Genomic DNA, 283,858 nt, shown 5'->3' on the forward strand with positions numbered 1-283,858 from the left:
GACTACCTCATGAAACTAGTTGAGAGAATGCCAAGAGTGTGCAAAGCTGTCATCAAGGCAAAGGGTGGCTACTTTGAAGAATCTCAAATATAATATTTTTGGTTACTACATGATTCCATATGTGTTATTTCATAGTTGTGATGTCTTCACTATTCCACAATGTAGAAAATAGTAAAAATAAAGAAAAATCCTTGAATGAGTAGGTGTGTCCAAACTTTTGACTGGTACTGTATATTTCTTTATTTTTGGTCTGCGGGCCCCAGGTGCCCATCCCTGGTCTAGAGAGTGAGAGTTCGTCCAGCATTGGAATCAGGGCTGGCATTGGGGATGTTAGAAGTTAGTATGCCTGAGCTACACACATGCGATCACGCACACATACTCCCACCGCCAAGGGAGTATCCCTTTCCTTCCCCAATCATTTGGCTTAAGTATGTTGCCAAGTGCTTTGTCTCCTCACCTCGTTAGGAAATACTTAATTGAAGGGTAGCCCCTCTGCGTTCGACTGTTTGGGAAATGAAAAGTTTTATGAAATAGAAATGGATTTTGATAATTTTCTTCATTTACATTAGCTTGTCTGCGGCATCCACTAAGGGCTTGGACGCTACAGTAGGAGAGGATAGAGGAAGTGGGAAGCATCAGATTGAATAAAAAGCTAGCGGTAGTCATCTCTCTCTCTGCTAGGCTCGGGCGCTAACAGTGCTTACTGCACTGTGTGCTTTTTGGGCTGTTAGTTTAACGATTAAAGTCCCTTAGTCCCGTGAAACATTAATACAGTCAGTTTCCAGAGCCGTCTGTGCATTAGCTGCTAATGCTAATTGACACTTGACATGACTTGGAGGAAACTGGGCTGCCATCTTGGATTTAAAGGCGGGAACTTGTCAAAGGGATGGCAGTTGGAGGATGATCGACGTTGAATCAGCACTACTAAACGGAGGATAACACACTGTAAGGTGTCTTTGTTCTCTGGTCTTTTGATAGACTAAATGAGCACCTATAACCCTAATTATGTAATCCGTCAATCCCGCACAGTATAGTATGTAAAGGTAGCAAGTGTGGCTCAGTTGGTAGAGTGTGGCGCTTGCAACGCCAGGGTTATCGGTTCGATTCCCATGGGGGAAAAGTGTGAAAACGTATGCATTCACTACTGTACGTCACTTAGGATAAGAGCTCTTGCTGAAATGTAAAATTAGTATAGGAAGTCAGTTGTTGCCTTTCAGTAGGCCACTGAAATATTCCCTTACAGTGCTTCTTTGAAATGATTTAGTGAGGTTTGATTGAATGATCTGGTATTGGGTAAGAGTTAGAGCTGGTTCCTGGATCCTGGTTTGACTCTAACATTTATTGCAGCCAGCACTAAAACAGAAACCTCTCTTTTTCCCTGTACAATCTGGGCATAATCTGGACATAATCTTCTTAGTGAACAACAAGAAAGACGAAGCTCTGATAATCTAGCCGGCTTGGTCAGCCTGACAGGTCGCAACCGGTTCTCAATTAGAATCTCCTCACCACATTTGACAGCATAGGTTCTCTGGCTGTTAAATGTCATACCGTTCATCACAGTGAAGTGGACAAGGAATGTACACCAAAATGCTGAATAGCTCACAAATGGACAGCAGTTGGTTTTCTGGCACACATTCAAATACCCTGCATTGCCTTGCCAGGCATTATCATTTGTACGGTGTCCATATTAGGACAAAATACATTTTAATGCTTTCCGAGTGGAAGATAATCCCACTCTGGCCAGGGTCCCTTTCAGCCCTTTCAGATGGGACAGGCTAAGAGATGTTAGATCTCTGTGGTTTCACTGCTGTTATTAGCAGACACACACACACAGACACACACACACACTCAGGCAGGCTGTCTGGCAGGCCTCGTGAGAGTAGTAATTAAGGGGTAAGAGGTTTATCTATGTCCAGAGCTGGCCCTGTCCTTTAAAAGGCTTTCTGGGACAGGCCTCAGAGGGAGCAGTGGGTGAAATGGGCCTGGCTGCAGACTAGACCTCTCCCGGGAGGACTGGTGGATGCTGGCTTTTATCCTCTCTCTCTCTCGCTCTCTCTCTCTTCCTTTCTGTCAGTCTGTCGCTCCCTCGCTCTGAATGATGGGGTCTCCTATCTCAAAAGAGGTGGTCACTCGCTATCATTTTCTGGTGGTCCCGCTTTCTCTCTGTCTCGTTCTCTCGCTCTTTGAGTGATGGGCTCTCTCTCTATCTTCTGCCCTCTCAGAGGAGGTGGTCAACAATGTCATTTTCTTTCTCTTTCCCTCCCCCGCTTACCTTGCTCCCCAATCTCTCTCTCTCTCTCTCTCTCTCTCTCTCTCTCTCTCTCTCTCTCTCTCTGTCCATCAACAAAGGTGGTCAGTCTGGTCACTCATTTTCCTTATCCTCTTACTCTGAGCAATGACTGTCCCTCTTCTTTGTCCCTCCCTTCCCCTCTCCCCCTTCCCTCTCTCCCTCCTGCTTCTCTCTCTGTCTGAGTGATGGGGATGTCTCTTCAGGGGTGTAACCCCCCGCCAGGAGTGTAATCATTAGTCGAAACCGTAGCAAACAGTTGCAAACGGAAAACGTTTCGCAACAAAAACGAGAGTTTCTATTTGACAAATTCAGGTACTGTAGGAGCCTCCCCGTTTCCTTCCATTTGCTTCCATTTTGGTTCTGTTTGGCTCCTATTGAATACACCCCAGGGCTAATTCTCCCAACGCTGGGCTGAAGGGGAGTGGGGGGGGTTACACATTTAGAGACCTTATTTTCAGGCAGGCAGCTGCCCAGCAGGGGTGGAGTGGGGATCTTGGAGACTATAAGCAGGGCATTCTCTGTGTGTGTGTGTGTGTGTGTGTGTGTGTGTGTGTGTGTGTGTGTGTGTGTGTGTGTGTGTGTGTGTGTGTGTGTGTGTGTGTGTGCGTGCGTGCGTGCGTGCGTGCGTGCGTGCGTGCGTGCGTGCGCGCGCGCGCGCGTGCGTGCGTGCGTGCACCACTACTAACCGCCCTACTGTGTGAAGGGGAACGTGTTGGCAGATATAAATGGCTCACTGTAGAAGGATGATACTGTACTATGGAATGCAGAAGGAGGGAGCTCCACATACACACACACACACACACACATACACACACACTGTCTCACAAACACTAATTTCTTTCCTGGTATCATCCGAGGCTAGTTAATTAAGCACTTTGTCCTCCTCATGTGAAATGAGCTGATTCTGCTCCCTACTGATATTAAAGCACTCAACCAAATCTGTAGTTTTTTCAAATGAATTTCTACATCTTTAAACAAGCTAAATGACACGTTCCTCTGCTGCTGTACCAGCTAATTAGCAATATCCTACATCTCGTACAAGTTTGTAACATCAGCCAATTCCGGCCTTTTCTTTAGTGCTTGGCTTGTGTCTCTCTTCCTTTAATTCTCTCTCTGTTCCTCTGTTTCTCTCTCTTTTCAATTCAAGGAATATTCCAAGGTTGGAAAAACAATACATTGCGACAGAAATGGCTTTATAAACTGTCAAATAATTCTCACACTAACAAATGACAACACAGCAACACGATAGTATTATTATTAGTGGACTCTCCCTCATTTTATCTCTCTTCGTCTCTTTCTTAGATATAATGGTCTCTCTTTATATTTCAACACAATTTACAATGATTATAGAAACTAAAATTGCCTCTCCCTCGCTCTCTCTCTCTCTCTCTCTCTCTCTCTCCCTTCTTCTTTTCTTCCAGAGAGTGAGATCGTGCCTCCCGACTTCCTCCGTCCACGCTCCTTCACCACCGTACGCTCCTCTTCTCTCCGCCGCGAGGCAGATGAATCCCGCCTCTCTGTCAGCCTCTGTGACCTCAACCTGCAGCAAGTGGACGGCTCTGGCCCAGCTCACGCCCACCTCCACCTGGCCCCTCCCTCTTCCTCCTGCCCCATCCCCCAGAACTCCCTCAACACCCAGCAGTCCTCTGTCCTCCCGCACTCCCTCGAAAGCGACCTCCATTTCCACGCCCTCCGCGGTGCCCACATCAAGACGCTCGACGAGCAGACGGTGGCGAGATCCGAGCACGCCAGAGAGGAGCGAACGCTCGTCTTCACTGACCGGCCACTGCGTACCGGCGAGACCGTGTTTATCAAGGTGACCAAGTCGAGCCCAGCTAGGTCGGGATCGCTGTCCTACGGCGTGACATCATGCGACCCCGCTGTGCTGCGCCCTAGCGACCTGCCCTACAACCCGGAGGCGTTAGTCGACCGCAAGGAATTCTGGGCCGTGTGCCGAGTGCCCACGCTGCTCCAGAGCAGTGATATACTGGGCTTCCTGGTCAACCAGGAAGGGGAGGTGATCTTGAGCCACAATGGCACCAACGTGGGGATGCAAGTGTGTGTGGACAACTCCCGGCCCCTGTGGATGTTCTTCGGTCTGCACGGAGCCGTCACTCAACTCAGGATACTGGGTAAGTCAGAATGACTGTTATGTTATACGGGTAACTGCCAAAATAAAGGAAACACTAACCTAACTTGTCTTAATAGGCCGTTGGGCCACCACGCGTGTTTCCTTTAATTTGGCAGTTACGTGTACTTAGAGTACTTCTCTCTACTATTACTTGTATGCTCTGTGTGGGGCCAGGAGTTTTTCCTATTTATGTTACCTGACTAGGGAAAACTCCAGGCCCTAGCTATGGACTGTAGGGGCTAGGGGACTTTTCCTGATCAGGTCCTGGCCTTAAATACTACAGTGTCTACAGTACTGCAGGCCCTAGGAGGATGGAATCTGACATGGTGTACAACGGTATAAACTTTTTCATTTATCCATTTATGATCGATCGTAAGTCAGGGATTTAGGGCCCCGCCCGCATCACAGAGCTCAGAGATGTACACTTATGTCATGTGCTTCAATACAGCGTCTTGACACTGGAAGTCAGATCCAAATGCACTTCTAAAGGTATTGATGGGGAGCAAAGTCGACGCTGTCTCACAACCTGCCACGATAATAACAGGAAGAGAGGGAACAAGTGAAAGGAGGAGTGTGGGAGCCAGACCCTGCAACCTAGCGGCTACAACACGTCTTCTCCTGTCTGTATGATGTGTATGTGTGTGTGTTTGCATGTTCTTGCATGTGTGTGTATGTGCTTGCGACCTACTCACAGCGGGGGAAACATGTCTTCGCTACGGGACACACACTACCTCTCAGCAGTATGCCGAGAGCCCCCATGCTTGATTACACACTCTAAATACAGATAATGAACACGAAGTGGGAAAGATGTGCGGGTGGGCGGGAGGCCGTACGCTTCATTTGCAATATGCCAAACAGACTGTATTTCCGCTGTGGCAGGCAGGTGTGCCTAAAGTAGCTACAACTGTGCTTTTAGACTTTTTTGAGAGGTGAATTGCTGAGCTCTTTATATTTATTTACTTACAGATGTAGGATCTTAGTTTGAGCCAGTTTGCTACGGAGGAAAATAAAGCTGCAGCAACAGTAAATGTGAATTATTATGTGGGTTATACTAAGAAAATCTAGTGAGAAATTTCAAAGTGGAAATTACAAACTTCAGAACCCTTTTTTAAAACTCAAACCTCCTGCAACAGGGTGATCAAATGTAGATCCTACATCTGTAGGCCCGCTATCAAGCCAACTGGTGCACAAGATCCCTCTTTACATAGTCTGTGAAAAGGACAGACAAACGTCAAAACTAAAAAAAACAGCGAATGTTCACTCCTCTATCCTTCTATGACATAATGGCTTTTTTTTATTGAGCCATAATTACATGCAAATGAAAATTTGGCAGAGCGTTTCGGAGATTGGACAAGCGGAAATTAAAAAATGACACATCTTCGTTAGGTGTATCATGTAGAAAGACTGGGGAAGTTGATGGCCTGTCTTATTTTAACAGTCCAATTACGAAGCCACACGACCAAATCAGGCACAACCTCATCAACGTGTCATCATTGTTTTGCTTCTTAGGACGAATCAAGCTCCGGGCTAAATATATCCCTCTTTCCTCTCAGTGAAGTAAAGGAAGAGGAGAGAGGGAGAGGGAGAGAGAGAGAGAGAGAGAGAGAGAGAGATTTTGCCCACCTGTAAATTGCCCTCATGCTAACACGCTTATTCTCCATGCAGCCATGGAGGTCACAGCAGTTAGCAAGGCATCGACATGCACTCATGCCACCCTGTTAGAACTGGTCTCATTATATTACATTACACAGCCGCCATTTTGGATCTGGTCTGCTCCTTTAGGCACTCTGGTGACACACAGGCAGGTGGCTGACAGCGCGATCAATGAAAACCACATCAATACATTACACTTAGGGCTGCAGCGCACACTACACACTTTCTGAGGCTGGAGTGTGGCTCTGAGGTATTGATAGATAGGGAAACCACAGTGGCATTAAGCCAACAGTCAATACTATGGGCCTACATGAAAACTGCACAGGAAATGCACCCCTATGAGTCTTTTCACCATGTTTTTTTACTAGGAACTCATTAGCTGCACAGGGAGATGGTTATGGTGTTGTGGTTTGTTCTGATCTGTCTGTTGTACTGGTACATTACGCGTGCTTTTAAAAACATTTAGCTAGAGCACTACGGCTACTTTTTCAGGTTTTTTCAAGGAGTTCATGGAAGTTCTCTTGTTGACAACAGAACTGCCTGAACACTGCTGTGTTTCTTTTAGTACGGATCACCTTACGAGGAGTTTACGGCAACATGAAACGAGAGACACTACAATCATTTATCTGAAAAATCTAGGAATTCCTTCTAACCCTGATAGACAGTAAATCACCTTTATGTTCCAATTCTTCAACATTAGGAAGTGTCTTATCTGTTTATGTGATGGCAGGTCTGAATTTGTTTTCTAGGCTTTCAGGTTGACCAGAATTTGGCCCGTGGGGCTGCGTGTACATTTGGGAGTGCTCCTTTAAGCTGGCTTAAGCTGTGTGTGTTGTGAGCTCCCCCAGTGGGGGAGTGCCCTTGGTAGGGTGAGTGAACACTGAAGGTCAAGATTAGGGCTCCTAGCTAGCATGCTCACTAAGAAGCAACAATATGATATTCGGAGAGAATTAATGAACGAATGAATGAATGAATGAATGAATTCATGATTGAACAGTTAACGAATGAATGATTAGGTGTAATGAATGAATGGATGAATGGATAAACAAATGAATAAACGAATTAACAAATGAATGTGAATTATTATGTGGATTAAAATCAATGTTGATTATAATCAACACTACACGTTTTAAATGTGTAAAGCTATCCTGCAACAGAGTGATCAAATGAAGGTCCTACATCTGTAAATGGGGAGGAGGATGGTGTGATAGTGGAGGAGATGTTAGAGGGAGGGAGAGAACAGCAGTAGAGAAATAGGACACTATTACTCTGACCCTCTCCCCATGCATTATAGATTCCATTAGAATGTCAGCTCGTTCACGCTCAAGTGAACAGTCTCGCCCGCCACCCACAGCTACTCCAGCCACTGTAATTCTCTCTTTCTTTCTATCTATCTTTCTTTCTTTCTCCCTCGTTCTTTTCTCCCTCCTTCAGACTGAAACATTGAAACATCCTTGGGTCTGGCATGGTTGGCCGTTTATTCACCTTTCCTGACGTCGCTCTCTCGCTCTCTCTTCCTCGCTCTCCCTCTCTCTCTCTCTCTCTGCCTCCCTCTCTCACCTTCTCTCACTCTCCATGTCTAGTGACTCTGATGTCCTTCTCTTCCCTAGCAGTTACACCCCCCCCCACTGGACTTTAAATGAGCGATAAAGGGCAGCATATGATGTGAGTTAGTATCCAGCGCGGTCTGTGTTTACAGTAAACATGATCTCTCTAGCCTCATACTACTATACACACACACAGAGAGAGAGTGTACAAAACATTAAGGACGCATGCTCTTTCCATGACATAGACTGACCAAGTGAATCCAGGTGAAAGCTATGATCTCTTATTGATGTCACTTGTTAAATCCAGTTCAATCAGTGTAGAGGAAGGGGAGGAGACAGGTTAAATAATATTTTTCAAGCCTTGAGACAATTGAGACATGGATTGTTTATGTGATTGTGTATGTAGGGTGAATGGGCAAGACAAAATATTTAAGTTCCTTTGAACGGGGTGTGGTAGTAGGTGCCAGGCGCACCGGTTTGTGTCAAGAACTGCAACGCTGCTGGGGTTTTCACACTCAGTTTCCCGTGTGTATCAAGAATGGTTCACCATCCAAAGGACATCCAGCCCAACTTGACACAACTGTGAGAAGTATTGGAGTCAACATGGGTCAGCGTCCCTGTGGAACGCTTTCGACACCTTGTTGAGTCCATGCCCCAACGAATTGAGGCTGTTCTGAGGTCAAGGGGGGGTGCAAGTCTATTATGAAAGGGGCCTTAATGTACACGTACACACACACACACACACATATACACACACCGCCCTACAGATACTAACATCTGATAGCAGGGATGTTAAGATGTCAGGGCTATAAACACCTGGATGTTGCAAAACATTTTCCAGCACCAGAGCACTGATAAAATCACTCAATTCATGTCGGGCCAGATAATATCCTGTCTCTCACACACGCCTGCAAGTATGTATAGTGTAGAGAATCATTGTACCATTTAAACCGCTGTGAAGTATCGTTTCCATAAACAAAAATATTGTGTTTTCAGCTGATTGAAACTGGTGTGAGTAATAGATGAAAAAAACGGAAAAAAGCACAGGAAGCATATGTCATCGTTGTGTGTGTAGGTGGCAAGGAAGTCAGGCGCAGGAGAAACCAACTTGGTATAACTGGAGTTGTTTAATCAATAATAAACAAACACGAACTCCAAAACCAACGTACATAAAAATAACATGGGTAAAAATACCCGTAGCTCACCAAATAAAAAATACACGAAACCAATAACAAACAAAACAATCTCAGACAAGGACATGAGGGAAAACAGAGGGTTAAATACACAACTTGTAATGAATGGGATTGGAACCAGGTGTGTAGGAAAACAAGACAAAACCAATGGAAAATGAAAAATGGATCAGTGATGGCTAGAAAGACCGGTGACGTCGATCGCCGAGCACCACCCGAACAAGGAGGGGCATCGACTTCGGTAGAAGTCGTGACAGCATAGAAATATCACACATAGAACTGATCTACCACATCTGATCTACTGCTTGTTTTCAATGAGAATGACAGATCTATAACTCACATTTCTATGTGAATTTGGTCAGGTCGCCCGAAAAGTTACATATTACAGCTTTAACTATATATACAGTATATACTAACCTATATATAGATTTGACAAATTACTATTGAGAGCCTAAATGTAGAAAATGGTGCTGACAACAAACTTAAAGACCACCCATATACAGTCGCCAAACCTCTCAAAGCTCTTAAAGTTTCTTTGGATATCGTGTTTCAGAAAGCTCAATGGATGTAGAAAGATTAGCAACCACTTTACAACCCCACTCTCCTCTTTTCCTCCTCCCATCTTCCCCTCCTCCTATTCATCAGTCTACCACTAAACAGATCCCTAGAAGGATATCCCACACTCCTCTTCTAAGATGTAGAGACCTATGATGACCTAAGGGCACTGTATGACCACAAAGGTCATCCTCAGTCACAACCATGACTGTAGGGCCAAGCGGCCATTTTGAAGCCACAACCCCATCGAGGTGCTGCGACAGTGTGTGACCCAGTGTTGTTGAGTCAAAGTAGGCCAGTCCCAGTCTCAGTGTCACATAGCCCACATTCCTCAGAATCCTCCCATAGCAGACTGCTTTAGAGGATCTGGACAAACATACTCTTCTTAATAAACCCGCTGTGTCCCAAATGGCACCCTATTCCCTATATAGTGCACAACTTTTTACTAGGGCCCATAGATCTCCGGTCAAAAGTAGTGCAGTCAAAAGTAGTGCACCACGTAGGGAATAGGGTGCAATTTGGGAGGCAGGGGGGGAGTGAGCCGCCACAGCTGTCCACAGTCCCTCTCTAAATTAATCTGGGAGTGAACAGGAGGATCAGGGCTGGGCTCCACTGATCCTAGGTCAGCTGCTGAGGACAAGCCAGATAGGGGATTAAAATGGGAGAGATGGAGGACAGAGAGAGGCTCGGCACCACCACCACACCTCTGGGTTAGAGTCCATAGGGGGACCTGTCAGCGTAGTAGTAATGTGATCGTAGGAGGACTCTGAATAGTAGTTGTACTGGTAGTTTATAAGGAGGATACGGGTGTGTACGTACGAACTAAGGATAGTTATGGGAGTGTGCGTTATACATAGACATTCTACAAATGACCATCTAAAAACACACCGCACGAACACACACACATAGCACACACACACACTTAGACATACACACACACACTGAGGCACCAAGAGCCTAGGGGCACCAGAGCAACCCTCTACACAAACAAACAGCCCAGGTCTTAACCCTCATCTCCAACTATACCAGCACATACAGCCCCATTTAGAAAACCTCAAAGACTCCACAAGACTTGTACAGTACAGCTTACCACATGATGTAATGCACCATGTCAGTCAGTCATCAGGTAACAGAGATCACTATTACAGCCAACATGTTAGCATTATCGCAGAACCAAAATGGCCACCTTGTCCAGTGGTTCCCAACCAGGGGTACTAGGACCCCTGGGGGTACTTGGCCTATCCACAGGGTGTACTTGAGAAGACTGATGAGACCATAGGCCGACTGATAAAATGCACGAGTGGGTAAATTGAGTTGGTGGTACAGTAAGCGAAAAGGTTTGGCAACCACTGGCCTAGTCGACAGCCTCTCCAGTGTTCGTGAGCATAGAAAGACTGCAGCTGGGCAGCCATTTTGGATCTGGCCATAGATCAATCGCTCCCAGAGAGATGCCAGAAACGGTGGCCGGTCGCCATGTTGTCAGCTGATGGCAGTCTTAATGATGGACCATGGGCCACACACCAGACGACTCATATTTCACATTCTTCCATCATGCCATCCAGAAAAACAGACATAGCATGCTGAGAAAGACCATGGAGGTCACTCCCAGTTACCACAATCCCCATAGGCTTTGATGAACTATTCCTCCTCTCATCCCTCGTGTCTTAAAATAACATGTTATTGAAATGTTCAAGGGTTCATTGTAGTTCGTTGTGGCTTGTTTGTTGCTGTTGTTGCTGATGATGTCCCTGTTTTTGGATGGTGTGGCTTTCGGGCCGAATGGTGACTTTAGGCATTTCTATTGTTCCATGCGAATTAGCGAAGCTTTTAATAATTTTTCTTTTTTTAATTATGACACGTACACTCAACAAGACAGACAATTTTCATAGTAATTTACTAAACATTAAATAGTCATTCTGTTAGTACTTAAACCAAAAATAAAACAATTGGCCTCATATTACTACTACTGCGGGTCAGCGCTGGACTAACAATGTCTGGATGCGTACAATATGTCTACCTCCATAAATACAGTCTAGGAAAAAATGACGTTTGTTTTTGGTGTAGTATCACTTTTGATTAGGGGATCCCCTTTATAAAATCAATAGCGACACTCAATCTTCCCCAGTCTATATAAAAAAAACAACCGTCAAACCAATGTTAAGGAACCACTTCGTCCTCAGATACTTCAAGCATCATTTTTCTGACGTATCCTCTTTCATCGATGTACAGGCATGTACTGTATGTCTGACGTAGCCAGGGTCGCATTCCGACTTACGTAATCTGTCCATGTCCGTGACCTTTGAACCCAATATGTCATGTTAATCACACTGGGGCTGGGGTCTCTGAAACATGACCCCTCACCATAGGCATCACTGGCATCCTAATATGTGCTTCTTAAATGTGGACTTGGAATTTCCATTTGTTTCCCTGCCTTCACCACAGAAACAGGGGATGTAAAAAAAAAAGAGTGGAACGTGACAAACCCCCCCATATATCTCCCTAAACTTCACGCTAGAAATCCCCAAAGGTTATTGAAAAGCCATTCACTTCAATAGGATCATAAGATCATTCGTCTGTCTACCAATGTACTGTATAGCACACTTAGAGAAAACCCCCTCTGATCTTTGTAGGCCTATGTCTTCATAACATACCAACTCTTCTTTCAGATGCAAATAAGCTTTATTAGCATGAATGAACATGGCCACTGTTGCTAAAACCAGGTAAGAAAATGACACCAATAATAACAGTAAAAAAAAAAAGTATTGTAATGGTGTTACAAGCGTCGTTGTATGTAGACCAAAACGCAGCAGGTATGTGAATGCTCATCTTCCTTTTATAGAAGAAAAACCAAACAAAACACTTAAACAAAACAAACGACGAAAACAGTCCTGTAAGGTGCTCAGACTATACACGGAAACAACCACCCACAAACACAAGAGAAAATAAACCCACTTAAATATGGCCTCCAATTAGAAGCAACAACAACCAGCTGCCTCTAATTGGAGGTAGTTCCCAAAACTAACATAGATATAGAAAAACTAGAAAACCCACATAGAAATAGAAAACATAGAATATAAACCAAAACCCCGAAACACACTAAACAAACACCCCCTGCCATGCCCTGACCACACTACAATAACAAACAACCCCTTTTACTGGTCAGGACGTGACAAATGGTGATTAGAGAAAGGGGAAAAAATTTTAAAATATATATATATATATATATATAATAAATATTACCATTACCATATTAAATGAATATGAATAAAATAAATACATCAAAATAGTAATAATAATCTTTCTTTCTCTCGGTTCTTTATCATATAGGATTATTTGTCAATGTAGAACCTACTGGATAGTCCACTTACAGTACTAGAGGTGCCTATATTTGAGGTGGCTATATTTGAGTTGCCTATAGTTGAGTTGCCTATAGTTGAGTTGCCTATAGTTGAGTTGGCTATAGTTGAGGTGCCTATAGTTGAGGTGCCTATATTTGAGGCGCTTATATTTGAGGTGGCTATATTGGAGGTGGCTATATTTGAGGTGCCTATAGTTGAGGTGCCTATAGTTGAGGTGGCTATAATTGAGGTGGCTATAGTTGAGGTGCCTATATTTGAGGTGACTATAGTTGAGGTGACTATAGTTGAGGTGCCTATACAGTAGTTGAGGTGGCTATATTTGAGGTGGCTATAGTTGAGGTGGCTATAGTTGAGGTGCCTATATTTGAGGCGCTTATATTTGAGGTGGCTATATTGGAGGTGGCTATATTTGAGGTGCCTATATTTGAGGTGCCTATAGTTGAGGTGCCTATAGTTGAGGTGCCTATACAGTAGTTGAGGTGGCTATAGTTGAGGTGGCTATAGTTGAGGTGCCTATATTTGAGGCGGCTATAGTTGAGGTGGCTATAGTTGAGGTGCCTATATTTGAGGCGCTTATATTTGAGGCGGCTATATTGGAGGTGGCTATATTTGAGGTGCCTATATTTGAGGTGCCTATAGTTGAGGTGCCTATAGTTGAGGTGCCTATATTTGAGGTGCCTATAGTTGAGGTGCCTATAGTTGAGGTGCCTATATTTGAGGTGCCTATAGTTGAGGTGCCTATAGTTGAGGTGCCTATATTTGAGGTGCCTATAGTTGAGGTGCCTATAGTTGAGGTGCCTATAGTTGAGGTGCCTATAGTTGAGGTGGCTATAGTTGAGGTGGCTATAGTTGAGGAGGCTAGAGTTGAGGTGGCTATAGTTGAGGTGACTATAGTTGAGGTGACTATAGTTGAGGTGCCTATAGTTGAGGTGTCTATATTTGAGGCGCTTATATTGGAGGTGGCTATATTTGAGGTGCCTATAGTTGAGGTGCCTATAGTTGAGGTGCCTATAGTTGAGGTGCCTATAGTTGAGGTGCCTATAGTTGAGGTGGCTATAGTTGAGGAGGCTATATTTGAGGTGGCTATAGTTGAGGTGCCTATAGTTGAGGTGGCTATAGTTGAGGAGGCTATAGTTGAGGTGGCTATAGTTGAGGTGCCTATGTTTGAGGTGACTATAGTTGAGGTGCCTATACAGTAGTTGAGGTGGCTATATTTGAGGTGCCTATATTTGAGGTGGCTATAGTTGAGGTAGCTATATTTGAGGTGGCTATAGTTGAGGTGCCTATATTTGAGGTGCCTATAGTTGAAATGCCTATATTTGAGGTGGCTACAGTTGAGGTGCCTATATTTGAACATTTTATGCTTTCATAACCATCTCTTTTCTTTCTGTCTGTTCTCTGGCTCCAGGTTCCACACATCTCGGGGACCAGCCGGTGCGGGCTCCCTCCAACCCCAGCTCTCCCTCCTCCTCCCCCCATACCCCCAGCGCCCTGGCCCTGGCCCTGGGTAGTGGAAGCTCTGACCCTGTCCTTAACGGAGGCCTGGGAGGCCCCTGCTCCGGTGCCTACTGTGGTGGCTCTGCAGGAGGTCTGTACCTTTCAGAGCCACTCTGTTAATCAAACTATCAAACCCACTGCAGGGGGTTAAGAGAGGAGAGGGGGACACTAGGTAGCAGATGTCCTGGGTGGTGAGTCTGTTCGGTACATTGCTTCTCGTGCTGTGCAGCGAGAGGACACAATGTCTCGTCCACAACAGTGGTAAAATGGGTTTGTACTGTATTTATTGTAAGGAATGTATTGATCAACACTGTAGATTAGATCCATTACATCAGTACATACACTACTGGTCAAAAGTTTTAGAACTACTCATTCAAGGATTTTTCTTCATTTTTACTATTTTCTACATTGTAGAATAATAGTGAAGATATCAAAACTATGAAATAACACATATGGAATCATGTAGTAAGCAAAAAAGTGTTAAACAAATCAAAATGTATTTTATTTTTGAGATTCTTCAAATAGCCACCCTTTGCCTTGGTGACAGCTTTGCACACTCTTGGCATTCTCTCAACCAGCTTCATGAGGTAGTCACCTGGAATGCATTTCAATTAACAGGTGTGCCTTCTTCAAAGTGAATTTGTGGAATGTCTTTCCTTCTTAATACGTTTCAGCCAATCAGTTGTGTTGTGACAAGGTAGGGGTGGTAGTTAGCCCTATTTGGTAAAAGACCAAGTCCATATTATGGCAAGAACAGCTCAAATAAGCAAATAGAAACAATCCATCATTACTTTAAGACATGAAGGTCAGTCAATACGGAACATTTCAAGAACTTAGAACTTAGTTTCTTCAAGGGCAGTCGCAAAAACCATCAGGCTCTATGATAAAACTGGCTCTCATGAGAACCGCCACAGGAATGGAAGACCAAGAGTTACCTCTGCTGCAGAGGATAAGTTCATTAGAGTTACCAGCCTCAGAAATTGCAGACAAATAAATGCTTCGAAGACTTGAGGTAACAGACACATCTCAACATCAACAGTTCAGAGGGGACTGTGTGAACCAGGTCTTCATGGTCGAATTGCTGCAAAGAAACCACTACTAAAGGACACCAATAAGAACAAGAGACTTGCTTGGGCCAAGAAACACGAACAATTGACATTACACCGGTGGAAATTTGTCCTTTGGTCTGGAGTCCAATTTGAAGATTTTTGGTTCCAACTGCTGTGTTTTTTTGAGACGCAGAATAGGTGAACGGATGATCTCCATATGTGTGGTTCCCACCATAAAGCATGGAGGAGGAGGTGTAATGGTGTGGGGGTGCTTTGCTGATGACACTGTGATTTATTTAGAATTCAAGGCACACAACCAGCATGGCTACCACAGCAATACTGCATGTGGTTTGGGCTTATTGGGACTATAATTTGTTTTTCATCAGGACAATGACCCAACTCACCTCCGGGCTGTGTAAGGGCTATTTTACCAAGAAGGAGAGTGATGGAGTGCTGCATCAGATTACCTGGCCTTCACAATCCCCCGACCTCAAACAACTTGAGATGGTTTGGGATGAGTCGGACCGTAGAGTGAAGGAAAAGCAGCCAACAAGTGCTCAGCAGCCAACAAGTGCTCAGTTGAACTCCTTCAAGACTGTTGGAAAAGCATTCCAGGCGAAGCTGGTTGAGAGAATGCCAAGAGTGTGCAAAGCTGTCATCAAGGCAAAGGGTGGCTATTTGAATACGTATATTTTGATTTGTTTAACCTCTTACATCTAGACGTTCCGCTAGCGGAACACCTGCTCCAATATCCAATGATAGGGCGTGGCGCGAATTACAAATTCCTCAAAAATACAAAAACTTCAATTTTTCAAACATATGACTATTTCACAGCATTTTAAAGATAAGACTCTCCTTTATCTAACCACACTGTCCGATTTCAAAAAGGCTTTACAACGAAAGCAAAACATTCGATTATGTCAGCAGAGTACCAAGCCAGAAATAATCAGAAACCCATTTTTCAAGCTAGCATATAATGTCACAAAAACCCAGAAGACAGCTAAATGCAGCACTAACCTTTGATGATCTTCATCAGATGACAACCCTAGGACATTATGTTATACAATACATGCATGTTTTGTTCAATCAAGTTCATATTTATATCAAAAAACAGCTTTTTACATTAGCATGTGACGTTCAGAACTAGCATACCCCCCGCAAACTTCCGGCGAATTCACTAAGAATTTACTAAATTACTCACGATAAACGTTCACAAAAAGCATAACAATTATTTTAAGAATTATAGATACAGAACTCCTCTATGCACTCGATATGTCCGATTTTTAAAATAGCTTTTTGGTGAAAGCACATTTTGCAATATTCTAAGTACATAGCCCAGGCATCACGGGCTAGCTATTTAGACACCCGGCAAGTTTAGCACTCACCAATATCAGGTTTACTATTATAAAAGTTTGATTACCTTTTGTTGTCTTCGTCAGAATGCACTCCCAGGACTGCTACTTCAATAACAAATGTTGGTTTGGTCCAAAATAATCCATCGTTATATCCGAATAGCGGCGTTTTGTTCGTGCGTCCCAGACACTATCTGAAATGGTAAATCAGGGTCGCTCGCATGGCGCAATTCGTGACAAAAAAAATCTAAATATTCCATTACCGTACTTCGAAGCTGTTTAAAATCCATTTTTATGCCACTTTTCTGGTAAAAAAAGCGATAATATTCCGACCGGGAATCTCCTTTTAGCTAAACAGAGGAAAGTAAACAAAGCTTTCGGTCGACGCGGGCACGAGCCTGAGTCTCACAGTACTGTAACCAGCCACTACCCAAACGCGCTACTTTTTTTCAGCCAGAGCCTGCAAAGCCACGATTCAGCTTTTTACCGCCTTCTGAGACCCTATGGCAGCCGTAGGAAGTGTCACGGGACAGCTAAGGTCCTCACTCTTCAATAAACAGAGACAAGAAGAACGACACCTTGTCAGACAGGCCACTTCCTGCCTGAAACCTTGTCAGGTTTTTGCCTGCCAAATGAGTTCTGTTATACTCACAGACACCATTCAAACAGTTTTAGAAACTTTAGGGTGTTTTCTATCCATATGTAATAAGTATATGCATATTCTAGTTACTGGGTAGGAGTGGTAACCAGATTAAATCGGGTACGTTTTTTATCCAGCCGTGAAAATACTGCCCCCTAGCCATAACAGGTTAACACTTTTTTTGGTTACTACATGATTCCATATGTGTTATTTCATAGTTTTGATGTCTTCATTATTCTACAATGTAGAAAATAGTAAAAATAAAGAAAGACCATTGAATGAGTAGGTGTTCTAAAACTTTTGACCTGTAGTGTACATGCAGAATGTCTCTCTCTTTCGCCCTCTCCCTCCTTCCCTCCCTCCGTCACTACCTCCCCCCTAACAGGAACGACCCCCAGCTCGCCCGTCAGCCTCCCCAAGTCGCCCACCTTCCCATCAGGAAGCGGGAGAGGGCCCGGGTGGCCGACTGGCGATGAGTGTTCCATCTGCTATGAGAACCACGTGGACACGGTCATCTACGCATGCGGTCACATGTGTCTCTGCTACACCTGCGGCGTCAAACTCAAGAAGATGTCCAACGCCTGCTGCCCCATCTGCAGGAGACAAATCAAAGACATCATTAAGACCTACCGTAGCACGTAGGGGGCCTTTGAAGCTAAGGACCTCAAAACTTAGGGCCACAAGCATAAGTTAATGGGGAGAGGAGGAAGACGTTGAGGAAAGACTTTGATAAACTTTTAAGATCAGGGAAATGGACAATGGACAGTTCACTCTGGTACTTTTATGTGATGGATTTTGAGGAAGAATCTTGGTTTTTGTTTCAAATACCCAATTTTTTTTGGCTGGTACAGTTAGGAGACCTGCACTGCAAAGGTCTCTTGCATTTCCACTTTCCCTCTCTGACACAGTGTGTGATGGCTTTTGAAGTGGCGGGGGGTTTGCAACCGCGGCGAGAACTTCCTCTCTCAACTAGAAGTTTTCATTCTTCTTGCTCTCTCCAAGGATTCAGGAAGTTTCAGACTTTGAGGAAAGAGAAGACGTGAAACAACTTTTTATTTTGTTGTTGAAGCCACTTCCAGATGACTGCCGCGAGTTTGCTCATGTGCATGGAAGCAAACGAGGTAGTTTCAATTCAACGTTTTTGGTCTTGAGATGATCTATTCATGTTGAAGAGCAGAAGGACTGTTAAGTTCCAACATTTGCTTCTTAACTTGACTCAACTTTGTCTGTAAAAAAAAACAACAGGCAACATAGATAGTTCTTTATTAACATAACGTCTCAGTATGGCACAACTTCTGTCTGTGTGTTACTTAGGCAAACTGCAGATTAAAGAGTGGATTTATTTGTTGCTGAGTGTCGTGACCGGAAAGGGATGCATTTCTGTAGTCGTCATAGGATTCATCAATAGGAAGATGACTACAGTTGTATAAAGTTGTGAAGTATAGGGACGTAAGTATATGACGTATCACCTCTTGCTCCTATACAGTAAGTCATATATTCTCAACCAAATGTATTTGTGTGGTAGTTCTATAGCACATTCATTGGTGGTAGCTGTGCTGTTGCGCTAGCTAGCTATCTGCTTGCTCTGCAGTGTTGTATGTTGCACTGAAGTCAGTACTGCGCTCTCAGAAATGCCCCATCAAGAAAGGAGAAGAAACAGATTATTTTACACAATAAATTTAAACAACCATCAAAACAATGTCACTGGCAGCCTCAGCTCCCAATCCAATCCCAGAATTTGTACCCACATCATGTGACTGGAAGCAGGAAGTGAAAGTACATTTATTGGGTGTTCCTCAGGTCCAGCTGTTAACGCCCCAAAATGGTGACAGTTTACGCAAACACCAGCCCTATGCACTGTGATTGTTGCCATGGTAATAGCGTTCACCGTCGATCCGACACAGCCCCCTGCCTTAATTCATGAACAGTTAATTTGTTACATGCGGATGTGTGATAAATAATGCTTTGTTTCTATCCATATTTTTCACCAAGACCCCTTACTAAATACCAAATATGATGTTGTGTGTCCGAAGAAAAGCTTCCGAAACAGGACTTCAGAAACTCAGAGGATAAAAAGCACATGAAACAAAACTGAATTGACCCCAACTTATTTTTATAACTCAAAATACTTACTGGTCAGACAGTCAGTAATATGTACACAACCCTAACCCTATCACGGTACTATTCTAACATCTGCATTGTGCTTCAACTAGCAACAAATACCCTTCACAGTTACACACATTAATGTAGGGTTATGAGAGGTAGATGGGAGTTCCTCAATGTTGCAAGTTGATATACAGTCGGTTACAGGTGTTGTCACTTACCCCATATGACTTTTATCACTTTGGGGAGAATCCTAATTTACACTTAAGTCAAATTTTCACTCAGTCTCCCATTGACATCAATGCAAGACTACCTGAAAATGTGATTTTGTAAAAGTAAGAATTTTCCCCTTTATGATCAGTATGTGTCATATATCCCATTGAAATTCCCATCACGCTTGTGTGTACTGGAGCTATATGCCATAGCTTTCTGCCGAGAGCTGAAAAGGCAGTTTTTTTAACACGTTTATCTTGCATCTTGGTGTAATTAATAGATAATCGACAAATGAATCTGGAATGTAATGCTGCGACAGTATTTGCCAGCTCTCTGTTTTTGGGGCAAATACTGACAGATGTTTCGTATACATCCTCTTTACACTCACGAACAGAACTTTGTGTTTTTATGATATTATACGCTACTGCTTGACGTGTTAATTCACATTTTGAATGTTAATTGATGTTTTAAAATGAGGCAAATCGTTTTATTGGTGTGGTTGGTAGTATCCAGAGAGAAAAACATATTTTGTCAGCTTTTTTTTGTTATTGATTGATAGTCATGATTGTAATGTTTGTTTTCTGGTTGACTGAAACCATGAAATAATCACCTATTTCTACTTCTACGGTGTATCCTAAAGCCAGGAAAGATATTATCTTGTACCTTCCACCAATACCTGGGACTCCCTGCAGTATACAATCATAACACCTTGTTGCTTTGGGTACAAGATAAGCACAGATTAATAATTTTACAAACCCTGAATATTCAGACGCTGAATTCTTTTGTAATTTATACGTTGTTGTTCATGCCTCCTTTCGAGCCCAAACCAGGTTTGTTTTTATAGCTCTTACCAAGTATATAGTTTAAAGGCCGTCATTGTATGGCAATGTTAAATGTCACTTTATAAGAATCCTGATTGTACTTTTTAAATGGTCTAGTCTATAGGTAATCTCTGGCATATTCTATCACAGTACAATTTGTGCTGATACTAAGTGTCCGACGAAATCCGAAATCCAATAAAAAAATGAATGTGTTAAACCACCTCGTAATTTGCAAAGTCTGTGCTAAACACGCGTCATTTCCCCTTGCTTGAAACATTGTTTTTACTGTTTTTTTTACTGACCCTTAAATCAAGGAATTTAACCCACAACCTCTAATGTAAACAATAGTCATTGGACATACGGTCATGTCATAAATGGCATACCGTACATTGACAACCTATAATAATGTAAAAGTTAAATATCATGCAAAATCAACAAGGCACCTAAATTGCTGCCTATCGTATTTATTGAGTTACATACAGGATTAATTGAAGTGGTCTGACTCATGTCAGTACTCGGTGGCTTAAAGTTCAGCCCTCCACACAGACACTATGACTAGGGCCCAGAATTGTTCCTGACCTAGTGACCTGGAAAACTCAGGGCCCTAACTATAACACCAACCAGTTGCGGTGTCATACCAATTTACCAAAAAAATACATTTTTGGTATCGCTCCTGATTGTTTGTCGACCCTGTATTGTATCTATCTTCCATTGAAGTGTTTTGATCTCAGATCCTACTGTACTTGGGTGTTTGCTTTTTCTTCTACTATCCTCCATTTTAGAAAACCCCTTCTTCAGATATCACTAGACAGGTTACACCTGGGAAATACACTTTATTTTCTATCTTTTAGTTGTTTGAGTTGTTTGTTCACTCCGTCCTAGTTAGTGAACTTTGGGACCAATAGAAGACAAGCTGAAAAATAAATGTAAAAAATAAATCTCCTAGGCTATCATTTAGATAGAGTTCAGGGGTTGATCAGAACGCTACACATAGAAATGTAACATAGGCTAGGTCAAACACGATTGCTCCTATTTTCCATGATATAGAAGAATATATGTTCTATGTTGTGACTCATACATTGTTTAAGATACTTTGCAAAACCTGTCTTTATTTGAGAACTAGTTTCCAAGTGATCTGTTTGTGAGTCGGACGATTGTGTCAATAAACTTTCCAGACGTGTTTCAAAGAAGTGTCTGTGCCTGCTTTTCTCATAAAACTTGAATAGAACATAAATTACATACATTTGATTACAAACTAATTCTATATTTTCTATCACATCTCCAATATCCATCTTAATATGATTGGATTATCTCCCATACATATCCAACTATAACAAAAACTTGATGACAAATTCTTATTTATTATATCCACACTCTTGATTTTAGTTCATCCCGTAAATGTCTTCTTTTTTTTTTACCTTTATTTAACCAGGAAGGGCTCATTGAGATTTGAAGTCTCTTTTTCAAGAGCACCCTGGCCAAACTACAGGTAATCTAGTAAAAAAACATGGAATTCATAAGAATACAACAAAATCATAAAATTAAAAACATTGACAGGTCAGGGAATCAGCCTCAAATCAGCCTTCTGGACAATAAAAATGCCCAAATAAAATGGCAGTAAACCCAAAATGGCTTTGTAAATAAAAGTATAGCAGTGACTGAGCCTATGAGTGACTAGAGAAGGCCAGCCAACCCTGGTATATAAAGTGCAGTGGTGGGTAAGGGTTTTGCAGTTTAAAATAAATCTCAACGCTCCATGGTAAAGGGTGTCAATTGATCTCAAACACTGAGCGGAAGCATTCATATATAGAATATCCCCATAGTCTAGTATAGGCATAAATGTAGCTGATACTAGCCTCCTTCTGGCTTCACAAGAAAAACAGGCCTTATTCCTAAAATAAAATCCCAACTTCAGTTTCAATTTTTTTGTAAATTGTTGAATATACAATTTAAAAGAGAGGCCGTCATCAATTAAAATTACAAGATATTTATATGAGGTTACAGTTTCAATCTCATTGCCCTGACAGGTAGTAATAGGTGAAAGGTTCAGAGGTCTATTTCTTGCTTTAGAAAACTGTGCCACTAGAGATTCTCGGTACGAGTCCAGGCTCTGTCGCAGCCGGCTGCGACCGGGAGACCATGGGGCGTCGAACAATTGGCCCAGGATCGCCGGGATAGGGGAGGGTTTAGCCGGGAGGGACGTCCTTGTCCCATCACGCACTAGCAATTCCTGTGGCGGGCCGGGCGCAGTGCATGCTGACACGGTTGCCAGGTATAACGTGTTTCCTCCGGCACATTGGTGCTGGTGGCTTCCTGGTTAAGTGGGCATTGTGTCAAGAAGCAGTGTGGCTTGGTTGGGTTGTGTTTCGGAGGATGCACGGCTCTCGACCTTGGCCTCTCCCTAGTCCGTACGGGAGTTGCAGCAATGAGACAAGCCTGTAACTACCAATTGGATACCACGAAATTGGGGAGAAAAACGTGTAAAAAAAAAGAAAAAAGGAAACACCATAGGTTTAGTTTTGTCAGTATTGAGGATAAGCTTCAATTGACACAAGGTATATTGAACAGGATAAAAAGCAGTTTGCAAGTTCTGGATTGCTTTTGTGAGAGACGAGGCACAACAATAAATAACAGTATCATCAGCATAAAAGTGAAGTTGCGCATTTTGCAAATTTTTGTCTAAATTAATTATATGAATAGTGAGTAAGATGGGACCAAGTACAGAGCCATGGGGCACACCATTACAGACAGACAATTTAACAGACATGAGCCCATCAAAATGAGTGCACTGAGTTCTATCAGACAGATACAGTTGAAGTTGGAAGTTTAAATACACTTAGGTTGGAGTCATTAAAACTAGTTTTTCAACCATTCCACAAATGTCTTGTTAGCAAACTATAGTTTTGGCAAGTCGGTTAGGACATCTACTTTGTGCATGGCACAAGTCATTTTTCCAACAATTGTTTACAGACAGATTATTTCACTTATAATTCACTGTATCACAATTCCAGTGGGTCAGAAGTTTACACACATTAAGTTGACTGTGCCTTTAAACAGCTTGGAAAATTTCAGAAAATGATGTCATGGCTTTAGAAGCTTCTGATAGGCTAATTGACATAATTTGATCCAATTGGAGGTGTACCTGTGGATGTATTTCAAGGCCTACCTTCAAACTCAGTGCCTCTTTGCTTGACATCATGGGAAAATCAAAAGAAATCAGCCAAGACCTCAGAAAAAAAATTGTAGACCTCCACAAGTCTAGTTCATCCTTGGGAGCAATTTCCAAATGCCTGAAGGTACCACGTTCATCTGTACAAACAATAGTATGCAAGTATAAACACCATGGGACCACGCAGCCGTCATATCGCTCAGGAAGGAGACGTGTTCTGTCTCCTAGAGATGAACGTACTTTGGTGCAAAAAGTGCAAATCAATCCCAGAACAACAGCAAAGGACCTTGTGAAGATGCTGGAGGAAACAGGCACAAAGGTATATATATCCACAGTTAAACGAGCCCTATATCGACATAACCTGAAAGGCCGCTCAGCAAAAAAGAAGCCACTGCTCCAAAACCACCATAAAAAAGCCAGACTACGGTTTGCAACTGCACATGGGGACAAAGATCATACTTTTTGGAGAAATGTCCTCTGGTCTGATGAAACAAATAGAACTGTTTGGCCATAATGACCATCGTTATGTTTGGAGAAAAAAGGGAGAGGCTTGCAAGCCAAAGAACACCATCCCAACCCGTGAAGCACGGGGGTGGCAGCATCATGTTGTGGGGGTGCTTTGCTGCAGGAGGGACTGGTGCACTTCACAAAATAGATGACATCATGAGGGAGGAAAATTAGGTGGCTATATTGAAGCAACATCTCAAGACATCAGTCAGGAAGTTAAAGCTTGGTCGCAAATGGGTCTTCCAAATGGAAAATGACCTCAATCATACTTCCAAAGTTGTGACAAAATGGCTAAGGACAACAAAGTCAAGGTATTGGAGTGGCCATCACAAAGGCCTGACCTCAATCCTTTAGAAAATCTGTGGGCAGAACTGAAAAAGAGTGTGCGAGCAAGGAGGCCTACAAACCTGACTCAGTTACACCTGCTCTGTCAGGAGGAATGGGCCAAAATTCACCCAACTTATTGTGGGAAGCTTGTGGAAGGCTACCCGAAACGTTTGAACCAAGATAAACAATTTAAAGGCAATGCTACCAAATACAAATTGAGTGTATGTAAACTTCTGACCCACTGGGAATGTGATGAAAGAAATAAAAGCTGAAATAAATCATTCTCTCTACAATTAGTCTGACATTTCACATTCTTAAAATAAAGTGGTGATCCTAACTGACCTAAAACAGAGATTTTTTACTAGGATTAAATGTCAGGAATTGTGAAAAACTGAGTTTAAATGTATTTGGCTAAGGTATATGTAAACTGGCGACTTCAACTGTAGTTAGCAAACCATGCAACTGCATGCACCGAAAGACCAACGTGCGACAATCTCTGCTTAAGTATAACATGATCAACTGTATCAAAAGCCTTAGAGAGATCTATAAAAATTGAGACACGGTGCTGTTTTTTGTCAAGGGCTTGAGTGATATCATTTAAAACCTTCATGGCTGCTGTTATTGTGCTATGCTTCTTCCTGAAGCCGAATTGGTACATTGATAAAATAGTTAGCATATCTTTTTTTTTTTAGCTGTTCACTAACAAGGGTTTCAAATAATTGCACAATCCATTGATTAAGATTACTATCATCCCCCAGCCACAGTGATTGCATGGATCATGTACACAGTTTGTGTCAGCATAGTCATAAAACACACAGGAATCCAAATTGAGTTGCTAACCCAGACATACACAACCCTGACCTTCTGTGGTCCAGTGGAGCTTGGTGCTTTCAGTGGTATGTGATTTGTGGCACCTGTTACATTATGTGTTTTGGACGGCCTCAGCTGCCTAGGTGGTTTATGTTCAACCGGGGTCCTCCAGGGGACACTAGGCTTAGGGTCAGGGGCTCCAAACACTGCAGGCAGCTACCACCTCATCCAAATATCCCTCTGATGTCCCCATATGTCTGTCAGCAGTGGATTAATAGCATGTAAGACATGGTCATATCTAGGAGCAGGTATGAGGTCTGATAATAATCTACACGATATATATCAAATCTGTCAACAAGATGTATTAGTATCCCGTAACACTGTTATACCCTGATGGGTCATAGTTAATATTCATAGGTAATACTCTGTGATGATGGATTAAACCTTCATGTGTTTAAAAATAATAATAATTTTGAATACATGCAGTCCTGCATTACAAAGACCCTTGAGGTAAGACCTTTACAAATAAACAGCCAAAAACCGCAAACCATGAGCTCAAACTCCCTTCTGAGTCCTCCAGCTAATGCTGAGGAGAACAGACTAGTTCAAGATTGCCATCTAGTGGATATATATAAATAGTTCCACTGACCAATGAGAATCTGTTTTAGTGAATGGTCGTCCTATGGGAGCTTTCCTCAGCTGTCGACACTGTCACACTTAAATATGCCATCACCGTCACACCTGAAGATGACAGTGACATGGAATGAACAGAAACACTATGACCTTTACTTCAATACCTCTCTGAAGTATTCCCAAATGGTCTACGTGCAACCAAAAGGTGGCAGAAACACTGTCGGCCTAAGTGTTTGTTACATCTTTCATTCTAGAACCTTCTTGAAATACTCCAATACAGTCTTTATGTTGGACATGATGTCTCTATGTATTTCTCCTCTCACAGCTGTTAGCCTGAGTGTTACATTCTCTTTACACCTCCCATAACCACCCATGATAAATGTGATGAATGCTCTGACCTTTAGATGCTGAGGGTAACTTGCACATGTTCTGATGAAAGCGAGCGTTTCGTAACCGGTGGGGTTTCTATGGGGGTTGGGTGGTTGTCCTAAGGGGAGGTAGGTGTGCACATTTTTCGTGTTCTTTTAGGTGTTATTTTTCCTCTATCTTTCTCTTTAGCGGTAGGGAGGGCTCTACCATCCTAGTTCATCTTCATTTGCTGCCCTTACAATTTTGACAATTTTCTCTCATAACTCATGCAATATACATCTAAAACAGGGTTGTTCAATTGTACAATCCAAGTCTAAATATACTTATTCTGATTTATACCATACAACAAATGAAGATATATGTATCGTTCAATAAAATGACTGTCGCCTACAATTGTATGTAAAAGTTATAAATAAATCTAAATAGGAACGTATGAGTCATATCAGCTCAGTTGGTCCCATGTGGCTCAGCTGGTAGAGCATGGTGCTTGCAATGATAGGGTTGTGGGTTCTATTCCCACGGGGGACCAGTATAGGGAAAAAGTATGAACTTGTAAGTTGCTTGGATAAAAATGTCTGCTAAATGACTGAAACATTTAATAATACTGTAAATATTCTGTTTCATAATGTATGGCATGTGAGTGTTCAGGCTAACAAATGAAAACAGAGAGGCAACATTAATTAAAGAAAGATAATACATTTAATAGTGTTTCTCTTTAGGGCAATGCAAGATACAATGTAAACATGAACAAGATACAACAACAAAAAAAGGTTTTCAAAATGAAAACGGTAAAAAGGGACAGCCCTGTTTTCAAAAACAACCGCTAGCACACAGACCAATTGTTATGTTTTCCGTTGAAGAGTAGACCGATTTGATTATTTGTACATTTGCTGTACTTTCACATACACTTATTCACTCACTGATGCAAAATTGTAATATCATGACATGTCCTGCTTCTTTATCGCCTTGTCACACAACATTATATTTTGTCACACCGAATGACTCAGGTCAGTGACATTTACAAAAGGAATCAGAAAACACGTTTCTCTTGAGCTCCATCCTCCCATGACACCTTTCTTTTGAAAACAGGACTAGTCTCTATAGTTGTCTCTATAGAGTTGAACACAAATGTTGCATAAGAATATAGCAAATAAAAAAAGAGAGAAAAACAAATATTATAGCAACTCCTTTGGTCCAACTCGAAGCATTGGTGGAATGATGTAACAGAGTTGACATACTGGTAGTGGGTCATTATTGTTTCAAGTTTGGGCATAAGGACCTACATGGTTTACAGGGCATAGGTTTAGAGAGTATAACTTTGGTTTGAGGCCTTGTCTACAAATTAGGTTTTTGTGACAGTGTTGGAGATTTGCCACACTACTTTCTACTGTAAATAGGAATTAGACTATAACTGGCATCAGAGAATGCTCATGAAGGCCTTATCTTAGGTAATAACAAGACTTTTGACTATGCCAACTAAAATGTATTTGGTGACCCCTCAAATGACACACATCTTTATCTGACAAATCCTCCCTCCAGAAAATATGGATGTGGCAATAAATATGGTCCAAATTGGTACCCATACAAAAAAGGAAGGTTGTTTTAAGCAGTGTGAGCAGTTATTGCTAAGAGTCATGTGACATGATGTATCTGTCTGAGGGTTAATTCAAGAGAGTATAAAGTAGTAATAAGAACAGGAAGTCAAACCATGAGAGTCTCAGCACAGCAGGAAACACAAAAAAGAACCAGCATGCTCTATTCCTCAGCCATGCAACACATTAGCATTCTAAACAATGCCCCAACGCCACCTTTTGTGTTAAGTAATTGTGTTAAGTAACACTTGGCGTAGTCGGCAGTCCCATTCTACCTGTCTGAAGCGATACCATCAGTTCTAGCACTGAGTAAGCTTTCATCCCTCTCCTTTTCTTCTTCTTTTCTTTCATTCATTGACTTCTTTCATGAGCAAACAACATAGAAAATTCACTCTAAAAAGTTATGTAAAAAATACCTACTAAAAACAACCCTTAGGTTAAACACCTCACAACCCTTTCACAAACACTTACTACTAACTTTCTCAAAACATCACATCCCCTACCCCCCTAACCTACCCTTTCTCTCATTAACCTGGCTCTCCAGCCTCTCCCTTCAGACCAGGACAGCATAAGCCATCAGACAGAAGTTGAAGCTTCACCACAGCAAATTATATAAAGCTGAATAAATCAGACACATGATTAATATGCCACCCACTAAAAAGCTGGAGAGAGACAGAACGAGGGCGACAAAGAGTGAGAGCATCTATCCATCTTCGACAGCCGCAATCTCATTCGTTTTAGATTAGCCCCTCGTGGCTGTGCTGCCCCGCAATCAGGGCGCCACCGGCACGAGAATTACTGGCCTTCAAACCTTTAACTACCACAATTAAAATGGTGTTTTGATAATGAGATTTCACAGCCACGCATCGTACATGAATAGTTCATTAGCCCAAGCCATGGGAGATGGGAGAAGAGGAGGAAGTATGATGCAGTGTTATTCATTGTCTCTGATGGAAGCTGTTGCTGCTGGTTTTAATGGAAGTCTAGTCAGCATGAACAGAGGAGCACAATGTCCACAACTGTATCCAGCTCCTGTCTCTCTTTCTCTCTCTCTCTCTCATTCTCACTCTCTCTTGTTCACTATCTCTGTCTCGTTCTCTCGTTCTTGCCATGTCATCTACAATCCACAATCTGATCCATCTCAGGTTTCCCGACGCATCCCACACACAAGCAACCTCATCCCCGACCTCCTCCTATCTTTCTCCTGACCTCACCTGCACGCAATCATCTCATCACAGTGCACACGTCCTCTCTCAAACACACCAACACACAATATCTCACATCACATGCTCCTACGACCCAAACCTCATTCACTAGATACACTCAACATATCCAATCTCTTCTTTCTTCCTACTTCAAGTGACAAGCTTTCGGCACTGGGAACTACTAGCTTTGGTTGAGGCGAAAGAAAGAAAAAGAACATGGCAGAAGTATGGTGGAAAAGGCCAAAGAGTGAGCGAGGAGGCACTCGTAAAGGAAGAGTAGAAAAAAAGGACATTCCGGCTGGTGCTATCTAGGATTACTAGGCTTAAGGGAACGTCACGCTCGAGACGGCCCGCCAATTTGTTAAAATAAAAAGAGAGAAAGGAGGCGGGGGCAGAGAGTCGAGGCAGTGTGGCGTCAGTAGGGACGGTCTCACTTGGCTGAATTCTCAAATATGGCAGAGGCTCTAATCTATTCCCTCTGACAGGAATGGCATCCCTCGACGGTGGGTGTGTTTGTGTGTGTGTGTGTCGCCCCTGCATGGGTGCTACTTTACCACAAATCTGTGGCACCCTCCACCAAAGTTAAAACTCAAGGGTGTGTGTGTTTCTTCCCTATCAAACCTACTGGAGGGGAAAAGAAATGAACCGAGACCTTCCAAAGCCGGGGAGCACCTTAACTGTTATGTGGGGATAAGTGAAAAAAATCACCCGTAGAGGAAACTTTTAAACTAACCAGCTTTAGTGGACCTCCAGAACATCACTGTTGTAATCTGTGGACAAAGAACCAAACCCATGTAGTATTTTCTCTCTTTCTCCTCAGAAGATTCTAAACATTCTGAACATGGTCAAGTCTGAAATGAATTCCCATGGGGCTTAATCGAGGAGATGGAGATACATAAAAAAGTGTTTTCTTATATTTGGTGGTAGGTATAGGATGGATTAAACTACGATGGCTCTGTAGTACACATCACTGTTTCCCGACAAGACTACCGGTTAACAGTCTCCCAGTTGACATTACGCGGTTGACATCTGTGATGATTCCTAATGTCACTTTTGCCATGGCTACCGGGGTTGAAGAGGCCGGCATGGCTTGTGTTCAAATGGCATGGAGGCATCTGCGTATTGTAGGTGGAGTATAGAGATATTCCAAGAACAAAAACATTTTGTTCAGGCACAAACGTGACAGCTCGAAGGCAGTCTGGTGAGTACCTAGAGGCCCTCGATGCTGACACAACTCTTACCTCTGTGGATCTGTGGTAGAGAACAGCTAGATGTTAACGAGGTCGGAACCCGGGTCATTGGGTTCTGCCGGTGCCATTCACAGTCCACTAGCCACACACCCTAGCCAGGAGGAAGGACTAGAAGGGATTCATACGTGGCCATTGGTTAAAAATCCTGTCCATCATGTCACAACATGTTGTGCTATAGCTCAATGGAAGTAAGCATCTCCAATGGGATTGGAGTATGTTTAGTGCCATTAGCAACTGTTGCTGTTTTGAAAAAGGCTAATATGAAAAAAGCAGTGGACCTGAAATGAGTCATGACCTAAAGGTGTTTACATGACCGATGATGACTTGAATGGATTAAGGGATATACAAAATATTTTTGTATCATATATCCTTAGACATGTTGAAAGAGGAGGTAATGTTGATCATGTTTTTCTATAGCTATGCTTTTTAAAGATGGCTATTTCTATTGCACATTTCCTCATTATTACATTTCTGAAAGATGTTCAAATACAATGGGGTGAAAACGAAAAACAAATAACACAAAAATTATCATTTTACCAAAACATTGAACAAATTATAAAAAAAGACATAATACTAAATATGAAAAAGTCAAGCTTGACACATTACAATTCCCTTGTAATTTGCAGGCGCAGGCAGAGAAGCCATGTAAATTGTAGTCAATTAAACAATGGCGATATGCATTAATATGTGCTGAAGCGAAATGTTATGGGTGATTCAACACGTTTACATAATGCCTTCGTCGAGGGGAGAGAGTGAGATTGGTTAGGGGTTCTGTATCAACTGTAGTTGTACTTGACATAGACCCAATTATTGATTTCCATTGATTTAGATAGGATATGATGGGTGAGATAAAGAGCATTTTACCCTCCATTTGTGAAGCAGAACTAACTTCAGCTTCTATAGATCTGTATGCAACGGCTTGAAATTCATACCAAATAGACTGTAGAAATGTCAAAAGAATTATACAGTATATCACACATTATTGACTTTTGTACTTGGTTGACAGGTCTAGTCCAGTCTAGTGAGGCAGTGGATACCTATTTGATTGTCAAACCACAAATGGGAGGTATAAACATTAGTTCGAAATAAATACGATTTGAATCAGGCATTACGTACAGACCAATAAGGAGAAAGGAAGTGTCCATGATTTTGCTAGTTGCAGCACACAGCATGGGGGGAAAAAAGTCATTTAGAAGGTTGAAAAAAAAGATAGCCAAATACAATAAAGTGAACAAAAAAAGACTCTTAGCTGCATTAATATTTGAAAACATTCAATTATGTACAGGCATTGTGTAGTTGGTAGTTTCACTGACCAGCAGTGCATTTGGTATTGCATTGTAACTGCCGGTTTGTTGGGCAACATGAAAAAAGTATGTTGCAGTAGCATTCGTCTCCCACAAGAGAGTACCATGTACAGTATCCAATTATTATATTGTGAGGAGCTTTGGCATCCTCCAATGACTAAGATGTTTTGCAACTCCTGTGTAAAGACAGGAGTTGAAAAACTTGAGGTAAAAAAATACTCTTATTAAATCTTTTTTTTTTTTAAATCAATAAATAATATGCTGAGTATTTCAACTGCATCTTTACATTAATGCACTGTAAACAAGTGTTAAAGTGCATTAATTCACAAAAAACGGAACTTCAATCTTCATTATTGTCTATGTGTGATCACACTGTAACAACAAAAAACAACTATGGTTGGCTAAAACAGATATAACTGCGATCTAGCAGGTACAATACTTTGTTTAATACTATAATACTGTCCAGCAGAAAATGTCATGAAAAATGTCACACACTGTTAGAAAAATATTTCAGCAGTCTTGAACACCAGCCAGTTGAAATAGTACTTCATTTGGATTTTCAATTGGGGATTGTTTTGAAGTAATATCAGTATTGTGTTTGGGGAAAACGTATAAGTAAATAGTAATTACTCAAAATAGTCCTGTAGTACTATTCTAAATCCAGTAGATACCAAACTACTTTTAAAGCAAGGAAGCGAACATAGACTTTATTGCATACCACATAAACCAATACTGCACAGCAATATCCGCATGTTTCAACATACTTTAATTTGGGTTCAGAATATTAACTGAGTCCAGATGTTATCAAAACATTTTTTTTTATTCTTCAGTTTTTAAACTTCGTTTTAGGTATTTTTTAGAATACACTGTATTAGGCTATTTGTATCCCTAAATAACTAGTTGTCACGTGTGATCCCTCTCTGGCCTCTAAGTCACCAGGCTGCTCGTTAAGGCGCACACCTGCCACCATCGTTACGCGCATTAAGACACTCACCTGGACTCCATCACCTCCTTGATTACCTGCCCTATATATGTCACACCCTTTGGTTCCTTCCCCAGGCGTCATTCTTTCTGTTTCTTGTAGGTGCGTTGTTTGTGTTTTGTATTATGTTACATTTATTTATTAAAACACACTCCCTGAACTTGCTTCCTGACTCCCAGCGCACTCGTTACAATAATAAAGCTACAAAATAGCCAATGAAATGATATTCCTCTTTGGTTTGATCACATTGTGGGCTCGAGGCTATGGAAATATATCCCTGGGATTCAAAGATCATTATTAAGCCATATTTCCAGTACTTATTTTCTATGCAACTACAACTGCGGTTGCTATACTGTATACAGTAAGGCATATATACAAATATATTTGTCTGGGACTAATACAGACAGACAATACTAAAACTTATTGTGTAAAGTAATATCTTGGTGGTAGGTAATTTCTTTTAAACTGAAAAGCACCTTCAATTGGAATTTATTTCCCAATAAGTATACTTTCATTAGATTTCAAGCTTGACAAGTTTCGGCTTTATTTGTGTGCAAGATTCTGTAGGCTTGGTTGAAAATATAGAATAAGAAGCGGGACTCCAAAAATGGGGTGAAACTACAAAGTTCGTCTAATTACGTGTACCTCAACATAGATATTCCGTCAGTTAAACTTCAGAGAATCGAATATCCGAGAGAGGAAACTTTGACTCTTTCCAATTCTGGGCTGACGGTGGAGTGTTACACAAGAAAGCAGAAATACATCTCTAAGGACAGACAAAAAGACACACAAAGACATTATAAAACAAAACATACAGTAATGTCTAAAAAACATAATCAAAGGATTAGTCATTTTCAGTGAGTCAATTGTGACTCACTGAGAATCAATTGTGACTCACTGGGAGTCAATTGTGACTCACTGAGAGTCGCTGATATCTCTCCTGTTCTCTTGTTTTTTTCTTATTTGATTCTGAACATTCTACTACAACACTCTAGATTGATCATATTCGCTCGGTAACGCTTCTAAACACTCCTACTCAAGTGATTCTCTTGAAGGTTACAAAAATAATTTTGGTGGTATTCATGCTCATAGGCCTATGGCACAGTAATACATTTGGTAATGACGTTGATTCACTGATGTGTTCCGTCCACTTCTTCGAACCCCCATTCAGTTGATCATCTACGAAAGGCACCTATTTGGCATAGTCACAAGGGCAGGTATAAGGCTTGCCATCATTGCCCAGATATCTTCTCTTTCTAATGTAAACCCCTTCTAGAAGGTGTCGTGTCAAATCACATCGTTCCAAAGTTCCAAAAACATCTTTGTGTTTCTAACACTTGGGGTGGCCAACCCCATTTTCAGTCTCTCGTTACATCCTATATCGCACGCACAAATCTGGACTTATAGTCTTTTATGTGTACACTTTAGTAAACCAGAAATAAAAGTGTCTCTTTCTCATTATAAGGTTAAAACATTTTTTTTTTTACATAAAGTCTTTCAGAATCAATCATCTGTTTACATATTTGGAGCATATTGCTTGTGGTAGCTCTTGTGGGGTAACATTCTTATGGAGTGACGTCATCGTCAATATTCTTAGTGACATCATCAAAGGGGGACATGGTTATTATTATTAGGCCATTACTTCTTCCTCTCTAGGTAGTTGGAGGGGACCCAGCCCTTGCGGGGGTGCAGGGCATCTTGGACCTGGCAGTACCACCACCCATTGGGGTTCCTGTCTAGAACCTCCAGGCAGGTGCCCTCAGGGAAGCCCATGGTCTCATCGTCCCCCCGGTAGTCAGCAATGGAAACATATACCTCCCTTCCCAGGTTGTTATGGATCAGCTGGCTCTTCTCGATAGGCTTGGGCCTGACTGTGGAGACGGGGATACCATTACGCTGCACAACAACCCCAACCCTGCTCAAGGCGTCCGTCCCGCCACCGGCGCCAAATCGTTCCGCCGAAGACCCCCTGGTGGTGATAGAGCGCTCTGAGGGTCTCGATCGGGTCTCGACTGTGACGGGTTGCGCACGCACTGCGTTGAAAGAGGAGTTACGGCGTACGCCGAGGGTAGCGGAACCGGAGCGGTACTGGTCGGTACGGTACTGGTTGTGGGCAGCCAATGACTCGTTCCGCCTCAGGGAACTCGTCAAGTAGTGTTGACTGTCCATGGCGGACTGTGGCACAGACACGAACACGGACTGGGGTCTGACAGCGGACTGTGGTCTCACCCCACCGTTCCTCATTCTCACGGCTCCGTTAGCCAGCACAGCCGGCTTGGAGAAGCCCCCCGGAGGCTTGGAGGGGATGGGGGGAGTGTTCCTCGATCTCAGACCCCCTGGCGTGTGATGTACCTGGTGGTGGTTGGTGAGTCCCTGGAGGTTGATGTCGTTGAGCGCCAGCACGCGCTGCTCATTCTTCTCCAGGCTGTTGGACTTGCTCCCAGTACCGCTGCCCGACCCAGAGCGCTGCCCGTCAGACTCGGACCCACCGCCGTCCCTCCCTTGGCGGATGGGCTCCAAGTAGAAAGTGGGCGCCCAGCCTTCCTCGTCCCGCCAACGGATGTACCACCAGCCGCTCTCCTGCCTCTCCAGGACCTCCACCTCCACCCCAGATGGAAAGCTCAGCTCTGACTCCTGGACTTTGTCGTAGGCGTCTGTGGTCCGGTATAGGTTGAACCCCTCCAGATCAGAATCTCCCCGGCTCCCCTTGGAGTAGATGGAGGAGAGGTCTGAGGTGCTGTTGCGGGAAGAATGGGAGTCCTCCGACGAGATGACAGAGGACGTCTCTGAGTCTTTGAGCCCATGGACCGTATGCCGGAGTTGACCCGTGGGCCTCAACTGGCGTCTCAGGGAAGTGATGTCCATCCTCTCGGAGCACTGTGGCTCTGACTTGGTGGTGAGGAGAGGTTTAGGCCTCACCGAGGGCTTGAGCTTGGTGCAGGGGCTCTGGCCTATCCTTTGCTCCACCGTCCTGATGCCTGGAGGTCTCCTGGAACCTCTACCTGATTCGTCTGAGGACGACCTGGGGCTGGTGTCAGCTTTGGCTAGGGACTGGCTCCGGCTCAGCTCCGGGGCGATCTTCTTCAATGGCTTTCCCCCTGCTAGAGGTGAAGACCCTGAGGGTTTGCGGGGTACAGTTGAGGAGTGGTAGATCCTTGGGGAGTTGGAACCGCCGCAGCCTTTGGCCAAAGCCCCTTCATCACCGCTACTGCGCCTGAAGCCATCGTTCTCATAGATACATTCCTCCTTGGCAATCTCTTCAACGGACCTGAAGGACCTTCTTCTATAACTGATAATAACAGGGGAGGTCTTGCAGACCGGAGGAGAACTACGGTACTTCTCACAGACCACACTGTTGATTTTCACCTCCAGGGGGCGATGTATTGTCTCTCCCTTCAGGGAATCCGTGTCCAACTCGCCCTCACATCCAACGGCGGGAATGTCGTATTCCGGTTCCTCGTATACTGCGGGCCGACTAGGGGATTCTGGGGCTTTGGACGATGAGGAGATGGAGTGACTGGGTGAAGGTGAGGGCGTCTCCTCTGAGTCTTGCTTTTTGGCGGGTGGAGCTGGGGGCGGGACTTTGGGGCGTGTAAGCGTGCTGGTTCGTCGGCTGAGGTTGGGCTTCTTGCGTTTGTCGATGTAGGAGCAGGGGGCCCAACCCTCCGTCTCCCCGATCTGTACATACCACCAGCCCCCGGAGTTCTTCTCTATGACCTACAAAGAAGACAGGTGGGAAGATAACCAACAGTCAGATACACACTTGATGGAACTATCGCTTTACAATAAACATTCAGTCTCACTTGAACTTCACACTGATGACAATAGTACTTTTAACAATGGGTCCTGGTTAAAAGTAGTGCCCAATAAAGGGACTAGGGTGCCATTGTGGAAGCAATGTTTCTCATACATGTAGATCTCTTGAGTGTTGCGGTTATACAGATGTAGGATCTTAATTTGATCACCCTGCTGCAGGAGACCTTGGAATCTAGAATGCATAGGGAGAGGGTCAGAGTAATAGTGTCCTATTTCTCTACTGCTGTTCTCTCCCGCCCTCTGACATCTCCTCCACTATCACACCATCATTCTCCCCATTTACAGATGTAGGACCTTTATTTGATCACTCCGTTGCAGGAAAACTTTCCTGCAACGCAAGACATTTAAAACTTGTAGTGTATTTGAGATTTTAAAAGGCTTCTGAAGTGAAATTTCCACTTTGAAATTTGAAATTTACAAAAATGTATATTAATTATAATCCACATAATAATCCCAATTTCCTGTTGTTGCAGGATTATTTTCCTGCTGTACAAACTGGCTCAAATTAAGATCCTACATCCTACATATTCTGGGTATCATTCTTGGTGCGATGGTTAGAGAAATCAAAACAAAAGCTCCCTTCTTCTAACTTCAAATGTCCACCCTGACATCGTTGGCCTCTATACAGTATTTTGGCAGCATCATCAAAATGAACAGACCATCAAGGCCATATCTATGCAGCTTCAGCAGTTGTGTCTCCGGTGAGCTGTCAGTTGTCATTAATATTTAATGTGCTCAGACAGATTTCAATACCGACATATGTACAGCAGTTCTGAGCATAGAGATAGATCATATAGACAGTAGCCTATCCATCTATCCAGAAACTAAATATCTGTATAGATACTGTATCTCTATGATTCTGGGTGCTTACGTCAGCTTTTTGTCCTCCACGGAAACTGATGCCATCAGAGATGCAGGACTGGAACTCTGCGATGGTGTAGTACTCCGCTTCCACAGTAGGGGGTTCTGGTGGCTTGGGTAACTGGAAGCCCTGCACAAACAAGAGGAATAGAAAATAAGCAATCTTGAGTTCAATGTTCTATGTTTATGTGTAAAAACGTTTTCTGATACATACTGTATTTGAGAGTGACTTACCAGATTCGTTTCTCTTCTAGGAGGGGGTTTTTGTCGGAGGTTGGGAGAGCCTAATGAATGGAATCATAGATTAGCCTCATTTACTGTCAAATGAAGAAATTATAGAAGTGCAATTAGTAGTCTACTGTACACACTGCAAAAACACATAACAGACGAGTACAAACCTTAGTATATCCGTAAACCCCAATCAAAATGTTATATCACCCAGCACTATATATATTTTAATTGCATTTTATTACACCCAAATATTAGTCACACAAATATATCCCAGCACCCAAATATTAGTCTAATAGATATATATTAGCACCCAAACATTAGTCTAATATTAGATTCACACTATACACCTTCGTCTTTCCATGTCTTACCTATAGCCTCAAAGCCTATGCAAAAAGAAAACAATATTTTACTTCAGTCGAGTAAATAGTCTAATTTGAATCACCATACAACTCCATAATCGATGACACTCACCTATCGACACTCTGTGTGGAGCGACACGTGCTACAGCAGGGGAACCAGGCTCCGTCTTCCCCTTGCTGTCCTGTAGAGGGCCACTAGCACCAGGGCCCAGGCTAGGACTGGAGGTACCCATCCCAGATCCAGAACTCAGCCCAGGACTGGGACTCGGACCTGGGCCGTGGTCGGGGCTGGGGTTGTAACCTGGGGCATAGGGCATGGGAAGGCTGATCTCACTCTTGGAGATGTGGCGGTCAGGACTGGTGGAATCTCCATCCGTTTGGATATCCTTTGAATCAAATCAAACTTTATTTAAAATGTATTTAAAATAGCAACGCACTTTACAGTAAAACAAAACTGTACAATACGAGACATAAATCAAACAAAAGCTAATAAAATAGAAAAAAATGCTTAAAAACTAAAAAGCGAAAAGTTAAATCAAATGAAATCTTAAGTTAAAAGTGAAATCTTAAAACCTTACCTTCTCACTGCTGGACTTCTTCTGGAGCAGGTTGCTGATCTCCATGATGTTGCCGATGATCTCCACAGGGCCTGTCAGGGTCTTCTTCCTGCCTGGGGATGAGAAGTCCTCCTTCATCTTCTTCAGGTATGAGGCCGGGGCCCAGCCCTCCTTCCCCAGGTACCTAGCAGCAGAATAGGGAAGGAGAATGGAAGTTTACTCACCGGTCAAACAGTAACCCTTACCGGTCAAACAGTAACCCTTACCGGTCAAATAGTAACCCTTACCGGTCAAACAGTAACCCTTACCGGTCAAACAGTAACCCTTACCGGTCAAATAGTAACCCTTACCGGTCAAACAGTAACCCTTAACGGTCAAATAGTAACCCTTACCGGTCAAACAGTAACCCTTACCGGTCAAACAGTAACCCTTACCGGTCAAATAGTAACCCTTACCGGTCAAATAGTAACCCTTACCGGTCAAACAGTAACCCTTACCGGTCAAATAGTAACCCTTACCGGTCAAAAAGTGCATCTTGTGTTGACTACAAAGTCATTACAAGCAATACACTGTAATTCCTTCCACTTTATGTCCGTCAGTAATACCACTGGTACATCAGCAGTAAAACATGACATCTTACATCATCTTCAGCCAAGGTTGACAAGTATGCAATAATTATTTACGATGTCAAAGGGAGTCTTTATTTTGTTTATTCTCCCACTGACTGTGTACGACCACTAGATGTCCTCATACACATAGAAGAACAGAGCCTGATTCTGAGCAGAGCAGTAGAACACTGCGGGGTGTGTAAGCCAGTAGGCTGCTGGGGGGGGGGGGGACGTGACAGCTCATATTAATTGCTGGAATGGAGTCAGTGGAATGTTATCAAACACAAGGTAACCATGCGTTTGATGTGTGCGATACCATTCCATTGATTCCGTCCCAGCCATTACTATGAGCCCGTCCTGCCCTATCAAGGTGCCTCCGGCTGCCTGTGGTCTGTAGATAATATATAAGAGATGTAACAGGACTGTTCTTTAAGCCAGAGCAGAGTCCAGAGTAGCATGTGGTAATCATCAGCTGGAGAGTGGAGAGTGGAGCTCACAAGGCCTTCGGGGCCATGAGGAAGCTACAAACAACAGGCCAGGAAATGCACATTTACTGAGTATACAACACACTCTGTCGCTCTTCCACCGAACAGGTCACACACAACGCATTCACAGGATCTCCAACGAGCCACATATGTTAATGGTTTACAATACCATTCACCAGATGAGATGTACCTCTGCCTTGATCACATCTCCGAAAATAATGATAGAAATGCTCTCTCTGGGGACTCATTTCATTAGAGTGTGAGAAAATGTACATTAACTTTTGGTCCGATTCCAATATGATCATTCACTCACTTCCCTAGCCTATAGGTCTTGTTGAAGGGAGTGAAGGATTTAATTGTATTTGGAACTGGGCCCATCCGACATAAAATCACAAATAGGTGTGAATTCCTAACCGGAGCAATGTTTTCCATTGGCTAAGGTGCCTGTCACTCCATGGTGAGGACCAATCGAGGAAGCCCTCCACAGTAAGGACAAATGGGAGGAGGTGATGCTCACCTGATGTACCACCAGCCCTCCAGGTTCTTTTGGATGACCTCCACGGTGACCCCTTTCTCAAAGCCGATCTCGTCCTTCCCCTGGCTGGCGTACGGCTGCACCGTCATGTACTTCTCTTCTACACAGGTTGATGGAAGGAAGGACAGAAAAAAAGGAGAGAATCAACATTTCTGTTCAGTAAATCCCAGTAATGAACCCCTTGGAAAACTCCCCTTGAATTTCCCAGTCAAGAGATATCTACTGCAACAAGCAAAGTATTTAAATCAATTCATGTTCTCTTAGAAAGCAACACAGAGGTAAAAGTATCGGGAATCACCCAGTTAGACATTTTATCTGTTTTATTTGTTCAAGCCAGTATGCATTCCCTTATTGTTTCCATTCCAAATGTATCCTCCAATACAAACACAAAACAGCACCCTCTACTGGCCAAACCTCTCATCACACCCACAACACTCAAACCCTTCCTTATCACAGCTAGAATGTGACAGAGGCAACCCAGCCAGGACCCACTGTGGACCCATAATATAGTGCCTTGCAAAAGTATTCACCCCCTTGGCATTTTTCCTATTTTGTTGCATTACAACCTGTAATTTAAATTGATTTTTCTGGGGATTTAATGTAATGGACATACACAAAATAGTCCAAATTGGTGAAGTGAAATGAAAAAAATTACTTGTTTAAAAAAATTATGAAAAATAAAAATGGAAAAGTGGTGCGTGCATATGTTTTCACCCCCTTTGCTATGAAGCCCCTAAATAAGATCTGGTGCAACCAATTACCTTCAGAAGTCACATAATTATTTAAATACAGTCCACCTGTGTGCAATCTAAGTGTCACATGATCTGTCACATGATCTCAGTATATATACAGCTGTTCTGAAAGGCCCCAGATTCTGCAACACCACTAAGCAAGGGGCACCACCAAGCAAGGGGCACCATGAAGACCAAGGAGCTCTCCAAACAGGTCAGGGACAGTTGTGGAGAAGTACAGATCAGGGTTGAGTTATAAAAAAATATCCCAAATTTTTAACATCCCACGAAGCACCATTAAATCCATTATTAAAAAATGGAAAGAATATGGCACCACAACAAACCTGCCAAGAGAGGGCCGCCCACCAAAACTCATATACCAGGCAAGGAGGGCATTAATCAGAGGCAACAAAGAGACCAAAGATAACCCTGAAGGATCTGCAAAGCTCCATAGCGGAGATTGGAGTATCTGTCCATAGGACCACTTTAAGCCGTACACTACATAGAGCTGGGCTTTACGGAAGAGTGGCCAGAAAAAAAGCCATTGCGTTTGAAGCATGGTGGTGGCAGCATCATGCTGTGGGGATGTTTTTCATCGGCAGGGACTGGGAAACTGGTCAGAATTGAAGGAATGATTGATGGCACTAAATACAGGGAAATTCTTGAGGGAAACCTGTTTCAGTCTTCCAGAGATTTGAGACTGGGACAGAGGTTCACCTTCCAGCAGGACAATGACCCTAAGCATACTGCTAAAGCAACAATCAAGTGGTTTAAGGGGAAACATTTAAATGTCTTGGAATGGCCTAGTCAAAGCCCAGACCTTAATCCAATTGATAATCTGTGGTATGACTTACAGATTGCTGTACATCAGCGCAACCCATCTAACTTGAAGGAGCTGGAGCAGTTTTGCCTTGAAGAATGGGCAAAAATCCCAGTGGCTAGATGTGCCAAGCTTATAGAGACATACCCCTAGAGACTTGCAGCTGTAATTGCTGAAAAAGGTGAATAGTTATGCACGTTCAAGTTTTCTGTTTTTTTGTTTGTTTCACAATAAAAAAATATTTTGCATCTTCAAAGTGGTAGGCATGTTGTGTAAATCAAATTATACAAACCCCCAAAAATCAATTTTAATTCCAGGTTGTAAGGCAACAAAATAAAAAAATGCCAAGGGGGGTGAGTACTTTCACAAGCCACTGTAAACACTGCTGAGTGAACAACACTGCAGACTGGATCCCTTTGAAATGGCTGCAGAGCTCCAGAGCTGCAGTATGGAGCCGGAGCCTCCCTGTTGGAGATAAGGAACCTGTGGAAGCTCTCAGATCTGTATCTGGCTCCACTTGGAGACAAGGGAAATCCCCGCGGCCACTCTAGAGTGGGATGATCCGTAGGGGGATTCAACTACTGTGGGAAAAGCCAAGTGTAAGTATGAGGGGTAGTAGTGGGGGGTAGATAGATAGGGCCACTTTAAGCAGCTGTTGCTTCAATGGGTTGGATATACAGGGGCATGGGAGGGAATGGGGATAAAGACAGGGAGAGAATCGGAGTTGGTCCAGTGAGAATGGCTTGTGACTCAAATGATCCCCTATATTACCCCATATAGTGCACTACCTTTGACTATGTCAATAGCAGTGCAATATGCAATAAATAGTGCACTATAGGATGACTATAGTGTCATTTGGGACACATCCAATGTGTCCCTGGGTGGGATGGGGAAGTGAAAAAGGAGAAACAGGAGAGGAATTTCAGAGGTGTGAACGTGTGTGTGTCAGTTTGTTTACAATGGGTGGGGTGAGGTGAGGTTTTAGTGGGAACACATTCTACTGCTGCCTGTCATTCCAGAGGGAGCTGAGGGGCTTGGGTCAATTATAGAGAGCTGTAAGGAATGTCTAGGGGCTTTGGGACTGGGTAGCACAGGGAGTGTGTGTAGGTTAGGGGTGTGTGTGTGTGTGTGTGTGTGTGTGTGTGTGTGTGTGTGTGGTTGAGGATGTCTGAGTACTTACAGGTGGAGAGGGAATATGGTGCGAGTGTGGGTTTGTGTGTGTGTGTGTGTGTGTGTGCGTGCGTGCGTGCGTGCGTGCGCGCTTGCATGCCTGTGAGTGTGCGTGTGTATTCAAATATACATATCATGTTTGTGAGCATGCTCTCCGGACATGTACTGTATGTGTATCTGCGTCTCACACCGTCTTAGTGTGTGTTTGACCAGTCAACTGGGCCCAAAGCCCCAAACAGTGAGTTGAGAAGGAGGTTATCAGCACACTGCCATAAATCACATTAGACTCTGCTGTAACTGATCCCGCTCTCTAGACATACAGACAGAGGAACAGGGTGGAGGAGACTGAATAGAGTGTTTGACCCAACGACTTGCCCTGTCAACAACACATGAGGTAATCAATGAGATGAGGTCATCCTGCTGTCACTAGCCAATTAACAACTATGGATTTCATCGGACCAACCAATCAGACTGTACTGACCTAACATTGGGTGAGAAGAATTTGTGGGTTTGACCGAACAATGCAATAACAAGGGATCCATTTGTTTTTCTTGGGAGTATTTTTGCAGATAAAGTTACCAAAGGCAGGCCCATTGACCTGAGGTAGGGTCAGAGTAAGTGAACTATAAAACAATGACAAAGCGATCCATTTAGCTTCCTCCTTTGTCTTCTTTGGGAGTATTTTGGCGATAAAGTTAACAACTTTAGACCCATTGACCTGATGTAGGGAAGGAACAACAACAAAGTAATCCATTTTTCTTCCTCCTCTGTGGTGTTAATCCATAAGATTTAGCACCTGGCACTTATCTTCCCTCCTTATCTTGTTTACTATCTCGTTTCCACGGTAACTAAAACCTTGACTACTGGGAAAAATATTATATTTCTTAGCAAATGGGTCAAGTATTCCATTAGTAAAGAGTGTTTCTGGGTAGTTTCAGATACGTTGTTAAGAAGACAATTCATTAATATTGTAAGGTTAGACTCCCTACTTTCCTCTCTTTAACTCAGGCATGCTTCTTTCTCAGTGAATCTTTCCTTAATTCCTTCCATCTTCTCTACTCACCTCTTTCTCAAAATTCTTGCAATAAGGTTGAGCAGGAGGTGGGTAGAGTATTTATGTAATCGTGGAAAGATACATTAAGAAAGAGTCCGTGTCTAATGACAAGAGTGCATCTTCATAGAGCGAACCATGAGATATGGTATTTATCCATTATTTATGTCTATGGAGAGAACACTCAGGGTAGAGTAATTCTAAGTATTCTTTATGGTCAATGATCATGTCCCTGATACGCTTAACTCTACTTTTAGCTTCCTAGAAACTAGTGCTGAGCGATTATCCGACGTTGGTTCAATTACTTGAATTCCATTTAGTTTTTTTATGAGCCCAACACTCCATTTCTCCAGTGAGAAATCAAATAATAATAAATCAAGTCAAGAACCATGTGGGATGCCTGGCTAAGCAAATATTCAATCTAGTTCAGTGCAGAAATTAGGTAATTAACTACAATGACCATAATCCATTGCACCTGTTCTTTTTTGTGCAGACAGAGATGGATACACTTTTACTATACACAGACTGCATAGACTGCATGAGAGAGGAATGTACTCAATGATGAGAGAGAGGGATAGAGACAGTTTGTCAAAGTGTGCCTTATCAACTTTGAAGGACTAGTCAAATTATTTTGTCAGACAGCTCTGCAGCATACTAAGTCAAGCTAGCTTAGCTAAATAGGGTGACTAAAGACAGCACAATGTGGGGAGAACAGAGATAACGTTGTTTGGCTGTTACTGCCTGAGCAGAGATGAGATGATGACTTTAAGGAATTCAAGATAATAAAGTCATCAAATAAAAACCAAGTAATATACACAAGTGAAATATTCTTTCACAGTGATTTTTTCTTTTCCTATTGATGTCTACCCAATGTGGACCTGACAGAGACAATGGAATATTTTCAATGTTTGGGCAATTGGATGTTCACTATTTTTGGCTTTGGAATTTCTATTAAAATCATTTTAATGCCACAACCCCCTTGGGTTGTGCCGTGGCGGAGATCTTTGTAGGCTATACTCGGCCTTGTCTTAGGACGGTAAGTTGGTGGTTGGAGACATCCTCTAGTGGTGTGGGGGCTGTGTTTTGGCAAAGTGGGTGGGGTTATATCCTGCCTGTTTGGCCCTGTCCGGGGGTATCATCGGATGGGGCCACAGTGTCTTCTGATCCCTCCTGTCTCCGCCTCCAGTATTTATGCTGCAGTAATTTATGTGTCGGGGGGCTAGGGTCAGTCTGTTACATCTGGAGTATTTCTCTTGTCTTATCCGGTGTCCTGTGTGAATTTAAATATGCTCTCTCTAATTCTCTCTTTCTCTCTTTCTTTCTTTCGGAGGACCTGAGCCCTAGGACCATGCCTCAGGACTACCTGGTATGATGACTCCTTGCTGTCCCCAGTCCACCTGGCCGCGCTGCTGCTCCAGTTTCAACTGTTCTGCCTGCGGCTATGGAACCCTGACCTGTTCACCGGACGTGCTTGTTGCACCCTCGACAACTACTATGATTATTATTATTTGACCATGCTGGTCATTTATGAACATTTTTAACATCTTGACCATGTTCTGTTATAATATCCACCCGGCACAGCCAGAAGAGGACTGGCCACCCCTCATAGCCTGGTTCCTCTCTAGGTTTCTTCCTAGGTTTTTGGCCTTTCTAGGGAGTTTTTCCTAGGGAGTTTTTCCTAGCCACCGTGCTTCTTTCACATGCTTTGCTTGCTGTTTGGGGTTTTAGGCTGGGTTTCTGTACAGCACTTTGAGATATCAGCTGATGTACGAAGGGCTATATAAATAAATTTGATTTGATTTGATTATTTCACAAAGAATTTAATGTTTAAAAAAATGTATCGAAAACCGCCGTTTGTTTTTTTATAATCGAACCGAAACCGAACCGACCCCAAAAAGCACTAATCACTCAGCACACTTGAAATGGTCTGTGCATGCTGCCTCAAGGCGCCCTATATGTGCTGCCTGATACAAACATGCCTCGCCTGGCATTCATAACACTCATTACCACTTCAGAACAGCGACAAAAGGAATGAGTAAAGAGGAAGGCCAGGCAAAGATGGGGAGCGAGAGAGAGAGAGAGCGAGAGAGAGAGAGAAAAAGATACATATGAGAGAGAGAGAGAGAGAGAGAGAGAGAGAATAGGAGAATTAGATACGTGGAAAAAGGAACAAATTCAAAAACAAAGTTTCCGACCACAGTCAGCAGTATTTTCATGGAGGGATCATTTTGTAGGGTGGAAACAAGGCCTCTAATCCAGAAGTCATAAATTAGTTAGCATGCAGCAGTGCTTCTGATGGTGCCAGCTGAAAGCAACACTGGTCTGCCAAATGACCTGAAAACCTGGCTGTTAAAATGTGTCAGCCGCAACAGGGGACAATATATCACTACTATCTGTTTTTGCTGGTCGATGTCTCTAGTACAACATCCTTACACAGGCATGTACAGTACGTTGACCCAGAGTCTCAAGTGAAGTCATCTGGGATATTGGATATGATATTGGTATAGAATATTGATATCAGGTTTTTGGTACAGTGAAATGCCTTTCTTGTCTGCTCTTTCCCGACAACGCAGTAATCAATATCAGTAGTACTACAAAAAATACATGATATGACAATGCCTTCTAATTATGCCTCACGCAATGATTGTCCTGAGTCCTTCATAGCAACAGTTACATCAGTGGCTGACAGACACAAAAGTGGTTACATCCACTGTTATAGGCTCCTGTCTGTGATTAAAGCAAGGCTTCAGTACGGGCTACTGTCCCACATTCACACTTCCCACCAGCCTATTCCAGCCAGCCCATTCCTCCTGCTGTTACTCCTCTGAAAGAGCTAGCAACCTACAGTGGGGGAAAAAAGTATTTGATCCCCTGCTGATTTTGTACGTTTGCCCACTGACAAAGAAAGGATCAGTCTATAATTTTAATGGTAGGTTTATTTGAACAGTGAGAGACAGAATAACAACAAAAATATCCAGAAAAACACATGTCAAAAATGTTATAAATTGATTTGCATTTTAATGAGGAAAATAAGTATTTGACCCCCTCTCAATCAGAAAGATTTCTGGCTCCCAGGTGTCTTTTATACAGGTAACGAGCTGAGATTAGGAGCACACTCTTAAAGGGAGTGCTCCTAACCGCAGCTTGTTACCTGTATAAAAGACACCTGTCCACAGAAGCAATCAATCAATCAGATTCCAAACTCTCCACCATGGCCAAGACCAAAGAGCTCTCCAAGGATGTCAGGGACAAGATTGTAGACCTACACAAGGCTGGAATGGGCTACAAGACCATCGCCAAGCAGCTTGGTGAGAAGGTGACAACATTTGGTGCGATTATTCGCAAATGGAAGAAACACAAAAGAACTGTCAATATCCCTCGGCCTGGGGCTCCATGCAAGATCTCACCTCGTGGAGTTGCAATGATCATGAGAACGGTGAGGAATCAGCCCAGAACTACACGGGAGGATCTTGTCAATGATCTCAAGGCAGCTGGGACCATAGTCACCAAGAAAACAATTGGTAACACACTACGCCGTGAAGGACTGAAATCCTGCAAGGTCCCCCTGCTCAAGAATACATATACAGCCCCATCTGAAGTCTGCCAATGAACATCTGAATGACTCAGAGGACAACTGGTGAAAGTGTTGTGGTCAGATGAGACCAAAATGGAGCTCTTTGACATCAACTCAACTCGCCGTGTTTGGAGGAGGAGGAATGCTGCCTATGACCACAAGAACACCATCTCCACCATCAAACATTGAGGTGGAAACATTATGCTTTGGGGGTGTTTTTCTGCTAAGGGGACAGGACAACTTCACCGCATCAAAGGGACGATGGACGGGGCCATGTACCGTCAAATCTTGGGTGAGAACCTCCTTCCCTCAGCCAGGGCATTGAAAATGGGTCGTGGATGGGTATTCCAGCATGACAATGACCCAAAACACACGGCCAAGGCAACAAAGGAGTGGCTCAAGAAGAAGCACATTAAGGTCCTGGAGTGGCCTAGCCAGTCGCCAGACCTTAATCCCATAGAAAATCTGTAGAGGGAGCTGAAGGTTCGAGTTGCCAAACGTCAGCCTCGAAACCTTAATAATGACTTGGAGAAGATCTGCAAAGAGGAGTGGGACAAAATCCCTCCTGAGATGTGTGCAAACCTGGTGGCCAACTACAAGAAACGTCTGACCTCTGTGATTGCCAACAAGGGTTTTGCCACCAAGTACTAAGTCATGTTTTGCAGAGGGGTCAAATACTTATTTCCCTCATTAAAATGCGAATCATTTTATAACATTTTTGACATGTGTTTTTCTGGATTGTTTTGTTGTTATTCTGTCACTCACTGTTCAAATAAACCTACTATTAAAATTATAGACTGATAATTTCTTTGTAAGTGGGCAAACGTACAAAATCAGCAGGGGATCAAATACTTTTTCCCCCACTGTAACTGTACATGCTTCGCTCAGCTCTGGCTGGAGACTATGGCAAGGCTCTGGCAGCCCATATTAGTACATTTACCAAATATTATCCAGAAGTATCCAGAAGTGCTGGATGTAGTCATCACATGGAAATCGTTGGCTGGATATTGAACTAGTATTTTTTCTCCTGTGCAGTATAAATAGGACCTGGGGTTTTTCCTGAGCATCTAAAAACGATGTCCCAAGTTATAGATTAGTAAGACTACAACTAGGAAGTGGAGTTTTTCCTGGTCAGGTCATGTGGTTAGGAAAAACGCCTGGCCATGAAGTATATAGGTCATCATAGGCCTGTATAAAATTCATCAACACAGGCACTAACTCATACCATCTGACACAAGTTCCCCCTGTGTTGGATGAGCTCTGTTGAATCACTTATGTTTATTGTCTCTTTGACTGGTCTGGGATCAGAGTTAACCTACACCAGGTGAGTCACACCCCATGTATGTTATTGGTAGCCTGAGAAGTTATGAGTCCCAGGTCAGTTTCAGTAAACAAATAGACAAATAGACAAAAGACAGAGCCAGGTGGGGTGAGTGGGTGGAAAACTAATCCTAAAACCAGATGGCTGATCTCTCCTGGTCTTATTAGAGGGATGAGAAATTACTCTGGCTCTAGGTAGAAGTAGGCCACAGACACAGATCTAGGATCAGCCTCCCCAAATCCTATCTATATCAATGACAGAGAACATCTAACTGACCTTCAATCAGCGTATATAACAACTTCATCCTTCAATATAGTGACTACTTTTTTGATCAAATATGGGTAGAAGTAGCTTTTTAATAGCCACAGATCTAGGATCATACCTTCCCCGGATTCTAACCAAAACCATTAGAGGATAAATGCAAAGCTGACCTTGGACCAGTTTTGATTAGATACTACACAATATGAGACATAGACCCAGACAGACATGAGCCTATCAAAGAGAATTTATTATGACTCAACAGCAACTCTCCATTGAGACATATTCCAGTATTGCAGTGCCCAGGGGAGCTTGGCAATGTGATACATTCAAGAGTGTGAGAACATATCTTTACCAATAAATGTTCACTAAAAACACAGTCATTAAAATCTAATGGTTTTGAACCTGGAGGGAGTTGTATAAGTACATGAAGTAGCACTACACACAGCAATGTTTAGAGCAGTTATAATCCAACAAGGTTGTTAGTGTTGTGCTGTCTGAATCAAATACCCCTCATTATCTAATCTGTTTAATGTTAGTACATTATTCTGTTATGCTGAGCAAAATGAAGAAATAATTATCTTTCTAAAAGTAGAGAAAAGTGTGGTAAATGTAACTCGGGGAGCTGAAATCTACACGACCACCCAATGTGCTGTTTGTGATGTTGGGGTTAAGCTGGAGTTGTTGTTGGCTGACTGTCATGGATGTAAATGAGTTTTCTTACGATGAAGGAATGAGTGTGTGTGGTTCTGAGAGAGGCCCCTTGAGAGTGCCTGTTTGTGTGCGTGTGTGTGTGTGTGTGTGTGTGTGTGGTTCTGAGAGAGGCCACTTGAGAGTGCCTGTGTGTTTGTTTGTGTGTGTGTGTGTGTGTGTGTGTGTGTGTGTGTGTGTGTGTGTGTGTGTGTGTGTGTGTGTGTGTGTGTGTGTGTGTGTGTGTGTGTGTGTTCACCTCGACTCTGCTGGCGGTTCACTATGCCCCCCAAGGTCCATCTGCGGTCCAGTCTCTTCAGATGAGCCTTGCGTCTCTTAGTAACTGATGAAGGGACGGATGGAGAAACCAAAGAAAAACAAAGAAACATGAACTTAAGAAGCGTATTATAAACTGAAAGAAGGCAAAAAGCTGTCGTTAGTTAGTAGGATGGTGAAAACATTACATGGAAAGCCAGCAAATAAATGGTGTCCATTTTAAGCTATGCATAGTAAATAACATGATTTGTAATAGTGTAGTAGCAAATGCTATTTTTTAGAAAGAATTTATATTCATTGCTGTCATGATAATCACTCCTATGGTATTTATCATATCTGTCTTCAGAGTTCACGCGCACGTTTCACAGTCAAGCAGCTAAACTTCTTAAAGGGTGTGTATTTCTGGGGACTGAGTTATACTGACATTGTAAAGGAAGAGTGGAACCACAGGCATCCTGAGGACAGTGACAGCTAGGTCATAAATACAGAGATATTTCCTTACGAGAGAGAAACTATCCTCCATATCGTCTGTCATCAAAAGAACAAGCCCCACATTAAAATAGGAAGTAGTAATCATAGAAATAGAATGCATAGAAAGGGCGTCTCCATTCATTACAAAATGCCAGGGTTAGAGCTTGAAAAGCCTGTTCTATTCATTCTATCTCTATGGCAATGATGACATGATGTATCATAGAAATATAATGAATTGAAAGGGCGTCTCCATTCATTACAAAATGCCAGGGTTAGAGCTTCCAAGCCTGTTCTATTCATTCTATTTCTATGGCACTGATGACATGATATGATACAGTATCATCCAATCTAGTGTGTCTGGAATACTGAAATCTGTTGGTCTTCAAGGTTCTCACCACAACTGTATTCTACATAACGTTTTGTGTATCTGGGACCTTTCAAATGGTCACAGACATGCTACATATGTGTGGCATAGTATCATACTAGCCCCTAGCGTACTGTACACATGGTTTAAGATTACCCAGCAAAGTACATATGTTGTCCAATGTGTTGCTAATGGGTTTTCTAGCAACTGTATTGGAGAAAATAGATAAGGGTAAATCTTCATGTTAGCCTGTTAGCCTACCGTAACAGCTTGCTACGTCCTCTGGTAAACTGTTCCATTCCAGTCCCCCTTATACGCAGGGACCACTCTTGCAACACCACTGACTCAAGGTAAAGTAAAACAGCCCTTTATGATACTGTCCAACTCGTTGCTTTCTGGTGATGACTCGTCATTGTCCTCCCTTCCTTAATGCATTCCCTAGTGGGAAATAAACCAGACTTTCAGAATGGAGGAACGAGTGACGAGGAGGGAGGACAGAATGAAATTACTGTCATCGCTCCCTTCATAGTGGAGGGAAGAGGAGGAGGGAGAAACGGAGGAGTGGGGAGAGGAGGACAGAATCAAATTACTCTCATCTCTCTCTCTCTCTCTCCCATTGACCTCCTAATTGAAATATCCGATTGGAGACAGCCACAAAGGCAGACGTTATTTCAGGGTAATTCCAATAGACCAGACCTACCAGGCCCTGTCGTTCCTCCTCAGTGAGCTAGCTACAGTCTGCTATTGGTTTATATGACAGCAGACTGGGGCTTAATGAGTATGAGGGGGGGTTGGGAGGGTAGGGGAGACAGGATAGTTACTTGAGATATGAGATATGCAGTGGTGTGTGAAAACTGAGTCGGCAGGCTCTAATGGGGAAGGTGTTGATAAAGGAGGGGTTTTGCGGGATGGGAGGGATGTAATATGTGTGGGGTGTGTGTGTGCGTCTGTATTCCCTCTTTGTGTGTGTGCCTGACTCAGATCCCTAGGTATTTCCAGGCTCCAGCTACATTAAATTATTTTTCCTTAAAGGCTATCACAGACTTTCACTACCAGCCCAGTACGTCTCTCTCTCTCTTTCTCTCTCTGTGGAGTGACTGCAGTCTGCATTAAGGGGAGCTGGGGGCCACGGCAGCTGCAGAGGACCTGTCATCACATGCGGGGATGTGGCGTGCCAGTTTACAGTGTAACAGTGCCATGGGCCAGCGCGAGGATCATAAAGCAATGTGTCTTAATGAGGGACAGGGAGAGAGCCTCGCATACCTTGGTGGCAGTCTATGACACACAAAGCATTACGGCATAATGACTACACTATACCAGGTAGTTTCCATGGTTTACTAAAACCGATGGAAAACAGAGGTAATATGACTTTAATGGTGGGCGAGTGTATGTATGTGTGTATGTCTGTGTGTGTGTGTATGTCTGTGTGTGCATGTCTGCCTGCCTGGGTGTAACACACAGCTAAGGCGCTACAGTGTCATCCCAAAGCACCAAAAGGGAAGGGAGCTTATTCTCTAGTGATGAAATATGCCCTCCAAACAGTCAGACTAAACAGTATTGCAAAAAACAGAGGTCATGACAAAACGAGACTCCTTCGGAAACAGACACTGGGTTCGTTACAGTGTCTGTTTCCTGCTCTGACCCTGGTCCTCGAGGTTCTGTGACGATCGTCAAAAGGAGTAGACCAAGGTGCGGCGTGGAAAGTGCTCATATTTATATTTATTGTAACTGGGAGCTCTGGACTAGGGAACGTCGCTGGAGGCCGGGTGCGCAGAGCAGGCACAGGGTATACTGGGCCGTGTAGGCGCACTGGAGGTCTGGAGCTTATGGCTGGCACAACCCGTCCTGGCTGTATGCTTACTTTAGCCCGGCAAGTGCGGGGCGCTGGCACAGGACGAACTGGGCTGTGCAGGCGCACTGGCGACACAGTGCGTAGAACTGGCGCAGGATACACTGGGCCTTGGAGGCGCACTGGAGGTCTGGAGCTTATGACTGGCACAACCCGTCCTGGCTGGATACCCCCCGTAGCCCGGCAAGCGCGGGGCGTTGGAACAGGTCGCACAGGTTTGTGCTGGCGAACTGGGGGTACTGTGCGTAGAGCTGGCGTAGGATAACCTGGGCCAAAGAGACGTACTGGAGACCAGGAACGCTGAGCCGGCACAATCCTTCCTGGCTGAATGCCAACTCTAGCACGGCAACTGCGGGAAGCTTGCACCGAGCGCACCGGGCTGTAGCTGCGCACTGGCGACACAGTGCGCATCCCCGCATAACACGGTGCTTGCTCGGTCACTCGCTCCCCACGGTAAGCACGGGGAATTGGCTCAGGTCTGCCAATCTCCCCATGTGCCCCCCCAAATGTCTTTTGGGGCTGCCTCTTGTGCTTGCCTCATTGCCGGGCTACTTCCTCTTCTCGTCGCCGCTCTGCTCTCGCTGCCTCGCCCTGTTCCCATGGGAGGCGATCCCATCCAGCCTGGATCTCCTCCCACGTCCAGGATCCCTTGCCGTTCAGAATGTCCTCCCAGGTCCACTCCTGATCACGCTGCTTGGTCCTTTGGTGATGGGATCTTCTGTGACGATCGTCAAAAGGAGTAGACCAAGGTGCAGTGTGGAAAGTGCTCATATTTATATTTATTGTAACTCAGAACACTCAAACAAAATAACAAACAAAGAAAAAACGAACGTCACGTTCTGCAGGCTTACTTAGCTGACAAAAACAAGATCCCACACTGAAGGAGGGAAAAAGGGCTGCCTAAGTATGATTCCCAATCAGAGACAACGATAGACAGCTGCCTCTGATTGGAAACCATACTAGGCCAATCAAAGAAAAAAAACAAACATAGAAATATGACACATAGAATGCCCACCCCATGTCACACCCTGACCTAACCAAACAGAGAAAAACGGTTCTCTCAGGTCAGGGCGTGACAGGTTCCTGCTGTCCAAGCACAACTATTAGTTTTCATGCCTAAGGCCTTAGTAATGATGGTAGTGATATTTAGCAGGGAGAATGGCTGGTGTGTGTGTGTGTGTGTGTGTTACCTTCTCCTGTCCTGACGGTGCTAAGTTCCAGGTCGTCTCTAGTGCCGTTCTGTGAGTCCAGGTATGTGGCCGGCACCCAACCCTGCTCCTCGGCTGTACTGACGAACCACCAACCTATAACAAAGACACACACACACATTAGTTTGTGCAGAGCCACATGGAGACACACACACATTCTTTATACACTATGACACAGAAAGAAAATAGACAGACACACACACACACACACACGCACACACACCAGCCATTCTCCCTGCTAAATATCACTACCATCGTTACTAAGTCCTTAGGTAACACACACCAGCCATTCTCCCTGCTAAATATCACTACCATCGTTACTAAGTCCTTAGGTAACACACACCAGCCATTCTCCCTGCTAAATATCACTACCATCGTTACTAAGTCCTTAGGTAACACACACCAGCCATTCTCCCTGCTAAATATCACTACCATCGTTACTAAGGCCTTAGGTAACACACACCAGCCATTCTCCCTGCTAAATATCACTACCATCGTTACTAAGGCCTTAGGTAACACACACCAGCCATTCTCCCTGCTAAATATCACTACCATCGTTACTAAGGCCTTAGGTAACACACACCAGCCATTCTCCCTGCTAAATATCACTACCATCGTTACTAAGGCCTTAGGCATGACAACTAATAGCTGTGCTAGGACTCCAAACACACTTACACATTTTGATTTACATTCAATAATGGAAATATGTCATCGTTCTAGTTCCTTCATCCGCAGCAGTTTGCTAAGGCTATAAATTACAATAACTGTTCTACATTCACAAAGAACTGCAGAACTGATCGGGTGTTAAGGTTTGTCTTGGTCCAGGATTTCATTTATATCTGCTACATGGAGAGTAGTGAAGTGATGTAACCAGGGAACTTTTCACCTGCTTGGAAAGCTGCTATCATTACAAAACCACCAGACGTTTCAGAGTAGCGGTACTGATCATGGATCAGTTTTTCATTTTGAATCATAATAATTGACATTATATGGACAGGGAGAACCTGATCCTAGATCAGCACTCTAGGGTTTTTTTATTTGATGTGCCCAGAGTGCAGAGGACACTAAGGCTCAAGGAGGTAGAAGTTGTCCCTGAACCACAGATCTAGGATCAGATGACCATAACTGAGTTTTAACCTGAAACCATCAAGGGGATTAAATAAGAGCTGACCCTGTATCAGTGCAATAGTTAAGGATTGACTTGAACTTAGTCTCAACAACAAAAAAATCCTAGTCAGGTATTTCGAGAGGTGTTTGTGGGACAATACATCTTTTTGATTCGAATTGACTCGCCTCTACCTAGACCTGATTGAATGCAAAAACACATGTCGAATCGGGAACCAAACCAAACCGAAACTCACAAAAAGAGAGAGGAAAAGAAGCCATCGATCCCTCCCTGACAGTTAGCATGTGTCTTTGTGTTTTAGTTCTGCAGTGGTAGCACGAATCCAGATTCTCCGACTGTCTATTCAGAGTTCGGAGGCTCCCCAAGCATTTCATCCGTAACATTTGGGTTCAAAGTGGACTATTCAGAGTCGTAAATAGTAGGGAAGCTGCCTTTCAGTGAACCTCAAAGATACAGGATAATTTATGACTTTCTGCAGCCTGTAACGCACCCAGACGTACGCCATATGCTAACACACACAGGCACACTCTTGACGGATGGCTCACACGCTCTGACAATATGAAAGAGAAGAGAGCGAGGCAACGAGCACAACAATTATTTTCTCTACATTGGAGTCCAACAAACAGCTCTTGACTGTATTAACAGTTATATGGTGAGGTCCTATAATGTGGTTTGATACTACACACACACACACACACACACACACACACACACACACACACACACACACACACACACACACACACACACACACACACACACACACACACACACACACAGAGGCTTCAGTAAATCAAGTCCTCACACGCCCCATTTTATGTCCCTGCAAGACACGCCAAGTCACATTGGGAAATGAGACCTATTTGACCCATATGGAAATTATGTCTGTGTACAACAGTTTCTTCATTGGAAAAAAAGAACGTTGGTCATTGGTAGGGTTGCGAAATTCCAGTAACTTCCCAAACATTCCTTGGTTTTCCATAAATCCAGGTTAGAAGTCACTCATAACACAAGACTACTATAGCAATACTATGTTTGAAGCTCTGCATGGTCCACCACGGTGTTTGAGGCTTCAACCCATAGGCATTGAAGTTCAAAGTAGGTCCCACTGTAGACATTACAGCAGAGTCTGGGGTCTGATAGCACACAGTACAGTGAGTTTGGAAACCTGTCAGAATCGGTTGGCTTCACAAAATGCTAATAATGCTATACAAACGATGCTATGCTAATGATTAGCCTAGGGAAAACGCTAACGTTGGACTGAATGTAGAGGCATAGGTTTCCCTCAGTGCTAACTGCCAACATGAATTTGACATTGTGACATTGATGCTATGCTAATTAATTATTATGCTACTGTAGGCTAGCTAGATCCTAGACTGAAAATATGTTTTGATGAACGGCATTCAACACATATAGTAGAGAGAGGCAGTACGCTAGGGCTCTCCTTTCTTTTTTAAAGTCCTTCATTCCATGTGCCAATACCATACGAAACACATTCACTTTTATGTGTTATTTTGTTATTATTTTATTACTCAATGGAAGTTGGCCATAGTTTTAGCAAAGAAACTTTATAGATCAAGTTACCGCAACTGTTCAAAAGGAAATAATCCAACCCATCCACCTTTATGGAATTTGGCCATAGTTTAGCAAAGAGACAATTCAGGAGCCATTTTCTTCAAAAGGTCACCTGACTTGACAAGCGGAGGATAAACAGTCTCCTAAATCCCTATGTGGCAGGGTCCTGGTGAGCGACTGCCATTATCAGCTGCATGTGTGAGCTGCCACGGCTGTATATCACTGCCTACCTAGTTGGGGCTGATAAAAATAGGTCACGGCTGTGTGCGTGGAAAGAGTGTGCCTGAGTACACAAACGTGTGTGTTTGTGTGAAAGTGTATGCATACAAGCATGGGCGCGTGTCTATATAGGGATCCACGAACATGCCTGCTTGCACTTGTATGTGTATGTACTTGCGTGTGCTGTGAAAAGGCAAATGAGAAAAACTAGTTTAGCCCTGGTCTCTCTCTCCCAGGCTGACAGACACCACATGGCTTTGACAAGGCCCAGCTCCCCTATACATTCAGCTCCCAGGCTGACAGACACCACATGGCTTTGACAAGGCCCAGCTCCCCTATACATTCAGCTCCCAGGCTGGCAGACACCACATGGCTTTGACAAGGCCCAGTTCGCCTATACATTCAGCTCCCAGGCTGACAGACACCACATGGCTTTGACAAGGCCCAGCTCCCCTATACATTCAGCTCCCAGGCTGGCAGACACCATATGGCTTTGACAAGGCCCAGTTCGCCTATAAATTCAGTTCTGGAGAAAGTCAGATGCGGTAAAAGAGCAGAGAAATTAGAAACAGAAAGGCTGCTGGATCTCATCACACATAGGCAGTTACCAGAGTGGAGAGAGACAGTGGAGGAAGAGAGAGAGAGAGAGACCAGAGAGAGAAAGCGGGGGAACGTTCTCATATGTTTCAACCAACTACTGTCCGTGTGTCAACATTTTCCAGGAAACTCACTCTGTCCAACTGCAATATGGACAGAAGCTGGTTCTTTCTCTTTTCTCTTCTCTCTCTCTTTCAGGACAGTTGTTAGTAGGAAGTTAGTTGGCGTTCCCTCTTTCTGGCCATGCCATTTAGCCTCCAGACAGACAGACTATAAACGCTGTTTTCCCAGAGAAGAGAGAAGACATCCCCCTTGGAGAAGACTCGAGTCAGGGTTTTCCCATTCACACAGTGGAAGCCAATTGGCTTGGCGGCTCAATTAGGCTCCAAGAGATTTATCATAGGATTGAGCTGTTTACGTGGCATTGTCTGATGTTGACCATGTTTGTTGTGTCTTTTCTGTTTGTTGGCGGGGTTTGTCGTGTTTTGTGTGTGAAAAATCAAGAAAATGTTTCACGTAGCCTGGGGTGTTCGAGCGGTCGACGCTACTGCCTCTGGATAACAAGTACTAACGCTGCGAGCATGGGTTCAAATCTGACCCACCACTTTAGGAATTTCTCTCCTCCTATAAACTTCTTTCTATCTATCCTGTCCAATAAACAAAGAAAATATGTTGATTTTCTGTAGTGGGACGGCCACACCACCTAAACGATAAGTTAATCATAATATGCTACAAGAGCTGTTTTTGGAAGCATACATGTCTTGTTTGATTACAGTGGCTAACATTACCATATTACATCAACTATGAATGCAATAACCTTTGCTGACGGTCAGTTATTTTAAATGACTATATGTTCTAAAATAGCTATATTTCTTGCTTGACTGTACTGAACGTGTATGGAATACATTACAGTGCAGGTGGACTAGAGAGAGACTAAAGGGGCAATCTGGGATTCAAACAGCAACAAATAGACCATGTTTTCCTCGAAAGGTTATGAATCATAGAACATGGAAAAGTGGAAAAACAAGTGTCATTCTCCAGCAGGGGTGGGACGCGGGCAGGGGGGCAGGGCAGTAAGGGGGGTTGGGGGCAGCTGTAAAAATGAAACAAGCTAAAACAAGACATATAAAAGGCGGGTCATCTAATGAACTGCATATTGACCACCATATGAACAGACAGTAGAGTAGAAAGTAAAGGGGAAGGGCTGTTGTTTCAACAGGTTTCAGTCATCATGGCAGTGTTATTGGTTGCAGGGTGTGTGTGTGTGTGTGTGTGTGTGTGTGTGTGTGTGTGTGTGTGTGTGTGTGTGTGTGTGTGCTGTCAGACTAAAACCGTGCTAGTGAGTTCACTCGAGACATTTACCTCACGAGTGCTCATTTCCTGTTTCTGGGTCCGGGTTGTTTCCTGACAGAAATGACCCAGTTTCCTCTACTTCATCGGATTCATGATGTGGAACTAAAGATAACTATCTTAAAAAGGTCAAAGAGTGACAGCTGCAAAACCTTCTTAACATTGACAGTACTGCTGGTTTAACCCAGACATGAATAAGTAGTCTAACTGCAGTTCCACGGTGTTGTGCTTTGGTAGAGCATAGGTTGGGTTTAGCAGAGTGCAGTGCTTTCTCCCTCTTTCCCTCTCTCTCTCCATCTCCCCCTTTTGCTCAATGAGAATAAGGTCACGTGGAAATCAAATGCTACAGTAATTGCGCAGAACATACTCATCATTGGCTGGTAAACGCCTAGTAGGGAGAGAAAGACGGTGATAGAGAGAGTGGGTGACAGAGAGAGATAGAGAGAGAGTCAGAGACAGAGAGAGAGAGAGAGACTGAGGGTGAGAATTGAAAAAGGGAGAGAGCGGGGGTGAAGGTGAGAAAGAGATGGAGCGCTGGAATGAAAAAGAGAGAGAGAGAGAGAGCAGTAGGGAGCTAAAGTGAGGGATATGCGGAGAGAGAGCGAGAGAGATGGAAAGAGAGAAAGAGAGAGCAGATGTCTGGCCAGGGCTTCAAAGCAGGGAGTATTCCACACACTTCCCCATCCAAAACCACCACAGAACCTTTCCTTTCACTTTCTTTATTTGGCCTGATGGAACGGAGAAACGGGACGGGGCTATCAAAACGTTTCGTCAACGACACTTATTTCAAACGTGCCTTTGAGGAAACCAAGGGATCCCGTGACGCGATTGTGTTACTCATTTCATTGCTTTGCCATAATGAACAACAGATCTGATATGTGATATGAGCTCTGTGTTGGATGCGGCTGAGCCCGAGTCAGGAAGACAGAATATTGAATTGAACCACAACGTACGCTTTCTGCAGAGTAAGCAGAACTAAGGGACACAGAAAGCTGAGGCTTAAAATAGAAACATAATAATTACGGAAGCTCAGGAGGTCTAAACCCGAGACTGGAGAATCAGGCCTGGAAGGCAGAGACTTTTCTCATCCTTATATCTAATCACACAAACCCTGTGGGTGAGCAAGATAAAGGTATAGGTTGCAGGAAAGTATATACGTAATCAAATCTAAAGCTAATACAGAACGAGATTATACCATTTTTTATTACGTTTGTTTGTATTTTACCCCCTTTTTCTCCCCAATTGCGTGATATCCAATTGCGATCCAACTACGATCTTGTCTCATCGCTGCAACTCCCCAAAGGGCTCGGGAGAGGCGAAGGTCGAGTCATGCGTCCTCCGAAACATGACCCGCCAAACCCGCCCGCTTAGTCAGCCTGCAGGTGCCCGGCACTCCACAAGGAGTCACTAAAGCGCGATGAGCCAAGTAAAGTCCCCCAGGCCAAACCCTCCACTAACCTGGACGATGCTGGTCCAATCGTGCGCCGCACTATGGGACTCCCGGTCACGGGCCAGTTGTGACACAGCCTGGGATCGAACCCGGGTCTGTAGTGATGCCTGAAGCACTGCAATAAAATGCCTTAGACGGCTGCGCCACTCGGGAGGCCTGAACGAGATTATTTAATTAGGGAAATTGGATTGAAATCCCATCAAGACCTCCAAGTCGATACAGTATATGATATGATATGATATGATAAACGCCTAGTTAGGCCTTAGAGATATGATTTTGTTGGATGGGATCAAACGAAGAACATACAAAATCCCTCTAATGACATCAGTCTTTTAATAACAAGTTCCTTTGAACACATTTTCGTTCCCTTTAGTGTGAACTTTGTTTGAAAAGATGGTGTAGCAAATTGGAAATGTAAAGAGACATAAAACATCCCATGTATAAAAATCACCCAAGACGGGATACATCAAAGCATCGTCTGATCATTCTAACTGAGGGGAAGTTATGAGGATACCCGAATCCTCAAGCTGGTCATTTCCTTCCAAGAAAGTCACAGTTTATTTCGAGGCCCCAAATCTTTATTGACAATGTCTAACAGGACGGTAGACAGAGGAACTCACATCCCACTGTGGAGATTGTGTTACCTTGCTTTAAGTTTTCATAAAACATAAAACATGGGGGTTTGGTTACTGTTAGCTGTGTTACAAGTGTAAGGGGATAGCGTGGTGGAAGGAAGTTCATTAGACCGTGTTGACTAAATATCACGCTCAGCATGCCTGGGCTAAGTCCCCAGGCCTTGAACTTGAACCGCTGTGTGTGTGTGCGTGTGTGTGTGCGTGTGTGTGTGTGTGTGTGTGTGTGTGTGTGTGTGTGTGTGTGTGTGTGTGTGTGTGTGTGTGTGTGTGTGTGTGTGTGTGTGTGTGTGTGTGTTTGGGTTGCGGGTAAAGGTTAGGATTATGGTAAGGGTTAGGTTAAGGAAAGTAGGATTTTGAATTTAAATACATTTTAGGTCCCCACGAGGATAGAAGAACATAACGTGTGTGTGTGTGTGTGTGTGTGTGTGTGTGTGTGTGAGAGAGAGACCCATCTCAAAGCTTCCTTCCAGCTAAGTACCCCCTGTGTCACGCTTATTGAAACAGGCTGGCCATTTCAAAGCATGGGAGGTGCGGCTAACACTAAGCTAGCTTTACCCATGCATATCACCTCAGTAATCATGCTAATGGCAACACGCTCTATTTTAAAACCAGCTATGGCCTTTCATGTGACCCTATCTATACAGGAGATTCTAAAGGGTTTATAGGTAACCTCTCTGTTGAGTCGATTAACATAGATTAGCAACTCTTGTGCCTCTGGGTGAAAAGCTACGCTAAGGCTACGGGTAGCATGTATAGCATGACTAATAGCCAGCTACGCTATCTCTTGGCTTATAAGTATTACTTCCTGATTGAAGCTGGCTATCTATTTTTACAGCCTGACCAGGACATCCTTTAAGCTAACCTCTCTAGCGCTAAACACTCTTTGATTGAAGCTGTCTGTCGATTTGATTGCCTAGAGGTGAGGCGACACAACTTTTAAAGGAAGAATCACTGTATAGGCTATGTGAGACTACAGATGTAGGATCTTCATTTCAGCGAGTTTGCTACAGCAGGAAAATAATCATGCAGCAACAGGAAATTAGAATTAGTATGTGGATTATAAGTAATATAATAAATTGACATTTTGTATGGGTTGATACATTTTTCGTAAGGGAAAATCAAGTCTGAAATGTCAAAGTGGAACAAACTTCAGAAACCTTTTTAAACCTCAAATACAATACAAGCTCCTGCAACAGGGTGATCAAATTCATATCCTACATCTGTATGGCCTCTTGTGTGTGAGGCCTGTCTTCAGCAGCCCTCTGGCCAAGATTCTGATGGTTTACAACCTTATCGGCATGACTGAAGACAGAAGAGCATGCTAGGCTGTCCGTTTCAAATGTAGCCTCAAGGTGAAACTAGAGCTAAGCTAGCTGTAGCCTGAGTGATGGAGTGTAAGATTTGACACAAATGGTGTTCTTCCCTAAGTATAACTTGGCCCAGTGCTTTCCCCTACTAAAGCTGATCTACACAGGGCCCCAGGCCAAGGCAAACAACAACCACATCCCAGCCCAGCCCAAACTCAGCCAAAACTGGGTAGATTTCAGGAAAGAATATGTGGGTTAGTGGGGGCTATGCCAACCTAACTTTCTCCGCCGTGGGCACAGCAGGCAGCGAGAGAGGGGAGGTGGGGGTGGTGTGTGTGTGCGTTTGACCCTGTGTGTGTCTATGCATGCGTGTTTGCATGTGTATACATCATTTCACGCATGTGTGTGAGTACGTGACCATGTGTGTGAATGTGTGTTTAGGCGGGTTTTGTACGGTAAGCGTGCCTAAGCTCTTTAGGACTATGGTGACAAATTCCCTCTTCAACCTGGCAAAGATCGCATAGAGCGAGAGAGGCGAGGGGCAAATGTCTTCTCCGGCTGGGCTTGTGGGCTGAGTGAGCGGCACAGTAACCCAAAGGGATCTTGTTTGCTGCATAGCATCACAGTCCTCCTGCAAGATCCATTAGGCCGGGGTAAGCACACAGAAAATAGGGGAATTTTCCATATTCAGCCACAGTATGGAGCCACAGAAAGGAGGCCCAGTTGCATTGATTAACCAGTCATTTTTGTGCAACTATGGCATCAGATTTGTTAGCGTACGGTCATCTCTAACAGAGACAAAACTGAACAAATAAAGACCGACCTACCAGTCTTCAAAGACTATTCTATAAAATATACATTTGATATCACTCACCTACAGTTGAAGTCGGATGTTTACATACACCTTAGCCAAATACATTTAAACTCAGTTTTCACAATTCCTGACATTTAATCCTAGTAAAACTTCCCTGTCTTAGGTCAGTTAGGATCACCACTTTATTTGAAGAATGTGAAATGACAGAATAATAGTGGAGAGAATGATTTATTTCAGCTTTAATTTCTTTCATCACATTCCCAGTGTGTCAGAAGTTTACGTACACTCAATTAGTATTTGGTAACATTGCCTTTAAATTGTTTAACTTGGGTCACATGTTTTGGGTAGCCTTCCACAAGCTTCCCACAATAAGTTGCGTGAATTTTGGCCCATTCCTCCTGACAGAGCTGGTGTAACTGAGTCAGGTTTGTAAGCCTATATGCACGCACACGCTTTTTCAGTTCTGCGCACAAATTTTCTATGGGATTGGGGTCAGGGATTTGTGATGGCCACTCCAATACCTTGACTTTGTTGTCCTTAAGCCATTTTGCCACAACTTTGGAAGTATGCTTGGGGTCATTGTCCATTTGGAAGACCCATTTGCGACCAAGCTTCAACTTCCTGACTGATGTCTTGAGATGTTGCTTCAATATATCCACATAATTTCCCTTCCTCGTGATGCCATCTATTTTGTGAAGTGCACCAGTCCCTCCTGCAGCAAAGCACCCCCAGAGCATGATGCTGCCACCCCCGTGCTTCACAGTTGGGATGGTGTTCTTTGGCTTACAAGCCTCCCCCTTATTCCTCCAAACATAATGAAGTGAAATAATCTGTCTGTAAACAATTGTTGGAAAAATTACTTGTGTCATGCACAAAGTAGATGTCCTAACCGACTTGCCAAAACTATAGTTTGTTAACAAGAAATGTGTGGAGTGGTTGAAAAACTAGTTTTAGTGATGCCAACCTCCGACTTCAACTGTATATCATGATGATAACAACTTTGCAGGAAGCACAATAAACTGATTGCTCAATATAACTTCTGGTCACACATGCAAGTGATGTTTTTCCCAATCTGAGGCCTCTTCCCTCCAGACTCTCTGTGATTTCCCATGTCCAAGGAATGACCGGGGTGGGAGAAAACCAGGACACTGGCCCATACATAGCCTCCACTCCTCCTTTTCTCCTCCTCTTTCCCTCCTTTCATGAGGACTCTGGCGTGTCCACCTACTTGCCCTTCCATAAATCTCTCTTTACTAGATAGTAGCTCATAAATCTCTGGACAGACAGTCAGACACATATCTCACAGCCAAAACTCATGACATCAGCACACACCCACCCACCAAACACACACACACACACACACACACACACACACACACACACACACACACACACACACAGTACAGTCTCACGTAGCGATACTGGCGTCTTGTTGACACTATACAGTGAAACAGCTGGCGTTGAAGTAGAGCGCACGCGGCCGATAACTTCTCGCAGTAGGGGTAGGTTATAACAATAACATCCGACTCGGGATTAGGAACCCGGGACTATCGAGGTAAGCAGTGCATGAAACGAAAAAACTGATGCTACAGTCAAGTGGTTTACTGCAGTGGATGTTTTTTTCATTGGCTGTTGCTTGACCCAAACCATTCCTAACTGCTGTCTGGGAAAGGTAGACCAATACGCAGCAGGTGTGCAGTTGTTCATTTTGAACATTTAATTAAATCAAAACGAATACAAAAACAACAAACAAGAAAAAAAACGATAAACTGACAGTCTGCAAAGCATAGGCTGAACACAGAACAATCACCCACAAAATACAAGACAAACACACCCAACTAATATAGGACTTCCAATCAAAGGCAACACCAAACAGCTGCCTTCAATTGGAAGTCCAACCCCAATTAACTCAACATAGAACCAGACACACTAGACTAAACATAGAAATACCTAAACATAAACCAAAACCCGGAAATACTAAATCAAACACCCTTCTTACAAAACACACCACCCCGAACCACATAAAACGAATACCCTCTGCCACGTCCTGACCAAACTACAATACTAATTAACCTTTATACTGGCCAGGACGTGACAACTGCATATGATATACTGTATGGAGATTGTATGGAGAGGAGAATAAAAAGCACAGAGTCTGGATAAGATTGGTAGAAGCTAACTTAAAAGCATATGTTGTCATAATGCCGAGATGCATGGGGAGAGGAACATTAAAGCAACATTAAAATAACATTAAAGAAATAGGGGGTCTAGTGAATTGGGAGATTGCAATGTTAAATTACCGTCTGTGTTTCTGCAATCAAAATGTCAAAGGACATAAACAAGCAGAGCTGTGGAGACTCCAAGGTCGCAATAAAGCGCTGAAAAAGGTGAAAGGGTTTCTGGGATATACAAGGCATTGGGACTTTTTTGGTTTGGCATAGCCTGCGAATGATGTCATCGTAGATTGTCGCTCTAGTTCTTTGGCCTAATGGAGACGTTTGAGCATGTTTACAGTAACCTTCAAGTCCAATGACAGTCATTGTACAGCTTGTTTCCCTATGAATGATATTTTGTTTGTTTTTCTTGAACTTTTGTACTGATACTGTCTGAGATGTTCTGGATCTTTTTCAGGTTTAGTCTAGTTTGAGTACGTTCAGCTCCAGTGAAAGCACAGCTTGTTTTCTTATTTGTTTTTATATTTTTGTATTGAAACTGTCCGAGTACTGAGTATTTATAGATCTTGTCCTAGTTTCGTTTTAATGTGCCCGATCGTGGGGGTAACTGGGGTTTCCAATGCAGTGTGTCAGTGCCACCAATCATTTTATAATTATGGCGTGGTTTTGGCATACGCACAGGTAATTCACTTTTGAATATTCATTAAACAAAACATATAGTGACTCTCACTCTAGCGTGTGACTCTTACAAAATCTCTGGGAATCGAAGCCTCATCCTCTCACATATCTCTCGAAACGTAACTCAATGCAGCTTGAAGGCTGACGGTACGAAACCTCACAAAAGAGACTGAGAAGAGAGACTGAAAAAAAAAAAACATGACATTTCACATTTACATTTTAGTCATTTAGCGGACAATCTTCGCTAAAGGGACTTTGGCCGATCAGTTCATTTAACTAAGATAGGTAAAAACAACCACATCTCACAATCATTGCAGTACTGCACTTCCCAGCGTTCACATTTTCTGATGACATTAGGTTTCCCCTTCGCCATGTATGACCTTGAACACATTGAATACTCACAAAAGAAGATCAGCATTGCAAAAACACCTACACCTCTATTCCCATACGGAGTTTGGCTGAACTGCCGCTTTGGCTAGCGCGGACAATTGTCTCACTGTACTGACAATGAATGGAATGGGAAATACAGCAAAAAGCTGTTCAAACAACCTGATGTCAAAAACACATGGGGCTGAAAGAGTGTGGGGGGGGAATGTCAAGCGTTGAAGGATAGTGGGTTGCTGGGTCGATTGTAAAACTAAAGAAAAAGAGAGATTCATTAACTTGCATAACGACTCAAAGACATTGTGAGAAAACACCTCGCACACACACACACACACACACACACACACACACACACACACACACACACACACACACACACACACACACACACACACACACACACACACACACACACACACACACACACACACACACACACACCAATATGTGAAAGGAAGATGTGTGTGGATGTATCACTGCCAAAGGGGTTTCTGCTGATGGTAGACTGTTAGGCTGTTGTGGTTGTTAATCTTGAGTTGTGAAAGCTGTCAATGGCTTGTTACCATGGCAAGTTAGATCCAGCTCTCGTGTTGCTAAATCGAGTTTGGAGAGACGAAAACAAAACATAAGGGCAACATACTCACGTTGACTTTTCACTCACCCGATTTTATTCAGGGTTTATACATAGCAAACTATTACTAATTCAACAACTCAACTGCCATGTCCTTGGTTTTTGATAACATTGTAAAGTACAATGAAAATGGAGGCAAACCTAAGGGTGAAAATAGTACACGCAGCCAGTTATCCCAAGGCTTCCAAATAACAAGTGAGGAATAAAGCTGGTGAGGCAGAATTGATCTCTCTGCCTCTGTCACCCTGGCTCTTCCTCCCCTCAAAACTTTGCTCGTCGACCTTCGCCTTTCCGAGATGGAACTCGTAACACATCTCACTCCCCACTAAAGTAAAGTGGACTATTAATTATAAGTCCACATTCCTGCTGCACAAGGCAATAGATTGGCCTCCAGCCAAACGCAGCCACATGCACACACACAAAACACACACGCACACCTTCACACAAACCCAAGCATGCAAGCGCAGACAAACACACCTCTACTCACAACACACACACACACACACACCGGACTGCTGGCCAAACGGCAAGCCTCCAGGTGGAGCCAAGCCCCAGTTAGAAGACACAGAGAACGCTTAAGGGAGCGACAGAGGTAGAGAGGGAGGAGGGGGAGAAAAGGGGGGATTCTTGAGGACAAAGAGGGGCAGAGGGAAGGAAACAGAACATGGAGTGACACCATGAGAGTAAAGAAGGAACGAGGTGCTGACTGTGCATAAGTTGGTGTGTGTGTGTGTGTGTGTGTGTGTGTGTGTGTGTGTGTGTGTGTGTGTGTGTGTGCGTGCGTGCGTGCGTGCGTGCGTGCGTGTGCGTGCGCGTGTGCGCGTGTGCATGTGTGCGCGCGCGCGTGTGTGTGCGTGTGTGTGCGTGCGGGTGTGTGTGTGCGTGTGTGTGTGCGTGTGTCTGTGAGAGAGAAAGATAAGTAAAATACAACACAAAGCAGCATATACAGCATGTAAACACACTACTCACCACTCTCGCTCTTCTCGATCACGTCCACCGTCTCCCCAGCCTGCAGGCTGATCTCAGAGTTCTCCTGCCTCTCGTAGTTGGCCACCACCACGTACTGCTCCAGCACCATAGGGTCCGAGCTGTCAATGCCTGCACGGGAGGACGGGAAGAAACACGCCGTCAGCCAGCTCCCAGTCCCCACCATGGCACCCCTACCCCGTGGTGGGCGCAAGCGCCCGCCGCCACCGTGCGCCCGGTAACGGTATGCCGCCATAGGCCGAATCCGCACCGTTGCTCCTCCCCAGCCAATCAGAACGCTCGCTCAGTATATTATCGCTGCATTTTATTCCCAAACGTCTGGCCATATAGCGGAACCTTCCCCCGGCCCACACTAACGGACCAGGAAGCATTTGAAAGAAGTCAAAATGAAAAACGAGGGATGAAATAAAGAGAGAGAAAAACGTGTTCTCCGTTACGGGGCCTCCATAATCTAAACAAACGTCCGAAGGAAAGAGAGATGAAGGGAAGAGAGGATAAAAGAAAGAGAAAAGGAGGAGAGGACAGGGAGAATTGCTGAACGGTTGGAGTTGGAGACAGACTCGAGTCGGGACTGGAAGAATAGAAAAAGTTTTCCTCTGGAAAATCAGTAGTGTGGCTTGCTCTCTCTCTCTCCCCTCCTCTCTCTCTCTGTTTGGGAGCCTGCCGTTGGACGAGGAGTAGGGGGCTGTACCACGCCAATCAAGGCAGTCAGGCCTACAGGACCTTAAATAGAAACATATGAGTGGGACGGAGAGAGAGAGAGAGAGAGAGAGAGAGAGAGAGAGAGAGAGACAGAGAGAGAGACAGAGAGAGAGAGAGAGAGAGAGGGGGAAGAAAACAAGAGTGTGGCATAACCCAAGTTGAAACGCTTTCTTCTTGTGTTTCACATAAACATAGGCCCAGCATCTGTCTCTTTCTCCTTTTTTCACCTCTCTCTTCTTCTCATTGTAGCTCCCAATGATAAACTCTTGAGTGCCAGCAATGACTTCATTCACAAAGTTCACGTGGTGTGTGTTTGATTTAAGTCACAAGCACTGTTTGGTGACGTTTTTCTACGCATTGGTATGATTGTACCAACGCTTTGGGATTTTCCTTCAAATTGTAACTCATTTCCTGCCCTCTAAAAGGCTCTACTTGATTTCTCTTCGTCCTTATTCATAAATACAATGATGTCTTATCTAACCAGAGTTTGAAGAGTTTAAATATACATTACATGTATTCCTAAATTGATATCACAGCACTCCAGTAAAGTTAATTACCCTCCACCACTAACTCTTTGTCTAGGATTCATTAGACAAGGACGCGATCCGTTGCCCAGTAAATAGCACCATGTCAACATGCGAGTCCCTTTATGACATGTCTCTTTTCCAGGAGCATTTCCAAACATCACGAGGAAAAACCCCAAACACTGGCAGCCATCTTTGTTTTCTAGGCACCTAGCAAGGTCCAAGGACCTTTCTATGCGAACGAATGTGGAAACCAAACATTGAACACACACACACACACACACACACACACACACACACACACACACACACACACACACACACACACACACACACACACACACACACACGGACATGCATTCTGTTCTTGTGGACATTGATTTGTGAGCAGACATAAAGGTAGTGAAGTAAGAGAAATGGTCAAAACAGAAGAACATGCAGGAGGCAGATGATCCTAAAACGCACTACTGTGTGTGTGTGTGTGTGTGTGTGTGTGTGTGTGTGTGTGTGTGTGTGTGTGTGTGTGTGTGTGTGTGTGTTACTGCTGAGTGAAAGGCTCTGGGTAACAGTCATAATATTGCTGCACAGCACCTGGCTAGTGGCTACTGCATGTAGATCTCAATTCTATTCGATTTTATTATTTTCTAGTCTACTCTAGTCCAATAATTATCTAAAAGAAAAATCATTACAAATATGAGTGCATAACAAGTACTGTAAGTGGGAAAATGAAGACAGTGCCCCATCAGCATAATTCTACACCCACCCAATTGCTGTATCAATGTGAATATGATTATACTGTATGATTTGTTGCCCGCTATTGTATCATTCTATCATTCCGCCTGTGTATTTGCTATAGCCTGGTCATAGGTCTGTTTGTGCTGTCTTGTCAAATCCTATTGTCATTGCCATCACAGACCATAGACAGAGTTGGCTATAGAGCACAAACAGATCTGGGAGCAAGCCTCTAATTTCAAAGCAACACCTTGGCTAAAGACTAATATGGCCCTTGGTCAAAAGTATTGCACTAAATAGGGAACAGGGTGCAATTTGGGACTAAGAAACTATCTGTGCTATAAGCCTATTAAAATGATTGGGATTGAATAATTCAATGGGAATTAAAGACAGGTTATTTCCCAATCCTTTGACACAAGATGTCTGTCAAGCGTTTATCATTTAGAACATGGTGAAATTCAATTACTACGGTCAAATAAACAACAGCTAACAAACCTAAGTGTTATAAAACGAGCGTTGCGACATCCTAACGTTGCGATGTTGCAAGGAAGAGGAAAGGGATTAAGAAATGCAGCGTTTTAACGGTCAAGCTCAAGACGCTTCATTGGAATAGAACACAGTTAAGTATCTCCACATGGGCCTACATAAACAAAATGGCTAGCCAACAACACAAGGTAACGCTATCAGTCTTCACTCCTCATCGGAGATTCCCCTGTCTGTGACTGCTTAATATGGTCAAATAAAGACAAAGATTGAGTCTCAAATCTTTGATGGGCCTTATATTTCGATCTCCTATTTCCTATTCCCTTACTCCTCCCTCTAATCATGCTGTTTGAGAACGGAAAGTATTTTCCTGTCAGTGTCAGTATTGCGGAGGTGAGGATAGAGTCAAGCGCAGGACACAGAACTGAGTAAAATAACGTACTTTACTCTAGGAAAACTCATAAGTCAAAATCCACGCAGGGATAAACAATACTGGCAATAAACAACTAACACGACGACAACAAAACAATCACGCACAAAACATAATGAGAACCAGAGGGTTAAACAGGGAAATAATCATAACGAGATGGGAACCAGGTGTGAACAATCAAGACATAACAAATGTAAAAAGAAACGTGGATTGGTGTTGGCTAGAAAGCCGGTGACGATGACCGCCGAACACCGCCCGAACAAGGAGAGGCACCAACTTCGGCGGAAGTCATGACATTTCCTTTCTCTTAACCCTTATGACAGCATAATATTACTCTGATTCCCTACAGTGAGTTCACTATTACTATATAGCCAACCCCTATGTGGGCTCGGGGCAAAGGTAGTGCACTATATAGGGCATAGGGTGTAATTTGAGATATGGCCAAAGCACATGCAGGCAAATTAACAAGGCGCTACAGGGTGAAAATGGGGTCAAACTTAGTTATAAAATTACACCAGATCAACCCTCCACATGCGGCATGCTGTCTCTATGGATACGGTCAACTGTTGTGTGTACAACCGGGAAACATCATGAATCATAACAGTTGCTTATATGTTGGTGTCAATCTCATAATAGTTTAGGCCATGGCCGGATCATTTTTTCTTCAAAACTCACATTGACACTTCTAAAGTGCTAATACAAGGAAACAAAGCTTTTTTCTCTCTAAATGTTGCACCAATTACACCTAAGTTGACTGGGACAACATTTGGAAAATGCTCCCCAGATGCTGGGGGGAATCAGGCCCTTTCTATTCCTGTTAAAAGCTTGATGTGATGTGTTTATTTCTGGAGAAAAACACATTCATTGCTGAGATGTTTATTTGCAGAGCTGCAGATGTGTTTTTCTCTCTCTCTCTCTCTCTCTCTCTCTCTCTCTCTCTCTCGTTGATTGACCATCATGATCTTAGATCTACATGTTGAACTCAAGCGTAAAGAACCAGACTCCTGGTTTCAACTGTACTGTATAACACACTATGGCCAGGCAGCAACAGTCTGGCAAGGTGCCTAAGTAACTATGTTTAAAGTGCATTGAATGTTTGACAGCCATCCAGTCAGGCAGGTCCATAGGGATGCAGAGATTAAAGTCAGTAAAGTAAGACAGAACGTGAACGGTTGATCTTGAGCAGATGGGTAAGAAAATAAACAGAAACCAGTGACAGTCAGTGAATGCATGCGAAGCAAAATAAGTGAAACCCCCAACAAAAATGGACAAACATGGAAAAGCCATTGGGCATGTGGTTATAGAAAGCATAGCCACCACAACACACACACACCAGCGTTGCGACATATCACACAGGCACAAGCGTATGCACCCCACCCACGCACCACAGGAGGCTGCTGAAGGGAGGACAGCTGTTAATAATGTCTGGGAATGGAGCAAATGGAAGGGCATCGAACACATGGAAACCATGTGTTTGATCCCATTCCACTGATTCCGCTCCCACCATTACCACAAGCCCCATTCTCCCAAATTAAGGTACCACCAACCTCCTGTGCCACGCACACAAGTAGGACTACCTGAGGCCTCTTTCCTTGGACTGTCGGTAAAGCCGTACATCCATACTGTAGGCCCAAAGAAGAGAAGAAGAAAGGGAGGAAGAGAGGAAAGGGGATGTTATTCAGTCCATGATGCTCAGCACACAAACATCTCATCAACATCATATTGTTCCTGTTATTCCCTCCTGATCACAAACAGCAGGACCTGAACAGTCTCTACGGTGCAAACCAAATATAATATCTTTGCCATTGTAGAGAGCACTGATTTACATCAAAACACAGTGTTTTGCAGAAAGTACTTCAGTCCGTGTTCATGTGGTTGTGATACACTGCATATGACCATCACAGAAGACTGCTATTGCAGAAACGTCTGCTGTCTTTCTTCAGCGACACATATTGTAGCAATTGAGAGTGTAACAACAGAATTGAAATAGCCTCGCATGATCCTGGGCTGACACACATTTTTCGTGGCACACCCCTCCCTTCATCCCGCTCTCTCCCTCAATCCAGTCCTGGATTGTCAGAGGGAGCGCGTCGGCTCCATTCGAAGGCTCTCCCCTCCCAGGCTCCCCTCTACAAACACAGCTCAGACATCCCCATCTCGTCAGGAAATTAAATGCCACACGTCAGCAGGGTGTGTGTGTGTCAGTGTGTGTGTGTCCATTATATCAAAATCTGTGAAAACTGGGTATTAGAAAAAAGGTAGAGGAGGGGGACAAGGCAGGGGTGTCTGTCGTCATCAATGAGGTTTTACATTTTCAAATTTCCTGTCCAAACTGTCCTTCTCTTCTCGGAAGCGCTGTCTGAAATCATCTTTCACCTGGGCACGCAGACAAAACTAGAGCTGTCTGGGACGGCCATAAACCCCAACCATAACCAATATGAAGGGTTGGGAAACAACGACAGCATGGAACCAGCGGCCTGCAGAGAACAAGGAAAATGTCCCAACCGAATGCATAGTAGGATATCATTATCTTGAAAACATTGTGGGACATTCTCCTTGAAATAATTTCAGGAAGGAATCCATCCGAGCCAGAACACCACAGGAGGTCCCTCTACCCCACCCTGTGACCCTCGACCCCTACCACACCTTCACCCCATTCCCTCACACTCCCCCGCTGTGAGGGAAAATCCACATCCATCCATTTCAGTTTTCAAATGATATAATAAAGGTCAGAGCCTCTCTCTCGCTGTTTCTCTCTCTCTTTCTCTCCAGAGTCGCACGGAGCTGAGGAGATTGATGCTGGTCCCCCCAGGGAGGCTTGTAGAGTGTCCCGGGTCAGCCGGGTCAACCCCAGTTAACATGCACCCTCCAAACTAAACCCAGCTAGCGAGAGATGAGACGTTTCTTTCAGCGCAGCACTCAACATATGATTGATATTAACTGGAGAGTGGAGACCCGCTGCTGCATGCGCACACAGAAAGACCCACACGCACGCACACACACACACACACACACACACTGACTGCTTAATTCCTTTCAGGGTTCTCTGATGATGGCCCACTAACCCGAGCAGACTCCAGTCACTGTGTTTTCTTTTTCCCTCCTGCTGGTATGGTGTGGGTCATTTTCCTCCTTCCACCAACCCCAAAACGTCCACATTACCCAGCAATTAAGGGACTTGTGGAAGTGACAAATAGCTTTTCTAAGGTCACTAATTTCCTGGTTTCGTTTGGAACGGCTTATTAGCCATCCGCTCCGTAATTTCATCAATTTAGTAGATTATGTTCGGAAAAGCTAGTTGCTGTCTGTCTGTCTCTCTCTCTCTCTCTCTCCACTCCCGCCTTCTCTCTGTCTCTTTCATCCATCCCCCCCATAATACCTCATCCCCCCGCCTACAATCACTCTATACTATAAGCTTTCAAGCAGAGAAGAGAAATTGTGAAATATGTTTTGACTGAAAGAAATTGAGACAGCTTGTCTGGTCGAAGTTCAGTTGGAAATGTATTTATTATGGATCCCCCATTAGCTGCTGCAAGGGCAGCAGCTACTCGTACTGGGCTCCAGCAAAGTTAAGACAGATAGACCATTTTAAAAACATTACAATACATTTCACAACAGATGTCACAACACATTAAGTGTTGGAATCTGTCTGGTGGATTTTGTTGGCAAAATAACAAGTCCCATTTCCAAGATGTCTTCATAACATAAAAGCATGTGAGTCAAAGCAAAGAGAGACTCTAGCATGCTGGGCCTAGTGACGGTACCTCACAGAGCTAGCTGTCGGCACACATCAGGATGTGTCCGGAAAGAAGTTACAACCACTTGTCAACCAATGCCAAGACTAGAAAAACAGCTAGAAACAACCAATATTGAGATGACAGAAGTTAACAGTGAAGACCCAGTATCCAACGGTGAGACAACCATTCACAATGACAAACGAGGATCACAGACAAGACAACCATTGCCAACGACAAGACTACAGCTAGAAACAACACATAACTACGAACCATTATTGAGTCACCCAAATGTGAACCAACCACTCACATTGATCACAATGACAATCGCAAACCGAGAGTGATGCTAACCATTAGCAATGACAACCACTGGCGGTGGCGATGACAAAATACTGGCGTGGAACGGCCATGAGCGGTGACAAAATAGTCGCTAACGCACCCAGCTGGGAGTCACAGAGTGTCGGTGGACAGAGTGAGGGGTGAGGCCAAATAGCGCAAGCTACATCTGTTTCGCAGTCTGGTCTGTTCCCTCTCTTTCTTTCTTTCTTTCTTTCTTTCTTTCTTTCTTTCTTTCTTTCTTTCTTTCTTTCTTTCTTTCTTTCTTTCTCTTTCTCTTTCTCCACCCTCTTTCTATTTAGACTGTGACTGTGTTTGGTTCTCTCTCTCCATTTTTCACTCTCTCGCCATCCCTCCCATCTCTCTCTCCTTTTGTTTTGAGTCACGTCACTCAGTCACAGTGGGATCTGGCTGCTAAAACATTTATCTTTCTCATTTCTCTTTGGGAGAGACCTCGGACGATACAAGAGCTAGGCAAACGCAGCTACACTCTCTCCAAGCCAACCATTACAATAGAGAGCAAATATCTCTTAGTGTTGGGCATTGTTGGACTGTCTGCTTGTATTGTCACTGCAGTGGTTTATGACTGCACTCACTGCAGCCAATGTTGGGTGAAAGAGCTATGGGTGTTCTTACTTTTATTTAATCATTTGTTTTGTACTTTTTAACCCCTTTATCCGTGATATCCAATTGGTAGTTACAGTGTTGTCCCATCGCTGTAACTCCGGTATGGACTCGGGAAAGGCGAAGTTCGAGAGCCGTGAGTCCTCCAAAAAACACAACCCTGCCAAGCCACACTGCTTCTTGACACACTGCCCATTTAACCCGGAAGCCAGCCGCACCAACGTGTCGGAGGAAACACTGCACAACTGGCGACCGAAGTCAGCGTGCATGCGCTGTGCCCGCCAAAAGGAGTCGCTAGAGCGCGATGGGACAAGCACATCCCGACCGGCCAAAACCTCCCCTAACCCGGATGACCCTGGGCCATTTGTGCGCCGCCTCATGGGTGTCCTGGTCGCGGACCGGGAGACAAAGCCTGGGATCAAACCCGGGTCTGTAGTGATGCCTAATAGCAAAGGATGTAGCGTTGACATTTAAAGAGCTCGCTGCCTGATGAGGTTCAATGCAGAGAATGACAAGGTCCTAGTGAGGCAGGAAGAATGACTACATTTGTTGTTTCTTGGGAGGATGAGCTGTCATAACCATGTGGTGTTGTCTTCTTCCTTGTGTTACGCCAAAAAAAAGAATCACCACCCCTCTTACCATTCCTAACAAAACAAACACAGGCTCGCGCACACCAACCACACACACATATAAACACACGCATACACACACACACATGCACAATCAAACGCCCACACTCCTCCTCTCCCCAGCCCGGCAGGCCCCACGTCAACCCTATTAGGCATTTCTACGTCACGCTGGAATCTTAAGCGCCATGCCATGTAAACACTAGACCAGGGCCTGAATTCAGACTGACATTCTCTTTCAACCCGTGGCCTCCACATTCACTCTGTGTGCGTCCCAAATGGCACCCTATTCTCTGTAGTGAACTACTTTTGTCCAGTGCCCTATAAGTCCTGCTTAAAAGTAGTGCACTATAAAGGGAATAGGATGCCATTTGGGAAGCAGACCTCTGTTCACTGCATCTGGCCTTCACATGCAAGGCAGAAACTCTCTAGGACTGACAGGGAGGGAAGGAGGGACCTCCTCCAATCCACTTCTGACCTTTATTTTCCTCACAGCCTTTATTACCTCGGAGGTCTTCATCTGGACTGAGGAGGTTTCGGTTTTTATATGACGATTATTCCACCACTATGTACTGTAGATTAAGCTGATATTGTGTAAAAGCTGAATGAAACATCTAAAGTTAATAGAGGAATCAGTATTAACTTGGAAAAGGTCACATAATCAGTTAGTGGTGTAGCCTATGTGCTGTAACTAACTCCATGCAATTTTGTGGCATTGCAGACATGGAGCCATGCAGACCATACTGTAAACAGAGTCTATGGGAAGGCTAACACTATGTCATCTCTAGACTTATACTGCAGCTAAGACCCAAATAAAACGCACCACAAACTACAGTAGCGTGCTACTATAACCCTGTCCCTCATGTTAACTACTGGTTCTAACATACAGCTAAGAGAGTCACTCCCTCCTATGGTGATTCCTGCTGAGGAACGAACGACAGTGATGGGGTCTAAAGTTCAGGGAACCTATATGCTGTGTTCTTATGTAGAGGGTTTCGAGTTCACATGCTGGGTCGGGAAGATGTGGCGAGACTATCTTTCATATGCAAAGAGATACCATTATTGGTCGATATCCATTAGACATGTAGCAGCACCAGCCTATCATGGGATTCCTGAAGCCCCAGCCTCCCTTCACACATAATGGGCAGGCTAGGACTTTTGCTGCCCACTTGACCTGACCAGAAATAAACATTACCCTGAGGCTATAACTGGGCTCCAGAGTTTCCCCTTGTCAGGTCATGACACACACACACACACACACACACACACACACACACACACACACACACACACACACACACACACACACACACACACACACACACACACACACACACACACACACACACACACACACACACACACATTATTCTTCAGTTGTATTGTTTGTATTTCCCATTTGCGTGACTGTTCTTGTCTATCAGTGTATCCGTGTTATTGTCATGTGTGATGTTTTTGTGTGGACGCCAGGAAGAATAGCTGCTGCTTCAGCAAAAGCTAATGGGGATCTCAATAAACCAGATAGGTGAACTAGGTCCTCGCCGTCCATGTAATCTCATTCAGTATGATCTAAAAGGCTAAATTGATCCTAGATCAGCACTCAGGAAGAGGATGAGGAAAAGGCACCAATGTCTTGTATCTCATTTAAAGCAGTCAGTTTCTAAAGAAATTAAATGAGGGTTCTGGTAAAAAAAAGAAGGATTTAATCGAATAGATGTGATCTCATTCGGGGCATTGGTGAACCTGATAGTTTAAGGAAGTGTGTTGGGTTCGTATTCTATGCTCCAAACAACTTACATTTAGCAAATTATGATTGACTTTGACTAACTGCTATTAGTCATTCTGATTAAACTCAATGTTTTTCAAGCATGTTGGAACTGATTTTAAAAACAGATTGAAAGAAAGTAAGACCAAAGTTAGAAGGAAAACAAGTTGAAGGTAAATTATTACAGTATAATATTACTGCAAAGCACCCTGATATCACCATGCAATATAACAAACAATCTGAAAATCATATTGGCTTGTAGATATGGGCAGTCAGCCACTACTAAACTATCAAAAAGTTGCCTTTTTGGCTTCAGAACGGACGGAAATGTCATTGATCATTAACCACAAAGCATTTCCTGCTGTTTTCTATTTAAAAATTCATGCAAAAGTCTGACTTGTGCTTCTCCCTTCACTCTCCCAACCTATGTGTGTGGGGAAAGAGAAATATTAAAAGGGATAGTTCACCTAAATGACCAAATCTACTTATTGGTCTTATTGGTCTTACCCTGAAAGCAGTCCGTGGACAAGAACAGAGGGCCATCCATGCTTTTGTTTTGTTTATTTAGCCACTGTCACCAACCGCTTACTTAGCTAGCTAGCTAGTATTTTCTAAACCCATAGAAGTCCAATATTACCATGGTTTCGGCTGAACTATCCCTTTAAGAAGCACATATTGGTTGAGCTATCCCTTTAAGATGCACATATTGGTTGAGCTATCCCTTTAAGATGCACATATTGGTTGAGCTATCCCTTTAAGATGCACATATTGGTTGAGCTATCCCTTTGAGATGCACATATTGGTTGAGCTTTCGCTTTAAGATGCACATATTGGTTGAGCTATCCCTTTAAGATGCACATATTGGTTGAGCTATCGCTTTAAGATGCACATATTGGTTGAGCTATCGCTTTAAGATGCACATATTGTTTGAGCTATCCCTTTAAGATGCACATATTGGTTGAGCTATCCCTTTGAGATGCACATATTTGTTGAGCTATCCCTTTAAGATACAACATAGCACAGATAAGATGGCTCTGATAGACATGATCACCCTTGTTTCTAGCTCCTAGCTAACTTCGCAATAAGCATTTCGCTACACCTACGATAACATGTGCAAATCTGTGTAGGCAACCAATAAACTTTGATTTGATAATGGTGACTCACGCACGTACATCTTATGCTATGGCTAAGCAACTATTTCTATATCATCACCATGCTAACACGTTAAGATGGCTAATGTCGACCTCAAAACCTTTTTAAGTATGAATGTATGGATAAACAGCTTAGTCACAGCATATATTTGACCCACTGAAAATGTTCATATTCCATAGGTCAGTCATATTGAATAGCCTAGTATACAATAAGAGGAAGTCATATGTTCTTCATATGTTCTACCACACACATACACCCATCCAGCCAAGTCCTGCCAGGTCTTTGACCATGGGGGTTGGCAAGACAGCACAAACAGATCTGGAACCAGGCTAACCCACCCACTTTCCAATACAGTAGTGATACATTATACACATTGGTGTCTCCCTCTAGAATCTGCCCCAGCATCCTTCACACTCTACATTAATTTAATGTACAGTTGAAGTCGGAAGTTTACATACACTTAGGTTGGAGTCATTACAACTCGTTTTTCAACCACTCCACAAATTTCTTGTTAACAAACAATAGTTTTGGAAAGTCGGTTAGGACATCTACCTTGTGCAATTGTTTACAGACAGATTATTTCACTTAAAATTCACTGTATCACGATTCCAGTGGGTCAGAAGTTAACATACACTAAGTTGACTGTGCCTTTAAAAAGCTTGGAAACTTCCAGAAAAGTATGTCATGGCTTTAGAAGCTTCTGAAAGGCTAATTGACATCATTTGAGTCAATTGGAGGTGTACCTGTGGATGTATTTCAAGGCCTACCTTCAAACTCAGTGCCTCTTCGCTTGACATCATGGGAAAATCAAAAGAAATCAGCCAAGACCTCAGAAAAAAAATGGTAGACCTCCATAAGTCAGGTTCATCCTTGGGAGCAATTTCCAAATGCCTGAAGTTACCACGTTCATCCCTACAAACAATAGTACGCAAGGATAAACACCATGGGACTACGCAGCTGTCATACCGCTCAGGAAGGAGATGCAGTCTCCTAGAGATGAACGTACTTTGGTGCGAAAAGTGCAAATCAATCCCAGAACAACAGCAAAGAACCTTGTGAAGATGCTGGAGGAAACAGGCACAAAAGTATTTATATCCACAGTAAAACGAGTCCTATATCGACATAACCTGAAAGGCCGCTCAGCAAGGAAGAAGGCACTGCTCCAAAACCGCCATAAAAAAGCCAGATTACGGTTTGCAACTGCACATGGGGACAAAGATCATACTTTTTGGAGAAATATCATCTGTTCTGATGAAACAAAAATAGAACTGTTGGGCCATAATGACCATCATTATGTTTGGTGGAAAAAGGGGGATGCTTGCAAGCCGAAGAACACCATCCCAACCGTGAAGCACGGGGGTGGCAGCATCATCTTGTGGGGGTGCTTTTCTGCAGGAGGGACTGGTGCACTTCACAAAATAGATGGCATCACAAGGGAGGAAAATTAGGTGGATATATTGAAGGAACATCTCAAGACATCAGTCAGGAAGTTAAAGATTGGTCGCAAATGGGTCTTCCAAATGGACAATGACCCCAAGCATACTTCCAAAGTTGTGGCAAAATGGCTTAAGGACAACAAAGTCAAGGTATTGAAGTGGCCATCACAAAGCCCTGACCTCAATCCTATAGAAAATTTGTGGGCAGAACTGAAAAAGCATGTGCGAGCAAGGAGGTCTACAAACCTGACTCAGTTACACCAGCTCTGTCAGGAGGAATGGGCCAAAATTCACCCAACTTATTGTGGGAATCTTGTAGAAGACTACCCAAAACAATTTAAAGGCAATGCTACCAAATACTAATTGAGTGGATGTAAACTGAAAATAAATAAAAGCTGAAATAAATCATTTTCTCAACTATTATTCTGACATTTCACATTCTTAAAATAAAGTGGTGATCCTAACTGACCTAACACAGGGAATTTTACTAGGATTAAATGTCAGGAATTGTGAAAAACTGAGTTTAAATGTATTTGGCTAAGGTGTATTTGGCTAAGGTGTATGTCATACAAAGCAATTTCTATTCCTTAAACCAAAGCCCACAGCCAAGAAATATTTTAACGGTTTTGACCATGGCTGTGCCCTAAATGGCTCCCTATTCCCTTTATAGTGCACTATTTTTGACCATAGGGCTCTGGACAAAAGTAATGCACTATATAGGGAATTCGTTGCCATTTAGGATGCAATCTGTCTCTCCCCACAACAGAAAATAATTAATCCTGGCAGACAGAACAGGAACATCAACGGCTATCCTTGCTGAGACATCCCCAGGAGTTTCAATACTTTAATCGACCCCACCCAAGGCTGAAGGCAAGACGAGGCTATACAAAGGGTTTGTTCAGTTGGAACGCATCCCAAAAACACTGGTCAACAGTCTGTCACTGTTCTGTTCCGTTAGCGGACAAGTAAACAAAACCCACATTGACAGATAGACATGAAAGCGACAGTTAAAGGGAAAGATAGATCACGCTGTGTGACAAGTATCATTCACCAGGATGACAAATCATTCAGTGCTACAGGTTGAAGAAGAAGGGGGGGGGGGGTAAGTTTTCCCTCCATCTACCTAAGTCAATCAATTACTCTATAGAGGATAGTCTGCTGACAGAATTACAATGTCTTACAACATACATACTGTAGAAAACATGAAGACACTTTAAATCAATAGGGCAGTGGAAAGACAGGTGCCTTACCTGATTTGCGCTTGGATGATCCATAGTCCCTAAAAAAGAAGCAACAACAGAGGGACATGATGAGAGTCAAGGGAAGGACAGCAGCACAGAGGACACACACGTACGGTGTCTGTCACTCCTTGACCTCATTAACATACACACACACGTACACACACACAGCTCAGCCCGCACGCAGAGACAGAGAGAGGCGTGTGTGTGTGTGTGTCTGAGAGGAGTGAGTGAGTGAGCAATTATGAGAGTATGAGAGAGAGAGAGAGAGAGAGAGAGAGAGAGAGAGAGAGAGAGAGTTGAATGAGTAGGGCCAACTGACAACCTGATCATGTGACGTTTGAAACGGCACCACCATCCGCCCTCCCTCCCTCCCTCCTCCTCTTCAACTCCCCTTTCCTCATGTCCTCCATCAGAGAGAAAGAGAGGGAGGATCTGTTTAAGTCTTCTTAATGGATTATTATTGGATTATGTTGCTAGCTAAACTACGGCTAAATTAAGGATATGCGAACTGCGGAGCGGAACTAGCCCTGCTGAATGGGTGTGTGTTGTGATGTGCTGTGCTATGCTATGCTGTGACTGCTGATGGAGAGAGAGAGAGTGTGTGTGTGTGTGTGTGTGTGTGTGTGTGTGTGTGTGTGTGTGTGTGTGTGTGTGTGTGTGTGTGTGTGTGTGTGTAACTGCAGAGGGCAGAATGATGCTTGGAATAGCTTGGTGTTTCATCAGGATGACGATGAAGTTAGTGGTCTTTTTAATGAGGTTAAGGAAATTATTCTCCTGGGCTGTCGCTGTGAATGAACACACACACACACTTCACCCGAGACCAAAAGACCAATCCAAGGTCTGTAGCCATCTCTCTCTACCCTTTCAGAGTCAATGCCCTGCCTCAATTAGCCTCTTTGTAGCTCTCCACAGAGGATCATGAATAATGCCCTTATATTGTTCTAATGGCCAGCCAAGTCAGGTCAGAATACTGTCCATTGTGACCAGACGGACTCTAGCTCCTACCCTGGTGTCATCAGTGGTCAGCCGCTCTGGGCAGATGACCCTCCAGCTAAAGAGAAACAACTGAAGCTATTGTATTCAGCTGACAGTGAGACTATAGTTAGAGATGGGATTTTAATGGAAATAATCTGTGGAAGGAGAATTCTTGCACCAGCTAGCAGGATATTTGCTTTTTCTGTCCTTGGTCCTGCCTGCTGCAGTGTTGGCAATGCTGCCAATATCCTCTTCTTTATGGGTGATAGAGATTTCCAGGATTTTCAACATTTTATGTTCCCTTTCTTAGGATCCACTGCTACGCTTCTATAGACATCCAGATATATATGTCCATATAGATATACCCACATAGAACAACAACACCAATTCTATATATTTCTATAATTTTACATGATAGAATTCTATGATTCTATATTCTGTAGTTCTATGATTATTTGGTACATATTTCTACAAAAATCTCACAATTCAACTCCAATCACAAACGTCTGTTTTGTATTGAACACACCTTAACACTACTCTACACTAGTGTAATGTCAGTGCTGTCAACCTATAACCCCATAACAAAGGCCCACCTAGCTATGCCAGTCCCCAGTGTTGGAGAGTTAACAGGAGAAGAGGTCTCACTTACAGAGTTTACAACACAATGTGACCTGAGCTAGGGGTAGTGGGCTACCAGGGCCTTTAAAACTACACAGACACAGAGGGATAGCTCCCAGGTTGACAGTCAAAACCTAAATAGTGGAGGAGAGGAGAGGAGAGGAGAGGAGAGGAGAGGAGAGGAGAGGAGAGGAGAGGAGAGGAGAGGAGAGGAGAGGAGAGGAGAATCAGGGACATATTTTCAAGTTGAATATCTTTTTAAGCACTTAAAACACTAAAATACTAACTCAATCAATACTTAACTTGCACAGATAGTACAAGTAAACTGCCTTCCATGTTTCACGCTGTGTAGTAAGGAAAGGGCTTGTTTGGCCGAACACCGCAGCAGGCTGAAAAGTACTTAATTGTACTCCTCTACCCTGGAGACTGTTAAACAATGCCTGCTGAGCTTCATTTACATGGCAAACCTGTCCTGAACATCTTATAAAGAATTCAAAATCAAGAAAAGTCAACTGCGTAAGCACTTTTTCGTCCAACTGTAAATGTTGTGCATCAACCACAACCAGCAACTTCAGCTTTGGAATGTCTGTCTAGTTCTTTCTATTAGCAATACTGTGCATCGTCATCGTGTTGAGTGAGATAGATAGATCCACGAAAATAGAATGACTATTATATGGATGGATCAACAATGACAGACTCACAGTAGCTAACTAATAACCCTTCATACTTGAGAACAAGAACAGTCTCCTGGTTAAATCGATACTGTGTGTGTTTCGATTCAGTTATTAACTATGTCCTGGTAAACTGTGTTGTACAGTATTCATTAGAGTACAACGTGTACAGTTTTGCAATGGGAAACGAACAAGCCTTTGTTATTAGACAAGTTATAATCGCTCCCTCTTTTAGTCTGTTGTCCTCTATTTGGTGCCTAATGAATAGGACCCTGATAAAGGTCAAACCAAAAACGCTTTGAGGTGTATTATCTTCAGGGGCGCAACTTTCACTGGGGACGGGGGTGGACATGTGACATTTATTTGGATACATCCATAACAAGAAGCTAATGAGTCGCGATTTCGCCTGGCATAGAAACGGTGCTCACTCGTCACAACACTGCTGTTCAGAGGAGCTAGCCAACAACACAGCTAGAGTAATACAATCACTTCAAACTGAAGCTGGAAATACAGCAAATTAGCTGCGTTTGGTTTTACCTTTTTTCAATTTATATTTGTTCGTATATATCCATAAAAATGATGCCAGCTCATTCATGATTTCGACTGGCTGAGAAACGCTGCCTGCCTGTCTGTCTCGTCCTGACTCCCAACACATTCATTACTATGGGACAGTTGGAGATGGAATTTGACTATTGAAACAATGTTGCAAATGATGGAGAGACAGACAGCAAGGTTTATACAAATCTCCACTGTTGAAAACTAAATGTCAGTCTAAAGGAAATGTGAGATAAATGTCTAGATGCTTTTTATAGTGGAGTTCAAGTTTATAAAGTGCCTGGTTGGGTTGATGAGACAGTGGATTGCACAGTCAGATGGAACAGAGTAAATAAGCATTTTAACGTCATAGATTTAGCCGATGGTAACTTGTGGAATAGACACCGGCAGGAAAGCGCTTTTAACCAATCAGCACTCAGGATTAGACCCACCCGTTGTATATATATATTATGCTCCCCCCCACTTCTAAAACCAAAGTTGTGCCCCTGATTATCATCATATGATGGTCCTGAGCTTAGCTAAGCATTCAGGAATTTCATTAAACCCTTAACAACAGAGTGGGCTACATACATCTACTCAACAAACTGTTAAGTATGTGTAAACATTGACATAAATTATCCCATTAACCTAGCATTAGCCTACAGTAGCACTAACCTCTAGCTAGTGTTAAATACAAGTAAACATTGACCTAAATTAGCCCATTAGCGGAGTTAGCCTAGCCTAGCCGCTACGCTAATAGCTAGGTCGCATCCAGGTTAGGCTTGTGGTCAATGGGACCAGGGATGGTTATTTTTGGCAGTTTTGAGTCCCGGGTTTTTTGGGAGGCATCTGAAAGACATTTATGGGGGGGCCCTCTGGCTAGTGACCAGTTTACTCGAGCCTGAAATAATACTGTTCCCCCGGGGGTGAGGCGTGAGTTCTGGCCGATAGCTCTCTTCCTATGTATTGTAATGAGAGAAATATTTTAAGGACAGAGGGAAAGAGGAAGGTGAAAAGGAGGGGGGAAATATGTAAGTATATTGTTGAATATTTCAAGAGGGTGTGTGTGTGGTTTCTGAGGGCTAGTGTTCCCCCTTTACAGGCAGTGGGAATCAAAATGCTGTCTCCATTTCAAAATAAATATTTGTTCTTTCTGTACAACCATGCTAAATTTAGAAGACTGATCACACATGGCAGCAGAAGTTAAAGGTCAATGACCTTTATATGTCTAGGAAGTCCTGTCACTCGAAGATTCCAGGGAGAAAAGTGAAATCCGACTGATTACAGTAAGAATGTGTGTGTGACAAACTGATCTGTCCGTAGGCCTACACACGTACACAAACATGAGCATGTCATCACTCCGCTCAATCACTGAACGCACATTTAGGAAGCCGTGAGGCCAGCTAAACAGATCTACTGACTGATTGATTAGCAGGTCAAACAAATGTGACCTCTGACCTTCTGTGATATAGGTCAGTAGCGAGGACACTAGGTTAGTCAAGCCATTCCTGAACCCCTGTGAATGGAGACCTTCCATTCCTCTTTTATGTTCTGTACCAGCCGGTCCCAAATCACTCCCGAACCCTCCCCTTGGCCCTAACCCTTCAATGTTTTCAGATCTCAAAGGTCTGGGTATAAGCAGTGTAGTGGAGGGGCTTCCACCATATTGCTTCTACCTTACAGATCTACAAACATTGAAGGGTTAGGGCAAAAAGGAGGGTTAAGGAACTATTTGGGACCGGCTTTAAATCCTGTGAGCTACTATCCAAACCAGGCAATCTGTTTCTTATTGACAGTGTATGAACTGGAACAGATTGAGAGATAAAGGCTGTGGGGGTCTTTAGCTACAGTAGTAACATGATGGTTGTGCACTAATTACACCCAATGGCCCCCAGAGTTTGGCCCGGTGGTTTGAATGTGAATGTGCACTTCTCCAAATTAATCTGTCCCTCCTTCCTCTCTCTCTCTCCCCCTCCCTCCCTCTCTCTTGCCTTCTCAATTCAATTCAAAGGGCTTTATTGGCATGGGAAACATATGTTTACATTGCCAAAGCAAGTTAAATAGATCATAAACAAAAGTGAAATGAACAATCAAAAATGAACAGTAAACGTTACACTCACAAAAGTTTCAAAGGAATAGAGACATTTCAAATGTCTATGTACAGCATTAAAGTATCTCTCTCTCTCTCTCTCTCTCTCTCTCTTACTCTGTCTGTCTCTCTCTCTCTCCCTCCCTCCCTAAGTAAACCCAATCTGAACATCAGGCCCCTTAGCCAACCCCCCCCTAACCTGAACTCTAAATCCCTGAGGAGTACCATATCACCACCCCTCAACTCTCCCCTCCCCGCCCACCTAATTATTGGGCCAAGGCTCAAGCTCCTTCTGCCCACTAGCAACCCTCCCTTAAAATGGTACAGAGAATCAATTACCCCCCACAAACACACACACATACAATTACCCCCCTCCCCTAACACACACCCCATCCCTTGTTTCTAATTAGCCAAAAAAAAGCCCAGTCTGTTGATTGGAGACTTACACCATCACTAGGGACAACACAATGCTACTTTGCTCATAGCCAGCGGAGAGGCCCCAACAGCTGACCAATCACTTGAGTCCATGACTTATCGCAGTTATAATCTGATAAGAAGACTGAAGACTGGAACCACTGTCACTCAAAGGGAATTGTAGTTGTTATTTACAAGAAGGTGGTGAACAATGTGAGTTCTGAGCATCGATGACGTCAGATAGCGCCGACATATTTAGCATATTTAGCTCCAAAGCAACTTTGTACAAGTATTTCGCTACACCCGCAATAACATCTGCTAAATATGTGTATGTGACCAACCAAATTTGATTTGATTTGATAGTATGATAATTGTCTTGACATTCAACTGAAGAGTATAAAAATGTTCATCCTTCATTCAGTCAGAGAGGGATTATAATACAATATTCTAAGTGCATCTATTAATGAACAATACTGTACTGTCTAGCCTAGTTTGAGCACTGATACAGGTGCTGTGGAAATGGCCATTCCATTCAAATTCATCCACAATTTAAATCACAGCTAAAAGAAAGTGTGAAAATTCCCATGTCAGACAGAGGAAAAGAGCGAGAGTCTTAAAAACGACCAGAAAGACAAGGAATCTTGTCTGGAAATCTATCTCTCACAGGAACAGCCCGGGGCCAAAATGTACATAAATAATGACAGAGAAAAAAAACTGACAGAAAAATACCAGACAGTGGACACATTTATCTCTGATGGAAAGCCCCCTGGGACACTTTTCTCCCTACTGTAGTTCGGAGCCACAGGGTCACTGGCTGCAGCCCTGCAGTCTGCACTGTATTCCAGCTGATCTGGGTCTAGACAGCTGTTTCCACATAGGGCCATTTACATCGAGGAGAACGCCACCTCGTGGTGAGTTTTTGGAATGAACATGACCATGCTGCTGTACTTGAGGGAAATGCTTAAAAGGGAAGATTCAAGATGTCTTTAATGTGTTGATTGTTGATTCCAGGTGAAACACAAGCTCACAAGCATATATTTCAAGCTAATTTGTGCAGAGAAGGATCAACAAATGAATTGCACATGTTTTGAGGCTTTGACACTGCTGTGTGTAATAGGTAAAGACTGAAAGATAGGCTGACGCTACACCGAGAAAGACTTGACATACAAAGAATGTACATCTCATTTAAGACATAAAAGATGAAGAACTCTCATTTGAAAACCAAGTTGAGCTATTCTAAGGTACATCAATGACATCAGCCTTGAATTTGTCTCTCTGTTGCAGTACTCCCATTCACAGGCAGATGTCCCTAATATCAATTTCAATGTCATTTTAACTATTTGCACATCATTACAACACTGTATATAGACTTAATATGACATTTGTAATGTCTTTATTCTTTTAGAACTTTTGTAAGTGTAACGTTTACTGTTAATTTTTATTGTTTATTTCACTTTTGTTTATTATCTATTTCACTTGCTTTGGCAATGTAAACATATGTTTCCCATGCCAATAAAATACAAAAGGGAAAATAAATAAACATAAATATAGGTTGTATTTACAATGGTGTTATATCCCTGCACCTCACACACAGACTATAACTGATCTGGATCCCTCAAGGTCTGACCTTTTCAAGATGTGATTGGTGGGATTGATTTTTACTGTACAGAGACACATGGCCCTAGTGGAATCAGATCATGGTCTGAGAATTCAATCTACCTTAGCAGCCGTGCCCTTTGGAAAGTTTTGACTCATTCTCTTGACTGAACAGCTATAGGAGTAGTCTTGTTCCAGTCCTAACACTACCAGTCTGGTAGGCAAGGTACTAAAGGAGTAGCAGAGGCTACTGTAGGAGTAACAGAGGGTACTATAGGGGTAGCAGAGGGTACTACAGGAGTAACAGAGGGTACGGGATGACTAACAGAGGGTACTATAGGAGTAGCAGAGGGTACTATAGGAGTAGCAGTGGGTACTATAGGAGTAGCAGAGGGTACTACAGGAGTATCAGAGGGTACTGTAGGAGTAGCAGAGGGTACTATAGGAGTAGCAGAGGATACTATAGAAGTAACATAGGGTACTATAGGAGTAGCAGAGGGTACTGTAGAAGTAACAGAGGGTACTGTAAGAGTAGCAGAGGGTACTACAGGAGTACCAGAGGGTACTATAGGAGTAACAGAAGGTATTGCAGGAGTAACAGAGGGTATTATAGGAGTAACATAGGGTACTATAGGAGTAGCAGAGGGTACTATAGGAGTAGCAGAGGATATTATAGGAGTAACAGAGAGTACTGTAGGAGTAGCAGAGGATACTATAGGAGTAGCAGAGGGTACTATAGGAGTAGCAGAGGATACTATAGAAGTAACATAGGGTACTATAGGAGTAGCAGAGGGTACTGTAGAAGTAACAGAGGGTACAGTAAGAGTAGCAGGGGGTACTATAGGAGTAACAGAGGGTACTATAGAAGTAACAGAAGGTACTGTAGGAGTAACAGAGGGTATTATAGGAGTAGCAAAGGGTACTATAGGAGTAGCAGAGGGTATTATAGGAGTAACAGATGGTACTATAGGAGTAACAGAGGGTACTATAGGAGCAGCAGAGGATACTATAGGACTAACAGAGGGTACTATAGGAGTAGCAGAGGGTATTATAGGAGTAACATAGGGTACTATAGGAGTAGCAGAGGGTACTATAGGAGTAGCAGAGGATACTATAGGACTAACAGAGGGTACTATAGCAGTATCAGAGGGTACTATATGAGTAGCAGAGGGTATTATAGGAGTAACATAGGGTACTATAGGAGTAGCAGAGGGTACTATAGGAGCAGCAGAGGATACTATATGAGCAGCAGAGGATACTATAGGAGTAACAGACTGTACTGTAGGAGTCGCAGAGGGTACAATAGGAGTAACATAGGGTACTATAGGAGTAGCAGACAGTAATATAGGAGCAACAGAGGGTACTGTAGGAGTAACAGAAGGTGTTACAGGAGTAACATGGGGTACTATAGGAGTAGCAGAGGATACTATAGGACTAACAGAGGGTACTATAGGAGTAGCAGAGGGTACTATATGAGTAGCAGAGGGTATTATAGGAGTAACATAGGGTACTATAGGAGTAGCAGAGGGTACTGTAGGAGTAGCAGAGGATACTATAGGAGCAGCAGAGGATACTATAGGAGTAACAGACTGTACTATAGGAGCAGCAGAGGATACTATAGGAGTAACATAGGGTACTATAGGAGTAGCAGAGGGTAGTGTAGGAGTAACAGAGGGTACTGTAGGAGTAACAGAAGGTGTTACAGGAGTAACATAGGGTACTATAGGAGTAGCAGAGGATACTATAGGAGTAACATACTGTACTATAGGAGTCGCAGAGGGTATTATAGGAGTAACATAGGGTACTATAGGAGTAGCAGAGGGTACTATAGGAGTAGCAGAGGGTACTACAGGAGTAACAGAGGGTACTGTAAGAGTAGCAGAGGGTACTATAGGAGTAACAGAGGGTACTATAGGAGTAACAGAAGGTACTGTAGGAGTAACAGAGGGTATTATAGGAGTAACATAGGGTACTATAGGAGTAGCAACGGGTACTATAGGAGTAGCAGAGGGTACTAAAGGAGCAACAGAGGGTACTATAGGAGTAGCAGAGGATACTGTAGGAGTAGCAGAGGATACTATAGGAGTAGCAGAGGGTACTATAGGAGTAACAGATGGTACTATAGGAGTAACAGAGGGTACAGTAGGAGTAACAGAGGGTACTATAGGAGTAGCAGAGGGTATTTAAAGGAGTAACAGAGGGTACGGCAGGAGTAACAGAGGGTCCTAAAGGAGTAGCAGAGGATACTATAGGACTAACAGAGGGTACTATAGGAGTAGCAGAGGGTACAATAGGAGTAACACAGGGTATTATAGGAGTAACATAGGGTATTATAGGAGTAACATAGGGTACTAAAGGAGTAGCAGAGGATACTATAGGAGTAACAGAGGGTACTATAGGAGTATCAGAGGGTACTATAGGAGTACAATTGGGTATTATAGGAGTAACAGAGGGTACTGTAGGAGTAATAGAGGATACTATAGGAGCAGCAGAGGATACTATAGGAGTAACAGACTGTACTGTAGAAGTCACAGAGGGTACAATAGGAGTAACATAGTGTACTATAGGAGTAGCAGACAGTAATATAGGAGCAACAGAGGGTACTATAGGAGTAACATAGGGTACTATAGGAGTAGCAGAGGGTATTATAAGAGTAACAGAGAGTACTGTAAGAGTAGCAGAGGATACTATAGGAGTAACAGAGGGTACAGTAGGAGTAACAGAGCTTACTATAGGAGTAGCAGAGGGTATTTAAAGGAGTAACAGAGGGTACGGCAGGAGTAGCAGAGGGTACTATAGGAGTAGCAGAGGGTACTAAAGGAGCAACAGAGGGTACTATAGGAGTAGCAGAGGATACTGTAGGAGTAACATACTGTACTATAGGAGTAACATAGGGTACTATAGGAGTCACAGAGGGTATTATAGGAGTAACAGACGGTACCATAGCAGTCGCAGAGGGTACTATAGTAGTAGCAGAGGGTACTATAGGAGTAGCAGAGGGTACTATAGGAGTAGAAGATGGTACTAAAGGAGCAACAGAGGGTACTATAGGAGTAGCAGAGGGTACTATAGGAGTAGCAGAGGGTACTAAAGGAACAACAGAGGGTACTATAGGAGTAGCAGAGGATACTGTAGGAGTAACATACTGTACTATAGGAGTAACATAGGGTACTACAGGAGTCACAGAGGGTATTATAGGAGTAACAGAGGGTACCATAGGAGTCGCAGAGGGTACCATAGGAGTCGCAGAGGGTACTATAGGAGTAGCAGAGGGTACTATAGGAGTAGAAGATGGTACTAAAGGAGCAACAGAGGGTACTATAGTAGTAGCAGAGGGTACTATAGGAGTAGCAGAGGGTACTATAGGAGTAGAAGATGGTACTTAAGGAACAACAAAGGGTACTATAGGAGTAGCAGAGGATACTGTAGGAGTAACATACTGTACTATAGGAGTAACATAGGGTACTATAGGAGTCACAGAGGGTATTATAGGAGTAACAGAGGGTACCATAGGAGTCGCAGAGGGTACTATAGGAGTAGCAGAGGGTACTATAGGAGTAGCAGAGGATACTATAGGAGTAACAGAGGGTACTGTAGGAGTAACAGAGGGTACTACAGGAGTAGCAGAGGGTACTATAGGAGTATCTATAGGAGGGAAAGTACAGTATATAAAGTGTGCCATTCAATCTGGTGTTACTAATAACCAACACATGCCTCATCAATGATATTATTAATGGCTTGTTAATGAAAGTTACTATACAGTGTTACCCTATTGAGCATAAAAAGGATGTATTTGTGTTTTACTGTGCATTCTAACAGCAGTTTGCCTATTTTTGTTAGGGTCTTTATGAGACAATGTGAGACAGTGTTCAGGTGGGCCTCCACGCTTCAGCAAACAAAGGAAAGGGGGTGCTCGACAACAATGTGAGACAGTGTTCTTGTCTAGACTGTCAAGCTCAAGAGCTAACTCTACATCATCAATCTTCCACCCCTAAGCCCCATACTCTCCCTAGGGTCCCTCTTCGCCTCCACTCCTAACCCTCCTCCTCATCCTTTCCTCTCCTCCTTTTACAGTAACTGATGAGGTGGACACTTTTCACCACACTGACTGCTGCACTGACTGAGACTATTCATCATACTCATGTACACACACACACACACACACACACACACACACACACACACACACACACACACACACACACACACACACACACACACACACACACACACACACACACACACACACACACACACACACACACACACACACACACACACACACACACACATCTGTGCTAACACACACAGACACCGTATGTCCCAGTGCTGAACTGTACTGTTACTGAGCCCAACCCTCAGTATTAGGATGACATGTCAGCAAATAATACTGATAAACTAATTCCCCCAACTGCCAAACCTAACAACACAGATAACATCAAAACCCCAACACTAGCAATCTGACTTGTTACACCATTGCAAAACAATTACTCAACTTCTATTCTTCCATTGATCCGTTCAGTTTTGAAATGAACACACACAAAGCAGCATTTCAAAATATAATTCCGTGTCCAAATGGAGTGAGCTGCCGTTCTGTCTGTGTTTGTGTGTGTGTGTGTGTGTTCCGTTTGAAAATCAACACACACATTAGGAGGGCCCTACGCTCCGACACACACACATATATCAGTTTGTATGCCAGGCTAGGTTCAAAGTGGTTTTGCCACTGATTCGAAAGCTGAAACAGAGCATATCACTTTGGATACAATGCTATGGGCCTCCCAATACTCTGGGTAGACCAGTATTGATTACAGGGGGCAGGGAGTAGTAGCTTTTCCATCAGGGTTGAGTGGCTAAAGCTGTTAGCTGGAGCTGTTAGCCTGCTGCTACAACTGGCCTATCTGTTACACAGGCAGCCCTGAGGGAGACACAGGGGGAGGTGGAGAGAGGTGGAGAGATCACTGACTGAGGTAAGAGAGGAAGTTGGGACAATGGAGCAGGAGGAGGGAGGGAGGATATGTTGTATGGTCTGGTAGTCACAGTCAGAGACAGACTGCTACCATATTATACACAGGTACAAAAGTACACATACATACAAGCTCTATCTAGAACAGCGACCTCTGGTAAGACAAGCGGTGGCGGTCTATGTACAGTGGGGGGGAAAGTATTTGATCCCCTGCTGATTTTGTACGTTTGCCCACTGACAAAGAAAGGATCAGTCTATAATTTTAATGGTAGGTTTATTTGAACAGTGAGAGACAGAATAACAACAAAAATATCCAGAAAAACGCATGTCAAAAATGTTATAAATTGATTTGCATTTTAATGAGGGAAATAAGTATTTGACCCCCTCTCAATCAGAAAGATTTCTGGCTCCTGTCACGTCTTGACCTGTAAAGGGGTTATTTGTTATTATAGTTTGGTCAGGACGTGGCAGGGGGTGTTTGTTTTATGTGGTTCGGGGTTTGTTGGTTTATGTGTTTTGTAGAGGGGTGTTTGTTTAGATTAGTCCGGGGTTTTTGGTTAGGTTCTATGTTGTGTATTTCTATGTCTGATCTAGGGTGTTTAGTTCTATGTTTAGTTTATTGGAATTGGGCCTTCAATTTGAGGCAGCTGTTTCTCGTTGCCTCTGATTGAAGGTCCTATACATAGGGGTGTGTTTGTTATGGGTATTGTGGGAGGTTGTTTGTGCACTGCTATGTTTAGACTGCATTACTGTTTAGCTGTCGTTTGTTTTTTTTCGTTTTGTTGTTTTTGTATAGTGTGCGTCATAAAATAAAGATGAGCATTCACGTACCCGCTGCATTTTGGTCCACTTCCTACTACGGCCGTTACAGAACCTCCCACCAACAACGGACCAAGCAGCGGGGGAAGGAGCGACAGAGGAATTATGTGGACTATTTGGAAACTTGGACATGGGAGGAGATCCTGGACGGGGCTGGACCGTGGCACCAGGCTGGGGAATATTGTCGCCCACCGGAGGAGATAGAGGCAGCCAAGGCGGAGCGATGCCGGTATGAAGCTCTATACACAAGGTTGGCATTTAAGCCTGAGAGGCAGCCCCAAGGACATTTTTTTTGGGGGCACACGGGTAGTTTGGCTGGGCCAGGGTTAAGCCCCAAGCCAACTCCCCGTGCTTATCGGAAGCAGCCTGTTATTGGTCAGGTCCTGTGCTATGGAGTGATACGCACGGCATCGAGGCCGAGCAGTCTCAAGCCGGTGTGCGAGGTGCCAGCACCCCGCATTTGCCAGGGGGAAGCGGGCATCCAGCCAGTAAGGGTGGTGCCAGTACTGTGCTCGAGTCCGCCAGTGCGCCTTCACGGCCCAGTGTATCCTGTTCCCGCTCCTCGCACTAGCCCTGAGGTGCGTGTTTCCAGTCTGGCACATCCTAAGCCAGCACCACGCATCAGGCTTCCAGTGCGTCAGCCCAGTCCAACTCATCCTGTTCCCGCTCCTCGCACTAGCCCTGAGGTGCGTGTTTCCAGTCTGGCACATCCTAAGCCAGCACCACGCATCAGGCTTCCAGTGCGTCAGCCCTGTCCAACTCATCCTGTTCCTGCTCCTCGCACTAGCCCTGAGGCGCGTGTCTCCAGTCTGGTAACTCCAGACTCCAGGGAGTAAAGGGGTTATTTGTTATTATAGTTTGGTCAGGATGTGGCAGGGGGTGTTTGTTTTATGTGGTTCGGGGTTTGTTGGTTTATGTGATTTGTAGAGGGGTGTTTGTTTAGATTAGTCCGGGGTTTTTGGTTAGGTTCTATGTTGTGTATTTCTATGTCTGATCTAGGGTGTTTAGTTCTATGTTTAGTTTATTAAGATTGGGCCTTCAATTGGAGGCAGCTGTTTCTCGTTGCCTCTGATTGAAGGTCCTATATATAGGGGTGTGTTTGTTATGGGTATTGTGGGAGGTTGTTTGTGCACTGCTATGTTTAGCCTGCATTACTGTTTAGCTGTCGTTCATTTATTTTTTTTATTTTTTTGTATAGTGTGCGTCATAAAATAAAGATGAGCATTCACGTACCCGCTGCATTTTGGTCCACTTCCTACGATGGCCGTTACAGCTCCCAGGTGTCTTTTATACAGGTAACGAGCTGAGATTAGGAGCGCACTCTTAAAGGGAGTGCTCCTAACCACAGTTTGTTACCTGTAAAAAAGACACCTGTCCACAGAAGCAATCAATCAATCAGATTCCAAACTCTCCAGCATGGCCAAGACCAAAGAGCTCTCCAAGGATGTCAGGGACAAGATTGCTCAAGAATACATATTCATGCCCGTCTAAAGTTTGCCAATGAACATCTGAATGATTCAGAGGACAACTGGTGAAAGTGTTGTTGTCAGATGAGACCAAAATGGAGCTCTTTGGAGGAGGAGGAATGCTGCCTATGACCCCAAGAACACCATCTCCACCGTCAAACATGGAGGTGGAAACATTATGCTTTGGGGGTGTTTTCTGCTAAGGGGACAGGACAGCTTCACCGCATAAAAGGGACGATGGACGGGGCTATGTACCGTCAAATCTTGGGTGAGAACATCCTTCCCTCAGCCAGGGCATTGAAAATGGGTCGTGGATGGGTATTCCAGCATGACAATGACCCAAAACACACAGCCAAGGCAACAAAGGGGTGGCTCAAGAAGAAGCACATTAAGGTCCTGGAGTGCCCTAGCCAGTCAATCTGTGGAGGGAGCTGAAGGTTCGAGTTGCCAAACGTCAGCCTCAAAACCTTAATGACTTGGAGAAGATCTGCAAAGAGGAGTGGGACAAAATCACTCCTGAGATGTGTGCAAACCTGGTGGCCAACTACAAGAAACGTCTGACCTCTGTAATTGCCAACAAGGGTTTTGCCACCAAGTACTAAGTCATGTTTTGCAGAGGGGTCAAATACTTATTTCCCTCATTAAAATGTAAATCATTTTATAACATTTTTGACATGCGTTTTTCAGGATTTTTTTGTTGTTATTCTGTCTCACTGTTCAAATAAACCTACCATTAAAATTATAGACTGATCATTTCTTTGTAAGTGGGCAAACGTACAAAATCAGCAGGGGATCAAATATTTTTTCCCCCCACTGTATATTTGTAAACAACAGCTGGTGCACGAAATCTAAGGAAGTCTCAAGGTTTTGCTCGCCTGAGGTAGAGTATCTCATGATAAGCTTCAGACCACACTATCTGACCATAATTCTATCCTCCTGATTCCTGCTTACAAGCAAAAACTAAAGCAGGAAGCACCAGTGACTCGGTCAATAAGAAAAGGGAAAGATGAAACAGATGCTAAGCTACAGGACTGTTTTGCTAGCACCGACTGGAATATGTTCTGGGATTCTTCCGATGGCATTGAGGAGTACACCACATCAGTCAATGGCTTCATCAATAAGTGCATTGATGACGTCGTCCCCACAGTGACTGTACGTACATACCCCAACCAGAAGCCATGGATTACAGGCAACATCCACACTGAGCTAAAGGGTAGAGCTGCCTCTTTCAAGGAGCGGGACTCTAACTCGGAAGCTTATAAGAAATCCCGCTATGCCCCCCGACAAACCATCAAACAGACAAAGCTTCAATAGAGGACTAAGATTGAATCGTACTACACCGGCTCCGACGCTCGTCGGATGTGGCAGGGCTTGCAAACTATTACAGACTACAAAGGAAGGAATAGCCGCGAGCTGCCCAGTGACACGAGCCTACCAGACGAGCTAAATTACTTCTATACTCGCTGTCACGTCCTGACCATTTGTTATTGTAGTTTGGTCAGGACGTGGCAGGGGGTATTTGTTTTATGTGGTTCGGGCTGGATATGTTAGTTGTAGGGTGTTTGATTTAGTATTCCGGGTTTTGGGCACTGTTCTATGTTTATGTATTTCTATGTTCAGTCTAGTTATTTGTGTTTCTTTGTTTAGTTAATTGGGGGTTGTACCCTCAATTGGAGGCAGGTGTTTTCTCGTTGCCTCTGATTGAGGGTTCTATAAATAGGTATGTGTTGTTCTAGTATTTGAGGGAGATTGTGCTGTGTATAGCTCTGTGCCTTACCGGCCTGTTATTTGTCGTTGTGTTTTTTTTGGTGTACGTATTTATTTTGGTTTACCTTCTTCGTCCGTTTAAATAAAAGAAGATGAGTGCACATTTCCCCGCTGCGTCTTGGTCCACTTTACCCTACGACAACCGTGACACTCGCTTTGAGGTAAGTAACACTGAAGCACGCATGAGAGCATCAGCTGTTCCGGACAACTGTGTGATCACGCTCTCCATAGCCAATGTGAGTAAGACCTTTGAACAGGTCAACATTCACAAGGTCGCACGGCCAGACAGATTACCAGGACGTGTACTCCGAGCATGCGCTGACCAACTGGCAAGTGTCTTCACTAACATTTTCAACCTGTCCCTGACTGAGTCTGTAATACCAGCATGTTTCAAGCAGACCACCATAGTACCTGTGCCCAAGAACACTAAGGTAACCTGCCTAAATGATTAACGACCGTAGCACTCACGTCTGTAGTCATGAAGTGCTTTGAAAGGCTGGTCATGGCTCACATCAACACCATTATCTTAGAAACCCTAGACACACTCCAATGTGCATACCGCCCCAACAGATCCACAGACGATGCAATCAATATTGCACTCAACACTGCCCTTTCCAAGCCTCCCGAGTGGCAGAGTCGTCTAAGGCACTGCATCGCAGTGCTAGCTGTGCCACTAGAGATTCTTGGTTCGAGTCCAGGCTCTGTCGCAGCCGGCCGAGACCCATGGGGTGGCGCACAATTGGTCCAGCGTCATCCGGGTTAGGGGAGGGTTTGGCTGGCATGGATGTCCTTGTCCCATCGCACACAAGTGACTCCTGTGGCGGGCCGGGAACAGTGCACGCAGACACAGTCGCCAGGTGTACGGTGTTTCCTCCAACACATTGGTGCGGGTGGCTTCCGGGTTAAGTGGGCATTGTGTCAAGAAGTCCAAACACACTAAGGCAATCGTGAAGAGGGCACGACAAAGCCTATTTCCCCTCAGGAGACTGAAAAGATTTGCCGTGGGTCCTTAGATCCTCAAAAGTTTCTACAGCTGCACCATCGAGAGCATCCTGACTGGTTGCATCACTGCCTGGTATGGCAACTGCTCGGCCTCCGACCGCAGGTCAGTAGAGTATAGTGAGTGTGCATATGGAGTGTAGTGCGTACGGCTAAGTACATCACTGGGGCTAAGCTTCCTGCCATCCAGGACCCCTATACCAGGTGGAAGGCCCTACAAATTGTCAAAGACTCCAGCCACCGTAGTCATAGACTGTTCTCTCTGCTACCGCACGGCAAGCGGTGCCGGAGCGCCAAGTCTAGGTCCAAAAGGCTTCTTAAAAGCTTCTACCCCCAAGCCATAACACTCCTGAACAGCTAATCAAAGGGCTACCCTGACCTCTCTTTTACGCTGCTGCTACTCTCTGTTTATAATCTATGCATAGTCACTTTAACTCTACCTACATGAACATGAATATATTACCTCAATTACCTCGACTAACCAGTGCCCCCGCACATCGACTCTGTACCAGTACCCCTTGTATATAGCCTCGCTATTGTTATTTTACTGCTGCTGTTTAATTATTTGTTACTTTATTTTCTATTTTTTACATAACACTTTTTTTTCTTAACTTCTTAAAGCATTGTTGGTTAAGGGCTTGTAAGTAAGCATTTCACTGTAAGGTTGCTGTTGTATTTGGCGCATGTGACAAATAATTTTATTTTATTTACCTATTTCTCCATGGGTCTTTCTCTCTCTCTTTTGGAACAGATGAGGACAATGGAAAAATGGACACACAACACACTGTCATAACGTGCCCCTTTTGGGTGAGGATCATATAGCCCCCCCCTCTCTCTCTCTCTCTCCCACCACAGGTTTATGGCAGTCATAAATACCAAACTCTTTTCCCCACTCTCCCAAAATGAGAATGAGAATCCCTTTCTTACCACAGAGAAAGACTTTGCAGTACGGTAACCTCAAAAGGTTGAATAATGTAACAATATTTCTCTATTCCAAACAATTGAAATTGTCTGTGGGTACTTAAAACCAATCATGTTGAATTCCTTACTAATTTGTAATGTAACTACCACAGCAGAACATCATAACTGTTTCTCTGAATGTGTATATTCTAAATATTGTGGAATGTATATGATTAAATATGAAACTATTTGTGAGAAGATGAAATGTGATGTTAGCCTTCTAAATGAGAGAATGGTTTTTCATATACAGTTTTAACTAGTCAGTGACCACACCCCGTGAGCAGAGACATTTACATCGGCGTCATGGAACGCCCCCTTTTCTACTCCAGTATAATAACCACTTCCGACAAAATGTACATTAGACCAAAACATGCCCGGTTGCTGCCGGTGTGTGAAGTGGTTCTAGCTGTGACCTGAATAATCAACCATTGAGATCAGAAAACATGGCGCTGTCGTAACATGTTGAAACGTTGGCAATTTAAATATAGTCAAGAGAACACAGGGACGAGGTCCCCGCATTGGAATGGCTATCACTCTATAGACCAAGTAGACTAAGGTGTGAGCCGGATGTTGCAAAATGGTTTAAACTACAACTCTACAAAAGGACAAGACCAGAGAACGTGGAGATCATCCCCACGCTGAAATGGTGAAGAAATCTACAAACTAAAGACCAGGCTGCAGCTGTTTAAATACTTTAGTCTGGTAAACGCATCCGCTCTAAGAACATTTCTGAATAGTACTCTGACGTATCCATTATAAAAACCTACAACTATGTAAGACTTTGCTCTCTGGTGGACAAACCAGAGACTTTCTGTCGACAATCTATCCAGCAGACGGACCGGCGGTCACAGAGAGGGACGACAAAGGCATACACCTGTAAATTGCATTTCTAAAATCCAAATGAGCGGTTGTTAGGGTCCATATTTACGATGAACGTATTGTATGTACTTCGTGGGTCCATTCTGTTCTCCCGCTCTTTCTTATCTGTCCCCACCCCTTTCCTTTGTCTACCAAGCCATCATATCGGTTTCGTCCACTAGGGACCTTTTCTTGGTATCATGTTAGTAACCAATGTATGACCTATTGTGTGTGTTTTTATGCAATTCTGTGATTAGTTAGTAAATAAATAATTAAGCCAATTTGTATATCGCTGATTCATGATTTATGATGCTAGGGTTCGTGCAGATATCCAAGGGTTTGCGACGTTCAGGAATGAGACTGATGAGGTAATACTACATTAATAGAAGACTGTAATTGATAAGATAATAAAATATCTGAAGAGTTCTATTCGGGAAATTGCAACTCTATAAACATGCACACACACACCTGTTTGGAACAGGTCAAACTGCCTCCTATAATTCCATGATTAACGTGTTTCAAATTAGTTTTCCTCTTGCAGATTACTCTGGAGTATAGTCACACACACACACACACACACACACACACACACACACACACACACACACACACACACACACACACACACACACACACACACACACACACACACACACTGCCCCCTCCCCCCGACCACACACACACTAATCATGGTAGTAAATCAGTGGCCAATCTCACTGCTAAATGTCCTCTAATTCGTTTCCATTTAGCGGATGTGAAGGGAAGGAACCAAGATGAAAGCCCATCCAATTTCCCCCCAGACAGAAATCTACTTCTGAATCATGATGTGTAACTGCTAGAATAGTCCATGTCTGCATCTCAAATGTCACCCTATTCCCTATATAGTGCACACATTTTCTGCGGAGGCGATAAGGAATAAGGTGCCATTTAGGATGCAGACTTTCTGGATGCAATGCACCACGACTATGTAATGTGTTAGTGCTAGAATAGTACATGAGAGATGGATAAAATGCACCTCCACCATTACTTTCCATTGTTACAATAGACAGGAACAAGCTTAGTATGTCCATTTAGTCTAACCCACTTTCCATGTCCATTATCATACATATTGATGCTATAATGGAGTCACAATCTTTGCCAGGCTTTAGAGATGAGGACTGGCCAAGAGCAATGCAATGTAATGAGTGTGTGTGTGCGCGCGCGTGCGAGAGAGAGAAAAAGAAAGAGAGGGAGAGAGAGAGCGAGAGCACTGAGGGCACAGGGTGCATGTGTGTATTATTGATGGAGATATGTGACTTCATCTTCTCCGACTAGTTTCTGGACTACATGATTAATGTGTTGTCTTTACATACCAAAATAGACCGCACCACTCATGTCATAGAGAATACAAAGAAGGAGGGAGGTAGCATAGGGAGAGAGAGAGAGAGCGAGAGAGAGAGAGCAAGAGAGTGTGAGAGAGAGAGAGAGAGAGAGAGAGAGAGAGAGAGAGAGAAAGAGAGAGACAATGAAGTGAGAGAAAGATGTAGAGAGCAATGAATGGAGCTATAGGAAGACAGTGAGAGATACAGCTAGGGAGGGGAGGAATGAGGGAGGGAGAGGGAGAAAGAGAGAGAGAGGCTGTTGATCGAATCCTAACCACTTTGGCAATAGTGATTCTAACCTTGAGCTGTCATGTCAATTAAAGCAGACTTGAATTTATGAGCTGGGGATGGACAGAATGAGAGAAAAGAGGAGGGAAGAGGGCGGAGGAGGGGAAAGACACTCTATTAAGCCTCAGCAGGAAATCACCGTGAGACAGAGGTCACTATATCTGCTGTCTTCTCCTCATCTCTTTTCTCCTCGCATATTTTCTTCACTCCAGTGAAAGAAGCAAGGATTTAAACAAGCTAGGCAGAGGAGAGGCAGTGAAGCTAGGCAGAGGAGAGGCAGAGAAGCGAGGCAGAGGAGAGGCAGAGAAGCGAGGCAGAGGAGAGGCAGAGAAGTGAGGCAGAGGAGAGGCAGAGAAGCGAGGCAGAGGAGAGGCAGTGAAGCTAGGCAGAGGAGAGGCAGTGAAGCTAGGCAGAGGAGAGGCAGTGAAGCTAGGCAGAGGAGAGGCAGAGAAGCGAGGCAGAGGAGGCAGAAACGACAGAGGAGAGCAAACAAAACAGAGAAGCAGTGAAGCTAGGCAGAGAAGAGGCATGAAGCTAGGCAGAGGAGAGGCAGTGAAGCGAGGCAGAGGAGAGGCAGAGAAGCGAGGCAGAGGAGAGGCAGAGAAGCGAGGCAGAGGAGAGGTAGTGAAGCTAGGCAGAGGAGAGGCAGTGAAGCGAGGCAGAGGAGAGGCAGTGAAGCGAGGCAGAGGAGAGGCAGAGAAGCGAGGCAGTGAAGCTAGGCAGAGGAGAGGCAGTGAAGCTAGGCAGGGGAGAGGCAGAGAAGCGAGGCAGAGGAGAGGCAGAGAAGCGAGGCAGAGAAGAGGCAGTGAAGCTAGGCAGAGGAGAGGCAGAGACGCTAGGCAGAGGACAGGCATAGACGCTAGGCAGAGGAGAGGCAGAGACGCTAGGCAGAGGAGAGGCAGTGAAGCTAGGCAGAGGAGAAGCAGAGAAGCGAGGCAGAGGAGAGGCAGTGAAGCGAGGCAGAGGAGAGGCAGAGAAGCGAGGCAGTGAAGCTAGGCCGAGGAGAGGCAGTGAAGCTAGGCAGACGAGAGGCAGAGAAGCGAGGCAGAGGAGAGGCAGTGAAGCTAGGCAGAGGAGAGGCAGTGAAGCGAGGCAGAGGAGAGGCAGTGAAGCGAGGCAGAGGAGAGGCAGAGACGCTAGGCAGAGGAGAGGCAGTGAAGCTAGGCAGAGGAGAAGCAGAGAAGTGAGGCAGAGGAGAGGCAGTGAAGCGAGGCAGAGGAGAGGCAGAGAAGCGAGGCAGTGAAGCTAGGCGAGGAGAGGCAGTGAAGCTAGGCAGACGAGAGGCAGAGAAGCGAGGCAGTGAAGCTAGGCAGAGGAGAGGCAGTGAAGCGAGGCAGAGGAGAGGAAGTGAAGCTAGGCAGAGGAGAGGCAGTGAAGCGAGGCAGAGGAGAGGCAGTGAAGCGAGGCAGAGGAGAGGCAGAGAAGCGAGGCAGTGAAGCTAGGCAGAGGAGAGGCAGTGAAGCTAGGCAGGGGAGAGGCAGAGAAGCGAGGCAGAGGAGAGGCAGAGAAGCGAGGCAGAGGAGAGGCAGTGAAGCTAGGCAGAGGAGAGGCAGAGACGCTAGGCAGAGGAGAGGCAGAGACGCTAGGCAGAGGAGAGGCAGAGACGCTAGGCAGAGGAGAGGCAGTGAAGCTAGGCAGAGGAGAAGCAGAGAAGCGAGGCAGAGGAGAGGCAGTGAAGCGAGGCAGAGGAGAGGCAGAGAAGCGAGGCAGTGAAGCTAGGCCGAGGAGAGGCAGTGAAGCTAGGCGGACGAGAGGCAGAGAAGCGAGCCAGAGGAGAGGCAGTGAAGCTAGGCAGAGGTGAGGCAGTGAAGCGAGGCAGAGGAGAGGCAGTGAAGCGAGGCAGAGGATAGGCAGTAACGCTAGGCAGAGGAGAGGCAGTGAAGCTAGGCAGAGGAGAAGCAGAGAAGTGAGGCAGAGGAGAGGCAGTGAAGCGAGGCAGAGGAGAGGCAGAGAAGCGAGGCAGTGAAGCTAGGCCGAGGAGAGGCAGTGACGCTAGGCAGACGAGAGGCAGAGAAGCGAGGCAGTGAAGCTAGGCAGAGGAGAGGCAGTGAAGTGAGGCAGAGGAGAGGCAGAGACGCTAGGCAGAGGAGAGGCAGTGAAGCGAGGCAGAGGAGAGGCAGTGAAGCGAGGCAGAGGAGAAGCAGAGAAGTGAGGCAGAGGAGAGGCAGTGAAGCGAGGCAGAGGAGAGGCAGAGAAGCGAGGCAGTGAAGCTAGGCCGAGGAGAGGCAGTGAAGCTAGGCGGAGGAGAAGCAGTGAAGCGAGGCAGAGGAGAGGCAGTGAAGCGAGGCAGAGGAGAGGCAGTGAAGCGAGGCAGAGGAGAGGCAGTGAAGCGAGGCAGAGGAGAGGCAGAGACGCTAGGCAGAGGAGAGGCAGTGAAGCTAGGCAGAGGAGAGGCAGTGAAGCTAGGCGGAGGAGAAGCAGTGAAGCGAGGCAGAGGAGAGGCAGTGAAGCGAGGCAGAGGAGAGGCAGTGAAGCGAGGCAGAGGAGAGGCAGAGACGCTAGGCAGAGGAGAGGCAGTGAAGCTAGGCAGAGGAGAGGCAGTGAAGCTAGGCGGAGGAGAAGCAGAGAAGCGAGGCAGAGGAGAGGCAGTGAAGCGAGGCAGAGGAGAGGCAGAGAAGTGAGGCAGTGAAGCTAGGCAGAGGAGAGGCAGTGAAGCTAGGCAGAGGAGAGGCAGAGAAGCTAGGCAGAGGAGAGGCAGAGAAGCTAGGCAGATGAGAGGCAGAGAAGCTAGGCAGAGGAGAGGCAGAGAAGCGAGGCAGAGGAGAGGCAGAGAAGCGAAGCAGAGGAGAGGCAGAGAAGCGAGGCAGAGGAGAGGCAGTGAAGCTAGGCAGAGGAGAGGCAGAGAAGCGAGGCAAGGGAGAGGCAGTGAAGCTAGACAGAGGAGAGGCAGTGAAGCTAGGAAGAGGAGAGGCAGTGAAGCTAGGCAGAGGCGAGGCAGTGAAGCTAGGAGGAGGAGAGGCAGAGAAGCTAGGCAGATGAGAGGCAGTGAAGCTAGGCAGAGGAGAGGCAGAGAAGCTAGGCAGAGGAGAGGCAGAGAAGCTAGGCGAAGGAGAGGAAGAGAAGCTAGGCAGAGGAGAGGCAGAGAAGCGAGGCAGAGGAGAGGCAGAGAAGCGAGGCAGTGAAGCTAGGCCGAGGAGAGGCAGTGAAGCTAGGCAGACGAGAGGCAGAGAAGCGAGGCAGAGGAGAGGCAGTGAAGCTAGGCAGAGGTGAGGCAGTGAAGCGAGGCAGAGGAGAGGCAGTGAAGCGAGGCAGAGGAGAGGCAGTGACGCTAGGCAGAGGAGAGGCAGTGAAGCTAGGCAGAGGAGAAGCAGAGAAGTGAGGCAGAGGAGAGGCAGTGAAGCGAGGCAGAGGAGAGGCAGAGAAGCGAGGCAGTGAAGCTAGGCCGAGGAGAGGCAGTGAAGCTAGGCAGACGAGAGGCAGAGAAGCGAGGCAGTGAAGCTAGGCAGAGGAGAGGCAGTGAAGCGAGGCAGAGGAGAGGCAGAGACGCTAGGCAGAGGAGAGGCAGAGAAGCTAGGCAGAGGAGAGGCAGTGAAGCGAGGCAGAGGAGAGGCAGTGAAGCGAGGCAGAGGAGAGGCAGTGAAGCGAGGCAGAGGAGAGGCAGAGACGCTAGGCAGAGGAGAGGCAGTGAAGCTAGGCAGAGGAGAGGCAGTGAAGCTAGGCAGAGGAGAGGCAGTGAAGCGAGGCAGAGGAGAGGCAGTGAAGCGAGGCAGAGGAGAGGCAGTGAAGCGAGGCAGAGGAGAGGCAGAGACGCTAGGCAGAGGAGAGGCAGTGAAGCTAGGCAGAGGAGAGGCAGTGAAGCTAGGCGGAGGAGAAGCAGAGAAGCGAGGCAGAGGAGAGGCAGTGAAGCGAGGCAGAGGAGAGGCAGAGAAGCGAGGCAGTGAAGCTAGGCAGAGGAGAGGCAGTGAAGCTAGGCAGAGGAGAGGCAGAGAAGCTAGGCAGATGAGAGGCAGAGAAGCTAGGCAGAGGAGAGGCAGAGAAGCGAGGCAGAGGAGAGGCAGAGAAGCGAAGCAGAGGAGAGGCAGAGAAGCGAGGCAGAGGAGAGGCAGTGAAGCTAGGCAGAGGAGAGGCAGAGAAGCGAGGCAAGGGAGAGGCAGTGAAGCTAGACAGAGGAGAGGCAGTGAAGCTAGGAAGAGGAGAGGCAGTGAAGCTAGGCAGAGGCGAGGCAGTGAAGCTAGGAGGAGGAGAGGCAGAGAAGCTAGGCAGAGGAGAGGCAGAGAAGCGAGGCAGAGGAGATGCAGAGTAGCAAGGCAGAGGAGAGGCAGAGAAGCAAGGCAGAGGAGAGGCAGAGAAGCAAGGCAGAGGAGAGGCAGAGAAGCAAGGCAGGGAGGAAAATAATGAGAGGAGTAATTGAAACATGGATGAGAAAAACTGTCAGCGTCGAACAAGGGAGTCTGTGCCTCAGGTGTGTGTGTTTGCCTGTGTGTGTGTTACCAGTCTATTACAACTGATTTGGAGCTTTCGAATGTGAATTTGGAGAGCACAGTTTTCGTTCCCCTAATTAAAAAGTACCCAGAGGGGAAAGGAACATCTCCAAGAAGTATGAAACTTGTCGTCCTCCCAACACACACACACATACTGTTGTCCACACACACACACACACACACATACCAACTCCTACCTTCTCTCTCCCTTTTCCCAAATGTGTAGAGGCTTGCTAGAACTTTTTGTAGCTTGGAAAAAGAGCTGAGTAGGGAACACACCAAAACATTCTAAAGAGGGTACTTTGGAACCTGGTCACGTACAGTGAGTGTACAAAACATTAAGAAAACCTTCCTAATATTGAGCTGCACCCCCCCACCACCACCTTTTGCCCTCAGAACAGCCTCAATTCGTCAGGGAATGGACCCTACAAGGTGTTGAAAACATTCCACAGGGATGCTGGCCCATGTTGACTCCAATGCTTCCCATAGTTGTGTCAAGTTGGCTGGATGTCCTTTGGGTGGTGGACCATTCTTGAAACACACTGGGAACTGTTAAGCGTGAAAAGAAAAAGTTCTTGACTCAAACCGGTGCGCCTGGCACCTACTACCATACCCTGTTCAAAGCCACTTTTTTTTTTACACATTGTTAATCATGCCATGAGTACTTCCCAATAGGACCAACAGTTCATGGGAAAGGTGTAGAAGGTAGGAAGACATTGAGCGATATAGTATCACAAACACACACACACGCACGCACACACACACGCACAGACACACAAGCCCCCATAGACAGCCCACTATCTACCACATATACAGGACATTTGTAGCTCTTCTTCTCAGTATACACCCCCATAGTTCCCTGTTAGTGTTTGGAACATGGCCGCCCTACAAGCCGTACAAACTCTGTCCATGGATCAGTGTGTGAACCCTCTACCCTCCTGCTGGTGGCATCAAAGCCTGGCCTCCACTTCCTCTGTTCAAAAGGACCCACACTGTAAACAATGAGTCCTCAGCCTCTCTGAGTCTCTCTGAGACACACCGCACAGCAGGATGAGAAAGTCTTGAAAAAGAGACAGGGCGAAATATTGACCCAGTTTGGGGAGGACACACATTGTTGGAGAGAGAGTTAGAGAGAGAGGGAGAGAGAGATTTAGAGAGAGAGAGAGAGAGTTAGTGAGAGAGAGAGAGAGATAGAGATCATGAGCTCATGGGCTCCTGAGTTCTTCAGCAAAAAATAGAATTATAGATTGATATGACTTATATTTAATGTACTTTTGTTTATCCATTTCACTTATATTTAATTTACTTTTGTTTATCCATTTCACTTGCTTTCCCATGCTAATAAAGCCCATTGAATTGAATTGCACTGAGAGTGTGTGTAAGTATGTGTGTGAGTGCGTGTAAGTATGTGTGCGAGTGCGTGTGTGCGTGCGCGCGTGTGTGTGTGTGCGTGTGTGTGTGTGTGTTAACTATACTTGTGTGGACCACAAGTCCACACAAGAATAGTCAACGATCAAAAATTTGACCAACTGGGGATATTTTGTTGGTCCCCATATAATCAAATTCTATTTCCAGGGGGTTTAGGGTTAAGGTTAGAATTAGTGTTAGGGTTAGAATTTGGTTTAGGGTTAGGAGCTAGGGTTCGTTTTAGGGTTAAGAGCTAGGGTTAGGTTAGAGTTAAGGTTAAGGTTAGGTGTCCGGGTTAAGGTTAGAGGATAGGGAAAATAGGATTTTTCATGTGACTGAATTGTGTCCCCACAAGGTTAGTTGTACAAGACTGTGTGTGTGTGTGTGTGTGTGTGTGTGTGTGTGTGTGTGTGTGTGTGTGTGTGTGTGTGTGTGTGTGTGTGTGTGTGTGTGTGTGTGTGTGTGTGTGTGTGTGTGTGTGTGTGCGCGCGCGCATGTGCGTGTGCGTGTGTGTGTGCGTGCGCGTTAGATACTCACTCTACTGGGGGGTTGAGGTCATCAGCTTTGGTCTCAAAGAAGCGCAGCACCTCCTCACTCTGAGACAACTGAGGAGGGAGACGGACCAGAGCCTGAGAGAGAGAGAGAAAGAGGGAGGAAAGAGAGGGAGAGGAGGAACAGGGGAAGGAGGGAAGGAGAGAGGGGGCAGAGGGGGAAAGAGAGAGAGAGAGGGGAGGGAGATCATCCTCTGTAAGATGCAGAACAACGATGCACCACACAAAGTAACTCTTGGAATGATGAACTACGGAGGATGCATTCCTACATCCATTTTATGTTCTACCTTTACAATACATAACAGTATAATCCTTAGCCCACAGTTTGGCTCCAATTCAATGGAAGATCATATGTCAGCCTATTCCACTGAGGATGGACATCCATTTGTAATGGTCATGCTAAGTCACACTACTATAGGAACAGATCAGTAGGAGCCAATGACAAGGTAGACATAGTGGGCATATGGTACTATATTTGAGATTTATGTTGAACAATATCCATATCATATTCATGGAATTTATTTCACAGGGACAGTGCACAACTTTAAATGAATGAATATTCCATTGTTCACAATAACAGCAAATACCCGTCCGTACTCATATGATCATTTTCTGGTCATGTGTTATTGAGGAAGTGTATACTATATTAAAAGACAGCTAGTGATACAGATGGTTTGGCTCCAACCTCTTACAATCCCTTGAGAGGGCCTTCTGTGTAATCACTATCCTTCTGTTGTTTGTCTTGTGACAACAAACAGGAAGTAGTCAGTAAACAGTAAAGTTCACATCAGAAGATGATGAGTGATAGACAGGCAGAACAATCTCTTAACATCTCCAAAAATAAACACATTTTAAGACATATTAAGTAAAAAGAAAATGAGCTATTTTCAAACCTTTAAAAGTTGAGTAAGCAAGAATTTTGTCCACAAATGTACCAACATTTCTATTATGTAAATAGTTTATGGTTAACGATTGCAATAATGTAGTTATTTTGTCAGTCCGAACAGATTCACAAATCATGGGAATTTGCCGTGCTATGCAGACGTTGACTCCCTCCGAGGTATTTGTTTCTAGGCAACCTCCCTGCCCTGCCCTTGCCGGGCCAAGCCTGCTCCCTCCGTGGCTAAAACCAGTGTGAGAAACATGCTAACAAATGTTTGTGCTATGAAATTAAAAACATACTGCACTCTGACACACAAAACGTATTTCCTGGATGTGTTATTACACAAAGCAAGGAAAGTTAATTTCAAAACGTGATGTAACTTTACTGGAATTTGCTGCTGTTTTAGGTAAATAATGAACCTGCTAGCTTCTGACAGGACTGACTGCATCTTTAAGTTGTGTTTGGGCATTTATATAAAGACTAGGCACTAGTATCTGGAGGTTATCAAAACTTAGCATCAAAGTTGAGAGAAAGTCTTTCAAAATGTTGGATTTCACTGATTATTAGATGTGGCCTTGGACAATAAAGTCCACCCTTTTATCTGTGTTTCAAGGCAGAAAACTGGACACCTTGTCTCCCTAGAGAGAGAGAGCGAGAGAGCGAGAGCGAGAGAGAGAGCGAGAGAGAGAGAGAGAGAGAGAGAGAGAGAGAGAAAGAAGCCTTGCTATTGAGAAAGGTTGCCGTAGGCAGACCTGGCTCTCAAGAGAAGACAGGCAAGGGGCCTCCCGAGTGGGGCAGTGGTCTAAGGCCAGTAGAGATTCTGGGTTCGAGTCCAGGCTCTGTCGCAGCCAGCCGCGACCAGGAGACCCATGGGGTGGCGCACAATTGGCCCAGCGTCGTCCGTGTTAGGGGAGGGTTTGGCCGGCAGGGATGTCCTTGTCCCATCGAGCACTAGCGACTCCTGTGGCGGGCCGGGAACAGTGCATGCTGACACGGTCACCAGGTGTACGGTGTTTCCTCCGACACGTTGGTGCGGGTAGCTTCCTGGTTAAGCAGGCATTGTGTCAAGAAGCAGTGCGGCTTGGTTGGGTTGTGTTCCGGAGGACGCACCTGCTCTCGAGCTTCGCCTCTCCTGAGTCCGTACGGGAGTTGCAGCGATGAGACAAGACTGTAACTACCAATTAGACACCAGGAAATTGGGGAGAAAAAAGGGTAAAAAAAAGGGAAGAAAGACTATGTGCACACTGCCCACAAAATGAGGTGGAAACTGAGCTGCACTTACTAACCTCCTGCAAAATGTATGACCATACTAGAGACACATATTTCCCTCAAATTACACAGACCCACAAAGAATTTGAAAACAAATCCAATTTAGATAAACTCTCATATCTATCTGTGCAATCACCGCAGCAAGATGTGTGACCTGTTGCCAAAAGAAAAGGGCAACCAGTGAAGAACAAACTTTTACTTTATCTATTTGCCCATCGTTACAACACTGCATATAGAGATAATATGGCATTTGAAATGTCTTTATTCTTTTGGAACTTGTGTGAGTGTAATATTTCCTGTTCACTTTTTAGAGAGAGAGCCAGAGAGAGAGAGCGAGAGAGAGCGAGAGAGAGCGAGAGAGAGAGAGAGAGCGAGAGAGAGCGAGAGAGAGCGAGAGAGAGAGAAGCTTAACAAAGGGGAAACGATACCAGCTTTTTTGAAGTTAGACTGTTGAATGACCAAAGGCTTAATTTTGGGGGGAAAACTTTGTAGAAAACCTTCGTTAAATTAAATACTCAACCGAGGGCATAGCCTTCATCTAGCTTTTGAAAGAGTGGGTAGCTTTTTAAAGTCTATCTTTTGTTGGGCACTCAGAAGTGTTCTTGTGTGCTCTAAACTAAACAGAACTAGGTCAAATCTCTTTCTAAAACTTCATGACCAGAATAAACCAAAGCCTTAGAGACCAGTAAGTATGACAATGTGTTTTCAGACGAGCTAAGTATTTGAAAAACATTTCCTCAGATGGGCCGTTGTAGGTTTGCTAGCTTGGTAACTGCCCCTGAACATAGCAAAAACGTATATACTTTTAAAACTCTGCAACAAGATGAGTTAAGAGACAAGACTGTATTGCATCACGTATTTGCACAGAAATGTGAAAACAACAACACCATCTTATTGTGTGTCAGGTTACCATCTGTCACCTCTGACCCCTAACATGTGACAGGGGGGACCCCAAGTGGGACAGGATGTTTACAGCGTGTGTGTGTGTGTGTGTGTGTGTTTTGACCGTAATGCCTCCTCGCTCACCCTGCAGTAGTCATCGATGAAACGTAGCCTCTTCATGGCCACATCACGCACATGACTCCGCCTGAACAGGATTTTACCTGAGGGAGGGAGGGAGGGAGGGAGAGGGAGAGGGAGAGAGAATAGATGAGAAGGGACACATTTTAGATGGTAGAGAGTGTAAAACCGTAATAAATTAAAGACCAGTACAATCCTGTCTCGTAGCAGTGGGTTTGTTTGTGTATTACCACAGGCTAACACTAGATGTCAGTCACACATGAAAGACTTCTGAACCACTACAATCTCACTCTCATACTCTCATACTGAACGGTCTTGTCCTGCGTGGACCTCTAACTGTGTCTTGCCCTCTTAACATATCAAATGGGATTTAAGCGCTTGGAGGTTATGTATCTAGTCTAACTCAGTGACTTCAAAGAAAAATGGCACCAGCCAATCAGAACACCCCCTACTACAGGGTATGCCACGGTCACTACAGTCCCACAGGAAGTGATCATATTACCCTTCCTGTGAACTGAAGACACAGAGGAAGAGAGGAAGAGCTGGGGACAGACTGTGTGCGTTCTGATTGCCAGCAATACATCGAATGATGAATAGTAGAGGGGTAATAGTGCAGTACTGGAGTTTCTTAGATCAGAGACCATCATGTAAACAACAGGCAATCTTCAACCATAACTCTGACTTGCAATACCTAACCCAAGTCTTTGATGGCCAGCTGCTAGCATTGTGTGTAATTGAGTGAATCCTATGGGTACCATTTCAAAGAAGTTGCCATGGACACATTTCCACATCTGGACTTAGACGAAGATATTGTTTTTGGTGCGACTAATTTTGTAACGCTGCTGACTACTGCCCTCTTGAACAGGTATCTCTTGCAAAAGAGATGTTATCTCAATGAGACTATCCGGTCAAAATAAATGTTACAAAAGGTATGTAAACAGATAGAGGTGGATGTTTTGGTTGACATCCAGGTGGCTTAATGTGAGGTGGGTTGGCGGGGTGGGGATTGCCTGACGACTCTGAATTCTCCCAATGCTACGTGCTGGCTACATACCTCAGCTTGAATCTGCCATCATAGAAGTCGTTTGCGGCTTCGAGAGGTGTTGTACAAAACAAAGTCATCAGCAAATGGATAATCTCTAACCAGAGTATTAAAACCAATGACCAATATTCAAAACATCGCTTTACCTACATGTGTTCTGGCTCGTGCCCAACCCATCGGTTTCTGGGACTGTGATAACCAAGGGGGCCAGCAGGGAGCTACAAAGGAAGGAGCAAGACCGTGGTCACCTCCAGAGGGCTTGCCATGGACAGCTCTATAGGCACCAACTGGGGCTGGTGAATCAACACCAACACTACCCAGTCCAGGTGCTGCAACCAATTGGCACCTGGAATTGGTCCCACCTGTCCCTCGTTACTCCAAATGGGTATAAGTGGAGGTGCAGTCACTCGGGGGCTTGGGCAGACAGGCAGAGGGTATGCCTAGTCCTCAGAAGAACCGGAGTGAGAATGAGAAGCACCTCAATCAGACGCCTAAGAAGATACTAGGTGATGTTCGACTCTCTCTCTTCCTTTTCTTTGGCCCCAAAGGAAGAGGACCCATTCCCGGGCAGCACGCCACCCGGCGCAAGTTGAGAGCATGTACTGAAACCCCGGACTCATCGTTCTCTCTCTCTCTCTCTTTTGTTCATTAACACAGGCGGTCCAAGGAGCCGCCCCGCCAGACACCGTGAGCCACCCGTTACCGGAGAGACCTTTCAGTTGTTTTTTTCCCTTCCCCGTTCTCCCCAACCTTTATTAAAACACAACTTTGGTTTGTGCACCGCAAAGCAGTCTCCCCTGGGTTGACGCAGGACCAATCAGACGGTCCGAATGTGTTCACGTTCTAGAAGGGTCGTGGAGGAAGTCAATACCAGACTCATTGTGGAGAAGAAACAAACATTCGGGGTGTAGCGTTTGGCCGGAGCAATGAGTCTGGGTAGCCAGGCATGGGTAGGGAGAGGGCTGAGACCATGTTGTCTCCATCAGGCTTTAAAAGAGCATGGGGTCTCCATCAGGCTTTAAGAGAGCATGTGGTCTCCATCAGGCTCTGAGAGATAATGTGGTCTCCATCAGGCTCTAAGAGATAATGTGGTCTCCATCAGGCTCTAAGAGATAATGTGGTCTCCATCAGGCTCTAAGAGATAATGTGGTCTCCATCAGGCTCTAAGAGAGCATGTGGTCTCCATCAGGCTCTAAGAGAGCATGTGTTCTCCATCAGGCTCTAAGAGAGCATGTGGTCTCCATCAGGCTCTAAGAGAGCATGTGGTCTCCATCAGGCTCTAAGAGAGCATGTGGTCTCCATCAGGCTTTAAGAGAGCATGTGGTCTCCATCAGGCTAAGAGAGCATGTGGTCTCCATCAGGCTCTAAGAGAGCATGTGGTCTCCATCAGGCTAAGAGAGCATGTGGTCTCCATCAAGCTCTAAGAGAGCATGTGGTCTCCATCAGGCTCTGAGAGATAATGTGGTCTCCATCAGGCTCTAAGAGATAATGTGGTCTCCATCAGGCTCTAAGAAATAATGTGGTCTCCATCAGGCTCTAAGAGATAATGTGGTCTCCATCAGGCTCTGAGAGATAATGTGGTCTCCATCAGGCTCTAAGAGAGCATGTGGTCTCCATCATGCTTTAAGAGAGCATGTGGTCTCCATCAGGCTAAGAGAGCATGTGGTCTCCATCAGGCTCTAAGAGAGCATGTGGTCTCCATCAGGCTAAGAGAGCATGTGGTCTCCATCAGGCTAAGAGAGCATGTGGTCTCCATCAGGCTCTAAGAAATAATGTGGTCTCCATCAGGCTCTAAGAGATAATGTGGTCTCCATCATGCTCTGAGAGATAATGTGGTCTCCATCAGGCTCTAAGAGAGCATGTGGTCTCCATCATGCTTTAAGAGAGCATGTGGTCTCCATCAGGCTAAGAGAGCATGTGGTCTCCATCAGGCTCTAAGAGAGCATGTGGTCTCCATCAGGCTAAGAGAGCATGTGGTCTCCATCAGGCTCTAAGAGAGCATGTGGTCTCCATCAGGCTCTAAGAGAGCATGTGGTCTCCATCAGGCTCTGAGAGATAATGTGGTCTCCATCAGGCTCTAAGAGATAATGTGGTCTCTTCCTCTAAAAATAATGTGGTCTCCATCAGGCTCTAAGAGATAATGTGGTCTCCATCAGGCTCTGAGAGATAATGTGGTCTCCATCAGGCTCTAAGAGAGCATGTGGTCTCCATCAGGCTCTAAGAGATAATGTGGACTCCATCAGGCTCTAAGAGAGCATGTGGACTCCATCAGGCTCTAAGAGATAATGTGGTCTCCATCAGGCTCTAAGAGAGCATGTGGTCTCCATCAGGCTCTAAGAGAGCATGTGGTCTCCATCAGGCTCTAAGAGAGCATGGGGTCTCCATCAGGCTTTAAGAGAGCATGTGGTCTCCATCAGGCTCTAAGAGATAATGTGGTCTCCATCAGGCTCTAAGAGATAATGTGGTCTCCATCAGGCTCTGAGATATAATGTGGTCTCCATCAGGCTCTAAGAGAGCATGTGGTCTCCATCAGGCTTTAAGAGAGCATGTGGTCTCCATCAGGCTCTAAGAGAGCATGTGGTCTCCATCAGGCTCTAAGAGAGCATGTGGTCTCCATCAGGCTCTAAGAGAGCATGCGGTCTCCATTAGGCTTTAAGACAGCCTAACCAACATAAACAGTAAACAGACAGAAGCCTCTCACTCGCACAGCAGGAGTGTTGTCTCTCTCTCTGTTCTACCATCTCTTCCTCAATCTCTTTTTCCATTTTATGTCTTTCACTCCCACATCAGACAAACACACACTGTCAGCACCCGCCTGCTGCTGCACCTCAGAGAGACAGTCAACTGGATAGACCGACAGATGAATAATGTATGAACGACACTAGGAGGGGCGTCGATACGAGCAGGATACTGACACACACAGGATACTGACGCGGTGTAACTTCTTGCCGAGTTAGCGCTATCGGTGACTTTACTGTCATGGTGGTGTCTGTCTGCCTCAAGTCAGACTGTACTTCCTTATAAACCCCAATAAGTCCCTATGGATAATGTCATGTCATTAGATCTTATGGCCATCTATGGCAAGGGATCGATTAGACTGTCGGTCGGGTTCGATGTTAAGGGAAATGGGGTTGACAGAGGCATTGCTTATCGTCGTGTGAAAGACTTTATACGTGTGAAGAAAAGAAGGAAAGGAGAGAGGGAGAGGAAAATGATGGAGACTGACCTGGGAGAAATGATGGAGACCGGACAGGGAGAAATGATGGAGACCGGACAGGGAGAAATGATGGAGACCGGACAGGGAGAAATGATGGAGACCGGACAGGGAGAAATGATGGAGACCGGACAGGGAGAAATGATGGAGACCGGACAGGGAGAAATGATGGAGACCGGACAGGGAGAAATGATGGAGACCGGACAGGGAGAAATGATGGAGACCGGACAGGGAGAAATGATGGAGACCGGACAGGGAGAAATGACGGAGACCGGACAGGGAGAAATGACGGAGACCGGACAGGGAGAAATGACGGAGACCGGACAGGGAGAAATGACGGAGACCGGACAGGGAGAAATGATGGAGACCGGACAGGGAGAAATGATGGAGACCGGACAGGGAGAAATGATGGAGACTGGACAGGGAGAAATGATGGAGACCGGACAGGGAGAAATGATGGAGACCGGACAGGGAGAAATGATGGAGACCGGACAGGGAGAAATGATGGAGACTGGACAGGGAGAAATGATGGAGACTCACCTGGGAGAAATGGGATGATTCTCTTCTTGGGATCTTTCTGCCCTCCCTCGATTGGGAACTTGTCAAGAATCTGCATCTGTAAAGAGCAACACACAGAGCATTTTTTTTATTAATTTAAGAGGGAGAGAAATATTTGGCAAACATTTACAAATGTACTTCTTCTCAATACAGCTCACTGAGGAATTCAATAGTGTTTCATTTCATTGAATTTCATTGAAAGAAACAGCTGGGCTCAGTATTTAAAATTCCCCGCCACTCCGATCACAGCATCAGAGATTATATCATATCAAAGCTCGGACACATTTTAAATTCCCAGTCGGACAAGGACAAACGCTGCATGGTGTTTTGCTGCTCGTGGTGGAGAGGAGTTAATGTGAGTCGATTTATTCATAAAGACGCCCTGGTACTAAGGGAGGAGAAGTGCTGACCCCGGGGTTAGAGGGAACTGCACGTACACACACACCCATACACACAGGGGGACTTTTTCCACACACACACACACACACACTGCAGAGGTCAGAGATGCCAGGCAGTGTCGGCCATATTGTGTTTATCCAATTTCAACCCCTAAATAAATCATGCAAGGGGGTGGGGATTAGGAAATGTAAATGGGGCTGTGGGTGAAGAAGCCTATACTATCTGCAGCATATGTACTGTAAGAAGAGAAGAGAGAGAATGAGAGAGAAAAGATAGAAAGAAAAAGATAAGGGAAATGTGTGTGTGTGTGTGTGTGTGTGCGCGCGTGCATGTGTGTTTGTAAGTGGGCTGCTCATTTGACAGCTACATGGAACAGGACTTTGCCGACAAGCTGCTTAAATTCCAGCCCCTCACGGCACACTTGGACAGCCTCGGGTGGAGGTGCAAGCTGGTGACACTTATATTTGGCAGTCTCTGCCACGTACACAGCCTTGCAGTGTGCGGACTCCAGATTGCAGGCCTGACAAAAACTAGGGCAAAGCAGTAGGCTAGGTACTGCTCTGTTTCAACGGTCCTGGAAAGCCTAGCTGTTTGGAGAAGGAGGTGCTGTCTGTAGTGCCATGCATACAGGAACCTTTGAAATGTTTGGAAACTTGTTTGTGTTCCTGCGTGCTTATGTATGCAGGTGTGTGTGACAGAGAAAGAGACACAGAAAAACAGAGAGAGAAAGAGAGAGACCACACACCATAAATCTGGTGTGCATCAGGGCAGGGTAAAGACCCAGAGGAACCAGGCGAATAAACAATCTAGCAGAATGGGGACGAGGGACTGTTCCAAACCCAGTTCTCTCTCTGTGTCTGGGTCAGCATGCGTATACACACAGCCCCATGTTGACTGGGTTTTTCCAGAAACTCCACTGGGGTTCTCTTTCTCATAGAAATAGATTATAATTGAACAGAAATTCCCATTCAAATCAATGGATCTGTGATTCTTCTTTTTTCTTCTTTTTTTGCCCACCTTTATTTAACCAGGTAGGCCAGTTGAGAACAAGTTCTCATTTACAACTGCGACCTGGTCAAGATAAAGCAAAGCAGTGCGACACAATCAACAACACAGAGTTACACATGGAATAAACAAACATACAGTCAATAACACAATAGAAAAGTATATATATACAGTGTGTGCAAATGAGGTAAGATAAGGGAGGTAAGGCAATAAATAGGCCATAGTGGCAAAACAATTACAATTTGGCAATTAAACACTGGAGTGATAGATGTGCAGAAGATGACTGTGCAAGAGTAGAGATACTGGGGTGCAAAGGAGCAAAAAAATTATGACATTATGGGGATGAGGTAGTTGGATGGGCTATTTACAGATGGGCTACGTACAGGTGCAGTGATCTGTGAGCTCCTCTGACAGCTGGTGCTTAAAGTTACAGAGGGAGATATGAGTCTCCAGCTTCAGTAAAACAGTGACGGGTGGGCCGGCAGTATTCTATTTGTATGCTTTGTCTTCCCTGTCTGGGATCGCAGCTCAGTTCAGTCTTGTTTTGCTCTCACAGGGAAAAACTCTATATGCCTTGTCCCAGTGGAGGGGTTGGTCTTCCGGTGGGTAAGCTGCTGAGTGTGGTCCACTCTGAACTGAAAGCAATGTTGGTGGTTTGAATGCTTGAGCCAAACAACGGAGACTAGCTTAACATAAAGGGTGGGCTTCATCTTTTTCTGACCAAAATGTAGCTGCAAGGGAGAAGTAGGTAGCGGTAGCTAATAGGTAGCAATGGGAGTTAGTATCTTACAACTAGGAGTTACTGTCTCGCAGTAAAAGTATGTAAACAAAGCCTAAAGAGGTAAGGAGGAAGAAGAAACGTAAGAGATACTTTGACAGTTACTGTGAAGTTACTGTGCTGCTGTGTAGGCGTTATAAATTGAGGGTTAGAATCACTAAAACACTCGCGGAGACCGTACAAAACATAATCCAGCTGTTGTCTGCTTCAATTGAACAAAGAGTTTACTGAGTTGCCTAATTTCCTCATTCAACATACTGAATCAAGTTAACTATCTCCACTCTGTTTATTAGTGGTTCGATCCAAATGATCCTAGTTGGCCTAGTTGAACCAAATTCAAAACTTGTAAATGTTTTTAAAAATTGCAGCCGATTGCTGTTCCTCTTCCCTCACCCAAAATACCCAGAACTCTCCCTTTCTTCTCCCCATCTCTCCTCCTCCCCCTGGACAGACACCTGGCTCTCGGAGATGCATTTTCCCCATCCCATCGGGGAAATGTGCGACCACAGAAAAATGTTGTCTCTCCAAACAGGTGCGAGGGTGCTAATTCCGGCACCACCAAAACAGGTGGGAATACAAATCCCAGGACGATATGGGGTGGAGAATAAGAAATAATACAAAAACGCAGCCTCATTCAGAACAATAGTCCCAGTCAGTATTCACGTAATAATAAGAAATTCTCCCTCGCCCACGCCGAACAATTTACCCCCATTATATAAGAGGCAACCTTGTTATCGATTTGTTTGTTATACAGAAATAACAAAACATGCAGAAAAGCAGAAAAGCAGCTGCGCTGTTAAATGTCACCAGGTAAAAAAATTCCGACCTACGGTTCGCAATGCTCCCATGTAAGGAAATAGAGCCTGCTATAAGAGCTCTGTGCTGTGGCTTCAGGCTAATTGGCGTTGGAAAGTTGGGATCCTCGTGTCCAAGTAGGCTACACGTACCTATGTCTGTGGGAAACATTTCATCACAGGGAAGACATTTAACTTGCTTGATGAAGTCAGTTTGTAACTCCACTCATTACTTGTAGCTGTATAGTCCACTCACTCACGTGGCTGCTAGCACCATCACGAAAACTGGCGAGAGGGAAACCCTACAACATTATGTTTTTCTTAGTAGTGAGAACGTTCGGGAGCAGGCAATGTTGAAAAGTCATCTTTAGACATCTTGTACTTTTCTAAAATGTAGTTTTGTAATTGACTAAAACAAGCAGACAACGAGAAAATTGCATCTGAAAAAGGTCAAGTATTTGCTGTGAGCCAATGGGGTAACCTAGGTAACCACAGGTTGTTCTCCCCACAGACGAGCAGGGACGCAACGTTCTATCTCATACTGACTGGGACTATGGCTGTAGCTACTACTTCTCAGACCTCTCTCTGTCTCCTTGGTAACCAGCCTAGAGAGAATGAGTGTGAGTGTTCTGAAGCGTTCTGATTGGATAAGGCTGTGAGGCTCTGGACCACTATTAGAGGAGTCGGGTCGGAAAAAAAGAGACACACAGAACATGTTTCTTTTCCTCTATTGTCAGTGAGTATCTCTACGAATTCTATCCCTACACCAACTCTGCTATGAGGACTTAGCATTATTGCTGCATTCACATGCCAGTCGGGAAAAAACGGAAACTCCGAAATGTCCGACTTGCTAACTGGTTGAACGTGTATAACTACAACCAGTTAGCAAACACATACATTTCGGAGTTTCCTAGTCAAATCAAATCAAATGTTATTGGTCGCATAAAGATATTTAGAACCCTAGCTCCAAAAGTTCCAACTAGCAGGTGAACCCGGCACTGTTTGCGAAATCCGAGGTGCAGTATAACAAGGCGTTGGTGTTGGAAATGTGCTTTGAATATGGAAAACATTGTAGGCTACGGCCCACAGCTGCAGCAGGCCCCTCTTCATATCATGCACAGTGGCTTATAATAGGCACGCCATATATGGACTTGTGGGAATGAGTTGGGATTTAAGTTAAAGAGTCCGCTTTGTTTTGGAGAGAGAGAGAGATAAAGAGAGAGAGAGAGCGAGAGAGAGAGAGAGAGAGAGAGGCGAGAGAGAAAAAGAGGGTGAGAAAAAGAGGGAGAGAGAGAGAGAGAGAGAGAAGAGAGAGCGCATGCATGGACATGCATCTCTTCCTGTTGACGATCATGTGACCTGTGAAGAGTGACTCAAGAGGAGCTACCCTTGGTTGAACCACACAGATGACAGAGCTCAGTGACAGAACACACAGTCACACACAGATAGACGCACAAGCACACACACACACACACACACACACACACACACACACACACACACACACACACACACACTTAGCAGCTCCCCACTTATGAAACAAACTCATGACCCACATAACACTGAAGAACCATGTGATCCCACCATTTCCACAGTAATGGTGGGATCACATGGTTCCACTGAGAATCAAATGAACTCTAAACAATCAACAGCAGTCAGATTTACTGAGTGTAATGTCAACATAGTGAGTCTTTGTAGCTTGAAATGGTGGGCGGAGGCAAAGTCATTTATTTCCTGGGCTGCAGCCCAAATGGTACACTACTCCCTATACTATACATGGCACTACTTTTGACCAGAGCCTTTTGGGACCTGGTCAAACGTGGTGCACTATAAAGGGAATAGGGTGCCATGTGAGATGCAGCCCTGGACTCTCTCTCTCTAGCAACTCACTTTAATCCACTAATTACAAGACATGTTGGTGTAAACACGACCGGAAATAAAAGGGGGCTGAAGGGGGAGGAAGGGAAGGGTTAAAAGTAATTTATATTTTGCCTGTCTAGTATTGCCAGAACAGAACACAGGTTCTTCCATTATTCCTTCTTAATCCTACTACTACTAGCCTGGTCCCAGATCTGTTTGTGCTATCTTGTGATATTGACCATATGAGTTAGGCAAGACAGCACAAACAGATCTGGGACCAGGCTATACCACTCCAGCGCTACCACACAAAAGACAGAGCGACTGAGGGAAACGAATGGACAACATGAATCAAGTCTGGACACGCATTAGTGGCCCGGGGTATCGAGTTTCTAGAGACAGATGTCTGGATCCGGGGAACAGGGGTTAGCGAATAGTGAGCTAGTGCTCCCTCCAACCACAATCACTCACAGTTGCGGCTCTATATATAAATTGGAACCTTGGCATTCGATCTCGACAAATCACAAATGCCTCCAGGTATCTTGATGGAACATGTATTAACCCATTTCAGAAGGGGGTGAGGTGACGTATGGATTCGAGTTGCTGGAGAAATTGGCTATATTCTGTTAAAGTCAATGGGGAGTGTTGTTAGGTTGTAACCCTGTAGGTTCCACTTGAAGCTCCCCAGTCCCAAGGCAACAGGTGCTGGGATGTGGTAACGTCTGTCACTCCCAGCTCCAGGTCTCCTCTTCCAGCTTCCAGACTCCAGATCTGGCCTTGGCCTGGAACAAGACTCCAGGGAAAGGCTATGGAAGTCTTAGGAGGCCCACCATCATCATTCCATGGATTGGAACGGAAATGGGATCCAGGGATTGGAATTTCAAGTTTACTGTATCCCAAGGCTTGGTGCTGTAGTTTTGGGGCTAGTCATTGACACGCTTTTGTAGGCTTTATTACACAACCGTGGGAACTGGAAAGACCAATGGATCTTTGGGTCTAGATCTGTACATTATAACACACAGGTGAACCCTATCTTGCGGTTGTTCTACTTGCAGGCAGTGCTCAAGAACGCATGAGCCCATGGGATGAAAGAACGCGAGAGAAACTCTGAAAATAAACACTGAAGTAGAGAAGGGGAAAAAGTGCAGTGGTTTGAGTTTCTCTGCATCTCCGCTCCTAATTTAAAGGCAGTAAGTCGAGGAATAACTATTTAGTTGTCGTGTGTAACTACTGCAATGAAACCAAGGCAACCCTTCCTATCATAGTACATTACTTAAATACTGTGAGAAACAAAACCAGTATCACCTTTCACTCTCTTAGTGTGAGAAGGTTGGCACTCTAGACAATGGGTGTGAAATCAATGTAGTTATGGCAGTAAATGTTGCTGTCAATCCTGAAAGCTTTGACGGTAGTTTTCCAGTAACCCTGCCACCCTCTTTCTGACCACAACTAACTCTACCCTTGATTCAGAACATCTTCTACTTCTGTGGCCAGCGGGCACAAACCCCACCAATGTACAAAGAACATGGCTTCAGGTTACCAACTGCAGCTTTCTGCTTCAGCTAAAGGTAGAAAAATAGGCCAGCCATCTTACAGTAGAGTGCAGAGAGAGAGAGAGAGAGAGAGCCCTCAGCCCTGTAACGGTACCTAAATTAGCCTAGCGCTCAGCCAACATTCTCAGAGTTTCCATGCTTGGAATCAGGACAAACTTTGAGCCACGTGGCCAGACCACAAGCCCAGGGAGAGAGGCAGCAGGAAGGGATGCCAGCGCCCCTGGTGTGTGCCCCGTACGCTCTGCCCACACGCCCAAGGGCGTGGAGGGGAAATGAAACTCCTGACAGATATTGCATTTTTCTCCTTTCCACAAAAAAAACAGGGTTATTTCAGGTCTATTTTATTATGATACAATATAGTTCAAATGAAAAGTGGGGCAGAGTTGAGAATCTGGTCATAGGACACGGTTGAGAATGCCAGCTGCTATCTTGAACATGTATCTCCTGCAAAATACTTCTGAGGCAAACCTTAATAAATGAAGGTTTAATGGAAAGTAGTGTTTTTGTCAGTATATTTCTGAAAGGGATATTGTACCTGAACTGAAGATTGTTCGTCAAAGCTCTTCCTGCCTATCCCCATCAGATATAATCCGATTTGAGGGGGAAAGCCAGAGAGAGAGGAGAGAGGGTGAAATTGGATCATCTTTAATAGAAAGACTGGCTGGGTAATTGGGATGAGCACCAGCCGTACATCACACACACACACACACACATCCTCACAAGACCACCATCCTCAAAAGTCTCTAGCCCCTAGCTGTGCGTAAAGCTAATGCATTTGACCTGTAGGTGGAGTGGGCTTCGGATTAGCTGAAAATTCGCTCTCCATTAAGAGCAAAACAAGAAAGGAAAGAGACAGAAACGAGGAAGAAAGACAGAGAGAGAGAGACAGCCGGATTATAATTAACGGTGTGAACCACTGTGTGAGAAGCCAGGTTCAGGGCCGTACCAGGCTGACGAGGTAGTGATGAGAAGCCGTGTACTGACAGACAGACAGGACTGCTGTTTACTGAACCGTTGTTCATTAACACTAACCAAGGGTTCGGCTGGAGAGGAGCTTTTGCTATTACAATGGCATAGAAGGACACCTGGTCCGCTAACCAATGCTACCTATAGCAAAGGAGGATAGGATACCAGGGAAGTGGTATGAGACACGTCATACAGAGGTCGTTGGTGGTTTTATATGTCAGACCAGTTAACTAGGGTTCCCCACCTGCCGAACTTGGCCTGCGGGTGATTTTATTTGTCCCTCCAAGGTTTCTGAGCAAAAAACATTCATATATGTGATTATATATATATATATATATATATATATATATATATTAAGGGATTTTAATTTTGGAAATCTGTTCCAAAGTATTCCCACGCATAATAGAGAGATAAACACTGAGTGTACAAAACATTAAGGTCACCTGCTCTCTCCATGACATAGACTGACCGGGTGAATCCAGGTGAAAGCTATGATCCCTTATTGATGTCACTTGTTAAATCCACTTCAATCAGTGTAGATGAAGGGGAGGAGACAAGTTAGAGAAGGATTTTTAAGCCTGGAGACATTTGAGACATGGATTGTGTATGTGTGCCATTCAGAGGGTGAACGGGCGAGACAAAAGATTTAAGTGCCTTTAAAAGGGGTGTGGTAGTAGGTGCCAGGAGCACCGGTTTGTGTCAAGAACTGCAACACTGCTGGGTTTTTCACTCTCAACAGTTTCTCGTGTGTATTAAGAATGGTCCACCACCCAAAGGACACCATCCAACTTGACAACTTTGGGAAGCATTGGAGTCAACATGAGCCAGCATCCCTGTGGAACGCTTCCGACACCTGAGTCCATGCCCTGACGAATTGAGGCTGTTCTGAGGGCAAAGGGGGGGGGGTGTATTAGGACGCTGTTCCTAATGTTTTGTACACTCAGTATATGTGATCCTAATCAAATCTAAGCCAGGTTTGAAATGAATATATTTTAGTCAAATATTATATATGTTTGGGCTTCTTGCGGTCAATTTGCTGTCTACAAATGATTCGTAATTATGTTCAGGCCCCCCGACCATCTGCTCAAGACAAAATCGGCCCGTGGCTGAATCTAGTTAATGATCGCTGCTCTAGAGTATTGTACCTGTAGCCTATATGGGTATGGGTTCAGGAACCTTTGACCTGATCAGGAAAAACACAGAACCCTATTAATGTATGGGTATGTATTCTATATCCTGTAAGCCACATTATCTGAGGTGTAGCTGTAAATGTAACCCTGCTATTTCATACTATACTCAGAGGTCACTGCCACAACAACACAATTTCTCCAAACAACCTTCAATTCTGTATAATGTCTATCCACTGCGACCACGCTGCAAACTAAAAACAGTTTAGACATTGTGTTCTCGGACAAAGAAGCGTATTATTTATCAAATCCAAAGGACATTTATATGAAACCTTGACAGTCTTCACTCTGCAAGCCATTGTGCAAAATAAGCCATAGCACTAGCTATTGATGTTTAAGGCAAAAACCTTTAAAGTGTTTTTATGGACTGAGACTCCCCCTCAGCCTGAGAAGACCTTGAGTTGAACAGGAGGCCTGTAATTATATATATATATATATAAGAGCGAGAGAGAGAGAATAAGGGAAAAAGAGAGAGAGAGAGAGAGAGAGAGAGAGAGAGAGAGAGAGAATAAGGGAAAAAGAGAGAGAGCAAGAGAGAGAGAGAGAGAGAGAATAAGGGAAAAAGAGGGAGAGAGAGAGAGAGAGAGAGAGAGAGAGAGAGAGAGAGAGAGAGAGAGAGAGAGAGGGACAGAGAGAGAGAGAGAGAGAGAGAGAGAGAGAGAGAGAGAGAGAGAGAGAGAGAGAGAGAGAGAGAAGAAGGGAGAAAGAGGGAGGGAGGGAGAAGAGAGAGAGAGAGAGAGAGAGAGAGAGAGAGAGAGAGAGAGAGAGAGAGAGAGAGAGAAGTGAGAAGAGGGAGAGAGAGAGAGATAAAGAGAGAGCGACAGAGGGAGAGAGATAAGAAGGGAAAAAGAGGGTGGAAGAGAGAGACAAAGAGAGAAAGACAGAGAGAAAGAGACAGACTGAGAGAAAGAGACAGACTGAGAGAGCTAGCCAGGCAGCTACAGACAAAGTATTTCAGCGACCATATATCTTCTGATAACAGGTGGTTCGATTGGGAAGTAAACAGGATAGAGCTGTTGGACCGGTGCAAGGCATTGGAAATATATGACTAGATCAAAAGAGTGTTGGAGGGCAATGAGAGACTGGAGTGTGAAACTGACAGACAGGCACACACAGTGGTACACACACACACACACACACACACCTATACTGTATCAAGATAGAGACATGCAAACAGGCAAGGATTCTCTCTGCCACACAGATATGCGCACACACACACACACACACACACACACACACACACACACACACACACACACATCTTATTCCTGGCATTTCTTAATTGGCAGCTGCTGAAAATGTAACTGTCAAAACTGTCAAAGGGGATCCTCCATTTGCTAATATCACATTTCTGGATTGACTGTCTCCAACTACTGCTATTTTGTGTGTGCACGCACGTATGTACACACACACACACACACACAATGACTTCCAGTCCTTGACAAGGGGCTCTCAACCTCTTCACAGAGAACACAAAGCAGTCACACAGAAGTCTCCTTCTCCTCCACACACCCACAGAGTAGTGAAACACTAGTGCTGCTAACCTAAACAACGAAGGCTAGGTGGGTCTCTCTCTCCTCTCTCTTTCTTTCCCTCCAGCGCTCCCTCTCGCTCTCTCTCCCTCCCCCTAAACGCACCTCAGCCCAGCCAGTGTGAGCTTCGGGCCATGATGAAACATCCCACAAACGGACTGAACTCCGTTCATTCATCCTAAATTTAGCTCGCTCTCCTAAGCCCTTGCGCCAAGGCTGTGGTCAACGGCTACATATTTCCCCCTCCGTCCTGACCTAAGCGAAGACCCGAGCCAGTCTGTCCTGTGAAGTGCCCGATTGTACGCCAGCGGCGCAAAGCACGAAGCACAAGAATAGCGCCTGTGTCTGACGTGTAGGTGTCTTTCCTGTCCCGCGGGTGAAAAACACTCCAATCTGGGCCTCTCTCTCTCCCTCCCTCTCTCTCCACCATCGTGGCCGCGCAAGACTCCAACACCATCCTCAAGTTTGCTGACGACACGACGACGATGAGGCAGCCTATAGGGAGGAGGGCAGACACCTGGCAGCGTGGTGCCAGGACAACAACCTCTCCCTCAACGTCAGCAAGACAAAGGAGCTGATCGTGGACTCCCGGAAATGGAGGGCCGAACACGCCCCCATCCACATCGATGGGGCTGTAGTGGAGCGGGTCGAGAGCTTCAAGTTCCTTGGTGTCCACATCGCTAAGGATCTATCATGGTCCGTACACACCCACACAGTTGTGAAGAAGGCACGACAGCTCCTACCCCCAAGCCAAAAGACTAAACAAGACTGCTAAATAGCTAATCAAATAGCTACCCACACTACCTGTATTGACCATTTTCTGCACTAACTCTCTTGCACTGACTCTATGCACACACAGTGGACTCTAGCCACACACATACAGTGGACACTCCAACACACACATACATACTGATGGCACACACACACACACACTTTCACGCTCACCACATACGCTGCTGCTACTGTCTATTATCTATCCTATTGCCTAGTCACATTACCCCTACCTATATGTACACTACTGGTCAAACGTTTTAGAACACCTGCTCATTCAAGGGTTTTTCTTTATTTTTACTATTTTCTACATTGTAGAATAATACTGAAGACATCACAACTATGAAATAACACATATGGAATCATGTAGTAACTCAAAAAGTGTTAAACAAATTAAAATATATTTTATACTTCAGATTCTTCAACTAGCCACCCTTTGCCTTGATGACAGCTTTGCACACTCTTGGCATTCTCTCAACCAGCTTCACCTGGAATGCTTTTCTAATAGAGTTCCCACATGTGCTGAGCACTTGTTGGCTGCTTTTCCTTCACTCTGCAGTCCGACTCATCCCAAACCATCTCAATTTGGTTGAGGTCGGAGGATTGTGGAGGCCAGGTCATCTGATGCAGCACTCCATCACTCTCCTTCTCTGTTGAAAAACAAATGATAGTCCCACTAAGTATAAACCAGATGGATGGCGTATCGCTGAAGAATGCTGTGGTAGCCATGCTGGTTAAGTGTGCCTTGAATTCTAAATAAATCACAGACAGTGCCACCAGCAAAGCACCCCCACACCATAACACCTCCTCCTCCATGCTTTACGGTGGGAAATACACATGCGGATATTATCCATTCACCCACACCGCGTCTCACAAAGACACGGCGGTTGGAACCAAAAATGTCAAATTTCCACTGGTCTAATGTCCATTGCTCGTGTTTCTTGGCCCAAGCAAGTCTCTCTTATTGGTGTCATTCAGTAGTGGTTTCTTTGCAGAAATTCGACCATGAAGGCCTGATTTACACAGTCTCCTCTGAACAGTTGATGTTGAGATATGTCTGTTACTTGAACTCTGTGAAGCATTTATTTGGGCTGCAATTTCTGAGGCTGGTAAATCTAATGAACATATCCTCTGCAGCAGAGGTAACTCTGGGTCTTCCATTCCTGTGGCGGTCCTCATGAGAGCCAGTTTCATCATAGCACTTGATGGTTTTTGCAACTGCAAATTATCCATATTGACTGACCTTCGTGTCTTAAAGTAATGATGGACTGTCGTTGCTCATTGCTTATTTGAGCTGTTATTGCCATAATATGGACTTGGTCTTTTACCAAATATATCTTCTGTATACCATCCCTACCTTGTCACAACACAATTGATTGGCTCAAACGGATTAAGGAAAGAAATTCCACAAATTAACATTTAACCTGTTAGGGCTAGGGGGCAGCATTGACACGGCTGGATAAAAAACATACCCGATTTAATCTGGTTACCACGCCTACTCAGTAACTAGAATATGCATATACTTCTTACATATGGATAGAAAACACCCTACATTTTCTAAAACTGTTTGAATGGTGTCTGTGAGTATAACAGAACTCAAATGGCAGGTCAAAACCTGAGAGATTCCTTTACAGGAAGTGGCCTGTCTGACCATTTGTTGAACTTCTTTTCCATCTCTATCATTTACTAAGGATCTCTGCTCTAACGTGACACTTCCCACGTCTTCCATAGGCGCTCAGAGCCCGGGAAAAAACAGAATGTCGTCATCCCAGCCCCAGGCTGAAACACATTATCGCCTTTCTCAAGTGGCCCATCAAGAGACACTAGCTTATGCGCGTGACCCCGACCGCCCCCGCCTTTGGGATTTTTTTCCTCTGTTTGCCGAAAAGGAGATTCCCTGTCGGAATATTATCGCTTTTCTACGAGAAAAATGTCGTAAAAATTGATTTTAAACAGCGGTTGACATGCTTCGACGTACGGTAATGGAATACTTAGAATTTTATTGTCAGGAATTGCGCCAAGCGCGTGACACTTCTTTACTATTTCGGATAGTGTCTGGAACGCATCGAACAAAACGCCGCTATTCGGATATAACGATGGATTATTTTGGACCAAACCAACATTTGTTATTGAAGTAGCTGTCCTGGGTGTGTATTCTGACGAAGACAACAAAAGGTAATGACATTTTTATAATAGTAAATATGATTATGGTGAGTGCTAAACTTGCCGGGTGTCTAAATAGCGAGCCCGTGATGCCTGGGCTATGTACTTAGAATATTGCAAAATGTGCTTTCACCAAAAAGCTATTTTAAAATCGGACATATCGAGTGCATAGAGGAGGTCTGTATCTATAATTCTTAAAATAATTGTTATGCTTTTTGTGAACGTTTATCGTGAGTAATTTAGTAAAATGTTAGCGAATTCCCCGGAAGTTTGCCCCCCGCAAACTAGTTCTGAACGTATGCTAGTTCTGAACGTCACATGCTAATGTAAAAAGCTGGTTTTTGATATAAATATGAACTTGATTGAACAAAACATGCATGTATTGTATAACATAATGTCCTAGGGTTGTCATCTGATGAAGATCATCAAAGGTGAGTGCTGCATTTAGCTGTCTTCTGGGTTTTGGTGACATTATATGCTGGCTTGAAAAATGGGTGTCTGATTATTTCTGGCTTGGTACTCTGCTGACATAATCTAATGTTTTGCTTTCGTTGTAAAGCCTTTTTGAAATCGGACAGTGTGGTTAGATTAACGAGAGTCTTATCTTTAAATGGCTGTAAAATAGTCATATGTTTGAGAAATTGAAGTAATAGGATTTTTAAGGTTTTGAAAATCGCGCCACAGGATAGCCGTGGCTGTTACGTAGGTGGGACGAATTCGTCCCGCCTAGCCTAGAGAGGTTAAGAAGGCACACCTGTTAATTGAAATGCATTCCAGGTGACTACCTCATGAAGCTGGTTGAGAGAATGCCAAGAGTGTCCAAAGCTGTCATCAAGACAAAGGGTGGCTATTTGAAGAATCTCAAATCTCAAATATATTTTGATTCGTTTAGCACTTTTTTGGTTACTACATGATTCCATATGTGTTATTTCATAGTTTTGATGTCTTCACTATTATTCTACAATGTAGAAAATAGTAAAAATAAAGAAAAACCCTTGAATGAGCAGGTGTTCTAAAACTTTTGACCGGTAGTGTACATAGCTACCTCAATTACCTCGTACCCCTACACATTGACTCGGTACTGGTACTCCCTGTATATAGTCATGTTTATATATTTATATGTACATATTCTTATTCCATCACTTTAGATTTGTGTGTATTAGTTAGTTGTTGGGGAATTGTTAGATTACTTGTTAGATATTACTGCACTGTTGGAACTAGAAGCACAAGCATTTCGCTACACTCGCATTAACATCTACTAACCATGTGTATGTGACCAATAACATTTGATTTGATTTGTTATTTTTACTCGTTATTGTTATTCGTTATTCACAGTGTTTTTAGTGTCACTATTTATATTTCCTTTTTTCTTTAACTCTGCATTGTTGGAAAAGGACCTGTACGTAAGCATTTCACTGTCAGCCTACACCTGTTGTTTATGAAGCATGTGACAAATACAATTCGATTTGATCCCTCTCCATCTCGCTCTATCTCCCTATGTCTCTCTCTCTCTCTTTCTCTCTCCCTCCCTCCCTCTTTCTCCACTCTGGGCTCATAAAGTAGTCCTTTATTCCTGACCCCAGACAATGGGAACCCTTATAGCCCATCCTAGCCTTGCCTAGCGCAGCAGTACAGTACAGAACATCCAAAGAACACCCACAAGGACGAGAGGGCCGAGAGGAACGAGGGAGCCGAGGGCGCTGAAGCTATTCAGCCATCCATCCTTGGAGATGGCATATCAATAATGCTTTGTGGTCTATATGTGTTTCAATCAAACAGTCCTCGGTCCGAGAGTAAGGGATTCTACTTTGGGCGACCTTCGTTTTGAAAGCTCTGGCAGAGGGATACTGTATAATTTACTGAGCGGAGTTGAATTGAATATGGGCTGCCTTGGTCCTGGCTGTACAGTAGGCCTTTGTGAACGTTTTTCAAAGGGCATAAAATATATCAACTATGCAAGTGGAATTTGACTACGTAAGTGGAATGCATGGCAAAATATGTGAATATCCATATGTTTTTATCAATACGCAATCTCAAATATTGAACTGAGAAAGATTTTTCAAACTTCAGTCCTGGCATTAACATTCCGAAACCTAAATATTCCGTCAGAAGCCATGGTCAGTCAGAGAGACTTGCTAACAGAGGAAAGAGAGGGATGTGGAGAGGAATACAAACCGGAGGAGAGCCTCATAAAACCATCAGTCAGTCTGTTAGTTCCCTCCTTCAGAAGGGTTTAAAAAAATACCAGCCTTGTGCCAGACTGAAGGACACAGGCCCATTCACAGATGCCTCAGAGGTTCCTCAAATGACAAGGCTACTCATCATTAGGGAAGGGACTTTTTCCTAACTGGGAAAAACTCCACGTACTAATCACAACCTAAAATAAACTTGTGAGTGGTTTTCAGTGTCACTATTACTATAAAGCTGGTATAAGAAGGAATAGAAGCCTTCCCAGTGCCCATGGGCAAACTTAGTTCCTGTTCCAAAAGGTTTCCTTTCAGACGCCTGGAAACAGAGTAGTTGACTAGCTGGTCATAACTCGAACATAAGTGGAGAGTCACTATATTAACGTGACTGTAGACAAGCCAGGACGGTCCAGTCATGTGCCTGACTAGTACTAATGACTAGGATGAGTTGTTTTGTAATCAACAGGATGTGGGAAGGTACAGAAATGAGTTTGAGAGCAATTGAAGGTACAATTTCCCACAGACTAGAGGAGACGTATTTACACTACATGTTAAGTAGTTAGAAGTGTTTTACTCTAAATATATCAAGTCAAGCTGAGGTAAGTATAAAGTGCGGGAGTGAGTGTGTTTTTTCTGAAAAGAAGTATTTTCTTCCTCTTGCAACTGATTGTGTCGTTTCATTCACACTCACCCCACAACAGTCCCTCTTCCTTTCTTTCTTTCTTTCCACCTAATTTCATCCCTCTCTTTCCATCCCGTGCCCTGTTGGTAGATAGGGCCTGTCCACTTCTCAGGTGAAGTGAGAGAAAAATCGATCTTTCAATTCTGGCCTCACATAACCCAAACTGAACTACTGAAAAGGAACGATAGAGAAAAGACAGACAAAGAAGGAGATAGATAGAGAGAGAAATAAGGAGAGAGAGAGAGAGAGAGAGAGAGAGAGAGAGAGAGAGAGAGAGAGGTAACTTCCACAAATATGTGAACAATCTGAGAGCCAAGGCAAGAAGGGTCTTCTATGTCATCAAAAGGAACATAGAATTCGACATACCAATTAGGATCTGGCTAAAAATACTTGATACAGTTATAGAACCCATTGCCCTTTATAGTTGTGAGGTCTAGGGTCTGCTCACCAACCAAGAATTCACAAAATGGAAAAAACACCAAATTGAGACTGCGTGCAGAACTCTGCGAAAATTAGAGGTCGACCGATTATGCTTTTTCAACGCCGATACCGATACCGATTATTGGAGGACCAAAAAAAAGCCGCTACCGATTAATCGGTCGGTTATTATTATGATTTTTTTTATATGTATATATATATACACACACACACACACACACAGCTCTGAAGTGACAACGATACTGAAGAGTCTGCTTAGGAGACAAATACTCTCAACTGTTTGAATAATAAAAATAGAGTTTAAGTTACCTGTGATGAATGCTGAAAACAAAAACTGTAATTTCTATATGCAGGAAATCCTATTTTAATAATGGGCATGGTAAGAATTGACTACCAAAGTGCGAGTCATAATTCCCATGACACTTTCTAGCAAAATCTGAAAAGCTGTTCCTTCATTTATTCCATAGGATATTTTTAGATTAACTTAAAATAAGGTCTGTGTTTGGTTTAGGCTTACACCACCTTGCCAATTTTATAACTGTGTAGATATCCATAGGATATAACTCTGATCAATATAAGCGAAGATAATTTTTTTGTAGAGTGGATTTATGAAAATATGTTGACAAACGTTACCTAGTGAGATTTACACGGGTATCAAAACGCCGAGGCGGGTTAAGCACAAAACACAGACCTTATTTGAAGTAGAACAAGACATTCTCTATGGAAGACATGAACGGTAAAATAACGAAGGAACCCCTTTCAAGTTCAGCCGCAAGTTATTACAGGAATTATGACGCGTCGACTATTTCTCTCTAAACCATATACCTTTGACTATTATGAGCCTGCTGCTGCCTACCACCGCTCAGTCAGACTGCTCTACCAAATATCAAATCATAGACTTAACTATAATATAATAAACCTTAGGTCATTAATATGGTCAAATCCGGAAACTATCATCTCGAAAATATTATTCTTTCAGTGACATATGGAACCGTTCCGTATTTTATCTAACGGGTGGCATCCATAAGTCTAAATATTCCTGTTTCATCGCACAACCTACAATGTTATTTCATAGTTCCGTAAAATTCTGGCAAATTAGTTCGCAACGAGCCAGATTCTGTATACCCTGATTCTGCGTGCAACGAACGCAAGAGAACTGACACAATTTCACCTGGTTAATATTGCCTGCTAACCTGGATTTCTTTTAGCTAAATATGCAGGTTTAAAAATATATACTTCTGTGTATTGATTTTAAGAAAGGCATTGATGTTTATGGTTAGGTACAGTCGTGCAACGATTGTGCTTTTTTTTCACAAATGCGCTTTTGTTAAATCATCCCCGTTTGGCGAAGTCTGCTGTCTTTGTTAGGAAGAAATAGTCTTCACAGTTCGCAACAAGCCAGGCGGCCCAAACTGCTGCATATACCCTGACTCTGTTTGCAAGACAAGTGACACATTTTCCCTAGTTAAAAGAAATTCATGTTAGCAGGCAATATTAACTAAATATGCAGGTTTAAAAATATATACTTGTGTATTGATTTTAAGAAAGACATTGATGTTTATGGTCAGGTACACGTCAGAGCAAAGACAGTCCTTTTTTCGCGAATGCACACCACATCGATTATATGCAAAGCAGGACAGGCTAGATAAACTAGTAATATCATCAACCATGTGTAGTTAACTAGTGTTTATGATTGATTGATTGTTTTTTTATAAGATAAGTTTAATGCTAGCTAGCAACTTACCTTGGCAACGTAAAGCAGGTGGTTAGAGCGTTGGGCTAGTTAACGTAAGGTTGTCCCCAAGCTGACAAGGTAAAAATCAGTCGTTCTGCCCCTGAACAAGGCAGTTAACCCACCGTTCCTAGGCCGTCATTGAAAATAAGAATGTGTTCTTTAACTGACTTGCCTAGTTAAATAAAGGTGTAAAAAAAAAGACACAAAAAAAATTCATAAAATAAATCGGCAAATCGGTGGCCAAAAATACTGATTACCGATTGTTATGAAAACTTGAAATCGGCCCTAATTAATCGGCCATTCCGATTAATCGGTCGACCTCTAGCAAAAATATCCTGTGTGTACAATGTAAAACACCAAATAATGCATGCGGAGCAGAATTAGGCCGATACATGCTAATTATCAAAATCCAGAAAAGAGCCGTTAAATTCTACAACCACCTAAAAGGAAGCGATTCCCAGACCTTCCATAACAAAGTCATCACCTACAGAGGGATGATCCTGGAGAAGAGTCCCTTCAGCAAGCTGGTCCTGGGGCTCTGTTGGGTCTGTGTTTGTGAACAGGACAGCAACACAATTAGACCCAACCAAATCATGAGAAAACAAAAAGATAATTACTTGACACATTGGAAAGAATTAACAAAAAAACGGAGCAAACTAGAATGCTATTTGGCCTTAAACAGAGAGTACACAGTGGCAGAATACCTGACCACTGTGACTGACCCAAAATTAAGGAAAGCTTTGACTATGTACAGACTCAGTGACCATAGCCTTGCTATTGAGAAAGGCCACTGTAGGTAGACCTGGCTCTCAAGAGAAGACAGACTATGTGCACACTGCCCACAAAATGAGGTGGAAACTGAGCTGCACTTCCTAACCTCCTGCCAAATGTATGACCATATTAGAGACACAAGTTTCCCTCAAATTACACAAAGATTTTTTTTTAAATCCAATTTTGATAAACTCCCATATCTATTGGGTGAAATACCACAGTGTGCCATCACAGCAGCAAGATTTGTGACCTATTTCCACAAGAAAAGAGCAGCCAGTGAAGAACAAACACCATTGTAAATACAACCCATATTTATGTTTATTTATTTTCCCTTTTGTACTTTAACTATTTGCACATTGTTGCAACACTGTATATAGACATAATTTGACATTTGAAACGTCTTTATTCTTTTGGAACTTTTGTGAGCGTAATGTTAACTGTTCATTTTTCATTGTTTATTTAACTTTTGTTTGTTATCTATTTCAATTGCTTTGGCAATGTAAACATATGTTTACATGCCAATAAAGCCCCTTAAATTGAGAGAGAGAGCGATAAATAAAAGAGAAAAAAAGCGAGAGAGCGAGAGCGAGAGAAAGCGCGAGAGAGAAAGCGAGAGAGAGAGCGAGAGAGATAAATAAAAGAGAAAAAAGACAGAGAGAAGAGATGAGAGAGGAGAGGTGAGAGAATTAAAGAAAGAAAGAAAGAAAGAAAGAAAGAAAGAAAGAAAGAAAGAAAGAAAGAAAGAAAGAGAGAGAGAGAATACTCTCCTCTACCCTGTCAAAAATGACCAACCCTTTCATTGAAGCTGAGAAATTGGGGGGAAATAATTCAAATGATTAAGTAGGAGGATGGTTCCCTGTTGTGAGATTCTAGTATCATTGGAAATGAATGGTCTCTCCATTACCAGTTAATAGCTTCTTCTCTGCATTGGCGACACACACACACACAGGCACACACACACAAAGACTACAGTGGGCACCTACTAGCACTAATATATATCCTGTTACCAGTGCCTTAATGCATTCATAAACTCACTGAGTTAGAAAACACATTACAGTGTACTCTAAATGCAATTAAGGGTTGTATTACCGTACTCATTCAACCGAGGGCAAATATCGTTATTTATGCTACACTCTAGTCCTGTGTCACCAATACACAAAACCCTTAACCTTAAAGAGAGGTCAGAGGTCAAAGGTCACAGGATATTCTGCACGTGTACAGAGAGCTAACTACTTCTGGTGCTTTTGTCTACCTACACGGCTTGGAACTCTCCACCCTCACAGTAGTTGGTCATTTTGGAGGACGCATTCATCCAAAGCAAATTACAGTGAGCACACAGTCCGTGCATGTGGCCCGAGCTGGAACTGAACCCACAACGTTGTCCTTCTCCACATCACACTGTAACCCTCTGAGCCATCAGGACAAAGTCAACTAGCCCCATCCCTCTAAAACCATTACGTCAGCTGTTGTGAGTAAGAGTTGTGCAGCTCCTGCCTGTGGATATAGCGAGGTGCTGCCCATTCAGGGTTTGCAAAGGCTGCTGGGAGCAGCGGGGTCTCTTTGGACCAGATACATGTTTACACAAGAGAGGCTCCAGGTCTGTCTAAAAACAACAGGGTGAAAAAGTGGGATGGAACAGACAGATGAAAGAGATGGAGAGATGAAAGACAGACGTTTCCAGTGTATTTCCTTTCTCCTGGCATAAGGGCTTCGTTAATAGTTAATAACATCCCCTTGTGTGAGGGTATTAAGAGAAGACCAATGGTTGTTGCCAATGCTAGTCTCTCTGACTACAGCCGTGTGTCTCAGCTTTGAGGTAGAAGTTGTGCCCTTAATTAAGCACAGGTCTAGGATCAGAGTATCATATCCCAAACACCTAACCTTCAGGAGGATTTAAAGAAACATCTGACCCTGGACTAGTGGTTAGGGCCAACTTGACCTACTCTTGTGTCTATCAACGGCATTAAGAGATCCTCAAAGCCTGCTATATTAACAGTTGCATAGCCAGACTGCTAGACTTAAAACTCATCATTATTAGCCTAAATCAAGGTTTTAACAGGTCTCTCCTGCAAAACATTGTATGTCAGTGAGAGAAACCTGCATAAACAAAGGTTGAATAAATAAATAAATGCATTTGGTTGTGAATGCTGCTTTCTTTGACAACACAATAAACTATAGCCTTAGTCTAGTGGATGTTTAGCCTCTCCACCTAGTCTGAGGACCTCTGCCCTCTCAATCAGAAAAGCTAACAAAATCAATCTTTCTGTTGGTGACTGAGTGGTTCTGTGTGAAACCATCCACAACCCATTAGAGGCCATTAACTCCCATGCAGCAATTTGAACCCCTCGTGTGTGTGTGTGTGCGTGCGTGCGTGCGTGTGTGCGCGTGCGGCGTGTGTGTGCTCACCTATATCTCCTCATAATCTACATTTCAGCAGTGGAACCAAGATACAAACTTCCTCAGTCAACCCTGTTTATTGTTCTACCTTTTCTTTATTACACATTGGGAGTAATCACTTCCAAGGGGGAGGCTATTTTCCGATGCACCCACTGGTTATCAATGGGACCTTTGAGGGTAGGAACCTTCCTCCCCTGATTGAAACATCATTTCCTGTCAGGCTGCACACTAAAGCTATTGAGATCAACCCAAGTCTTTCTCTATGTATGGCTCTTATTGACCAGAGTGACCGGGAGACCCTAAGACCTATGCTGCTACTCTGCCTATCAGCTTGCAAAGAGCTGGGGTGTAGAGAGTGTATGTACACACACACACACACACACACACACACACACACACACACACACACACACACACACACACACACACACACACACACACACACACACACACACACACACACACACACACACACAATCTGCTCAACCTGCAAGGTTTTTACTGCAGCAGCCCAGCTCCCATTCCAAAGAAAATACAGGTCTAAACTGAAGGGTAGTTTTGGCATGTTAAACATAAGAGTCATGTAAGCTTATATGTGAAATGCTCCAACAGTCACCACACACACACACACACGCACACACCCATCACCTGAGAGTTCCTCGGCAGGCCGCTATAACACATGCTACAGTACATTAAATTGACTTCCATGTGGATTTCTCTTGTACTTTAAAACAGCCTGTCAGCTCCTTGATGTTTTGGGGCCAAGGCAGAGATGTGTGCGTGTGTGTGTGTGTGTGTGTGTGTGTGTGTGTGTGTGTGTGTGTGTGTGTGTGTGTGTGTGTGTGTGTGTGTGTGTGTGCGCGTGCGTGTGCGTACGTGCTGTAGCACTACTGCGTCTCTGAGGCTACAAGAGATACAGACCGTACCTCTCCCCCACTCCCAGACTAATTACTAAAACTCACATTGATTCATTGACTCAACCATGTGTGGAGAATAGTAGTGCAGACATGTTTTTAGAGAATAATAGAGAATAAGGAGAGAGTCAACATTACCTGAAGGTCAAAGAATTTGCTGTATCTCCTGTAGATTATGTGGGAGGTGTTGTCAGAGTATGTGACATTGATGAGATACACCTGCAATGAGAGAAAGCGCATGGTTAACACTGTGGACCCGACACACGGCATACCAAGGCAACAACCCCGGCACTTCAAAGGTCTGTGACACGCACATATATCTGTCAAGGTGTAATAACAGGTTAACATAATGGTGATCTCCTTCACCTTCTCTACACATTTACCCTCTGCACTTCCTGCCCCAGCCACCAGTAATAATTACAACAGCCATTCCCATTCAAGTGGATGGGGCTTTGTCTGAGGCACTTTGTTCCTTCCAGTAACTATATTTATATGATAGATGACGTATAGAAACCGACCGTTTTGTTCCAGACCCGGAGGGTTGGTAATGTAATTGATGCTGATATCATCTCCGCTTTAATCGAACATAGGGAAACATAGGATATCAAGGAGTCTGGAAAATTCCCATAAGAGAGGTCAGTCAGGAGGGTTGAATGGGTTGGACCTCGGGTTTATGATGGGTATCTACAGAGGAAGTGTTGTGCCAATATACAGTAGGATATCTGGTGAAATGGCTATTTGAAGTCACAAAATAGCAAGCGACAAACATAACGTTGAAACTTGACTGTTAAAATCAAGGCTAACTGCTACTGAACATAGCCTTTCACAGTTCTAATATGCTATAGTACTGAGGACATTGAGGTTAAGTCACAAACCTATACCATTGGCTATTTGGCTTCATTGTTCTCAGCCCAATCTCTACAACAAAAACACACCATTTGTTTAAGTTCATAGAGTTTCCATATACTTCATAATCATAAAGCATGTCAAACATGTTTCCATCTAGCGTTCACTCAAAATCAGGGCAAAGATTGCTAACAAAAACAGCCTTTGTCAAATAATTGAGAATCAAATAAGATTTTGTCAGCCATCCAAATAGGCTAAATGAAGCTACAGTACTGTGTAGGCCTATGGTTGCACTTTGAGAACTAAATGTCGTCGACTTGTCAATATAGGAACAATTCACCTCATGAAATATCGGCATCTTTACTATGCCTATAGAGGAAAATCACCTCATGATATGTTGGCCATTGAAAATCAAGTTCCCCTTGTGATGTGTCAGACACAGGCGTATCCCTAATCCCCTGGTCTACTAGCACAGCTAACCCTCGTCCTAATACATCTTACACACTGGTCCCTGCAGCAACCTGCCAAGAACAGTCATAACAGCTAGCCTTAGAAGAATTATCCCAAACGAAAGAGACCTGACCTAAGAGAATCAGCCACTTGAAACAAAATACACTTCCAAGAACCAAGCTCTGTGTTAAAAGGCCTTGTTGCTGCTGGAATGACACCAGCTATTGCTGGCTAGCTTCCAACGCTAGTGTTTTCACAATTCTCGCCCATGGAAATGTTATGCTAACATCCAAGCCACTGGAAGTATGTAAGCTAATGACGTGATAGTGACTACATAGGGTTAGTGTCAGCGGCTTGGTTTGATTTGTATTGTGTTAGCGAGTAGCGGCTCCAGCACTAGCCTTTTCACTCCCATGGAAATGTTATGCTAACATCAAAGTCACTGAAAGTATGTTATGTTATGCTAAGGACCTGTTAGCGACTCCTATGGCAACGGCCACTGAAAGTCTGTTATGTTATGCTAAGGACCTGTTAGCCACTCCTATGGCGATGGCCACTGGAAGTCTGTTATGTTATGCTAAGGACCTGTTAGCGACTCCTATGGCGATGGCCACTGGAAGTCTGTTATGTTATCTACGTCAGCCCTGGAAGTCTGTTATGTTTGCTGCCTGTTACGACTCCTTGGCGGGCCAGAAGTCTGTTATGTTATGCTAAGGACCTGTTATTTTAAGGACCTGTTAGCGACTCCTATGGCGATGGCCACTGGAAGTCTGTTATGTTATGCTAAGGACCTGTTAGCGACTCCTATGGCGATGGCCACTGGAAGTCTGTCATGCTATGCTATGCTAGCTAATGATGTGTTAGTGACTCCATAGGATCACACTTTCAATGGCGTGGCTTGGTTTGCATTGCTGCTGCCAAAGTCAGTGGTACTGGAGGGTTGGTGAATTTATTTACTGGAGTCTTTACAGAGTCTGTAGTCAGACAGTTAAGTTATTCTGTAAGGACTTCACATGTTGTGTTCCACCTTCAGTGAAGTAGGCTATCCTTGATCAGAAACACTATACATCACCAAACATTAAAACATATTTTTACAGCTCAAGGCCGAACCAGAAACTGAGTAATGAATCAAAACGGAAAGCCAAAACTAAGGGAGGTTAGATGAATGAAGAAACTGGTGAATGAATGAGGCCTCAGCAATGAGTCTGATACTGAGTAAAGACCTTACCCCAAATACCCAAAATATCTTCATGCTGTTAGAGCATAGCAATCCACATAGATATGGACTTTATCTGACACCATTTCCCTTGGAGGGTCTGGAAGAGCTGCAAGCCCGCCTGCACTTGTACTGGTGTGTGCGTGTGTGTGTGCGTGCGTGCGTGCGTACGCCCCAAGCAAGTGTGTGGGCTTGCCCTGACTTCCAGCGAGTGGGTGTGTTGTTCTATAAATGCTTTTGACCTGAATGGCATGTTGTCATCCTCCCTCCTCCACCACCCGATGCCACTTGGCCGCTTAATTTGACCGTGGAGCAAAACCTCTCTGGGATGGGCCAACGGAGGGAGGGAGAGAGAGAGGGAAGAGGAAGGAAGACACGGACTCAGTTAAAACGGGTCCCGTCCCAACCAGCAGAACAGATGGATCTGTCCTCATAGAAACCACAATGGAAAACAGAACTAGTCTATATCCACACCACACACAACCCACGCCCAAAATATCAAGCTTAAACCTAATGCCTTCGTCCAACCTAAAATAGACTATATCATCCCTCAGGGAGTGAATGGGATTGAATGTGAGTTAACAGCCTAGTACAGCCCATCACTACCTGAAAGCAAAACAAACCTACACTGTAGGTGTCACCTCAATTATATTTCTGGATTGATATAGGATTGACTGTGAAAAGTAGTGCTGTTTGACAGCTTGAAAAGTCTTTTTTTTTCCATCGACTCTCAGATGAGGGTAAAAAATTCCAGCAACATTTTAAAATAGCATGTAGATGCGTTGCAGGTTGACTCACGGTTCAAGTACAGCCAGTCGTGAGCGGCTGTTGGTCCACACAGCCAAAACACTCTTAATCATTATTTTAGGGGACCAAACACACACACACACACAAAGTTACTCACTAACTGTCAGTTAGAGGGAGTTAGATTTGTTTTCTAATTTTACAAAGGTTTAACACATTTGAACAACACAGTGTTATAAGAGTGAGTTGTCTTCACAGCAACAGAAGGTGTGCTGATGGAATCCCAGATGGTGTGTAGTCAAGTGTTGCTGCACCGTTCAAATCAAGATAAAATCCTGGCCTTGCCATACGGTTAGACATTCTTGAATAGTATGCATGTCTGGGCAAATCAAACAATGTTGCAATTCGAAAACTGAAAACAAAAGAGACAATGTAGACAAAACAAAAAGTTTACAACATTTATAAATAAGTTTATACATTACCCAACATTACCTTTACTGCATAACACCTTCTATTCTACTACACTGTAGTTTCTTGGTGTCCACATCACCAACAAACTAACATGGTCCAAGCACACCAAGACAGTCATGAAGAGGGAACGACAAAACCAACTGCACCATCGAGAGCATCCTGACGGGTTGCATCACTGCCTGGTATGGCAACTGCTAGGCCTCCGACCGCAAGGCATTACAGAGGGTAGTGCGTACGGCCCAGTACATCATTGGGGCCAAGCTGCCTGCCATCCAGGACCTCTATACCAGGCGGTGTCAGAGGAAGGCCCTAAAAATTGTCAAAGACCCCAGCCACCCTAGTCATAGACTGTTCTCTTTGCTACCGCACGGCAAGCGGTACCGGAGTGCCAAGTCTAGGTCCAAGAGGCTTCTAAACAGCTTCTTCCCCCAAGCCATAAGACTCCTGAACAGCTGTGTAAAGTCAGCTTCCCTGTGGCTCAGTTGGTAGAGCATGGTGTTTACGCCAGCATGGTGTGTGCAACGCCAGGCTTGTGGGTTTGATTCCCACGGGGGACCAGTACGAAATAAAATAAAGAAAAATGCATGAAATGAAATGCATGAAATGTATGCATTCACTACTGTAAGTCGCTCTGGATAAGAGCGTCTGCTAAATGACTAAAATGTAATGCAAATGGCTACCCAGACTATTTGCAATGCCCCCCCTCTTTTATGCTGCTGCTACTTTCTGTTGTTATCTATGCATAGTCACTTTAATAACTCTACCTACATGTACATATTACCTCAATTAACTCGACTAACCGGAACCCCATGTACACAGCCTCGCTATTGTTATTTTACAGCTGCTCTTTAACTATTTGTTACTTTTATTTATTTTTGGGGGGGGGGTATTTTTAAAACTGCATTGTTGGTTTAGGGCTTGTAAGTAAGCATTTCCCTGTAAGGTGAACCTGTTGTATTCGGCGCATATGACAAATCAAATTTGATTTGGTTTGTACTTACAGTACACAGAGAAGCCAGATTTAACACCATTAAATATTTCCTGCATAATCACTCTTGGCAATCCAGTCGTAAACCTGTACTGGCTGGCACGCTAGCCCTAGCTTCTAAAGATCACCTGTTACCATCAGACACACTTCTTGGTTTGGCAACCGGAACATTTAACAGCTAGATGGGTGGGGGAGATTTATGGAAACAATGGGCCCAACCTAAATCGTAAATCACTGTAGCAGACTACATAATATATCATATAAATAGGAGGCTAAGGTAATTAGTTGGGATATAAATGGTAATTCAGTTTATTACTGTTATTTTAATTATTTATAATAGTTTATTATAATATAATTACATGTATTACTCTCTGGATATCCTGTGACATCAGCAACCAAAAGAAATACAGCAAATATATATTATATTCTGTTCTATTCAATTTTTCTTCAATTCTATTCTTCTGCACTCATGTCAACAGCCAAATGGGTTTGATGAGACATTCAAAAACAAAGAGGGAAAGTACATGCATGGACAAATACAAATAAATCAAACAAGTTTGTGTCCCAGACACCCAGATCTAGCTAGAGAAAAACCTTGTTCGTCATCATCTCTTGCTGTGATGCAGATGGTTTCAGCTTGGGAGACAGAAGTCTCATTCATGTCCGGCATTTCGGAGAAAGATTAATAAGAGAAAATTAGATCTCTGACTACTTCAATGAATCAACCAGGAATCATAGGCTACACATTGCTATGATTAACTTAGTTATAGTTTGACAGCTTTTATTCAGCTTTTCACAAATTACTCACCTTTCCACCACATATAGTGACTAGCAACCACAATATAATCCTCTAAATAAACCAAACTACAAAGGTTTGTGTCTACGAATGGAGAAAATTACTTACTGTCTCTGTAGAACCCTTGTGTTCGCCAGTTTCCCAGTTTAAGAGTGAGGAAGGCTGAGCAGAGGGCTTGGTAGAGCATAGACTGTGGGCCTAGCCACAAAATGACACTGAACCACGCCTAAAACACTATACTTAACCTAACGTATAAAACAGAAAGGCATTACATACTGCTAACCAGATGACTTTCATATGGATTATGCGTGGGGATTGACAGACATTATTATAAGCCTCACTCAGCAGCTTCCTGTGGTCCATGTGTGTGTATCTCCTCTACTCATTCACCAGGTCATACTGTACCAAGAGAACAAAAACAGCCTGCCTTCCAAGTCTAACTTTAACTAGACCAAGGGCTTGGTTTGGCAGTGGCTCTATGGTGGGAAACCCCTTTAATACAGGTTTGCATAAGCTCTGTCAATGTACTGCCCTTGATCACCCACCAACCCAACCACCCCTCCTAAAACTGTGGTCCTTATCAGTTTTCACATCCTTCGCCTCTCTCCACATTCTCTACCCAGGGCATAGGAAGTGCATGCCTCCTTTCTCTCTCTCTTCCTCTCCCTAACCACACCCTTTGAAAAAAAGGTGCCATCTAGAACCTAAAAGGGTTCTTCAGCTGTCCCCATAGGATAACCCCTTGAAGAACCCTTTTTGGTTCCAGGTAGAACCCTTTTGGTTCCATGTAAATCTCTTTGTGGTTCCATGTAGAACCCTTTCCACAGAAGGTTCTAAATGGCATCCAAAAGGGTCCCACCTGGAAACCAAAAGGGTTCTATCTGGAACCAAAAAGGGTTCTCCTATCGGGACAGCCGAAGAACCCTTTTGGAACCCTTTTTTCTAAGAGTGCAGCAGCCAACAGGAAACAGGAAGAGAAGACCTAGACCAGGCAAACAGAAGTTTTTCTGAGAGGGATAAGGAAAAAGCGGAAAAGTATTGATTCAGCTGTTATTTCCTCCTCTCGCTCACTCCCTGCTTTCAGTCTTGTCATGTACATCAGAACAATCCACACAGAGTTGTTCATTGTATCCTGTTTCAATCAGTACAGCTCGATTACGCAATCTCAGAGGCCTCACTTTCAAATTGCCACATTGCTAGACTACACACACAGTGAGGTACAGTTGCAGTATACTGTATTGGCAATTTCTCACAGTAAGGGCAAGGGCTACCATTGCAAGTCCGTCTTCGCATCGTGATTCCTGAATGTGTCGACATAAAGAAATGACATGGAGCCAGAGGCAAACATATTTTATATTGTAAAGAAATATATATAAAAATAACTGTTTGTACATGTTGGTGATGATTAAGACGTGTTGCCTAATACACATCCCATCTTGTAATAATCTGTTAGTTTTATAGTAATCATAAAGACTTAGGTTGAAAAAGACTTCCCACTGTTCCAGACAAATAAAGTTCTCCAAAGTGACTAGACAACATCTGTCTGTTGTTGAGACATTCAGCAACATGTGTTCAGGGCTCCAGTAATAACATCCACTAATCCCTCCTTTTAATTTGATTTATTTAACCTTTATTTAACCAGGCAAGTCAATTAATAACACATTCTTATTTATACTGAACAAAATTATAAACACAACATTCAACAATTTCAAAGATTTTACTGCGTTACAGTTCATATAAGGAAATCAGTCAATTGAAATAAATTAATTATGCCCTAATCTATGGATTTCATATAACTGGGAATACAGATATGCATTTGTTGGTCAAAGACACCTTATAAAAAAAAGGTGGGGGCATGGATCAGAAAACCCGTTAGAATCTGGTGTGACAACCATTTGCCTCATGCAGCGCAACACATCTGCTTGCATGGAGTTTATCAGGCTGTTGATTGTGGCCTTGCTGTGCGAAGTTGCTGGATATTGGCGGAACTAAAAACACGTTGTCATATACCTCCATCCAGAGCATCCCAAACATGCTCAATGGGTGACATGTCTGGTGATGAAGGCTATGGAAGAACTGGAACATTTACAGATTTGTTTCAGAACATTCAATTCTACGGCAAGAGCTATGGTGGACATAACTGCAGTCAGCATGCCAGTTGCATGCTCCCTCAAAACCTGAGACATCTGTGGCATTGTGTTGTGTAACAAAACTGCACATTTCCGAGTGGACTTTTGTTGTCCCCAGCGCAAGGTGCACCTGTATAATAATAATGCTGTTTAATCAGCTTCTTGATATGCCACACCTGTCAGGTGGATGGATTATCTTGGAAAAGCAGAAATGCTCACTAACAGGGATGTAAACAAATTTGTCCACACCATTTTAGAGAAATAAGCTTTTTGTGTTCATGGACATTTCTGGGATCTTTAAATTTGGCTCATGAAACAAACACTTTACATTTTGCGTTTATATTTTTGTTCAGTATACAATAACGGCCTGACGAGGCAAAACGCTTCATGTGGGGACAGGGGATAAAACAATGATTAAAGACTATGTAATACAAAACGGACAACACAGACAGAAGACACTGGCAACAGCACAAATACAAACAGTAGATGTATGTGTGTGTCATTTAAAACCACACGCTTCCTTACAAGGCAACGCAAACTAGTGACATCGGGAGACAATTAGAAACAGCTACATGTCTCAACAACCTGTTCATCTATTTGTCCTTTGAACTCCTCCAGGGACACCAGGTCCTGTAGTTTTAGGTTGGCTTGGAGGGAATACCAGACCAGGGGGCTGAGTAATGAAAGGACCTTTTTCCACGCTCTGTTCAAATTTTCGGAACAGTTTGCATAAAACAAGATTGAGATCCGAGCTTGTATGAGTTCTCATTTCGAGCTAGAAGAGAGGATAGATAAAATGGCACACACAATGAAATGTAACGCACACACATACACACACTTCCAAGGCCTCTTGTTCAGTGACAGGGCGAACCTGTGTGAAGTGAACAGAGAACAAGGACTTCACTGACGACAGACGTCAGCACATCACCCTGACTCACACACATACAGACACCACTCTCTTTCCTGCTGGACTCTATCGTCGTCAAACTGAGGAAAACAATGGGCCAAGCCTAAAGCCCAGCCAAATAAAAACCCTTGAATGTGATTCTCTCAGCGAGCAGTAACCATTTGAAAACAGAGACCTTTTCACTCAGGCCATCATTCTGTTTTTGATGACTCAATAAATATTCGAGTAGGAAACAACCTCCTGAAGGCCTGTTTTATGATGCTAAACAACAACTAGCACTGCTGGTTCTCACTAAAGGGTCGTCCAAAAGGTTTCCAAATGTTGTTGGCTTGAATGAGTAGCGGTGGCTTCATTTGAAAAGCAAATACTGCTGGATTGCTACCAGCTCTTTTAACACTCATCTCACCTGAACAAGAAAAAAGCGGTGTTGTAATATTTTCTGTGTCTAAGCAGATGTGTCCCCCTGGGTCAAATGACCACTTCACCCCTGACAAAGACTTGTGTCTCATTCCCCTTCTCTCTCTAACTCTGTTCTCATAGGATAAGCGTTTCCAGCTGTTTTCACCAACAGAGTGTTGAGATTGGTGGAGGAACAGAATCTTTCTCTCTCTGCCTCTCGCTGGTGGAGGGACAGAATCTTTCTCTCTGCCTCTCGCTTGCTCGCGTACACACACACACACACACACACACACACACACACACACACACACACACACACACACACACACAGTCTGGGGATTACTCCCTCCAGTTTCTTCTCACAGTGACTAGCTAGCGGTGATCCCAGGGGCATGGTAGCAACGGAAACTAGGCCAGAGAGAGGCCTATGAGACTGCACAGCCCCAAAACACAACTGAACACAACACTGGCCTGGGAATCACCAGCAACAACTAACAACGTCCAATACATTTAGTACTCTAATGGTTGAGTACGTCTATGTGGATCTGATGGCTGTTGGTGCATGATGTTCTTTGCAGGTTAGGTATAATATATGGTCTGTAAGCTATGACATCCCAAAAGCCTGCATGTGTGTAAATCTTAAAAGAGATATTGATGTATAAGCACACTACAGGCAAATTCTGAAAATATAATACATTTGCCTGAGTGCATGATTATTTCAACAGCAACATGGAGTGTTTGAGTTGACAACATCTAGTATGATCATATTTAATGAGATTTATAATAACTTGTTTGTTAGCGATGTATAGAGGTCCCACGAGTCTGGAGTGTAATGAGATATTGATTCTTATGCCTGCTGTAGGCAAAGTTAAAAAATATCACTTTCCCAAGAGTACAGTAAGCTGCCTTGAGGGACCCATAGGTAGACTACAGTAGCTCTGTGTTCAATTGTACAACACCGAGGATGACTACTAAACTAATTGATGGGTTTATGATAAACATTTAAGGGTAGTCTATCCAATCATTCACTTTGCCTAATGCCTGCATGATTCTAGACAGGAAGTACTGTACCAACAATGAATCCGTCTAATTAAATTTGTTTTAGCTTGAATTGGCAATAAACTATGTCAGGTCTTGTGATTTATAATATAATATGTGTCATTTGGCAGATGCTTTTATCCAAAGCGACTTACAGTCATGCGCGCGTACATTTTAGGAACGGGTGGCCCCGGGAATCAAACCCACAACCCTGGCGGTGCAAGCGCCATGCTCTACCAACTGAGCCACACTGGACAACTTACGTCATAAGTAGTATGTCATACCACCATTTATGACAAAGGCTGTTATCGTTCTCATGACATGTGAACATATGTGGCATTCTAAGAGACTCCATTGAAATACAAAACTAGGCTATATTAGTTCCAGTTGAATAATGCATTACAGTTCGGGTTCCCATGTTATTGAAAAACATACGCCACAGTTGTAACCTGTCATTACTTATAGTGTCTGTATTGTCACTAGCTATAACCCTTCTTTATATTCGTTGGTTAGGCTATAACACATTCAAATGAATGACAAAGAATGACATATATGTTCTAAGAGGCCAGTGCCATACACAGAATATATCATCTCCAACACAATTTGATAAACGGAGATATTGATTGGCAGACTGAATGAATAACTCATGAATCATTGGCTAGTTTAATCAAAACTGTGATGAGCTGCGATGACTGGTATAGGCTATAAGTGGTGAAACCCTTCACCGTGTATTATATTCATAAATTAGATACAGAATATATTAGGTAGTCATTGTAGTTCGGATTTTGAATGGACCCAGGTAGGTAGATACATGGTGAGGGGGGTATCCTACTCACGTAATGTTTGGACGGATTGCGCCGCTTCTCCACGTCCACGACTTTTACATCCAACACTGTCCGAAACTGCATCTTGACGTTGGAAATGGCTACAGCGTACACACACAATAAATACAATATTCCAGTTTCTGTAGTAGGCTATAGCCTCTGCAGTTCAAGAAACGTTGAAGAAGAATTCAATAAGGACATTCATTGATTGGGTTGTCGATTCTAGCTAATGTTCAGGCGCAAGGAATCAAATGTCTTGCCTTGACTATGCGTAATATACCCAAATGCAGAATATATGCTAGTCCCTATCTTCATACGGCTAAAACATTCTGCCCGAAATCCAAAAGGAGAGATCTTCACGTTGGACAACAAGGCAGGCTGGCCAGCGGTCGCCTGCTGAGGAGGTCACCTCAAAGAGGAAAGTGGAGCGAGTTCCTTTGTGTGGACCACAATATCTTTGGCGAGGGATGCATACCTGTAGGCTATATAGGGTTGGGGTAGGCAAAAAAAAGCCACCGAATTCACCGCCAAATGCCTCCAGAAGCAAGCAGAGCAATTCTTTTTTTTTTGTGGGGGGGGGGGTCCTAGTGGGATGGGCTTGCTGGTGGTGCGTCCTCCAATGGGAGAAAGCACTTGGGGTAAACTGTGCTAGAAGGTTGAAGTCCCATTCCAACTCATAGTTTATGGAATACTTGCATGTAGTACTGAGTATCTCGGCAATGTCTATATGTTTGTAAACACTTAGATATGATGTTGGAAAAGACGCGTAATCACTGTAATAATCTTTACAAGCTGTAACGTTTCCTTAAAGTGCTCCCAAGAGTGGCTACAATGTAGCTAATGACAAGAAAAATGTGAACATCACACTGCGCTTGGACCATGTAAGGATACTTTTTATGAATGTGATTGGTTTCAGCATAACAATTCAATTATCTCCATTATCAAAAGCATTTATGGTTAAATAACCATTAAAAAGGCTACAAAAAGCTATAACAACCTATTTGTTCCATAGGCCTAGAGAGCAATAAACTATTCCATATATTGCTTCTTATGCCCTGCAGTTTCTTTGACAGCGGTGGCAACTGAGTCATAAGACGCTATAGGCTGCCCTCATCAATAGCTTGGACGTATGGATACAGATGTTTCAAAGTGGACCAATCAGCGACGGGCTGCATCGCGGTGCATATTAAACGACGAAATACTGCCCCCGTGTGCAAAATGAGCATATGCTCCAAATTGAATTCTAAATCCAGGTATTATAGACATCATTTACAAAACTTTTGCACATTTAAAAATATATATAATTGCACAAAACAGCTTGTCCTGTACTCTTTAAATATACATTCATACAAATGTACATAGCTCTAGCATGATTGCTAGCAACTGATATCGTCAAGATGGCTATGTTAAGTAATAATCAAATGTATAAAAGGGTCATATTTATTAGGACACACGTTATATATATTTTTTCCCAACGGAAAACAAAAACATGCGTTTCTTATTGGACAAGGTCGGATGGTACCTCCCCGTTTCACTCCATTTCAGACAGTTTGTGGAATGTCCCAGAATGTCTAAGTCAGCGTCAGAGGATAGTGTAATGACTGTCGCTGGTGCTGATAATGTCACTATTACACTCCAGAGCTTTGAGGACCAGCTCCAAGGCTGCCTTGCTCACGTTGCGACTGTACCTCTGTCTCACACTGGACAGGACGTGCAGGATGTGGCAACCCTTTTCCGCATCTGGCAACGCGAGAGAAAGACCATCAATGCATATTATAATACACTGGTATAGCACTGGTGGAGCAGTGTATTGTAAAGTACTCTAAAGGAGTAAGAAGAGGGGAAATGCCCTTACATTTCTCTCGTCTGCAATCTTCCAGAAGAATGTCTCTGACTGCCATGAGAAGATCCTTGTCCCGTTCCGTTACCTAAAGGGGAGAAATACAGTAGAATTAATACTTACTTGTGTCACTCCAATATAACCTTCAGTCACCACAGTAATACAATGAAAGATCAGTCTCAAAATCTTTCATTCTTGTATGCTGAGCACTTTGCTTGTGTCCCACATCCCATGAGCCTCAGGGTCAATGTGTTTGATGAGCTTCACATAGCACTTAGTTCCTCTGTGATATCTATATTCATGTGCTGCTGCTGCTTACATGGTAGACTTCATCCTGAGATTTGACCTTCCGGAACACCAAGCCTTCGTCCTGCAGGATCTGAAGGCTCTTCTGGAGGAGCTCCCCGAGCTGTTTGAAAGATGTTGGTGGACCCGATGATGGACCAGCCTCAGGCTCCTAGCATCAAATCAGATTTTTTTTTTTAAATACAGTCCCACTTTAAAATGAACAACTTAATGATGCCTTCAAACCCTTTATTTATTTCACCTTCATTTAACTAGGTAGGCCTGCCCAAGATAAAGCAAAGCAGTTCGACACATACAACAACAGTTACACATGTAATAAACAAACATACAAGCAATAATACAGTAGAAAAATCTATATACAGCATGTGCAAATGAGGTAGGATAAGAGAGGTAAGGCAATAAATAGGCCATGGTGGCAAAGTAATTACAATATAGCAATTAAACACTGGAATGGTAGGGTGTGCAGAAGGTGAAAGTGCAAGTAGAGATGCTGGGGTGCAAAGGAGCAAGATAAATAAATAAATACAGTATGGGGATGAGGTAGATTGGATGGGCTATTTACAGATGAGCTATGTACAGGTGCAGTGATCTGTGAGCGGCTCTGACAGCTGGTGCTTAAAGCTAGTGAGGGAGGTAAAAGTCTCCAGCTTCAGAGATTTTTGCAGTTCGTTCCAGTCATTGGCAGCAGAGAACTGGAAGGAGAGGCGGCCAGAGGAAGAATTGGCTTTGCGGGGTGACCAGTGAGATATACCTGCTGGAGCGCGTGCTACGGGAGGGTGCTGCTATGGTGACCTATGGTGACCAGTGAGCTGAGATAAGGCGGGGCTTTACCTAGCAGAGACTTGTAGATGACCTGGAGGCAGTGGGTTTGGCGACGAGTATGAAGCGAGGGGCAGCCAACGAGAGCATACAGGTCACAGTGGTGGGTAGTATATGGGGCTTTGGTGACAAAACAGATGGCACTGTGATAGACTGCATCCAATTTGTTGAGTAGAGTGTTGGAGGCTATTTTGTAAACGACATCGCCGAAGTCAAGGATCGGTAGGATGGTCAGTTTTACGAGGGTATGTTTGGAAGCATATATAAGGTGTGTGTGTAGGCCTATAAGGCCTACATAGATGTTCATAGATGTTCTACCTGTTCTGATGCTGTCTTCTGAGGTTGTCTGAAGACGAGACGCTGTAAAAGGTCCTGGACATCAGAGGGTCTGAAGCTGGTGACTTCTTTCTCTTTCAGGAAGTCCTTCAGGATATGAGTGGCTCTGCCAAGTAGGTAGGAAGCAGAACCACTGTAGGAATACAAAATAAACCATAAAGATATTCACAAAATCACAAAATCAAAGTTTAAAGTAAATATCATACATAATAGCCAAAATGATGCTGCTCCTCACTGACCAGCAATTGAATATAGCTAAAGAGATTATTAGACCTACCCTTGAATGTTAGGGTTCTGTGCACTGCTGTCCAGTTGGAATGGTTTATCATAGCACTGTCTGTAGAGCTGAGGAACCTCCATCATCCAGGATATCTGGACCGCCATCACCGGGTCTGACACTTTATCTACAACCAACGAATTGGGGGGGGGGGGGGAGGCATTAGGGATTGTATGGACAACAATAAGTCAGGTTTAATAAATGCTGTATAGTTGCGAAATGCAGAATTGTGTGTGTGTCCATATCTGCATGACCGTGCATGTCTGTGTGACCAGTCATATGTGTCACCTCTCCACTCACAGTAAGTAGAGGCCATTATCTCTCTCTGTTGTCTGGAGGTCTTGACGGGCCCTCGCACCCTGAGCAGTTCTCCTATCTCCAGGTGGGAGCTGCTGTGTTGGGCTTGCCGTAGTTTCTTCAGCTCGTTGGCTGGGTTGAAGTCTCCACGTGCGCTGCTACCGAAAGACCTTGCTCCTGCTGAAGATAATACAGCCAACCGTGAATATGAACAGGGCTGACACACAGTTATAATGAGAATATCTGCACTTACATGTAGCAGGGTCACCTTGATACCTCCACTGTTCATCTTTCCAGCAAAGGCTGTTTATAACACCAGTACCATCATCAACTGTAAAGCAATTATAACAGCAACCATATTGGATTTACATGGACTCAATATTTGCATGTGGATAATTGTTTGATATGAAGAGACAAAGTAGGAATATTTCAAAGGAATCACTTGAGCTTCATCATTACCTCCGTAACAGAAGAAGTCTTCTCGCTCTCGCTTGTACACCACAGTCCCAAGCACATCAACTTTGAATATCGGGTGAGAGTTGTAGAAGTATATCCCTAGGTTAGGGGAAATGAAACGTGTTAGCTGGTAAAGTTGAATAAACATGACAGTAGCATTCATGTTGTCAAAACGGAAGGTAACAATACCTGACACTAGACAGGACTCTCTCATCTGTAGGATGTCTTTGACATAGAGCCTGTTGAAAGCGTTGAACATCGGGTCCAGTCCCCACAGCACAGAAGGTGGTTCCTCCCATACACTATCCTCCTCTGGTTCCTTTGCTTCAGGCTGCATACCATCATAGGCGACTCACCACACGCGATCAAAGACAACCAAAAGTAGCAAGCTAACCTACTTAAGAAAGCTTACTCGTCTCTCCCTCGCTTGGTTAGTTTGTTTTGCTTCGATTTCCCGGGAAATGTTTTGAAATTTGAGCAAATATTTGCACAACTTCCGCAAAAGTCCGAGTTTCCGGTCACGTGAATTAGAAAATAGATGAAAATAGAACAGATTAAATAAACCATGCATTTATGTAAACATCTTTTAATCGTGAAGGACGATTATTAATAGATGTAAATGTGGTAAAGACATCAAAAGTTGAAAAGTTTTCGGCTGTGCGTGCGAGTGCACGTCTCGCATGGGTATCTGGGACATGTCGTTTTAAGCTACTGAATGAGAGACGAAAGAAACCCATCCTTGTATCAGAGACTGTATTATCTCTCATATTGATGCAATTATCCGAATTGAACATTTTCAATATTGGGGGAAATGTGCTATCCTTTTTAATGAGGCTATATGGCTTTTTTTTCTCGTTCAATTTTACTTAGGATTTACAAAATGTTGCAGGGCTGAACAATAGGCCTAGGCTACAAAGGTATTGAATAGGCTTCTACAAAATGTCGTACTCCTTAAAATATTATTTAAAAGTTGTCTTTAATTTATGAATAATTTCTAACACATAATGCTGGCCTCCAGTGCTGAGGGTGGAAGCAACGCGCTCTAGATGCTCTTTCCTCCACCATCAATCAAGCGTGAAGAAGTGAAAGAACTACAGTTGCTGGCTCATGAACGCGCATTTGACACCAAATCCTCTAGATTACTGGATCCCGTGCCTCGCCAAGGGAAAGAAGATTGTCTTACCATACCAACGGTGTTTTTATTCGCTATATATAAATTCAAGGGACTTTGGGGGATCGAATATAACATTTCATGGAATAGAATTCTTTGGAAGGGTCGTTTCTGTACCTTCTCTGTCTGCTCTTTGGTTGAGGAAAGAGCCCAGCCGCTTGCGTTGTCAGGCCAGTGTTGGTTGTTCTGAGAAACAGCAATAGCTTCCCGTGCTTACTTTGCACTGTGAAAGTCTATTCTTTGGACGGAAATACAATGCCAGGAGACAGCAAAGTGAATATTATTGGAGTAACAATCAACAATAGGCCATGATGTCGGTGGAATTTCATTTTGTTATGGGATAACTGTGATATCGTTGCCATAATAACGGGTTGATCATCAATGATTTCAGTGTAACAGTATTTGAAATAATTCTGAATTGTTATAATACTGTAACATATTGAGTATGCCACCTCAGAGTCTGCTTGACTCAGAAGAACACACCAAGGGACCTAAGTAAACACAACAATTCAAGTCCTATGCGGTAGAATGCACTGATGATCTTCGTATTGCTGGATATTCATTCCTTTGTCAACTGTCTTATCTGAAGAAGGCAGGCTTGAAAATGGCATCCTTTTTCAATTTCCGTAAAATCTTTAAATTGGGTGCTGAGAAGAAGAAGAAACAGTATGAGCATGTCCACAGAGATGAGAACCCAGAGGAGATATGGGAGATCATTGGCGAACTGGGGGATGGAGCTTTTGGAAAAGTCTATAAGGTAGGATAGGTCCTTTTGGGTCATTGTAGATCTCTTCTGATTCATTGTAGCAATGATGATGACATTGTGAACACGTTACATTTTACAGGTTTGAAACCATGTTTCAAGAATCATCGATCATGTCATATGTGTGTTCATCTCAGTCCACTCTGCTGTAACCAATATATCCTATATGGTGTTCCTTGGAATTCTTCCCTTAGGCAATAACTGGAAATGTTACTTCTTCCTCTGTTTAGGACTGAGCCCAACATTTGATTAATGACTGCCATTCTTTTCATTTTGGTCAACAATGACAACTACACTGCCTCCAGTCCACACGCACGCACGCACAGCCATTTCTTCCCGATCTCTGATTGTTAGGCCATTCACAGCAGCCCTAAACCATGTTAGATGAGTCCCAATCAATTGTGGCATTGTTTTCACCGACCTCAATGCATGGGCAGAGCAAAAAACATTGTTTACATGAGTGACATTGAATGTGATCACCCGTGAGTGGCGGGCCAAAACCAGTACCAGGGTGCTTTGTCGACGCTATTCCAATTAGCGTGTTTGTTTTTCTGTAGCCACTAGCCTATTTTTGGGACATGGTGTAATGGTATAATAATAGCTATCTGGATCCCTACCATGATTGTGCTCTGTTTTTAATTTATTTCTGATCTATTAATAGGACTGTGTGTGGTCAGTTATGGTTTCCAAATCTAACTATTACTTGTTGTAGAGAATCCATATGCCTTAGTCAGTTTAGTAACAGACGCCATGTGAAGTTGACGACTACTACAACCCAACTGTTGGCTGCTCCATGAACAAAGTATAACAACATTTACTATAAGACTACTCCTAACCATAGTAAATAATGGACCTTTCTGGTATTACTAGAGCTACAACAGGCCAATCGAAGCACATCTGTGGGAAGTACATTTCCCAGTAACGTCCTGGGCTTAGAACCATCTCTACAATACCAACTATAATATGCTGCAATCTCATGATGAGTCGCCCTATTTGAACCGGCCTCCAAACACCCCATCGATTCATAGTGAAAGAGAAGAGTCTGTTTGTGTGTGTGTGTTGAATGTGATCATGTGTAATGTGATAATACAGGATAATGTATTAAAATCATTTCAATGGCAGACGTGACCTGAAGAGCACACCCAGGTTAAGAGGAAGTGCCATATCCCATATCACCGCAGACCGCATCCAACACATCCTGCTATGAGACACAACCAAACCAAACGGCAGACAGTTCAATTTCAAATGGATTTGAGACTTATGCTGTGAGGGTTTTCATCAAAGATGTGATAAATACATTTGAAAAAAGTGTCAGTTGGCTGCTTTTTGCGGACGTCATGTGAAATCTGATATCAACTCTCTCTTGACTCCTATTATGGGAGCAACAACGGGACCCATTCTGTTGTATCATTTCCATTGTCATGAAGCCCCCAAAATAGCACACTCGCTTAACCTTGGTGGGTCTTCTGCTAATGTCAACAGAACTCAAGTCTATTCCATTGTCAGAAGCCACCATAATAACCCTCTCACTTCTGCCTGTGTGTCTCTTAGGCCCAGAACAAGCAAACAGGCATTCTGGCTGCAGCTAAAGTGATCGATACCAAGACGGAGGAGGAGCTGGAGGACTATATGGTAGAGATCGATATCCTGGCCTCCTGCGACCATCACAACATAGTGAAGCTGCTGGACGCCTTCTACTACGACAGCAAGCTATGGGTGAGTAGGAAGTGGCGTTCTCAGCGGAGGCTGTGCTTTGTTAGCGGTGCTGCTGTAATAGTGTATTGATGCTAGTAATAGCACAAACTCTGAAGGTCTATTCACCGAAACATTGGTAGTGAGATGGAATGGCTTATGGAGAATCAGCGAAGACCAGCAGTGTGCTGCGGTGTCGTCCTTTGTTGGGGCCTCTTAACTAGGCTGCTATGAGTTGTGAGGACTGACCTGTGTCATGGCTATCAGTACATTGGAATGTTCATCCTCGTCTCACACCTACTCTACCTCGGTTATCGTCTTCCCAGGTCAAAGTTCAAACTAGCACAGATACTAGCAGCATTTATTGTAGTTTATTGCCGTATTTGATATGGAAATTCGTTTTTGTGTTACAGTGTATTATTATATTGCCTTTTTCGTCTTCACGATATCACTGAGTGATGTTGTGTCTTTCTGTCACCTCTCAAAATAACTAGAGTCCATCCATATAACCCTCTCTTTGTGTACACATTGTTCTAGTCCTCACCTTCAGGATGGTGGTCACTTCCTGTGAATTTTGATTGGATTTGGGGATCTAGTTTCAGATGATGTTCCCGGGGCACCCCTGTGTCCGAAGATAACGAGGAAATAATTGCATTGGGAAAGTGGTCATGCATATATTAGGACATTTGTGCACTCAGGGATTGCAAGGAGTAGTTCAATCATATCTAACTAGCTAGTAAATAAGGGCCCATCTGTTTTGTTTTGGTCTTCTTGGCATAGGACACCTAAAGTGAAACAAGCTATATAGGAATATCATACAAAAGAATACCTATAAAACAAAGGCATTTCCGCCTTTCAATCAGGAAAAATGGATTCAACAAATAATACATAATATGACATCTAAATCCACAAGGTCAGTTCTTCTAAGGTGCTACATGATGGGTTACATACCCTAGCCTCCCAAGAGCTCCAAAGGAGAACGAGACAAAAGCTCCATTGCCTTTTTCAAGCTGGGAAATAATAAGTGGTATGACACGGTGGCTCCCTGTGTCTCCCTCCCTGCTGACATAGAAACATCCACATAGACATATTATCAGTAATCAGACTCATCAAAAGCTGTGATTGATTACCTGGAATATTTGGTTACACTGCAGCTCTGTTGAGTGCTCGGCCCTTTCCTCTCTGTCAAACAATGGCTTCTAGCCCAATGGTGGTTGTGTATGGATTATTATCTAGGCTTTTTATTTGTATTTGTATTTTATTTAACTAGGCAAGTCAGTTAAGAACAAATTCTTATTTACAATGACGGCCTAGGAACAGTGCCTTGTTCAGGGGCAGAATGACAGATTTTTACCTTGTCAGCTCGGTGATTTGATCTAACAACCTTTTGGTTACTGGCCCAACGCTCTAACCACTAGGCTACCTGCCGCCCCTACATGAAGCTTACATGGTAGCTGGTGTGTAAATAGAGAGAGCAAGACATTAGCACAGGAGCTCTTACTGTAGATGAAAGACTAGACGTTCTTAAAGGTTGTGTAGAAGTCAAGTCTGAGGAGAGTGATTTATGTTGTCTTCCTCATTTGATATGGCTCTAATAACAATGTGGTAACCACATTATGGTTTTTAAGGGTTAGATTAGTGACCGTAGCCATTTTATCTTTCCTCAATTTCACTTAGCTTCAGTCTCACATTGTGGAAACCTAACTATTTTACCATGTACGTGCCCACTTTGCAAGTTAATGGATAGACTCGAGTTAGCCCTATGTAGTGGCTGTGGAATCCACTTTTCTGGCCCCATCTTCCAGCCAGCTAAAGGTCCCGAAGCTTCTGCACATGTTCAGGATTCTCTACTTTGCCCACAGTCTCTGCTCTACTCGTAGAAAACAGGCTACTCTGGCGAACGGTGCTCGTTTAATAAAGTTAGATCAAAGCTCAATCAATGTCTGCAAGATCACATAATGATAGTATTCTACATAACAGAACGCGCCACTAGGCAAAACGTGATTTGATTGAAACTAAGCACATGTAGGCTACAGTTTGTTAACACCATCTGCTCTAAAATGCGCTCACTGTACATCATTCAAAACAACACTGTAGGCTACCTCGAAACAACACTGTATAACTCAAGAAGATCTCACTCAATGCCTAGGTTTACCGCCACTGTATTCACATCCTACCATACCTTTGTCTGTACATTATACCTTGAAGCTATTTTATCACACCCAGAAACCTGCTCATTATACTCTCTATTCCGGACATCACAGACGACCAATCCTCATAGCTTTTAGCCGTACCCTTATCCTCCTCCTCCTCCTCTGATCCTCTGGTGATGTAGAGGAAGCACAGTTCCCGCTCAGCCCAGTCAAAACTGTTCGCTGCTCTGGCCCCCCTATGGTGGAACAAGCTCCCTCACGACGCCAGGACAGCGGAGTCAATCACCACCTTCCCGGAGACACCTGAAACCCCACCTCTTTAAGGAATACCTGGGATAGGATTAAGTAATCCTTCTAAACCCCCCCCCCCCCCAAAAAAAAAGATATAGATGCACTATTGTAAAGTGGTTGTTCCACTGGATATCATAAGGTGAATGCACCAATTTGTAAGTCGCTCTGGATAAGAGCGTCTGCTAAATGACTTAAATGTAAATGTAGAGGTGAATCCAGGCCCTGCAGTGCCTAGCTCCACTCCTATTCCCCAGGCGCTCTCTTTTGATGACTTCTGTAACCATAATAGCCTTGGTTTCATGCATGTTAACATTAGAAGCCTCCTCCCAAAGTTTGTTTTATTCACTGCTTTAGCACACTCTGCCAACCCGGATGTCCTAGCCGTGTCTGAATCCTGGCTTAGGAAGTCCACCAAAAACTCTGAAATCTTCATCCCTAACTACAAAATTTTCAGACAAGATAGAACAGCCAAAGGGGGCGGTGTTGCAATCTACTGCAGAGATAGCCTGCAGACTTCTGTCCTACTATCCAGGTCTGTACCCAAACAATTTGAACTCATACTTTTAAAAATCCATCTCTCTAAAAACAAGTCTCTCACCGTTGCCGCCTGCTATAGACCACCCTCGGCCCCCAGCTGTGCTCTGGACACCATATGTGAACTGATTGCCCCCCATCTATCTTCAGAGCTAGTGCTGCTAGGTGACCTAAACTGGGACATGCTTAACACCCCAGCCATCCTACAATCCAAGCTTGATGCCCTCAATCTCACACAAATTATTAATGAACCCACCAGGTACCACCCCAAAGCCGTAAACACGGGCACCCTCATAGACATCATCCTAACCAACTTGCCCTCTAAATACACCTCTGCTGTTTTCAACCAAGATCTCAGCGATCACTGCCTCATTGCCTGCATCCGTAATGGGTCAGCGGTCAAACGACCTCCACTCATCACTGTCAAACGCTCCCTGAAACACTTCAGCGAGCAGTCCTTTCTAATCGACCTGGCCCGGATATCCTGGAAGGATATTGACCTCATCCCGTCAGTAGAGGATGCCTGGTTATTTTTTTTAAATGCCTTCCTCTCCATCTTAAATAAGCATGCCCCATTCAAGAAATTTAGAACCAGGAACAGATATAGCCCTTGCTTCTCTCCAGATCTGACTGCCCGTAACCAACACAAAAACATCCTGTGGCGTTCTGCATTAGCATCGAACAGCCCCCATGATATGCAACTTTTCAGGGAAGTTAGAAACCAATATACACAGGCAGTTAGAAAAGCCAAGGCTAGCTTTTTCAAGCAGAAATTTGCTTCCTGCAACACAAACTCAAAAAAGTTATGGGACACTGTAAAGTCCATGGAGAATAAGAACACCCCCTCCCAACTGCCCACTGCACTGAGGATAGGAAACTCTATCACCACAGATAAGCATTTTTCTACGGCTGGCCATGCTTTCCACCTGGCTACCCCTACCACAGTCAACAGCACTGCACCCCCCACAGCTATTCGCCCAAGCCTTCCCCATTTCTCCTTCTCCAAAATCCATTCAGCTGATGTTCTGAAAGAGCTGCAAAATCTGGACCCTACAAATCAGCCGGGCTAGACAATCTGGACCCTTTCTTTCTAAAATGATCTGCCGAAATTGTTGCAACCCCTATTACTAGCCTTTTCAACCTCTCTTTCATGTCGTCTGAGATTCCCAAAGATTGGAAAGCAGCTGCTGTCATCCCCCTCTTCAAAGGAGGGGACACTCTTGACCCAAACTGCTACAGACCTATATCTATCCTACCCTGCCTTTCTAAGGTCTTCGAAAGCCAAGTCAACAAACAGATTACCGACAATTTCGAATCCCACCGCACCTTCTCCACTATGCAATCTGGTTTCAGAGCTGGTCATGGGTGCACCTCAGCCACGCTCAAGGTCCTAAACGATATTGTAACCGCCATCGATAAGAAACAATACTGTGCTGCCGTATTCATTGACCTGGCCAAAGCTTTCGACTCTGTCAATCACCACATCCTCATCGGCAGACTCAATAGTCTTGGTTTCTCAAATGATTGCCTCGCCTGGTTCACCAACTACTTCTCAGACAGAGTTCAGTGTGTCAAATCGGAGGGCCTGTTGTCCGGACCTCTGGCAGTCTCTATGGGGGTGCCACAGGGTTCAATTCTTGGGCCAACTCTTTTCTCTGTATACATCAATGATGTCGCTCTTGCTGCTGGTGAGTCTCTGATCCACCTCTACGCAGACGACACCATTCTGTGTACTTCTGGCCCTTCTTTGGACACTGTGTTAACAACCCTCCAGACGAGCTTCAATGCCATACAACCTTCCTACCGTGGCCTCCAACTGCTCTTAAATACAAGTAAAACTAAATGCATGCTCTTCAACCGATCGCTGCCTGCACCTGCCCGCCTGTCCAGCATCACTACTCTGGACGGTTCTGACTTAGAATATGTGGACAACTACAAATACCTAGGTGTCTGGTTAGACTGTAAACTCTCCTTCCAGACTCACATCAAACATCTCCAATCCAAAGTTAAATCTAGAATTGGTTTCCTATTTTGCAACAAAGCATCCTTCACTCATGCTGCCAAACATACCCTCGTAAAACTGACCATCCTACCGATCCTCGACTTCGGCGATGTCATTTACAAAATAGCCTCCAATAGACTGCATCCAGTTTGTTGAGTAGGGTATCACAGTGCCATCCATTTTGTCACCAAAGCCCCATATACTACCCACCACTGTGACCTGTACGCTCTCGTTGGCTGGCCCACGCTTCATACTCGTCGCCAAACCCACTGGCTCCAGGTCATCTACAAGACCCTGCTAGGTAAAGTCCCCCCTTATCTCCGCTCACTGGTCACCATAGCAGCACCCACCTGTGGCACGCGCTCCAGCAGGTATATCTCTCTGGTCACCACCAAAGCCAATTCCTCCTTTGGCTGTCTCTCCTTCCAGTTTTCTGCTGCCAATGACTGGAACGAACTACAAAAATCTCTGAAACTGGAAACACTTATCTCCCTCACTAGCTTTAAGCACCAGCTGTCATAGCAGCTCACAGATCACTGCACCTGTACATAGCCCATCTATAATTTAGCCCAAACAACTACCTCTTCCCCTACTGTATTTATTTATTTATTTTGCTCCTTTGCACCCCATTATTTATATTTCTACTTTGCACTTTCTTCTATTACAAATCTACCATTCCAGTGTTTTACTTACTATATTGTATTTACTTTGCCACCATAGCCTTTTTGCCTTTACCTCCCTTATCTCACCTCATTTGCTCACATTGTATATAGACTTATCTTTCTACTGTATTATTGACTGTATGTTTGTTTTACTCCATGTGTAACTCTGTGTTGTTGTATGTTGTCAAACTGCTTTGCTTTATCTTGGCCAGGTCGCAATTGTAAATGAGAACTTGTTCTCAAATTGTCTACCTGGTTAAATAAAGGTGAATTTAAAAAATCTACGGTGCCTTCAGGAAGTATTCAGACCCGTTGACTTTTTCCACATTTTGTTGGCTACAGCCTTATTCTAAAATTGATTAAATATTTTTTTCCCCTTCATCAATCTACACGCAATACCCCATAATGACAAATCAAAAACAGGTTTTTAAAATAAAAAAACATAAATATCACATTCAGACCCTTTACTCAGTACTTTGTTGAAGCATCTTTGGCAGCGATTACAGCCTTGAGCCTTCTTGGGTATGACGCTACAAGCTTGGCACACCTGTATTTGGGGAGTTTCTCCCATTCTTCTCTGCAGATCCTCTCAAGCGCTGTCTGGTTGGATGGGGAGCATTGCTGCACAGCTATTTTCAGGTGTCTCCAGAGATGTTCGATCAGGTTCAAGTTCGGGCTTTGGCTGGGCCGCTCAAGGACATTCAGAGGCTTGTCCCGAAGCCACTCCTGCGTTGTCTTGACTGTGTGCTTAGGGTCGTTGTCCTGTTGGAAGGTGAACCTTCGTCCCAGTCTGAGGTCCTGAGCGCTCTGGAGACGGTTTTCATCAAGGATCTCTCCTGTACTTTGCGCCGTTTATCTTTGCCTCGATCCTGACTAGTCTCCCAGTCCCTGCCACTGAAAAACATACCCACAGCATGATGCTGCCACCACCACCATGCTTCACCGTAGGGATGGTGCCAGGTTTCCTCCAGACGTGACGCTTGACATTCAAGCCAAATAGTTCAATCTTGGTTTCATCAGACCAGAGAATCTTGTTGGTGGAGGGCTGCAGAGATGGCTGTCCTTCTGGATGGTTCTCCCATCTCCACAGAGGAACTCTAGAGCTCTGTCAGAGTGACCATCGGGGTGACCATCGTCCCTTCTCCCCCGATTGCTCAATTTGGCCGGGCGGCCAGCTCCTAGAAAGAGTCATGGTGGTTCCAAACTTCTTTCATTTAAGATGATGGAGGCCACTGTGTTCTTGGGGACCTTCAATGCTGCAAAAATGTTTTGGTACCCTTCCCCAGATCTGTGCCTCTACACAATCCTGTCTCGGAGCTCTACGGACAATAATTTTGACCTCATGGCTTGATTTTTGCTCTGACATACACTGTCAACTGTGGGACCTTATATAGACAGGTGTGTGCCTATCCAAATCATGTCCAATCAATTGAATTTACCACAGGAGGACTCCAATCAAGTTGTAGAAACATCTCAAGGATGATCAATGGAAACAGGATGAACCTGAGCTCAATTTCGAGTCTCATAGCAAAGGGTCTGAATAGTAATAATCTATAACCAATTTTTTTAAACCAATTTTTAATTTGCAAAAAATTCTACAAACCTGTTTTTCGCTTTATCATTATGGGGTATTGTGTGTAGATTTCTGAGAAATATATATTTAATCCATTTTAGAATAAGGCTGTAATGTAACAAAATGTGGAAAAAGTCAAGGGGCCTGAATACTTTCCGAAGGCACTGTAAATGCATATCCCCATGAAACTGATTGAGATCAAATGGTTGGTATGCAGATGCTTCATGGACTTTTCACTGGTAAAACTTAAAGAATTATCATTAACGATTGACAGTGAGAAATGTGAATGGAGGGTGACCACAACATTATTTGCGTAAAAGTAAAGAAACGTGTGCAGTACGTGATTCAGATCTTCAGCTCTGGGGAAAAGGGACCAGGCTGTTTCCTACGGATCCGCAGTCTCAGCCATTCTAATTTCCTATCCGAACCACAATGTACTTGACCTTAGACTGTTAGGCCTAATCATGAGTCAGATCATATGCCTATTTTTTTCATACGTTGCATATCTTTGTCTCACAAACCACAATTTAGCTGACCTTTTAACCTTTGGTTAAGATCTTAGCCACACAGCTGCTATCTCAGAGTTGTGTCCTCTGTCTCTCTCTACACCACATGAATGGCTCCTCAGAGGGCTGTGTGTGTGCTGGGAGAGGAAGTAATGGTGCCAGCCCTGTAGTTCCTCTCTACCCGCCTGCCACTGTAAAGATCCACTGTTTGGCCTATTGTACATGCAGCTGGACTAAAACAACAGCTCGCCTACCAGTGAAACAACACTACAAGGGCCTGTATGAATGACAAGACTGTTTCAAGGCTTAGGCTAGGCGGAGCATACTGTCTTATTTTACAAGAGTTTTGTTGGGTAGAATGATAGGTTTTTGTTGAATTTTATGTTTGATATGGTTGTAATAAGGCTAAACTAAGAATTGGTTCTTTTTTTGTAAAACATCACAGCCCAGTTGAAAAATATATGGCAAATAGAAATCAACTGGATGGTGTTCAGAGATAGATGGGAGGGGTTGAGTGGAGCTGAAGGATGGGATTAAAAACAAACAAAAAGATAACTATTGTAAAATATACTGTGTCCATAAAATGTATGTATAAGCTGGAAGTAGAAGCCCAAGAGTTGTTGTCCATTAATTTACTCCAATTGGGGGAGGGATGGAAGGGGTAGGGGAACATAATAAAGGATTTTTGTTGTTGTTATACATACATACATACATACATACAGTTGAAGTCGGAAGTTTACATACACTTAGGTTGGAGTCATTAAAACTTTTCAACCACTCCACAAATTTCTTGTTAACAAACTATAGTTTTGGCAAGTCGGTTAGGACATCTACTTTGTGCATCACTTATAGTTAACTGTATCACTATTCCAGTGGGTCAGAAGTTAACATACACTAAGTTGACTGTGCCTTTCAAACAGCTTGGAAAATTCCAGAAAATGATGTAATGGCTTTAGAAGCTTCTGATAGGCTAATTGATATCATTTGAGTCAATTGGAGGTGTGCCTGTGGATGTATTTCAAGGCCTACCTTCAAACTCAGTGACTCTTTGCTTGACATCATGGGAAAATCTAAAGAAATCAGCCAAGACCTCAGAAAAAATAATTGTAGACCTCCACAAGTCTGGTTCATCCTTGGGAGCAATTTCCAAACAGCTGAAGGTACCATGTTCATCTGTACATCTGTACGCAAGTATAAACACCATGGGACCACGCAGCCGTCATACCGCGCAGGAAGGAGACGCGTTCTGTCTCCAAGAGATGAACGTACTTTGGTGCGAAAAGTTCAAATCAATCCCAGAACAACAGCAAAGGATCTTGTGAAGATGCTGGAGGAAACAGGTACAGAATTATCTATATCCACAGTAAAACGAGTCTTACATCGACATAACCTGAAAGGCCGCTCAGCAAGTAAGAAGCCACTGCTCCAAAACCGCCATTAAAATGCCAGACTATGGTTTGCTACTTCACATGGGGACAAAGATCGTACTTTTTGGAGAAATGTCCTCTGGTCTGATGAAACAGAAATAGAACTGTTTGGCCATAATGACCATCGTTATGTTTGGAGGAAAAAGGGGGAGGCTTGCAAGCTGAAGAACACTATTCCAACCGTGAAGCACGGGGGTGGAATAGATGACTTCATGTGGAAGGAAAATTAGGTGGATATATTGAAGCAACATCTCAAGACATCAGTCAGTAAGTTAAAGCTTGGTCGCAAATGAGTCTTCCAAATGGACAATGACCCCAAGCATACTTCCAAAGTTGTGGCAAAATGGCTTAAGGACAACAAAGTCAAGGTATTGGAGTGGCCATCAGAAAGCCCTGACCTCAATCCCATAGAAAATTTGTGGGCAGAACTGAAAAAGAGTGTGCGAGCAAGGAGGCCTACAAACCTGACTCAGTTACACCAGCTCTGTCAGGAGGAATGGCCCAAAATTCACCCAACTTATTGTGGGAAGCTTGTGGAAGTCTACCTGCAACGTTTGACCCAAGTTAAACAATTTAAAGGCAATACTACCAAATACTAATTGAGTCTATGTAAACTTCTGACCCACTGGGAATGTGATGAAAGAAATAAAAGCTGAAATAAATCATTCTCTCTACTATTATTCTGACATTTCACATTCTTCAAATAAAGTGGTGATCCTAACTGACCTAAGACAGGGAATTTTTACTAGGATTAAATGTCAGGAATTGTGAAAACTGAGTTTAAATGTATTTGGCTAAGGTGTATGTAAACTTCTGACTTCTGTGTGTGTACATACATACATACACACAAAATATGGGGGATTGGAAATGATGCAGACAATTACATTGATTGAAGCCACAATCTATCTGCAATATTAAAGATGATCTACCCCCTCATCTTCGAAAGGTCACACGGGTCATTGTTGCAATAATTATGTTTGACTCTAAACCGCAATAGGTGAACAGGTCAACTTCCCTCTAAATACTAGCCAAGAGGAGAATAGAGAGTACCTAAAATTTCTCATTGACTGTGTTACATTGAGGAAGTGTGTTTTGGCTTCCTCTTCTTGGCACCTCTCACCAAATATGTCGTCCAATTTTTCACTGTCAGTAGCATTTCTCTATTCTACTCAGCCCTAACTAACTACATTTTTACTGTATTGAGCACAGTAGGGCCGTGGATCACTTTAGCTTGTTATTTTGTTTTTGTTAGCCTAATTGTTTCTCTGTTGTATCCGTAGTGTTAGCAGCATGCTAGGCTAGGTTATATCCCTGATACAGTCCAAAGTCTATTGACATATCAGGACTATGCTAGTCTAACAATACTACCTCCCTACAGTGAATGGCTAGGTTTCTCTCTCCTCCAAATACCTAGGTTCATCGCTGCTGCAGCTAAAGCTAGCCCCCTCCCACTTGAGGCGTGCATGGAAACTCCTAATCCTATTTGGGGAAAGGGCTAAGTTCCGGCTAGCTACACTAGGCTAGGCTGCATGTGTATACTCTGAGAAAGCCTTCAGAGCAAAGCAACAGAATAGCCCCTCTGGCCAATCCTCTTACCTCAGCGGCGCAAGGCAGCCATATTGAGAGCTCCTTGAAACCATTTAAGGCTCAGCAGGTTCCATTCACTGAACCTGGGCAGGAGGAGGTTCACTGTTCAACTCACTTTCAAATTGTTTTACACAGCAGGGCCTGTATACACAAAATGTCTCAGTAGGAGTTCTGATCTAGGATCAGGTCCTCTCTAATGTCCATATAATCAAATTCATTCATTGATCTAAAAGAGAGAACTGATCCTAGATTAGAACTCCTACTCTGAGACACTCTGAGAATACGGCGACAGACCGGGGAGTTTGGTCTTTAAAAGAAGGAGACTTTTTAAAGTGTTGTGTGGGTCTGAAGCAGGAGACCTGGGGGGGGGGTCCATAGTGTAACAACTTAGGCCTAAGTGATGGATAGGTAGAGTTAAGTGTGTTGCGTCTTGATATCATTGAACTTGAGACCCCTTAAGACCCTTTGCATTGAATTGTAAGGCTACTGGGTCCAGGCAGGGCTCCATTGACAAAGACCACATGACACAGTGACTTGTTGGCCTATAGTACAATGGAAAAGGGGCTTACTTTGTATAGCTGTAAACACTCAAAGTACTATTGTTTGTTGTAAATGTATGGTGTGTTTACCTGTTACTATGGTATTTAAGCTGTTATGGTATTTTTACCTTATTAGATGAATGCTGTTAGTTTTCTTTCTTCCACTGTACTGGATCTACTGTAACATTCTTCTCTTATTTTGTAGATCCTGATAGAGTTCTGTGCAGGTGGAGCGGTGGATGCCGTCATGCTGGGTGAGTCAGCCTTCCTACTTCTAAAGAATATGATAAGCAGATGAGTGATAAATCATTGGTAACAATGGTAATGTATTTAACATTATTATGTGACTGAAATGTGATGGATATAACAGTATAGTAACAGTTAACTGATATTGAACTACCAGTGATTAGCACCAACACGATGTAGACCACCCTCATACTACATTGATAAGGTATCAGTATTAACATTCTTCATTGATACAGCCGTAAGCCAGCTCAGTCCTGTGTGTGTGTGTGTGTGTGTGTTTGTGTGTGTGTGTGTGTGTGTGTGTGAGACTGCGTGTGTGAGACTGCGTGTGTGTGTGTGACTGCGTGAGTGAAACCCAGTGTGTGAGGAGGAATGCTAAGTATGTGTTTATGTGGCCCCGGTACCTCAGAGCTTGAGAGGCCCCTGACGGAGCCCCAGATCCGGGTGGTGTGTAAGCAGACCCTCCAGGCCCTCCTCTACCTCCACGACAACAAGGTGATCCACAGAGACCTGAAGGCTGGGAACATCCTGCTATCCCTGAACGGCGACGTCAAACTGGGTAAGAGACTGGGGAAGAGGGGCTGGGAGTTACCTAACCCAGTGTTTCACAAACCTCTCCCCGGGGACCCGCAGCCGTTCCATGTATTAGAACTATTCCACAGCTAGCACACCTGATTCAACTTGTCAACAATCAAAACCCTTGGATAGGTGTTTCAGGTGATGTAGTTCAGGGCTACAACAAAATTGTGAAACGTCCAGGGGTCCCCGAGGAGAGGTTTGAAAACCACTGGCCTAACCAACTATCCATGCTTAACATGTACATTTAGTCCTTTTGTAGAAGACACTTTTACAGTCAATGCACACCACTAAGGTAGAATGCATTATCATACACTCTTAGAAAAAAAGGTTATTCGGCTGTCGCTCCACCATTTCCTGGTTGCTAAAATTCTAATAGTTAGCCTAATTTCAGTTTGTGACAAAACAAGCAAGTATCGTGTAGAGAATCATTGTACCATCTAAACCGCTGTGAAATATATTTTCAATAATCCAAAATATTGTACAGTGCCTTGAAAAAGTATTTTCCCCCTTTCTGATTTTCTCTATTTTTGCATATTTTTTTATGCTGAATGTTATGATCTTCAACCAAAATCTAATATTAGATAAAGGGAACCTGAGTTTACAAATAACCAATAAAATGTATAGTTATTTTATTTCTTTAATTAACAAAGTTATGCAACAAACAATTCACCTGTGTGAAAAAGTAATTGCCCCCTTACACTCAATAACTGGTTGTGCCACTTTTAGCTGCAATGACTCCAACCATATTTTCAGCATTTGAAGCTGGTGTACAAAAGCAAAAGTAAAAGACACAAAAATGAAACATAAGAACGGGAATCATAGAAATAGCACACACAGAACAGATCTACCGCTTCTTAGACTTGCTTTCAATGAGAACGACAGATTTATAACTCACATTTCTATGTGAATTTGGTTGGTTCACCAAAAAGTTACATATTGCAACTTTTAATAGGGTCAGGGGGAGTTTTTGGATACACCATAGAAGTGCGTTCTTGGATGTTAGAGAGGTGCATCTGTTGGTGCATTTAGTCAAAATAAACGCATAATATCACCGCTCTGAAACACCAAACATGTTTAGCGCAGATGTGGAAGAAAAAAAAGAGGAATAAGGTGGTATTTATTTGTTAGGTTAATCATAACATTTCTAACACAATTTACAGAGCTGACAAGGTACAAATCTGTCGTTCTGCCCCTGAACAAGGCAGTTAACCCACGTTCCTAGGCCGTCATTGAAAATAAGAATCTGTTCTTAACTGACTTGCCTAGTTAAATAAAGGTAAAATAAATAAAAAATCCATCACATAATATTGTAGCCGTCATCTACGAATCAGTTGTCACTCAATTATGGCAATGCTATAACTGCCTACAAATCGATTGCGGGTTAGGAAAGCCTGCATGTCATCATTGTTCTGTCATATTGGTACACAGTGAGGGGTGCTCCACACAGTAAGCTCCAGACTCATCATGCAGTAGGTTGTGTATTAGGATGAGTCATAACGTTGTGCATGTAACAGGCTTGATGTGATAATGCAGTACAGAGTAGGGTTTGTATCAGTACAGTGACATAACAAAGGTGGCTGTGAAAGTGCCTGTTTGCATGTCAGTGACAGGCAGTGAGAGACTTTGTGTGAGAGATTAATCACAAACGCACACAAAAACACATACACACACACACACTTTGTTATAAACAACACATGATGTCATTGTCCAGATGCACACGTTACGTAAAAATATGTTTTGTTGTTGCATGTTTTTCATGTCGCTAACATGAATACTGTTATGCTTTTGAATAAGCCTGGATTTGGCTGAAGGCCTATATGTATTTCAGAAACAATTGTCTAACTTGTATAGATTGGCTTAGGCCAGGGGTCTTCAACATTTTCTTGGCCAGGGACCCGCTCCCAGGAAAGCCAGCGACCCTGGGACCACAATCATACGTTAGCAAAAAAACTATGTCACTTCTTGTCTTATCATCAGGTGAATGATACTGGCAAGGAGAAGTAAATAACATGTTAAAATGAATAGATTTGGTAAATAGTTTTTTCATTATTTTGACCTCCCCACATCATAATCAAAGATACTGGTAAACTAACCCAAGATACACCAACAGTGTTGTTCCCAATGGGAGAAAAGTAAGCTTAGTGGGCAGAACAAGCAAGGTTTGGGCAGAGCCAAGCACCAGGTAGCGCAATCCTATTGGCTCGTTCTAGCATGCGTTTGCATATTGCTGTTGGGGAACGCCTAGTCTGTGAACTGAGGATGTGCAATAACTCAATTCGCCCTTGCACTCCTAAACAATGCCATTTTTTCAAAAATGTTCTAAAGGGTCAAGTCTACAAAACTTAGTGCACTCTGTTCGTAACAGTTATTGTCGTTTTTGGAAGAGAACTGTAATGTTTAATCGATGAGTAAATGAGTCGAATGTCGGCAAGTTTCATCTAGCTTCAGCTTTTCCCACTTCTCGCCACTGGACTTCCTCTCATCATTATATTTGGTAGTTTTAAGCGGATGCTTCAGATTTATACATCCGGTGAGACATCTGACTCCTTCTTCTAGCTGTGTTATAATTGGAACAGGAACTCTCACATAATTGTTTGGTTTATTATTTTTTTAATTTAACCTTTATTTAACTAGGCAAGTCAGTTAAGAACAAATTCTTATTTACAATGACGGCCTACCCCGGCCAAACGCGGACGAAGCTGGGCCAATTGTACACCGCCCTATGGGACTCCCAATCATGGCCGGATGTGATATAGCCTGGATTCGAACCAGGGATTGTAGTGACGCCTCTTGCACTGAGATGCAGTGCCTTAGACCGCTGCGTCACTCAGAGCCCAATTTTTTATTAATTCGACCATATTAAAAAAACAAGCACACTTGAGAAAGACGTACATGCACATGAGTGAAATCATAGAGGATAACACACGATAAAGTCTGGGACTTATTTCCATTGTAGTTCTGAACATAGCCTATTAGCTAGAACGGTAACACCAAACACATTTTCGCTAAGAGCATCTGTTTATCTGGTTAAACAAAGGTTAGCCATGTGTAGGTACACTACTGTTCAAAAGTTTGGGGTCACTTAGAAATGTTCTTGAAATAAAAAAATTGTCCATTAAAATAACATCAAATTTGTCAGAAATACAGTGTAGACATTGTTAATGTTGTAAATGACTATTGTAGCTGGAAACGGCTGATTTTTAATGGAATATCTACATAGGCGTACAGAGGCCCATTATCAGCAACCATCACTCGTGTTCCAATGGCACATTATGTTTATCATTTTAAAAGGCTAATTGATCATTAGAAAACCCTTTTGCAATTATGTTAGCACAGCTGAAAACTGTTGTCCTGATTAAAGAAGCAATAAAACTGGCCTTTAGACTAGTTGAGTATCTGGAGCATCAGCATTTGTGGGTTCGATTACAGGCTGGAAGCTTCATTAAATAGTACCCACAAAACACCAGTCTCAACATTAACAGTGAAGGATGGATGCTGGCCTTCTAGGCAGAGTTGAAAAGAAAAAGCCATATCTCAGACTGGCCAATAAAAAGAAAAGATTAAGATGGGCAAAAGAACACAGACACTGGACAGAGGAACTCTGCCTAGAAGGCCAGCATCCCGGAGTCACCTCTTCACTGTTGATGTTGAGACTGGTGTTTTGCGGGTACATTTTAATGAAGCTGCCAGTTGAGGATTTGTGAGGTGTCTGTTTTTCAAACTAGACATTCTAATGTACTTGTCCTCTTGCTCAGATATGCACCGGGGCCTCCCACTCCTCTTTCTATTCTGGTTAGAGCCAGTTTGCGCAGTTCTGTGAAGGGAGTAGTACACAGCGTACGAGATCTTCAGTTTCTTGGAAATTTCTCGCATGGAATAGCCTTCATTTCTCAGAACAAGAATAGACTGACGAGTTTCAGAAGAATGTTCTTTCTTTCTGGCCATTTTGAGCATGTAATTGAACCCACAAATGCTGATGCTCCAGATAGTCAACTAGTCTAAAGAAGGCCAGTTTTATTGCTTCTTTAATCAGAACAACCGTTTTCAGCTGTGCTAACATAATTGCAAAAGGGTTTTCTAATGATAAATTAGTCTTTTATAATGATAAACTTGGATTAGCTAACACAACGTGCCATTGGAACACAGGAGTGATGGTTGCTGATAATGGGCCTCTGTACGCCTATGTAGGTATTCCATAAAAAATCTGCCGTTTTCAACTAAAATAGTCATTTACAGCATGAACAATGTCTACACTGTATTTCTGATCAATTTGATGTTATTTTAATGGACAAAAAAAATGTGCGTTTCTTTCAAAAACAAGGACATTTGAACTGTAGTGTATGTCATTTAACAAATATTCTGTTGATGCTAGCAATATTAATAAAAACATTTAAGTAAAACAAAATCACTTCAATATATACCGTGTATATTTTTGCGGACCCCCTGCAGTACCTCTAGGGGGTCGTGGACCCCAGGGTGAATACCCCTGGCTTAGGTTAATTCTTATGAACAACAACAACATGTTGTACCCTAGTTGCTAACAGCAGCACTGTTTCCCATCGGTGTTTCAGCTGACTTTGGTGTGTCGGCCAAAAATACCAAAACACTACAGAGGAGAGACTCTTTCATCGGGACGCCATACTGGTGAGTCAAACATGAAAACCTGTCATAATGTTGTAATTCATAAAATTACTATTTCTCCCCATTCTTCTAAATTGGCCAGTCATCATGATTTACTTTTTAATGTATTCCCCCAAAAATATTGACTTGCATTTCAATCTATAGAAACCTTAATGTATAGCCTACAAAATCCCAATATTACTGTACAAGAATGATACAATTCCACATTTCCACACAATTCGTTTCATTGTCATTTACATTTCACCTAATATATTTAGTCCCTTTTTCATTGGTAATTCATATTTCACTGAAACATTTCATATCCTCTGATTGGTTCTTTTTTTATCCGTTCTTCCCAGGATGGCCCCGGAGGTGGTGATGTGTGAGACGTTTAAGGACCGTCCGTACGACTACAAGGCTGACATCTGGTCCCTGGGGGTGACTCTGATCGAGATGGCCCAGATTGAGCCTCCCAACCACGAGATGAACCCTATGAGAGTCCTGCTGAAAATAGCCAAGGCCGATCCTCCTACCCTGATGCAGCCGTCACGCTGGTAAGTCTGGCATGTCAGTCAGTGATGTGGCAGCCTGGCAGACAAGTTATTTCTGTCTAGATTTGGCTTCAGGAGCCCTCAATTAAATGGGAAGGAAGAAATGCCCTCTTTGATACGCTGTCATTCTGCACAATGTTCCTTTTCTTGCACTTTCTTGCCTAGAGAGATTGTATCACTAATTCACTCCTCTCTGCACCTGCCATATCTGTTTCAGATGGTTCTACCTACTCTAATTTACCTCAATGCCTTTGAGAGGAATACATGACACTGTTTAATTGTAGCCCATTTTCAATGTTGTAGTTATTACAAGTGATCTCCATTCACTCTCTTCAGGTCTCCAGAGTTCAGTGATTTCCTAAGAAAGTGTCTCGATAAGAATGTGGACAACAGATGGAATGTGGCACAACTTCTACAGGTAATGGTGACACACCTGTTGCCCCCTTTTGCCCTCACTTTCCCCCTTTTGCCCTCACTTTCCCCCTTGTTCCCTCACCCCACCTCCTCTTCCCCTCAGCCCACCACCTCTTCCCCTCAGCCCACCTCCTCTCCTCCTCACCCCACATTGTCCTGTTTTTTCCCTCTTCCCCCCCGCCCCCTAGCACAGCACTCCGCCCCAATCCATCCCACGGCCACCTGTCAAATTAAATACATGGCGATATTGGCCCTGATCATGATCCAATAGCTGCTCAGCCGGTGCATCTAAGGTACATCTGTGACAGCCAGGTACCTGGTGTGCTAGTTAGCGCGCTAACAACACTTACTTATCCCCACTGCGTCTCCGTTAGCACAACAGGCTTTTCTTTCCAAAAGGGTTTAAAGAGCGACCGCCAAGCTAGACAGAATGACTTCCAGACAGACAGTAAGAAGATATGGCGTACGGAGGACATAAACACGCTGGAGCTCAGTGTGGGACAGTGCAACGGGAGTGTTGTTGGTATCTTTTACCAAATGGCCAAATGGGCGTGAAAATACAGAACAGTAGTCTACCACCGACGAACGTGTTGATAGCGAAGAAACTTCATATTCTTAGGCTGTTCAGCAGGTGTCCTAGCAAAAGAAGAACAAGGTAAGACTTTGGTTTTGGTGTTTGGAAAAGGGATGCATTATGTTGACTCCAATGCTTCCCACAGTTATGTCAAGTTGTCTGGATGGCCTTTGAGTGGTGGACCATTCTTTATTCACTGTTGAGTGTGAAAAACCCAGCAGTGTTGCAGTTCTTGACACTCAAACTGGTGTGCCTGGCACCTACTACCATACCCTGTTCAAAGGCACTTAAATCTTTTCTCTTACCCATTCACCCTCTGAATGGCAGATATACAGAATCCATGTCTCAATTGTCTCAAGGCTTCAAAATCATTCTTTAACCCGTCTCCTCTCCTTCATTGACACTAATTGAAGTGGATTTAACAGGTGACATCAATAAGGGATCATAGCTTCCAGCTGGATTCACCTGGTCAGTCTGTCAGGTTTTGTACACAGGTTTTGTACACATTTTTCTTTAAATCTTGATTTGTGTGACGTCTCTATTGCACCTCTGTGACTGCAATATTGAAATCGCACAAATATTTATGTTCTCTTTTCAGGTGCAGTGTAAGTAGTACACTTCAAGGGGACATAATAGTCTTTATATCTAAAAGGGTTCTCAATATTATGCATCTTTTTTTTTTAATCGTTGCAGCATCCATTTTTGAGTACTGTGACAGACAGCAGACCGTTGAGGGAGCTGATCGCTGAAGCAAAGGCTGAGGTTTACGAGGAGATTGAGGATCACAAGGAGGAAGAGGAGGAGGAGGATGGAGAGACACAACGGGTATGTCACACCACAGACAGCTCAGTTAGAAAAAGAACCAGATGAGTGTGAAACGCTATAGATGGACAGTGTGTATTCATCTGTGGTCTTCATCCTTCATTATAAAGAACAGGCTACAGTCTGTACTGACTTGACAAAAATAAGGACAGTGATTGACTATTGGTTAGAAGGATATATTTACAATCTTCTATTATTTGAATGCTAATCTAGACATTATCTGTTTATTATCTGATTATTTTTAACCTACATTTTGATTTTCATCACGTCTTCTTCAGGGTCACAAACGTGCACCGTCCGATGCCAGTGTTGCCAGCTCGGAGGATGAGAAACTCCCTCAGTCTCCCTCAGCCTCCATCTTGGAGTCTTTACCGGAGAAGGCTGAACCGGTTATCACAACACCACAGATTGTTGAAAAGATCCCTGAACCAAGTGTTGTCAAGCCAGAGGAGAACCTGGTTGTGGACACTAGCTTCGTCGAGGAGCCTGCTGTCCCTGCAGAAGTGGAGAAAATGGATGAGACCCTTGGTGTTCCAATAAATGGAGAGACAACAGAAGCCAGTGAGAAACCAGTAGAGGTGAAGGAAGAGGAGGAGAAGGTTCCAGAAACAACAGAGGTTTCCCCAACAGAACCCAGTGAGATAGCTTCTTCAGAACCAGCTGAGAAACCAGCAGAGCCCCAACCAGAAGGAACCGTTTCCAATGCTGAAGTCACCATAGCCGACAAGGAGATGGAACAACTGGCCATATCCAATCAAGATGAAAAGGAAGTGGACACAGCTGAGGTCCAGACGAATGAGATCACCGCAGAAGGGTCAGAGGCCAAGGAAGAGCAAACGGAAGACAAGATGGAAGTTGAGGAGGAACCAGCCAACGGGAAGCCTAGCCGGGAAGCAAAGGTTACCGTGACAACCCCAGAGGAGACTAAGGTGGACGACAAACTCACACCTTCATCTTCAGCGGTCTGGAAAGAGGAGGAAGGAGAGAAAGAGAGAGTGGAGTATAAGCCAACTGTGGAGACAGGAACTCCAGTGAAGTCTAAGGATGAGAAGGAGAGGGATTCGGACTCTGGGAGTAGTTCTGCTGCAGATAACGGCAGTATAGACATGAACCTGTCCATCTCCAGCTTCCTGACCAAAACCAAGGAGCCAGGAACCCTCTCCATACAGGTACGGCATCACAGTACACTCTCTTTAGAGAATGTCTTTGATCAAATCCATTGGTAATAGCTAAGTAATCCAATAGTAACCCTCATGAATACACCATTATAAATGCTTCATACATTATTATCGGTGTTATAAATGCTTATGAATTGTAATGTTTATTATGACCGCTTTATCTCATAAAGTAGTCCAACTACAGTGTATTGATGGTATATTTATTGCCACCATTTTGTTTTTCAGGACACCAAGCGCCAGAAGAAGACACTGAAGAAGACCCGTAGGTTCGTGGTGGATGGAGTCGAGGTTAGCGTGACGACGTCGAAGATCGTCACCGACAATGACACCAAGAACGAGGAGATGAGGTTCCTCAGGTAAAGATTTGTTTGCAGGAATTAGCATTTTGAGCATTATGCATTGAAATATATGCATATATGCCAATACTATGCAAGGATATAATCCATCTCTCCTGCAGTATAAGCTCAAGCTTAGCCTCTAACTGAACTGAATGAACTAGCAAATGTAGGTATTTTAGTATATTGAGTGTGCAAAACATTAGAAACACCTTCCTAATATTGAGTTGCACCCCCTTTTGCCCTCAGTTCATTTGCATATCAAAGTGCTACTGAGTCGTACGCATAGAGATATCTTGTTATATAACGTTTTCATTGGTCTCTTGAGAGACCCTTCTCCATTGCTTTGGGTTGGTTAATCTCCTTTTGGAGAAAAAGATGATCCTCTCTCATGTTTTTTTCCTCCTCCCCCTCCTCTCCCAGGCGTCAGGAGCTGAGGGAGCTGCGTCTCCTGCAAAAAGAGGAACAGAGGGCCCAGCAGCAGCTCAGCAATAAACTGCAGCAGCAGAAAGAACAGATATTCCGCCGCTTCGAACAGGAGACGACCGTGAGTCACTATCCATTTTGTCAAAGCCTCAATGGGAGGTGCTTTGAGACCTATAGAAAGATACCGTGTAGTACTGTAATTGCATGTAGTGCAGTAGTACTTTAATTGCCTATTCGTGACCCTGGCCCCAGTCATACTGTGTCCAACCTAGCACAGTGACAGAAGATTGCCTACTGGTGTGATCACAACCAATCCTGAAGGAGCATGCTAAACCACACTTGACTGTGAAACAGTAAGCTGAATTAACCCAGTAAAACCAGTTCGTCTCTGCCTAGTATTACAGAGGTATGCCCCGTCCATACCACACCACAGCTTCCATGTGCCTTTTGCTCCTGTTACATCATTACTTATTTCTGGACTAGGTAAATCCTTCTGTATGTCAGTCAAACTACCACTCACAGTTTAGACAGAGACTGAATCCACTAGCCAGCTAGTAAATCCAAGGCAAACTGGATGCCGTTGAAATGCCATGGCTTTCTGTAATATGCCAGTCATTCATTGATGACCAGTGTTGGGATACTAGTTCTATTTCTAGTGAAAGGGACGAACTGACACCGAATCAAAATGACATCCTCATTCTACAGAGTAAGAAGCGCCATTACGACCAGGAAGTGGAGAACCTGGAGAGACAGCAGAAGCAGACCATCGAGAGGCTGGAGCAGGAGCACACCAACCGGCTGAGGGACGAGGCCAAGCGCATCAAGGCCGAGCAGGACAAGGAGCTGTCCAAGTTCCAGAACATGCTCAAGAACCGCAAGAAAGAGGTAAGGAAGTAGAGGGCAGTGTGTGTTAGTGTTGCACGGTATACCCAAACTTCAGGACTTTTTCTATACTAGAACATGAAAAACGGTTCAGTGCTAGAATTTTTGGTACTTTCGGTTCTTCTGTCAAATGTATCTCACGTCGTTTACTGATTGAGAGAGGATAAAGTCTATCAGCACAGCCAATGTCCACTTATAGCGCGAGAGCACCGTGCCTGCTTCACTTACCCATTGCTAGCTGTAGCCTGTCCTGAGGAACCACTGCTCACACTGGGAGTCTGGGCTGCATCGTGTTAGCTCCCCTCTCATACTGGCTCTAGTCTGTCCTGAAGAACCACTGGGAGTCTGGGCTGCATCGTGTTAGCTCCCCTCTCATACTGGCTCTAGTCTGTCCTGAAGAACCACTGGGAGTCTGGGCTGCATCGTGTTAGCTCCCCTCTCATACTGGCTCTAGTCTGTCCTGAAGAACCACTGGGAGTCTGGGCTGCATCGTGTTAGCTCCCCACTCATACTGGCTCTAGTCTGTCCTGAAGAACCACTGGGAGTCTGGGCTGCATCGTGTTAGCTCCCCTCTCATACTGGCTCTAGTCTGTCCTGAAGAACCACTGGGAGTCTGGGCTGCATCGTGTTAGCTCCCCACTCATGCTGCACAGAAGTTAACACACTTGAATAATGCAACACAGCACGTAGAAATTGTGCAACTGTTAATTACTGTCCGCAAAACAATGTTCATTACAGGCTAGAACAATGTAATAAGATAACTTTTTAGCTTCCAGCTTTGTAGGCTAACTTTCCTTGCTAGCTTACAGCTGAAGCTAACATAAATTCTCTACCCTAGTACTTTGTTTGTGATAATAATGCAAACCATAATGGAAAATATGCTGATTTCAAAGCTGACTGTCACCAATAACCATACAGTCATTCCCAAAAACGTTATTCATTCACTTGGTCTCCCTCGCCTCAGGTCTCTCCTGTCTCTGTCACTGTGTTTGAATGACATCATTAAGAGTTAGACACAGCGCACACTTTTATAAAAGAAGATATTACTTCTGCTATGCAAATGTTGTTGTTCAGTACAATAAAACAAGGCCACAAATGGAAGGGAAATGGATTGTTTTTAATCTGTTACCACATTAAATCAGCCAAGACAAGCCTGCACACACTCCCAGGGCCTGATTAATGCAGGTGCTTACAGAGGCTGAATCCTCGGAGCCCAAGCACATAAGGGGCCCAAAAGGCAGAGCCATTTAAAAAATATATATATGGGGGGGGGCGGCTATGATGTCTTAATCCGGCCCTGCTCCTATTGAATATGCATTCATCTGTATTGTGAATAGACCTAGGCTACATCTTGATTTACCCAGTTTATCAGTAGAGATTTACCATTCAAATAAATGAGTCCCATTATGTTATGTATTTAGATTAGTAAAAACTAAGTCAAATTGTATAATTGATTCATTAACACGTACATGGCTATCTGGATCAAGTGCCATTCTGTACATTTGGCCGATGCGCCTTTTTAAGCCGTGGTATCGTTTTTGATATTGAGTATCGTGATGGTATCAAGTACCATGATACTAATCCTGGTATCGTTATCAAAGTCACATTTTTGGTGTCATGACAACACTAGTGTGTGTGGTATGTGAACGTTGTAACTGATACTGTAAAGGTCTGGCTGTGTGTGTGCTTGCGGTGTACAGTACATTTGTGGAAGATAAACATGCTGATGCGTCTTAGATTAGGCTAAGCAGCGATTGGACTCTCATTGGCTGTCTGCGATTTGCAGGATTGTTTTCACTACAATGTCTTGCTGTTACGTTTGACATTTTAGTCATTTAGCAGACTCTCTTATCCAGAGCAACTTAGTCACCTTAAGATAGATTGGTGAGAATATCACCGTTGTCACCACATATCACCGTTGTCGCAAGTACTTTTTTCCTCAGTAAAGAAGCTATCAGCAAAGTCAGTGCTGGTAGGAAAAGACGACAAGCAATAGTTGTCTTTTCAACAACAACAACATTTATTGAAAGACAGAAATATACTAAGCTACTCTTGCAGAGATTAGTTGTTTTCCCAGGCTATCGATGAGCTCTGTTGAACTGGATCACTAAGAGTGGTTTTAATATGCATGATGTACTGTTGAACTGGATCACTAAGAGTGGTTTTAATATGCATGATGTACTGTTGAACTGGATCACTAAAAGTGGTTTTAATATGCATGATGTACTGTTGAACTGGATCACTAAAAGAGGTTTTAATATGCATGATGTACTGTTGAACTGGATCACTAAAAGTGGTTTTAATATGCATGATGTACTGTTGAACTGGATCACTAAGAGTGGTTTTAATATACATGTTGAACTGGATCACTAAGAGTGGTTTTAATATACATGTTGAACTGGATCACTAAGAGTGGTTTTAATATACATGTTGAACTGGATCTCTAAGAGTGGTTTTAATATACATGTTGAACTGGATCACTAAGAGTGGTTTTAATATACATGTTGAACTGGATCACTAAGAGTGGTTTTAAAATACATGTTGAACTGGATCACTAAGAGTGGTTTTAAAATGCATGATGTACTGTTGAACTGGATCACTAAAAGTGGTTTTAATATGCATGATGTACTGTTGAACTGGATCACTAAAGTGGTTTTAATATACATGTTGAACTGGATCACTAAGAGTGGTTTTAAAATGCATGATGTACTGTTGAACTGGATCACTAAAGTGGTTTTAATATGCATGATGTACTGTTGAACTGGATCACTAAAAGTGGTTTTAATATGCATGATGTACTGTTGAACTGGATCACTAAAAGAGGTTTTAATATGCATGTATTGGTGACATCATGCCACAAGAAATTCTAATAACTAGTCTTATTTTCAATATCTTACGTTTCACAGGGTAGTTTAGCCCAGCTGACAAAGATGATATATTCTCAATCTTGTTTGGAAGGGTTTCCCTTGTTTAGCATTGACAGTCATGTGAATGTTTAGATGTTTATCCATGTGCACCCCAGTTCGTCCTCAGTATTAATCCCATTGTGTGCCATCGTAAGAGGATAGCCCAATCAGCATGACAATCCCATGGCTATTTATAGCAGCTAGCGTTTTACTGACACACCTGTGGTTACAGTAGATCTCTCTCATAGGGTTTATATAACCTGTGTCTAAATCAGTCTGAAACGGTCACTTCTCGTCACCTGATCCCAGATCTGTAGCCTATGCGCTGTATCCAAATGATTCTGACTACGCTATAGTCCGAGATGTTGGCTTATGCCACGCATACATACAAATCTGGCATCAGGCTACTTCTCATAGACTTTGGCTAATGAGTTGAAACACAAATCCATATCAAAGCCTTGTTGTTGTGTCTGTGTTGTTTCTGCTGTCACTGTCGTGTGTTTGTTGGTGGGCTGCTTCATGCCATAGTTCAAACAGGAAATGCGACTCGCGCCCAGGCACAAGAGAAACGCTATCGTGAAACGGGAAAAAAAGGATATAATCACGACTCCACGTGAAGAGGTAGTTTGTTGTGGAAAACGTCTGGTGTGGCTTTCCTACTTGGACTGTCCCTTCAATGTCAGTCTGCAATTCTTCTGTTGACTGCTTTCAAGATCACTGTCATTTAGCCCCTTTGGGAATTTTTGGGCTAATCATTTTTTTCCAAAACTTGTCTTTTGTGTGGTTTGTTTTTGGTTAAAAATAGAGTTTGTGTATGTATTATTCTACAGTAGATCATTTTAATTCAAAACTAATCAAGTAGGCTTACAGTATCTTCCAGCACAAGTTACAGTATAGTCCAACACTATTGATGTGTTTTCTAACAATCCACCCACCTGTGAATCACTGTGGAACACATTGCCTGTATATTACGGGGGTGTAACAGTGTGTCAGTGTAATGGTTAACTTAGCCAGCAATGTTTATGGATGAGTGGCTGATGATTAGTAGAGTGTTATCTGTTCTGGTCTACCCTGAGTGCCAGTCTGCTTGTGCACTATTGCCAACTCCTTTTCCCTTACGGTCATGCATGATAAGGAGTGTTGGCAGTAATGCAACAAACAGACTGGTGTTCAGGCTACATGTTATGAGTTAGTAGAGTACAGGTCTAATCTGTTGTGATCTACAGGGAGTGGTCCAGGGCATGATTCAATCTTTTCAGTTGTCCTCCTGCACTCTCTTCAACGCCCCCATGCAGGATGTAAGTTGTAAGATTCCCCCCCTTGGTTTGAAATGTGTCCTCTTCTTGCTCTCTCACATGGCAGTAGATTCACTCACTGACTTTGAGATGGCAGGGTTTATATTGGTGCGTGTGTGTGAGTGGAATGCTTTGTGGGTGTTCTCCTTTCCTTAAAACCTGGACTGATCAATATGTGGAGGGCTGGTTTAAAGGGAATGCAGCCGTATTCTATTTTGGGATTTGGCCGACACGTTTCTATAGAGGAAATGTCATCAACCCTGAACATAGCATTTCAATCAACCTGGAACTTAGCAATGGAAAAACAACATTCACAGAGCATTGCCCATAAACGAATCAAGTCCACCAGTCGACATCCGGTGCTCTATGTTTTCGATGACCCGGCACGTCTAGTCTTCGTCCTGTCGCCACATTGTTGCCAGCTTCCACAGTGTGGTCCATTAACTCAAGCCATACTTATCCCCAGGTAAACCATTTAAACATTTTTTTTTTTAAATGTTTATGGAAACACATAGCCCAGACCCCATACAGTAGGGTTGGTCAGATTACGCGTCTGTCCTGATGGGAGGGGGGAGGGGAGGGGGGGGGGGGTAACATCAACAAGCTAGACCTGTCTGCCAGCCTCGATACTCTAAGGTGACTCTCTCTCGTGCTGTTGGAGTCGACTGGGGGAACTAGAGCAGTTGAGGTGAGGTGAAGACAGCCATTCCAAATTGACGGACAGACGCGTGTTGTTTGGCATCGTCAGCCTGTGGTTTTTGTTTGCCGTGCTATTACGGTTGGTTTGAACCTCTCTTCTGTTCATCTCTTAAACTGTACCGACACAGTTCTCTCCTGGTGTTTCTTAATTTACTCAAGTGACATTGTAGGCCTGGTTTTAGGGGTGTATTGGCAATCTGAGTAAGTGTAACAACTTATCTTCTAACTAAGAAATGACACTGTGTTCTGTGACTCCTGGTGTGTTTTGGTTCGGTGAATTTGGTCTCAGTTGGCCTGCTAATGGCCTTGTCATTTGACTAATATCACTCTCTTTCTCTCTCTTCTTCTGTCTGGATCACAGTGTATAGCAGAGGTACTCAACTTCTACCCTAAGAGGTCCGGAGCCTGCTGGTTTTCTGTTTTACTTGATAATGAATTGCAAACACCTGGTGTCCCAGGTCTAAATCAGTCCCCGATTAGAGGGGAACAATGAAAAAATGCAGTGGAACTGGCTTGGAGGTCCAGAGTGTAGTCTGAGGGGCATATAGAGATTCTTTACTTATCCAGCTGTCTTTCCCTCTTCCTCCTCAGGAGCAGGAGTTCCTGCAGAAACAGCAGCAGGAGCTGGACTGTGCCCTGAAGAAGATCATCCAGCAACACAAACACGAGCTGGCCACCATCGAGAGAGACTGTCTCAACCACAAACAACAGCTCCTCAGAGGTGAAGATGCATCTCTCAGCGTGATACATAAACTATAGATAGGTACTCAGTCATAGCACCTTTCAGAGGGGAGAAACCTGCCTTAACCACAAACAGAAGATGCATAGCTCTGTGTGAGATGCAAGTAGCACAGATGCACATTGTAGTAGGATAGATACACTACCTTACAAAGGTCAGAGTCACCACATAGAAGCACAGTCTACCCTAGCCGCTATCACCAGCATACTTAAAGGAAATACGGTAAACCTTACTGTTTGTGTGTGAGATGGAAACCGTAAACCCACAGTGACACAGTATATAACTGAAAACAGAAGTGCTACAGAGTTCAACCTAAGGCCCGTCAGGCCTTGACACTAGTTGAGCCATAAGGCACGGGGGGGGGTGGTATGTGGCCAATATTAAGCACGACGCAACACGGAGTGCCTGGAGACAACCCTTAGCCGTGGTATATTGGCCATATACCATAAACCCTGAGCTGCCTTATTGCTATTATAAACTGGTTACCAATGTAAAAATACATGTTTTGTCATACCCGTCGTATACATACCCGTCTGATATACCACGGCTTTCAGCCAATCAGCATTCAGGGTTCGAACCACCCGTCTGATAATACCTATTAATGCTGAGAACCTAACATGAACAGCAGCCTTCTAACCCTGCCTGGTCAGATTCCAGTCATCCTATACACATCAGCTTACAGAAATGTTCACAAGCTGTAGGCCTTGATGACTTGCTGATTGAATAGTATGAACCATGTTAGAAAGGGAAAGAAAATGGACGTCTGAAGCAAGTGTCTCACAAACGCATTCCAAGCTAACCAGTTAGTCAAATCTAGTGACATGGTTTTTTTTGGGTGCCAAGATTCGTCAACATCAAATACAAAGGAATACAGATGAAAGATCTGATTACAATGGTGGGGTATTGTATCTGGTAATAATATGCTGAACTTCTGTGTAATGCAGTGTTTCCTTGTACTGAGTTTGTGTCTTTGGTCCTTGCAGCACGGGAAGCAGCAATGTGGGAGCTGGAAGAGCGCCACCTACAGGAGAAACACCAGTTGTTTAAACAACAGCTGAAAGACCAGTACTTCATGCAGAGACACCAGCTGCTCAAGAGACATGAGAAGGTACAGTGAGGCTTCCAGATAGACAAACAACAGCTGATTCAGGATCAGATCTCATAAGCCTAGTCCTGAACAGAACCACTAGGAGCAAAATACCTGAACAGTTTGGGGAATAGAGTGAGGCATAATACTGAATGATGAGTCAAAACTAATAACATCTTAAATCAGATTGGAAATATGCCTGGGTATATCTGTTTCTGCATTCAACAATGATGCGTCATTGTTTTGCCAAATGCGGACTGCGTAACGTTGACAAGACAACTACATGGCTAACACTTTGGCAACCCTTCTAATATCTCAAATATCTAATTTCTATGGAAGCTAATGATGTGTTTCTGCCCCCCTACCTCCCTCTCCCTCCCCTCCCTACATAATCTCCCTCCCTCCCCCTCTCTGTCTCTCTATCCCTCCTTCCCTCCCTCCCTCCTTCCCTATCTTCCTTCCTCCCTCCCTCTTTCCTTCCCTATCTTCCTCCGTCTGTCCGTCTGTCTCTGTCCCCTTTCCCTCTCTCCCTCTCTCCCTTTCCCTCTCTCCCGCTCTCTCTCCCTTTCTCTCTCCCTCCCTCTCTCTCTGTAGGAGATGGAGCAGATGCAGCGCTACAACCAGCGTCTGATTGAGGAGATGAAGAACAGGCAGACACAGGAGAGGGCCCGCTTACCCAAGATCCAGCGCAGCGATGCCAAGACGCGCATGGCCATGTTCAAGAAGAGCCTCCGAATCACTGGGGGCCCCATCACACCCGAGCAGGAGAGGGAGAAGGTCAAACAGGTGAGAGATAAAGGTCAAAGGACACATAACTGAGAGTGGAAACCTATATATTTAGATGTTATTTTCAAAGTATAATCAAATCAAATTTTATTGGACACATGCACATATTTAGCAGATGTTATTGTGGGTGTAGCGAAATGCTTGTGTTCCTAGCTCCAACAGAGCAGTAGTATCTAACAATTCACAATAATACACACAATCTAAAAGTGAAAGAATGGAATTAGGACGAGCAATGTTGGCGTGGCATTGAATAAATACAGTAGCATAGAATACAGTGTATACATATGAGATGAGTGAAGCAGTATGCAAACATTATTAAAGTGACTAGTGTTCCATTATTAAAGTGACCAGTGATTCTATGTACATAGGGCAGCAGCCTCTATGATGCCGGGTTGAGTAACCAGGTGGTAGCTGGCTAGTGATAGCTATTTAACAGTCTGATGGCCTTGAGACAGAAGCTGTTTTTCAGTCTCTCGGTCCCGGCTTTGATGCACCTGTACTGACCTCGTCTTCTGAACGATAGCAGGGTGAACAGGCCGTGACTCCGGTGGTTGATGTCCTTGATGATATTTTTGGCCTCCCTGTGACATCGGGTGCTGTAGGTATCCTGGAGGGCAGGCAGTGTGCCCCCGGTGGTGCGTTGGGCAGACCGCACCACCCTGGAGAGCCTTGCGGTTGCGGGCGGTGCAGTTGCCGTACCAGGTGGTGATACAGCCCAACAGGATGCTCTCAATTGTTTATCTGTAAAAGTTTGTCAGGGTCTTAGGGGCCAAGCCAACTTTTTTTCAGCCTCCTGAGGTTGAAGAGGCGCTGTTGTGCCTTCTTCACCACACTGTCTGTGTGGGTGGACCATTTTAGATTGTCAGTGATGTGTACGCCGAGGAACTTGAAGCTTTCCACCTTCTCCACTGCGGTTCTGTCTGTGGATAGGGGCATGCTTCCTCTGCTGTTTCCTGAAGTCCACGATCAGCTCCTTTGTTTTGTTGACGTTGCGGGAGAGGTTATTTTCCTGGCACCACTCCACCAGGGTCCTCACCTCCTCCCTGTAGGCTTTCTCGTCATTGTTGGTAATCAGGCCTACTACTGTTGTCATCTGCAAACTTGATGATTGAGTTGAAGACGTGGTGGCCAGATGTACTGCGCAGGCATACTCCTACCTGACTGGATGCCCACTCTAGCACGGCACTTGCGAGGGGCTGGAATCGCTCGCACCACATCTATCAAGACAACTGGAGCACTGGGCCAGACACTCTTAAATAGAACCTGGACCAGCTCAGGTGAAACACCTTCCCACTAACGAGATGGACAAGCCAGCACAGGTGTAACACATTGACTAACGAGGTGACACCAATCAGTGCGCCCTACGTGCTAACGAGCTATACGTGCTAAAGTCCAACCTCAAAACATAAATGGAAAAACCAAAGCCTGTAACACCTTCCCCCTTAAGACAACAAATATATCCTAATTTTTGTTGGACGAGTTTGCTCACCACCAACAGAAAACAACTTCCACTTCACATTATAATCAACTACAATGCTTCACCTTCTACAATATAAACATGGTGTCTACTGGCTGTCAACAATTAAAAACAAGAAAACACACATTTCTAAATAAAAAATAAAAAAATAATAAAACTCACTAGCCTCTAGAACTCCTTCCTAAAACTCACTAGCTACTAGATCTCAAACAAAACTGATCTACAATATGGAAAAACGTGCAGTCATGGGTGAACAGGGAGTACAGGAGGGGGCTGAGCACGCCCCTGTGTTTTTTCCTACCTTCACCACCTGGGGGCAGCCCGTCAGGAAGTCCAGGACCCAGTTGCACAGGGCAGGGTTTAGACCCAGGGCCCCAAGCTTAATGATGAGCTTGGAGGGTACTATGGTGTTGAAGGCTGAGCTATAGTCAATGAACAGCATTCTTACATAGATATTCCTCTTGTCCAGATGGGATAGGGCAGTGCGATGGCAATTGCATCGTCTGTGGATCTATTAGGGCGGTAAGAAAATTGAAGTGGGTCTAATGTGTCAGGTAAGGTAGAGGTAATATGAACCTTGACTAGTCTCTCAAAGCATTTCATGATGACAGAAGTGAGTCATTTAGTTTAGTTATCTTTTCTTTCTTGGGTACAGGGACAATGGTGGACATCTTGAAGCAAGTGGGGACAGCAGACTGGGATAGGGAGAGATTGAATATGTCCGTAAACACTCCAGCCAGCTGGTCTGCGCATGCTCTGAGGACGCGGCTAGGGATGCCGTCTTAGTCGGCAGCCTTGCGATGGTTAACACGCTTAAATGTTTTACTCACATCGGCCATGATGAACGAGAGCCCACAGTCCTTGGGAGCGGGCTGCGTCAGTGGCTCTGTGTTTTCCTCAAAGCAGGCGAAGAAAGTGTTTAGCTTGTCCGGGAGCAAGACGTCGGTGTCCGTGATGTGGCTGGTTTTCCCTTTGTAATCCGTGATTGCCTGTTGACCCTGCCACATACATCTCATGTATGAGCTGTTGAATTGCAACTCCACTTTGTCTCTGTACTGACGTTTTGCTTGTTTGATTGCCTTATGGAGGGAATAACTACACTGTTTCTATTTGACCATATTCCAAGTCACCTTGCCATGGTTAAATGCGGTGGTTCGCGCTTTCAGTTTTGCACCAATGCTGCCAGCTAATGAGGGATTATAGACATTGCGTTCAGTGGAGAAAGAAGTAAAGTCTCAGAACTTGTTGATCCAAGTCAAAGGGACTTTCCCAGGCACTGAAGGATTTACAGTACTTTAGGCAATGCTATGTCAAGCTTGAGACTCCCAGTGCAAATTAAGCATGTATCAAGTTCCAACTGTAATTGGGCCTATTTTAATACTCGTGTGAGTTGAATAACTGAGATGTTTTTGTGTGTTTGTCAGTTTGCAGCCCAGGAGGAGAAGAGGCAGAAGAATGAGAGGCTCCACCAGCACCAGAAACATGAGAACCAGATGAGAGACCTGCAACTGCAGTGTGACGCCAACATCAGGGAGCTGCAGCAGTTACAGGTACACTCTCAGAAATAAAGGTGTAGATTTGTTCCTAAAAGAGTACAACTTCTTGTCACTGGGGTTGTACCCTGTAGGGTCCTCCTTTATACTTTTAGTTATGGGTACATATTTTGTACCCAAGTTCATACCTCAGATAGTACCTTTCTCCACAGGTACAAAAGCATGCTTTGTGCTTTTATAGTACATAGTATATTTACATTTACATTTTAGTCATTTAGCAGACGCTCTTATCCAGAGTGACTTACAGTAGTGAATACATACATTTCATTTTCATGCATTTTTTTTTTTTTGAACTGTCCCCCCGTGGGAATCGAACCATCACAGTGACAAAGCCATTTGTTCCTTGTAAGTGGCAAAAATGGACCTCTACCATAGACCACTTAAACTTGTACAATATTTCCACTCACGGGTGGCCAAAAATAACTATCTGAAAGGCACACCGCTGTGCCAAGCCTCCAATACATTTCCCCAATTTGCTTTTTGATTGAATTGTAGAGTTACCACCCATGACTGTATTTGTTAGTAACAGAAACATTGTTGTTAAATTCTTTCATTTTCAGTCATGTGGCCTTCACCAAGTGAGTTCCTAAGCATATATTACCATTCCAATTAAACTCTTTATGACAATACATTATATATCTCATGAGGCCTTATTTTGAGGCCTAGTTTTACCCTAATACAGTGTCATGAAACTCATGGTTTATAGGACACATCAGGCCTGCTTCCAAAATTCCCAGATTTTTGGAAAATTCTGTTTGAAGCATTTCGTCCTTATTCCCTCCTGTTTCCAGGAATCTTCAGACTGTGATTTCTAGAAAACCTGGGAAATTCACCAGAATTTTGCAAGTCTACCTGCAAGTCATTTTATGCTGGTTTGCAAAGTGATTTGTAATTCCTATTGGAATCCAGACAGAGTTAAGATATCCAACTGTTGGAATTGTATTCACCTGCAACCTGCGTTCATAATGACTTCCAGAGTTAGGAACATTTTGAGGAGACTACCTAAGCCATTTAAATTGGAACAACCATTTCAGTAATGGGAGAAAAAAATCGAACTAACTGATTGGATTAGTTTACAAACATTTATATTATTTATCTTTGTGTAGCATAAGATTAATCAATCAATGTACATGCAAAAACAGATATTAAAAACAATTCTTTAAAAATAAACTTGCAGTTGAGCATGCTGGGAAATATGAAGATAATAATTATGGTACAAATGTGGCTTTTTGGGATACCACCCCAGTGACAAAGCCGTTAGTTCCTTTTAGGTGGCAAAAAGTTAGCATTGTATGGTGGGTATTGAGGGTAAAAAAAATACATTTGTAACCTGGGAAAATAACCTTCACGTTGTACCCCTTTTTTGAGTGTGATGATTGTACCTTTTTATATTCATAATATGGGTAACAAAATTACAAAAATGTACCATTATACTCTTTGTCTGCACATGTATCCTAAAAGGTACGAAACAGTACCATGTGAGATCATTATGTTTACCTCTGAAGCAACATTATACGTATTTTGACATTTTTGTACTCCAGGGAACAATACCGTACCCTTATTTCTAAGAGTGTATGGAATAAAATATTTAGCACGCGCACGCACACATGCATATCAGGGAATCTGCAATTGCACAAGGTGCAATAGAAAACACACACATAAGCACACCAACACACTTTGATTCATCTGTGATTCAGTATACCATGTAACACCCAATGTGTGTGTTGTGTGTTTCAGAACGAGAAGTGCCACATCCTGATAGAGCACGAGACCCAGAAGCTGAAGGAGCTGGATGAGGAGCACAGCCAGGAGCTGAAGGAGTGGAGGGAGAAACTACGACCCAGGAAGAAGGTAACATTACACCAGTTAACGCTTGACAGGAAATGATTAATTTTTCTATTGAATATTTGGCACATATTTTGTTTCGGAGATGAGATACTTGTAGTTGAAACACATGGTGGCAGGTAGGGTGGGAGGTAGCCTAACGGTTCGAGTGTTGGGCTAGTAACCGAAATCCGCTAGTTTGAATCCCAGAGCTGACAAGGTGAAACATTTGTCCATGTGTCCTTGAGCAAGACACTTAACCCTAATTGCTGATAATGCCTGACCCTGACCCCACTCTCTGAGGGTGTCTCAGGGGGATATGTAAAACAGTACAAATATAAGCAAGCGCCAAATGATTATTATGTAATCACTTGCTTGTGATCCGCTCACCAACAATTTGTCTGTTGTTCTTAGGCTCTGGAGGAAGAGTTTGCCAGGAAGCTTCAGGAGCAGGAGGTCTTCTTTAAGATGAGTGGAGAGTCAGAGTGCCTTAACCCCTCAGCCCAGAGCCGCATCTCTAAGTTCTACCCCATCCCCAGTGTCCACTCCACTGGCTTCTAGGGGTTAACCCATTCATGACACTCCGGATGGACATGGACATATATCCACACCCACATATTGAAGGCATACACAATGAATAGATATACACACTCCGGATGGATACACACACACACACACACACACACACACACACACACACACACACACACACACACACACACACACACACACACACACACACACTAATAAGACTGAGCCTCTGCTGCCTTGTCCCGTCTCCACTGATGACAATCAGGGGGACGAAGGGGCGATATCTCCGAGGGGTGTGTTTGTACCCCTCTAAGGGTGAGTGTACCCCTCTATCGGTTTCTGGACGAGGATGGGACAGTAGCCCTCAAGCTACAGACTGTGTTAATCATGAAGACCCTTTTAATGGTGATCTGTTATACATAATTGACCCCTTTTTCATTGTATAGGGTCGTGTTCAGTCGGGCACACCGTAGCAAGAGTTTCAATTTGTGTTCTTATTGTAGAAGTAGTACCTCCCCGTTTCACTCCATTTCAAATCATTTTCCACTGACTGAACAAAACCCAGTTTTATTTCTTATAGCTTCCTCTTTTGAAATGAGTTATGAAGGAGATTCTTGACATTATGCATTTTCAAATTTGATACTTTGGCACTGTGTTCCTCAAATCCTAGCCTCCAAGTCACTAAAGTGTCTCAGGCAGATTACATTTTTTATTGATGATTCTTTTTCATTTGTGAATCTTTTTTTTTCTTGAAGAATCTAGTGCCTGTATACTTTTATTTCAATGGGCTGGCTTGTCAAATTTAAGCTTCCTCTGAAAAAAAATAACTATTGCTGCTCAATTTTTATCCCATTTAGTTATTTGCACTAAATCAGGGCTGCCCAACCCTCTTCCTGATTCAGCTAGTTAAGGTCTTGTTGAGCAGCTAATTAGTAGAATCAGGTGTGTTAAATTAGGGTTGGACTGAAAACCCACAGGACGGTAGATCTCCAGGAAGAGGGTTGAGCAGCCCTGCACTAAATAAAAAGGATGAAGTAACATTTTGTACCAGAAGTCCAATATAATTAACTTATATATTCAATATCTTTGGTGATGTTTGAGAGAGCTAATGATCTGATAAGAATTTACTTTTGGTAAAGGATGAAAAGCACATTTTTTTATAATGAATCTTAACAAAGGCATGATATATTTTATATGCAATCACACACATCTTGACAAGATATTGAATTTAGTTTTCAATGGACTAGGGAGTGACTGCCTGTAGTTGTGCATGGGTTTCAATGCAAGTTTGACTTCTTATGTTATAATTATGGTATCAAATGTTATTTTTTGGAGCTTATTAACAACAGTTTGGGATTTATATTTTTCTGTCGGAAATGGTTCCTTTCTTCTAGCCTGGAATCCAAACTGAATCACTACTTTCACTGTTGTTTTACTTGAACATTTGTGAAACGGTTGAGATTCCCAGGCTGGTATCTTTCTTCAGGTTTCATGAGCATGCCTTTCATCTTCAGCACAACTCTTGGGATTTGTTTCTCCCTTTTTGTAATTTGGTGTAGTCGGCGAGTGGACATTTTGTTTTAGCATACTAAGGAGGGGGTATTAAAATGGTGTTTGTTTATATATCCAGACAGAGACAAGGTTTTCACTGTGGTTACTCAAATGGCGTTGTTAAATAATTCGCTAGAAATCTGTGAGGACCTATATGAAGGTCTGTTTTGTTAGAATTTCATGCAAATGTTTGGTATGTCTGTGTATTGTTTATGAAATTGCCTCCCATTAATAAGGTATTATTGCATTACCATATTCATCAGTTGACCTGCATGGCTTTTGGGTTTGTTTGTAAGTAAACTATGATACTGTTTTATTATCATTCATACTAGCTAATAGCCTTAATGTTTTCAACAAAATGTATGAAGATACGGTATTCATGTTGTGGCCCTCTGTGTAGTTATTTTAATCAGACTTAGTTCAAGTCCCGCCCCAAGTGATCTTTATATTCGTATAGCCTACTGTATCATAGTCAAATGTTTTGTTCGTTACTTATTTAATCTGAGGGAAATTAATATGACGTTATCATGAGTTGAACAGTTTTGATAACATTTTCAGAACTATAGTTTTAGCTTATTTTATCATAGATATGCATGATCTACTCTAAAGTGGTGGTAGCCTATAACCTTCAATACAGTTAAAAATCATTTGTTAAAAAGGAACTGTTGGACCTGACTGGTTTAGGCCATCATGGCTTCTGATTGATCCATTTGTTATCTCACCCTTTTTTGATTGGCTGCAGGAACAACAATCAGTCGATGCTATTTTATAATTGGTCTGTAATAGTGGCAAACAAAAACAAAACATGATACACAATGAAGGAGTGCTGTGCACCTTACACAAAATGAAGATACTCTGCCAGTAGTTATTTATGTGGAAATGTATCTTTACGGTACAGTATTGTAGTTTCCTCAATTGTCAAATAGTTCATTTCTAATCTGAAATTTAAACTGAATTGAAAATATAATTAAATACCAATCATGTCAATATGTGTTATGTTATTAGTTTCATGATTTCCTTCTGATTTTCAAATTGTATCATGATTGATTGATTTCAGAATGTTGTTTGAAATTGAACTACCATTAAAAAAATAATGTTTACTTTATAGTTTATAGAATGCCTATGTACTGTAGATTTGCATTGTTCTGTAAATAAACAATTTCCTGTATACAATATCGTGTACCTGTTTGTTTCTTCAGTGAGTCTATAGGAACAATGTGAACCTTACGTTCCACTTTGATTAAATAAAGCTTTATTTTTATAAAGTGATACCAGTACATTGAAAGGAGATTTTGACAATGGTTTGAGTTTTGTTCGATACGAAATGTGTTTTTCCTCAAGTACAAAACTACAATAACAATAATAGTACAAAAGCTATTGAATAAAAATGGCACACCCTATTTTTCACCACATAGTTGAACAATCCCTGCTATCAACATGTAAGGAGGTGAATTGGAAAGATACTCCAGCTCAAACACTAGTAAAAATAGATCATAAAGACATCTTTGACACAACACAATACATCAGCGCATGGAATACTGTACTGTTCAACAGTTTCTCCAATAGAAAACAATATATTTACATCAGTAATGTCTCCAAGGCATTAGGGCCCAGACATGTATGCTCATGAGTCATGACATATTTCATAGGACTTTCATTCAAATTTTAATGAGTATTTATCAATCATTTGTTTCTGAAACACCAACATTCCTCTTTCTTCTGTGCGTCACAAGTGTGTATTCTCCTGTGGACAAATGTGAAATCTTAATGAAACCATATCTGGTTTGCTTAACTAGGTCAGATCGACACATCATGCATAGCAGGGACCCTTCTATTGAGGGTACTACCATCCTAGAATTACATATAGTATCCCTAGAATGGATCCTACGTGAATAGGTTCCCTGTGATTATCATGACGTACCTTTCTCCCCCTTTCCCCCCCTTTTCCACTCCAGACCATTGAGGCCTGTCCTTCCTGGGATGCCATCTAGTCCTGGTTAACCAGAATTCAGAGTGAAAGTGTCACAATGGGACTGATTTTATGAGTTTGTCTTGCCTGAGTAGCTTAATACAATGGTTTACAAAGACCTGGCAAATGATCAAGAGCGCAACTCTAAAGATTTAAAAGGCGTAATGGTTCAAAAAGTACCTCTCTCGCCTTTGTGACCTGTATGTCCTATGTCCCCTTTCTGTCCTGGCCTTCCAGGGGGTCCCACAATGTTTCCATGGGCTATGGAGGATGCATAAGGTTATTTCATATAAAGTTAAAGCTGCAATCAGCATTTTGGCAAAGCCCCACCAATGTTCAATCGTGACAAATTGGACTTCACACTTGGTACTGTTCTTAATTAAAATCTATAATGTGAAATAAAGTACTAGTCAAAAGTTTGGACACCTATTTATTCAAGGCTTTTTCTTTATTTTTACTATTTTCTACATTGTAGAATAATAGTGAAGACATCAAAACTATGAAATAACGTATGTAGTGTACTGTAGTTAACAAAAAAGTGTTATTTATTTTATTTTTGAGATTCTTCAAAAAGCCACTCTTTGCCTTGACGACAGCTTTGCACACTCTTGGCATTCTCTCAACCAGCTTAATCAGGGAGTCACCTGGAATGCATTTCAATTAACAGGTTAATTTGTTAATTTGTGGAATTTCTTTCCTTCTTAATACGTTTGAGCCAATCAGTTGTGTTGTGACAAGATAGGGGTGGTATACAGAAGATAGCCCTATTTGGTAAAAGTCCATATTATGTCAAGAACAGCTCAAATAAGCAAAGAGAAATGACTTTCCATCATTACTTTAACACATGAAGGTCAGTCAATCCAGAAATTTTCAAGAACTTTGAAAGTTTTTTTTAAGTGCAGTCGCAAAAACCATCAAGTGCTATGATGAAACTGGCTCTCATGAGGACCGCCACAGGAAAGGAAGACCCAGAGATACCTCTGCTGCAGAGGACAAGTTCATTAGAGTTAACAGCCTCAGAAATCAGCAATTAACTGCACCTCTGATTGCTGCCCAATTAAATGCTTCAAGTAACAGACACATCTCAACATCAACTGTTCAGAAGAGACTGCGTGTATCAGGCATTCATGGTCGAATTGCTGCAAAGAAACCACTACTAAAGGACACCAATAAGAAGAAGAGACTTGCTTGGTCCAAGAAACACAAGCAATGGACATCAGACCGGTGGAAATCTGTCCTTTGGTCTGATGAGTCTAAATTTTAGATTTTTGGTTCCAACCGCCATGTCTTTGTGAGATGAAGAATAGGTGAACGAATGCTCTCTGCATGTGTGGTTCCCACCGTGAAGAATGGAGGAGGAGGTGTGATGGTGTGGGGGTGCTTTGCTAGTGACACTATCTGTGATTAATTTAGAATTCAAGGCACACTTAACCAGCATGGCTACCACAGCATTCTGCAGCGATACGCCATCCCATCTGGTTTGTGTTTGGTGGGACTATTATTTGTTTTTCAACAGAACAATGACCCAAAACACACCTCCAGGCTGTGTAAGGGCTATTTGACTAAGAAGGAGAGTGATGGAGTGCTGCATCAGATGACCTGACCTCCACAATCACCCGACCTCAACCCAATTGAGATGGTTTGGGATGAGTTGGACTGCAGAGTTGAGGAAAAGCAGCCAACAAGTGCTCAACATATGTGGGAACTCCTTCAAGCCTGTTGGAAAAGCATTCCAGGTGAAGCTGGTTGAGAGAATGCCAAGAGTGTGCAAAGCTGTCATCAAGGCATAAGGTGGCTACTTTGAAGAATCTAAAATCTAAAATATATTTTGATTTGTTTAACACTTTTTTGGTTATTACATGATTCCATATGTGTTATTTCATCATTTTGATGTCTTCACTATTATTCTACAATGTAGAAAATAGTAAACATAAAGAAAAACCCTTAGGTGTGTAGGTGTGTCCAAACTTTTGACTGGTGCTGTACGTTAATGAATTACATTTATACTGTATTATTCTCACCTCTGATGTATTCCACAAGGTCAGTGGCGTTACTATGGGAACCAAACACACGGCTGAATCCTGGCGCACCGGGAGGGCCAGGGGGTCCTGGGGGTCCTTGAACAACCTGTGACTTCTCCAGCTGAGACTGGTTCTCAACCACATCCCTCAACAGACCATGGTCTACGGGATGGGAAACAATCAAGATCAGAGATAGCATATGCATTTACATCCAATGACCAGCAAAAGTAGGACTCTTCATTCATTGTCGATGGTCGCTATCTTTACTTATCAACATCTGTGTCCCATTGGCATAGAAATTGAATTACTAGAACTGCCATCCCAATTCAAGTCAATGTGCCATTCCTTTGATCCATTGTCATTGGAAACAAATAAGCTTTGAAGAATTGCATTTAAATGTTGAGTTAAATGTGTCTAGCTCTGAAAAGTATATTGTAGCACTGCGATGACAGTGTTGTGTATTCAGTTTCACTTACACTTGATGTAGTCAGTCACTCGGACCGCTATATTGGAGTAGTCTGTCTCAGTCTCAGTCTCAGCCAGCCTTCTTCCCTCGCTGGTCCTGTGGTCGAAGGCGTGGCCGTACCCAGAGCTACCCTGCTCTCCCTTATGTCCCTGGGGTCCAGGGGGACCTGGGGGGCCTGGAGGCCCAAACATTCCCCCTCTTGTACCATCACCTGGTAAGGATAATACAATTTGCCAGTTATACCCACTGATACCCACTGTTCTGGGACAGTAACTCAATGCCAAGGGTAAATTATTGCTTTGAAATGAATGGGAGTCCGTATAATCCCCTATCAATGTCTATTTTTCATTTTAATAAGTAACCTTTTTATCTTGGGGAGGACATCTATAAAGTGATGTAATTAGGGTAACCTATTGTACAGGCTCAATGCATTTCAAGTAATCTATTAACTTTTATTTCCTGGTTTAGACCTACAGGGTGGATAATGGCAAACTAACTCTTTCTGTACTGTTGTAACTCTAGGAGTCTTTGGATAGTACTGTAAAACCATATCTTTATCCACTCAGTAGAAAACAATTTATGAAACCCTTATTGATTTGACCATACTCTGTATGTAGTCCTTGACCTCCTCCAGCCTGTATCCAGAGCTGCTGTAGGGGGCCTGTCCTGAAGGACCGGTGGGGCCTTGAGGGCCAGCAGGGCCTGGGACACCAGGTGGACCAGGAGGCCCCTGAGCGCCCAAGACGCCTTTGTATTCAGCATCTAGAAAGGACAGGCAGAAGTGACATCAGTCAAACTGTTAATAGGAATAAATATGCAGACTGTCCAGTAAGTCATTCTGGCTCTAGACCTACAGTGCATTTGGAAAGTATTCAGATCCCTTGACTTTGTTACGTTACAGCCTTATTATAAAATGGATTAAAAAACAAAAATAAAAAAATGTCTCATCAATCTACACACAATACCCCACAATGACAATGAGAAAACAGGTTTTAAAAAATGTGTGCAATTTATTACAAATATAAAAAACAGAAATACCTTATTTACATGAGTATTCAGACCCTTTGCTATGGGACTCGAAATTCAGCTCAGGTGCATCCTGTTTCCAATTATCATCCTTGAGATGTTTCTACAACTTAATTGGAGTTCATCTATGGTAAATTCAATTGATTGTACATGATTTGGAAAGGCAATGACCTGTCTATTTAAGGTGTCACAGTTGACAGTGCATGTCAGAGCAAAAACCAAGCCATGAGGTCAAAGGAATTGTCCGTAAAGCTCCAAGACAGGATTGTGTCAAGGCACAGATCTGGGGAACGGTACCAAAAAAAATTGCAGCATTGAAGGTCCAACAAGAACACAGTGGCCTCCATCATTCTTAAATGGAAGAAGTTTAGAACCACGAAGACTCTTCCTAGAGCTGGCCGCACAGCCAAGCTGAGCAATCGGGGGAGAAGGGCCTAGGTCAGGGATGTGACCAAGAACCCAATGGCCACTCTGACAACTATCTCTGCAGCACTGCACCAATCAGGCCTTTATGGTAGAGTGGCCAGACGGAAGTCACTCCTTAGTAAAAGGCACATGACAGCCCACTTGGAGTTTGCCAAAAGGCACCTAAAGACTCTCAGAACATGAGAAACAAGATCCTCTGGTCTGATGATATCAAGATTGAACTCTTTGGCCTGAATGCCAAGCGTCACGTCTGGAGGAAACCTGGCACCATGGTGCTGGCAGCATCATGTTGTGGGGATGTTTTTCATTGGCATGGACAGGTAGACTAGTCAGGATCGAGGGAAAGAACGGAGCAAAGTACAGAAAGATCCTTGGGACATCAGGTAGCTTACTAGTTAGAGCATTGGGCCAGTAACTGAAAGGTTGCTGGATCGAATCCCCCAGCTGACAAGGTAAAAATCTGTCGTTCTGCCCCTGAACAAGGCAGTTAAGCCACTGTTCCCCGATAGGCTGTCATTGTAAATAAGAATTTGCTCTTAACTGACTTGCCTAGTTAAATAAAAAAATCCTTGATGAAAACCTTCTCCAAAGTGCTCAAGACCTCAGACTGGGGTGACCTTCCAACAGGACAACAACCCTAAGCATGCAGCCAAGACAGCGCAGGATTGGTTTTGGGACCAGTCTCTGAATGTCCTTGAGTGGCCCAGCCAGATCCTGGACTTGAACCTAATCGAACATCTTTGGAAAGACCTGAAAATAGCTGTGCAGCGATGCTCCCCATCCAACCTGACAGAGCTTGAGAGGATCTGCAGAGAAGAATGAGAGAAACTCCCCAAATACAGGTGTGCCAAGTAGGGCTGGGCGATAAATCAATATCAATAATTATCAAGGTAATTAGTTCCCTCAATAACGATATAAAAACGTTTAGATTCATTTTTGATAATGTCGATATAGAATAATTAGGTACAGCAGTCCATTTCACCTCTATGACGCAGCAGGAACGTGCAGAGAAGTGACAATATGCACGTGGAGAGGTACACGCCCACTAAAAACCACTTAGCACCTCGAGTGATGGAGTAGCCACTGTTAACCACGAAAAATTAGTCATGTAGGCGAAAACAGTGGCATTGATAGCCATGGAGAAGGAGCAGCTTCCAATGAAGAAATTATTGATAAACAGGGTTAAACTGTTTCAGTAATTTGGAAGTGGTTTGGCTTTTTGAAGTCCGACTCAGAGCAGAGCAATGTTTGGTGCAAATTGTGCCGTAGATTGGTGGCTACCAAGTCTGGTAATACGACAAACCTTTTTCAACATCTGAAGCAAAATCACTCTTTGGAACATGCAGGAAGTTTGAGTTTGCGCCACGGTATTGTATACGCCTCCTCAAGCACCAGCCAATCTAGGGATGTTTGCCCGAAGCAGTCAATACTGACAGCGTTTATGCCCTACAAGCAAACATCGAAAAGACAAAGACATCACAAATGCTATTATGCATTGCATTACTAAAGACATGCTGCCAATTAGCACAGTCGAAAAGGAAGGTTTCAAGAGGCTTATCAATTTAATTGACCCCAGGTACGTGCTCCCTGGCCGCAAACATGGAACAATTTTCCTTAAATATAATTTTATGTGTAGCTCACATAACACATTTTTTTTAACCTTTATTTAACTAGGAAAGTCAGTTAAGAACAACTTCTTATTTACAATGACGGCCTATCGGGGAACAGTGGTTTAAGTGCCTTGTTCAGGGGTAGAAAGACAGATTTTTACCTTGTCAGCTCAGGGATTCAATCTAGCAACCTTTCGGTTACTGGCCCAACGCTCTAACCACTAGGCTACCTGCCACCCCAAAGCCCTTGGTTTGTTCAGGCATTCTTGAGTCTGAAGCAGATATGCACCTTTTAAACATCATTTGATTAATATCGTGATAATTATCGTTATCGAATGAAAAAATATATAGATATCGTGATAATTTATTTGCCATATCGCCCAGCCCTAGTGCCAAGCTTGTAGCGTCATACCCAAGAACAGTTGAGGCTGTGCTCGCTGCCAAAGGTGCTTCAACAAAGTATGAGTAAAGGGTCTGAATACTTATGTAAATGTGATATTTCAGGTTTTTATTTGTAATTAATTAGCCAAAATGTCAACAACAAAAAAAAAATCTTTGTCTTTATGGGATATTGTGTGTAGATTGATGATGGAAAAAATCTATTTAATCAATTTTAGAATAAGGCTGTAATGTAACAAAATGTGGAAAAAGTCAAGGGGTTTGACTACTTTCTGAATGCACTGTATGATAGATGATTGGAATATAATGTGTGGCCAAAACCGTGTCCTTTAGGTCTTGCAGAAAAAACATGTGCTAAACGCTAATGTCGGTATAAAGTCCGTAGTCAGAGCTAGGGTTGCAAAATTCCAGGAACTTTCAATTCCTTTCCAGGTTTTTCTGATGTCCCGGTTGGAGGATTCCAGATTTCCTGCTATTCCCTTCTGATTCCGGAAATCCTCCAGCCGGGATTTTGGAAAAAAAATTGAATTTATTGAAAGTTCCCAGAATTGTGGAACTCTAGTCAGAGCGCTTACTTTGCAGAAGATAAGAGATGTCACTGTGGGACCCAGGTAGGCCCGGTGGGCCGGGAGGTCCAGGGGGTCCGAGCATGCCCACCATACCCTGCTCTGATGACAGACGGATGCCACAACCAATCACAATCCTGAATTCTTATCATGTGACTATTTTAAATCAATTGAACTACTTACCAAGATCCACCTGTAGGTTCCGGCCAACCATTTGGGAAACACTTGCACACACTATGGTTAAAGAAGCTAATGGTGTGTGTATGAATCGAAATGTGAATCTGACATGGCTGTGTCACAGTGATTCCTTACCATTCATTAGATTGAGGACTCGTCCAGCCACCTCATTGGTATTAAAGCCATAGCCTCCTCTCCATGGGATCCCTGGGATGCCAGGAGGTCCAGCAGGGCCAGGAGGACCGACGATGTAGTGTCGCACTTCCTCCCCTGAGAGAGGTACGGATCAGGCAAGGGCACTTCACTGACCATTGACTGTCTCATGACACAATGTTATCTCTTTATTTTCGTCCCGATTATCAACATTTGTGCTCAAACATCTGACTTACTCTGTAGAAGGCTGATGATGTCATTTAGCGATGTACTGCCTCCACCTGGAGCGCCAGGCGGGCCTGGAGGTCCAGGCACCCCACTAGCAATACCTCCACCTGAAATGTCAACAGAAGTATTAGATCCAGGTAAACATACAATATGATATAGTTTATATATGTAATGCTTTTGATAAGATGTTGGTTTGTCTGGACTCACTCTGGATGTATGCGATGACGCGACTAGCAAGGTCATCCACTGACTCCACTGATCCACCACCAGGGGGCCCCGGTACGCCCGGAGGACCCGGAGGACCCGACATGTACTCCCTGACACCATCGCCTACATGAAGGACAACACAATACACAAGTTACTGCACTGCTAAACAGTAGCGTAAAAAAGGTTTTAGATCATTAGGCACCCTTTTAGTTAGCATCAACTACGCAAACAACATCTAAATCATATTTGTCGACCATATTGTCCCACGGAGGTCACGTATGCTGTCAAATATGCTATCAGGAGGTATATCTCACTGATCATCCCCAAAGCCAACACCCCATTTGGCCGCCTTTCCTTCCAGTTCTCTGCTGCCAGTGACTGGAACGAATTGCAAAAATCGCTGAAGTTGGAGACTTTTATTTCCCTCACCAACTTTAAACATCAGCTACCTGAGCTGCTAACCGATCGCTGCAGCTGTACATAGTCCATCTGTAAATTGCCCACCCAATCTACCTACCTCATCCCATTACTGTTTTTATTTTATTTACTTTTCTGCTCTTTTGCACACCAGTATTTCTACTTACACATCATCATATGCTCATTTATCACTCCAGTGTTAATCTGCTAAATTGTAATTATTTGCTCCTATGGCCTATTTATTGCCTACCTCCTCATGCCTTTTGCACACACTGTATATAGACTTTCTTTTTTTCTACTGTGTCATTGACTTGTTTATTGTGTTATTGGCTTGTTTATTGTTTACTCCATGTGTAACTCTGTGTTGTTATCTGTGTCACACTGCTTTGCTTTATCTTGGCCAGTTCGCAGTTGAAATGAGAACTTGTTCTCAACTAGCCTACCCGGTTAAATAAAGGTGAAATAAAAAAAATAAAAAATATATTGTAACAGTCTTTGGATGGACGTAGTTTAGCCCCAATCCTTTTCATTGGAGGTAAGAAGAAAAAGCAGATAATCTCACTCACTCTTGAGGTATTCTGTGATGTATTGACGGACGTCCGGTGTTCCATCCCCAGACCCAGGTAGCCCATCACGGCCGGGTTCCCCGGGAGGTCCAGGTGGACCTGGTGCTCCAGGGGAACTCCTGGATGATCCACCACTGGAGTAGCCAGGGATTCCTGGAGCACCTGGAACGCCAGCCTCACCTAATAAAAATATAAGTAGGCTTAATTAACTTACACAAATGATCCACATTGGGTGATAAACATTGTTAAAGTGATGTTCCAGAGATTTTGTATAATTTTAGCCAGTAGATTTGAAAATAGTGCTCATGAGCCAAAACAGGTCCCAGTTTTAATTATTTTTTGCAATTCGTATGATATGTTACGAATGTATAAGTACTTAAGATCCCAGACTGCATCTTTAAAGGGGTGTAAGGGTGTACCTTTTGGACCCGGTTGCCCCTCGGGGCCCTCTGGACCTTGGGGCCCTGGAAGTCCACTGTCACCTTCTGGTCCTGGACCTCCAGGTTGTCCCTGGGGTCCAGGGAAACCTGGGGAGAAAACAATACAATGAACAATACAACATATACCCACAAGGATTAAGTAAATTCAGAAGTAAATGTTGGTTGTAACCCAAGCGACAGTTTAACTATGCTTCTGATAAATATTTGATCCACCCACCGACACCGGGATCTCCGGGAACTCCTGGTAAACCGGGCTGACCTGGGTCACCTGAAACATAGATCAAATTGCGTTAAGGTCGACATTTTAAGTCTATCACTAAGTCTGCCATGTAAATAGTATGTGACTGAGCCAGTTCAAATCAAATCAAATGTATTTATATAGCCCTTCTTACATCAGCTGATATCTCAAAGTGCTGTACAGTTCATAGCCTACTATGATATCAATCCAGCCCTTTGACATGGAGATGCCTTTAAAATTGCTTACCTTGGTAACCCTGGGGTCCTGGTTTACATTAGGAAACAATAAAATGATTTACAAGATGAGTGCACATAACTTCTGTTTCGACCAAATTGACTATGATAAAAACACAAATGGTAGAGACAGTGAGTTGGACCCCTCTGTACCTGGTGATCCCGGAAGACCAGTTGGGCCAGCAGGTCCTGGTGGTCCAGCGAAGAAGGTTCCTGAAAGGCAACACAGCATTACACTACAACATTACATTGCGTTACATTACGTGACCTTCCATATCATACCATATCATATGGGGTGGCAGGTAGCCTAGTGGTTAAAGCGTTGGACTAGTAACTGAAAGGTTGCAAGAGCGTTGGACTAGTAACTGAAAGGTTGCCAGATCGAATCCCCGAGCTGACAAGGTAAAAATCTGTTGTTCTGAACAAGGCAGTTAACCCACTGTTCCTAGGCTGTCATTGAAAATAAAAATTTGTTCTTAACTGACTTGCCTAGTTAAATAAAGGTAAAATATATACTGATCAACAGCTTCTATCTTTGACAGTAGAGTCATTGTGATTGTGTTGAGTGATCAGATGGTAACAGTATGGAGAGTGTAGTGTAGTTTTGGTTAGGGCCACCTACCTGAGTTGGGCACAAAGCTACCTGGCTCTCCCTTATCTCCTCGGGGGCCGGGCACACCAACACCTGTGAGAGGAATGGGTCAGGTTGAGTTGAAATTCATCAAAATGGTTTGAAAAGGAACTTTGCAACAGATGACGCAAACCAGTTCTTACAATAGCTTAATTATTTTACAATATAATTTGTATATAATATTGTACATTCTTCTCAGGTAGAAATGTTATGGTTTACCTGGTACACCTGGCTCTCCTTTAGGACCTTCAGGACCTGGGGGACCCTTACCTGAGAAGGAATAAGGTAAGAATTAGCTTTATAAAAAGGACAGAATCCATAAGAAAAAGGGATCAGAACAAAATAAAATAAAACAGCTATCCGTCCAAAAATACATTGAAGTGCATGGAGAATGAACCACATGGCTTACCTAGAAGACCCTGGGCACCTGGTTCTCCTGGGGGCCCTGGAGGGCCAGGTGGGCCAGGAAGACTAGCCACAGGTGCACGTTCTGTTGTAAGGGGTAAGGTAAGTGTAGAGGTAATAAGAAAGTCATACACTATAACGAGTCTAAAACAAGAACATATTTTCAGCCAAACATACTCACTCTCTGTGGTTTCCACAGTCTGTACAGTAATACCAGGCTTTCCCTGGTCTCCCTTCTCTCCTTCCTCTCCCTTTTCTCCCCTGGGACCTATAGAGACAGAGCCAATGAACAATCAAAGGGAAAGTACGTACAGAATATGGACCCTGATGTCTCATTGGATATCTGAGAAATAAGTCTTACCAGGCGTTCCAGGAAGACCAGCAGGGCCAACAGGACCTGAGGAGACACAACAGAAGCACTGAGCTTACAGCTTACTGTACCTGAAAGTCTATGAGGAACTTCATGAAGATCTCCAACATCTAGATCTTCATCCAGATCTGGTCAAGGCGATACAGTGTTTACTCAAACTGTAGAACAATGTCTTAGAACAGTGGTTCCCAAACTTTTTATAGTCCTGTACCCCTTCAAACATTCAACCTCCAGCCGCGTACCCCCTCTAGCACCAGGGTCAGCGCACTCTCAAATGTTGTTTTTTGCCATCATTGTAAGCCTGCCACACACACACTATACGATACATTTATTAAACATAAGAATGAGTGTGAGTTTTTGTCACAACCCGGCTCGTGGCAAATGACAAAGAGCTCTTATAGGACCAGGGCACAAATAATAATGTAATAATAATCAATCATTTTGCTCTTTATTTAACCATCTTACATATAAAACCTTCTTTGTTCATCAAAAATTGTGAATAACTCACCACAGGTTAATGAGAAGGTTGTGCTTGAAAGGACGCACATAACTTTGCAATGTTGGGTTGTGTTGGAGAGAGTCTCAGTCTTAAATAATTGTCCACACACAGTGTGTGCCTGTATTTCGTTTTCATGCTAGTGAGAGTCGAGAATCCACTCTCACATAGGTACGTGGTTGCAAAGGGCATCAGTGTCTGAACAACATGATTTGTCAAGACAAGAAACTCTGAGAGCAGCCCGATTCAGAAATCTGGCAGTGGCTTCTGATTAAATTCCATTTTCACAGAACCGCTTGTTGCAATTTCGATGAGGCTCTCTTGTTCAGATATCGGTAAGTGGACTGGAGGCAGGGCATGAAAGGGATAACAAATCCAGTTGTTTGTGTCGTCCGTTTCGGGAAAGTACCTGCGTAATTGCGCACCCAGCTCAATCAAGTGCTTCGCTATATCACATTTGACATTGTCTGTAAGCTTGAGTTCATTTGCACACAAAAAAACAATACAATGATGGAAAGACCTGTGTGTTGTCCTTGTTAATGCAGACAGAGAAGAGCTCCAACTTCTTAATCATAGCCTCAATTTTGTCCTGCACATTGAATATAGTTGCGGAGAGTCCCTGTAATCCTAGATTCAGATCATTCAGGTGAGAAACAACATCACCCAGATAGGCCAGTCGTGTGAGAAACCCGTCATCATGCAAGCGGTCAGACATGTGGAAATTATGGTTAGTAAAGAAAACTTTAAGCTCGTCTCTCAATTTAAAAAAACGTCTCAATACTTTGCCCCTTGATAACCAGCGCACTTCCTCTCCCTGTTGTAAAAGTGTTACATAGTTGCTGCCCGTATCATTGCATAATGTAGAAAATACACGAGAGTTCAGGGGCGATGCTTTAACAAAGTTAACCATTTTCACTGTAGTGTCCAAAATGTTTTTCAAACTGTCAGGCATTCCCTTGGCAGCAAGAGCCTCTCAGTGGATGCTGCAGTGTACCCAAGTGGCGTCGGGAGCAACTGCTTGCACACTCGTTACCACTCCAATAGGTCTCCCTGTCATGGCTTTTGCACCATCAGTACAGATACCAACACATTTTGACCACCAAAGTCCATTTGATGTCACAAAGCTGTCCAGTACTTTAAAAATATCCACTCATGTTGTTCTGGTTTCCAGTGGTTTGCAGAAGAGGATGTCTTCCTTAATTGACCCCCCATAAACGTAACGGACATATACCAGGAGCTGTGCCAGCCCCGCCACGACTGTTGACGCATCCAGCTGTAACGCATATAATTCACTGACTTGTATGTGAAGCAGTAATTGTTTCAAAACATCTCCTGCCATGTCACTGACGCGTCGTGAAACAGTGTTGTTTGATGAAGACATTGGCTGTATGTTTTGTTTTGGCCTTTCCCCCCAGCATTGTCCCAGCCATATCTGCAGCAGCAGGAAGAATGAAGTCCTCCACAATAGTATGGGACTTGTCTGTCCTAGCCACTCGGTAGCTCACCATATAAGACGCTTCTAGCCCCTTCTTAGTAATGATATCTGTTGCTTTTATGCATGTCTTACTACTCGAAAGTTGTCTTTATTCTTGCTCAAAAAACTCCCGTGGCTTATTTTTCAAATTGTCATGTCTCGTTTCTAAATGTCTGCGCAAGAGTGAAGGTTTCCCGCGAGAGAGTAACGGTTCATGTGATTGGATGTTAATTATTTGACAAGGCTACATGTATTTGACATTGTGTTGTTATTTCGCTGAACACTAGATGGTTTAATTTTATTTTGGGCAGTGAAATGAGGCTACTCAGGCGAGAAACAAAACTCACCCAAATGTATAGCCCCATTGGAAAATATAAATATACTATTTGAAAATGTGAAGACATTTATTTGGCGTACCCCCAACAGCATTGCGCATACCCCAGGAATACCTGTCTTAGAACATTTTAGAATTTAGAGCTTCAGTACCAACCTGAGAGTCCAGGGGATCCAGCAACACCAGCGGGTCCGGGGCTGCCTGGAGGTCCGGGGATGGCAACCGAACTGGAACCAGCTGGATTGACCAATGACCATCCATTACTTAAGGATATGTGATGCTGTCCTACTGTGGACACTGTACTATAAAGTCATCTCAAGAAATATTTACAGCTGTAGATGTACAGTGCCTATCGACCAGTGTAGCGATGTCTCTAATTTGCCTTGTCGTTTCCTCTTACTTACCTGCATTGATGATTCTACCAGGTTCTCCAGCTTCGCCTAGAAGATAACATGATGATAGATTGAATGAAAGCATAATCCTGTTTGACTAAAGATATAGAGGAAGAATGTAATAGGTACATTACCTTTACCTCCAGGCTGACCTGGATTACCTGGTATACCTATACGGGGTAGAGGGGGAGGGTTACAAAAATGTTATAGCCTGCTGTACAATATTTGAGGAACCATGCATCTGAAATGTAAATCAAGGAATGATTTTGCATCAAAGAGTCATACCTGGTGGACCTTGAAGCCCGGGAATGCCTACAGCGGAAACAAGTGGAAAATGTATGTTATTGAATTTTAAATAGTGAATACTAAGCATTGATGGATGGATGGATATATGGATTAATAAATGGATTCATTGATTTTACCTGGGAGGCCTGTATCTCCTGGAGGTCCTGCTGGTCCTCTGGGACCTGGCAACCCATCCAATCCCTTGTCACCTGGAATGATACAGGTATCAATTATCCTGTAAAAACTAAAAGTTGTTATATGGACAACTTGATATTTCAACCAAAATATATTGTTGTGGTTTCTATCTACCAAAGGATGTTGTTGTTCTTACCTCTAGAGCCTTTTTCACCGTCAGCCCCGGGAGCACCTGTTGAATAACACCCACACATACAGAATTGATAAGAGTGAAGAATTTAACTGTTACAGTATCTATATTCGGACAGCCTGAGATTATTCTAGCAGCACAATCTTTTCTTCACTACTCTGTTCACTTACCTGTGGGTCCTTTGGATCCCTTTGTTCCGTCTGGTCCTGGAAGTCCTCTTTGACCTGGGTCACCTATGATGACGGAGAGGGTACATAACCACTATGAAATGTGCTTACAACCCATTTTCACACCAGTTTACATATGTAGTGCATATTTCTCTCAATGATGTGTTATCCTAGAGAAGGAGGAGAGAAGAAATAAAGAGGAGACACAAAGTTCTGAATCCCATGTGATTCTAACTATTCAGGGCAGACAGATACACACCTGATGTTCCGCGGGGTCCTTTCTCTCCTGGCTCGCCCTTATTTCCTGGAGGTCCAGCTGGTCCCTTCTCTCCTGGAAGAGGAGAGAAACAATAGGCTTACTGATATGATCTTTGTTTGATGCTGCAATATGTAACTTTTTGGGCAACCTGACCAAATTCACATAGAAATGTGATTTATAGATCTGTCATTCTCATTGAACGTAAGTCTAAGAAGTGGGTGATTTGTCTATGTGCACAATTTCTATGTTTCCATTCTTAAATTCAGTTTTTGCGTCTTTTACTTTCAGTTTTTCAAACAGCTATTGAAAAGATACAGTATTTCACAGAGGTTTAGATGGCACAATGATTCTCTACAGAATTGCTTGTTTTGTCACAAACTGAAATTAGGTGAACTATTAGATGTTTTGCAACCAGGAAATGGCAGAGCGACTTCTGCATATTACAACTTTAAAGCTAGAATCCTCCATTGACAAAATAACAAATCCACCTCCCTGCCCCTCTTTCACTAGAAAAAAAACAAAGGAATGGGGCCTGGAGAAATGTAACCATTCTCAAATTCATAGAGAACAGTATTACTTCCGTCCCTCTCTTCGCCCCAACCTGGGCTTGAACCAGGAACCCTCTGCACACATTGACAACAGTCACCATCGAAGCATCGCTACCTATCACTCCACAAAAGCCATGGTCCTTGCAGAGCAAGGGAAACAACTACTTCAAGGTCTCAGACCGAGTGACGTCACCAATTGAAACGCTACCAGTGCGCACCGCTAACCAGCTAGCCATTTCACACCGGTTACAGATGCAAGGACTGACCATCCATGGTATCAAATGTATAGGTTTCACCACATTTTGAGGCTATACAGTCTTTGTTTACATTTGCATTCTTTACTAAAATGTTAGTAAAGCAAGCTTATTTTTGGGGTTCTGATGGAGTATGACAATTAAACTAAGCTCATGAGGCATTAATAAGTTATACTCTTCAACAATCAATGGCTATCATAAATGTTTAAGTGAAAAAATGGATGTATCAACTAAGGTTTCTAGCTATATTTGTGGCTTTCTCTTAGTGAATCTAAATCAAGCAAATAGGCCTGCATACAACACATCTCAACATGTTGGTCTAGAATACCTTTCGGTCCTGGAGCGCCTGCTTCACCTCGGAAACCCTGTGGACCAGGAGTTCCTAAAGAAAAGTGACAAATACACAACTTTAGAAATCACATGCTTGTGTCTTCTTCCAATACAATGGTACATGAAAAGGGCAAAGAGCACTCACCTGGGATACCTGTAGCACCCTGACCACCCGCTGACCCTGGAAAACAAAAATAAATACACTTTAACAATGGCGGCCAACAGTTACAGTCTCAGTGTTGATGAATTGCGTTTACATTTTAGTAATTTAGCAGACGCTCTAATCCAGAGTGATTTACAATTTGGGATAGTTTAATGTATCTCATCAATTTAGATGTATTTCCTGCATTAATGATGACCTTTGGCCTTACCTTTAGGCCCAACAGGCCCAGCAGTGCCAGCAGGTCCGGTGCCTCCGGGTTCACCAGGAGAACCTATGGCATCACATAACATTACATAAGAGCTTGAACAGGAACCCATAATTTAAATATATACATTTTATGGATTTTTTTCTCTGAAGATATACTGTGACGCCATCAAATACACTTATGAACATACCTTTGTCCCCTTTCTCTCCAAACCCTGGAGGACCAGGCTCTCCACGTGATCCCGTTGGTCCTTCTCGGCCCCTCTGGCCTGGGGGGCCCTCTGCACCAGCTTCACCTATTCACAGATGAGAAGAGATGCATTGTGGGAGTGTGATAAAATAATTTATATGTTTAAAAGATAATGATTAAATAATTCTACCCTGAAACGTAACTAATTAGTAATTAGTTGTTTATGTAGCATGTATAATGAATAATTAAAGTATTAAACATAAGTCCAACTAGGTTGGACTGGGAGGGAGATAAATGTGTGTATGTGTGTGCCGAAGAAAATACCGAGAACAATTAAAACGGTGTTTGGCTCGACCTGGCTACAACTCTGAGAAACTTATGATAGGACAGGGAGTACTTCTCAAGGTTTCTCTAATCTCGGGGGAATGGAACGGACAGCGCTGGGTAGTGATACACAGTGGTGAGAACTCTGGAGAAGCACACAACTCACCTACTGTTCGTGTGTATGTATGTGCGTAGGATATCTACTGTTTGTGTGGATGTATGTGCGTAGGTAGGAAGTGAACTATAAAAAGGATGTCTTTGTATAATGAACTTCAGAGTACCCTCGTGAATAAACATTTTGACTATTGTAAGCTGGGACTCTCGTCTGTTTCATTCAACCAGAATCTTACAAACTCTGGGTTGCAGACTGAGTAGATGAATTGAAGTTTATGAACAGTGATAACGAAATTCACATAACAGAGTGAGAGTCTATACAGTACATTTCTCATTTGTTGCAAGATTGAGATCTTGTAATTTTAAGTCAAATTGTGTCCTTAAGCATTACCTGCATTTCCTTTAGGTCCCCTCGGGCCCTCCTGTCCACTGTGGCCCATCTGACCTGGAGGACCTAAGGAAGAGAAGCCGGACATCAGTCTGCTATCATTCAGCAGATGATTATTTACTGTAGCCACTACAGAATAAAACTAGTAGTTTGTGTTCCTACCTGGTAGGCCAGGGAATCCATTATCACCTGAAATGAATTAATTAATTCCATTTGTACAGTATAACTCTAACATGTACAGTATTTGCTGTGTGACGTCATTGAAATGAAATGTAGGTCTAAGGCTCACTGACCTTTGACTCCTGGACCACCTTGGTCACCTGAAATAAAACAGCTGAAATGTTCATCAACAGACACAGCCAAAACTTGCTCTGCCAATACAGTTTGTTTCCATCTATGGATGGATGGATCCATCTATGTATGTTTCCATGTCCATGCAGTGGATGCCCTACAGTACCTTTGGTCCCAGGCTCTCCTCTCGCTCCTTTCATTGAATGTGCAAGTGTTGCTGTAACAAATAAATAAAAAATGTTGTCAATATATAGAATCCAATAAAAACGACACATGTATAACATCTTTCAAAAATATTCATACAATTCACAAGTTTGCATGATTTTGGATTTGTGACTGAATCATTCCTTTGTTTTAATAGTTGAAAAGCTCAACATATACCCACAAAACACAAGGCTGGTGCACAGTGTAAGTTCTGGTTCTGGTTCTGTACCTCGTACAGTATCGGACTGCAGCTCAGTCCTGACTATCTGCTGAACTGCCCTTTGCAGAGCTACAGGGTCTTGGCCTGGTCCATTAGCTGATCCTGGACCTGCTCCTGCTGCCACTCCCAGATTGATACCATTATCAGAGCGGAGCAGTGTGGTAGAGGAGGGAGAGGAGGTCTTGTCTATGTATGCAGACTCCAAAGGGTCTATGATGTTGATGGCTGAGGAGGAGGAGAGGCGACTGGAATGGGCTGAGGAAGAGCTGGAGGCTTGTTCCAAGGCATCCACACGAGCTTTAAGACGTTTGACTTCTTCGGCTGTAAGTGGTTGGAAGAGAAAGAGAGGGAGGGGAAGAAAATTGGGAGGGAAACAGAGAGAAACAAGGACAAAGATCGAGTGAGAGAAGCGAGAAACAGAGAGAAATACAGGGGAGAAAGAACAGAGAAAAAAACAGAGAGAGATTTACTTAGACACGGATGTAACTCTAGCTCTCTATGACAGAGACAGCCACATAAATCCAATCACCCCAGTGCCCTACAGCTCCACTCCTCCTCTCTTACCCAGGGCGATGAGTCCCAGGAGGAGCCCCAGGAGGAGCAGAAGACCCAGCAGGAGGCCCAACAGCCACTTCCACCAGGAGCAGCAGGACCAGAAGCCCCGACCTCCTCCAGACTCGTCCTTGCGTATCTCTGATCGAAGAGAGAGGTAGAGGACACGGGGGTCAAGAACCAGCATCAGTAGAGTATCATGAAGAATGCATAAGAGTAGGCATTTAGGGCTGAAGATTGTTACATTGGGATTCAGCCATTTCAATTTCAAAGTATAGTTAGACTATACCTGCATAGGTTGCTTTGTCTTTCGTTGACACTTTCATCAAGGATCCAGCTTTAAAAAACAGCAGTGGAAGAACAGTTTGTTGGTAACACAAGTCAAGGTGTGGTGAAAATGTCTATTCACTTCCATTATCTACCGTTTGTTTCTGTGGTTCTGGCTGTAGCTGTCTCCACAAAGCCGGACACCTTCTTCTTCTCCTTCTTCAGTGAGTCCTCAGAATAGGCTAGAAAATGTGAAAAGAGAAGTAAACTTCAGCATAACTCACAGACAACGGCTAACACTAAGACAGTGGGACTGGAGTATGTTATTGGGCATGGAAACATTTAAGATCTGATAGGACTGGTACCATTTTCCCTCAGAAGGTTATTCTCATTGAGCACACAATTGAATATTTAGTAAATATTATGTATTTAGTGAAAACCCTCCTCTATGTGTACATTTCTGGTATTCTCACGTACTGGATTGCAATATTCCGGTATCTTTCCCCCAATTCCCATGTTTCTAGAAATCATGCTTTGAAGATTCCCAGAATAAGCAGGGAATCTGGAATCCTCCAACCAAGATTTCAGGAAAACCTGGGAATTTTGGGAAAGTTACCGGAATTTTGCAAACATATTGCTCTTACAACAACCTCTCCCTCAACGTCAGCAAGACAAAGGAGCTGATCATGGACTACAGGAAATGGAGGGCCGAGCACGCCACCATACACATCGATGGGGCTGTAGTTTAGTGGGTCGAGAGCTTCAAGTTCCTCGGCGTCCACATCACTAAGGATCTATCATGGTCCATACACACCAACGCAGTCGTGAAGAGGGCAATGCAACGCTTCTTACCCCTCAGAAGGCTGAAAATATTTGTCACGGGCCCTCAGATCCTAAAAACGTTTTACAGGTGCACCATTAAGAGCATCTTGACAGGCTGCATCACCGCCTGGTATGGCAACTACTTGGCATCCAACAACAAGGCGCTACAGAGTGTAGAGCGACCCAGTACTCCCGAGCTCCCTGCCAACCAGGACCTCTATACCAATTGTCAAAAACTCCAGCCACCCAAGTCATAAACTGTTCTCTCTGCTACAGCATGGCAAGTGGTACTGATGCACCAAGTCTGCAACCAACAGGACCCTGAACAGCTTCAACCCCCAAAACATTAAACTGCTAAATTGTTGGTTAAATATTTAGCCAAATAGCTACCCGGCTATCTGGATTCAGACTTTTTTTTTTGACTCATCACATACGCTGCTGCTACTGTTTATCATCTATCCTGTTGACTAGTCACTTTATTCTTAGTTATATGGACATATCTCCATCAATTACCTCGTACCCCTGCACATCGACTTAGTCCTGGTACCCTGTATATATAACCATTGTGTATTTATTATTACTTTTATTATTACGTATTATACATTTTTCTATTATTTTTCTATTTTCTTTCTCTCTGCATTCTTGGGAAGGGCCCGTAAGCATTTCACTGTTAGTCTACATCTGCTGTTTATGTAGCATGTGACCAATAACATTTGATTTGATTCGAGTGTTGCCTACCAATAGCAGTGGCAGCAGAGGAGAACTGTTTGCCAGTATCTTTGGCCATGATGAGTCTTTCCGTCTCCTTTTTGACGGGAGCGTTCTCTTTCTCCAGCAGCATGAATTTGTATTCTTTGGCCTCTTCACCGGTAGGACTGCTGGGCGCCACTGAGAAATAGGCAGCAAAAACATTCAGTATAAACTGGTAAGTGTCATGAATACATGATAAGATAGAGTAGGAGAGGATATCCTTTTACTGCAGTGGGCTAAATCAGGCTCACACAGATTGTTTCTTGTTAGTCTTAAACAAATCTACTTTGAGACAAAAGTAGACACCTCACACACAAGGTTATGGGCTTAAAAACAGAAGACACCTGTACCATGTTAGATATAGAATTTAAATGATCACATTTTGTGTTTGCATCCCAATATTACACTTCATATACATCAAACAAGAGGAAAAATATGAATAACATTCCACCCATGAGGCAACTAGAGGGCGATTTGGTAATTTGACTGCAGGACAGCGCTATACTTGTCTTCGTGCTGCCGCTGCTTGTACATATATACATCGAATCAAATGTTTTATGTCTATGGTTGCCTAATTGTTATCTATGCAAAACAAAGTATTTTGGACTCACCTGTGTTTGTGGACACCCCTGTGCTTGTGACATTTTTCTGCACACCATAGACTGCCAAAAATAGAAAGACATGCAGGGTGAATTTAACATGATTTAAACGTGTGAAATATAACTCCCACAATGAACATGGGCATTATTCTCTTGATCCCAGTGGATTTCTGAACACTCAACACTCCATCCATACCTGTTTGTGTGTTGACTCCATTAGCTGTCAGGATACCGCCAGTGGTTGTGGCCAGGTTCTTCTGCATACCGTGAACTAGAGTTGGACAAAGGAGAGAAAACAGTCAATACTTTTTTATTTTTATTTTATTTCACCTTTATTTAACCAGGTAAGCTAATTAAGAACAAGTTCTCATTTTCAACTGCGACCTGGCCAAGATAAAGCAAAGCAGTGCGACACAAACAACAACACAGAGTTACACATGGAGTAAACAAGTGTACAGTCAATAACACAATAGAAAAAAAAGAAAGTCTATATACAGTGTGTGCAAATGGCGTGAGGAGGTAAGGCAATAAATATGCCATAGTAGCGAAGTAATTACAATTTAGCAGATTAACACTGGAGTGATAGATGAGCAGATGATGATGTGCAAGTAGTAATACTGCTGTGCAAAAGAGCATAAAAATAAATTAAAACAATATGAGGATGAGGTAGGTAGATTGGGTGTGCTATTTACAGATGGACTATGTACATCTGCAGCGATCGGTTGCTCAGAATGCTGATGTTTAAAGTTAGTGAGGGAAATGTACGTCTCCAGCTTCAGCGATTTTTGCAATTCGTTCCAGTCACGGGCAGCGGTGAACTGGAGGGAAAGGTGGCCAAAGGACGTGTTGGCTTTGGGGATGATCAGTGAGATATACCTGCTGGAGCGCGTGCTACGGGTTGGAGTTGTTATCGTGACCAGTGAGTTGAGATAAGGCGGAGCTTTACCTGGGGGGGGGTTATATAGGCTGGTATGGATTGTCAAAAATGACAAAACACTATAAAGCTCAATGTATCAACATTTTTAAATATGTTTAATTAAAATACATGTATTTGTATTTTAAAATACAAAAATACGTTTGCAAGTAAACAGCACAAACAGCAACAATATTCTCAGTAATGGTTACAGAAACGTTTCACTTGCTATGACTGTGATATGTTGTTGTTTATCTACCTTAGTTGAATACACTGACTCTAAGTCACTCTGGAAAAGAGTGTCTGCTAAATGACCAAAATGTAAATTATGTGAACATACTGGGTATTATTATTGGCCTTGTTCTGGGGTAGAGCTCATTAGAATACTACTCAGAATGCTTTGCAATTGTTCATTATTACATATACATTTATATTTAGTTAATTTAGCAGATGCCCTTATGACACCATAGTGCCATCAGACATCTGATACCAGGGCAGGGTGACATGGAAGCCACAAAATTGTGAATGATATAAAAAATGGCAGTTGTGGGAAAAGTACTCAATTGTCACACTTGAGTAAAAGTAAAGATACCTTCATGGAAAATTACTCAAATAAAAGTGAAAGTCACCCAGTAAAATACTACTTGAGTAAAAGTCTAAAAGTATTTGGTTTTAAATATACTTAAGTATCAAAAGTAAATGGAATTGCTAAAATGTACTTAAGTATCAAAAGTAAAAGTATAAATCATTTCAAATTCCTTATATTAAGCAAACCAGACGGCACAATTTTATATACAATTTTTTTTTATTGACGGATAGCCAGGGGGCACACTCCAACACTCGGACATAATTTACGAACAAAGCATTTGCGTTTAGTGAGTCCACCAGGTCAGAGGCAGTAAGGATGAGTGTGTGAATTGGACCATGTTCCTGTCAAAATGGGTGTCAGGGAAAATGTATGGAGTAAAAAGTGCTTTATTTTCTTTAGAAATGTACCGAAGTAAAAGTAAAAGTTACCAAAAATATTAAAAGTAAAATAAAGTACAGATACCCCAAAAAACGACTTAAGTAGTACTTTAAAGTATTTTTACTGAAGTACTTTACACCACTGAAAATGGTATAGAAAAGTATTTTGTATTTTGAAAATACAAATTACCGCTCTCGAAAGTATCTTATTACAAAATACACTGGAGTGAAGTTCAGCCCAGTGTAATACAAACGACTAAATACTCAGAAATAATTTAAATACATATTTCAAATACATGTAATACAAACACTGCCCATCTCTGCATACCAGTCACTTACTTTCAAATCTGTGAAGGGAACATGTGAACACTTTGGGAGAAAGGAAAGATTATTGGGACGCACCGATAGAGAGACAATAGATGTTGAGGGAGATGTTTACCAGTGCTAGAGGCAGAGAGTCCAGAGTTCATGGACATAGAGCTGAGGGCCAGGTTGTTCTGAAGCCCTGTGGCTGTAGAAACATTGATAAACACCCACATCGAGTGAGTCACACCCACAGTAACATATACAGTACTCATTGACAATGAAAAAATTAGGAGACATTTTCTTTTTTATGATTTTTATGTCATACACAAATCTAGTTAATTTTAATCATGTCCTTTTTATCTCTTGGATTAACTCTGTTCATTTATATAAATGAACATTGATGGTGTGAATGATTAAATTCAGAATACATTTCTGTTGGCACAATTATCACTCCGTATCATGCTTCAATCTTATTATTTTTTTACCCTTATTTAACTAGGAAAGTCAGTTAAGAACAAATTCTTACTTTCAATGACAGCCTAGGAAGAGTGGGTGCCTTGTTCAGGGGCAGAATGACAGATTTGTACCTTGTCAGCTCAAGGATTTGAACTTGCATCCTTTCAGTTACTAATCCAATGCTCTAACCACTAGGCTACGCTGCCTAGTAGTAGTAATTGTGACTGTATATTTGGTGATGTCTATTGCTGACCTGTGAGTGTGGTGGGTGAGTGTTGGAGGGTGGAGCTGGGGGACCGGTTGATGGCGTTGCTGTGGTAACCATAGCCTCCAGCCGTGGGGCCTGACCACACGTAGGAAGGCATTCCTAAGTCCAGGGTGGCGCTGTTGTACTGGCCTGGGAGAGAGGGAACGGGTTAACTGGTTTTATGTATGTTTATTTAACCTTTATTTAACCTTTACTTAACCAGGTGAGTCAGTTAAGAACATATTCAGGCCATCTAACGCATCAGTGATTATTTATGTACTTATACACTTGTGTAATTACTACTTATGTACCTGTTCATTTATTTCAGAGTGCATTTATTCATTTACCATATTCATTTATCATGATTATACTGGTGAGAGTGTGTACCTGACTGGGAGCTGTTCGGCCTGGTTCTGGTCTCTACGCTGGCCTTCCTGGGGATAGGGAGGGTGCTGGTGGGGGAGCGAGGGGGGCTGATGCTGCTGGAGCGGCTCCCCTTCAGCAGCCGCTTCACATCATCCAGCTCCGTCCCTACACGCCACGGAGGAACAGACTCTGGTGTCATCTAACGTCACTTAGGAAACGTGCAGTGTGCAGGCTTTTCAACTGTTTTTTAATTATAAAGACCGATTTTTTTTATCAAACTGAATTTATCTTCCATATTCAGCTTATCTTCAAGCATCCACGTTCCATTTCCTTTCCACGTTTTCTGACTGAGTCTTATTGTCTCCCTATTTGTTGAAGTCAAACTAATATCATCTTGGTCCACGTGTATTTTCCAGGGCAGGTCGGGTGAGTCATAGGTTAGCGATAAGAGCTCATGTGGTATTAGGCAACTCACATCTTTTGGCTGTGGGGGAGGCACTCTGCAGTCTGCATCTGATCTCACTCTCTGGAACAGGACACACAGAATAGAATAGAATAGAATAGAATAGATTAGAATAGTGTAATCAGATGTGTTCTATTTTATTCAAATACAGCCACTTAAAATTGCTAAAAAAGAATAAGTGCATTCGGCGGTAGTGTGTGGTCTGATTGATGGTGCTGTGCTGCTAACAGCTAGTACCTCTGCTGTGGCTCCGCCCTCTGGTGGGTGTATTGGCAGTTGCATTTGCTGCAGCTGAAACAATCAATTATCAAAAATCAATTATGTCATTTTTAATATCCACTTTTATTAAACATAGGAACGAAATACATTTTGAAGTCACATTTAAGATTGGTAGTTACCATATTCTCTCCTTGTGTATTCCGGAGATGAGTTTCCACTGGATCTTCCTGAATACACGTAAGAAAAACACCACTATTGATTACTTTTCCTTCTTCCTGTCATAACTGAAGTTATACTTCAACTTCCTAATGATATTCTTAATGACATTATTATTGATATCTGCACCTGTACTAAAGAGCATCAGAGGACCTTAGGTAGGGCCAGTAGTTTCCTGACCACATGACAAGACTAAGAAATGGTTGCGCTCCCTCGCTCAGACGTTTCATTCATCAGCCAATGGTTATTTGCCACGTCATCGACTGTGTCATTGACTGACAGATTGCTATAACATATGATGTGGTTAGCTAATACGTAAAATACCTATCCAGGCATTGTAAGATCTGGCAGGCATCAGCAACACCTAGGCAGAGGAAAGCGCCCGATATCTGGTCTTAGGCTCCAGTGGTCATGTGGTCAGGAAAGAAATCCTAGCCCTGGATATAGGGCTACGTTCATAACCAAGTGGGACGGTGGTATTTACCACATATGACTGGGAAAAGTCCACTTGAATGCCCCTCCAACTGGTAATTACTAGTGGGAACCTCGTCTATTATCCCTGAGCTTCGACTTCTCCCACATGCTGACCTCTGACATCTACTAAGGAAATTACCTTGATGAGAGCATTTTCAGCAGTTAAATGCAACAACAAAACATTATTTCAAAAAAGCAATCTATTAATATGTTTTTTGAACCCTATAATTAGTTTACAAGCATGATAGCTGTACGTTTAGTTTATGTTTGACACAGCTTGTTGGCCATTAGCCAATCTGTGTCTCTCAATGAGTTCAGAGCACTTGAATGCATCCAACTGGTATTTACGACTTCACAACTGGTAATTACCACCTTCCCACTTGGTTATGAACACAGCATATGAATAGGGTTAACCTCTGACCTTGTCACTGACCTTCGTAGCCCATGGAGCGGGCGATCATAGTGGTGGTCATGCTCTTTCTCTCCATGGGGGTGGGGGAGAAGCTGACAGCAGAGGATGCAGACCCCTGTGCCCCGCCCCTCTTCACGCCACCTGAACCCGCCTCTGCCGAGGAGCTGTAGTTGGACCTGGTAACCGTGGAAACGGTCACAGAGCCCAAGCCGCCGGCCGACATTTTGGCACTAGAAGAATCCCCTCCTCCAGTTCCGGTACCAGAACTAAAGGCAAAACCAGAACTAGAACCAGAACTGGAACCAGTGACAAAGCTGCCTCCTCCTGCTCCTGCTCCTTTGGAACTAGAGACAAAACCAGAACTGGAACCACCAGTAAGACTGGAACTGGAGCTTGACATAAGACCCCCTCCAGAATTGGAGAGGGAGCCGCTGGTTTTGCTAGCCCCAAACGATGCCCCCGAGGCCCCTGAAGACCGAAAAGCTGCGCCAGAGGCCCCTGAAGCACCGGAGGATAAAGAGGGGGACTCTATAGTGGTAATGGTGGTTGATTTGCTGACGGATCCCCCTCCGTACCCAGACTTAGCTCCACCCCCAGACCCGGCTGCAGCAGAGGAGGATACTAGCACTGAGCTACTGCCTCCTGTGATGGCTCTACTGGTAGACTCTCCTCCTCCAGTAGAGAGCAGCCCACTCCTCGAAGAGAGACCACCTGAGGCTAGAGGATGAATGGAGAAAAATAATGATTAGGACTTATACAGAGCGGAGAGAGAGTGACTTTTTCTTATACAGTAGCCTGACATATAACAACGTAGCCAGGGGGTTCATGCACCCCCAAAATCTGAGGGGGCACAAAGTACCTGAGGATGGTTGGGGGGGAGTATGGAAGGGGACTACTCTAACTTGATTGATAGCCTGAAATTGCTTCATGGTAGCTAGTTACGAGGTTGGGAGATTGGGAACCTATCTGAGCTAGCTGAAGCCAACTTCATAAAATTGCTAAGTGGCTAGTGGTATTAAAGACAATAAACAAACAATCACCAAAAAAGTATATAATTTTTTTTATATAGGACAAATCTCAGGGGGCACTTGCCCCTGTGTCCCCTATGGGCATGATGCCTCTGAATGTAGCTTAGCTGTCTATATATCTATTGAATCCTATAAGTAATGGATTATATATCAGTTACCATAAGAGTTCTATAGGAGCATCTAAGCTCTTTCATTGGAATAGTTTAGGCTGTGATTGACAGTACAAGAAAAACGGTCTTTTACAGGATTCTGACTGCAGTCCAAACGAGCAGGTGTTAAAAAACTGGCACACTGTGCCAAAAAAGAAAAATAACACAGATGTTTTTTTGGATCTAGATTTTTTTTAAATGTAGACTTTTTCCACTGGCGCTCTGTCTGAGCATGTCTTGAACATGTTATGGCATAGCTACTGCTGCTGCTACCACTGCTCTGAGAGATGACCTTCCTCTCCACAACTGAAACTCCACTAGAAATGCTGGAGGACACACTCTTCTGGTTGGAGACGACAGAGTTAGTGATTCCCTCTTGTGGAGAAATGAGGTACAGTCAGAGACCAATGATGAGGACTTGGGTCCTGTTCAGTGATGGAAAAGGTACCCAAAAGCCATACTTGAGTAAAAGTAAAGATACCTTAATAGAAAATTACTCAAGTAAAAGTGAAAGTCACCCAGTAAAATACTACTTGTAAAAGTCTGAAAGTATTTGGTTTTAAATATACTTAAGTATCAAAAGAGAAAGTATAAATAATTTCAAATTCCTTTCATTAAGCAAGCCAGAGAGCACCATTTTCTTGTTTTTTAAATGTACGGATAGCCAGGGACACACTCCAGCACTCAGACATCATTTGCAAATGAAGTATGTGTGTTTAGTGATTCTACCAGATTAAAGGCAGTAGGGATGACCAGGGATGTTCTCTTGATAAGGGTGTGAATTTAAATCATGTTCTGTCCTGCTGAGCATTAAAAATGTAACAAATACTATTCGGTGTCAGGTAAAATGTATGGAGTAAAAAGTACATGATTTCCTTTAGGAATGTAGTAAAGTAGAAGTAAAAGTTGTCAAAAATATAAATAGTAAAGTAAAGTACAAATACCCCCAAAAAACTACTTAAGTAGTACTTTCAAGTATTTTTACTTAAGTACTTTACACCATTGGTCCTGTTTGAATACTTTAGAAACGCATCCTCCTTTTTTTTCCCTTGAGGGAAGCACAGATCTATGAGTGATTGAATAGGTGCAAGCAAGGTTACCACCCGTTTACTTCACCAATCCAACCATTCAGATCTGTGATTACATCAAGGAAGGTAGGAAGGAAGGATGCATTTCTGAAGTAATCGAACAAGGCCCCAGACTGCTGAAAATTATCATGAATTATAATCACTACCAATAATGATAGTATGAAAATATATTTTTTTACGAATTATAGAAACTCAACGTTTGGATGGACAGAGGATAAATTCATATTTATGGGATATTATATTCACAGGTACATGTAGTGTGTATAAATTATGAAAACCTTCAGAAAGGACACAACTCACTTGGCGGCAGTGATGTCAACCGGGTTGTTGTGGTTACTGTTTCTTTGACAACTATGGGAAAAAAAAGATACATTGACAATTCAGATATAGGTTTCATGTTAAAATGTATTCCTGGCCAACAACACCTGTAATAATCTATTTGAAGAGTACCAGGTTCAATATCATGGTAAACTGCAATAATGTCTTGTGGCCGATAGGTGACATCTATAGACCATATTTGGTCATTGAGAACGACTTCAAAAAGACACATTTGTATTTGTGTGTGTCATTCCAAACCTTCAGTCTGTATCAAAATCAAAACAAGCTTCTATAAAGCCAAAACAGCAAAGCAAAATATAACATCTATTTTCTCTAGAATATTCAGTGACTTCTTACCCTTGCCACCGGCACCAGCATTTACAATCTTGGTTGTCGTTAGATTGTCCATCCCATATTAACTGTTTCAAAACAGAACATGTATTTATTTTTACATCACATTTATCACACTGATGCATGCAGAAAAATCAAAGGAAGTTACTGTATGGAAAAATCAAAATAACTAACAGGACTTCAAACTATATAGATTTGTCAGAATTTGTATTTTTTAGGGAATTCTTACAAAGTAGTTCTCCATATTTGGCATTATGTACTACTAGTACTCTCTTTCTATCTCTCTCTCTCTCTCTGTTTCTCTTGCTCTCACACTCTCCCACCCTCTGCTATAAACATTCCACAGTTCCCTGATTGAGAATGTGTTGTTGATTTAAGCGGAGACCCTAGCCTTGGGCAAGCCAAGGTGTGTACTGTGTATTGTATTCACCTGATAAATGAGAGCTCTATTTATAAGGAGCAGTGATTTACTGGCGGTGCCTATAGATTTTCCGGTGAAACTGAAAGGGACTCAGACTGAAATCAGATCTGGGTGTTGAAATCATTTAGAAGTTAAGTTCACTATACCACTGATACAAGATTTCAGTCATGGCCAAAGGCTCCTGTCTAATAACATAACATGATATAACATGACATAACATACCATAGCATAACATAGCATAACATGACTTAACATATATCTGACACAACAGCATCTCTTGGACGGGTTGTTTCAATAGCATTGTCTGATGGATGTAGTGTGGACAGGTTCTACAACAAAACCATGGTCAGGATTTAGCCTACACTAGGAAGGATAAAACTGTAAAAATGTACAAATACACTGGCCACAAATGGATGCTAATGGATATAAAAATTGGGAAAATACTGTGTATATTATTCTAACGTAAGCTCATCTCCTTATTAAAGAACAAAAATGTAATCCTCTCTCTAACTCGTCAGTGTTATTTATTGTGGACGCTAACATGAACAAGGCCAGACCTGTGTGGATTCCTTATTGGCTGCCTCAATTATTCTCATCATCCAAATAAGCCTGAACTTACAATTTCCATGTAGATTTTTTTAATTGATTACTTGAATCATTTGACACATACTTGAATACTGAATTCTATGTGAAATGATGATGTATTATAAATACTGAATAGGCTACTACTTGAATCACTGTCATTCAGAAATTCATATCCACTATTGAATATGAAATATGACCACTTGTAAAGTAAAGAATGCTTTATAGCTACCCCCACATGGTACACAACGGTGTCATGTTACATAGTAGATGACCTATGACCTCTAACTAGCATCACCAGGTCAGGAGGGCAGTCTATGTCTGCGTCCAAAATGGCACCCTATTCCTATAGGCAATCCAGAGCTCTATGGACCCTGGTCAAAAGTAGTGCACTTTGTAATGACTATTTACTCTAGGGTGCCAATTCAGACACTTAACACACAAATACTTGAGGCAAATAGGATTATCTATACAAATAGATACCGATGAAATCATCAGTATGTGGTGGTAATGACCGTCAAACACAGTTCAATTACTTGTTTTTTGCCCTCAAGAAAAGCGGAGGAAGATGTTGAGGTTGACAGAAGGAAGTATCAGTTGCCATAGGCTGTGTGTACATGTATATCACACCTGTGTATCACCCCTTCAGTTACAGGCTATTTGCAACACTCTCCCTTCCACAGCCACATATTGGTGAGAGGAGACCTCTTACAGCTGCAGATGTATCCGTTTACCTCTTTGATGTATATGAAAAAAACACTGACATTCTAAGCACTGAATCCATCACAGTCTTGATATGGTGCAATATACTGCTATACTACCTAACTGGCACATTGGATTTGGATTTGCAATTAAATGAGGAAATTATAATTAAGGGTAGGCATAATTACCGGAAGGCATAATTTGGCAACAATTAGGCATAATATCTCAAAGAGCTTAATTATGCAGACAGCAACACAATTATTCCAATCGGCACTTGAATTTGGAGGGATGAACATGTGAATGTGATCCAAAACAATAAATCAGCGTTCCTCCCCAAAATGTGTAATGAACGTGTTATTATGTATACACAGGTGAGACATAAACAGGGGATAGATTAGTACTGCCTCTATTTGGTTTGTAAAAACAAAAAAAAACAAAAAAGGATTATGCCTACCTCCGTTTTCCTCTCTCCTCTAGTTCCACAGAAAATGATTTGATGGCACCAGCGATCCTATGTTCTTCTGCAGTATCTCCAGGTGCGTTATGGATACGGTCCGCGGTGTTCATGCGCTGTATGTGCCTGGCCCGTTTATGTATGAGTCTTTTCTGACTCATTGCTTCTACCGTACCAACATGTTGGAACAAAACCACTGGAACGGTACTGTGACTTCAGCCGGTGACAGACACTGCTTTTGGATAGGGGGGGGGGGGGGGGATGTCCAGGGAAAGGAAAAGTAGATGGGTGGATGAAATACTGTAAATGAGTGGATAAAATATGGATGGATTTGCGTAATTAGTAGTATTTTTCTAAATAAGAGACATAGGCTATTCTAGTCCAGTTGGGATATTTACATGTTCTATAGCAAGGAAGTAAATACATTTCTGCATTTTGCACTGCATGGCCTATGATGCAGTTGAATTTGAACTTGAAGTTGAAAAAGGTGAAAAATACAATTAAAACATACCTAGATAATTCTGAATGTTAACATGGACTTGCTTTGTTTATTTAGGCCTAGTTAAGACAGTGAGTAGTCTAGGCCTATCGAGTTGCAAAGTTGAGAGAGGAAAATAACTTCATTCTTTTAAATCTGGAAATGTAAAAAATATTACATAGTCTACTTATAGTCCATGTGCAAAGCCTAGGCTACTGTGATGGGGTGTTTTATTTTGAGTTGCGTGGGAATCATAAAGTAGCATCAAATTCCACACTGTGTATCCAAATGGCCATTTGTTTTTTTTATTTGGTTGGGCAGTGACTTCCTTGCTCGTCATAAGGCTATCTATCATGTAATCACACAAATGAACTAAAGAGAAAGCTTCTGAATATAAGACACAGGTGAGGGTGTATATTTGCACGGATGAGTTTGTTGCCATGCTTGAATCTAGGAGAGTCAGTGAGGCCTGTTGTTTAAGTGTATTACATCCACATGGTGTCAGACTCCCACCTGAACCAGGAATGCACTATGGCCTCTATTTATATCCAGTGTAGCTGAGAAAAACAAGAAATATTTGCACTGTTTTCCCTCCTCCAAGCATCCGGATCTTACAGTGATTAGACAAAAATGTATATTTAAAGGTTGGAGTGATTTGAGATTCTACAGTGAAAGGATTTTAATACGACCATGTACACACCCACCTGTTTTTCTCCTAACGTTTAGACTGTTGTTATTGGCTGTGCATGAATTACTGACAAAAATGCATTTATCTTTCCCTAACTGTAAGAAAAATGGCTGAGAGCAAGACATTTATGCCAATACAGCCATTTCCATGATGTTTAAAACCACTAAAGCTGTCTGACTCCGACCCTGTTTCTGCAACCCACTTATCTCTCAAGTTGTTCGATTCCCAGAAGATTCATTTGTTGTTTAGTCAAGTCTTTCTATGAATTTTGTAAGATTTTGTACTTTAGTACCTTCAACAAGACAGTGTCGTTGTCTGAACAAGTCTGAGTGAAACATCCTGAGTGAAATGGGTTGTCAAATTCTTTAGTGACAGTTAAGCGTCCATTTTGATCATTCAACACTCATGGAGTTCTCTGGACTGCAGAAATATATACAGTAGCCTCCAATGATTTATTTCCTTTTTTTCTACATTCTTTGCAATCCTATCTAGGCCTATATGTTAGTCCTCTTTATTGACTCTAACAACAAAAACTGGTTGGTGTAACGATGTACGCTGAGAGTCGGAAAGCAAGTTCAGGGAGTGAATACATTTCGTAAATAAACGAACACGTACAAAACAAGAAACACGAACAGCACACCGACATAAAACAGACACAGAAACAATAACGCCTGGGGAAAGGAGACATAAATAGGGCAGGTAATCAAAGAGGTGATGGAGTCCAGGTGAGTGTCAATAAGAGCTGGTGCGCCTGACGATGGTGACAGGTGTGCGTAATCATCAGCAGTCTGGTGACCTGGAGGCCAGAGAGGGAGTATTGTCACGGCTTTCTTCGTCGGAGGACGATATAGCGAAATCGTCGTCTGAAAAGGTGGACCAATATGCAGCAGAGTTGGTGTTCATTTTCTTAATTAATTAAAGACCGTTGAACACGAAAAACAAGAAAACAATAAGCACGACCAATGACAGTTTTGCAGGCTCACAAAAACACGCAATGCAAAAACAATCTCCCACAAATACAAGACAAACACACCCAACTAATATAGGACTTCCAATCAAAGGCAACACCAAACAGCTGCCTTCAATTGGAAGTCCACCCCAATTAACTCAACATAGAAACACACTCACTAGACTACACATAGAAATACATAAACATAGACCATAACTCAAAACCCGGAAATAATAAATCAAACACCCTCCTAACTAACACACCACCCTGAACCACATAAAACAAATACCCTCTGCCACGTCCTGACCAAACTACAATAACAATTAACCCTTATACTGGCCAGGACGTGACAAGTATACGTGACAGTTGGATGGCTAGCAGAGTTCTTTTGACGTGTTAGCCTGGTTGGGCTAAACTGAGCTGTCACTTCAGCAGCCGTAATATGAAGATTTACCATGTCTTAACTTATAGCCCAGGCCTAGCGTGCATTTAGTGACGGTATTAAAAATCCCAAACTCTTAACCTGAAGGCAAAGAAAAATCAGAATGGCATGTTCGAGTCTAGGCAGGCATGGATTGTGGATTTCAACCCACTCCTTGCTGCTATTACATTATAGAGAGAGGATAAAGAGTGTCTATGTTTGTATCCCAAATGGCAGACTATTCCCTACAGTGCACTACTTTTGACCAGGGTTGTGGTCAGGCGTAGTGCACTATATTGGGAATAGGGTGCCATTTGGGATATATATTCTATGTGCATAGAAGGATAAAAATTAGTATAGATATGTAGTTGAATACTAGTTTTAAACATGGGAGTGGATGTAACGGTTAGGTTACCCAACAGAAAAAGACATATAGTACATGAATTCTGAGACATGCCACAATTTTTTCAACCGTCTCCCATCATCTCTCTGGCAGTCGCAATTAGTTGTTAAGAAAACTACTGAGGTGTTAAGCAGGTGACAGTTATAGGCCCTCTCCAAATCTGGGAGCTACTAAGGTTGCGTGAAGTATGGTGCCAAGGTGCCAACATCACTCAGCGGTATTACTTTGGCTGGCAAAGGGGATCTTCAAACACTGCATTTCCAGCTAGGAAAAATACATTGCTTTGGGGATTCTAATGAATTCCATGGCAATAGTCAAATAATGCTTAATGGTGTTGATTTAGTGCATAAGGATATTCCTTCACAAACAAACAGTGGGTTGTAGCCTATGAATCACATATGACTCTGTCTCTTGGCATAGACAAGACAGAAACTATGTTCCCCTGGCTGCTTCTGAAGACATGTGGTTGTAAACAATGTTTGGGAAAAGCCTGAGAGATAATACATATTCTACCTACATGTTGCGTGTATCTTAAGAAATGCATGTAGCTTTGTGCCAGGTCCTCATCGTACTTGTAGTCCTTGTTTTTTTAAAAAACAAACAGTAAAATATAATAGTTAGTCCTCCGAGAAGGAAATTATCTTCACAAACATTTTTCATGTATTTTGTGGTTCAATCCAAGCTATACAGTACGTAACTGTGTGTGTATGAAGGTAACGTAAGGGGCTACATGTTCTGATGATTTCTTTAATGAATCACGGGTTTTAATAGCGTTGAATACTAAATGCCTTAGGATAGCCTTAGTAGGACTGCTATGAATCTTCTCCCACAATGCACTATGGTTAGTCATTTGGCCTCTGGGTGATGTTGAAAGTAGGTCCCACTGAACACCTGTCCTGTAAGTCCTATAGCATTCATTTGGCTATATCTTTTTTAGTTATTTATTTATATGAATCGTCTTTTAACATTTACAAAATAAATATGTGTTTTCAGATTAGGCCTATAGGCTTCTTCTAAACATTTCAAGGTAATGCATTGTGAAGTTCCTTCTTTGTTATGTGGTTGTATGGGTCAAGCCTTATAGAAGTGGACAATAAACTGAAACAACGCATAGTCTTAATCCGTTTTTGTTTTGCAGTGCCTCAAGAAAAGACTGACTGGTTGAGTCACACCTTGTAACAAATTGGGTACAAGATCCTGAAAACCACAATGCACCACAGACAGGGATTTAAAGTTGTGTCAGAGAGCAGCAGCAGGCAGCTTACCTTTGGGATCCTCTAGTATCTTACCCTGCAGTCATTGTGACATTAGCCTAAATGTTACGACCTCCACAGACAGACAACCATGCAAGGGTGAACCTTATAGCATGTCCCTGAGGAGCAGGTAGGCCTATCTCTACTAACCTAACTACACTGAGCGGACAAATCATTAGGAACACCTTCCTAACATTGAGTGGCACCCCCTTTTCCATCAGAACAGCCTCAATTTGTCGGAGCATGGACTCTACAAGGTGTCGAAAGCGTTCGACAGGGATGCTGACCCATGTTGACTCCAATGCTTCCCACAGTTGTGTAAAGTTGGCTGGATGTCCTTTGGGTGGTGGACCATTCTTCATACACACAGGAAACTGATGAGAGTGAAAAACCCAGCAGCGTTGCAGTTCTTGCATGAACAGGTGCGCCTGGCACCTACCACCATACCCCATTCAAAGGCACTTAAATATTTTGACTTGCCCATTCACCCTCTGAATGGCACACAAAAACAATCTATGTCTCAATTGTCTCAAGACTTTAAAATCCTTATTTAACCTGTCTCCTCTCCTTCAACTACACTGATTGAAGTGGAGTTAACAAGTGACATCAATAAGGAATCATAGCTTTCACCTCGATTCAACTGGTCAGTCTATGTCATGGAAAGAGCAGGTGTTCCTAATGTTTTGTGTATTAAGTGTATACAGTACCAGTCAAAAGCACCTACTCATTCAAGGGTTTTTCTTTATTTTTACTATTTTCTACATTGTAGAATAATAGTGAAGACATCATAACTATGAAAGAATACATATGGAATCATCTAGTAACCAAAAATGTGTTAAACAAATCAAAATATATTTTATATTTGAGATTCATTCAAAGTAGCCACCCTTTGCCTCGATGACAGCTTTGCACAATTTTGGCATTCTCTCAACCAGCTTAATGAGGGAGTCACCTGGAATGCATTTAAATTAACAGGTGTGCCTTGTAAACATTTATTTGTGGAATTTCTTTCCTTCTTAATGCATTTGAGCCAATCAGTTGTGTTGTGACAAGGTAGGAGTGGTATACAGAAGATAGCCCTATTTGATAAAAGACCAAGTCCATATTATGACAAGAACAGCTCAAATAAGCAAAGAGAAATGACAGTCCATCATTACTTTAAGACATAAAGGTCAGTCCATCCGGAAAATTTCAAGAACTTTGAAAGTTTCTTCAAGTGCAGTCGCAAAAACCATCAAGCACTATGATGAAACTGGCTTTCATGAGGACTGCCACAGGAAAGGAAGACCCAGAGTTACCTCTGCTGCAGAGTAAAAGTTCATTAGATTTACCTGCCTCAGAAATTGCAGCCCAAATAAATGCTCCACAGAGTTCAAGTAACAGACACATCGAATTGCTGCAAGAAATCACTACTAAAGGACATCAATAAGAAGAAGAGACTTGCTTGGGCCAAGAAACACGAGCAATGGATATTAGATGTGTGGAAATCTGTCTTTTGGTCTGATGAGTCCACATTTGAGATTTTGGTTCCAACCGTTGTCTTTGTGAGTCGCAGAGTAGGTGAACGGATGATCTCCGATTTGTATGGTTCCCACTGTGAAGCATGGAGAAGGAGGTGTGATGGTGTGGGGGTGCTTTGCTGGTGACACTGTCTGAGATTTATTTAGAATTCATGGCACACTTAACCAGCATGGCTACCACAGCATTCTGCAGCGATATGCCATTCCATCTGGTTTACGCTTAGTGGGACTATCATTGTTTTTCAACAGGACAATGACCGAAAACACACCACCAGTCTGTGTAAGGGCTATTTGACCAAGAAGGAGAGTGGTGGAGTGCTGTATCAGATGACCTGGCCTCTACAATCACCCGACCTCAACCCAATTGAGATGGTTTGGGATGAGTTGGACCGCAGAGTGCAGCCAACAAGTGGAAAAAGAAAAAGTAGCCAACAAGTGCTAAGCATATGTGGGAACTCCTTCAAGACTTTTGGAAAAGCATTCCAGGTGAAGCTGGTTGAGAGAATGCCAAGCGTGTGCAAAGCTGTCATTAAGGCAAAGTGTGGCAACGTTTAAAAATCTAAAATAAAAAGTATATTTGGATTTATTTAACACTTTTTTGGTTAATACATGATTCCATATGTGTTATTTCATAGTTTTCATGTCTTCACTATTATTCTAATTTGTAAGTCGCTCTGGATAAGAGCGTCTGCTAAATGACTTAAATGTAAATGTAAATGTATTCTACAAAATAGTATAAATAAAGAAGAACCCTTGAATGAGTAGGTGTGTCCAAACTTTTGACTAGTACTGTAAGTCTATGCTACTAACCCACAGTTTTGGGACATATTGTCACAACTACTGCCGAGGGTGGTTCCTCTCCCTGTTCGGGTGGCGCTCGGCGCTCGTCGTCACCGGCCTACTAGCTGCCATCGATCCCCTTTTCGTTTTTCTGTTAGTTATGTCTTTATTAGTTGCACCTGTGTTCATTTAGGTAATTTGCGGTGTTATTTAAGCTCGCCTCTCCACCTGTTCTGTGTGCGGGCTTGTTACGTGTTTTCACTGTGTTTGTGTAGGTCATCGTGTTGTTGGACTTTGGGTTTTTGTTACGCCCTGTTGTGTTTGGGCATATTTCTCTTTTGTGGTACTTATTAAATATATATTGTACCAAACATTTTTCTGCTTCCTGCGCCTGACTCCACACCCACGACGTCCAAGCGTTACAGAAGCCCGCACCTACGACATGGAGTCAGCAGAAGCAGCCACCACTCCTCTACCATTGATGAAAGAACGGGTCCTCCATCACACCACCGTCCTCCATCGGATTGGGTCAGCCATGGACCAGATGATGGAGAGGATGGATCGATGGGAGAGGAGTGGTCTTCTCCCTTCACCTCCGGCTCACCCGACGAGTCCACCTCCTCCACTCCCTTCCCCGTCTGGATCTGGGGCACTGCGTCTTTCGCCTCTGAGGGAGTACGCTGGAGCAGCGGCAGGGTGCCAGGGATTTCTATTACAACTAGAGTTATACCTGGCGACCTTGAGGCCGACTCCCTTGGGGGAGGAGAGTGTGAGCCTCCTCATCTCCTGCCTGACGGGTCGAGCATTGGAGTGGGCCAACGCTGTTTGGAATGGACCAGACTCATTGAGGAATAACTACCCTGAGTTCACCCGCCGTTTCAGGGCCGTATTCGATCACCCCCCAGAAGGACGAGCGGCGGGTGAACGACTGTTTCATCTTAGACAGGAGATGAGGAGCGCGCAAGACTTTGCCCTAAAGTTCCGGACCTTGGCTGCTGGGGCTGGGTGGAACGACAGGGCCCTAATGGACCACTACAGGTGTAGTGTCTGGGAGGACGTCCGCAGGGAGTTAGCGTGTCGGGATACTACACTCTCCCTAGATGAACTAATCGACATGTCTATACGACTGGACAATCTGCTGGCTGCCCGCAGGCGTTCAGAAAGGGTCCTGTCAGTTCCATCTCCTAGCCTGCCTGGCCCATTCCTATGGAGCTAGGGGGAACCGCGTCAAGGGGAACCGGAGGAGGGCGCCTCTCCTGCACCAATTGTGGTCGACGAGGACACACGGCTGACCGGTGCTGGGGGGGGGTCCCTCTGGGAGTCGAAGACAGGCAGAACACTCCTCGTTCATCCCAGGTGAGTCAGAACCACACTCACCCAGAATCCTCTGTTGGTCACATGTTTGTCTTAATTTTTTTCCTTGATTTTGCTCCCTTTTCCCAGCATAAGGCGCTAGTCGATTCAGGCGCAGCTGGGAACTTTATGGATAGCGGACTCGCCCTTAAGTTGGGAATTCCGCTGGTACCGTTAGATTCCCCTTTCCCCGTGCACTCCTTAGATAGCCGACCATTAGGGTCAGGGCTGGTCAGGGAGGCCCCGGTGCCACTGGACATGGTAACGCAGGGGAATCATAAGGAACTAATTAGTTTCCTTCTTATCGATTCACCTGCGTTTCCAGTGGTGCTGGGGGTGCCCTGGCTAGCCAGTCACAATCCCAAGATTTTGTGGAAACAGGGGATTCTCCAGGGATGGTCAGAGGAGTGTTCAGGTAGGTGTCTGGGTGTTTCCATCGGTGCCACGTTGGAGAGTCCAGACCAGGTTTCCACTGTGCGCATTCCCCCTGAGTATGCCGATTTGGCTCTCACCTTCTGTAAGAAGAAGGCGACTAAATTACCACCTCATCGACAGGGGGATTGTGCGATAGACCTCCAGGGTAACGCTGCGCTTCCCAAGAGTCATGTGTACCCATTGTCCCAGGAGGAGACGTTGGCTATGGAGACATATGTCACGGAATCTCTGGGGCAGGGGTACATTCGGCCCTCCATTTCACCCGTCTCCTCAAGTTTCTTTTTTGTGAAGAAAAAGGGGGGAGGTTTGCATCCGTGCATTGGTTATAGAGGTCTCAATTCCATTACAGTGGGGTTCAGTTACCTGCTACCTCTCATTGCTACGGCGGTGGAATCATTTCACGGAGCGCTTTTTTTCACGAAACTGGATCTCAGGAGCGCGTATAATCTGGTGCGTATTCGGAAAGGAGACGAGTGGAAATCTGCACTTAGTACCACATCGGGCCACTATGAGTACCTCGTCATGCCGTATGGGTTGAAGAATGCTCCAGCCATCTTTCAATCTTTTGTCGATGAGATTCTCAGGGACCTGCACAGGCAGAGAGTGATTGTGTATATTGACGATATCTTGATTTACTCCTCCACACGAGCATGTGTCTCTAGTGCGCAAGGTGATTGGTAGACTGCTGGAGCATGATCTATACGTCAAGGCTGAAAAGTGTGAGTTCTTCATAAAAAGCCGTCTCCTTCCTGGGTTATCACATTTACACCTCAGGGATGGTGATGGAGTGTCACCGCATTAATGCCGTGCGTAATTCGCCGACTCCAACCACGGTGAAGGAAGTGCAGCGGGTTTTGGGTTTTGCCAATTACTACCGGAGGTTTATCCGGGGTTTTGGCCAGGTGGCGGCTCCCATTACCTCACTATTGAAGGGGGGACCGGTGCGTTTACGGTGGTCAACAGAGGCGGACAGAGCCTTCAAGCAGTTGAAGGCGCTGTTCACTGATGCTTCCGTGTTGGCGCACCCGGACCCCTCTTTGCCGTTCATAGTGGAGGTGGACGCATCCGAGGTTGGGGGTGGGTGCCGTTCTATCACAGCGCTCGGGTACGCCACCGACACTCCGCCCCTGCACTTTCTTCTCTAGGAAGCTCAGTCCGGCGAAGCGGAACTATGATGTGGGGGACCATGAGTTGTTAGCTGTGGTCAAGGCTCTGACCGTGTGGAGACATTGGCTTGAGGGGGCTAGACACCCTTTTCTCATCTGGACTGACCACTGGATCCTGGAGTATATCCGGGCAGTCCGGAGACTGAATCCGCGTCAGGCACGGTGGGCCATGTTTTTCACCCGATTTCAGTTCAGGATTTCATATAGACCAGGCTCCATGAACACCAAGGCTGACGCGCTGTCCCACCTCTGACACTGAGGATAGACCCATCGATCCTACTCCCATCCTTCCAGCTTCTAAGCTGGTAGCACCAGTGGTATGGGAGGTGGACGCGGACATTGAGCGGGCGTTACAGATGGAGCCTGCGCCTTCTAATTGTCCTACAGGTCGTAGGTACGTTCCGCTTGGTGTCCGTGCTCAATTGATTCGATGGGCTCATACGCTACCCTCGTCTGGTCATCCTGGGGTGGGGAGGACAGTGCAAGGCCTTAGGGGGAGGTACTGGTGGCCCACCTTGGCTAAGGACGTGAGGTTTTATGTCTCTTCCTGTTCGGTATGCACCCAGAGCATACCCAAGGCTCCTAGGCACCTTCCTAGAGGGAAGTTACAACCCCTCCCCGTTCCACAAAGGCCGTGGTCTCACCTGTTGGTGGACTTTCTTACCGATCTTCCCCCGTCTCAGGGGAATACCACGGTTCTGGTAGTTGTGGATCGGTTTTCTAAGTCCTGCCGTCTCCTCCCGTTGCCCGGTCTCCCTACAGCCCTACAGACTGCGGAGGCTCTATTCACCCATGTCTTCCGGCATTACGGGGTGCCGGAGGACATCGTCTCTGATCGGGGTCCCCAGTTCACATCCCGTGTATGGAGGGCGTTTATGGAGCGTCTGGGGGTCTCGGTCAGCTTGACCTCCGGTTATCACCCTGAGAGCAATGGGCAGGTGGAGAGTGAACCAGGAGGTGGGTAGGTTTCTGCGGTCGTACTGCCAGGACCGGCCAGGTGAGTGGTCGAGGTACTTACCATGGGCTGAGTTGGCGCAAAACTCACTCATCCACTAACATATCGCCTTTCCAGTGTGTTAGGCTACCAGCCGGTCCTGGCACCATGGCATCAGTCAGACCGAGGCTCCTGCGGTGGAGGATTGGGTGCAGCGCTCCAAGGACACCTGGAGGGCTGTCTAGGAATCCCTGAAGCAAGCCGGAAGACGGCAGAAGAGTAGCGCTGACCTCCACCGCAGTGAGGCCCCCATATTCACACCGGGAGACAGGGTCTGGCTCTCGACCCGAAACCTACCCCTCCGCTTGCCCTGCCGGAAGCTGGGTCCGCAGCGTGTAGGGCCCTTCAAAGTCCTGAGGAGAATAAACGAGGTGTGTTATATACTGCTCAAAAAAATAAAGGGAACACTTAAACAACACAATGTAACTCCAAGTCAATCACACTTCTGTGAAATCAAACTGTCCACTTAGGAAGCAACACTGATTGACAATACATTTCACATGCTGTTGTGCAAATGGAATAGACAACAGGTGGAAATTATAGGCAATAAGCAAGACACCCCCAATAAAGGAGTGGTTCAGCAGGTGGTGACCACAGACCACTTCTCAGTTCCTATGCTTCCTGGCTGATGTTTTGGTCACTTTTGAATGCTGGCGGTGCTTTCACTCTAGTGGTAGCATGAGACGGAGTCTAAAACCCACACAAGTGGCTCAGGTAGTGCAGCTCATCCAGGATGGCACATCAATGCGAGCTGTGGCAAGAAGGTTTGCTGTGTCTGTCAGCGTAGTGTCCAGAGCATGGAGGCGCTACCAGGAGACAGACCAGTACATCAGGAGACGTGGAGGAGGCCGTAGAAGGGCAACAACCCAGCAGCAGGACCGCTACCTCCGCCTTTGTGCAAGGAGGAGCAGGAGGAGCACTGCCAGAGCCCTGCAAAATTACCTCCAGCAGGCCACAAATGTGCATGTGTCTACTCAAACGGTCAGAAACAGACTCCATGAGGGTGGTATGAGGGCCCGACGTCCACAGGTGGGGGTTGTGCTTACAGCCCAACACCGTGCAGGACGTTTGGCATTTGCCAGAGAACACCAAGATTGGCAAATTCCCCACTGGCGCCCTGTGCTCTTCACAGATGAAAGCAGGTTCACACTGAGCACGTGACAGACGTGACAGAGTCTGGAGATGCCGTGGAGAACGTTCTGCAGCCTGCAACATCCTCCAGCATGACCGGTTTGGCGGTGGGTCAGTCATGGTGTGGGGTGGCATTTCTTTGGGGGGCCACACAGCCCTCCATGTGCTCGCCAGAGGTAGCCTGACTGCCATTAGGTACCGAGATGAGATCCTCAGACCCATTGTGAGACCATATGCTGGTGCGGTTGGCCCTGGGTTCCTCCTAATGCAAGACAATGCTAGACCTCATGTGGCTGGAGTGTGTCAGCAGTTCCTGCAAGAGGAAGGCATTGATGCTATGGACTGGCCCGCCCGTTCCCCAGACCTGAATCCAATTGAGCACATCTGGGACATCATGTCTCGCTCCATCCACCAACGCCACGTTGCACCACAGAATGTCCAGGAGTTGGCGGATGCTTTAGTCCAGGTCTGGGAGGAGATCCCTCAGGAGACCATCCGCCACCTCATCAGGAGCATGCCCAGGAGTTGTAGTGAGGTCATACAGGCACGTGGAGGCCACACACACTACTGAGCCTCATTTTGACTTCTTTTAAGGACATTACATCAACGTTGGATCAGCCTGTAGTGTGGTTTTCCACTTTAATTTTGAGTGTGACTCCAAATCACCTCCATAGGTTGATAAATTGGATTTCCATTGATTATTTTTGTGTGATTTTGTTGTCAGCACATTCAACTATGTAAAGAAAAAAGTATTTAATAAGATTATTTATTTCATTCAGATCTAGGATGTGTTGTTTAAGTGTTCCCTATATTTTTTTGAGCAGTGTAGATTAAAACTCCCTTCTTATTATCGTATTAACCCCTCGTTTCATGTGTCTCTCCTCAGGCCAGTGGTAGCTGGTCCCCTTCAAGAAGGTGAGGTGCCGGAGGTCCCTCCGCCCCCTCTAGACATCGAGGGGTCCCCGGCGTATACAGTACGCACCATTCTGGACTCAAGACGCCGGGTGGGGGGCCTACAGTACCTCATGGATTGGGAGGGGTACGGTCCGGAGAGGTGCTGGTTGCCGGTGGGGGACATACTGGATCCATCACTGTTAGAGGATTTCCAACGCCTCCATCCGGATCGCCCTGCGCCTCGTCCTCTGGGTCGACCCCGAGGCCGGTGTCGGCGCGCTGCGGGAGCCGTGCGTCGGGGGGGGTACTGTCACGACTACTGCCGAGGGTGGTTCCTCTCCCTGTTTGGGTGGCGCTCGTCGTCACCGGCCTACTAGCTGCCATCGATCCCCTTTTCGTTTTTCTGTTAGTTATGTCTTTATTAGTTGCACCTGTGTTCATTTAGGTAATTTGTGGTGTTATTTAAGCCCGCCTCTCCACCTGTTCTGTGTGCGGGCTTGTTACGTGTTTTCACTGTGTTTGTGTAGGTCATCGTGTTGTTGGACTTTGGGTTTTTGTTATGCCCTGTTGTGTTTGGGCATATTTCTCTTTTGGGGTACTTATTAAATATATATTGTACCAAACATTTTTCTGCCTTCTGCGCCTGACTCCACACCCACGACGTCCAAGCGTTACACATCTTTCTGTGAAAACGAAGAGACTATATCAAAAGGGGAAATTACAAGGAATATGCCAGGGGGTTTTGACTTGTGATGTTGAGGCTTGCATGGTATTTCATTCATGTGATTGAATTCTGAAGGGTATAAATCTCATGAGGTCGACAGAGGTACATATGACTCACTTATGACCTGACCCTGTTTATTACAATTTTTACATTTTAGTCATTTAGCAGAGTGGGATCCATTCCGGGACGTGTTAGGGAAGGAGTTTTGGTGGAGCTTTATCTTTCTTCCAGTAAAAATAAAAAAAAATGTAATACAATTTTTTTTTTCTTTTATAGAACTTTATACTTTATACAATAGTGATGCAAAATTGCATGAATATAATAACATATGAATCAGTTGCATTAACAATAAAAAGTATTAATAATTAATGTAATCTATAAGTTAATTTAAACTTTTTACTAGGCCTATTAAGTGATGAACACTATGTAGAACCCTTCTTGCCTTCCAAATAATCATCAAAGAACCCTTTCGTCCAAAAACTGTTCTCAGTTCTTAGCATTGCAGTTGCAAGAGATTCTGAAAAAATATCCTACAATTCAGAAAGTGAAGAAACGTATGTTTGCCCTGATTGTGGCAAAGGCTTCAATCCAATTGGACATCAAAAGATACATGAGGTCCCACACAGCGGACAATAGATATCATCTGTGACATACTGTATGTTTGAAGTACACATGAGGACTCACAGGATAGAGACCATTTAGATGCAATGATTACAGAAGGCTATATACACAATGTATACAAAGGTATGTGGACACCCCTTGAAATTAGTGGCTATTTCAGCCACACCCATTGCTGACAGGTGTATAAAATCAAGCACACAGCCATGCACAATCTCTGTAGACAAACACTGGCAGTAGAATGGCCTTACTGAAGAGCTCAGTGACTTTCAACGTGGCACTGTCATCGGATGCCACCTTTCCAACAAGTCAGTTCATCAAATTTCTGCCCTACTACTGTAAGTGCGGTTATTGTGAAGTGGAAATGTCTAGGAGCAACAATGGCTCAGCCACAAAGTGTGGTAGGCCACACAAGTTCACAACACGGGACCGCCGAGTGCTGAAGCACTTAGCTCGTAAAAATTGTCTGTCCTCAGTTGCGACACTCACTACCAAGTTCCAAACTACCTTTGGATTTTAAATTTTTTATTTAACCTTTATTTAACTAGGCATGTCAGTTAAGAACAAATTATTATTTACAATGACGGCCTACACCGGCCAAACCCGGGCCAATTGTGTCCCTATGGGACTCCCAATCATGGCCGGTTGTGATACAGCCTGGATTCATTCCTTTACACTTGTGTGTATAAGTTAGTTGTTGTGAAATTGTTAGGTTAGATTACTTGTTAGATATTACTGCATGGTCGGAACTAGAAACACAAGCATTTCGCTACACTCACATTAACATCTGCTAACCATGTGACAAATAAAATTTGATTTGATTTGATTCGAACCAGGGTGTCTGTAATGATGCCTCTAGCACTGAGATGCAGTGCCTTAGACCGCTGCGCCACTCGGGTGCCCCGAACGTCTGCACAAGAACTGTTTGTCGGGAGCTTCATGAAATGGATTGCCATGGCCGAGCAGCCGCACACAAGCCTAATATCACCATGCGCAATGCCAAGCATCGGCTGGAGTGGTGTAAAGCTCACCGCCATTGGAGTCTGGAGCAGTGGAAACGCGTTCTCTGGAGTGATGAATCACGCTTCACCCTCTGGCAGTCCAACGGACAAATATTGGTTTGGCGGATGCCAGGAGAATGCTACCTGCCCCAATGTATACTGCCAACTGTAAAGTTTGGTGAAGGAATAATGGTCTGGGGCTGTTTTTCATGGTTCGGGCTAGGCCCCCCCAGTGAAGGAAATTTTGACGCTACAGCATACAATTACATTGTAGATGATTCTGTGCTTCCAACTTTGTGGCAACAGTTTTGGGAAGACCCTTTCTTGTTTCAGCATGACAATGCCCCTGTGCACAAAGCGAGGTCCATACAGAAATGGTTTGTCGAGATCAGTGTGGAAGAACTTGACTGGCCTGCACAGAGCCCTGACCTCAACCCCTTTGAACACCTTTAGGATGAATTGGAACGCTGACTGCAAGCCAGGCCTAACAGCCCAACATCAGTGTCTGACCTCATTAATGCTCTTGTGGCTGAATGGAAGCAAATCTCCACAGCAATGTTCCAAAAATGCAGAGGGGTTCTCGAACAGAGGGAGGCTGTTATAGCAGCAAAGGGGGGACAAACTCCATATTAATGCCCATGATTTTGGAATGAGATGTTCGACGAGCAGGTGTCCACATACATTTACTTTTGATACTTACGTATATTTAAAACCAAATACTTTTAGACTTTTACTTTGTATTTTACTGGGTGTCTTTCACTTTTACTTGAGTTAATTTATATTAAGGTATCTTTACTTTTACTCAAGTATGACAATTGTGTAGTTTTTATACCATTAGCAGTTAGTGGATTTCCTGGCAACAGGAGTCTCTGTTCTTTAGTTATAGGATGACTAATATTGGGAGTTGAATACATATCTAATACGTTTTATTTTCCATTAATTGCATAGCTATTAGAATTTATTAATCAGTCGCACCATAATATCAAAATGCCTATGTAATTATATTATTAAGTTAAGTTACTGTTTTACATTTCCATTCTTTATGTTATCTATTTATTTATTTTAACCCGGAAGTTATCGTCCAACTCGTTTTTTCCCCGGATTAATCCAGATGGCCGCGTCCTTGTGATTTACGATACATGTACAGTCAAGCTCCCCCAAAAAATTAAACATGCAAATAAAAGAAGTAATAAAGTGGAATGTACGGGTGTCTATGCTGTATGCTTTGGGAATATGGACAATGCTTGGCACATACGGATATTATCAGTACATGGGGCGCAATGAAGAAAAGCCTGGTAGGCTATTCGCTTCACAGCAGCTCAGCTAACGTTAGCTAACTAACTAGCTATCAGTCACAACTTGTCTAGGTAGCTATTTATCTAAATATCAATGCCATAGCTACAGATCACATTATATTATGGACTGTTATTGAACTAAGCTGCTAATGATTTCTAATGGAAGTGCTTCCAAAGGTTGACAATATTACATGTCCTTGACCTTGTAATTGTTGATAAACTCAAGCTAGACTTGTATCAGCAGTCAGCACAAATGTAACTTTACCTTTACAAAATTGCATGTTTCGAAAATTCTGTGTTTCGTCATCTTATCATCCTGCAGTCAAAGAGAAGGAGGAACTACCTCCAAATCCTAGAGAAGTGACTATCCAGAGTGCACACATGAAAACCACCATCGTCTACAAGGAAAACTTTGTTCCTTATTCTACAAGGGTCTACAATTTTGTCAGCTCGCTCAGTCGGGACTCTGCATCTGCTGACAGCCAAGACAATACAAAGTAATGGTGAAAAAGTGAAAGCTGACGTGAACTGATGCCATTGCCTGCCTAGGCTACCACATTTGAGATGTGTGAAGCAAAATACTTAGGAATTAACACTGTAAATTGTCCATTGAATATATCTCTGTGTAAAATACACTGACTGAAATTATTTGTCACTTGTACAATGAATTGAAATAAAACAGTATCCCTCAGTTTGAGAACCCCTTTGCAAGCCCAGAAACACTCTCTACCTACACTGCACACGTTCTCAATGCAAAGTGTAGACAACCTCTGGCTGTTGACCTTCAAGATGTGGCAGTGATAACCTGTCCTGTGCATTGCTGCTGTATTACATTCAGTCCAATCCGAGAGTGTCTGACAGCTGGCCTATGCATGATTTTCATCACTTCAAGATAAATCAATAAAACTTCTGTCAAATTAACTTAATTTGTAAATGAGGTGCAACTGCAAATTAAATGTTTGCTGTCGTCTGTGTTGATCACAGTAATGTAATATCCATTTATCTGAGGATGTCCAGTGAGAATGGCAGAATGGTGAACTTACTAAATGACTGAGAGCTTGACTGTGTGATATTAGGTTGCTTCTTGTGTAAATATTTTCCGTCTGGATTTAATGATTTGTATGTTTGCCTGTTATGACCTGTGGATTGTGTCTGGATGATAAAATTGGGGGAGTACCACTCACCATTTTTTAGTTGGAGGCAACTGTTAGCAGTAAAATATTTGACAGTTGAAAATGTTATGATGTGAAGAGAGAATTCAACAACTCTTGGAGGGTAGTGAAAGTTGATTTAAAAAAAAGACCTCTATTGAAAAAAAGACCGGATAAAATCAACGTGTCTCTGCCTTTAGCTCAGTCAGCTCTTCTCTGTCCATTTCTTAACGCTTGATTGGATTGGTTTTACAGAGGGTAAAATGTTGGAGGCTTTAGAAAAATAAATAGAAATGCATTTTCAAAACGGCCACGTATGGATTCAGTGACCAATCACAATCTAGATACAAAACAAAATGTTGGTTCTCATGTAAATGGTTTTAAATTCCCATTCTGATTGTTTCCATCCCTAAACCATTTTGAAATATATAAAAGCCTTCATCAATTTTTCATCTGACTATAAAACTAACCCGAGCACGAAGCAGTGGCTACACTATGCCGCTACTCAAATGTGATGATAGATCCTTGCAATGCTTTATTATGGTAAAATGTTTTTCACCCCATGCTTTCTCTGAACTGATGGCTTCTACTGTTGTGGCTAAATGGAGTACAGCGCCATCTAGTTGTCACGTCGCGAGATCTTACTTGCCGCGTTAGTTTTCCTAACCTGCCGCGTTAGTTTTCCTTGCCTGCTGCAGCGTTAGTTCTCCTTACCTGCTGCGTTAGTTCCCCATACTGCTGCGTTAGTTCTCCTTACCTGCAGCGTTAGTTATCCTAACCTGCTGTGTTTGTACCCCTCGCCTGCTGCATTAGTTCTCCTAGGCTGCTGTGTTAGTTCTCCTAACCTGCTGCGTTAGTTTTCCTTGCCTGCTGCGTTAGTTCTCCTTACCTGCTGCGTTAGTTCTCCTAACCTGCTGCATTATTTCTCCTTACCTGCTGCGTTAGTTCTCCTAGCCTGCTGCGTTAGTTCTCCTAACCTGCTGCGTTAGTTCTCCTTACCTGCTGTGTTAGTTCTCCTTACCTGCTGCGTTAGTTCCCCTAACCTGCTGCGTTTGTTCTCCTTGTCTGCTGCGTTAGTTCTCCTAACCTGCTGCGTTAGTTCTCCTTACCTGCTGCGTTAGTTCTCCTTACCTGCTGCGTTAGTTCCCCTAACCTGCTGCGTTAGTTCTCCTTAACTGCTGCGTTAGTTCTCCTTACCTGCTGCGTTAGTTCTCCTTGCCTGCTACGTTATTTCTCCTTGCCAGCTGTGTTAGTTCTCCTTACCTGCTGCGTTAGTTCTCCTTGCCTGCTGCGTTATTTCTCCTTGCCAGCTGTGTTAGTTCTCCTTACCTGCTGCGTTAGTTCTCCTTGCCTGCTGCGTTATTTCTCCTTGCCAGCTGTGTTAGTTCTCCTTGCCTGCTGCGTTATTTCTCCTTGCCAGCTGTGTTAGTTCTCCTTACCTGCTGCGTTAGTTCTCCTTGCCTGCTGCGTTATTTCTCCTTGCCAGCTGTGTTAGTTCTCCTTACCTGCTGCGTTAGTTCTCCTTGCCTGCTGTGTTATTTCTCCTTGCCAGCTGTGTTAGTTCTCCTTGCCTGCTGCGTTATTTCTCCTTGCCAGCTGTGTTAGTTCTCCTTGCCAGCTGTGTTAGTTCTCTTAACCTGCTGCGTTAGTTCTCCTTGCCTGCTGCGTTAGTTCTCCTTGCCTGCTACGCAAAGTCACTTCTGTCTGTAGCTGAACTCCATCTAGCCACAACCATAGAAGCCATCCATTCCAGAGAAGCCATCAGTATCACCACAGCGGTACCTCAGATCCCCCCCAGGTCACCCTGCACTAGCGCTCGTTTTGTGTTCCAGCATTGTGTTCCTGATTTACAAATGAAGCACTGGATAAAGCAGATGCTTCTTGAGCCATACCACCAAGAGTAACTACTACTACTACTATATTTTAATCCCTGATCAAGGTTAAAGGCTGATTAATAAAGATGCGTTTTATTACATTTTTATTAATTTCACCCATGTCAATTCTGCAGCACCCTCCCCCTGTGAGGATAATGACACTGAGCCTTAAAGTTAATTATGAGATTGGAGAACACTTTTGGAGGGATCTTTGACCATTCCTCCATACAAAATCTTTCCAAATCCTTGATATCCTTGTGTGCTTGGGGTTATTGTCTTGCTGGAAGATCCATTTGCGGCCAAGTTTCAGCCTCCTGACAGAGGCAACCAGGTTTTTGGCGAAAATGTCCTGGTATTTGGTAAAGTTCATGATACCGTTGACGTTAACAAGTGCCTCTAGACCAGTGGAACCAAAATAGCCCCATAACATCCAAGATCCACCACCATATTTTACACTAGTTCTGAGTTACTTTTCTGCATACGTTTCCATGTTTCAATGCCAACACCACCACTGGTGTGCGTGACCAAATAGGTCTATTTTCATGTCATCTGACCATAGCACCAGTTCCAATCCAATCCAAGTTTAGCAAACTCCAGGTGGTGCTATGGTCAGATGACATGAAAATAGGCTTAGTGTCGTTATCCTTGCAAGAGGGTGCTGGAGAATTGAAAACAAGGGTGCCATTTTGACCCCAATCTTTTATATTATTACTTGTTAATTTTAAGCAAAATAGTTTCCTCAATTGTATTAGTATAAAATATATTTTTTTAACTTGAGCATACAATATACGGTAGTTATTTATTTCATACAGTCTGAATTTCTGCCAATAAGTTTGGTCCTGGCTATATATCCCTTTCATACACAGACCAAAATCACACTAATTTCCCATACATGCTTTTTTGTACCAGCTTTTTTGTATATCTGAAAGGGGTAAAATAACATGGTAAATTAAAAGCCACCTGAAGACCTGGTCATGATTCCTCCATTTTCACAGACCCGGTAACCAAAATACAGGTATCGGGGTCTGTGTGAGTGGTGCTCTGCTTTTGTTCAGGTAAATTCATTAACACTTCCATTGTTTAACATCTCCCTAATTTAACAGCCCTAATGGTTTAACAACCCCTCACCCTTCCAATGTGCCAGTTACCAATTGATATGTACAGTTGAAGTCAGAAGTTTACATACACCTTAGGCAAATACATTTAAACTCCGTTTTTCACAATTCCTGACTTTTAATCCTTGTAAAAATTCCCTGCCTTAGGTCAGTTAGGATCACCACTTTATTTTAAGAATGTGGAATGTCAGAATAATAGTAGAGAGAATTATTTCTTTCATCACTTTCCCAGTGGGTCAGAAGTTTACATACACTCAATTAGTATTTGGTAGCATTGCCTTTAAATTGTTTAACTTGGGTCAAATGTTTTGGGTGGCCTTCCACAAGCTTCCCACAATAAGTTGGGTGAATTTTGGCCCATTCCTCCTGAGAGAGCTGGTGTAACTGAGTCAGGTTTGTAGGCCTCCTTGCTCGCACACGCTCTTTCAGTTCTGCCCACAAATGTTCTATAGGATTGAGGTCGGCTTTGTGATGGCCACTCTAATACCTTAACTTTATTGTCCTTAAGCCATTTTTCCACAACTTTAGAAGTATGCTTGGGGTCATTGTCCATTTGGAAGACCCATTTGCGACCAAGCTTTAACTTCCTGACTGATGTCTTGAGATGTTGCTTCAATATATTGACATAATTTCCCTTCCTCGTGATGCCATCTATTTTGTGAAGTGCACCAGCCCCTCCTGCAGCAAAGCACCCGCACAACATGTTGCTGCCAGCCCCGTGCTTCACGGTTGGGATGGTGTTCTTCGGCTTACAAGCCTCCCCCTTTTTCCTCCAAGCATAACGATGGTCATTATGGCCAAAGTTCTATTTTTGTTTCATCAGACCAGAGGACATTTATCCAAAAATTACGATCTTTGTCCCCATGTGCAGTTGTAAACCGTGGTCTGGCTTTTTTATGGCGGTTTTGGAGCAGTGGCTTCTCTTTGCTGAGCGGCCTTTCAGGTTATGTCGATACAGGACTCGTTTTACTCTGGATATAGATACTTTTGTACCTGTTTCCTCCAGCATCTTCACAAGGTCCTTTGCTGTTGTTCTGGAATTTATTTGCACTTTTCGCACCAAAGTACGTTCATCTCTAGGAGACAGAACGCGTCTCCTTCCTGAGCGGTATGACGGCTGCGTGTTACCATGGTGTTTATACTTGCATACTATTGTTTGTACAGATGAACGTGGTACCTTCAGGCGTTTGGAAATTTCTCCCAAGGATGAACCAGACTTGTGGAGGTCTACATTTATTTTCTGAGATCTTGGCTGATTTCTTTTGATTTTCCCATGATGTTGAGCGAAGAGGCACTGAGTTTGAAGGTAGGCAGTGAAATACATCCACAGATACACCTCCAATTGACTCAAATTATGTCAATTAGCCTATCAGAAACTTCTAAAGCAATTACATAATTTTCTGGAATTTTCCAAGCTGTTTAAAGGCACAGTCAACTTAGTGTATGTAAACTTCTGACCCACTGGAATTGTGTGATACAGTGAATTATAAGTGAAATAATCTGTCTGTAAAGAATTGATGGAAAAATTACTTGTGTCATGCACAAGGTAGATGTCCTAACCGACTTGTCAAAACTATAGTTTGTAATCAAGAAATGTGTGGAGTGGTTGAAAAACGAGTTTTAATGACTCCAACCTAAGTGTATGTAAACTTCCGACTTCAATTGTATGAAAGGGGTACAGTATACTGTCTGCAAGAAAACAGTAAATAAGGCGCTGTTTGAAAGGGGGTCAACATTGCCTTTTATATATTTTATTTGTTACAGGTAATATACCAGATTTTCTGTCTGAAATGGGTATTACACTGCCCTCCAGGAGTTGCTGAATGTGCTCTTCATTTTGCTCCACAATTCATGCACCTTGGTGTGGAGAGCGAGGTTGTGACAGTTCTCCCTTCCCTTTGAAAATGCTCATAATGACAGTACCGTAGGTTTTTGGGACAGATGTTCAAAACACCAATTTAACTCCAGCAATCAGTACAGAAGGTATTTTTAGCCCTTTGATTCTGTCTGATATGGTAGCAAACGTGATCTACTGTACTCCCAACTGCTGCCGCTAGATGCCTCTGACAACGCAGCAAGGTTTCATGGGAAGTATGACGTGCACCACTTCAATCTGATTCATTCTGGCGAGCGAGCTAATCAAAACAATGAAGGCAATCATTCAAAGAGTGACAACAGCGAGCGTGTCAGGTGAGTAACGCTATCTACTTATTATTATTTTATTTCTATATCGCTCATAGTGTCAAAGAATGACAGTTCTTCACCGGTAGGCATGTTGCAGGCAGCACAGAGGATTGCTAACGTTAGCTACAGTAGTTTGGTAGCCGCACGGCTATCCAATCAAATGTATTTATTAAACACTTTTTCAGTGGTGTAAAGTAACTTACTTAAGTAAAAACACTTTAAACTAATACTTAAGTCGTTTTGGGGGGTATCTGTACTTTACTATTTATATTTTTGACAAGTTTTACTTTCACTTCTATATTCCTAAAGAAATATTATATACAATTTACTCCATACTATTTATATTTTTGACAAGTTTTACTTTCACTTCTACATTCCTAAAGAAAGATTATGTACAATTTGACACCCAAAAGCAGTCGTTACATTTTGTCAGGAAAATGGCCCAATTCAAACACTTATCAAGAGAACATCCCTGGTCATCTCTACTGTACTGCCTCTGACTCACTACTGTAAACACAAATGTTTCTTTTGTAAATTATGTCTGAGTGTTGGAGTGTGCCCATGGCTATCCGTAAATAACATAAAACAAGAAAATTGTGCCGTGTGGTTTGCTTAATATAAGGAATTTGAAATTATTGATACTTTCACTTTTGATACTTAACTATATTTGAGCAATTCCTTTTACTTTTGATACTTAAGTATATTTAAAACCACATACTTTTAGACTTTTACTCAAATAGTATTTTACTGGGAGACTTTTACTCTACTTTAATAGAAAATTATTCAAGTATCTTTACATTTGCTCAAGTATGACAATCGGGTACTTTTTCCACCACTGCCCATTTTACATCAGCAGATGTCACAAAGTGCTTATACAGAAGCCCAGCCTAAAACATCAAAGACCAAGCAATGTAGATGTAGAAGCACGGTGGCTAGGAAAAAAAACACCCTAGAAAGGCCGGAACCTAGGAAGAAACCTAGAGGGGAACCAGGCTATGAGGGGTGGCCAGTCCTCTTCTGTCTGTGCCGGATGGAGATTATAAGAGTACATGGCCATTAAGTCTAGATCATTCTTCAAGATGTTCAAACTTTCATAGATGACAACACACACACACACACACACACACACACACACACACACACACACACACACACAGGGTACAACAGGTCAGCACCTGTAAATATCAAACCCACTTTTTGAGAACCTGGCTAAAGAGCTGTAGATGTATGCCATGCTGAATTGCCCCAATATGTAATGATGTGTGCACTGACATGTCCAATGACTATTCCAAATGCTGGCATTATGGTAATCGCTCTAAGTGGGTTCACACTAAAAGTGGTTGTTACTAGTTACCACAGCGACAACATCCCAAACCCCACTTATTTCCACAATTTCTCTGCATCAAATGTGATTTCAAACCTAACCTTAACCACACCGTTAACCTTATGCCTAATCTGAAATTAAGACCCCAAAACACATTTGTGTTTTCAGGAATTTTTATGATATAGACAATTTTGACTTTGTAGCTGTGGTAACTAGTGATAATCCTCAACGCTATCTCAATCATTGAATCTCCCAGATACTGTACTGTAGCAGCCTACTACTACTTGCAAGACTGTCAGTGTGTGCTAGATTAACCACACTTTTTGAGTAGGATGTGTCTGACACTGAATAATGAAAATGACTATTATTTTATTGATTTGATAATTCTGTCCTGTGTTGTCACAGTGGGAGAGGTGCCCATCAGCTCAATAGGCAGAGGACTGTGTGTGTTGCTGGGTATATCCATGGAGGACACACAGAAGGATGTTGACTACATGTGAGTGTGGCTTCATTCAGTCACAAAACATTGTCTTTGCACTACGGTACTGTAGCCCTTCTCCTACATAGGCAGGGCATAAGGGCCAGGTCAGGTTCATATCTGTAATAGGAATTTGTAAGACAACCGTAGCATTCACTTAGAGCTATTCTTTTGTATTTAGCCCAAAAAGGTTGGAACATCTGCACAAAATACTTGCTCACTCCTATAGCCATCTCCTTTGTGACCCCAACACACAAAGATTCTAATAAATTCATTCTATATTTCAATCAATTCTATGCCCCAACGTTCATTTCTCTGCTTCTCAGGGTTCGTAAGATCCTCAACCTGCGTCTGTTTGACGATGAGAACGGCCGGGCGTGGAGCAAAAGCGTCATGGACAAGGAATATGAAGTCCTGTGTGTCAGTCAGTTCACTCTGCAGTGCATATTAAAGGGTAACAAGCCAGACTTCCATGCTGCCATGCCTGCAGAGCTGTCCCAGCCCTTCTATAATAACATCCTGGAACACCTGAGGAGCACCTACAAGCCTGAGATGATCAAAGGTGGGTGAACACACAGGACTAAATAGAAAACGATGTTACTATGGGTGAACATCACTGACTGACACAGCAGGCGTACAGTCTGCTAAATACGCGCTAGGCCTATATCAGCTGCTATAACTATATTACGAGCTAATAAACAAGCCTGAGATGATCAAAGGTGGGTAGCCTAGCGGTTAGAGCGTTGATACAGTAACCGACAGGTTCCTTGTTCGAATCCCAGAGCTGGCAAGGTATAAAAAAAAATGTCCGTTCTGCCCTTGAGCAAGGCAGTTAACTACAACTGCTCCTCGGGTGCTGATGATGTCGATTTAAGACAGCCCCCCTCACCTCTCTGATTCAGAGGGGTTGGGTTAAATGCGGAAGACACATTTCAGTTGAATGCATTGAGTTGTACAACTGACTAGGTATCAGTTTTCCCTCTAAGCTGCGTACAGCTCCCATCAGACTGCCGCGCAGACAAAATATCCGTCCAGCCAGAGAAGCATGAGTTTGAACTTCACTCACCTTTCTTGAGTTTTCCCCTTAGGTTAACACTATCAACATTTCGCTCTACTGTGGGAATTGTGATCGAATCAACGCAATGTTAATTATCCAATTTCAATGTAACATACCGACATAAAACAAACTATTCAAGACTTGGTATGCAAAACTAACTGTGCAAGATATTTTCTTGTAGGCAGAGCGCATTGGAGTAGGTTTCTATAGTATTGACAGACAAGACTATAGTATTGACAGGCAGATACTCTACACAGACCAGTGCGCCATAACTAATCAGAGCTGCAGTAGGCCTATATGCAAATAACCATTGCCATATATGGATCTGTGTCTTTCACTTTGAGCTGGACCGTATTTAGGCTACAGTATGAGCGGTCGTGAATAGATGCACTTTAGTTCATATTCTTTTCTAGTTAGTGAGTTATTAGCCCAGTTATAGCTAATTTCTAGTCAACAATGGGGGAGTGTTTGCTTCCTACAAGAGCACAAAACGTGTACATTTCTAGACATCTTTGAAAACGTGTCAGGTAAATAGCTTGAATAAGTTAAGGTGCCAATACGCAGAGCATATCTTAATTTGACTGATTCTCTGTAATAAATGGTATGGGAAAAATAATGTATTTTATTTTGAAAAGTGGTTTCTTGCATAAAAAAAACTAACATTTTCAGTCACTTCCTTGTCTGAATGACAGGTGTATGAACAGGTTAATGTCAAGCCCTGCATGTGTTTTTTTTTTTCAAAAGTCTCATGGAATGTAGGCCTACATTGAACACCACACATTGGCTGCTACTGTAGGCTGAATGATAGAACAGCTATTTCCATGTTCAAATGTTATTGGATGCATTTTCTCCATTGTTTTTGATGGTAGGTCACTCGGGTAGGCCTACATTATGATCAAATAGCCACAGTAGACTACTTGACCACTCTTACAACTGTAACTTAAAGCAGGTACAACCTCCGTGTTCACAGTAAACGCGCGCCGGAAGTTGCACAGAATTCTCACAACCTTCAAGTTTGCGCTCAGCAGACCTTAAATTTGCTCAGTGCCCCGGAGAATTTGAGGGGACATTGCTAGGTATCCCATTTCCTTTCCTCACTATTGAGTTGAACCAAGCGGAGATGCGTGCTGTGCTAACCTGGTTCCACTTCCACTTTAGTTGCTGGAACCATGCTGGAAAGGACCATGTGAACAGATAATATCAGAGCCAGCACTATAGGTCAGGTCAGCGTGATAGTGTGAAAAGAGTACAAGAATACAGTAGGCTACACAAGCACTAGGCCTATACACAGAGTGTACAAAACATCTCTTTCCATGACATACTGACCAGCTGAATCCAGGTGAAAGCTATGATCCCTTATTGATGTCACTTCTTAAATCCACTTCAATCAGTGTAGATGAAGGGAAGGAGACAAGTTAGAGAAGGATTTTAAACCCTTGAGACAATTGAGACATGGATTGTGTATGTGTGCCATTCAGAGGGTGAACGGGCAAGACAAAGATTCAAGTGTCTTTGAACGGGGTATGGTAGTAGGTGCCAGGCGCACTGGTTTGTGTCAAGAACTGCAACGCTGATGTGTTTTTCACGCTCACCTGTTTCCTGTGCGTATCAAGAATGGTCCACCACCCAAAGGACATCCAACCAACTTGACACAACTGTGGGAAGCATTGGAGTCAACATTGGCCAGCATCCCTGTGGAATGCTTTCAACACCTTATAGAATCCATACCCTGACAAAGGCTGTTCTGTGGGAAAGGGGAGAGGGTGTTCCTAATGTTTGTTATACTCAGTATATATTGCAATATCACTATATCTATCTACAGGGCTGAGTTGGGCTGGGTGAGCGAGACACTGCAAGATGAGTCGTATATAGAGTTTTTAAAATAGACTGCTATTGTACAGAATTTCACATCCAGTGACCCAAAAGTGTCAAGGACACTTTGCTGTGTAGGCAGTTTGTGGGCGGAGAGAAATTAACTCTCATAAGACACTCTAGATAGGAAAAGCCTAAATGAAGAGATAATTTTGATACCAAATAGTCACTATTATCTTGGTTATTTAATAGATGGTAAAAGGATTGGCATTCTGCTAAGTGTGTGGTTTTAGTATTTAATAGCATTGGGTCAATGTTTTGCTCAATCAGGGTTATGATGGATTGCGAAAGGTAATTTGTTCAAGCAAAGAGGTGAAGCTAAACTGAAAAAAAATCTAAACGCAACATGCAACAATTTCAAAGATTTTACTGAGTTACAGTTCATATAAGGAAATCAGTCAATTAAAATAAATTCATTAGGCCCTAATCTATGGATTTAGAGAAATGAACATTCAATTATCTGGCAACAGCTCTGGTGGACATTTCTGCAGTGTGCATGCCAATTGCACGCTCCCTTAAAACTTGAGACATCTGTGGCATTGTGTTGTGTGACAATTTTAAAGAGGCCTTTTATTGTCCGCAGCACAAGGTGCACCTGTGTAATGATCATGCCGTTTAATCAGCTTCTTGATATGCCACACCTGTCAGGTGGATAGATTATATTGGCGAAGGAGAAATGCTCACTAACAGGAATGCAAAGAAATTTGTGAAGAACATTTGAGAGAAATAAGATTTTTGTGCGCATGGAAAATCTCAGGGATATTTTTATTTCAGCTCATGAAACATGGGACCAACACTTTACATTTTATTTTTGTTCAGTCTAATTGATAGCCTAAGGTCAATATCACAAACACCTGGAGAACTATAGTGAATAGAAGGGTTGCTGTTCACAGCTTGGGGGATTGAGACACTAGCTTAAGGCTTGACCAGGGTTAGGGTTGATAAGCCAATGCATTCCTAAGTGAAACAGCCTAGACTACAGGGTCACATGCAGTAGCTTTTATCCTTAAGGCCACTCAAGACTTGACTCCTGACCTGAAAGGCTCGGAATCAGTTGGAACGCCTGCTTTCCTGTTGAAACAGAGGTTACATACATCGGTCTTTAAGGTCATAGTTCACAGTGCAAAGGTTATGGTGGTTTCACACATCTACATAGGGGGTGGGTTTGTCAGGCCATGTTTAGTGGTGAATTGGGTCTATACGGTCGTTGGTCACAGCATAGAAATAAACAGTGTTATATTGAATTATATGGGTCACAGGGCAAGGGTTATGGCGGTTCCACATTGGGGTGGTTTTCTTTTATCGGGTCGTAGTTGGTGATGGTGTTTGGTGGGGAATTGGTTCAAGCCACTGGGGAGAAGGTGTAGTGGAGGAACTCTGTGTCCCTGCTTGTAGTGGGACGCAAGCTCTCTAATTAGTCTTCTCACTGCCAAGGCCCAATCCCCTGAGTGGAAGAAACGAGATGATTCAGCGCTTTTTAGAACACACCACCCAGCCACCGGTTTCATGGGCAGATGATGTAATAAATCGACGCATACCTGGACCAAAGGGGAACATTTTAAGTATAAACTTCCTGTCTTATTGTATCTTAACACCCTCTACCCCCATGTCCCTGTTGTACTGAGATGCCACCTGCTTATAAATCATTGATATAGATTAATATGCACAATAAGCAAACTGCAGTGGCTGTTACTGGATGGAAACGTTGAGTGGTGTCATTTATATTGGCCTATAGAGGAAGGCGGGGAAACAAAGGAGGATCCTAGTTCTTCTAACTGTTTTAGACTCATTTAGATGTATTAAGGTCAACCTTTACATTTTCCTTTTGTCTTGTGTTTTTAGACGGGCAGTTTGGGGCCTACATGCAGGTTCACATTCAGAATGACGGACCAGTCACCATCGAACTGGTGTCTCCTTCTGCTCCCATGGACCCCAAACAGGTACAGTTGATGCTGTTGATTTCTGCAAGCAGGGAGTTGTATGATGGTGTCATATTGCGGAGTCTCCCTTTATTAGGCTATGTATTGCTAGACTATATTTGTTCTAAGTGGTTCAGACTTTCTCTCAACACTCACTGTCTATCCTGCTATCCTCCAGCAGGTGGTGCTGCAGGCCTAACTTCTCCTTGTAGTAACAGATGGAGAACGGACCATGATCAACATGCAAAGCTGCACTATTGCTTTTCTTAGTGCAGTGTTAGTCAACCTCTAGTCCGTGGACCGGCACCGCTCCCTGAGATGTGGCTTACTGGTCCCTGGGATAGCTGTCAGACATTTAGTTGGTCAGTTTTCTGTTGTAATTTTAGTCCCTGGCTTCAAGGAGGTGAACCATAGATTTGCTGGTCCCTGATACAAAAACCAATCCTGATACTGTAGATGTGTACTGATTATCCCATGAATCTGTCCTGCTCTGTCCCAGCACCCCTCTGGCCTAGCTGAAAGACCACTGATTGACCAAAACACACTCTGAAAGGTTTGAGTTGTCATGTGTCAGAAGTGTGTGTGTGTGTGGGGGCGACATAACATATGATTGGCAGGCCAGGGCGACGTGGGGGTCGCCACCGCATGGGTGCCCCCGCTCTCCCCACAGGGATCGGTTGACTCCTGAGTCACTGTGCACTCTGTTACCATGATGACGGCCTCTGCAGGGCCGACTCATGCCATGCTGGCTAAGAAATATATTTGAATGTGGAATAATGATTTATGAGTTCTGATGTGTAGCCTAAGTAGTGATAAGTTCACCCACAATGTTATATTAATAATGGATGTCCTCTCTTAGGGCCAGTTTCCTGGCCCTAGATTAAGCTCTGTCCTGGACTATAAAGCATGCTCATTCTAAATTCTCCTTTGAACATGCTTTCAGGGCTAGGCTTAATCCTGATCCAAGAAACCGGCCCTTAATGTATTACTGGGCATCTGTTTTTGAATGGTAAACTATGTTAAAAGTCATTTCACGTCATTTTAAGTGTATTTTAGGCAATGTATTCATCTTTAAACATGACAAATGGATAACCGTTGGGTAACACTGCTGATTCCACAGTATCTCCCAGTCCTGTTGTGTAACACAGAGGGATTTGAAGGACCAAAAGCCTTGATGAATGTGTTACACCACCACATCTACTTTAAGACATCGCGCTATGATCCAAACTTAGCAGAAAGCAGTCAGGTCCACTCCAAATAGCAGCAGCCATGAGGGAGTAGGGACATCCCTCCCTGCTTCTCCTAAACCGTCCGCTTCACATTGTATTTTATTCAAATCAAATCAAACTTTATTTGTCACATGCGCCGAATACAAGTGTAGACCTTATCGCGAAGTGCTTACTTACAAGCCCTTAACCAACAGTGCAGTTCAAGAAGAGTTAAGAAAATATGTACGAAATAAACTAAAGTAAAAAATAATAGAAAGTAACACAATAAAATAACAATATCGAGGCTATATACAGGGGGTACCGGTATCGAGTCATGTTTGGGGGTACAGTTAGTAATTTGAAATTGTGGTGTTTTAGTTATTTGTGAATTGTTGAAGACTTCCTGAATGTGATTCCAGTCACTTCTGTGTGTGCATGCGTGGTCTTTGTGTGTGTAAACTTGGCTGACTGTTTGGTCCAATGGATGTAAGCGGCAGTCCTCCGAATTTTAATCCTGTCTGTTTTGGATGTTTGGGATGTTGTTGTGCAGTTAGAGGGGTGTATGCCAAGACTGAGAGGATCACCAGTCAACTGGGGGAGCAGCTTAAACACATACAGACACTTCCTTTCCATGAATCAGAAGCTTTATCGGATCCTAGGAGAGGGACAACAGAGCCTGGCAAACAATACCATTAAGTCAAGTTATCCTGTTTCTATTGTTCTGTGAAAGTAATTTTGAACACGAAACAGTGGTCTTAATCACTGAAATGTCATGTGATCATTTTTATTGGGGGTCTTCAAAGCAACACAACACCCTGGGTAAGATGGTATCATTGCTTGCTAGCTAGCTAACCCCGATGGAATTTGTACAGGGATAACTAGATACATGGTGTTTTTTTTTGTCTTATTCTCTTTAAATAATTAAGAGTTTGTGGGATGTTGTGGCTTTAGCATGACATTTAAGTCATAAATATTTCCTGTGGTGCCCATGAAAGTTTTAGCATGTATGTTTACAAACCTTTTCAGGGATAGTTGTGTACCTTTTAGTGTAGGATTGTTGTTTAATCTTCATTGAGCAGAACAGAGATAGCTGCAACAGTAGATTCCTCAGAGAGGAGTTCAATAGATAAGCCTCGCAGCTAAACCGTAGCTGGTGAGTGAATGGGAAGATGACTCGGCTCTTTCTGAGTGTGACAGTTAATGCTACATCGAAATGGTCATGGCTTCCGGGAATAGCAGCACAGTGAAACAAAGCTCTGATGTTTATTTCTCTTTCTTGTTCTGCCCTTTTCATCTTCTCTTCTCTTGTTTTTATGTAGCCAAGTATTTGGTACAGTTATACGTAGCTAGGTCCCTGTGTTTTTCTTGGACACGTGACTTGACCAGTAAAAACAGGTCACGTGACCACGAACAACTCAGGTCCCTACTAACGCATTAGATCAATCCAAGTTTTGTCCTTCTCTTTTTAACCCTTTACCCCCGGCCTTTTTTTCCCCTCAGCTCGCTAAACAGGAGAAACAGCAGCAGAGGAAAGAGAAGCCGCGCTCTAAAGGACCCTTGGAGTCAGGCAGGGAGAGGGCCGCCCCGCGCCCCAGAGCACAGGACCCTAACGCCAGCAGTGGAGCAGACGGAGACGTGTCGTCAGAGAGGGAGACCTAGGGCAGCACGGTGAGCCTGGAGTTACCCAACCTGCTGTACTGGTAGTGCTGTATTAATTACACTAAAAATGTACTAATAAATAACCAATAAAGTTGTCCTCTGTTTTGGAGGGTTGATGTCAGGTCAAAGTAGTGGTATCTAGTGCTGTATGCATCTGCTACAAAACGCTTTACGTCACTGGTCCTTTATTCCAGCTTCTGGATTTCCTCTTTGTATTTCTTGCACACATACATGGATGAAATAGAACCACTTCAATCCACATTGGTTTATGTTGTACTGCACATGGTCCTTGGTCGCTCCATGTTATTGTTGACATTGTAGTGAAATCCAAGAGGCTGTTTCTTATAGAAGTGTTCAGATCTCTGGATTAGAGGGCTTTGCTCTTATTCATCCCTAGCGTTTGTTTACTAAAAACAGAGAAGTGGAGTCACTGCGTTAGTCCGCCAGCCCGCCCCTGCTTGCTCGTGCGAGCGAGCCTGTGGTGTGGTGTGTTCGCGACTATGCCTTACCGTGTTGGGGTCAAAACGCAGTGACCCGTGGTGGAGTTGGTGTGGCATCGGAGCGAACACACCACCACACGATGTCATCACTGGGTGACGTATCCTCTCTTTCATAACCATGCCCATACCCTCACACTTACACACATCATGCATACGCACACGCATTATACACACACACATCCACGGTACATACAATATATGTCATTTAGAGATACTACACACACACTCCATGTTCCTCATGGCTCTTCGTACTCAGCCTCCGGTGGTATCCCAGACTCCCTGGTGGGGAGGACACTGTACTCCCCTCACTTTACGAGACAAAAAAGAGAGAAGGAGACGGGAGAGAGGGGGGCAGGTTGGGTAAATATGCTGCAAGACATCAGTAAGGCCTCCCCGAGATGGTTGCATAAGGCCACTTTGTCTGACAGAGAGCGAAAGCCGAGGGAGGGATAGGGGGAGGAGGGGGAGAGGGAGGGAAGGGAAGAGAGCGATTGAGAGTTGTTTTCATTTTTCACTTTCGGGGGGGAAAGCAAAGGCAGCAGTTCTCTGTGTGATAAGCGAGCTCAGACTTGAACTTGAAGGTAGAGAAATGCTCACTCTCCTCCTCATCTCTTCCTCCTCTCTCGCTTCCTCAGTTTTGTCGCTTCATTTTTTTTAAAGGGGAACTTTGTCTCCCTGAGGTTTGCTTACTATGACTTAAACATGAGCAGTGTGCACCACTGTGTGTGTGTCTCAGAATGATTAGAGTCATTTTGTGACAAGTCTTCGTCCTATCTTCCCTCACTTCCTTCCTGCAATGTTCTATTTAAATGAAATGTTCTTGTGGTTCTGTTACTGCAAGACTCCCACTGCTCTCAATACCACAACTACTGCTCTTTACACGGCCACCACTCCTACTAATGCTAATGCCTCATTTCATATCATTTACATTATCTCCAATTTGTAAGTCGCTCTGGATAAGAGCGTCTGCTAAATGACTTAAATGTTAAATGTTTAAATGTACTACTGTGTCCAATGCTGCTGTGTCCAATGCTACTATGTCTAATGGTACTATGCCTTAATACTACTAACAGCCTAGACAAGTTGCTCTGGATAATGGCACCTGCTAATTGATGTTCTATATATGAATATACTGATAACGATGTGCGTTGCTTCTTATAGATTTACCATATTGATGATGGGAGGAGCCCAGTCTGCCAAAATGGACTTCATCTGCAGAGACTGTGAGACGTGACTCTGGACTGTCCTCCTGGAAGAACGTGTGGGCCTCTTCCTCTCCATCTTTCTCTACAACATTGGCAGTCTCTGCCTTGTACCCTCTCTGCCACTGTATCCTCTACTCAAAGACATGGGACCTTCCACCCAAAATCCAAAGACACCAATGACAGAGAGGGCTAGTGGCATCACAAGATGGAGATGTAGGACATTCTCTCACCTTACTTTTGTAGTTCTTGTCATAATAAGGACAACATATTTGATATTTATGAATGTTGTGAACATGATATGCTATACTGCTGTTTAGTGGATTTCAATGTAAATGTTGTCATTTTATAAAAGAAAACATGGTGTGTGGACGAATACTGTGTTTGTTGTCTGTGTGTGAGTGCGTACATGCGCTATCCTTGGATGGTCTGAGGGAGGAACACACCTACCTTCCCATTGAACACAAATACCTTCAAAACTCCAGTATTTAGTTGACAGAGCATCTATTCCTGGCCTACAGGAGCTGCTGTGTCCTCGCAGCGTGACGTTGTGCTGGGATGAGATTTCTCTCCGTGTTTATTTCTGGTTGAGAACAGGAGGAAATGGAGAAACAACGTCAGGCTCTGGAGATATCATATGAGGAGAAGACAAGACATGACCCAAATATGTCTGGATCTACTGTGGTATTTAGGGGGCTCTACGCTCCAGACAGTAGACAGCCCCGACCTATGTTTCAGCACAACAGGGAAAGTGCCTGCTGGATTATGGATGTAGATACCAACCAAGACAGTACAGCAGAAGTGATGAAAGCCATTTTGATTTTAGTGTTGCATAGTTGAGACTGTGTGGTTCCACATGTATATTGGGGTCCCTACTGGCAATGACTCATTGGGGGGGGGGGTATTCTACAGTTTGTGTGTGAGTTGTTCCGTCTTTGATAGTGTTTCATTGTGGATCTCAGTACTGTACTACAAGTGTGCACTTCCGTGTGTGTATCAACTTCCAGGCCTTTGGAGCTGTGTCTGGGTGCGGTGTCAGTTCAGTTGGACATGGGAAAGTGGGTTAAATTCCAGGCATTCTGCTACATCTGAGACTGCTACAGTGTTTGGGATTGTCTTTCTTTCGGAGGCTTTATCTTGCCTCTCATGTGTGAGCCAGTCTCTTGCCAAACCCCACTGGCTATGGAAAAACAATTTAACTGGATTTAATTTGTTGCCCCCCCACCCCACTTCCCTCCCTCTTCCTCTTTCTTTTCTTTTGTGCACCTCTGAGACTTTGGGAATTCATCTTATATAGTATACTAAATAACTCCATGCCTGGGTTGAGTGTAGGATTCCTCTCTACAGGTTATTGGCAATCGTCCATTTCAGGTGTGGTTTTATGCACAAAACCACATCTGGGTCGCAACGGACAGTTTGGTTGTGTGTGATGTGTGGCTTTTGTTTCTCATGTATTTTCTCATGACAGTACAATGGCATACTTCCTCCTGTAGTCAGGTAGCTTATATGATACTAGTGTGAGAGGACAAACCTTTTGAGACATAAAGCACCATCTTGTTTGATGCATTATTATGCAACTTTTTTTTCAATTACACCAGCTTTTGCCACTTCTTTTTACTTTTTTTCTCTTTCAATTCTCTGATTCTCTCTCTCCCTCCCCCCAGTCCTTGACTCAAAGGGTTAAAGGAGGCACAATGAAACCTAGTTGCTAAGAGCCCTAACCACTTTTTCCACTCTTGCTGGAAACTTTCCAGTGCTATTTCTAAGAAAACGCAAACAATCAAGAGTGACTGTTTGTCAGAATTAAAATATTATCCTGAAATTATAAATATCCTAGAAACCTATTATTTTTTTCTTCATAATTGTATGTGAATAGCTTAATACAATTTCTTTGGAGGAAAAGTTGCCTCATTTCATATCATTTACATTATGTGAAGCCTTTCACTGGGTTAGGCCTGTTTAATTCAAAGCATGCATGTCTAATGATAGTAAATAACGTTAAGCTAGTTATATTTCCCACTGTAAAGTAATCACAGTCCATCTTATGTGATGACAGACATTAATGTGAAATTCATGAGCAATGCATTCATTGATCTATTATGTAACGTATGCATAATAGCATAGCCTACTCAAATATTCTTTAAGGTGGCCTGGGCACAAAAAACTTTTGAAGATATCTTTATGTAATTCAGCTATCATGTATTAATTCCAACATCATGCAACAAAAAAATTTCGAAGAGGGTAGTGATAGGCAGTGTACCGAGCCTCGAAAAAAAATTATGCTATACTCTCTCACTGTCTCTAGGCAATTTCTACGTCAAACAGCTTGCACATTTGATCTATCTTTCTCTCTCTCGCTCTCTCTTGTCGGACACAGCATCCTACAATAACATCACCATACACATCAGTGAGCAATCCGGCGTTGCGCTCACGAGACGCCACAGTCGCATCAAGGGAGCGCTCCTGCCGCCTGTCCTACTATTGCATGAAATGAAAGTGTAATATGAAATAGAAGCAAGAAGCCCTGGCACTTCAAAAGGAAAACAAACCCTGCAGTCCACACCTCAACACTCGCGACTATCCAACGATACCGACTTGAAACTTTTACAAGCCCCCCCCCCCTCCACACACACACCGTTCACCCACTTTGTATCCGTTCGTGTAAAATTCCCTCCGAGAGCTTTGCTGCTCATTTAACTCCGGCGGCTACATGGACGAGGAAGAAGCCGCGGAAAGGATGCCTCCAGCCGGCGTCCGACCCCGGAATCGCCCGCCGCAAGTGATGCTGAACCAGAAAAAGATCAAAGCGAGACGGAAAAAGCGAAAAGAGTTGGTTTTGATCCAAATATGCTTGTTGGGAGGGATGCTTCTCGTCGTCAAGGGGTTCTCCTACCTAACAGAAAATGCAGGTGAGGGTAGGCCTATCAACTTACCCCCTGTTGGGGGATGGAATGCTGAAGTGGGAGTTCCATAATGGCTGTTATGTAGCCCATAGAGTCCATTGTTTTGTTACCATGTTTTGTAACAATACAATGTTACATTGATTTTGCACATCATGCAAATTGGGTTTTAACTGTAGGCTACTTTTGAGTACTCGTTTTGCACAGTTCTGAACTGGACTGGAGTGTGCTCAGGGGTGTCATGCACCCTTAAAAATCTGGGGGGGCACAAAGTATGTGAGGATGGCTGGTGTGTGTGTGGTCAAGAGGGGGGCTAGGGCCCTTGTCCTGAAGTTGGAGATTTTTTCATTTTTCAAACAGCTGAAACAGTTTTTTCCTGCAATGTACAGCACGGGTTGGAACCAAGTTTATTTTCCAATGGTTTCGTTCTGAACAGAACCATTCTTCTTTCGTTCCATTCCACTATTCCAACCAGCAAAATAAAGTTCTGAACCAGTTCGACCCCAAAAAAGTAACAGTTTATGGCGTTCCTTTTTAAACCTCTGAAATATATATATATTTTTACATTTAGCTCGACAATAAATGACTTCACCAATCAATGCGCATAGAGCAGTTTTCTATGGAGTGGGTAAGCGATTTAATCTGTATAGGAAATTTAGCCAATTGTATTTTGCCGTAACAGCATGGTTTAATCATAATGAAAGACAAACACACACACACTCTGCTGCCAGTCACAGTGTAGAGCGCAATATTCTGAGGAGGAAGTTTGGCTTGAAGCGGTGGGCATCTTGTTATTACATGCATTATCTGAATTAGGCACACAGAATTATACCTATGGAGGAGTGGCTTCTGCAAAGAAACTTTTAATGTCATTGAACTTCCGAGTTGGTTTAACGTTGGACCACTTCAAACGTTAGCTAGGTAGCTAACAAGCTTGTGTGTGCAGAGCAGCACTAGAATAAAAACACGTCTTCACTTTTTTGTAGTTAATAAATCCAATGTGACAACTATAGTATCCTTAACTAGCATTGAATGTCCATCCACCCCTGCAGCAAAGCACCCCTACATCATGATGCTGCCACCCCCGTGCTTCACAGTTGGGATGGTGTTCTTCAGCTTGCAAGCCTCCCCCTTTTTCCTCTAAACATAAAGATGGTCATTATGGCCAAACAGTTCTATTTTTGTTTCATCAGACCAGAGGACATTTCTCCAAAAAGTATGATCTTTGTCCCCATGTGCAGTTGCAAACCATAGTCTGGCTTTTTTATGGCGGTTTTGGAGCAGTGGCTTCTTCCTTGCCGAGCGGCCTTTCAGGTTATGTCGATATAGGACTAATTTTACTGTGGATATAGATACTTTTGTACCTGTTTCCTCCAGCATCTTCACAAGGTCCTTTGCTGTTGTTCTGGGATTGATTTGCACTGCACTTTTCGCACCAAAGTACATTCATCTTTAGGAGACAGAACGCGTCTCCTTCCTGAGCGGTATGACGGCTGTGTGGTCCCATGGTGTTTATACTTCCGTACTATTGTTTGTACAGATGAATGTGGTACCTTCAGGCATTTGGAAATTGCTCCCAAAAACTGAGTCTAAATGTATTTGGCTAAGGTGTATGTAAACTTCTTACTTTAACTGTATATATTTACAGTACCAGTCAAAGGTTTGGACACACCTACTCATTCTAGGGTTTTCTTTTAATAGTGAAGACATAATAACTATTAAATAAGACATATGGAATCATATAGTAACCAAAAAAGTGTTTTGAATACTCTTGGCATTCTCTCATACCAGCTTCATGAGGTAGTCACCTGGATTGCATTTCAATGAATAGGTGTGCCTTGTTAAAAGTTAATTTGTGGAATTTCTTTCCTTCTTAATTAATGCGTTTGAGCCAATCAGTTGTGTTGTGACAATTTAGGGGTGGTATACAGAAGATAGCCCTATTTGGTTAAATACCAAGTCCATATTATGGCAAGAACAGCTCAAATAAGCAAAGATAAATTACAGTCCATCATTACTTTAAGACATGAAGGTCAGTCAAAACTTTGAACGTTTCTTCAAGTGCAGTCTCAAAAGCCATCAAGCACTATGATGAAACTGTCTCTCATGAGGACCGCAACAGGAAAGGAAGACCTCTGCCGCAGGAAAGAGTTACCTCTGCTGCAGAGGATAAGTTCATTAGAGTTACCAGCCTCAGAAATTGCAGCCCAAAGAAATGCTTCACAGAGTTCAAGTAACAAACACATCTCAACATCAACTGTTCAGAGAAGACTGCATGAATCAGGCCTTCATGGTTGAATTGCTGCAAAGAAACCACTACTTAAGGACATCAATAATAAGAAGACTGCTTGGGCCAAGAAACATGAGCAATGGACATTAGACAGGTGGAAATCTGTCCTTTGGTATGATGACTCCAAATTTGAGATTTTTGGTTCCAACCGCCATGTGTTTGTAAGATGCGGAGTAGGTGAACGGATGATCTCCGCATGTGTGGTTCCCACCGTGAAGCATGGAGGAGGTGGTATGATGGTGTGGGGGTGCTTTGCTGGTGACACTGTCTGTGATATATTTAGAATTCAAGGCACACTTAACCAGCATGGCTACCACAGCATTCTGCAGTGATATCCCATCTGGTTTCCGCTTTGTGGAACAATCATTTGTTTTTCAACAGTACAATGACCAAAACACCCCTAGGCTGTGTAAGGGCTATTTGACCAGTGAGAGTGATGGAGTACTGCATCAAATGACCTGGCCTCCACAATTACCAGACCTCAACCCCATTGAGATGGCTTTGGATGAGCAGAGTGAAGGAAAAGCAGCCAACAAGTGCATATGTGGGAACTCCTTCAAAACTGTTGGAAAGCATTCCTCATGAAGCTGGTTGAGAATGCCAAGAGTGTGCAAAGCTGTCATCAGGGCAAAAGGTGGCTACTTTGAAGAATCTCAAATATAAAAAATATGTTTAACACTTTTTTGGTTACTACATGATTCCATATGTGTTATTTCGTGGTTTTGATGTCTTCACTATTATTCTTCAATGGAGAAAATAGTAACAATAAAGAAAATCCCTTAAATGAGTAGGTGTCAGAGAAGCATTGCCTGTACAACCGCTGTAAAGCTCAGGTGTTTTATACTGCAGCTAAAATGAAATCAGGGCAGAGTACCCAGGGGTATACTAAAAACACTTCTCCAGGTTACAGAGAGACAAAAGCTGTCCACTCCTACTCTCTTCCTCTACTACTCTACAAAGCACTTTAACTTTAAAACACCCAGCTTGCTATTCGAGGTCGACATTTGCTTTTCATGAGCTGTCACTTATATCCCATTGAATCCATTACAGAACAGGAACAGAAGGCTTGGTGCTTGTATATGAATATGCATATTTCATACTCATGATTTGTGCATCACTGCTATGTCAGTGTACGTATCCTGGTAACGGAACAACGCAATGCAACAGGGACACACACTACTGTGTGTGTGTGTGTGTGTGTGTGTGTTCAAACCAACAATGACACTCCAGCTAATGCATTTCTCCTCTTCCCATTGTGTGCCTGTCTGCGAAACTATTAAACAACGTGCCGAATATATATTAATTCTGTTGATTATTTATGATCCACTTCATGAAGTGCGTGCGTGCGTGTGTGTGTGTTATGTTCTCTGAGCTTAATGGAGGAGCACTCAACGCCTTGCAGGCAGTGACACATTAATCACCGGTGCGATATGCTTGTTATTTCTGTGTGTGTGCGTGTATGTATGTGTGTGTATGGATGGCCTGTGTGTGTGCATGTGTGTGTGTCTGTGAGAGGAGGTAAATACACATTGAATGTTGGCACGCGATGCCCTTTGCCCGCTGCCTGCCTTGTGAGTACAGAATCAAAGGTGATGATGCCAGGTGGAAAGTTCAGCCATGACTCTAGGTCTGACTATAGGACAATTGAATACCTCTGCTTCTGATTTTGATTCGAAGCATTTCTCTTTTGTGTCTGTCAGACGTGTGGTCAGCCAGCTGAAAAGGTTAGAGTGGGTTTAGGGTTGTCCAAAGAAGAAAATGAATGAATCCTGTACCCCGTTTTTGCCTCTAGGTGTGTTATTTATTCAGAGTGCACTCATGATTCAAGTGGCATTTTGTGTGATTCAATACAATGTATTCTGCCCACAGTCCTTTCCCTTCGTTTCATTTCTCAGTGCATAATAACTTGACAAATATAACTTCAACACTGACAAAATAACTTTTGTTGATTTCAAAGTAGAGCATGGTTGTTGTGTTAGGTAGGGACAAAACAGAATAAAACAGAGAGAAACCGGGAGGTATTACTGAACTGGTCCAATAACAAATGCTCGTTTTCATTTTGTGTTGCAAAGAATTTTGATCAATGTGCCCTAATGAACATGCCCTGGTTACCTCTTTTCAAGCCTCCTCTACCTGTGTCTCGTAGGTTATGACACATCCAGCCCCACCACGTATGATGATGAGCGATGGGGAGGCAGGAAGCTACTGCAGGAGGTGGACACATTGGACAGTAATAGCAGCTTGGAAGAGGACGAGGAAAAGAAAAACTGCACCGAGCCAGGTAACAAAATGAAAGAAAGAAATTAAACCTCTAATATTCCTTCCTCTCTTGCCCCCGCTCCAGGTAAGAGAGAAAGAAGGAAGAAAGAGAGCACCCCGTATTCTCCCTCCCTCCACCCGTTATTCCCATCTCTCCTTGTCTTACCAATCTGGGGTAAAATAGACTTGGGTCAGATAGGCTCCCATGAGCCTACAGTACATCACACACACACACACACACGGTAGTGTTCTTTCTGGGTGTTTCAGCACTTTTCACACTTATTCTCGGTCACATTCTGGGACCCCTGTAGCTTTTCTGAAAAGTGAATGTCCCCAGTTTCCATGGCGACCTCTTATCTGATCATCAACGAGCGCCTTGGGCTTGACTGTTCAAGCCGGCACTCGTCGATGGATGAATGGTGTGTAAGAATGCTTGAGTTACATGTTTTTATTTTACCTTTATTTAACTAGGCAAGTCAGTTAATAAGAACAAATTCTTATTTTCAATGACAGCCTAGGAACAGTTGGTTAACTGCCTTGTTCAGGGGCAGAACGACAGATTTTTTACCTTGGGGATTCGATCTTGCAATCTTTCGGTTACTAGTCCAATGCTCTAACCACTAGGCTACACACTGCTAGATGGAATGGTGCTGTATAGAACCAAAAAGGGTTAAATCCCTCAAATAGACAAAACTATATATATATATTAGTGCCGGTCAAAAGTTTTGACACACCTACTCATTCAAGGATTTTTCTTTATTTTTTACTATTTTCTACATTGTAGAATAATAGTGAAGACATCAAAACTATGAAATAACACATAGAATCATGTAGTAACCAAAAAAGTGTTAAACAAATCAAAATATATTTTATATTTGAGATTCTTCAAAGTAGCCACCCTTTGCCTTGATGACAGCTTTGCACACTCTTGGCATTCTCTCAACCAGCTTCATGAAGTAGTCACCTGGAATGCATTTCGAATTTCTTTCCTTCTTAATGCGTTTAAGCCAATCAGTTGTGTTGTGACCAGGTAGGGGTCCATATTATGGCAAGAACAGCTCAAATAAGCAAAGAGAAACAACAGCTCATCATTACTTTAAGACATGAAGGTCAGTCAATCTGGAAAATTTGAAGAACTTTGAAAGTTTCTTCAAGTGCAGTCGCAAAAACCATCAAGCGCTATGATGAACCTGGCTCTCAAGAGGACCGCCACAGGAAAGGAAGACCCAGAGTTACCTCTGCTGCAGAGAATAAGTTCATTAGAGTTACCAGCCTCAGATTGCAACCCAAATAAATGCTTCACGGAGTTCAAGTAACAGACACATCTCAACATCAACTGTCCAGAGGAGACTGCTTGAATCAGGCCTTCATGGTGAAATTGCTGCAAAGAAAGGACACCAATAATAAGAAGAGACTTACTTGGGCCAAGAAACATGAGCAATGGACATTAGAAGTGCATAGCCCTGCAGAGTTAATAAAGTGACTAAAATCTTAGGCTAAAACTGAGCGAATTTGAAGCAGGTCTCTTATATGTTTCTCGTCTTCAAAATCCCACATCCTTCCCCATATGAACCACAGCTGCTTCTGTGTTCTTATTGGTCAGCTGCATTTATGGACTTTCATCACCATCATCATCCAGACCGGCCTATCCTGCATCATCTAGCCCAGTGTCTATTTATAGCCCCATATGGATGGAGGAAATTTGACATTCAACTCTGTTGTAATGGTGGGTTGAATTGAAGCTTGGGAGAAGGAGGGAGGGGAAGAGGGGATGGAGAGGGTTTCACTGAACGAGTGCATTGACGTTTTGCTTTCTTACCTTGAGCTATGACATAATGATGACACACACACACGCAGTCATATCCCCCACCACATTCCCTCTCCTTTCCCCCACTTTCTGGTATGCTAATTAAGCAAAATGGCCACAATCAATCTCCCATCTCATCCTCCTCCCTCAAGGTCACCCTTGCGGTCTATAAAAGGGAGATAGGGGTCAGAGGTCAAGTTATTCTCCTTTCCCTGCCTATTATAGTTCACCTCTCCTTCTCCTTGTTAAAATGAAAGCGAGCGTTTAAGAGGCCAGGACTCTGGGGTGACTCCAGTGACGGGTGGCATAAAGGTAGAGGTTGGACTATATAATAACCTCTCCTTTAAATATGCACACGCACACACACACACACACACACACCACACACACACTCACACAGTTTGGACTAACCTCTCTCGAAAGTGTACCTTCTTTCACCCCTTTTCCTAATTTAATTTGTGAGTCCTGTTCCTGGTAAAAATAGATGTAGTGTGTGTCTCGTGTTAAGAGTGAGTCCTGTTGATTTGATGTTTTGGGGGGGGGGGTGTATGATTGCGTGTGTCTGTGTGTGTTAGTCTACATTTACAGTGTGTGCAAATATTTTCTTGTCTGTCTGTGTGTGTTATTGTCCGTGTGAGAGAGAGCACCCTGTATGCGTGTCTGTGTCTGAGTACCGGTACCCCTGCTGCCCCAGCAGTAGAGATGTGTACAGTACAGTGCAGTACCGGTACCCCTGCTGCCTCAGCAGTAGAGATGTGTACAGTACAGTGCAGTACCGGTACCCCTGCTGCCTCAGCAGTAGAGATGTGTACAGTACAGTGCAGTACCGGTACCCTTGCTGCCCCAGCAGTGGAGATTTGTACAGTGCAGTGCAGTGCAGTACCGGTACCCCTGCTGCCTCAGCAGTAGAGATGTGTACAGTACAGTGCAGTACCGGTACCCCTGCTGCCCCAGCAGTAGAGATGTGTACAGTACAGTGCAGTACCGGTACCCCTGCTGCCCCAGCAGTGGAGATGTGTACAGTACAGTGCAGTACCGGTACCCCTGCTGCCCCAGCAGTGGAGATGTGTACAGTGCAGTACCGGTACCCCTGCTGCCCCAGCAGTAGAGATGTGTACAGTGCAGTACCGATACCCCTGCTGCCTCAGCAGTAGAGATGTGTACAGTACAGTGCAGTACCGGTACCCCTGCTGCCCCAGCAGTGGAGATTTGTACAGTGCAGTGCAGTGCAGTACCGGTACCCCTGCTGCCTCAGCAGTAGAGATGTGTACAGTACAGTGCAGTACCGGTACCCCTGCTGCCCCAGCAGTAGAGCTGTGTACAGTACAGTGCAGTACCGGTACCCCTGCTGCCCCAGCAGTGGAGATGTGTACAGTACAGTGCAGTACCGGTACCCCTGCTGCCCCAGCAGTAGAGATGTGTACAGTGCAGTACCGGTACCCCTGCTGCCGCAGCAGTAGAGATGTGTACAGTACAGTGCAGTACCGGTACCCCTGCTGCCCCAGCAGTGGAGATGTGTACAGTGCAGTACCGGTACCCCTGCTGCCCCAGCAGTAGAGATGTGTACAGTGCAGTGCAGTACCGGTACCCCTGCTGCCCCAGCAGTAGAGCTGTGTACAGTACAGTGCAGTACCGGTACCCCTGCTGCCCCAGCAGTAGAGATGTGTACAGTGCAGTGCAGTACCGGTACCCCTGCTGCCCCAGCAGTAGAGCTGTGTACAGTACAGTGCAGTACCGGTACCCCTGCTGCCCCAGCAGTGGAGATTTGTACAGTGCAGTGCAGTGCAGTACCGGTACCCCTGCTGCCTCAGCAGTAGAGATGTGTACAGTACAGTGCAGTACCGGTACCCCTGCTGCCCCAGCAGTAGAGATGTGTACAGTACAGTGCAGTACCGGTACCCCTGCTGCCCCAGCAGTGGAGATGTGTACAGTACAGTGCAGTACCGGTACCCCTGCTGCCCCAGCAGTGGAGATGTGTACAGTACACTGCAGTACCGGTACCCCTGCTGCCCCAGCAGTGGAGATGTGTACAGTACAGTGCAGTACCGGTACCACTGCTGCCCCAGCAGTAGAGATGTGTACAGTACAGTGCAGTACCGGTACCCCTGCTGCCGCAGCAGTAGAGATGTGTACAGTACAGTGCAGTACCGGTACCCCTGCTGCCCCAGCAGTGGAGATGTGTACAGTGCAGTGCAGTACCGGTACCCCTGCTGCCCCAGCAGTAGAGATGTGTACAGTACAGTGCAGTACCGGTACCCCTGCTGCCCCAGCAGTAGAGATGTGTACAGTACAGTGCAGTACCGGTACCCCTGCTGCCCCAGCAGTGGAGATGTGTACAGTACAGTGCAGTACCGGTACCCCTGCTGCCCCAGCAGTGGAGATGTGTACAGTACACTGCAGTACCGGTACCACTGCTGCCCCAGCAGTAGAGATGTGTACAGTACAGTGCAGTACCGGTACCCCTGCTGCCGCAGCAGTAGAGATGTGTACAGTACAGTACCGGTACCCCTGCTGCCCCAGCAGTGGAGATGTGTACAGTGCAGTACCGGTACCCCTGCTGCCCCAGCAGTAGAGATGTGTACAGTGCAGTGCAGTACCGGTACCCCTGCTGCCCCAGCAGTAGAGCTGTGTACAGTACAGTGCAGTACCGGTACCCCTGCTGCCCCAGCAGTAGAGATGTGTACAGTGCAGTACCGGTACCCCTGCTGCCCCAGCAGTAGAGCTGTGTACAGTACAGTGCAGTACCGGTACCCCTGCTGCCCCAGCAGTGGAGATGTGTACAGTGCAGTACCGGTACCCCTGCTGCCCCAGCAGTAGAGATGTGTACAGTGCAGTGCAGTACCGGTACCCATGCTGCCCCAGCAGTATGGCTGTGTACAGTACAGTGCAGTACCGGTACCCCTGCTGCCCCAGCAGTGGAGATGTGTACAGTACAGTGCAGTACCGGTACCCCTGCTGCCCCAGCAGTAGAGATGTGTACAGTACAGTGCAGTACCGGTACCCCTGCTGCCTCAGCAGTAGAGATGTGTACAGTACAGTGCAGTACTGGTACCCCTGCTGCCCCAGCAGTAGAGCTGTGTACAGTACAGTGCAGTACCGGTGCCCCTGCTGCCCCAGCAGTGGAGATGTGTACAGTGCAGTACCGGTACCCCTGCTGCCCCAGCAGTGGAGATGTGTACATTACAGTGCAGTACCGGTACCCCTGCTGCCCCAGCAGTGGAGATGTGTACAGTACAGTGCAGTACCGGTACCCCTGCTGCCCCAGCAGTGGAGATGTGTACAGTACAGTGCAGTACCGGTACCCCTGCTGCCCCAGCAGTAGATATGGACATGTGTACAGTGCAGTACCGGTACCCCTGCTGCCCCAGCAGTAGAGATGTGTACAGTACAGTGCAGTACCGGTACCCCTGCTGCCCCAGCAGTGGAGATGTGTACAGTACAGTGCAGTACCGGTACCCCTGCTGCCCCAGCAGTGGAGATGTGTACAGTACAGTGCAGTACCGGTACCCCTGCTGCCCCAGCAGTAGAGATGTGTACAGTACAGTGCAGTACCGGTACCCCTGCTGCCCCAGCAGTGGAGATGTGTACAGTACAGTGCAGTACCGGTACCCCTGCTGCCCCAGCAGTAGAGATGTGTACAGTGCAGTACCGGTACCCCTGCTGCCCCAGCAGTGGAGATGTGTACAGTACAGTGCAGTACCGGTACCCCTGCTGCCCCAGCAGTAGAGATGTGTACAGTACAGTGCAGTACCGGTACCCCTGCTGCCCCAGCAGTGGAGATGTGTACAGTACAGTGCAGTACTGGTACCCCTGCTGCCCCAGCAGTAGAGATGGACATGTGTACAGTGCAGTACCGGTACCCCTGCTGCCCCAGCAGTGGAGATATGTACAGTACAGTGCAGTACCGGTACCCCTGCTGCCCCAGCAGTAGAGATGGACATGTGTACAGTGCAGGCCTTGATGACGCTCGGCGTGAGCTCTCCTGAAGTACCTGCAGAAGACTTCTCTGATTGTTCTGTTCCTTCCACCAACGTCCTGCTGCTCCTCCACTTCAGACGGAACCCCTCATTTCACTAACACACACACACACACACACGTGTGTGCCCACACACACAAGAACACACACGTTACACACACACACAGACAAACATACACACACACATGCCGCCAGAAAGACATGAAATTACCCATTACGCCCACCTTCCATGATTTTAATTGCGGGGACCCCGCTGGGTGAGTTTATTTCTGATTTCTGATGCTTGGGGAAAGGAGAGGAGAGGAAAGGAAAGGAGAGAGGAGAGGAAAGGAAGTGAGGTGAAAGGAGAGATGAGAGGAAAGGAGGGGATGGGAAAGGAGAGAGGAGCAGAGGAGGCGAGAAAAGAGCAGAGGAGAGGAGAAGAGGGGGGAAGGGGAGAGGAAAGGAGGGGAAAGGAGGGGAGGGGAAATGAGAGAGGAGAGGAGGGGAGAAAAGATCAGAGGAGAGGAGAGGAGAGGAGGGGGAGGGGAGGGAGAGGAGAGGGGAGGCGAGATAAAAGGGGAGGGAGAGGAAAGGAGGGGAGAAAAGGGGAGGGGAGAAGAGAGGAAATCAGGGGAGGGGAGCGAGGAGAGAAGAGAGGAGAGGAGAGGAAAGGAAGGGAGGGGAAAGGAAGAGAGAGGAGAGGAAAGGAAAGGAAGGAGAGGAGAGGAAAGGAGAGGAGAGGAAAGGAAAGGAGGGGAGAAAAGAGCAGAGAGGAGGGGAGAGGAAATCAGGGGAGGGGAGAGAGGAAAGGAAAGGAAAGGAAGGAAGGGGAAGAAGACAGGAGAGGAAAGATGAGGAGAGGAAAGGAGAGGAGGGGAAAGGAGAGAGGAGAGAGGGGAGGACAGAGCAGAGGGGAGAGGAGGGGAAATGAGAGAGCAGAGGAGAGGAGGGAGGGGAGAAAAGATCATAGGAGGGGAGAGGAGGGGAGAAAAGAGCAGAGGAGGAGAGGAAAGGAGGGGAGGAGAGAGGAGAGGAAAGGAAAGTGGAGAGGAAAGGAGAGCGGAGAGGGAAGGAAGGGAGGGGAAGGAGAGAGGCAAGGAAAGATGAGGAGAGGAAAGGAGGGAAGGGGAAAGGAGAGAGGAGAAGGGAGGGGAGAAAAAAAGCAGAGGAGGGGAGAGAAGAAGAGGGAGGAGTGGAGAGGAGATGAAAGGAAAGGAGGGGAGGGGAAAAGAGGGGAGGGGAGAAAAGAGCAGAGGAGGGAAGGGGAGAGGAGAGGAAAGGAAGGGAGTGGAAGGAGAGAGGAGAGGAAAGGAAAGGAGAGAGAAATGGAAAGGAGGGAAGGGGAAAGGAGAGGGGAGGGAAGAAAGAGCAGGGGAGGGGAGAGGAGAGGGGGGAGTAAAGAAGGGGAGGGGAAAGGAGGGGAGGGGAAATGGGAGTGGAGGGGAGGGGAGAAAAGATAGGTAGATGGGTGTAGGTAGATGGGTGTTCTCACTCTTCTTCTGGTAGTGTAGGTAGATGGGTGTTCTCACTCTTCTTCTGGTAGTGTAGGTAGATGGGTGTTCTCACTCTTCTTCTGGTAGTGTAGGTAGATGGGTGTTCTCACTCTTCTTCTGGTAGTGTAGGTAGATGGGTGTTCTCACTCTTCTTCTGGTAGTGATGGTAGATGGGTGTTCTCACACTTATTCTGATTGTGTAGGTAGATGGGTGTTCTCACTCTTCTTCTGGTAGTGTAGGTAGATGGGTGTTCTCACTCTTCTTCTGGTAGTGTAGGTAGATGGGTGTTCTCACTCTTCTTCTGGTAGTGTAGGTAGATGGGTGTTCTCACGCTTCTTCTGGTAGTGTAGGTAGATGGGTGTTCTCACTCTTCTTCTGGTAGTGTAGGTAGATGGGTGTTCTCACTCTTCTTCTGGTAGTGTAGGTAGATGGGTGTTCTCACTCTTCTTCTGGTAGTGTAGGTAGATGGGTGTTCTCACTCTTCTTCTGGTAGTGTAGGTAGATGGGTGTTCTCACTCTTCTTCTGGTAGTGTAGGTAGATGGGTGTTCTCACTCTTCTTCTGGTGGTGTTGGTAGATGGGTGTTGTCACTCTTCTGGTAGTGTAGGTAGATGGGTGTTCTCACTCTTCTTGTGGTAGTGTAGGTAGATGGGTGTTCTCACTCTTCTTCTGGTAGTGTAGGTAGATGGGTGTTCTCACTCTTCTTCTGGTAGTGTAGGTAGATGGGTGTTCTCACTCTTCTTCTGGTAGTGTAGGTAGATGGGTGTTCTCACTCTTCTGGTAGTGTAGGTAGATGGGTGTTCTCACTCTTCTTCTGGTAGTGTAGGTAGATGGGTGTTCTCACTCTTCTTCTGGTAGTGTAGGTAGATGGGTGTTCTCACTCTTCTTCTGGTAGTGTAGGTAGATGGGTGTTCTCACTCTTCTTCTGGTAGTGTAGGTAGATGGGTGTTCTCACTCTTCTTCTCGTGGTGTAGGTAGATGGGTGTTCTCACTCTTCTTCTGGTAGTGTAGGTAGATGGGTGTTCTCACTCTTCTGGTGGTGTAGGTAGATGGGTGTTCTCACTCTTCTGGTAGTGTAGGTAGATGGGTGTTCTCACTCTTCTGGTGGTGTAGGTAGATGGGTGTTCTCACTCTTCTGGTAGTGTAGGTAGATGGGTGTTCTCACTCTTCTGGTAGTGTAGGTAGATGGGTGTTCTCACTCTTCTGGTGGTGTTGGTAGATGGGTCCTCAGGGACTGGAGAAAATTCCGATGAGGAGTGTTAGGTTTTAAGGAGATGGATTTGGTGCTCTGTTGTTTGTAGGTAGAGGAGTTAGCCCTATGCACTTGTAGGGCATAGGGTTATGTAACAGAGGAGGCTGGTGTGAGGAGGTATAGGAGGATGGGCTCATTGTAATGGCTGGAATGGAATAAATGGAACGGAGTCAAACGTGTTTTCCATATGTTTGATACCGTTTCATATATTCCATTCCAGCCTTTACAATGAGCCCATCCTCCTTTAGCGCCTCCCACCAGCCTCCTCTGCTATGTAGGCTATTTTCACTCAGCATCTGGCCAGAAAAGGGAAGAGAAGAGATGTGTGAGATTGCTGATAGGGCTATGCAGTTCAAGAATAGGTGACAGACAAAGAGAGAGAGACCCAAAGGTTGTGTGGGTTTATAAAACGCTTTCATGGCCTTTGATTTACTGCTGTGAGATATTCAGACATGTACAGTTTGTAATAAAACAACACAAAAGGATATTCTTAGATCTAGACCTTGTTCTAGTCATCAAACATGTGTTTTCATTAGCACTTGGTTTTTCAACTCATCCTTCGATTTTAAACATGATATTTTAAACATGACATGATTGAAAACGGCTTCTCTTTTATAACTAATTCTTTAAGTTCTCCTGTCCTTCAATAGGATACTGGAGACAATTCCACATGCACAAAGTCTAGACTTAACCGATAACGTTCTCGATAACTGCGTGACTATATGATACCGTATGCCACGATAAAATGAGAACACACACACTGCTGCTGCAGAGGGGACCCCAGCCCGTGTATGAGGCTGCTCTCTCAAGGGGTCTGCTCCCGGAGGCGTTCAGTCTTCAGCACACACTATCTGTTTTGGCCATGACTTAATTAGGGTTCCCTCTGAACTGTGTGTGTGTGTGTGTGTGTGTGTGTGTGTGTGTGTGTGTGTGTGTGTGTGTGTGTGTGTGTGTGTGTGTGTGTGTGTGTGTGTGTGTGATACCCTTAGGAAGCTAGAAGGACCAATTGATTAATTGCAGTATGATGCCCCAGATGTCTGTAGAGGTGGGTGATGGCTGGGTAGGTAGGTGTGTGTGTGTGGACTCCTAGCACTTTGACCCATAGGCTCACTAGAAGAGATGAAGCCTTGTCTAACTCAATATACAGTTGATGAAATAAAATAAAAAAACGTATAACTGTCAGCTTTTACATGGTGATTAACATCAGATCTGGGTTCAACTACTATTCCAAAGCTTTCAAGTTCTTTAAGTTTTTCCTCTAGCCTGCCTTGAGTTGCTGTAGCCTGCCAGATGGGGTGGAGTGGGCGGTTCAATTCTATTTGAACCCAGGTTTGCTAATCATATTCATATTGGTGATGACCCGTCTATACCGAGAGAGATTTCCTTTGAGAAATCAACTGCTGGGTATTGTGATGCTTGAGGGGGCTGAGGTTGGGGTTTTCATAATAACATAACATCAACAGCTACAGATGGTGTGTGTGTGTACTTTAGTGTGCAGATTGCAGACGCCATATACTTATTGCATGAGGAATGAGGAGGAGATCGTTCCTCGTGGGAATAAGACCAATCTATCTCTGCAATTAGCTTAGCAAGTTTCCCCAAAACTGTCGCTGGGGTCACCACCTCTTTCTTTGCTTTTATCGTTTTCTCTCTCTCTCTCTGCTCCCTCTCTGTCTCACCATATCTCTCCTTCTTTCTCCTTCCCTCTCTTAGCAGCTCACCGTTGAATTATAGAACCAAGGATGTTGTCCTACAGCGGAAGTCACTCCACACACCTTTAAAGATTCATCTGAAAGTGAATGAGATGGGTGATTGGGGGGGGATGTTCAGCAGTCTTCCTGACTGCTAGGAACATCCTATTCCTTTAACTGTTTCCCCAGAGAGGTCAGAGGAGCTTAAAGAAACCTATGTCTTTTTACATTTTTACACAGCCACACATTCCTCTTGAGTAGGTAGAGTAGGCGTAATGCTGTGGCTCAGTGCAGTACAATGAGCGACCCTGAGTTAGATAGATAGTGCAAGTGAGGCCAGGGATTTCAGTAGAAGATGCTGGGTCACATCAGCACATACCTTTCACTCTGTGGCGTCGATAGTGTTTCCCCTAGTGATAGTGATGAGTCCTATTTCAGGTTCGGTTAAGATGATGGGCATTTAAGGTGATACAGATGTAGGATCTTAATTTGATCACTCTTTTGTTGCTGAGGATTTTCTATGCCACCGTAGGTAATGCAGATTAGCTTTGTGATTTACATAAATTCACTGAAAACCTGCACTAACACACGGTTATATTAAGTGTTGCACTTTTCATGTAGCCTACTTTTCGCCAGCTTATAGCCTAACCACCGATCAAGCAACATTATAGATTAAACACTCAAATCCTGTTGCTGCAGGAATATTTTGCTTTGACAATACTGGTCAATTGAAGCTCCCATACCTGTAGGTTCATGATGGCCTTAATGGTATCACTTGCTGTATATCACCTTGAACATCCATAGCTCTATCTGTATATTGGAGAGAGGTTACATTTCCCAACAATATACCTTCCCAAACAAATGACCCGAATAGGGTTCTTTTTAAGTTATTTTTAGTCTTTCTCTTTGTCACCCCCAGGCGTGTCCAGCTTGGCACGCGATCCTAGTGCCTAACTGACACTTTCGACTGAGAAAGCTCCTCCAAACGGCACGCAATCACACACACACACACACACACACACACACACACACACACACACACACACACACACACACACACACACACACACAGCTCCCTGTATAGCGCCCAGGGCAGTTGTCACTTAATCTCTGTTAACCCAGAAGTAAACACTTGCGTAATTTGGTCAGCTGCGTGATTAACGTCTGTGTTCATACCTGTTAAAATGTTTGTCTCCACCCTCGCAAACGGAAACTCTCAGCCAAAGCCCCCTTTTGAAAGAGGTGCTACTTTACTGTCTCTCACACCTAGCTGTGCTCTTACTGTAAGTCAAGTCAAAGCAGTTTAAGCACTGCCTTCACCCAATCCTGAAACGTCCAAATAACCCGTGACAAAACCCCCAAAACCAGAACTAATGCTGCTCGTTAGATCATGCATCCCATTAAGTCCCGGGCAGATCGGTCTACACACAGAATCTGCCCACGGGAGATTAGTTGTCACTTAGTGTGAATTCACTCATATGTCATTCGCTGGGGGTGGATGTGATATTTCAGTTCGGAAGCCCGCTTTGACTTGTCATTGGCTGGAGGGGATTGGAGGGGAGGGGCCGGATGTCATCTCACGTTCAAAGATGGTTGGTGTTGAATCAAGCAGACAGGTATCAAATAACATCAAAATGCTTGTTTATATTATTGCTTATTATAATCTGTTCACTTTTACACTGGGAATTGGCCTATATGGATAGTGCTAAATTGAAATGTTTCTTACAGAAGGAATATGAAAAGCACATTCATAACCATGGTAGCAATTGAAAGGGAACAGTTTGGAGTTAATGGGAAAATGATTAGACCAAAGGTGAGTACACAACAGTTCACCTGACACAAGACTGAATCAAAACGTAACATTTATTGTACTTTTCGCCTCATTTGTTGATGACGAACACTGAAAATACTCTGGATAAATTCAGTAACATGATAAGACTGTCCCTGGAAAATGTGGGTTAGGTGCAACATAAGCCAAAAGAATTACAAGGGTTTGAGTTAGAGGACTAACTGGAGTCTCCAAGTGGACACACCCCTCTCCAAAGTGGGCACAGTTCCTTAGTCATTTCTATGCACTTTTATGACTCAAAGAAGAGTCTTCAACTATAAGGTACTTTTTGATCTCTCCTAGCTGTGCCGTTGAGGAACTAGAGCAAGCACACTTGTAGTTGTTGTGTTTGGAACACAGCCCTGCATCCCCGCCATCACACAATGACTGTTGTTGTTTACTCAACCAAAAACTGCCCATTATAAACCGCTGTCTGGGTCAGGTGGGTATGATTTGAAAGCTTCTTCTCTTGCCGACATGACTAGCTAAGTTATAAAATATGATCTTACAGTGTTGGGCTTTCACAAGGCAATTCAGAGAAACAGATTGTAATTTTGGTACGCGTAGAAAGGAGTCGAGTGCATTCAGGTGTGTTTGCTGCTGCAAATTTTCTTTCCAATTAACAAACACAGGCTCATTCTGTTCAGAGCAACCAGGGTGTGACGCCATGTCATCTTGTAACATTATCCAGTTAGTATTTTAAAGTAGACAACGACACGCTTCCATAAGATCCTAGTAGGCAGCCTATTACGTTGAACATTTTAAAGAATGGGCATCTTAAGATACAGCAAATGGAATAAATACATTACAAATGTATAGGATCGTATAGGATAGTGCTGAGTGATTAGTGCTTTTTGAACTCGGTTCGATGATTAAAAAATGATCAACATTTTCGATTTCGGTTTCGATAATTTTTTTCAACATTAAATGCACTATGCATTATGTGGGTTGAATGCTGTAACAACACAGAATAAAACTATTAATACAAGTCCCATGATGGTAGTGACTGTCCATTACTGGTTATCACTTAATAACTTTCATTTATTCACATTATTTTACTATAATAATAATATTTCAGTTGTGGTGTATATTAAATTTGTTTTATTTGATGACTTTATTATTTCATTCCAAGTCATCATCTCATCTCTATAGAGCTGCTGCCTATGCTGTCTGAAAAAAAAAACTATTTTGTAGTTCTTCAAAGTAAGTAAGACATACTTTTATGGTTGTTTAATATAGCAACTGCTCTCTATATATGCCCTCTTGATCGCGCATTCTTCTGTCTCTTACGTAGCAGGCGTAAAAGAAACACAGACCGGACAAGTAGCTTCGCAATGGATTATGGTCATTATAGCTAATTATCACGTTTTCTGCGCTAAACTATGTAGAACATTGGCCCTGTTGGAAACTACAACTCCCTACTACACAGTTCGGGCGTGATCTGATTTATCTCTAGAGAAACTGCAGCGCAATGTGCGCATTGAGTTCACAATTATAAAATTGTTTTGTTATCTAAAAATTGCTCAGACATTGGTCAATTAGTTGTTTAAAAAACTTTAAATGACCGACATTTCGGTTAATCATTCAGCACTACAAATCTAACATACAACTGCAGGAAGGCATAGTAGTAGAGGATATGTGTTCCGAAGTGGAGGTTTCATGCTGTAGACAAAAGGTGGTTTGGCACGCACAGATTGTGTGTGTGCGATGCACCACAGCGAGCGAAAGCAGGAGACCTTAAATGTCACATTACTCAGCAAGGTAGCTACACTCATGACACGCAATGTGTCACCACGCGTCAGCGTCTGCTGAGCATGTGTTGAGAGGAGGCCCCTAGCCCTCCACGTGCACAACCAGGATGCACACAAGAGCGTCCGTGCACGGTGCACATGCATGAGCCTGGCTCCGGAGAGCGTGAAATTACAAGGTTAAGCGTCATTTTAATCCAACACTGAAAACTACTGTTTAGACCCTAATGATGTTGTTGTTTTGTCATTGTTGTCCTCAATATCTTCAAGCCATACTATATGTCAGGTGATGAGTGTACACGGGTAGGGTACGAGGACTTTCGTCATAACACAATTCTGATAACCCTTTTGTCCACCTATGCATGAGAGAAATACTGTAAGTGCTATTCTATCACTTTTCCCTTGTCTTTGTTTTATTAACACCATCTCTCTTCTACAATGTTCTAGTTCCCCCACGCGTCAAGTCAATTCCCCAGAATGCTTTGCAACGCAGCCATATGGTGCATGGGGCTGAAGTTCCGTGTCTATTTTAATCCCGGTGATGTATTTCATATTTTAAGCAGCAGTGCTTTCAGCTCGTGTTTCCGTTTCTTTCTTTCTTTGACAATAGAAGACACAGTGTGTGTCCCAAATGGAACCCTATTCTATTTGTAGTGCACTTCTTTTGACTAGAGCCTTATGGGCTTCCCGGATCTCATCGTTCTTTTTTTCTCTTCCACAATAAAAGACAGTTGAAGATTTAAAGACAAAGGTTGCGTCCAAAATAACGCCCTATTGCCTATATAGGGCACTACTTTTGTCCAGGGCCCATATAGCTCTGGTGAGAAGTAGTGCACTGTGAAGGGAATATGGTGTCGTTTGGGACGTTGACATAGGCCTTGTGTAGGAGTGATCAACATCCAATCACAAACACCGTTGCTGCTCTGCTGAGATCCTATGGGATTCCGCAACGACGGATTTTAACAGCATGCAAACTGATTCAAGATCTCTTTCTCTTCTCGCCAGTCCCGGTGAAATGGATTTGGTGTGTGCGTGTGTAGGACAAAGCGTGTTGGATGGTTGGGTTGGATGGTTGGCCTACTTCAGGGTTATTTGAGGCTATTGTTAATCTACCAGGCGTACAGGGATACAGTACTGTAGGCTGGGCAATGTGAATCTGTGTTTTATCCATAGTGTTAAAGGATTGGAAGGAACAAGTGGCCTGAATGGTCTAGCGGTTTAGGCCACAGCCTCCTTCATACATATGTAGATGTGTCGGGATAGATTTTAATCAAGACTACTGCCTTGTGTCGCTTTCTCTCTCTACCCTCCATATCTCTGTCATCCTCTCTCTGTCTCTTCAATAAATAAGAAAAAAAGGAACGGAAGGAATTAGAGAAACAATGAATTTTTGGAGCGACTACTCTGGATCACGCTTCAATCAACATATTCCCTTTGTTGAAGTTAGAAGGGAGCAGGCCTATAGATGCTATGGCGCCATATCATTTTCATTGGTTAGATTTCTGTTTTGATGATAGTGAATATGTTAGTGGCGATTTTAACATCCCTTCAAAGACCAGAAGATAAATTTGATAAGATTTTAAATTCACCTCAGGGTCAACTTAGCGCGATTGGAAATCTTTCAACCAAATCTCCCTCGTCTCAAGTTCCAAAAATCGGACTCTGTTCCTTTCAGAGACCTTCTTCAAACAGGCCTAAACCACTACTCCTTTTAACTTCTTCCTCTCTTCCCTCTCCTCTCTATCTTCCTTCCGTCGTTCTCGTCGATAACAAACTGTCTTAGCCAAGCAATTAGACAGTAGGATTAAAGGAAGTGGCTACACCAACCTCGTCACTTGGGGGTTGCTTTTTGTGTACCTTGTGTGTTTTTCCTTTCACACACAAAAACAACATCTCCCACCGTGCATAATTATCCTGCCGTGTGAGATGCCGAAACATGCACACGAAGGCACACACACACACACACACACACACACAAAATTATTCAGGACTGTGAGATGCCGAAACGCACAACTCATAATTGGCTGGATCACCTCCTGCAGCTGATGATGGTTGATAGGAGTGTGTGTGTGTGTGTGTGTGTGTGTGTGTGTGTGTGTGTGTGTGTGTGTGTGTGTGTGTGTGTGTGTGTGTGTGTCTATAGTAAATCTATAGTACTTGGATGTCCTGTTAAGAAGAGCTAGTTAGCGAAGAATTCATTAGCTCTGTATTTAGCGGTTATTTATCATCATTATTTATCATTGCCATGACGCCTATACATTAATGAAGCTTCACCGCAACAACAACTAATTATGTTACAATTTGATACAATTATAATTAATGGTATGGAGACTCAGTTAACACGTTATACAGATATAGTATATGCCCAAAATGGTAATCAAACTCACAATCCTGGTGCCATAAGAAAGGTCTACTGGTTGTCTCCTATTCGCCCTTAGTAATGTTAACATGGACTTTCAGAGTGTTTCCCATCCCTGAACAGTTAGATGCCAGATGGGGAACCCTTTGATTTACAGAGGGGAATGGTCAACCCCTGTTAGTGTCTGCTTCCCTTCAAATCGCTGTCTCTCTACTTTAGCGGAAGAAGGTTTTCCCTCTTTCTCTCTCTCTCTTTCTCTCTCTCTCTCTTTCTTTTGCTCTCTTTCTCTCTCTCTCTCTTTTTCTCTCTCTCTCTTTTTCTCTCTCTCTTTTAATCTCTCTCTCTCTCTTTCTCTCTTTCTCTCTTGCTTCTTGGGGGGTTAACAGTAACACAGATTTTGTATTAAACTTTTCATTGACAAACGACTTAATGAATCAAAAGTGTAAAACAACGGAAGGCGGTGATTATATTTGACAAATGGAGCTGGCTATTACTGGTTTGGTAGAAGAGAAATGG

General features: G+C 43.6%; 7 protein-coding genes and 1 long non-coding RNA gene across 22 annotated transcripts in view; 5 read left to right on the forward strand and 3 right to left on the reverse strand.

Moving 5' to 3' along the window:
- LOC106586787 (E3 ubiquitin-protein ligase NEURL1) overlaps window positions 1-21,587 on the forward strand; it is a 98,077-nt gene extending 76,490 nt beyond the window's left edge. For all 3 annotated transcript variants that reach the window (XM_014174440.2, XM_014174459.2, XM_014174449.2), the window contains exons 4-6: window positions 3,712-4,422; window positions 14,134-14,313; window positions 17,649-21,587. In XM_014174440.2, coding sequence (XP_014029915.1) covers window positions 3,712-4,422; window positions 14,134-14,313; window positions 17,649-17,905 — 1,148 coding nt within the window. In that variant the 3' untranslated portion in view covers window positions 17,906-21,587. The remainder of the gene's footprint in view (window positions 1-3,711; window positions 4,423-14,133; window positions 14,314-17,648) is intronic.
- Window positions 21,588-26,891: 5,304 nt separating this feature from the next.
- Window positions 26,892-149,730, reverse strand: LOC106586780 (SH3 and PX domain-containing protein 2A). Of its 6 annotated transcripts, none has more exons than XM_014174398.2 (17): window positions 149,187-149,730; window positions 138,505-138,585; window positions 116,221-116,296; window positions 111,431-111,507; window positions 108,239-108,330; window positions 81,505-81,533; window positions 72,159-72,203; window positions 67,693-67,821; window positions 53,766-53,879; window positions 49,875-49,958; window positions 39,983-40,100; window positions 38,394-38,556; window positions 37,928-38,201; window positions 37,825-37,839; window positions 37,460-37,509; window positions 37,236-37,355; window positions 26,892-36,265 (listed from the first exon to the last, which is right to left on the reverse strand). In XM_014174398.2, the coding sequence occupies exons 1-17, from the start codon at window positions 149,256-149,258 to the stop codon at window positions 34,187-34,189; spliced, it is 3,618 nt and encodes a 1,205-aa protein (XP_014029873.1). In that variant the 5' UTR covers window positions 149,259-149,730; the 3' UTR covers window positions 26,892-34,186. The 6 variants fall into 6 exon arrangements, with proteins under 6 accessions (XP_014029873.1, XP_045562976.1, XP_014029889.1 ...); XM_045707020.1 differs by lacking the exon at window positions 149,187-149,730 and adding an exon at window positions 143,986-144,267; XM_014174414.2 differs by lacking the exon at window positions 72,159-72,203.
- An 870-nt stretch (window positions 149,731-150,600) lies between these two features.
- LOC106586766 (CST complex subunit STN1) lies at window positions 150,601-154,022 on the reverse strand. 2 transcript variants are annotated; one of them, XM_014174376.2, is made up of 9 exons: window positions 153,695-154,020; window positions 153,509-153,604; window positions 153,303-153,380; window positions 153,053-153,229; window positions 152,753-152,879; window positions 152,458-152,608; window positions 151,334-151,471; window positions 151,030-151,102; window positions 150,601-150,914 (listed from the first exon to the last, which is right to left on the reverse strand). In XM_014174376.2, the coding sequence occupies exons 1-9, from the start codon at window positions 153,840-153,842 to the stop codon at window positions 150,757-150,759; spliced, it is 1,146 nt and encodes a 381-aa protein (XP_014029851.2). In that variant the 5' UTR covers window positions 153,843-154,020; the 3' UTR covers window positions 150,601-150,756. The 2 variants fall into 2 exon arrangements, with proteins under 2 accessions (XP_014029851.2, XP_014029860.2); XM_014174385.2 differs by lacking the exon at window positions 153,303-153,380 and having other exon boundaries at window positions 153,695-154,022.
- Window positions 154,023-154,607: 585 nt separating this feature from the next.
- On the forward strand, window positions 154,608-194,653 carry LOC106586757 (serine/threonine-protein kinase 10). Of its 3 annotated transcripts, XM_014174358.2 has the most exons (20): window positions 154,608-155,433; window positions 156,991-157,155; window positions 168,611-168,659; window positions 169,061-169,210; window positions 173,802-173,874; window positions 174,210-174,404; window positions 174,738-174,819; window positions 176,083-176,214; window positions 176,490-177,380; window positions 177,615-177,745; window positions 178,148-178,271; window positions 178,856-179,035; window positions 182,467-182,559; window positions 183,165-183,236; window positions 184,524-184,653; window positions 185,655-185,779; window positions 186,353-186,544; window positions 189,446-189,571; window positions 191,312-191,425; window positions 191,813-194,653. In XM_014174358.2, exons 1-20 carry the CDS (start codon window positions 155,281-155,283, stop codon window positions 191,957-191,959), a joined length of 3,324 nt encoding a protein of 1,107 aa, XP_014029833.2. In that variant the 5' UTR covers window positions 154,608-155,280; the 3' UTR covers window positions 191,960-194,653. The 3 variants fall into 3 exon arrangements, with proteins under 3 accessions (XP_014029833.2, XP_045563019.1, XP_014029840.2); XM_045707063.1 differs by lacking the exon at window positions 182,467-182,559; XM_014174365.2 differs by lacking the exons at window positions 182,467-182,559; window positions 183,165-183,236 and having other exon boundaries at window positions 154,609-155,433.
- Window positions 194,654-195,132: 479 nt separating this feature from the next.
- On the reverse strand, window positions 195,133-226,320 carry LOC106586738 (collagen alpha-1(XVII) chain). Of its 5 annotated transcripts, XM_045707052.1 has the most exons (54): window positions 226,112-226,319; window positions 223,959-224,020; window positions 223,584-223,634; window positions 221,594-221,735; window positions 221,040-221,284; window positions 220,096-220,143; window positions 219,935-219,988; window positions 219,710-219,760; window positions 219,256-219,399; window positions 218,875-219,018; window positions 218,299-218,370; window positions 216,177-216,251; window positions 215,993-216,043; window positions 215,370-215,519; window positions 213,965-214,051; window positions 213,832-213,879; window positions 213,555-213,683; window positions 213,000-213,311; window positions 212,733-212,783; window positions 212,569-212,595; window positions 212,438-212,464; window positions 212,279-212,341; window positions 211,451-211,555; window positions 211,264-211,326; window positions 211,038-211,073; window positions 210,891-210,944; window positions 209,761-209,832; window positions 209,505-209,567; window positions 209,341-209,376; window positions 209,147-209,218; window positions 209,010-209,036; window positions 208,859-208,894; window positions 208,737-208,772; window positions 208,489-208,569; window positions 206,020-206,055; window positions 205,840-205,926; window positions 205,663-205,743; window positions 205,473-205,523; window positions 205,245-205,307; window positions 204,776-204,835; window positions 204,636-204,653; window positions 204,369-204,419; window positions 204,131-204,238; window positions 203,712-203,891; window positions 202,729-202,851; window positions 202,530-202,628; window positions 202,276-202,410; window positions 201,973-202,065; window positions 198,543-198,698; window positions 197,947-198,147; window positions 197,471-197,632; window positions 195,630-195,710; window positions 195,402-195,473; window positions 195,133-195,224 (listed from the first exon to the last, which is right to left on the reverse strand). In XM_045707052.1, the coding sequence occupies exons 2-54, from the start codon at window positions 224,008-224,010 to the stop codon at window positions 195,160-195,162; spliced, it is 4,626 nt and encodes a 1,541-aa protein (XP_045563008.1). In that variant the 5' UTR covers window positions 224,011-224,020; window positions 226,112-226,319; the 3' UTR covers window positions 195,133-195,159. The 5 variants fall into 5 exon arrangements, with proteins under 5 accessions (XP_045563008.1, XP_045563000.1, XP_045563002.1 ...); XM_045707044.1 differs by having other exon boundaries at window positions 221,040-221,735; XM_045707046.1 differs by lacking the exon at window positions 195,402-195,473 and having other exon boundaries at window positions 221,040-221,735; window positions 226,112-226,320.
- A 15,690-nt stretch (window positions 226,321-242,010) lies between these two features.
- LOC106586733 (uncharacterized) lies at window positions 242,011-242,905 on the forward strand. Its single transcript, XR_001324241.2, has 2 exons — window positions 242,011-242,214; window positions 242,537-242,905. It is a non-coding gene; the product is annotated as an uncharacterized lncRNA (long non-coding RNA).
- Window positions 242,906-248,448: 5,543 nt separating this feature from the next.
- Window positions 248,449-260,085, forward strand: dtd1 (D-tyrosyl-tRNATyr deacylase 1). The gene is given in 6 exon segments (NM_001140675.1): window positions 248,449-248,544; window positions 250,268-250,358; window positions 250,667-250,902; window positions 255,112-255,209; window positions 257,897-258,064; window positions 259,717-260,085. Coding segments are annotated over 5 exon segments (627 nt in total). The 5' UTR covers window positions 248,449-248,501; the 3' UTR covers window positions 258,056-258,064; window positions 259,717-260,085.
- Window positions 260,086-262,399: 2,314 nt separating this feature from the next.
- The window catches only part of LOC106586478 (sodium/potassium/calcium exchanger 3), a 66,653-nt gene continuing 45,194 nt past the window's right edge, over window positions 262,400-283,858 (forward strand). The window contains exons 1-2 of the mRNA XM_045707069.1: window positions 262,400-262,666; window positions 267,094-267,228. Coding sequence (XP_045563025.1) covers window positions 262,468-262,666; window positions 267,094-267,228 — 334 coding nt within the window. The 5' untranslated portion in view covers window positions 262,400-262,467. The remainder of the gene's footprint in view (window positions 262,667-267,093; window positions 267,229-283,858) is intronic.

This window comes from Salmo salar, chromosome ssa02, assembly GCF_905237065.1.
Source record: "Salmo salar chromosome ssa02, Ssal_v3.1, whole genome shotgun sequence".
Lineage (NCBI taxonomy): Eukaryota > Metazoa > Chordata > Actinopteri > Salmoniformes > Salmonidae > Salmo > Salmo salar.

Excerpts from the sequence above, each read along its gene's own strand:
- LOC106586738 (XM_045707044.1), bottom strand. The coding sequence starts at position 224,010 with ATGGACAATCTAACGACAACCAAGATTGTAAATGCTGGTGCCGGTGGC. Across the intron at positions 211,556-212,278 it reads GGGACCTAAAGGAAATGCAG|GTGAAGCTGGTGCAGAGGGC; the intron begins GTAATGCTTAAG and ends ATCTGTGAATAG. Across the intron at positions 202,066-202,275 it reads AGTCCTCAATCTAATGAATG|AGCAGGGTATGGTGGGCATG; the intron begins GTAAGGAATCAC and ends GTCTGTCATCAG.
- LOC106586757 (XM_014174358.2), top strand. The coding sequence starts at position 155,281 with ATGGCATCCTTTTTCAATTTCCGTAAAATCTTTAAATTGGGTGCTGAG. Across the intron at positions 177,381-177,614 it reads CAGGAACCCTCTCCATACAG|GACACCAAGCGCCAGAAGAA; the intron begins GTACGGCATCAC and ends TTTGTTTTTCAG. Across the intron at positions 183,237-184,523 it reads TCAACGCCCCCATGCAGGAT|GAGCAGGAGTTCCTGCAGAA; the intron begins GTAAGTTGTAAG and ends CTTCCTCCTCAG.
- LOC106586766 (XM_014174376.2), bottom strand. The coding sequence starts at position 153,842 with ATGCAGCCTGAAGCAAAGGAACCAGAGGAGGATAGTGTATGGGAGGAA. Across the intron at positions 153,381-153,508 it reads AGACTTCTTCTGTTACGGAG|TTGATGATGGTACTGGTGTT; the intron begins GTAATGATGAAG and ends ATTGCTTTACAG. Across the intron at positions 152,609-152,752 it reads CAGAACCCTAACATTCAAGG|TGGTTCTGCTTCCTACCTAC; the intron begins GTAGGTCTAATA and ends GTATTCCTACAG.
- LOC106586780 (XM_014174398.2), bottom strand. The coding sequence starts at position 149,258 with ATGCAGTTTCGGACAGTGTTGGATGTAAAAGTCGTGGACGTGGAGAAG. Across the intron at positions 108,331-111,430 it reads TCATCGATGACTACTGCAGG|GCTCTGGTCCGTCTCCCTCC; the intron begins GTGAGCGAGGAG and ends TCTCTCTCTCAG. Across the intron at positions 53,880-67,692 it reads GATCGAGAAGAGCGAGAGTG|GTTGGTGGTTCGTCAGTACA; the intron begins GTGAGTAGTGTG and ends TCTTTGTTATAG.